At 60.4% G+C, this 249,637-nt stretch overlaps 6 protein-coding genes and 1 long non-coding RNA gene across 16 annotated transcripts; 4 read left to right on the forward strand and 3 right to left on the reverse strand.

The window, feature by feature from the left end:
- The first annotated feature begins 590 nt into the window (after positions 1–590).
- FEM1A (fem-1 homolog A) lies at positions 591–4,631 on the forward strand. Its single transcript, XM_070491761.1, has 2 exons — positions 591–3,539; positions 3,810–4,631. Exon 1 carries the CDS (start codon positions 728–730, stop codon positions 2,711–2,713), a length of 1,986 nt encoding a protein of 661 aa, XP_070347862.1. The 5' UTR covers positions 591–727; the 3' UTR covers positions 2,714–3,539; positions 3,810–4,631.
- A 7,102-nt stretch (positions 4,632–11,733) lies between these two features.
- On the reverse strand, positions 11,734–22,593 carry TICAM1 (TIR domain containing adaptor molecule 1). The gene is made up of 2 exons (XM_044752020.2): positions 22,459–22,593; positions 11,734–14,296 (listed from the first exon to the last, which is right to left on the reverse strand). The coding sequence occupies exon 2, from the start codon at positions 14,161–14,163 to the stop codon at positions 12,004–12,006; it is 2,160 nt and encodes a 719-aa protein (XP_044607955.2). The 5' UTR covers positions 14,164–14,296; positions 22,459–22,593; the 3' UTR covers positions 11,734–12,003.
- LOC123278654 (uncharacterized) lies at positions 14,748–16,750 on the forward strand. Its single transcript, XR_011496110.1, has 3 exons — positions 14,748–15,219; positions 15,315–15,493; positions 16,623–16,750. It is a non-coding gene; the product is annotated as an uncharacterized lncRNA (long non-coding RNA).
- A 4,975-nt stretch (positions 22,594–27,568) lies between the features above and the next one.
- Positions 27,569–43,333, reverse strand: PLIN3 (perilipin 3). Of its 2 annotated transcripts, none has more exons than XM_070491763.1 (8): positions 43,247–43,333; positions 41,161–41,242; positions 37,832–38,030; positions 37,594–37,676; positions 35,756–36,041; positions 31,608–31,807; positions 30,107–30,232; positions 27,569–28,390 (listed from the first exon to the last, which is right to left on the reverse strand). In XM_070491763.1, exons 2-8 carry the CDS (start codon positions 41,224–41,226, stop codon positions 28,046–28,048), a joined length of 1,305 nt encoding a protein of 434 aa, XP_070347864.1. In that variant the 5' UTR covers positions 41,227–41,242; positions 43,247–43,333; the 3' UTR covers positions 27,569–28,045. The 2 variants fall into 2 exon arrangements, with proteins under 2 accessions (XP_070347864.1, XP_044607958.1); XM_044752023.2 differs by having other exon boundaries at positions 27,579–28,387; positions 43,247–43,331.
- A 12,404-nt stretch (positions 43,334–55,737) lies between these two features.
- Positions 55,738–65,155, reverse strand: ARRDC5 (arrestin domain containing 5). Its single transcript, XM_014843127.3, has 3 exons — positions 64,841–65,155; positions 63,113–63,318; positions 55,738–56,367 (listed from the first exon to the last, which is right to left on the reverse strand). Exons 1-3 carry the CDS (start codon positions 65,091–65,093, stop codon positions 55,840–55,842), a joined length of 987 nt encoding a protein of 328 aa, XP_014698613.2. The 5' UTR covers positions 65,094–65,155; the 3' UTR covers positions 55,738–55,839.
- Positions 65,156–68,049: 2,894 nt separating this feature from the next.
- UHRF1 (ubiquitin like with PHD and ring finger domains 1) lies at positions 68,050–98,358 on the forward strand. 2 transcript variants are annotated; one of them, XM_044752017.2, is made up of 17 exons: positions 68,050–68,234; positions 69,523–69,689; positions 78,108–78,374; positions 78,985–79,139; positions 81,340–81,555; positions 85,018–85,118; positions 85,230–85,416; positions 86,147–86,270; positions 86,365–86,472; positions 86,731–86,835; positions 87,864–87,970; positions 90,268–90,430; positions 90,502–90,639; positions 91,991–92,132; positions 92,201–92,358; positions 94,095–94,199; positions 96,832–98,358. In XM_044752017.2, the coding sequence occupies exons 2-17, from the start codon at positions 69,537–69,539 to the stop codon at positions 96,976–96,978; spliced, it is 2,376 nt and encodes a 791-aa protein (XP_044607952.1). In that variant the 5' UTR covers positions 68,050–68,234; positions 69,523–69,536; the 3' UTR covers positions 96,979–98,358. The 2 variants fall into 2 exon arrangements, with proteins under 2 accessions (XP_044607952.1, XP_044607953.2); XM_044752018.2 differs by lacking the exon at positions 68,050–68,234 and adding an exon at positions 68,513–68,856.
- A 4,967-nt stretch (positions 98,359–103,325) lies between these two features.
- On the forward strand, positions 103,326–218,985 carry KDM4B (lysine demethylase 4B). Of its 8 annotated transcripts, none has more exons than XM_070491769.1 (25): positions 103,326–103,456; positions 130,273–130,370; positions 141,536–141,700; positions 146,781–146,956; positions 147,694–147,808; positions 152,144–152,337; positions 169,823–169,872; positions 174,099–174,202; positions 178,552–178,689; positions 193,029–193,225; positions 198,970–199,071; positions 199,353–199,540; positions 206,648–206,898; positions 206,986–207,090; positions 207,319–207,439; positions 208,905–209,083; positions 209,890–210,112; positions 211,302–211,378; positions 211,500–211,555; positions 211,740–211,848; positions 215,621–215,806; positions 215,983–216,147; positions 216,346–216,465; positions 217,350–217,442; positions 218,468–218,985. In XM_070491769.1, the coding sequence occupies exons 3-25, from the start codon at positions 141,560–141,562 to the stop codon at positions 218,642–218,644; spliced, it is 3,267 nt and encodes a 1,088-aa protein (XP_070347870.1). In that variant the 5' UTR covers positions 103,326–103,456; positions 130,273–130,370; positions 141,536–141,559; the 3' UTR covers positions 218,645–218,985. The 8 variants fall into 8 exon arrangements, with proteins under 8 accessions (XP_070347870.1, XP_070347871.1, XP_044607942.2 ...); XM_070491770.1 differs by having other exon boundaries at positions 206,989–207,090; XM_044752007.2 differs by having other exon boundaries at positions 206,648–207,090.
- The last annotated feature ends 30,652 nt before the right edge of the window (positions 218,986–249,637 follow it).

Here is a 249,637-nt window from a genome sequence, read left to right on the forward strand (position 1 = left end):
ACAGGCAGCTCCACATTTCCCTCCTGCGCTGCGCCCTGCAAATGACTCAGCCGCTGCTGCGCGGGTTCAAATCCCGCCCCCAGCTTTTCACTTGCTCCAACGTGCTCGCCCCACCGGCTTTCCAGCCTCTCCCGAGCGCCCCCTGCCGGCCGGCGGCTCGGCCACGCCGAGCCCAAATCAGGCCGTCGCCTTCGTTCTCGCTCCTGATTGGCTACGTGTCGCTCGCGAGGCCTTTGGGGGAATGTAGTCCTTTGGCCCGCGCCTGCGTGTCCCGTTGGCTCGAGCGCTCTGACAGCCACAGGAAGTACGTCACCCAATCTCCCCGGCTCCCACAAGCCACCGCGCTGACATTGCGCGACGGGAATTGTAGTCCTCGCGATGCCCGTCTGCGCCGCCAACCGCCGCGATCGGAACAGCAATTCCCACCCTGCACCCTGCTCCCAGCTCGCGGCGACGGATCCCGGTCCCTTCTGGGAGTTGTAGTCTCCACAGCTCCCCGTTCCACCTCTTTCCTACGGAAGGTGCCGGCTCAGAGAACTACATTTCCCGGCACGCTTCCCTTCGCCCAGGGCGCCGGGCCGCGGCGGCCATTTTGTTCCGCCCGAAGAAAAGCCCGTAAGATGGCGGCCGGGGAGACGGTGAAGGTTGCCGCCGGCCCGTCCGGGCTCTAGCCCGCCGTCTCCCCGCGCCCCGGCAGCCGGCGCATGGCCCGGCGGAGGCCCGGAGCATGGACCTCCGCAGCGCCGTGTACAAGGCGGCCGGCGCCGGCAAGCTGCAGCTGCTTCAGAAGCTGCTGAGCGGCCGGAGCCGGGAGGAGCTGGAGGAGCTGACGGGCGAGGTGGCGGGCGAGGGGACGCCGCTGCTCATCGCCGCGCGCCACGGCCACCTGGACGTGGTGGAGTACCTGGTGGACCGGTGCGGCGCGAGCGTGGAGGCGGGCGGCTCGGTGCACTTCGATGGCGAGACCATCGAGGGCGCGCCGCCGCTCTGGGCCGCCTCGGCCGCCGGTCACCTGGCCGTGGTGCGCAGCCTGCTGCGCCGGGGGGCGTCGGTGAACCGCACGACGCGCACCAACTCGACGCCCCTGCGCGCCGCCTGCTTCGACGGCCACCTGGAGGTGGTGCGCTACCTGGTGGGCGAGCACCAGGCCGACCTGGAGGTGGCCAACCGGCACGGCCACACGTGCCTCATGATCTCGTGCTACAAGGGTCATCGCGAGATCGCGCGTTACCTGCTGGAGCAGGGCGCGCAGGTGAACCGGCGCAGCGCCAAGGGCAACACGGCCCTGCACGACTGCGCCGAGTCCGGCAGCCTGGAGATCCTGCAGCTGCTGCTCGGCTGCCACGCGCGCATGGAGCGCGACGGCTACGGCATGACCCCGCTGCTGGCGGCCAGCGTCACGGGCCACACCAACATCGTGGAGTATCTCATCCAGGAGCAGCCGGCCACCCAGGAGGCGCTGCCGGGGCGCGAGCGAGGCGGGCCCGGTGGCGCGGCGCAGCCCCAGAGCGGCCTCCGCTCCCGCCCGGAGGAGCCTCCTAGCGGCGAGTCCTACGAGAGCTGCTGCCCCACCAGCCGCGAGGCCGCAGTGGAGGCCTTGGAGCTGCTGGGCGCCACCTACGTGGATAAGAAGCGGGATCTGCTGGGCGCCATGAAACACTGGAGACGGGCCATGGAGCTGCGGCACCAGGGGGGCACCTACCTGCCCAAACCGGAGCCCCCGCAGCGCGTCCTGGCCTACGACTATTGCAAGGAGGTGAACACCGCCAAGGAGCTGGAGGCGCTCATCACCGACCCCGACGAGATGCGGATGCAGGCCCTCTTGATCCGCGAGCGCATCCTGGGTCCCTCGCACCCGGACACGTCCTATTATATCCGGTACAGGGGCGCCGTGTATGCCGACTCGGGCAATTTCGAGCGCTGCATCCACCTGTGGAAGTACGCCCTGGACATGCAACAGAACAATCTGGAGCCCCTGAGCCCCATGACCGCCAGCAGCTTCCTGTCGTTTGCCGAGCTCTTCTCGTACGTGCTCCAGGACCACGCGGCCAGGGTCAAGGGCAGCGTGGACACGCACATCGGCTTTGCAGACCTCATGGGGGTGCTGTGCAAAGGGGTCCGGGAGGTGGAACGGGCCTTGCAGCTGCCCAAGGAGCCCGGGGAATCGGCCCAGTTCACCAAGGCCCTGGCCATCATCCTCCACCTGCTCTACCTGCTGGAGAAAGTCGAGTGCACGCCCGAGCAGGAGCATCTGAAGCACCAGACCGTGTACCGGCTGCTGAAGTGCGCCCCCCGCGGCAAGAACGGCTTCACCCCTCTGCACATGGCCGTGGACAAGGAGACCCAGAAGGTGGGCCGCTACCCGGTGGGCATATTCCCCTCCCTCCAGGTGGTCAAAGTGCTGCTCAACTGCGGGGCAGACCCAGACAGCAGGGACTTTGACAATAACACCCCGCTGCACATCGCGGCCCAGAACAACTGCCCGGCGATCATGAATGTCCTCATCGAAGCGGGGGCCCACATGGATGCCACCAACGCCTTCAAGAAGACGGCCTACGAGCTGCTGGACGAGAAGCTGCTGGCCAAGAGCACCATTCAGCCTTTCAACTATGTCACCCTGCAGTGCCTTGCCGCCCGCGCCCTGGACAAGAACAAGATCCCCTACAAGGGCGTCATCCCTGAGGAGCTGGAGGCCTTCATCGAGTTGCACTGACCCCGTCCTGAAGGGAGAAACCGGGAGGGGTGTAGCCCACACCGGTCCTCGTCCCCTCTTGGTGATGTTTCACGTGGCACAAAGTGAGAACGGCTCTCCCGCCTCCAGGGCCCTTCACCTCTGCAGAGAGCGGGAAGGGAGTTAGCGAGCTGCTGGTGCTAGGAGCCTTCCAGATCTCGTGCTTGGGGGTCTGTCTTTCTCTGGAGTACACGCACCCGTCCTTCGTTGGGGGGAGACGCACAACTTTGCACACATCCTGTCTGCCGTGGTTTTGGGGAATTTGGCCTTCTCAGCTTGAGGCAGAGGGATCGAAACCATTGCCTTCCTCCCCTCCTAGAAACAAGAAGAATCCGGGAATCAAGTCCGTCCTCCTTTGCCCTTTACGTGGCTGGATCGACGTGACTGCCAAATGCAGTGTTAGGACTGGGGGCTCCCAAGGTGGGAAGTTAAAGGCTCAAGAAACAAGACCAGCTCTCACTTTTTCCGGCACCATCCGGACTGTTTCCCTCCCTCGTTGCCGTGGGCACAGCCGCGTGGGCAGGGCTCACTGCCAGGGCAGCCTGCCACTTACGTAGCTTTCGGCTGGTTTGGTGTTTCGTTTACTTCATAAGTGGGCAGGTTACAGGCCTTGCACGGGAGTCCTGAGGTTTTGCTGCCATTTTGGTTTTTTTTTTAAAGAATTTAGTTTGTCAGACTTGATGAGTTAATGTCACCCAGCGAGGGTTTGCTGTGCCTGAGGTGGCCGAGGCCATCAGCAGTGAGCTTTATGACGTGAAGAATTTGGCGAGGGAGGTGGATGTCCTTGCCGTCGGTCCCTAAAACACAGGTGACTGCGTTTCTTAAAACTTGGTGTGGGCTTCCTGACTCTCTGTTCTCGTAGGAAGAGAAGTATTTTCCAAACAGCAGAGGAGTCAGGCTCGGCGCGAGTTGCCCTCCAAGCAAGAGCTCGCATGATTGGCTTGGGGGTCGGTTTTCACGGTCTCTGAATTAGAACCCCAGGCCGCTTCAGCCTCATGCGTTGCATATAAATGCACGGTTTCATGATGGGCGTATCCAGCCCAAGTGACTGTAGCCACTTTTTTTTTTTTTTTTTTAGCTGCTCAAGGACCCGAATCCAGGTCTTCCTGAGAAGAGCCTAAGGACAGCATTAACTTCATAACCGAGCTAGAGGAGACAGTGAATGTGGAGAATGAGTTGCCAATGAAGGGGTTACAAAGTCTTGATTTTCTGTCCCCTGGGGTATAACGTGCCCACACTAGGGAACCTGACTCTGTGAGATTTTTCTTAGGTGTGATACTGCATCCGTCCTGGCAGGCCAAAGGAGACTGTTCTCGGCCTGCTTGGAGAGCAGCGAGTCGCAGAAGGGGACGGAAGCAGCGGCCCCCACAGCTCAGGAGAAGGGTCACTTTCAGGACAGCGGCATTCGAATCCCGTGCCTCTCATGCGGCCACACCGTGGGGCAGCTCCATGGAGGCCCTCGGAAGCCACAGCGGGTCCCCGATGTCCTGCCCTAGGAGGAAACGAGGTCTCGTTTGGATTTGCAGTGTTAGATAGCACATTATTTATTTACAGGACCAGGTTTTACCTCCCACCGAGGCGGGAAACGCAGCTGCCATTCCTCCCAAAGCACGGAAGGAAGGAACGAGGTGGTTCCAATGGTGAGTCTCAGGTGCCGAGGGTTAAGTCGATAAAAAGACGCCGTTGGAAGAGAACCGCCTGACAGTTCCTTGCTGGCGTGGGTCGGGGGAAGGCGGCGGGAGGGGGCCGTGGGGCGTAAGAGGCCCTGGGGCTGGTCCGTGGAAGGGACCGTTCCTCAGGCCACCGTCTCACTGGAGGAGTTTGCTTACGTGCTGGGGCTTTGTGTCCGAGTCCTTTCAGAAAACGTGTTACTGCATTAAAAGAAAAAAGTGAAAACCACCGACTTAGTCCAGACCCCAGCTTTACGGGAAGGTTGCCACGGGAAGGTGGTGGCGTGACCCACCTGGAAGGCAAGGAAGGGCTGAGGGAACAGTGTCCTGGCCCAGGAGGTCCCTCCGTGACCTTGGTGGGCTTCCTGGGGCTGGGGAGAAAATTTGGCCCCCCCTTTTCCGTGCCCTGCCGTGAGGGGCGTGAAGTCCTGGTTTTCCCCACGTTGGCGCAAACCCCTCCCCCAAAAGCATCACCCCATTAGTTGGTCCTTGAGTAGTTGAAGTCCCAGGGGCCCTTGTCACTGGCATGTTCCGAGGGGTAAGGATTGAGCGGTAACCCCCGAGGCTGATGATCTCCCCACGTCCTCACCCCCGTTGTGATGGGGACGTGTCGCCTCCTGTAGCACATTGGGTTGGAGCGTCTCCACCTCCTGGTGTCATTGGGGACCCAGCGTCTCTTAACAGCCGACACCCAGCAGTGGGAATGTGTCCCTGCCTCGAAGGAGTGGAGTTGGACTCAGCAGGTGCCCTCAGAGCCGTCTCCCAGGAGACTTGTAACACTAGCGAGCTTTTATTGAGCTCTGACTGGATGCTGCCACGATCCTTCATGGTTCCGTGGGCCCCCTCATTTACTGCTCACAACCGCTCAGTGAACTAGGCATTATGATTATTCCAGTTTTGCAAGTGGGGGAAACTGAGGCTATTAAAAGTTGTTATGGGACCCGCCAAAGAGGAAAACTGATCTGAGCCGAACACTCTTTACAAGCCCACACCTGCGAATTGTGACTTTAGCCTCAGACTTCAGGCAAAACCATCTTAGAATGAAGCCCAGGTGGGTTTCAAGTGAGGGTTGATCCAGCAGGTCAGGACTGTTCAGAATGAGCTGGTTCCCAGGGATGTCCTGAGCTGGCAGCCAGCAGAATGGAAGGCATCTTTCTGCCAGCCCGAGGCCTGAGGTTCCCTCGGATTGGACCAGTCACAGGAGCCTGGGAGTGCAGTGTGCTGATCGGCCCAACCTGGGCCACCTCAGGGGGTGGGGGGAGCCCACCTCCCCAGGCATCTGCACTCCGGGTGAAAGTGGAGTTGCTGGAAGATGGGGGAGCAGAGGCCCTGGAGGATGGCAAAAAACCCTCCGAGGGTTATTCCCTGCCATTTGTCAGTGAGAAGAACAAGCTCAGAGAGGCTGAGTGGCCTGCCCAAGGCCACACAGCCAGGATGTTGGCCCACGTCACTGACAGATGGGCAAACCGAGGCTCAGAGAGGGCAAAGGTCTGCCCAAGCTCACCCAGCTAGGAGGCCTCGGGGTCAAGGCTGAAGCCCAAGGTTGGGGGTGTCCAAGAGCGAGCCACCCAACCCCCAGTGGGAGCCCCCACCCCACGCACTGTCCCTTCGCACCCACTTCCTGCTGCTGCAGAGCTGACCCCGGCCTGAGGTTGTGCCCCTTCCCTCCTCTGCTTTCTTAGTGCCCCCCGGCCTTCTGGAGCCCCCAGGGTGGGGCCGTCTGTGCTGGTTACCCCCGAGGGACCCGCGTGTGGAGGGAGCGAGTGAATGAGTGAATGCCACTCGCCTCCAGGAAACCCAGGCCCGCGGCCTCCACAGCCCGGGCAGCAGCCCTGGTGGCCTCGTGCCCCAGGGGATCCAGCGCTGTCATCTGAGCAGTGTTTACGGAGCGCAGCGTCCCCGGCCGAGGTTAAAGATAGCACCAGAGTCACGTCCCCGCCAGGAGGCCGGGCACTCGGGGGGGTCCAGGGGGCCCTGCCTCGTCCCTGGAGGGAGGCTGGGGGTGCGGATCCCTCTGGCACATTCGGTGGGGACACAGGGCAGGCCCACGGTTGCCACAACACGCGTTAGGCCAACGCCAGCCCTCCAGCGGGGGCGGGGACGTCCCCTCCCGTGACCCCAGCACCTGTGTTTCTGCTGAGTCACAGAAGCGACACCGGACCTCAGCGTGGGACGGGACCCTAGAGACGCCCCAGGGCAGCCCCCGCCCTGCCCTCTGCCCTCATGCCCTCTAGTCAGAGCGCATCAAGCAAGGATCATCAGCCAGTGTCGCCTCCTCCACGAAGCCCTCCCAGATGGTTGGAAACGCGGCCCCGGCCATCCCTCCCCCACCACGTCCCCACTGTGGGTTCCCTTCTCAACCCTCATAACCTTAACCCCTATAATTACCTTTTTCTTTACCTCCTGGTTCCTTCCTCCGAATGGCAACTACACCAGCTCATTCCCTCCTGTGTCCCCAGCGGCTCGCAGAAGGCCTGGTGCACAGTAGCTCACTGAGCGTTTGTTGAATGACTAAATGAACTCACGTGGCTTGTTCACAAAGCAAGGAGGCCGGTGTGGCCGATCAGAGTAAGCAGGGGAGAGGGCGGGGGTGCAGGCTGACCGGGTACGCCCTTGAGGCCCCGGGGAGCCCGGTTTGGGTTTTCTCTTTGGGGCGATGCCGAGGAGGGGCCAGCGCCAGCCTCCTGTTTTGTGAGTTAAGCTGTATCGACACTGTATCACGCTCACCGACCGACACCCATCGGGCCCGAAACCTCCAGAATTTCTACTGATGGAAAAAGCGCGTCCACCCCAATCTCAAGTTTCACCCTCGGGAGCTAGAAAAAAGCGCAAATTCAACCCAAAGCGAGTGGAAGCGAGAGTGGCCCCCAGTGAACCAGAGACGGGCAAATGGAAAACCGGTTCTTTAAAAAATGGGATAAAATGGAATGAAACCCACGTTGGGGGGGTGGGGGGGGGTCCGGATTCGCGCTCATCCAGAGACCGCGCATGCGCACTGGGCTGCGGGGCAGGAGGGGAGGATGGTCAGGACGGCGCGCACGTGGCCTCGGGGGCATCCCGCCCCCTCCGCTGCCTCAGTTTCCTCCTGTGGGCAACGGGGTTCACGTCCCATTCAGGGGCTTTCAGTCCAGTCGCGGGGTCCCTGCGACCGTCACCCCCGCTGAACTCCGGGAGAGAAGAAGAGAGTTGATTGACAAGCCATCTAAGGGGAAATGGGAAGGGGCAGCAAAGACCCCGAGGCCGGGGGACAGGGCGACACAGGTGGGGCTCGGTGGGGGGACCCCGGAGGATGTCACACGGCCCCACGTGACAGCAAGGGATGGGGACGGGGACCCCGCACCTCTCCCAGCCTGCCGGCCTCCGGCGTCCAGGCGGCAGCACAGAAGGGGACGGAGAGCCCGTGGGGGGGCGTCTCAGGGGGACCCCCGGGCAGGACAGGAGATGGGGCCAGGCCCCCCGAGAGCTCAGGCAGCTCCTTGTCGTGGGCAGACGACAACTTTCTTAACTTCTCTTGGAAACGGGGAAGTCTGCGCGCGTCCCCGAAGCCGCGCGGGGGCCCGGGCATGCGGAGGGCTGGCTGTGTGACCTAAGGCGAGCGGCCGCCCTCTCTGGGCCCTGGTCCCGCACAGCAGCAGACGGAATGGGTTCCGGAGACCCGCCGCCGAACGGGGATGTTTCTAACGAAGCCCCTGTCGCTGTCACGGAGGCCGGCAGCGGGGGACGGGGCGTTGACCTGGCCGGGAACTCGGCTGTCTCGGGGGGTCCCTGCCCCCAGCTCCGGGCTCTCGCGGGAGGACGTCCCTCCCAGCCCCGGGCTGATCCCGCGGTCCCACAGCGCCCCCTGGTGGCGCGCGCGCTCATCGCAGCCCCGTCTGGGTCCCCAAGGATAACGGAGCATCCTGTCCCCGGGGTGGGGGGGGGGACCCCACCGCCGAGCTGTGCGCCCCCGGGAAGGCAGAACGGAGTCTGCGCCAGGCAAGCCTGTGTCCCCCGAGTCTGGAACCATCCCCGGCATACAGTAGGCGCTCAAGACATACTGCTCAACGGAGGAATGAATGGATGTGGAAGGAAGGGAGGGAGGGGACGGTCACCAGCGGGCGGGAAGCGAGCAGGGCCTGGTGGGTGCGACTGTAAGTGAATTTGAAATAGGGGGCTCCGAGAAGCCCCCGTGAGAGCCAAGATCTTGAGGAGGCGCGGAGGGAGCTACGTTGGTATCTGGAGGAAAAGCCTTCCAAGCAGAGGGCACAGCCCATGCAAAGGCCCTGGGGCAGGCCCGGGCCTGGCGTGTTGGGGGAAGAGTGAGGAGGCCATGTGGCTGGAGCAGAGGGAGTGAGGCGGAGGGAGGGCGGGGAGGGGACGGGGCAGGTCGTGCGGGGCCTGGGGGGCCGCGGAGGACTCGGGTGCCTTTTAAGTTTTGACCCACAGGAACGTATTCCACGGGATGCCACATTGCTTGTGGGGGTGGGGGGTGGGCTCTGCCACCTCCTCCGTGTCCCGCCAGGCAGCGGGACAAGCAGACCGTGCCGGCGATGCCGATTTGCAAGATTCAAAAGCAGCACCCGCCTCAGTTCTGCCCGGGCCAAGCCGAGGCCGCGCCTGTGCTGTGCGACACTGGGCCAAGCGCTACCCTCTCTGGGCCCAGAGACAGGAGAACGTTTGTCAAAGCTCTCACCATGTCAGAAGGCCCTCAGTCCAGGCAGGGACACCGCTGTTGACCTCGGAAAAGAAATCCTCTGTCACCCATGCACGTTTCACGGCTTTTAAAGACGGGGAAATTTTTCAAAAATTCTCCCCCTCTTTTTCTTTACGCTGTTTGGCCCAGAGTGGACGCGGGGCTTCCCCAGGAAACACCCCAGTCCCACGTGGCCCCGGGGGTTGCTGTCCCGGGAGCAGGTGGCGGCCACCAGGGGGCACTGGGACCACAGGAATTGTGGCTCGAGCCCCCGACTCGGGAATTGTGGCCCCACCTGGAGTTGCCCTGTCCTCCAGGCCATCACCCAAGCTGTTCCCACCTCCAGGAACACTGTTCCTTGCCCCTGGCTCATTCCAACTTATGCCTCCGGGCTCGGCTTACTCCCTCCTTCCAGAAGCTTCTCTTAATCCCCCCGGGCTGGCCGGGGTGCCCTGTGGGCCCGGCAGCCCCCTGCCCCTCCCGGTTACAGCCTTGATCACGCCGTCACTGTCTCTGTCTCTGCCGCTGGGCCACACGCCCTGAGGGGACAGAACGAGGTTGTCTCGGGTCACCTCAGGGGGGTGACAGGGCATCACCGTGCCCACAGGGCCTGCACACAGTAGGAGCTCCATAAATGCTGGTTGGCTCAGTGGATGGATGGATCCACACCCTCCCCGCTCGCTGCCCGGTGAACTTCCCCAGGGACGGGGAACAGGTCTGTGTCCCCAGTGCCCGGCACAGGCCCGCACACAGCAGGCACTCCATAGTTATCTGTCTGAAGGATTCACTCATTGAGCGCTTGCTGCATGCCGTGACCCATGCTCGGGTTCTGAAAACACCGCAGTGACCCAGGCGGACCCCTCCCGGGCCCCTCGGGGTGGGCGCTTGATAACAAAAAGAACAAAAATAGTTCAAAGAATTGAGAAATCGGGCGACAGACGAGCAGGCCGCACAGGCTCGGGCTGGGCTAGAACCCAGCAGAGACGCCCGGCCCCTCCACCTCCCCGCGAAGCCTACTGAGGCGCTGTGTGACCTTGGATAAGTGACTTCACCTCTCTGGGCCTCCGTTTCCTCCTCTGTGAATTGGGAGGATGCAATGAGCTCATCTGGCTTAGGACTTTCAAAATGACCGTCCTTTAAAGTTGCTGGGGTGACGCAGGGACATGTCGGTCTCCCCTCCCTGCCCCCCGCCCTGTTCCCTCTGTTGCAGCCACACCAGCCTCCTCACTGTCCTGCCCCAGGGCCTTTGCACGGGCTGTTTCTTTACCCAGATCACCCCCCCCCCCCAAGCTCTCCCAAGCACGGCCATTTCCTTCTCTTCCTCCAGGTCTTGGCTCGAATGCCACCTCCTCCAGGAGGCCCTCCCTGGCCTCCCGGGACACCCCCATCCCCTGCCCTGTTTAGTTCCTCCCAAGTCCCTTCACTTTCCGAGATGCTCTTCCTTCCTCCTCGCATGACTCATTCGCGGCTCCCTCCGGGCCCACGTGCGCCGCCGCCCCCCCGCTGCACCCCCGCTGCCCGGGACAAGCCTGGCACACAGTAGGCAATCAAGAAATGGGGGGGGGGGGGTCCCACGGCCGGACGCCAGGTTCTCTGCCGCTGGCGGTGGCCTGGACGACCCGACACCTGCCGTGGCCACGCCCCCAGCCCCCCCTCCCCGCCCGGAAGCCCGGCCCCGGGGCTCCCCCGCCGGGTTTCGGGTTTCGTTTCAGGGCGCCCGCGTGAGTCAGCGGCTCACACAGCGGGCGGTGCTGGCGGCGCGGGTGACTCAGGTCGGGGCGCCGCGGGTGGAGGAAGGGCCATGGGGCATCCGCGCGCCCCCCGAGCCGCCCTCCTTGCAAGTGGGGTGTCTTCAATGACAACGTCCTTCGGGGACCAGGAGTCACCTCCTTGAGCGTCGCTCCGCCCCTTCTGTAAAATGGGCCCAACTGGCAGCCGCTTCCTCCTGGGGGGGCGGGGGGACCATTTTTTAAGGATTCCAATCGATTCGGATATTTAAAGGAGCCCCCAGCATCGATGACTGGCGAGTGTCCGCCAAGCCAGGCTTAGTTCTCTTCTTCTGCAAAGGTCCGCACCCCTGAAACAGATGCCGTCCCCCGCCCCGCCACGCCGTGCCGAGCACGCGCGGTTCGCGAGCACCCACACGGTCCCTGCGCTTTATGGCGCACGAGGCGCTGACGCCCTTGGGACACCGGCCTCGTAAACCCGCTTGTCCCATGAGACAGCAGAGGCTCAGAGAGGTGAGGACGCTTGCTCAAAATCACACAGCGGGACCTGAGCCCAGCCTTGGTGGGGGCATCAAAGCAAATCCTCCTCCCAACCCCCGCCCCCCAAAAAAGGGCTGCAGCCGAAACTGCTAAATGTCCCCCGTGTCATTGCCCTTCACCTCTAGGAACCGAGTATGAGAACCAACAACTTTAGTGGAGCGCACAGCTCATCCGAAGACTACATTTCCCAGCGTCCCTTGCAGCCGGAGAGGGGCCATGTGACTACGCCCTGGCCAATGAGGTGAGAGCAAGCGGCGTAACTTCCGGTTCTTGCCAATCAGGGTAGGGAGCGCGTTTCTCCCTTCCGGTTCCCTTTTTTGGGAACAGTCATCAAGTTTTTATTTCAAGACGTCGCCGGGCAGAGGTCTCCCAGGAGAGAACGGCGCTGGAAAAGCAGTCAATAAATATTTATTATAATTAAAACACCGTCACCCTATCCCCCAGCCCCTCCCTCCAGCCCCCCCCCCATCCAGGGAGAGAGGATCTGGGCCCCCCAGCAAGTCATCGGGGTCATTGCACTCTGTCCTGAGAGATGGAGGTCTTCCCGCCAACGTCCTGGAAGCGGCGGGCGACCCCATGTTGCACTGCGCCCCCGGAAAGGGAGGGGGGTCCTCTGAGGTCCAGCCCCAGGGGGCCCGAGGTCATCAGGCCCTGGTCACTTGGTCACTCCCCCTGCTGAGTGTTGTCCTCGGGCGCCTGGGTCCCCCTCTGGCTCCACATGTGGTTGTTGAGCCCCAGCTGCACCATCTGCGCGTGGTGGATGATGAGGGGCTGCAGCCCCGGGCTCGGGGGGGGCACAGGTGGGGGCTGCGGGAAGGCGGGGGGCTGCGGGAAGGCGGGGGGCTGCGGGAAGTCGGGGGACTGCATCATGGTGGGGGGCTGCGGGAAGTTGGGGGGCTGCATGAAGGTGGGGGGCTGCGCGAAGGCAGGCGGCTGCACGAAGGGTGGTGGAGGGGTGCCCGCCAGCCACGGAGGCGGCTGATGGCCGGGCCAGGTGGGAAAGGCTGGGAAAGGCTGGGCTCCCCCGGGCACCTGGCCCCCAGAGGACCCCTGAGTCCCCAGTGACATGTGGCTCCCAAAAGCTGCCTGCAGCTTCTCCATCTGCGCCTGCCAGGACAAGCAGCTCTGGAAGTACGTGGAGTAGGCGGCATTCAAGGCCGCCAGCTGCAGCCGCTCCCCGTCTAGCTGCTGGCTCTGCGCCCGCAGGGCCCGGGCATCCTGTTCCCTCCTCCAGTTGGCTCTGCGGGTCCGCAGCTGCTGGGGCTTAAAGGTGCTGGCCACCTTCCTGGGGAAGATCCGGGAGTGCTCGTCCAGCCACACCAGGCTGGCGAGGAGGCTGGCGGTGTCGGGGCTCAGCTGGGCCAGGGAGCTCTCCAGTGGCAAGAAGGGGACCACGCAGTCCTGCCAGCCGTGCCGCGTGAGGCTGCTCATGAGCGCCTGGCTGACCTGGTGCAGGCTCATGCGACAGTCGAAGTTGGCGGTGAGCAGCAGGATGGTGAAGGCCGAGTGGTCGATGGCGTCCTGCAGGCAGCGCAGCGCCCCGCGCCCCGGCACCTGGAAGTCCTCGCAGAAGGTGGCCCCGTCGGGCACGCCCAGGGCCTCCAGCCTCTCGCGGACGCGCAGGGCGATGGGCTCGTCAGCCCCCGCGTGCAGGACCACGAAGTTATAGAACTTCTGCTCCGACGGCTGGGCCTCCGGAGAGGCGGGACCCGGGTTGGAGGGGGCCGGGCGAGCGGAAGGAGGGGTGGATGGAGGAGGGAAGGAGGGGGACGTGGTGGGGGCCGAGGGAGTCGGTGGGCACGGCTTGGGGGGTAGCCGAGCGGCATCTTCTGCAGGAAGCTGGGGTGGCGTCGGGTCCCTGACGGGCCTGGAGGGCGAGGCGAGAGACGGGGGTGCCGCTGACACTTCCGTGCACTCCACCGGGTAATGGGTGCCGGTTTCTGGAGCTTTCGGGGGGTCGGCCGGGCCAGCAGGCACATCCGGGGTGTCCTCAGGGAGCCGCGGGGCTGGGTGGCTCGGCAGCACCGGGGGACTGGCGGGCTCCCCCGATGGGGGCCAGCTCATCTCCTCGGGCTCCTGGCAGCCCATGGGAGCGGGCTCAGGTGCCACGCTGGCCCGGGGCTCGTCACACAGCCTGCTGGGCCCGTGGGGACCGTGGTGCAGGCTGAGGATGCGCATGGTGGGCGACTGGCTGATTTCCAAGGCGCTGGCCATGGACGCCGGGCTGCCGCCCGACCTCAGGGGACACCCTCGGCTCCAGGCCGACAGGTCCTTGATGGGCTGTGGGAGGCTGCGGGTCCCGGAGGGCGACACCGAGGCTGGCGGGAGGCAGCCCATATCGGAGTGCAGAGGCCCGAAGTCCACAGGGTCCCCAACGATGTCCCACCCGCACCGGTCCCGGGCCTCGTCCTGGAGCTCCCCGAGCCGGTGGTCATCTCTGGAGCTGAAAGCACGGAGGGCTGCCAGGTAGGCAACATCCCGCAGAGGCTCCGGGCACAGCTTCTCCTCGCTGAGCAGGTGGTACAGCCGGGCGACGGCCCAGGACAAGTCTGGGGGCTCCTCCGGGTCCTCGGTGCCGGCCATGCCGGCCCACCGGCAGGCCACCAGCCGGGCCACCGCGTCGGCCTTCAAGGCCTCCAGGGAGATCCTGGCCTCGGTCTCCTGGCCCAGCTTCAGCAGCACCATGGCGTGCAGGAGCTCGGCGCCCCGGCAGCCCGGCCGTGGGCTCTTCAGCTTGTGCTTCAGATACAGGAGCTTGTCGTGGCCCGCTGTGCCGAGCAGCTCAAAGGCGCCGGAGAGCGATGGGCCCGGGCTGGCGGCCATGGGCGCGGGGGGTGGCGGCCTCGGGCGGGAGAAGCCCCCGCTGGGGGAGGCATGTTCCACGCGGCCTGCCGCCTTGTACGCCTGGCACCTCCTCCCCGCTCACCGGACAGGTCCCGGGGCCACTGGAGCAGATCTGCAGGGAGCAGGAAAGACAGTTACCAGCAGCTCGCAGGGTGACTTGGGAAGACGTGACCCCACCCCCCCCAAAGCCTGTGTGTCCTCCTCTGTAAGAGGATGGCAGCCGACACTTGCCTGGTGTCACCCAAACATCCACACTCCTATTTTCCCCGTGTGTAGATGAAGAGAGAGAACAGAGAGGTCAAGGCACTTAGCCAAAGTCACACAGCAGTGAGGGACGGAGCTGAGATTTGAACCCAAGCAACCTGGCTCCAAGGCTGTTGCCTGATCACTAGTCTACACTGCCCACAAGGCTAATAATAAGCCCATTTATGGGGTGGTTTCAGGGAATTGTGTTGTGTTAACATAGAAAGTCCTAAGCCTGATCACTGGAGACAGTAGGTACTTAATATGTGTTTGCTGGCCAGGCTCCCCAATGGCCCCCAGGGACCCTGCGTCTATATTCACAGCCTTTGCAAATTCCTTCCAACAGCGTGCTGGAGTCAACCTACGGGATTGACAGAATATGGCAGAAAGGACGAGGTGTCCCGGGTGACAGTATAAAAGACACCGGCTTTCTTCTTGGTGACTCTTCCTCTGGGTGACTCTGACCACGATCCCATGAGAGACACGTGGCAGAACCATCCCATCCACCTGGCCCCAGATTCCCGTGGTTTTAAGCCACGAAATTCTAGTGTCATTTGTTACGGAGTAATAGCTGACTGATGTAGGTGGCGTTATCAATAGGGTGCGCTAACCATTGCCGAGCGCCAGCTATATGCCCAACAGTGCTGCCAAGAGGCTATTTCCTCTTGTCTCCATTTCTCATGCCAAGTGGGTTCCTACCGCAGGCCCTTTGCATGTGCCATTCTGGCCACTTGGAGCGCCTTCTCCCCACATCTTGGCCTGGGTGACCTTAATCTCATCATCAGCTCTCGGGTACGAGGCCACCACCTCAGGGGGGCCCTCCGGGAGCACCCCGATTCCCCAGCTCAGTCCGTCCACCCCACGTCACCCTGTTCCCCCTACAACAGAATCTGGCCCCAAATGTGGCTCGGCGCTGACGTCAAGGCCTCCTGGACACAGAGCTGATTCATGGTTGATCCGTCACAGAGTTTGTGGAACAAATGACTCAGCGTTTTTAACACATCGTGTTGAGCCGATGTCCTGTGGTCCCCTGGGGCCCTGGGCCCAGGGGGATGATTCCAGGAAGGTCAGAGGGAGCCCGGGGAGAGCTGGTGTTGGGGGCCGGGGTGCGAGGGGGACCTGACTGCGTGGACCGGGGAGCGGGGCGGCAGTGGCGTGGCGCCGGGGTGAAGGATGTAGGGAGGCGGGTGGCCGTCTGGCCTTTTCAAAAATGGAAGCGGCCTGGTTGTGTTGAAATTCGGATGTGGGGGGGGGGGCGACGGCAGAGACCCAGGAACTGGAGGTGACTTCCTGGTGTGGGGAACGGATGAGCGACAGATAAACGGGAGAATTGAGTCTGCCGGCGGGTGACAAGTGCCACACAGGAAGCTGAGGAGGGGAGGAGGGCCGGGAGCACCAAGAATGGGGGTGGGTGTTGGCAGTTTCCAACAACGGGGTGTGAGAGGCCTCGAGGAGAAGACAGGTTTCAACAGGACCTAAAAACGGACAGAGTGACCCATGGGGACATCTGAGGAAAGAGTTCCAGGCTGAGGACACAGCAAGTGCAAAGGCCCTGGGGCAGGTGGGCCTGGCATGTGGGAGGAGCAGCGAGGAGGCCCGTGTGGCTGGAGCAGAGGGAGGAGAGAGGGCAGGGAGGGGACGGGGCAGGTCGTGCGGGGCCTGGGGGGACCTGACCTTGGACCTGTCTAGATCCGACAGCCACGAGAAGAAGAGCTGGTGGGGACCACAGCTGCTCCTTTTGCTAGAGAAGCCAGAAAGGCTGAGTTTCAGGAATTGCTAAGTTTTGCCGAGTTGGCAATCCAGTTGTTCTTTTCAATTCAAATATTTTTATGAGAATTTGTGAACTTAAAAAAAAAAAACAATGGGCCCCCCGTGGAGCAAAAACTCGAAACGCGTTTGTTGTCCAATAAAGAAATGAAGGGTGTGAGGAGGAGGAAGGGACGCACAGGGAGCACTCACTTATTCATTCATTCATTCATTCGACAAGTAATTTTTACAGATCTGAACAGACCAAGACAGAGAGAAAAAAAAAAGCAAAAAATAGAAAGGAAGAAATGTGGCAGTGCGGCTTTCCTGCTGTTCTTCAAACTCACCAGGCATGGTGCTGCCCCAGGGCCTTTGCATGGGCTGTTCCCTCTGCCTGGAACCCAGTCTGCCCGAGGGATCCCCTCGGCTCACTCCCTACCCTCTTTCAGGTTTGCAGTCGAGCCCGTCCTGACGACACTGTGACAACTGCCTAGGACAGGGAGTCCCAAAGTCCAGCCCGGGGGCCGTTTTTGTCAATAAAGTTTTATCGGCACACAGCCACGCCCACTCATTGACGTATCCCTTTCCACGGGCCCCTTCCAGGCTACAGCGGCCACAAAATATCCTGAAAACATTCATTTTGGGGCCGACACCTGGGCTGCGAGGCAGGCACGTGACTTTTCTCCATGCTCAGAGGGCCAAGCATGACTGAGATCGCAGCACGGGGCTGGTGTCTGGCAGCACAGCTATTTGGCGCCAAAGGTCTGTAACCCTAAGAACCAGAGGCCTCTCTCTCTTGAGCCCAGAGAATTCTTTGGGGACGTAAATTGTGTCTTCCTCCAAATTCTGATGCGGAAGCCTGACCCCAGGACCTTAGAACGTGACGGTGTTTGGAGATGGGTGTTCACAGAGGTGATTAAGGGGAAATGAGGTCACTGGGGTGGGTCCTGATCCAAGAGGACTGGTGCCCTTGTAAGAAGAAGAGATGGGGACACAGACACGCACAGAGGGACGACCAACGAGGACACAGGGGGGAGCCGCCGTCCACACGCCACGGAGAGAGGCCTCGGAGGAGCCAGCCCTGCCGACACCTCGACCGCGGACTCCAGCCTCCGGCCCCGGGACGACGATAAATTTCCGAGCTTGGAGCCCCCCCAGCCCATCGTCCGTCGCCTGTGTGGCGGGCGGCCCCCGGCCACGCGTGCCTCCCGCGCTTTCAGATGCGGCCGCAGCGACCGAAGAGAAATGGAATTTTCCGTCTGACTCATTTTTCATTCATCAAAATCGAAATGCTCGCTGTCGCGCAGTGACATATTTCTCCCCCTTCAACACGACTTCGGCGGCATCGAATTTCACTTTGTCGAAAACACAGAGTCTGGGTTGAGTTTGGGTAAAATGCAGGCCGGATTTTGACGAATTCATGCCCAAAATGGGCAGGGACGATGCCCCCAGGGGGAACACGGGACGTGGATCCCACAGCGACATATTAGGATCAGTAAAATGGATCAGAGTGAATTTCAGTTGTTTGATTCTCCTTTTGTCAATGTGGCCGCTGGGAACTTTTAAGGGACCCACTCACGTCCTGTTCTATTTCCGTCACGCGGCCCAGGTTTCCACGTCGGCGCGACAGTTGGTAACACTGGGGTCGTCGGCATTTTTTTTGGCACAAGGAAATGGAGGCACAGAGAAGTTGTGGGAGCAGCCAGGGGTCACACAGCTTATCAGGGGCCCAGCGGGACTGGAACCCAGGCTGCCTGGCTCTGGAATGCCCTGAGCCCGTGGTCCCCAAAGTGAGTCACCACACACTCCAGCCTCCAGGGACCTAGTTTGAATTGAAAGAATCTTCCGGAAAGGAGGGCAGCCAGGGGAGTGCCGGGGAAAAGTGGGAGATGGAAGCCGCCGCCCATAATCCAGGCGCAAGGGAGCGACAAGAGAAAGGCGGATATACAGCCTCTCGTGTCTCCAAGGTGACCTCGCTATCAGCCACATGAGTGGATAAAAATGATGATGATCTTGGGGCCAGCCCGTGGCCTAGTGGTTACATTCCATGCACTCTGCTTTGGTTCAGTTCCCGGATGCGGACCTACAGCGCTCGTCAGCAGCCAAGCTGTGGCAGTGACCCACATACAAAATAGAGGAAGATCAGCACAGATTTTTAGCTCAGGGCCAATCTTCCTCAGCAAAAAAAAAAAAAAAAAGAAAAGATGACGATCTTATATTCAGGTGGGACCACAAGTTGGCCACATATTTTGAAAGTGTCAAGATATGTATTGGAAATACGGTCTGAAGGCCGCTCAACAGCCATGGTCCTCAGATCAACTATTCTTTCTACCTCCTGGCAGCTCCTGAGAACAGCTGTGTATACAACTTAAAAAAACAGACGTGTGTTGGCACACGCCCTCCGATTTTTAACGCATAAAGGGCACAGTGGATCAAGTGCCCGGGCCTGGCAGAGTGGGGCTGCCCGCCACGGCCGGCTTCACGCCACGTGCACCCCGAAAACCCATCAAGTTCAATCCGTAGGATTCGCGTGTGATTCTGGGCTCAGCTTATCCGCCAAGAAAATATGAAAAGGAAAAGAAACGGCCGCAAACTCCCACCTGCCCCCCGGACGGCGAGGGGACCGCGAATCCAAATAAGCTGCCGGCACCGAACATGGGGGACCCCATGGGGAGGACTCAGGGTGGGGGCTGGAAAACAAGGCCCCGATGGGCGGGGTGGCCCCACCCGCATCCCTGCAAATCTCAAATGTCCCCCCGTCTCTCCTCTCCCCACCCTGCCGACCAGCTCGACCTCTGACCCCTCCACGGACTCTGTCCCCGAGTGTCCCCCACCCGCTCCGCCCAGCTACCACCCCAGCCTTCCGGAAACACGGCTTCCACTCTGCCCTCCGCCCCCAGGGACAAAGTCTGCCTGGCACCCCGGGGGAGCGGGCGCCTGGGGGGGGGAGCGAAGGCATCCACCTTGGTGGGGCCGGCCTGTGGGTTTCTCAGCCTCAGTTTCCCCATGTGTCCATCGCCACGGGTGACGAGCTCGGCAGGACATACCCAGGGCTGTTGCAGGTGCCAAGACGGGCAGACCCCTGTCCTCGGGGCGCCCGGCCCCGTGGGGGCGACCGATAATAGAGGACAGAGGAAGCCATCGTGGAGGACGGAAAGTGCTGGCCAGGAGACAGCCAGGGTGTGGGGTGGGGCCACGACGGAGGAAAATTCCAGAGCCTGGAGATCAAGGGTGGCCTCTGGCAGGACGTGACATGTGAGCTGGAGACCTGAAGGAGGTGAGGGGGCCATTTGGGCAGATGTCTGGGGGAAGGGTGTTCCAGGCAGAGGGAGCAGCCTGTGCAAAGGTCCTGGGGCAGGACTATGTTGGAGGAACAGTGAGGAGGCCTTGGGGGGGGCAGGGGCAGGGCGTGCAGGGCCTGGTGGGTACTGACCGGGAGGACTTCGGTTTTTACCCTGGAGGGCTGCGGGCAGAGGAGGGCAGGCCCTGACTCAGGGGCTCCCGGGCACCCTCTCCGGGTTGTGCGGGGAGGACAGACTGTGGGGTGCGAGGTGGGGGTGGACGAGGGTGGAGGTGGCCATCGGCTCAGGTGAGCGATGACGGCGACTGGAGCAGGTGGGAGGGGAGGGCGTGGTGGGTTTGTGGGTAATCTGGAGACTGGGAGCAGCAGAAGCAGGGACACCTGGGAGAATGCGTGAGCGGAAGGATGTGGGAGGAGTGGGGTGGGGCCAGGAGGGAGGGATCGGGAGCCCTGGGCATGATTCACTCGATCCGGTCCTTCCAGAAAGCAGTCCCCTCCCCACCGTCCCCTCCTCCCACGCTCCCTCTCCTTCCAGCCTCCCTGTTCCTCAAACACACACGCAAGCTCCTGCCCCAGGGCCTTTGCACTGGCTCTTCCCTCAGTCCAGAACACCCTTCTCCACACAGCCACAGTGCCGGCCACACCGCCGGCCCCCTCGCCTCCTTCAGGTCTCAGCTCAGATGTCACCTTCTCATCAAGAGCGACCTTGGCCGCCCCGTTTCAGGTGGCAGCCCACGCCCACACGCTCTCTGCCCGATTTTTCTCCTTGCAAATTCGCGCCACCTGACTCGACTGTCATGTCGCTTAACGATGGGGACGCGTTCGGAGAACGGCGTCGTTAGGCCACTTGGTCACAGTGCAAACATCACAGACAGGACTCACGCGAATCTCGATGGCACAGCCTCCCACACGCCTGGGCTCTAGGGCGCTCCTCTGACCGGGCCACCAGCCTGTAATGTGGTCCGGCATTGACCGACACGTCGTTATGCGGCGCACGACTGGACCGACGGACCTGCTCACGATGCTGACTGTGCATCGCTTCGCACAGACTGAGCACCCCTGAAACAGGGATGTCCACCCGGCTTGTTCACAGCTGTATCCCCAGCGACTGGCACACAGTAGGTGTTCCATAAATGCTCACGGACTGAAGAAATCAAGGCTCGGACAGAGCGGCGCCTGGCACACAGTGGGCACACAAGAAATGCTTCCTGTTTCTGAATCCTCCCTCCCCAGCAAGACAAAACATGTCCTGTCTTCCACCAGAGCTGGCACACAGTAGGGGCGCAAGTCGCTCCTTCCGGCTAATTAGGAAATGTTCCAACGGGACGTGGAAGGCAGGCGAGCACAGCCGGACCGTCTCTGAAAACTGTGTGGGAGCCTGAAGGGGCTTTATTCACTAAGTGTTTAGTGGGGACCTACTATGTGCCAGGGACTCTTCGAAGCAATTGGCAAGCCTGTGAGTTAGGACTGTTTGCCCGCTTACAGATGAGAGGAGAAGGCACAGAGAGGTGGAGTGACTTGCCCCAGGTAACACAGGAGGAAAGTAAAGGGGAGAGATTTAGACCAGGCAGCCTGGCTCCAGGGCCCCCGCCCTGACCCACTGAGGGCCTACTGTGTGCACGCCCGTCCTTCCCATGCCTGGATCCAAGGACTCCTGGAGGCAGGCTGGATACCCGCCTCAGCCTGTGGCACACATGTGGCCTTTGACCATTCACACTGTGGGCGCTGTGGGCCAGCACACTGAGCAGCGGCTCCTGGCATACAGCAGGTGCCCCATAAATGCGAGCTGAAGAATGAATGAACACCCCTTATTCGCAGGACGAAACAGAGGCCTCCGGCAGTTGGGGGAGCCTGTCGCACCCCCCACCCCGCCCCCAAACTCTGGAACCCACAACCCAGACCTCCAGCCGGCCTCGGTCACAGCGTGGCGCCCCCTGCACCCCACCCCCAACCTCCTGCTGGGCCACAGGGACAGGGAAGAAACGGGGCGCCAAGACCTCCGCACCCCGGGCTCTGCGTGGCCCAGCGGCCAGGACCCAACCAGCCCCAGGCCCCAGCGGGGAGGGTGCGGGGAGCCCCTGGGAAAATGGGGGCCTGGGGAAGGGGGGTGGGGCGGCGGGGCGGGAGGAACCCGGGCTGGGCAGAGACAGGCCGAGAATTGGGCAGAAATCAGAAAAGAGGGGGAGGAATGGGGGTGGAGCTGGGGAGGGATCGGGGTGTGTGTGGAGGGATCCCGGGTGTGTGTGGAGGGATCCCGGGTGTGTGGAGGGATCCGGGCTGTGTGTGGAGGGATCCCGGGTGTGTGTGGAGGGATCCCGGGTGTGTGGAGGGATCCCGGGTGTGTGGAGGGATCCCGGGTGTGTGTGGAGGGATCCCGGGTGTGTGGGGAGGGATCCCGGGTGTGTGGGGAGGGATCCCGGGTGTGTGGGGAGGGATCCCGGGTGTGTGGAGGGATCCGGGGTGTGTGTGGAGGGATCCCGGGTGTGTGTGGAGGGATCCGGGGTGTGTGTGGAGGGATCCCGGGTGTGTGGAGGGATCCGGGGTGTGTGTGGAGGGATCCCGGGTGTGTGGAGGGATCCGGGGTGTGTGTGGAGGGATCCTGGGTGTGTGGAGGGATCCGGGGTGTGTGTGGAGGGATCCCGGGTGTGTGTGGAGGGATCCGGGGTGTGTGTGGAGGGATCCTGGGTGTGTGGAGGGATCCGGGGTGTGTGTTGAGGGATCCCGGGTGTGTGTGGAGGGATCCGGGGTGTGTGTGGAAGGATCAGGGGTGTGAGGGGGTACCCAGGGTGTCGGCGAGGCCCTGGGCCACCGGGGCGGGGAGCTGGAGCGTTAAGGGGCCCCCGGACACGCGGCGCGAGGACGCCAGGAGCCCGGGGTGGGCAGCTGGCCTCGAACCCGGCACCCTCGGGCCCCCCGCAGGCCTTGGGGTCGTGCCCTCCCGCACCCCCGGGCCCCCGGCCGGCCGTGGCCCCTTCCCCACCTACCGGGCTCCGGGGCGGCCGCGGCGCTGCAGTCGCGGGGCTGGGGCGCAGCGCGGGGCGCACGGGCGCAGCTCCTCCCCCGGCGCCGCCCGCCCCTTCCGTCCCGGGGCGGAGGGAGGAGGTGAGGTCACGGCGCCGCCGTTCCCGGGAAAGTCCCCTCGGCGCCCCGGGCGACGCCCTCCGCCGGCTGCCACCCCCAGCGCCCCCGGGCGCCGCACGCGGGGGACCACGACGGGGACCGGGGCCGGGCCTTTCACAGTTTAGGGGGGACGCAGATGAGAAAGCAATTTCACAATTAGAGCATCTCAATTAGTGATCAATGCTTTCCAGGAAATAGGACCGGCGTGGGGGTGGGGGGGGTCTCCCCAAAATTGGGAAGCAGGAGAGTGGGGGCCACCGTGGGGGGGGGCGCTTGGCGACGCCCGCGGGGTTGGAACAGGGGCAGCCAGCCCGAATCGGTGTTTGCAGATGCGTTTAAATTCGCAGGGGTCCTGGCCATTTTGGGGGGCCTGGACCCCGGGTGGACACAACCACTAAGCAGAGTCAGGATACGGGGCCCCGGGCCCATCAGAGTTTTGGGGGCCCACGAAAAGGTTTTCATTTCCTTTAAAGTCAGAAAGAAAAAAAAAATCCAGCCTGCATTATATTCGTCTTTATACCAAGGAAGTCATAAAATGTCATTTTTGTTATTTTTTTTAATGGAGGAAAAGGTCCAGGAAAATCGTAATGTTGGGTCCCCTTGTCAGCCTGGAGCCGCCCAGAAGCTCTTCTCCAAATGCCATTTGTTAGACGCAGAAAACGGGAGGTGGGAGGTTCCAGGGAAATCCCTTATGTCGAAATACATTCATTAAGCGACTTTTTAAAGACCGTTTCAGGATCCATTGTTGGATGAATGGATAAACAAATCCGGGATATGGATTCAGCGGAATATTATGCAGCCGTGAAAAGGAAGGAGATCCTGACACCTGCTCCACCGTGGAGGGACCTGGAGGACGTGATGCTCAGGGACGTGAGCCAGACACAGAGGGACACACACTGTGTGGTCCACTCACAGGAGGTCCCCAGAGGAGCCACATCCACAGAGACAGAAAGGATGGGGGGCCAGGGGCTGGGGGAGGGTGGGAGTCAGTGTTTCATGGGGACAGAGCTGCAGTTTGGGGAGATGGAAAGTTCTGGAGACGGATGGTGGGGACGGTGGCACAACCGTGTGAATGTGCTTCATGCCGCTGAGCTGGGCACTGAAAACGGTTAAAAGGTAAGTTTTATGTTATTTTACAGTGAAAAAAAATTTAAATACTCATAAGACAATCACTTTAAAAATACTTTTGAAATTGAGCGATACAGGAACAAACAGCACTTGGGGACACATCTTTAAATTTATTACCACTTTCAGCAGCGAGATCCATAAGGATGGCGATTTTGCAGTGGCGACAAGTGGCCGCCATATTTCGAGCCACCTGCAGCCATGCCATTGATACGAAGATATCTGTGGCTTTCTATTGGGGACCACATCCTGCCGGTGCCTTCCTTCAGAACTGAGGAAATGGCAAATATGGGTCAGAGTCAGTGAAAACAGAGATGTGGGGTTTTCCCCTCGTCAGTTCACAGACACCCCGAATTCCCTCCTTAGGGCCCCTGAGAGGTGCGTGGACCCCAAGCCAAAGCTGGCACCCAGGTTCATGGGACGGGGGTGCAAATGGAAGTTAGATGGATGCTAAGAGCCCCTGACCCCCACCTCCCCGCCACAGCCTCTGACTTGGTGTCCGTCTCCACTGAGGGAGAAATTTTATTGAGTACCTACTGTGTACCAGGTGTGTCTAGGCTCTGGGGATAGATGGTGGCGGTGGGGGCAGCAGGGGAAGTGGGCCCTGCCTTTCGGGCCTCCCGAGCTGGCGGTGGAGAGGGCATTAAATCCATCTTCCCCGGGGCGGGCCCCGTGGCCCCGCGGTGAAGTTCTGCTTCATCAGCCTGGGTGTTAATAATGACATCAAGCCACCTCGCACAGAAGTAGGATGTGGTGGCATCCCACAGTGAAGGACTCACAACTGGGATGTACAACTATGTACTGGGGCTTTGGGGAGGAAAAACAAAAAAGAGGAAGATTGACAACAGATGTTAGTTCAGGGCCAATCCTCCTCACCAAAAAAAAAAAAAAAAAAAGTAGTGCATCCCTTTAAATCCATCTTCCCGTGCCTCTCTCCGCATCCTGCCGGATCATCAGGAATTTTGGGAGCGTTCAATCAGGGCCTGTCCCCACGACAGACAGATCGTGGTGGTCATCTTTGATCCCCAGAGAGTAAATATTGTTGGCATTTCGGGCCAGATCATCTAGGTCACGACTACTCACGCTGCCAGTTGTAGCTCGAAAGCGGCCCCAGGCGATGCGTCAATAAGTGGGCGCGGCCGTGTGCCAATAAAACTTTATTTACAAAACCAGGCGTAGTTCAGATCCGTACTCTGACACTCACCAGCTGTGAGGTGGGGCGGAGGACGAGCCCGCGGAGTTGTGCCTCAGTTTCCCCCCCCCAACACAGAGATGACTACAGCAGCTGCCTCCTGGGGTTGAGAAAAGGTTGAGGTGACTTTTCTCTGGGGTGGCTGGGGAAGGGGGAACTGCAGGGACTGACTTCTCCTCGGCCGTGGGGAAGATACAGTCTCGCTCTTAATACGTCCTTCTGGATTGTTCTCCAAATTTGTGTTCCCTGTTCACCGGCCCCCCCGGAAGTGAATGAACGGGCTCATTTCCCGCCACCCCCCCCCCATCCCCACCACTCGCACTTTCTCTTTCTTAATTTGTGTCGTGGGATCGTTCAGAGGCACCAAACCAAACAAATCTTAAATAAACAGCTCAGCGGACTTTCGGGTACGTAGCCCTCTCCGTGGCCAACGCTCCCAGGAGGACAGAGGTCACTTCCTGCCCCTTGGCCGTCATTACTCACCAGAGCCGATTTCTCCCGTCACGGTTTAGTTTCACTCGTTTTGAAACTTCATCGAAAGGGCATCAGACCACGGAAGGCTTCTGCTCGCAAAACATCACGCCTGGGAGTTTCACCCGCGTTGTCGTGACGATCGGTCACTTATCCTTGTTCTTTGCCATGTAATATTCTGAGGCGTGACCTCTACCCTGATTGGTTTATCTACTGGCTTCTGGATGCGCACTTGGGTTTTTCCCCCAGTTTGGGGCTCTTTGGAATGAAGATGCCATGAACATTTGGGGGCAAGTCCGTGTGTGGACATCTGCGCACGCTGAACTTGGGGATAAACCCAGGAGTGGGAGGGTTAGAACATAGGGGGGCTGTCCCATGCAGCTTTGTCATACGGATTTATAAATTCCTGCCCGTCAGACCAAGGGTCCCCAAGAGAAGGTGACATCGCCCCGCCCTTGTGAATGAGAAAGAATAGAGGGTCATTGCTGCTCTCCAGGGGGCCTGGGGGTGAGCCAACGTCCCCCTCTCGCCTCCGAGTCTCAGTTGGGGACAGACATCGCTGGGCCATCCCATCGCTCCAGCAGTGACACCTGCTTCCCTGACCCCCCCCCCAGAACCGCCATCATCATCTGCTGGAGATGTGCCCACGCACAGGACGGGACCGTGGCTTCCAGAAGGACCTGCAAGCATTTCCTGTGACGAGTCAGACGGTGAATATGTCAGACCTTGCAGACCACAGATGGTCTCTGCTGACAATTTCTCTCTGCTTTAAAACGCTTTCAAAATGTAAGGGGCCAGCCTGGTGGTGCAGCGGTTGAGTTTGCATGTTCTGCTTCGGCGGCCCGGGGTTCACCGGTTCGGATCCCGGGTGTGGACATGGCACCGCTTGGCAAAAGCCGTGCTGTGGTAGGCGTCCCACAGAGAAAGCAGAGGAAGATGGGCATGGATGTGAGCTCAGGGCCAGTCTTCCTCAGCAAAAAAAAAAAAAAAAAAAAAAAAGGAGGATTGGCGGCAGATTTTAGCTCAGGGCCAATCTTCCTCAGAAAAAAAAAAAAAAGAAAAGCCTGTGCTGTCTCATCTCTCAGAACCGGAATGGACACAAGAGTAGTATGGATGCTGTGACAAATCCAGTTGCCTCGTGACATCACAACGGACTTAACGAGATATGGGGAGAAAATCAGCTTAAAACCACCAAGTTAGTGCCAACATGTTACACGGTAACAGCCGACTGATACACCCCGTTTTGTGGACGGACCAATGAAGGGCCAGAGAGGGCAAGCGGGGCCAGACAAGCTCCCCAGCAAGTCGGGGTGCATGCCGAAGGACGAGCACCCACACCCGCCCTCTGGGCCCTCTAGGTTTTTGGGGCCAGCACCCCAGGGTCTGAGTCCAGTTCCACCACTGACTGGCTGGGAGACTTTGAGCCGATTACTTGATTGCTCCCTGCCTCAGTTTCCCCATCTAGAAGATGGGCACACAAGTAGCACCCACCCCGGATGGTTGAGATGAGGATGGAGCCGACATCCACCAAGCGCTCAGGACAGCAACCAGCTCGTGGTGACGCTGAAAGGAATGGGCCCATTCGGGGACCTCAGGGACTCACTGAGTCAGAGGTAAGAAAAGAGTTTGGGATGTGACCAGCTAACGCCATGGTTCTCACCTGGGGCAATTCTGTCCCCGAAGGGGCACTTGCGGATGTCCCAGACACTTGTGGTTGTCACAACTTGGGAGAGGGGGGGCACGCTCCTGGCACTGAGTGGGTGGGGGGCCAGGGATGCTGCTCAACACCCCACAGCACCCAGGATGGCCCCCCACAGAGAATGGTCCGGCCCCACAGTGCTGAGGGGGAGACCCCCTGAGATAAGGCAAGTACTAGTCTTTTTTTTTTTTTTTTTTGGTGAGGAAGATTGGCCCTGAACTAACATCCGTTGCCAATCTTCCTCTTTTTTTTTCTCCCCAAAGCTCCAGTGCATCGTTGTATATTCTAGTTGTAAGTCCTTCTCATCCTTTTATCCTTTTATGTGGGATGCCGCCACAGCATGCGAGTGCATTTCTGACAACCGAGGCGCTGGGGGCCGAACGTCAAGCCCAGTAGCAGGGCCGACACTGTCCTGTTCACACTGTTGTGCGCAAAACAAGGCAGGCGCCAAGAAGGCCAACACAGAGACGCCGGAAAAAACCAGACACACACGGCCTGCGCTGGGCTGCAGGTAAAATTTATTAAGGCCACTCTGGAGTTGCACCCACGGCTCGCGGGGCAGGGCTGAGCCCCACTCTGTTCTGGAGCACGTCTCGCCAGCTCAGCCTCCACCCCCTTTGCAGACCAGAAGCGCAAGTCCGCTAGCTTACGGGGGCCTGGTGTAGAAAAGGAACTGAGATACAAGAATCATATCCCTGACTTTTAAGGAAGGAAAAAAAAATTTTTTTTCTTTGGAACGTTCTAGAAAAAACTTTTTCCCAGAAACCTCGTCCCAGCGACCGAGGAGGTGAGGCTCCGAACACGTTTCCTCCGAGCTCAGAGAGGCTGAGGGCCTGGTCCTCCGTGCGGAGAACGTCAGGGTCCCGCGGTGGCAGCTGAGATGAGCTGGGAGGACCAGCAAAAAGGCGTGGCGGGCGAGGGGTCAGGGCTGCTCGCGGCCCCCCGGGCCCCCTTCCCAGCTCTCCTACTTCTGCTCCTCCGGGGCTCTCTCGATGATTCCAGGCGCAAAGGGTCCCACCAGCCACATGATGGGGACGTTCTGGGCCACGTACTCCACCATGTGGTCCAGCGCCTCCCGGGCCTCAGCGACCCGCTCGCGGCTCTGCGTCAGGACGCCGCTGGACAGGTCCTGGAAGGAGTGGACGCCTGAGAAGGTGGCCTGCAGGTCCTCGACGTGGCAGCGGGCCTGCTGCAGCCGGTCCTTCACGTGGGCCGGCAGCCCCTGGATGCTGGGGCCCAGGGACACGCAGGTGGCCTGGAGCCGCTGGGCCGCGTCGCGGAGCATGGCGAGCGTGTGCGACTCCACCTGCTGGCACAGGGGGGTGGGGACTGTGAGCGCCGTTCGCTGGTCAGGGGCTAACTAGATCCCAAGCCAGGGAGGAAAACGGGGTCCCACCTCCCACCTCTGGGAAAAACCTTTCCCTGGGGGAGGCCGTCTACACGGCAGTTTGGAATACCAACTCTCCGAGGTTCAAACTGGGTGACGTATCTACGAGCCAAACGGAAAGCCAGGCAGAGACATTTCTCCAAAGATACGCCAATGGGCAAGAAGAAGGGGAGAAGGTGTCCCACTGGTCATTAGGGAAACGCGGCTCAAACCCACTGTGAGCCCCACTCCACCACCCCCCCACCCCCGGGACAGCTAAATTCAGAACAGACAGTAGCAAGTGTTGGCGAGGACAGGGTGACACTGGGAGCCTTGGGGACATTGTCGGTGGGACGGTCACTTTAGAAGACAGGCTGGTGGGTCCTCAAAATATTAAACTATAGAGTCACCACGTGACTCAGCGATTCCACTCCTTGGTGTCGACTCAAGAGAGATGAAAACTCACGTCCATACAGAGACGTGAACACAATCGCTCACAGGGGCACGATTCACAAGGCCAAGGGTGGGGACACCCCACATGTCCATCAACGGATGATGGATAACATGAGGCAGTCCAGCCACACTGGACTGGACTATTATATTAATATGCTGGAATATTACACAGCCATGAAGAGTGAGGCCCCGACACAGCCGCACGTGGACGGACCTGCACACACGACGCTCAGGGAGAGAAGCAGACACAGAAGGACACACGGCGTGTGACCCCATGGACGGGAAACGTCCAGAACAGGCCGATCCACAGACAGAGAGCGGGCTCGTGGGCGCCAGGGGCTGGGGAGGGGGTGGGGGTGATGCTGATGGGGACAAGATCTCCCTTTGGGGGATGGAACGTTCTCAGTGGATTCAGGTGATGGTTGCACAACTCTGCGAAAATACTAAAACCCCCTGCGTTCTACACTTTAAAAGGGTGAATTATACAGGACGTGAATTACATCTCGATGAAACTGTTTCTTAAAAAAAGTACAAGATACTGAATGTTATATCTCAATAAAATTGTTTTTTTTAAAAAAAAAAAAGGAGAGGGAAGTTTTGGAACAGCTTTCTAGGCAGAAGCGGAGAGCGGTGGGGGAGCCCGTGGTCTAGACGGGGCCTTGAAGACGCCCGGGCCGGGAGGAGGCGGGGCGGGACCTTGTCCTGAGCCATCAGCTGAGGGCTGCGGCCTCGACCCCGGGGTTTGGGGGGGAGACGGCTCGGGCGGGTCTGGACGCTGAACAGTCGTGCGTTGACAGAGACACTCACGCCATCTTTATAAACATCACCTTTGTCACCCTTGCTTTACGTGTTGACTCTCTGATACACATCTGACTCCCATACCAGGACGGGTACAATTCAGTGACTTTTAATATAGTCACGCGGTTGTGCAAATACTGCCTCGATTTAATTCCAGAACATTCCATCTCCCCCAAAAGAAACCCCCATCAAGCATCGCCACCAAGCACCCCATGGTTCAGAAGCAACATCCACACCCAAGTGTGGGAATCAAGGCGGGCTTCCTGGAGGAGGTGTCATTGCATCCTGAAGTCACGAATAGGGGGTGAGGCCAGGGAAAGCGTGCCAGGCAGGTCAGCCCACCCAAGCAGAGGTGTGGGGAGGGAAGTCGGGGTCCCAAGAACCCATGCCACCCCCCACGGTGGGTACCTCCGGCTGGGCCGGGTCCTCCTCCGTGCCCGGGAGCTGCTTCTTGTTCCAGTTGAGCCACATCTGGTGCAGTTTCTCCTGACCCTCCACCAGCTTCTGATCAACTCCCTGCTTGACCGTTTCCATCTGGAGCAGGAGGGAGAGGGAAGGGCTGGCTGGGCACCCACCCACGGCCGCCACCCCCCGCGCAGCCCCCCGCCCCCCCGGGAGAGGCGGGATTCCAGGGGGAGCTGGGGGATGAGGTGGTCTACAAAGGGGAGGGAGGGACGCTGTTGTCACACGAGGTCTCCGTGGCTCTGGTGACACGGGCTGTGAGCTTCGGCTTAATCGACACACTCACGGCCTGTGCTGTAGTTGCAAAAAAAAAAAAATGCGGCCACAAATTCTGTGGCTCCTCTCATTTTATCCGTTTCTCCTCCTCCTGATCATAAATTTTAGGTCACGCATAGTTTACTACAATCAAAAAAAAAAAAAAAAAGAGGGCGAAGATAGTACTTAGAGGAAGCGAAGCAAAGAGGAAAAAAAACTAGGAATGTAGCTCTTCAGAGAACAGAATTAAAAAAACCCTCAGTGGGGGGATTGGACCACAAAGAGGCAGGAGGGGACAACTTGGGGTGATGGAAACGTTCCACATCTTGACTGCAGCGCTGGCTACGTGCCTGCTTATATTTGTAAAATTCCTCAAACTGCACATTTTTAAAAAGGGGAGGGGCCGGCCTGGTGACGCAGCAGTTAAGTTCACACGTTCCGCTTTGGCGGCCCAGGGTTCGAGGGTTCAGATCCCGGGTGCGGACATGGCACTGCTTGGCACGCCATGCTGGGGTAGGCGTTCCACATATAAAGTAGAGGAAGATGGGTATGGATGTGAGTTCAGGGCCAGTCTTCCTCAGCAAAAAAAAAAAGAAAAAGAAAAAGAGGGATGTTTATTTTATGTAAATTATACCTCAATAAAACTGACTTGAAGCAACAAAAAAAGCACTCATGCCCCTCGGCTGGGTGGTCTCGTGCACCTGGACCCCTCAGAGTCCACTAGGGGGGAAGAGACCGAGCTGGCTTCCCGGAGGAGGAGCCCACCTGCCATGGGCTGAATCGTGTCCCCTCAAGTTCCGGTTTTGGAGCCCTCAGCCCAGGCGCGCAGGATGTGGCTGCATTTGGAGAGGGGTCTTTGCAGGGGTGATTAGGGGAAAATGAGGTCACTGGGGTGGGTCCTGATCCAACAGGACTGGGTCCTTATAAGCAGAGATGAGGACGCAGACACGCACAGAGGGACAACCACGAGGGGACACTGGGAGGAGCTGCAGTCCACACGCCAAGGACAGAGGCCTGGGAGGGTCCAGCCTCAGTGACACCTGGGTCGTGGCCTCCAGCTCCGGCCCCTGGTCGGGGGCGCTCTTTCCAGCAGCCCCTGCAGGCCCATCGGGAGAGGCCCCTGGGGTGGGTGGGGGTGGGGGTGTGGGGGTGCCCCGAGGGAAGGCCCCCCCCGAGTCCCCCTGGGCCTCACCAGGCTGAGCGCCTGCGCCAGCTGCTGCAGGGTCTCCTGGGCGCCCAGGCGCGCGGCCCGCAGCTTCCCCAGCGAGTGCTCGTAGGCGCGCATGCGCAGCCGCTCCGACAGCGAGCCCAGGCGCACGTAGTAGGTCTGCTGCTGCCGCTGCTGCTGCACCGGCGCGATGTCGCAGCCGTCCAGGGACGTGGCCAGGCGGGCTGCGGGGACAGCACGGCTCAGGCTCGCGGGTCCCGGGGTCCCCGGAGCCCCCGGAGCCCAGCGCAGCCCGCCCTTGGTTCGTCCCATCAGCGAAATGGGTCTGACGCCCCCCAAACGTCCCGGGACCACGAGGCCTCAGCCCAGCGGGAGGGTCTCAAACTCCGGCCCGCGGGCCCGCGCGCGCCACCCGCCTTTATAAATAAAGTTTTATTGGCACCAGTCACGCCCACGCCATTGACCTGCTGTCTGTGCTGCAAAGCGGAGCGGTCGCAACAGAGACTGTGGCCCAAAAAAAGCCAAAAATATTAATCACTCGGCCCATTAAGAAAACGTGTCCTGCGCCCGGCTGTACCTGGAAGAGATTTTGCCAGCAAGCCTCAGTTTCCCTTTCTGTGCAACCCTCCAAGTCAGAGCTGCGTGGACTGTGAAGTTTGGGCTACCTTGCGCTCAAAATGAACTTTTGGCCGCTTTTATGATCTATTTATAGTGGGCAAGACGGCTTTCTGCTTCTGGTGAGTGGTCAAGTTTCTTTTCTAAAAGGATGTGGAAAAGTCGCGTTCAAGCACAGGGACGGGGACACGTGACATGAGATAACCCAGGCGATGGGCTTTGCCCGGGCAGGAACAGCAGTGCTCCGACGATTAAGCGAAATCTCCCTTGTCAGCCACATATTTGCGCCTCCCCTCGGGTCGGGCACCGTTCCGGAAACAAAAGACGGGGGGACAGAGAGCGACAGAATCCCACACGCAGCCATCAACTGGGGGCTCAGTCAAGGGAAGCCTCCGATCGGGGGATTCTAGTCGTTTCTACGAACCTAACGGAATTCTGGGGTCATGTTCTTCTGTGTGGGGCCAGGTCATGGCCATTTTGGGTTTTGCAGGCCAGGTCGTGCCTTGACCACTCAAACTCTGCCACTGTCACAGAAAAGCAGCCACAGGTGCAATGCAAACGAGTGGGCGTGGCCACATGCCAATAAAACTTTATTTGCAATCGCAAGTGGGGGGCTGAAGGGACGTGGCCCACACGGCGCTCTCAGGGGATGGACACCAAGGGCAGACGCAGGCCCATGTTCCAGGCCTGGCTCATGTCCCCCCTTGCTCCCAGCAGCCCCTGCTTCTCCTCCTGCCTTCAAGGGGCTGGGACGCCCCCCAGCTGCATCTTACGGGGTCTGGGCACCTACTCTGCGCCAGCAGGTCCAGTGGCATCTTGAAAATGCCGAGGACCCATGACAAGCTATGCTCAAGCCACATGCTGTGGGGCTCAAGGTCGCACCAGCCCGGCCTGGATCACCTCGTCCCTCCAGAAAGCAGGGGACACCACCTGCCCCCGGGGATCCCCAAGAAGCATCGCGGGACTCAGAGCCCACGGATGGGGGCTCCCAGTGGCCGAAAATAATGCGACAAAGGACGCATGCATAAAATAACGCATCAGACTAGAAAACCTTCCCGCTGGCGCCCGGAGGATGCTGGTGAACCGGCCAGGATGCGGTGCAAATAAAAAACGGACAAACCCAGAAAAGGCCCTGAGCAGACATAGCCCGTTTGGCGACAAAGTTGCATTTAGCGTCTTTTGCAAGAGACCAGCTTGGCCTGCGTCCTTTCTTGCTGAGGCCTCTGAAAGTCAGAAGCCAGACTTGAACCGCTTCCAAGGGCGCTGGGAGGCGACCGCTGGAAACTCTAAGATTAGACGACAGCCACCGCCTCTCGCGACAGCAGCCGCCTGGTCAACAGGTTTGGATTGAGGCCCCAGGTCTGCAGACCGTCTGGCGTCTGCACTGCGATTCCCATTCATCGTTCTGCTGTTCCCGAACCACCTGCTCCTCCCCACAACCTGTGCCTCGGGGCCATCAAAACAGCCCAGAACTTTCTCCAAGGAAGCTGCCCACTGAGAGAGGAGGAAGCGAAAGCCACACGCGGCAACCCCGGATGGAGGGAGAGGAGGAGAGGAGGACGCGGAGCCGCTCACCCCCCCCCCCCCGGGGGGACCACGTGACCCCATTTATCGGAACTTCTAGAACAGGTCCAGCAGCCTGTTCTCCCTGGGGCCATTCGGCCCCTCCCCCACAGGGACGTCTGTGGCTGTCACACCTGGGGGAGCTCCTGGCATTGGGGGGGGGGCCAGGGATGCTGCTCAGCCCCCCACAGCGCCCAGGACGGCCCCCTAGAAAACGAGCGGGGCCTGAATGCCCACAACGCCGCACCTGGGAAACCCTGATCTCGTCCAGATTCAGCGTTTCTCAGTTGTCTCCTATGTTTGGCTTTTTTGTTTTTTTTCCTTGGAAGATTAGCCCTGAGCTAAGATCTGCTGCCAATCCTCCTCCTTTTTTTTTTTTTTTTTTGCTGAGGAAGACTGGCCCTGAGCTCACATCCGTGCCCGTCTTCCTCTACTTTATATGTGGGACGCCTCCCACAGCATGGCTTGCCAAGCTGTGCCATGTCCACACCAGGGATCTGGGCTGGCGAACCCCGGGCCGCCGAGAAGCGGAAGGTGCGCACTTAACCGCTGTGCCACCAGGCCGGCCCCCATATGTTTGGATTTTCATTCAAACAAACCAGCCCTGGCCAGAGTGGTCAAGAGGCTCCTGTCCCCGGGCGGAGCATGGTGTCTGGTGACACTCAACCCTCGAGGGCCGTCACTGCAGGGGGCAGCAGCATCTGTGACCTTGAAAGCCCTTGGCACATGGGCAAAGGACAGCTGTCTCTAGACGGCAGGGACAACGGCCACGGGTGGGAGGACGAGCACAGACCACGAGGAGGACTGGCGGCTTTGTCTCCAAGGTTTTGTCCCCCATTTGTCTGTTTCTCTTCATTCCTGCTGTCACCCGGGGCCCCCCAGCGGCGCCCCCTGGACCAGCACCCTCACCTCTGCCCTGGTCCCTGGCTCCTGCCCCTGCAAGACTGTCCTCCCTGCAGCTGCCACCAGAGGGCGCCCGGGAGCCCCTGAGTGGGCCCCGCCTCCTCCACCTGCAGCCCTCCAGGCTCCCCCTCCCTCAAGGAGAAGCCGAGTCCTCCCTGCGGTCACCAGGCCCCGCACGACCTGCCGAATCCCCTCCCTGCCCTCCCTCCTCCCTCTCCCCACCTCCCTCTGCTCCAGCCACAGGGGCCTCCTCACTGCTCCTCTCACACACCAGGCCTGGGCCTGCCCCAGGGCCTTCGCACTGACCTCAGCTCAGCTCACTCCTTCCCTCCATTCACGTTCGGATCAAACATCACCTCCTCAGAAAAGCCTACTCAACCCCCCTCCTCGAATTCTCCCCTTTAACCTAATCTCTGTCTCCTCTAGACTGTGAGTCCTACAAGAGCAGACTCCCTGGGCCCCAGAAGATGCTTGGCACACAGTCGGTGCTCAAGGGACAAACGGATGCCTGGGGATGAAGGGGAGACAGAGAAGAGATTCCCAGTGACTTTATTCAGGGATTTGAGCACCCGCTGAGCGCCAGGCCCCATTCTAGACACGGGGACAAGTGCCAAAGAGAAAGAAAGAGCCAGGTTGGGGGGCGACGGGGGGTCAGGACACAATACGTCCTCGTTCAGGACGAGGGAGGTTGCAATTTTAGAAACAAGAGGCCTCATCGAGGAGGTGGCATTTGAGCACGGAACTGGAGGTAGGCAGGGGCAAGCCATCTGGGTGTCTAGGGGATGGAACAACCCGTGCAAAGGCCCTGGGGTAGGAACATGGTCAAGGATCTGCAAGGAGGCCAATGGCTGCAGTAGAATGAAGGAGGGGAGGTGGGAGCCCTGGAGGGCTGCAGGCAGAGGAGGGGGGACCGACTCAGGGGCTCCCGGGCGCCCTCTGGTGGCGGCTGCAGGGAAGACAGGCATGGTTGGCCAGGGAGGAGGGGACGGTGCTGGTCACGGCCATGCTAATGGATGGGAGGAGAGGTGGCAGGGACAAGATGGCCAGCTCCAGGTGGCCGAGAGGAGCCCCAGGCCGCGGGCCGCACTCACCCAGCTCGGCGTCCGTCATGGGCAGGTGGTTGTCCACCCATTCCTCCGACTTGCCCAGCACCATGTCCACGCCGCTGAGCACCATCTGGCCCACGCGGGAGCCCAGGACTGACTGGACGCCGCTTGTCACCACGGACTTGGTCATGTCCACGCCGCTCTGCACCGCGCCCCGGGTCGCGTCCACTGCCTCCGTCACGCGGGTGGCCACCATGTCCTTGGCGCTGGACACGGCCTCTCGGGCCCCCGACACCTTGGATGACACGAGCTCCTTGGTGTCCGCCAGGACCTACGGGACAGGCCAGCGTCACCATGTCCATCCTCCTCTATAGCTGGGGAACCCCCCCCCGACCCTCCACCTCCAGGGAGGCCGAGAGGAGAAGCGCCAGCTCCCGGGTGACCCCAGGGGGTCAACGTCGAGTCCAGGGTCACAGTTAAGGCCGCGTGCTGTGTAGCCAGAGGGCCTGGGCTGAGTCCCTGGCTTGATACGTGGTCGCTGTGCAGCCTCAGGCAAGTCACTGCACCTCTCTGTGCTGCCACTTGGTTCCATGCTGTTATGGGCTGAATTGGGTCAGAATGTGACTATTTGGAGGTAAGGTCTTTAAAAGAGGTGATTAAGGTAAAAGGAGGTCATTAGGGTTGGGCTCTAATGCCATCCGACTGTGTCTCTGAGGGGAGACCCTGTGAGGACACAGCGAGAGGACAGCCATCGACAAGGGAGACGCGGCCCCAGGAGAAACCTGCTGGGCTGACCCCTGGCCGGGACTTCAAGCCTCCGGCACCGTGAGAGCAAACCCGTCGTCTGGGCCGCCTGGCCCGCGGCCCTTGGTCACCGTGGCTCCAGCTGCCCACGGTACGGGGTCGGCGGGGCAGCTCAGGCACATCTGTGTGACCACGGAAACGAAAGACGCTCCGGACAGTGACCGCGCCGATCGTGCACCGAGAATCGCAATCCCGGCCAGGCAGGGAGTCCGCGTGCTAATTAATAATTAATAATTAAGTCCCTCAGGACGGGGGTCCTCAACTGGGGCTGGTTCTGTCCCCCAGGGGACACTGGGTGACATCTGGGGACGTCTGTGGCTGTCACATTGGGAGGGGCTCCTGCGTCGAGTGCGTGGAGCCGGGGATGCTGCTCTGCCCCCCGCAGCGCCCAGGACGGCCCCCAGAGGTGACCCGGCCCCCATGTCGCTGCGCCGAGGGGGATCCCAGTATTAGAGATGCTGAGACTAAGCAACACAAGGACTTTCCGCAGGTGTCCAGACATTCTGTCCCTGACGTAAGATGCCAGGTCTGTGCTGTCGGATGTGGGAGCCACGACCCGCGTGTAGCTATTTACGCTTAAAATCATTAAAATTGGCTATTTGAAGTTTAAAGTTAGACGTTTCAAATTTAAAGCCATTACCTAAAATTTTCAACTAACGTTAACCATTTAGAACTTAACATCGTTACAACCAGTAACTGAGTTCCTCAGTCCCACCAGCCACATTCTAAGGGCTCAGAAACCACATGGGGACGGGTGGCTTCCATATTGGACGGGACAGAGAATGAACACGTATTATCGAGGACGTCCTACTGGATGGCCTGAGCCAGCACGACCTTCTTTGAGTGGGATGGGAAGGCCTCTGAAGAGGTGACATTAGGGCAGAGACTTTGAAAGCCTGGTTCACGAAGGAGGAAGAGCACGTGCAAAGATCCTGGGGTAGGACTGAGGTGGGTGTGTTCACTGTATTTGTTTCCCCCACCTGCTGCTCTGGGCAAAGTGGGAGACATGAGGGGGTCCGGGGGTGAGCCCCCTGCACCCCCCACCTCGCCGGGGGCTCCCGATGACGGAACTCGGTTACCTTCCCTGTCTCTTGCTGGAGGATGGGCAGGCTCTCCTCCAGTTTGTCCAGGCCCCTGTGGGCGTACTCGCTGGCTGACGCAACTGCAGGAGACGGGGCAAGATGGAAATCGGACAGTTGGCACACGCGAGCATCCCTCGGGGGCCCGGGAGGGCCAGCCAGTGCTGGTTTGGGGGACCAGAGCCAGAGATGGGGCAGACCCCCCGCCCCGAGCCACGCTGCCCGGGCCCCCACTCACTCTGGGGCTCCAGCTTGGAGAGGATGGGCTGGGCCCCGCTGACGGCAGCCGCTGTGAGGGTCTTCACGCCCTTCTCGGCCGCGTCACACACCGTCCTCACGTGCGGGTGGCTGTCCTTGGTGGAGCCGTAGGCCGCCGACACCATGTCGCAGGTGGAGCTGACGAGAGGCAGGCTGGCCACGCGGTCCACCACGCTGGGCTGCACCGGGGAAGTGGCTCAGGCGGGCTGGGCCCGAAACCCAGGGTGTCCCGGGGTTTCAATCGCACTCCCACCCGGCTCACCCTTGTGTCGCATCCACGCGGTTGCACAAGCCGGGAACTTCAGGGCCTCCGCTGGGCGCTTCCCTTATGTCACCCCCGACCCGGCACGCGACACCCACTGTGTGGCAGGCGTGACCGAGCCAAGAACCGCACCCAGATGGAACCCGGGGTCTAACACTGGGGTCCGCAGACTCCGGCCCCCCGGCGTCTGACATTTTCCTTCTTGCCTGGTTTCCTCCTCATGGCTCGACCGAGACCCCGTCCACACGGCGGAAGTTTCACCACGTTCAGAGCGCACAGTGAGGCGGTTTTTAGCGTATTCGCCAGGTTGCACAAGCGTCACCACTGTTTCCAGAATTTGCATCTCCCCAAAAAGGAACTCAGGACCCACGGACGGTCGCTCCTCGTTCTGCCCCCCTCCGGCCTGAGCTAATTGCTGTCTCTGTGGCGTGGGCTATTCTGGACCTTTCACTAAGTGGAAACATCCGTGGTCTTTTTCGTGTGGTTTCTTTCACACAGTAATGTTTTCAAGGTTCATCCACCTTGTCATGTGTTTGGGCTTCATTTTTTTTTTAATTGTCTTAAAATACATATAACATAAAATTGACCATTTTCAGGGCACAGCTCAGTGGCATGAGGCCCAGTCACGTGGTTGTGCCACCATCCCCTCCATCCATCTCCAGAACTTTCCATCTCCCCAAACGGAAGCTCTGTCCCCATGAAACACCCCTCCCCCAGCCCCTGGCCCCCCATCCACTTTCTGTCTCTGTGGATGTGGCTCCTCTGGGGACCTCCTGTGAGTGGACCACACAGTGTGTGTCCCTCTGTGTCTGGCTCACGTCACTGAGCATCACGTTCTCCAGGTCCATCCACGTGGGAGCAGGTGTCAGGATTCCCTTCCTTTTCAGGGCTGCATAATATTCTACTGCTACCTACTTTTACAAATGAAGTGTTCTTGGTACATGGCCACCCCCACTATTTACATGTTGAATGTGGCTGCTTTCATCCTGCAGCAGCAGAATGGAGTAGTCAGAGCAGCGCATCTGAGCCTCAGTTTCCCCATCTGTAAAATGGGTAACTCACCCTCATCCTGAAGGAGTCGTGAAGATCATGGGTGTGCAGGGGAGACCCTGGCACAACGGTCAACTTTCACGTGCAACTGTTCACAGTTTTAACTCCCTTAATTGCCAGTCCTGGGCGAGGGGGAGTGTTATGCCAATTTGACAGAAGGGTAAACTGAGGCACGGAGGGGCTAAGTCAGTCATCCAAGGTCACCAAACCAGCCAGTGGCAAAGCCGGGCCTTGGTGGCAGCCTGCCTCCACGGTTCATCCACGAGGCCTCTTCGGAAGTTAACCACAAATTTACCCCACAATCCAGCAGTTCCGCTCCTGGAAACCGACCCTTCTGATGGGAAGACCCGCCCACAAGAGACTTGCACACAAACGTGCACAGAGCCTCCTTCACGATGGCCAAGAGGAGGAAACAACCCAAATGTCCTCAATTGGTGAGAAGATCAAGAAAATGTGGTATAAAGTACATTTTAAAAAACATATGTGACGGCCGGCCCGGTGGCATAGTGGTTAAGTCCATGTGCTCTGCTTTGGCAGCCCGGGGTTTGCCGGTTCGGACCCTGGGTGTGGACCTACCTGCTGCTCATCAAGCCACGCTGTGGCAGCATCTCACATAGAAGGACTTACAACCAGGATATACAACTCTGTCCTGGGGCTTTGGGAAGAAAAAAAAAAAAGAGGAAGACTGGCAACAGATGTTAGCTCAGGGCCGATCTTCCTCACCAAAAAAAAAAAAAAGAACTATCCTATGACTCAGAAATTCCACTTCTGGGTAGATACCCAAAAGATTTGAAAACAGAGTCTGGAAAAGAAATTTGCACACCCACATTCACAGCAGCATGATTCACAAGAGGTGAAATGTGGAAGCAACCCACGTGTCCGTCAGTGGATGACAGAGAAACACAGTGTGGTCCATCCAGACAATGGATTATTATTCAGCCTTAAAAAACAAGGAAATTCGGACCCAGGGCACCACGTGGATAAACTCTGAGGACGTGATGCTCAGTGACATGAGTCAGACACAGAGGGACACACACTGTGTGGTCCGCTCACAGGAGGTCCCCAGAGCAGAAGGTTCTACTTTTATCAAATGATTTCATGACTCTATTTACACGAAACGTCCAGAACAGATGAATCTATAGACAGACAGCAGATTAGCGGCGGTCAAGGGCTGGGGAGAAGGAATGGCAGTGAGTACACGTGGGGCCCGCGTTTCCACCTGGGCCGATGGAAAGTTCTGGAATTCAGTGGCGGTGATGGCTGCACACCGTGAATGGACTTAAGGCCCCGGAACCGTACGCTTCAAAATGGTTAAAACAGTCTATTTTTCTGTTATGTGTGTTTCACCACAATTTTAAAAAAGGAACGAAGCAGAGACGCATCGCAGCACACGGACGAACCTCAAAAACGTCACGTGCAGTGAAAGACCCAGACACGGGGGTCTCGTGTCGCGTGTTCCCGTTTCGGCAAAACGTCCTCAACAGGCAGATCCAGAGACGGAAACTCGATGGACGAGTGGGTGCCGAGGAGGAGGCGGGGACGGGGGGTGACCGCTAATGGGGTCTCTTTCGGGGGAGACGAAAAATGCTCTAAAATGGCGCAACTCGATAGTTTACTAAAAACCAGAGTTGTCCCCTTCGTCGTGGTGAATTTTAGGATACGTGAACGGAACCCTAATAAAGCTGTTTATTTCAAGGGTCCTTTATTTAAACTGGGGAGGGGGAGGTGGATTAGGGACTGAGTTCCCAGAAGGAGACCCCTAACAGGACATCCAGGGACAAGGACCATTCGGCTGGAGGGGGGGCAGGCAGTTTCAACCAGAGCCTGACCCCAAGCAAGAGCCATTGAGATTTCCAGTTGTCCCCACCTGTTACGGGGTCCCGTTAGGGGTTTTGGCTATGGCGCTCCCCCACCCCCTGCTCAGGCATGATCCACATGCGCTGCCACGGCACCTCGGTGTGGCCAGCCTCACCCCGTGGATCCCAGAGCTTCCTCACCTGCTGGACCGGTTCCTCTGCCGTCACCTGGGGGCTGGCAGTGGCTTCCGTCCCGTTGGCAGACATTTCTCGGAAGCAGGGACTGTGGACAGATGGATGGATGGACTAGTCAGGGTACAGCCCACTCTGCCCCTCCCTCCAGGGGCAAGTCCAGGTTCACACCTGCCGTCTGACCGCCCCCCTTTCTTAGAGCCCTACCTCTCAGCCACTCACGCGCTCCGGTGGGCCTGTCCTAAGCAGGTGCTGATTCGGCAGGGCCGAGAATCTGTGTTTCTAGCAGGATCACCTGACGCAGCTGATCCCGGGCCACACCTCGGGAGGCCAGGTCTGGGCACATCCCCCCCAAGGGCTCCCAGAAGACACCTGTGGTGCCAAAGCTCTGGGGATGGCCATTTGCCAGTCGCTACCAGCCTTCAAGAGCCCTCTCCCCTTTGACCCAGAAACCTCCCCATGAGGACAGTCCCACACGTGCACTGCCAAGTAGGCAGAGGTGTGTACCTGTGTCGGCCACAGGACACTAGAAACAACCTGGTTGCCCAACGGAAGGGGACTAGAGAAAATAACGGCTTGGCTCAGGGCAGCCGCTCAAGACACGTAACCGACACGGACCAAGATAGTGTCAAGACCCAAAAGGCGCGAGTGGCATTTGCACAGAATCTTTAGAGACACAGGGAACTGTTAATAATGGCCAAGGACAATCAGGCAGCCCGGGCAGGCCCCTGACTTTCGAGCCAGGTAGATAATATTACCCGTTCAAAGCAAAGATAAGCTTTAAAAAGGAAAAAAAAAAAAAAAAAAAGAGAGACGGTGCCTGGCCCCACTGCAGACCAGCCAAGTCGGATTCTGGCCAGGGGGGCCTAATGCACGACTGCAGGTGCGATGGGGGCCACAGGTGCGCCCCATCTCCCTGGCCAGGTGCGAGATGGGGTCTAGCGCTGGGACTAGTTTCCAGGAGGCGGGCGACAACCATTCCCAGACTGGAGGAGAGGCTCTGCCGGTGGCGGTGGCGCTGAGCTGGGCCCCCGGCACACAGTGGGTGCTCAATCAAGAGACCCATTTCACGCCACTCTGGCTGCCTCGGACAGACGGGTGAAGCCAGCCAGGAAGGCGCACCTTGCTCGTTACAAAGGTCCCCCGAGTGGGAATTGGGGCCTGGAGGCACACGTGCCCCGGATGAGCATCACCTAAGTCTCCTGCAGTTCCCCGGAGCCTGAGCTCACCTGGGCGCCTCAGAGATTCTCCCTCCCGCCCCTTTTATCCACCACCCCCTCCTGGAACCGGCTGAAGCAAGGGCTGCGGGTGTCAGCGCATCCTTGGGGGGCTAGCGGCCCGCCTGCCGGTGGCCCCAGGGGCCGGAGCAACAGCTGGCTGGCCTCATGCGCGCCCCCAGCTGCAGCCAGGAAAGTTCCCGGAGACGGAGGCCCCAGGCCGGGCCCCTCATCTCAGCCCCGACAAAGGTCCCAAGGACTCTGATCGGGGACCGGGCATCGCCCCCGCCGGTTTGCGCAACCCACTGGCCACGCCCACCCGGGAAGGGGGCGGGGCTTCCCAGAGCGCCCCAGGGTGGGCGGGGCGGCAGGGGGCGGGGGCGGGGCCGAGCCCCCAGGCGGCTAAACCATTTCCAGGGGAGGGGGCTGCCCCCCCCCGGTGACACGGGATGGAGGGGGCTCTGAAGACCCAGGGAGGGCGGCACCAAGGAAGCTGGCCTCCAAACGGCGTTTGCAAAGCGAGCCCACTTTTTAAATTTGGAGACGATGCGGTTTGGGACCGAGCATTGCCCCCCGACCCCGCCGAAACTGCCACTTCTGGGGTGGGGGGCTCTTTCACTACCCGCCCCCTCTGAAAGTCCCAGGAATTGAAAGGAGAGCGTTTGAAAGTCCAAGCTGGTTGCAGAAGTTGGATTTTGGGGGGCGTGGGCGAGGGGTGGGGTGCTCGGCCCGGGCTGGAGACCCCTCCCCAGGCCGCACAGAGGCCAGCAGAGCCCCCCGGGGAGCCCCTCCCCGCCCTTTCCCCGCCTGGGGCGCCCCACGACTCGGCCGGCCCCGCGCCCATCTCAACCGGACACCCTCCCGCCCCCGCCCCTCACCGCGGGCCGCGCGACGTCCGGAGGGCAGCGCCCACGACTTCAAGGCCAGGTCCGGAACCGTCCTGGGCCGCCCGGGGCCCCGCTTTTATACTCGGGGGGGGGGGGGGCGGGCGCTCGGGAGTGACGGGGCGGACGGCCAATCCGGTTAGGGGGCCTCCCGCCACCAGGCCACGCCCCTCGGCCGGCCCGGGACGTTGGAGCCACAAGTCCGGGGAGGGCCGGGCACGGGGTACAGCGCGCGCCACCGACGTGCCCCGCGTGGGGAGACCCCTTACGACGTCGGCTCCAGTCAGGGACGCCCCTTCCCCATCTGGGGACCCGATGAGCCTGGTCCTGGGAGGTAAGTGAGACCGATTCTGGGGTCCCCCAGCCCCGCTTCTCTAGTGGCCGTGCCTGATGCCCCCGGCGCCCCCCACCCTGGGCACGGGGGCGAGGGAGCCAAGCCCCCGATCCAGCAGTGGGAGAGCTTTAACGACAGCGGTGAACCGATATTTAGCGCCTTCTGCCGGCCCTGACCTGCATCGTCCCCTTTGCCCCCCCAACACTATCTTATCCCTTTATCATCCCCGTTTTGCAGATGAGAAAACTAAGGCGCAGAGACAGTGAGCCAGGGGCAATGCGGGGAGCCTCTCCTGGATCTTTGACTCCTGGATCAACCCCTTCCTGAAGCAGCCCCCACTTGGATTTCCTCCCCCTCCCAAAATATCCTTTATCCTCTTGGTCTAGAAACTAAAGTCTCAAACTCAGATGGTCCCAGGGGCCAGGCAGGACACAAAGGCCTCTGCTAGACGGGTGGCAGCATGCCCTGCCTAGAGGGGGCAGAGTGTTGCCCTGTAGGAGACGCACCCAGGGCTTCCCAGATCCACGGGAATCCCAGACAGTGGAAGGGTCCTGCCCCTTGGAAAATGGCTGGACCAAATAAAACCCAACAGGGGCTGTATCCAGCCCAGGGTTTGTCACCTCTGCTAAATGACGTTGGGTAGGGTGGGACTTCTGGAACCTTGGGAAAGAACATGGAACAAATTGGGTGTCTGTGACTCAGCGTGTTTTTCTGAGAGGGTGTAGGCCCGCTGTCAATAGGGCTTTCTGAGATGTCCAGAATGTCCAAGCAGAGAGGGCTCGTGGAGAACGTGGGGGCTGTGGGGTTTGTAGGGTGATTGGAGGAGGCCTGTCTGAGTGCCAGTGGAGCACAGAAACGAGGGAGGTAAGAAGCAGCCACTTGGAGACCTGGGGCAGAGTTCCTGATGACGGGAACAGCACATGCAAAGCCCCTGAGGCTGGACCGTGGGTGGTGAGTTGGAGAGGCAGCCAAGAAGCCGCTGCGGCAGGAGCAGAGTGAGCGGCAGGAGCAGAGTGACCAAGGCGCAGAGCTGGAGGTGAAGGCCTCAGGGCTGCATAGAGCTCAGAGAGGGGAAGTGACTTGTCCAAGGTCACCCAGCTGGACAGTCACTGGGAGATGTGCCTGGTGGCCTTCAGCTTTGGAGGCACTCAGTGCGAGGACAGGGCCGAAATGTCCCAGTTCTGATTCGGAAAATAAAGTCCTGGCGAGTTTGCTGTACATCTTTCGAACAAAAGGAGCCACAGCCCCCTTCTTCCCGGGTGCGGGCACCCACCCCTACCCCAGTCCTCTGGGGGCGCAGTTACGGGCATTTGCCACTGCGCATGCGCACCTGTGGGTGGGGGAAAGAGCGCCACTGCCCCCTCCTCCTGGAAGCCCTCCAGCCTACTTCCCAGACCCCCCCTGGCTCAGGCTGCCCGAGAAAGTACAGGCCGCCCGGTGACGCTGGAATTTCAGGTCGCCCCCAAAATGCATTTGGGGGGTGAGCATGTCTCGTGCAATATTTGGGACACATTTAGACTCAAAGTCATTCCTTGTTGATCTGGAATTCAAGTCGAGTGGGACATCCTTCTACTTTGCCGCTTGGCCTCAGTCTGATCACCCTCCCCGCAAACCCGCGGCCCCGCTCTGGCTCCAGCCTGTCGCCGCCCAGCCTTGGGGGCTCCCTGAGGGCAGGAGCCCGGCCCTGGGGGTGAGAAGTGGCCGCTGTTCCGGGTCGTTCCTCAGAGTCCAAGTCGGACGTCGGCCCCATTTTCCGGAGGAGGAAGCGGAGGACCCAAGAAGACACGGCCTTGGCCCGGGTCACCTGGCCGGAGCCGGGCAGCCGAGCGGGCTGGACCCTGGGTGTCTGTCGCCCAGGTCTGTGTTTCTGAGGGCGACTCCTCCCGCTCCTCCCCTTCCTCCTCCCTTCCTTCTCCTCCTCCCCTCCCTCCTTCTGTCCCTTCTCCTCCTCCTGCCTTTTGACCCCTCCGCCTTCTCCTCCCCTCCCCTCCCCCCTCCCCCTCCTCCCCTCCCCTCCCCCCCCTTCCAGGGGGAGGGCTCTGGATCCCCCAGTTCTTTCCCACCCCCCGGGGGGGCCCTCCCCCCCCCCCCGCCGACCCTGTGCCACAAGGTGGCGCTGTGCTCCCGGCTTGGTCTCTGCCGGGTCCGGTGTCGCCTGGCCGCCCCCTGACCGCCCCCGCCCGTCCACCGACCCGTTTGTCCCGCGTCTCCTGTTACGAGTGGGGACCAGCGATTCAGCGGATGTTCAGTCCTTCCACAGACAGTTATTAAGCGCCTGCTGTGTGCCGGGCAGCACGGGATGGGCAGGGCCACGTGAGACGTTTGCCACTGGGGGCCCCTCCCTCCGTGAAAAAATGTGACAGCTGATCTTGCGCGACTGCACTGGGGTTCTTTTATTTCTCTTTTTCTCCTGATTTTGAGACATTAAAATGAAGCCATTCTGTGGGTCCCTCAGAGTGTCACGGGCCCTGGGTCTCCTGTGTCTGATGGATGAGCCGGCTCTGGTGACCAGGTGGGTAAAACAGAGGGTGAGGGGCTGGCCTGGTCGGGTAGAGGTTAAGTTTACATGCTCTGCTTCAGTGGCCCAGGGTTTGCGGGTTTGGGTTCTCAGCATGGACCTATACACCACTCATCAAGCCATGCTGCGGCAGCGTCCCACGTAAAATAGAAGATTGGCACAGATGTTAGCTCAGCGACAATCTTCCTTAAGCACAAAAGAAAAAAACAGGGAGATTGGCAACAGATGCTAGCTCAGGGCCAATCTTACTCACCAAAAAAAAAAAAAAAAGACAGAAGGTGAGCAAGGCTGTGCTGAAGGGGTGCTAGACCCAGGAGGGTGGTTCTGGAAGGCTTCCAGGAGGAGGTAATGTCTAAGTTGAGGCCTGAGACATGAATAGGGGTCAGGCAGGTGAAGACACTGGAAAGCTGTTCCAGGCAGAGGGAACAGACAGTGCAAAGGTTCAGAGTAAAGTTGGAGGGTAGAACGTGCAGGGGCTGGGGGCTGTCAGGGAGGAGAGATGGAGCAAGACAGGTTGGCAAAGGCCAGGCTGACTGAGCCCTGAGGGTCCTGGGGAGCCACAGAGGGTTCTGGAGCAGGGTCAGCCAGAGCATTCTGAGATCCCTTGGCCGCCCTGTGGGTGAAAATGACCTGGAAGGGGAAATCAGGTAAGTCCTGCAGAGGAGGCGGGACCAAGACGGGGGCAGGGGGACATGGGTGTGCTGGAGGACGATCCAGGCCCAGCGGCATTGATTTGCTCAAGGAGAATTTACGAAGCGCCTGTCGTGTGCCCTGCCGGGGCTACAGCAGCGAGCCAGACAGAGAACCCTGCCCCCAGGGAGGGAGACGAGCACGTACATGACTCCAAATAATGCATTCCGGAGTTTGCCGTGTGAGCTGCGGAGAAAAACACAGCAGGAGGGGAGGATGGGGAGCCTGACTGGGCTGCTGTTTTAAACCAAGTCAACCAGGGAGCCCTCAGTGAGGGGGACAGTGGAGCTGAGACCCAGAGGGGAGACGGTGGAGCTAAACATGTGGCTCTCTGGAGGAGGTGTGCTCCACGCCGTGGGAACAGCCCGTGCAAAGGTCCTGGGACAGGACCAGGCCTGGCTGGAGAAATAAGAGGAGGCCATGTGTCTGGAGCAGAAGGAGGAGGGGGAGAGAGGGAGGAGGGAGGGCAGGGAGGGGACGGGGCAGGTCGTGCAGGGCCTGGGGGGCACGAGGAGGACTCGGCTTCTCTCCTGAGGGAGATGGGAGTCCTGGAGGGCTGTGGGCGGAGGAGGGCGGGATCTGACTCAGGTTGGGGTGATGGGAGAGCAGGAAGCTTTTGGGCAACCACAGCTCCCTCGAGCGGCTGGAGGAGGGGGCTGGGGGTCGGGGTTGGTTGGAGCCCATGGCGGAAGGGGCCTTCATGGCGGGAGCACCTGTCGGATTCAGAGCAGCCGAGGGCCCCCTCGGGTCTCTCGGGAAGGAGGGGGTGGAGCCTTCGAGGGGCGAGGAAGGGCAGGAGGGGGACAGGCGGGAGTCGACGGCCCCTGGCCGGGTCTGCAGGGCAGGTGGCAGATGGGAGGGACGGTGGACAGGCCAGGGTCCAGAGGGGAGGCCGACACAGGCCTCTGGCTGAGCCCCTGGCGGTGGGGGCGGAGGGGACCGCGGGGCCGTCCCCGAGGCTGGGACCCGCAGAGGCACAAGTTGAGGGGGCTGTTGACGAGCTCTTTTTTGCTCCCCCAGCACCCCCTGACCAGGGTGGCAGATTTGTCCAATAAAAATTCAGGCCCCGCAGATAAACGTGCATCCCCGAGACGCCGCGGTGGCATCGGTGTGTCCCGCATATGGCGAGGGACCCACTCCTGCTGGGAGACTGTTCGTCTCCCCGCGTGGCCTGTGTCTTTTCTGGCAGCCCCACCCCAGCCGGGACAGGCCAGCGGCGTCTCTCCCCACGCGGCTGCGGCTCCAGCCCACGGGTGGACCGTCCCCAGCGGTGGCCCGATGGCCAGAAGGCCAGGTTTTGTCTCCTGGGGCCGGCTCGCCGTGGGGAGCCGGAGTCTTTTAACATGCAGGCCCCGGCCCGTCCCCGCCCCCCGCCCTGATGGCGCCAGCTGCCCGCTGTCCCCTGCATGACGGTGGCGGTTTTGGGGGAGGGGAGCGGCTCTGAGACCCACTGTCCCCTGCGCCAGCGCGTTCCAGACCGGGCAGGTCCCTGAAATGCCGCACCAGGGGGCCGGGCAGCCGCAAAGCTTCCACGTGGCCTTTATCTCCCCCGCCCCCCGGGTCCTGGTGGCCTGTCCAGCTCAGAGCGGGACATCTGAGGCCCCCGGGCTTTCTGAGAAGTGTGCAGGCAGCGCAGACAGACTTCCTGGTCCGAATGTGCCGGAAGGACAGGCTTAGGGCCAGCTCGCTGGGAACTGGATCCCCCCGGGGCTGCAGCCACCCCCCCGACCGCCCCCCACACTGAGTGGCCTTGTCTGGGGTGGCCGGGCCCGGCGGCTCAGGCCATGGCCGTCCGGGTGCCAGCTGCCAGGATGTGCCAGTCACGTTGGCAGGCAAGGAACACGCCGTTCTTGGCTCCCCGGCTGCCCCTTTGTTCCCGGATGGAGGTGGGGGGCTGTCGTCCAGGCAACTGGCCCCTTTTCCCCCCCAAACAGTCACTCGACGTGAAGATCCGAGGCAGCTCGGGCCTGGGGTTCTGGCCAGAGAGGGTCCCCCATCACCCAGGGTGGCAGAGGGGCCCTGTCTCTGCGGCCAGCCCAGCCTGCTCGGAGCTCGTGTGGCCCAGACAGTGGGGAGGCCGAGTCACCCCCTTGCAGTTGGAATGCGGAGGTGGCAGCAGTGGGGGAGGGGGGACATTCCCGGCGGTGGCAGCTGCTGGCCACCCCCCCCCCCGCCCTGCTTCCCCAGAGTCGGAGGCTGCAGCTGGTGTGGGTGGCTTTGGTTCCGGGGGGGATGTTATTTTGGGGGGGTGGGGGCGAAGGAGCCAGGAGCCCCTCCCCCCCCCGGGGCAGGAAGTGGGGCAGCCCCAGCTGCTGTCTCCCGTTGGCCCACCTGGCCTGGTGGGCACTGCACAGGAAGTGTTCCCAACGCCCGCCCGTGTGGTCCCCTGAATCTGGGGCCCGGAGGGGAGGCAGCCTGCCGGGAGCGGGCAGGGCCCGCTGTTGCAGGTCTAGAATCTTCCAGAAGACCCCAGCTGGGGGAAGAACGGCCCCCGTGGAGGGAGGGCAGTGACTTTGGCTGAGCAGTTTATAGGCACCAGGTCATTTAATCCCGAATCTTCGGGAGGGAGGCACTGTGGATGAATCTGAGCCTTACAGAGGGGGAAACTGAGGCTCATAGACAGAAGTGACTCGCCCAAGGTCACACAGCAAATAAACAGGCGAGCTGGGAATCTCATTAGCATTTAACCGCAGACCCACTAACTCAGCATGGGCCTCCAACCCTATAATGTGGACAGGGGTTCAATATAGAGTCTTGTCCATGTGAAAAAAATAATATTAATAAGTTATTATTATTGAATATTATCTCCATTCTACAGGTGAGGAAACTGAGGCCCAGAGACTCAGATGAAGACTCGAGCCCGCAAGGCCAGCACAGCCCCTCCGCTCCACTGGTACACAGCCCCCTTGTCACAATCAGGCCTGCAGGGGCTGTGCTGGCTCCACCCTCCCGGGTCCCCATCCCGGCTCGGTCACTCACTGATGCCAAGGGAGCCCGGCCAGCGATGTCACCTCCTCCGCTCTGCATCTCTGCGCTGGGTCCCTTCCTTCTTAGCCAGAGCAGTAAAGGCTGTGGTTCGGGGAGGAACAGAGCTTTCCATCTCCCCAAACGGAAGCTCTGTCCCCATGACACACTGACTCCCACCCCTCCCCCAGCCCCTGGCCCCCCATCCACTTTCTGTCTCTGTGGATGTGGCTCCTCTGGGGACCTCCTGTGAGTGGACCACACAGTGTGTGTCCTTCTGTGTCTGGCTCACGTCCCTGAGCATCACATCCTCAGGTCCATCCACGTGGGAGCAGGTGTCAGGATCTCCTTCCTTTTTTTTTTTGGTCATCAAAGGCGTCGAGGCCTCCTTGCGCCCTGTCTTGGATCACTTGCTCCAGCGGAAGCCAGCTGCCATGTTGTGAAGACACCTGAGAAGCCCACGGACAAGGAACGGAGGCCTCCCGCCAACAACCATGGGAAGGAGCCATCTGAGAAGTGGATTCTCCAGGCCCCGTGGACCTGTTATCACAATCGCCTTTTGAAAAGCTCTCTCTCTGGCTGCTGTGTGGAGAATGGACTGTAGGGGGCAGGAGTGAATGGAGCTGGCTTGGAAAGTGGCTACTGCAATGGTCCAGGCATGCATGGATGGTGTCCTGGATTTGGGTGGCGGCAGGGGACATGGATGAAGTGGATGGGTTTAGTGGTTATTTAGGAAGCAACACAAATGGGACTTGGGACAATAAAAGGTCGTTGATGTCCCGCAGGTGGGGCCTTCCTTGCAACAGGGAGCTGAGGAAGGAGCAAGTGGAGGTAGAGATGGGGGAAGAGGAGATGACGAGTTTAGCTGAGGCCACCTTGAGTCTCTGTTCCTCAAATGTCCAAGGGGCCACCATAAATGTAGCTCCTTGTCTGATAAGAGAAGACTACAGACTCAAGCTGGGGTGAATGTGCGCACCCGCGGGACACTTGGCAATATCTGGGACATTTTGGGGTGTCACACCTTGAGGGCCAGTGGGGGGGCAGGTAGTGCTGCTGACGTCTCATGGGTAAGAGCTGAAGATGGTAGTCAGCATCCTGTAATGCACGGGACCATCCCCCCTAAAAGGAATGATCGGACCCCAAATGTCAATAGAGCCGAGGTGGAGAAACCCTAAGATAGACCAATGGCTGGAATAAACAATTCCCAGTTTCAATAAAGTTTTATTCGTCGTGTATGCGGCAGTCAGGTGCAGATGGAGTCTCCTGGGCACCTCCCCTCCCCAAGCAACTGGCCAAAGGGGAAAGAAAACAAGACTCGCAAGAAAGTTTCTAAAGGATCTGGCCAGAAATGACATATCACTTCCTCTTACATCCCATTGGCCACGTCAGTCACATGGCCGTGCCTGACTGCAAGGGATGCTGGGAAATGTAGTCCAGCCATGTGGCCGTCCTTCCTCCTTCCAGGAGGAAGAAGGGAAAGAGTCTGATGGAAAATGAGCCAGTCCGTGCCACGGTATTATTACGATCGTCCTAATCGTTTCTGTTATTATTGAGACCTAGCAGCTTCCGGAACATATTTCTGCTTCGGTGTTCTCTCTCAGTTCGATTCTATCCCCAGGGTCAGCAGAGTGATTTTCAAACCTGTTTTCTCAGATCCTCGCTCTCTATCCTATCTCCAGAGAAAAGCGCTCCGGACGTTTCCCCATAAGCCATAGGGTCAAGCCCGGTGCCCTTGGCCTAGCATTGCCAGAATTCAAAATGTTAAGCAAGCAGCGGGATGTGGGCATGTGTGGCAATGAACCTTGAAGGTCATCCGTATTTCAGGACCTGGTGGGGGAGGGGGGGAGTATCTTCCTGGCAGGGTTGGAAGGCTTCCTGGAAGAGGAGGCATCCATGCTGAGGCTCTGAAGGAAGCAGACGCCAAAAATCCAAAATGCTAGGAGCAGGAGAAGAATGAGGAGGGTGTGGCATCAGGCGAGTCAAGGGGACAGGATGTCTGGGGAAAGAGGAACGGTCCCCTATAAGGAATGCCGGAGAGAGAGTAGAAAGATAGCAGGGGTGGGGGTGCAGTGGGAAAGCTCCTCTCTGCAGAACAATGCAGGTAGCAGATATGGAAGGAATCCCCGAGATAGAGAAGTCATCATTTTGCACCCACCAGGGTGGGAAGTGATCCATGCAAGGGGCGTTCCATGGATGCAAAAGTATTGGGTGGAGAGCTGTAAGGGAAAAGGGCGTCACACAGGCTCAGAGCATGCTTCCCGCAGATTGCTTGTCACTTACAAAGGGGAACAGACATCTGTAATAGAAAGATCTGGTCGACACGCCCAGAACCAAGCGATCAAGGTTCACGTCATCACCGCTAAGGTGACAAACCAGCATCGTGTGCCTCCTGGTGCCATGCACTGGGGAGGGCACAGTATCGCGTCTGAATGCTCACTGCCAGAAATGCATAGTCTCAATCTAGTCCTGAGGGCCCGTCGGGCTGTGGGAGATCCGGCAAGACAGCCGGCCCAGGGCTCTGAACCATGAGACGTGAGACACACAAAAAAGGCTGGGGGATGCACTAGGTTAAAAAAGAGAGGAAATAGGCCTAATAAGAAAATGCAACATGTGATCCCCACGGGAGCGTGTGTCCGTCTCCCACCGCCTTGCTTCCCCCTTCAAAATCACAACTATAAAAGATATATTGGGGGGCTGGCCTGGTGGCATGGTGGTTAAGTTCGCACGCTCCACCTCGGTGGCCCGGGGTTCACGGGTTTGGATCCCAGGCACGGACCTACATACCGTTCATCAAGCCGTGCTGTGCTGGGGTCCCACATATAAAACAGAAAGATGGGCCCAGATGTGAGCTCAGGGATGATATTTCTCACCCCTCCCCAAAAAAAGATATATTGGGTGAGAATGTCATGTAATGCAGCTGCTGTAGAAATCACTAGAGCAATTTCTTAAAAAATTAAACTTAGAATTGCCATGTGGTCCAGCGTTCAACTTCTGGGTATATACACAAAAGAAGTGAGAGAGGGGCTCCAAGAAATATTTATTTGTACACCCCTGTTCATGGTGGCATTTTTCACAATAGCCAAAAGATGGGAACAACTTAAATGCCTATTGATGGATGAATGGGTAAACACAATGGGGTCTGCCCAGACACTGGAATATTACGCAGTCATGAAAAGGAAGGAGATCCTGACATCTGCTCCGATGTGGATGGACCTGGAGGACGTGATGCTCAGGGACGTGAGCCAGACACAGAGGGACACACACTGTGTGGTCCACTCACAGGAGGTCCCCAGAGGAGCCACATCCACAGACACAGAAAGTGGATGGGGGCCCAGGGGCTGGGGGAGGGGTGGGAGTCAGTGTTTCATGGGGACAGAGCTGCAGTTTGGGGAGATGGAAAGTTCTGGAAACGGATGGAGGGGATGGTGGCGCAACCGTGTGAATGTGCTTCATGCCACTGAGCTGGGCACTCAAAATGGTTACGATGGTGAATTTCATGTGATGTCTATTTTATGACAATAAAAAAGATACAGGAGACCGTGGGGCCATTTGAATAAGTGGCATCTATATGGGTGACGGTGTCGCCTCTGTGGAACCCGAGAGCGATCGCGGTACCGTGGTCGCCTAGGAGAAGCTGCGAATTCTCAGGATGTGGGGTGGAGCGTGAGGCAAAAGGATGAAGTGAGATGATGCTCCAGCTTCAGAATCCTTTGGGGGAGAGAGAAGGAGGGAAAGGGCAGAGACGACCCGTGTCCACACTCGGAGACCGCGGGGCAAGAGTCCCCGTCTGTTCCGTCACTCTTGCAACTCTTTCCTGTCGAACTGGAATTTTTCCGAATAAAAAGTCTAAGAAGATGCAGTAAAGACAAAGGCGGTGAGGCGACCATCGGCACGGTGACACGGAGGTCGCTGGGGCCTCGTTGGCGAGCTGCTGGGGTGGCGGGAGAAGCCGGTGGGAGGGACCCAGGGGCCACAAGGCGTCAGCAGCGTCTGGCCGGCGCTTGCTGGGTTCCGGGGCTCTGAATGCGGCGTGTGTTCTTACTCTTTTAGTTTCCTCCAAACCCTAGGGGTGAATGCTATCGTTATGTCCATGTTACAGAGGGGGAAACTGAGGCTCAGAGAGGCGGAATCTCTTGTCCCAAAGCTGAAGGAAGTAGGGATAATATAGTGAGGCAGAATAACCCAAGAATGAATCTCAGTCACTGCTCCGAAGGTGCCCCCTCTCCGGCCTCCGACATCCCACCTGGGAGGGGCCGTCGCCAGCTGGCTTACAACCCACTTCTGGGTTCTTGAAACCGGGCTTCCCACCCTGCAAGATGAGCGCATTCCTGAACACTGTTGTTATTTATTCATTCAACAAACACTCAGGAGCTGAGGCAGTGCTGGGGCCCCGTGGAGGACTCTGCTGTGGTTCCCCTCACCTTAGTTGCCCCCCAGGCATAAAGCAGAGTTGGACACAGGCCTTTGCGGGGTGTGTGGTCAGGACTAGACGGAGGAAAGGACTGGGGAGCTCAGTGGAGAGTGAGAGGCAAGCCTGGAAGGCTTCCTGGAGGAGGTGGCATCAGCTCTGCAGCTTTGAAGAACATAGCCCTCTTGGACTGAGTTCTGGGGATGGGGGATGGCCTCTGGAGCCTCAAGGATGCCCAGGCTGGGGCTGAGGACATTGGGGCAAGCAAGACCACCCCCATGTCCCCCCTCCCTGCCAATTAAAAGCCTTTTTGCGAGTTTCCGGGAAGCGGGGCAGCCAGAGGACGCCACCCCAGGAAGGTCACATCCCCAAGCCAGCAGGGGCACACCCCCATGCTGGCCCAGCAGCAGCCCCATCCAGGGAGCCTGGACTCCCATCCCACAAGCTCTTTTGGAGACCCCCCCCCCCAAAACATGGCCAAAAGTGAAGGGCTTCTCCTATGAAAAAAATAATCATAATTAGAAAAGAAATCATTAAATCTGTGCATCCTATACGCCCCACCTTCCCACAAAAAAAAGTTTGATGTAAAACAGTGTCTCAGTTGGCACTACTCTGCCTTGTCTTCTGGAATCTTCCGGAACCTTCTGGAATCATTCAAGTGCACATGTCCACCATCTGCGCACTGACAGAGGGCCTGCGGCCTGGGTGAGGCAGGTTGGGTTTTTTGCACCCTGCTGAGGCCTGGAGAAACTGTCAGAGTTATTAGCCCAGGAAGATGCTCTGGGGACCATGCCTTCATTCCTGACCACGCGGGGCCCTGTGGGCCCCAACACGGGCTGTGGGGACCCCGTGGACATCTTAAGTCGAGGAACGAGGTGGCCTCATTTGTGACGGGCGTCTTGTTGTTGCTCGGGAATTGGGTTGCCAGATAAAACACAGGACCCCCAGTTAAACTGGAACGTCACGTAAACGAGGAATGATTTTTTTTAAGTATAAGTATAGCCCAAAGATGGCGTGGGATATACTTATGCTAAAAAAAAAATTGTCGTTCTTCTGAAATTCCAATTTAACTGGGCATTCTGGATTTTTATTTTCAGGGAGGACAGATTGTGGGGGACCAGGGCCAGGAGCCGGGATACCCGGGTTCAGGTGACCGCGCTGCTCCGGTGTCCCATGATGATGGATGGGACCAGGTGGAAGCAGAGGAGGGGAGAGAAATGGGAGGATTTGGGGTGGATTGGGGAGAAGGAGTCCCCGTGGCTTGTTGATGGACTGGACGTGGGCGGAGGTGTGGCCCGGTTACCTGAGGGAGGTGGGGCAGACGGTGGAGGGCTGTGAGGGCAGGACAGACCTGGGTCAGAGGCTACAGACGCAGCCCAGGGGCTCAGCAACTACCTGCCCCCGTGAATTGCCCCAGCCCCGGGTCTGTCCCCCTCGGCACAGCTGACCTGGGGACCGAGTCACTGTCTGTGGACCGTCCTGAGTGCCGCGGGGGCTGAGCAGCATCCCTGGCCATTCAGTGAATTTTCTTGGGATCAGAGACATGGATGCCCACGTGGCCGGGACTCGGGGGGGGGGGGCACCCAGACTCGTCCGAAGGCCATCTGTGCCCGACCAAGAAAGGGCAGCCGGTAGCATCTGATAAAGCTTTTAATATTTAGAAGTTTGGGCTTTTAATTCTGGCGCTCCGGGCTCTCGGGTACCACGCCCGCCTCCGGGAGCTGGCAGCTGCTCGAGTCCCGGGGGGCGCTGGTGATGATGATGGGCACAGTGACCTTCACGCTGCTCAGCGACCAGGGCAGGTGGACGGTGCCCACCAGCTCGTAGTGGGTGGTCATGATCCCGCCGTCCCGCGCGCCCCCGCTCACGGACAGCAGGAGCGGGAGGTTGAAGGCGCCCACAATCTTGGTGGTGGCGAAGGGCGCGATGGGGGTGTTGGCCTCCTGTCGCAACAGCTCGCTGCTGTCCACGCGCAGGCGCCGCTCCGCCTTGGGCGTGAAGCCCTCGTACTGGACGTGGCCGTACAGGGCAACGATGACCGTCTTGATGCACTTGCTGGTCTGGTTGTTGATCTCGGTGGTGAAGGTGACCTTCTCGCCCGGCACGAAGCTGTTCTTCTCCATCTGGATTTGGAGCGAGATGGTGCCCTGGCTGCAGCAATTGTAGGAGACCTTTCTCTCCGCCTCCACCAACAGAGGGTTCTAGAAGAATGAGTGGGGATGGACAACCATGAGCAATCGAGGCCACTTGCCTGCCTGACATTCCACCATTAGAGCAGCCTTGAGCCTTAGGGGACTGTCCTGATAAGAGACACTGACATGCCGTCTGGAGCCGTGGGGATTTTGCAGCCAAAAGCCTGGAGTGTGCCATCCCCCAGCTTCCTCTAAGCAAAGCCATTTGCCACGCTGAGTATCACTTCCTTATCTGCCAAACAGGCCTAAGAAATCCACAAGACCCTCGCTTCATCTCCACCTCGGTGACTCAATTGCTGTGTGACCTTGAACAAGCCGCTTGACTTCTCTGAGCCTTGGTTTTCTGGAAGACAGGGAATGTCTTACAGTCTTAAGTCCCCGACCTAGGGCTTGCCCAAGGAGTTCAGACTTGAGGAGAAGATATGATGGGGTCTGAATCGGGGAAAGAAAACTGTGGAGTTGAAATTATGTCACGTGTTTGAAGAAGTGCCTTACAACGCAGCTATTCCGACAGCCGGTCAGCGGCCGGATTGCCAATAAAGCCACATGTACATTATGTTTAATGTGTGGCTTGGGTAACATTTTGCTTTTTGGGAGTTTAGAAGGATTCATTCCCTACTTTTTCTGAGTTCTGGTATCTTCTTCTGGAGGAACTTGATACTTTTTACAAGAGTGTGTGTGTGTGTGTGTGTGTGTGTGTGTTCCCTTTGTACCAAAAAACAGGAAGAGAGAGAGTATAGTGTAACAAATATTTCCAAACTCCCCTCCCACACCCCCGTCTACATCAAGTGGGTAACCTGAAATCGGCCCAAATGGGGGTATTTCCGCCATGGAAATTGGCAAATGGCGCCAGAGCCGGTTGTTAGGTTTCCCAGCACAGCACTGCCCGGTCCTACTATGTGCTTTATTTCTCGCCATTCAGGATTTGCCCCGATTTGCCTCAGACCTCGGCTCCTCTGAGAAAAAACACGTCCAGGTTGTACAACCGTTTGAATGGACCTAACGCTCCTGAACCGGACGCTAAAAAATGGTTACAAGGGTCAATTTTGTTAGGTGTGTTTTTCCACCATTGAAAATACAAATAAATAAAATAGCAGAGATGGAGCAGAACCTCCTGTGTCCCCCGGAGGCCGTTTGCTCTCCTCCCTCCTCAGCGGTGACCGTTGTGCTGAATTTGGGGTTCCTGTGCATTTTTTAAAGGCTCTTTAACGTGCTTAGGAATGCAACTCAGGCATGAAAACCCCGCAAGCTAATGTATAACTTGGTGCGTTATCAGAAGGGCGCCTCCTGTGACTTCCACCCAAGGCAGGAAGTAGAAATTCACCAGTTTCGCCCCCAAAGTCCGTCACGCGTGCCCAGCCCCTCCTCGACAACGACAAATATCCCGAATTTTATGGTCATCTCTTTCTCGTAGCTCACACATTTATTCTCATACTACCTACATGGAGGGACCTACGCGAGATATACTGTTCTAGAAAAAATTGTGTAAAGAGTAATAGAAACAAGCCCAAACGTATCTTCTAACCAGTTTAAGAAATAAAATACTGGGGCCGGTCTGGTGGTGCCGTGGTTAAGTTCGCACGTTCTGCTTTGGCGGCCCTGGGTTCGAGGGTTCAAATCCTGGGCTCGGACCTATGTACTCATCAAGCCATGCTGTGGTGGCGACCCACATACAAAATAGAGGGAGATTGGCACGGATGTTAGCTCAGGGCCAGTCTTCCTCACCAAAAAAAAAAAAAAAAAAGAAAAAAAAAGAAAGAAAACATTGCCAATTCTGACTGAAATCTCGTGGGTTCTGTGCGCTTTCAGTCTGGGCTCCCTCTCCTACTCGGCACAGCCGGCCGTCACCTGAATTGGGCATTTGTAATCCTCACGTGAATTTTTATAATATCTAGGGATCCCTCTATTCACGGTAGAAATATATAGCATTGTATTCCATGTTTTAATCCTTTGAAGAAATCAGGCTGCAGATATTCTCCAGCAACTTGCTATTTTTGCTCAACGTTCTGTTTGCAACACATTCGTGCGGGTGCCTGTCACTGTCATTCATTTGTTTTCACGAGGGCAACTGAGTGTGTTGGAAAATAACCTGTTCACTCATCTCCCCCGTGATGGACGTTTACGTTGTTGCCACGTGTTTGATATTTTCAGAAGGGGCATCCTGAAGACATTTTTCTTGGGCTGACACCCGAGAGTTGCTCTGGGGCCTGAGTTGGCCAACTTTTTCTGCGATGGGCCTGATAATAAATATTTTAGGCTTTGCAGGACCCATAAGGCATTTGTCATATGTGGTTCCTTTTTTTTTTTCTTTGAGGAAGATTGGCCCTGAGCTCACATCTGCTAACATCTGCCGCCAATCCTCCTCTTTTTGCTGAGGAAGACTGGCCCTGAGCTCACATCCGTGCCCATCTTCCTCTACTTTATATGTGGGACGCCTGCCACAGCATGGCTTGCCAAGCGGTGTCATGTCCGCACCCGGGATCCAAACCGGCGAACCCGGGGCTGCCAAAGCAGAACGTGTGTGCTTAACCACTGCGCCACCAGGCTGGCCCCTATGATTCCTTTTTTTTTTTTTGTAACCACAACTCACAGTTAAAACACAGATTTTATTATTGTGGCAAAGCACACAAATCTATACGTCTATCTGCGTCTAGATATAAATGTAGATATACAACTGCTGATATTTCTGATTCTGTTTAGTCTATTCACTTAAAAAATGTTGACTGTGACCCTCTGAATTTAGTTTTCTGTTATTTCTAGTTTATTCTATCCTATTATTTAGTTTTATAGAAAACTAAAATTTTATAATTTTTTTTTTTTTTTTTTGGTGAGGAAGATTGTCCCTAAGCTATCTATGCCAATCTTCCTCTACTTTGTATGTGGGTCGCCACCACAGCATGGCTTGATGCATGGTGTAGGTCTGTGCCCGGCATCAGAACCCTTGAACCCCAGGCCACTGAAGCAGAGCGCGCCGGACTTAACCACTAGGCCGTAGGCCAGCCCCAAACTGAAATTTTGTAACCTACCAAATTAATTTTTTTCTGGTAAATTCTATTCTATTCTATGTATTTAATACTACTCTATTTTGTCCTAAACATTGATTTTATAAAAATAAAGTTCATGGCAACCCACTAAATGGATATTTTCTGACATATTCTATTCTCTCATTTTAAAAAGTTGACCGCAACCCGCCAAACTGATTTTGCCTGCTATTTCCCATTCTACTTATTTGAATCTCTGTTCTGATTTCTTATTTTATTTTTTAAAAAATGCAACCTATGAAACTGATTTCTTTCTATTTTCTATTTTGGTCTTGCCTGTTCTCTCATTTGGTAAAAAAAGAAAAGAAAAGAAAAGAAAAAATGTGTTGTAACCCGCTAAATTGATTTTGCAACCCGCAAAGGGGTCGTGACCCCGGGTTTGAAAAACGCTGCTCCAGGTGGGCTGTCTGGCCCCTCAGAGACCTGGGGCCGACCCCAGACCCTTGGCGACCTCCTCACCTCCGCCCTTTGCCCCTGGGGTCTGCCTCCCGAGGCCTCCCTGCTTCCCCTCTCGGGTCAGGCCCTTTCATTGGAAATCCCTCCAGTCTTATTCGAAAATTCGTTGCATGCGTTAGGACCCCGCAGCTATTAAGGATCTCGGTGCCCTAACTCACGGCTGGGCCTGTCGTTCTGTCCTGGTCCTGGAGGAGATGCCAAGAGGAACCAGGGGTGGCCCGGGGCAGACCCCCCACCCCAATGCCAGGCCGGGCGGGGTGGCCAAGGGCCCCCAATTCCTGAGAATGTCGGGGTGCAAACTCAACCTTGGATTTATGTCCTGGATCTGGGAGTTTTCTGGACCCCCACAGTCCTCTGGCTTATTTGCAATTTTGGAGGAGTTCCGTCATTCAGTCGATTTGCACGCACTTGGTGCCAAGTGCAAGGAGAAGCCGCAGCAGTGGGGACCCGCCAAGCGTCTGCCCTGGTCGGGGAGACGGATGCATCCACGAGATGCAGACAAGGAACCAGGGCGTTTCCAACAGGGATGGAGAAGAGGCTGTGGCGGGACCCAGAATGGGGCGCTCAGGGGGTCTGGGTGGGGGCCTCCCTGAGCGTCGATGGTCAGGCAAGGTCTTGGGGACAAGTTCGTCTCCCGAACGGTCCCCACTGCTGGAAGGAAGGCGGGATGGGCCACGTCGTTCAAAACCCCAAAGGTACAAAGGTGGGGGGGATGTGGAGAAATCGGGACCCCCACGCACGGCTGGAGGGGATGGGAAAGCGGGCGGCCACCACAGAAAACGGCCTGGCGGGTCCTCAAGAGGGGAAACAGTTACCATCCAACCCGGCAATTCCATTCCTGGGCGTCTAGTCGAGAGAAATGGAAAACACGTCCCCACAAAGCGTTCGTCACCAGGAAATGGAAACAACCCAAATGCCCATCAGTGGATGATGGATCCACACACACGTGTCCACCCTACACGCCAGAATATTACGCGGCCGTGAAGAGGAGCGAGGCCCTGACACAGCTGCACGTGGACGGACCTGCACACACGACACTCAGGGAGAGAAGCAGACACAGAAGGACACACGGCGTGTGACCCCCATGGATGGGAAACGTCCAGAACAGGCCGATCCACAGACAGAGAGTGGGCTCGTGGGGTCCAGGGGCTGGGGGTGCGGGTGGGGGTGACTGCTGATGGGGACGGGCCTTCTTTTCAGGTTCACGGAATGTTCTAGAACTAGACAGAGAGGATGGTTGTGCCACTACGGGAATGTACCCAAACCCACTGAACTGCCACTTTCAGTGGATGAATTATAAGGTACATGAATTATATCTCAATCAGGCTGTTAAAAAAAGAAAACTGCAAGGGGAAGCGTTTGGCCGACCGCCCCCCGCCCCGGGGACGGCGTCCGTTGCCCGTTTCTCTGGTCTCCCTCCAGGGACGTCTGTCGCACCTGCGAGGAAGTGCGTTTCTTGTTTTTATCACCAACGTGCCAAACTAGACCTGCTGCTCTGAACTTGGCTGCATTCGCGCCACCTGGTGCCTAGGAGATCCCGACAGGGCGAGCCCCTCCGTCTGTCTGTCCGTCTGTCTGTCTGTCATGTATTTACAGAACATTCCTTTGATGCCATCCTCCTACTTGAATCCCCTTAGCGATGAACATTTAGGTGGATTCCGGTGTTTTGCCACCACAAACGGTGCTGCCAGAGGTCACCTCACACACGTGAAGGGATATCAGGAGGAGAAGTTTCTAGAAGGGAAACGGCTGGGCAAAGCGCATGCTCATTTGAATCTGGATAGGTGCGGCCGAAGATGTGGCTTTTGAGTAAAGGTGGGAAGGGTGAGGAGCAAGGATAGGAAGGTTGTATGTAGTGTTCCAGGCAGAGGCACGGCCCGTGCAAAGGCCCTGGGGCAGGCCTGGGTCTGGCATGTGGGAGGAACAGCGAGGAGACCCGTGTGGCTGGAGCAGAGGGAGGAGGGAGGGCAGGGAAGGAACGGGGCAGGTCGTGCGGGGCCTGGGGGGCAGTGGGAAGGACTCCAGCCTTTACCCTGTGGGCAGAGGAAGGTCATCACCTGTCTCCCTCTGGCTACTCTGAGGTCAAGACTTAGGGGTCAAGAGTCTACCTTTACTTGGACCAGAGCAGTGGCCTCTGCCCTCCTCCCCCAGCTCCTGCCCTCCCCCTGCCCCCCATGGTCTATCCACCCCAAAGCAGCCAGAGGGAGTCAGGCACCCAGAGAGGGGACAGAGCCAGCTTGGGGTCACACAGCACGTAGTGGGCCAGGCCAGCCTTGAGTTGGTCTGCTCCTCTCAGGGCTGACCCACCCCTCCCAGCCTCTCCCCATCCTGGGACCCTCCTGGACTGTCCCCTGCGGCTGGCCAGGCCAGCAATGATCCTTGTGATGCAGATAAGAACACCGACGGTGGCAGCAGCGACAAGGTTTACGGGTGACGCCCAGGCACTGGGCGAAGCCGAGGCCCGGCATTACCTCCTCTCACTGCTCCTTCCACGACCCAGGAGGCCGGCACTGTCTCCATGCCCATTTTACAGACCAGGAAATGGGGGCCCAGAGAGGGAATGCCACTCGCGGAGGGTCACACAGCAGGTGGGTGGGGGGCACTGAGATTATAACCTGCGCCTCGGAAATGAAAAGGCCAGCCCCCTCTGCCACCACGTTTCTGATAACAAATGAGTCCCCCGGGGGAGGTGAAGCGACTTTGGCCAACGTTGCTCCACCCGCCCCAACTTCTGCCTTTGCACCTGGCCTCCAGAAGCCAGCCAGAAAACCTCCGCAGGGCCCTTCCTTCCCGCGGGACCGAGGCCGCCCCCTCTCCTGGCTTTGTGGGGTGGGGAGGTGCAGGGGGGCACCAACTCCATTGTCTGGGGGCTCAAAGGCCCCCCGAGAGTCACAGCATCCTGGCCTCTCTCTCGCTCCGGGGGTCACAGTGGACCTCTGCTCGGGCTTGACTGACTGCGGGGTCAAGGGCATTCAGGGCCAGATTGTTCTTTGCAGGGGGCCGTCCTGGGCGCTGTGGGGGCCTGAGCAGCATCTCTGGTCCCCACCCACCCACTCATGCAGGAGCTCCCCCCACAGTGCGACAGCCACCGATGTCCCCAGACGTCGCCCAGTGCATGACAGCCCCTGCCCTGCCTTCTGATGCCCCTGTATGGGGGCCTGGGGAGCCCCCAGCATGTCGCCTTCTGGGTCCCCTGCCCACCCCCTGCCCCCCTGCCTGCGGGGCCCAGCCCGGCCACGCTCCGCCCCCGTGGCTACCTGCGCCGGGCTCTCTTGGTGGCCATCCGAGGTCCCTTGAACCAACAGGTACATCCTCCTCTTGGCCAGGACGTGCTCCCGGCCCATGCAGGAGGCCTGTATGAAGTAGGAGACGTGGCCCGTTCTGCTGCTGAAGGTAGAAGGAAGCCTGGGAGGTAAGTTGAAATGGAAGTCAAAGATGTGGCTGCCTGCACTTAACCAATTATCTGAAAGCGAAACACACCAACGCCATCAGAAGGTTCTGGAAGCTTTTTTTGGGGGGTTCATTTTTTTTTTCTTTTCTTCCTCTTTATTTACTCTGTTGGCTGGGAGGTTTTACTAGACTCGGCCTGTCTGTCCCTGGCAGCTAGGCTGGACTCTGCATTCCGAGCGACCCGCACGGCCCCTGAAGGTCCATCGCATGTTCAGTCAACAAACACTTCCTGAGCGCCGACTGTGTGTCAGACGCTATTTTAGGCAGCGTTGACAGCAGCGAGCAGGGCAGGCAGAACTCGCTGGCCCACATACACTAGGTGCTTAATATTTGCTGATGGCCTGAGTGGCGACCGAGGACCGTGGAGGGATCCTGCCTCCCCCACTTCTGGGACCTCCAAGTTTTATTATTTTTTTTCTTGCATTTCTGCAAAACCCTCTCCTTATGGTGTTTTCCCCTCCTGACGGTCAGCTCGAGGACAGCAGGGACTGTGTTTTACTCAGTGATGCATCCCCAGCCCGTGACACAGTGTTGTACACAGAAGGTGCTTGATAAATGTTTCTGAAAGAAACGAAGGAACCCATCGAAGGCTTGGGCTGATGCTTTTGAGGGGAAATGCCTGGAAATGGGAAACAGTCCCCCTCCCCCGGATGCTGGGGGTGGTCCGTGGCGGGGGAGTGTTTTGGTTGAAAGAACCAACACTTATTAAGCACTTACTGTATACCCAGCCCTCTTCTAAGTCCTCCACATGCCATTCAATCATAGCATCCTCAACATAATCTCATGAAGTGGGATTTTTTTCCTGGTCCTGTTATCCCGATGGGTTAACGGGGACCCAGACGGGCGACATAATTGCTGAGTACTAAGCCCGGCATGTCGCTCTCCTCGCCCAGGGCTGCTCCGCCTCCCTTCACTCAGCTCTGAGCTCTGAGCTCGGCGGTCGCGTCTTGGGAGAACCCTCCACGACGGCCCTATCTAAAATTTAAAAATCTAAAATTAAAGTCGGTTCGGGCCAGCCCTGGCCAAGTGTTCTGCGTGGCAGTGGAACCCCAGGACCAGCCCCCTGGACACATTTTGCAAAGGACGGGTCCTTCCTGACCGCTCAGGTCCCGTGATGTCTGTCCAGACTTGGGATCTGACGCTGGTAAAAGTGGGATTAATTCGCCTTCTGGCCTGGGCTTCTGTCTCCCGTCTCTTTCCCTGTGCTCACACGAGTCCTTATTTTGTCCCCTTGGGTCTCACTGCCAGAGGGAGATTTCATCCATAAAATTAAAAGAAAGATGTCTTATGGGCCTCCCAAAGGTGGACATTGGCCCAAGCATAGAATTTTTCCAAGGGGACAGCTTTGAACCTTCATTCTGAATATCTGGCTTCCGCTCAGTTCCTTAGTCTTGTTATTTTCATGTTATGTGTATCTGATGGGCATTGTTCTGCACGGCTTCCCTTCTAGGTTTGTTGATCGACTAACAGATGTGTTTCCCTTCCAGACCCAGCTTCCTATCATGGCTAGGGTTGGCTGCCAGCCTCGCCCTTACCCTTCACGGGGAACGTCTTTGTCTTATGCACGTAGTCGGCCTTGTTGTTGCAAATAACATCTCTGCTGTAATCGCGGGAGGCCCCGGTTTCTTCCTTCCACTCCACGTAACCCCGTCCCACGAGCTCCACCTTCACGACGGGGTTCACCAGGGTGCTGTTCAGGGTTAGAACCACCTGCCCTTTGACGCTGGAGCCCGCCAGGTAGATGGCATCTTTGGGCAGCAGTAACTCAATCGACTTCACCACAGACATGGGGGGTCGGGGCGGGGGGAAACATTCTCCCCTCTCCCCCAGGCCACTGAGATCTCCTTGGTCACAGCGAGATCACCTGTCTGTGACATCAGCCAGACAGGGTTCCGGGAAGGGGTCCCCCGCGGCCAGGAGGGGAGGCAAGGGTGATGTCTGGGGGGGCCGGATGGTAGCTCAGGATCCCCAAATTCCTCACTGGTTCGTGAAATGGGAGCCTGACTGCTTTTTCCTAGGAAATAACAATTAGGAGGTCCCCAGGCTCCTGGCCACGTCGGGGACACCTGTCCTCACGCCTGGGGGTTGGGGGCCCGGAAGGGAAGAATTTTTCCAACCGCTCTGGCGAGGCTGGCATCACGGGCTCCATTTACAGATCGAGAGGCAGGGGGAGGGAGACCAGAGGCGTTTTCTGCTCCATCGACGGCCCCCCAAGACGGTATGCGCACCCCACGGGGCCCACATACCGGTTTGGGGTCACACGCAGACGGACAATCATTGTCATTTTAATGGCTCTATATTTACACCAGTCCGTGTTAGAAAAAGCTCACGGAGATTCTGGATGTGAAATCGAGTGTGTTCTCAAGATGCTGGGAGCACTGTGCGCGAGCCACCTAAACGCGGACCCCGCCGTGAAGCGCCATCTTCCTGCACGACTGACCTTTCTCCTGACCCTGCGTCTCCTCATTGGACGGGAAGTCCCTCCAGGGTGGGACTTAGTCTCAGGAAGGTCTGCTTCCGCCGGTGTCTGCCAGACCCAGGGCATGGTTTGGATGAGGCAGGTTAATAAAAGTTTGTTGAGTGACTTAATGACCTTCGAGAGCACGCGTCGTGTTGCAAAAGGGAAACCAAGACCCTTCGCTCTCTAGGCGTTATTCCCAGCTACGGCCCAAGGGGGAGGGACACTGAAGAAGAAGAGGGGCTAGGAAGTGTCCATTCTCCCGATTCTGGCAGACCTCATTCATTGTCTCTATCGGTTCTTGCTTCATTTTATGTGATATCTTTCGTGCCCAACAGTATCTCGTCTCCCTAACTGGTTTGTTAGCTTCTTTCGGAGATGTCTGCCATGGTCTCTTATTCACGTTCAATTAACCAAAGCAACCTCTCTGACTTTCTCGAAACGACTAGAGAAATGAGGCCCCCAAGATCTTTTTTGCAAGGAAAGCCAGACCCTCCCTCTACGTTTCTTCAGACATCCCAGGAGCCTGGGCAATGATGCCCTGCGGCGAACAATGTATTCCCTCTGTGGGCATGTTGAGTTTTTGCAACAGCAGGCACACACAGATGAAATGCCTTGACCAGGAACAGGCCGGCTTCCTGTGGCTGGTGGTGTCAACTGGAAAGATCTCCTTTTCCCCTTTAAACTCCTGTAGGCCTGGTTGACACCTGCCCACCCCCATGACGTGGTCGCTGTGTGGCTGAGGGCTGAGCATCCAGAAACGCATTTGGCGGCACAGATGGAGTCTGGAAGCTGGCTGTCACCACGCCAACCTCTGCCCTGTGGTCACATCTCCCTCTCTGCCTCTGCCCCTCTCTTTCGCTTATTAGGATCCCTGGGGTGACACTGGGCCAGCCCCGATAATCCGGGGTCATCTCGCCATCTCAAACCTTTAATGTCGTCTGCAAAGTCCCTTTTGCCACAGAAGGGACCACATTCATAGGTTCCAGGGAGTAGGATCTGGACACCTTTGGGGGACCATTCTTCTGCCATCTGGGGAACAAAAGGAGAACTGCCAGTGCCAAGACAGAAGGGACTCTGTGCCAGAGGAAACTTGTAAAAACATAAATTGGAGCTCATTATTTTTCTGCTCACAGCTCTGCCATGCTGCTCACTGCTCTCAAGAGAAAGACCAAAGTTCTCTTGGTGGCCTGTGAGTTCTGACACGACACCCCTCAGACCTCGTCCCCTCCCCTTCTCGCCTTTGCTGAGTCTGCACAGCGACACCGGCCTCCTTGGTGCTCGCCCTGTATACACACACACACACACACACCTAGTTCCAAGCCTTTTCCGGCCTCCAAGCTTGTTATTCCCTTCTGGACCCATCTGTCCTTGGTTTCTCATCTCAAATGTCATCTGCTCAGAGAGGCCCACCTCGTCACCTCAACCAGAATGTCCTCTCCCCACCCCCCACATGGCCGCTGGTCACTCTCCAGCTATTGTCCCGTCTTCGTTGCAAGTAGTATCTGAAACGATGGGTTTTACTTATTCATTTCTTGCCTGTCCGCTGGGGCGAGATTTTACTCTCCCGGAGACCGCCAACAGGGCGGTCTTGCCTACCCTTGGCTCCCGCCCCCCCCAGCTCTGAGCACCCCTTCCAGGCGCTTTGTAGGTGTCCCGCCGGGGGTCACTGTGTGTCCGCCAAGGCTGGCCAGAGCGGAGCAGGGAGGGCGGAGGGGGCAGGGCGGCCCTGCCCGCCTGGACAGCCCGGAGAAGGCGGGAAAACGAGGCGGGAAAAACCAGCAAACAAGCCCTGCGGGTGGGTAGGGTGGGGAGCACTGGCCGGCCCTGACGCTAGGCAGTGGGGCTGGGGGCGATCAGGCTGGCCATCGGGGTGCAGACGGTCTCCCGGGGTGGTCCCCCACATTCTCCTGCAGGGTTTAGGTACTGATTCGGCCTTCCTTGCCCTCCTGGTCAATGCGTGCCCGGGAAGGGGGGCCGCGGGAAAGAACTTTAGAAGGTCAAGGAGTCTCTATTCTAGGGGTCCCTAGGGATCCCGGGGGGCACGCACAGTGGGGGGGGACCCAGGTCCCGCCACCCGGCCCCATTGCACGCTGGGCGCGCCCAGCAGAGCGCGCAGGCCTGGGCGGGGCCGTGGCCCGCTGGGCGGAGGTGGGGGGGTGGACAGAGGCGGGGGGCGCCCCCCACCCCCTTTCTTGCTTCCCGCCACTGTGGCAGCCAATCACCAGGCAGGCGCCCGCCCCCGGCGCGGCCTCCCGCGGCCCCGCAACTCCCAAACGCCGAGTTTTCGCGGGAAAAAAATCAGAGCAGCTGGCAGCGCGGCGGGCAGCGGTGGCCGTCCGGGCGCTCGGGGTCGCACGCACGTCCGCGCGGGGTCCGGGCCACGCACGCGGCTCCATCGCCATCCCCAGCCGGGCCAGGGGCGCAGGCAGGCAGTCAGGCAGGCGAGCGGATCGGGGCCGGCCGGAGAGGTGAGCGGCCGGGCGGCCCGGGGTGCCAGCCGGGGCCGGGGAGACCCAGTGCACGGGGCGCGGAGACTCTGCCCAACTCTCCGGAGCGGCCCGGGACGCGCGGCCAGCACGGGAGCACGCGCGCCCCTGCCCCGGGGCCGCCCTGCACGCGTCTCGGGCTCTGCCCTCCGCCCCGCCGGCCCTTGGGAGTCGCTCCCGGCGCCCCGGGGCTCGGGCCGGGCGAGCCGATCATCCCCGGGGCCGCGCGGGGGTCGCGCCGGCGGGGTGGGGGAGGGCCCGGCGCGCCGCGGGGGAGGATGTCAGGCTCCGCGCCTGCGCGCGGGGCGCCCCGCGATTCAATTGTCGCGCCCGAGCCCGATTTCGCGCGCCCTTCGTTCCCCGGGCGCGTCTGGACCAATGGGGAGCGAGCGGGGCGGGGCGGCCGGGCGCGGCGCAGCCAATGAGCGAGGCGGCTCAAGTGAAGGGGGGCGGGCCTTGGCGCGCGGGGCCCCTCGGCCGGTCCCGGCGGTGGGGGTGGGCGTGGGCTCGCTGGCGTGGCCCGCGCGGCCGGGCGGGAGCACAAGAGGGGCTCCGGGGCCGGGGGTCGGGGGTCGGGGGCAGCCGGGTCGGCCGCGGGGCCGAGGTGAGTGGCGCGGCGCGCGCGGGGCCGGCCGGGACGGGGCGGCCGGTTGCCATGGCCACCGCGGGGCCGGCCGCGTCGCGCACGCGCGCGCGGGGGGGACCCCCGGGGGTCCGGGGCTCGCGGGTCCCGGGTGGGGTCCCCCCGCGTCCGGTCCCAGTTGGTTGAGTTCCCCGGGACTTCTAAAGTTGCAGCCCGCGCCGGACTTTTGGGTTTCTCTTTGGCGTCAGTATTCATCCAGGAAGGGAATGAATGAATGAATGGATGAACGAACGAACGAATGAATGAGCGAACTCGGCCCTTCCCGGTGTGGCTGTGTCCTCCTGGCTCCTCTGGACATCGGTGTTTTTTTGAACTCTGTGAAAGGCGGGAAGGGGTTGGAGGGAGTGGTCCAAGATGCCTTTTGCCCCCTCCTCTTAATTTCTTCCTGCTCTTCCATCCTCCGCCGGTGCTCGTCCTTAATGCATTAACTCTTTAATTGCCTTGCCAGGCCCTGGGCCAGCTCTGGCGATCAATGGGGAGCAGGGGGCTGGGAGGGCGTTCCGAGAGTTTCCTGGTGTCCCCAGGCTGGACAAAAGCCAGAATGATGAGCGGAGAAGGGCACAGCCCGGTGGAGGCGGAACTGACCCAGGGGTTCCCCCTCTCTGCCCCCCCACCCGCGCCCCCCAGCACCAGCAGACACCATGTGGATCCAGGTCCGCACCATGGACGGGAAGGTGGCCCACACCGTGGACTCGCTGTCCAGGCTGACGAAGGTGGAGGAGCTGAGGAGGAAGATCCAGGAGCTGTTCCACGTGGAGCCTGGCTTGCAGAGGCTGTTCTTCCGAGGCAAGCAGGTAAGCCCGCCCAGCAGGCCGCCTGCCCGCCCGCCCGCCTGGCCGGCCAGCACCTTTGTTCTTGCCTCGTCCGGGCACCGCACATGCACTGGCCCCCCCCTCGTCCGGTCCCGCTTCACGTCTCCACAGAAATCTCGAACGCTCGAGCCTGGAACAAAGGCTCGACTCGCACGTGGACACACCGGGCGGGCAGCTGGCACCCGAGTCGGCAGCGTCTGGGCTCTGTAACTCCCTTGTTCATTTTTGAAGCTCCCCTCCGAACAGTTTCTAGAAAAAGAAGTTGGAGGTGGCCGACAGAGGGCTGATGCATTTCGAGCAAGAGCCTAGAATGGTTACTCCAGCGCTAGCACAGAGGAGAGAGGGGGTTTTCCTTTGAAACACACGCCCGTGGCCCCACCGCCTGCACCTCGTTAGCGTTGACCCCACAGGCTCTGTTTTCTAGAAATTCCGATCAGCTTATTCGGAGTCCGGAGGCGGTGTTTGCTGAGCAGGGCTTTCCGCTCCTCTGGGCCTGCTGTCTGACGGGGCTGCGGGAACGGGGGCTTGCACCTTCTGGGGGGGTCGGCTGGCCTGGCTCCTTTCTTTGCTCTCTCTCCCTGGCCCCTCATTTAAGCCATTTAAAATGGCCACCCTTGCTTTATCAGCTGCCCACGTTTGGGATGCTTTCTCCAGTGGCCCCGGGGTGGCTGGGGGAGGGGGGGTGGGGAGGTTCCATTTTTGTCGGTGTCTTTGAGGGGAGGATGCTGCTGTGAGGCAGATTCCCAAGCCGGGCTAAGATGGTTCAACAGAAAGCGTCTGTCCTGGCCGTTGGGGCCATCCCGGAGTCCGTAGGGACTGGTGGAGGAGACAACTGGATTCAAAGTCTTCACTTGGGCTGTGTGCGCCCGACTTCGTTGTTGTCGCGTGTTGAACCGGGGACTGCCGCCATCTGGTGTCTAGATGGAAAAATAAACACCCCGCGCCCGCCCGACCAGGAGTTTCGGGGGCTGGGATGGGCTTGTGTGCTTACCCGGAAAGAGACGCGATGATCAGTTTCCCCTTAGGGCTCGTGGCGCCCTTGGAGGGCTGGAGCCTCTTCCTGTGACTTGAACGTCCTCAGAATCCAGTGACATCCCCCCCCGCACCGGCCTGGGGAGGGGAAGCCAGCCTGCAAACTTGGCGATGTGGCCTTGCCTTGGCGGGCGCTGGAAGTGGCGCTCCCCCCACTGGGTGCCGTCTTTCTCCCGCCGCCTCCAACGGTGGCTCGTATTGGTGGCATCCAAACCGGTTTTCATTTGCCCCTCGGTCTGTTCGTTTAGCACAAGGCCCTTGCCCAGTTTCTGAAAACCTGCGTGTGCGTCTGCTGAACAGCGCATGGCCGAGTTCAAAGCGGGTCGGATCTAGTCCTCTCAAGTTCAAGGGAGCGAATATTTTTGAGTGCCAGCGACCTCGGGCACTGTGCGTTTTAATTTTCACCTTTCAAACACGCAGGAAAGTTGGAAGAACCGTGAACAGCTAAACACTTTCCCCTAGATTTTAGCAACGACCTTCCTCGTATTCGCTTTATCATGTAGCGTTCTTTTCTATCCTCGCCCCGTCCACGAGTCCGTCTTATTTTGGAGGGTGCATTTCTAAGTCACTTGCAGATGCTAGTTCATGTCGCCCGTAAACACGTCAGCCTGCCCGTCGTTCACCGGAGTTCCATATCTGTTTGTGGTTCTTGTAGGTAAAATTTGTATCTAGTGAGAGAAACACGTTGTAAGCAGACCATTGGGAGTTTTGACACTCGTCTACACCCGCGTAACCAACTCCTGTCTCCCTCCATTGGTAACGTAATATTTGGTCCGTGGAAAAGTCTTCGTAACGTCCGTCTCAGTTACAAAGCGTGATGGTGACAGGAGCCCCTGTGTGCGTTACATGCGTCCATCGAGGCTGCAGTGGTCAGGATGTCGGTGAGGAGACAATGTGGCTTTTATAGATTTCTGAAGGTCCCGTTTTCCTGTGTGACCTCTGTGGCTGTTGCTCATTGTCCTTGTCCTTCCCACTCGGCCGCCTGGTGAGGGAATGCAGAGTCGTTGCTGTCTTCCGGGTAAGGGAGCCAGGCCTCGGAGCGTGATGCAATTTCCTCAAGGTCGCACGGCTAGGAAGTGGCCCGGCCGCCGGGACGTGTGGACAGTGCCAGGAGGGTGTGGGGGACGACGGTGCCCCCACGGCAGCTGCCCCGAGCAAGTCACGGCTGCAGACAGACCGGGCTCCTGGCGGTAGAAAGCAGCACCATCTCCAGTGGGTGCAAGAGGACGGTGGTTTTTCACAGAATGTTCTAGAATGTTCATGATCCTTTTTTTTTTTCTTCCTCCCTTTTGAAAGAAGCAGGGCCTTGCAGTCCCAGGTCAGCAGTGAGGTTGGCTGAGCCGCTAAAGCAGAACACAGTCGAGTCTTTCTTCAGGATATGGGAGGGTTTCGTGGCCGGCTTGTTTAGGCTGAATAGGTTGGCGGTTATGTCGCTTGACTGGCGGAAATGCGGAGACGAATGGGGGCAGGGACTCCGGGCGGCGGGCCCAGCCTGAGCGAGAGCCACCGTCATCTGGCGCCTTTTTTTTTTTTTGGCTGCCCATGAAAATAACAATAGCTGTCATTCGTGGCGCCTTTGACGGGCCCAGGTACAATGCTTTGACATCATTTTCCCCCGTGGCCACCGGCTCTGGCCAGTGACTCTGCTCCCACGACAAACCTCGGGGCTAATTGTGGCCCCGCCACGCGTGGGCATGGTGCAAATCGAATTCGGGGAGGACACGGACACAGATGTGGAGGGCTGAGCCCTCGCCTGGGTGACGATAAAGGCGCAATAAATGATATAACTCAGAGTGTCCCCCACTGCTGACATGGGGGCCAGATCAGTCTCCCGGGGGGTAGTGGGGGGGCGCTGTCCTGGGCACTTCAGGGGGTCAAGCAGCCTCTCTGGTCCCCACCCTCTAGATGCCAGCGGACCCTCAGGTGTGACGACCACAGATGTCCCCAGACATGGCCCCTGGGAGGCACTGTCACCCCTAGTTGAGAACCACTAATTTCATAGATAATCTAGGAAAACAACTAAAGAGGCTGTGTTGGGGTCAGTCTGAAAGAGCAGTTGAAACAGCGGCCTGGGGGTGGCCTTGCGAGGGCCACTCATGTCACAGTGCCCCACCTAACGTCCCTGCCTTGAATGCCGGCCCGGTTTTCCCCGAGGGCAGGTCAGGCAGCAGGTACAACAGGTCCCCTCCCAGAGACCTGGCCTTTGGGTTGCGTGAGGGAGGGTCCCCTCCCCGGGGACAGCTCCCAGCTGGATGCCACGCCCTCCCAGCCAGGGCTCAGCAAACCTTTCTGTAAAGGGCCCGAGAGTAGATACTGGTCTCCGTGGGGACACTCCGCTCTGCCACCGGGGCGGGCCAGCCCCCATAGACAGCACTCAGGTGAACGGGCCTGTTCCAACAGGGTCCCAATAGAGCTTTATTTACCAAATGGCCACAGGCTGTCGTGTGTCACTTAGACCCCGCGCTGTGGTCCAGCCTCCCCGGGTGAGTGCTGCCAGGTTTCCTGTTAGGAACAGCACGGCCCCGGAATGTTCTAGAACACGTCCCCCGGGGCGCTGGGTTGCAAGAGTTTTTCAAGGGCAAGGGCGCTGGAACTGTTGGGTCTCGGGGCCCCTTTCCACCCTCCAAAGCAATGGGGGGCCCCAGGGAGCTCTTGTGGCCGCGGACCGTGTTGTTTCTATCGTAGTGGTCCAGCCTGAGGGCACGTGTGCAGACCCCTTGAGGTGTCGGGAGCCTGTGTCCCCCCATGTCACATAGGCAGGCTCCTCTGTGCCCCCGTGAGCCCACAGAAGTGATGATGGCCGGTGGCATCGTGGTGTCATCACGACAAAAGTCTGGGCCTCGCAGACCCCCAAAATGCCACCCCAGGGTGTCTTCGCCGCCGTGCCCAGCAAGGTCAGAGGGCAGAGTGCACTTGTCACCAGCGATTTGCCCTCTGTGTCCCTGACAGGCTGGGATGTGCGAGGGGGTCATGCTCTCCACTCTGCCTGCTCCTCCCCGAGGGGAGGTTGTACCCCCTGTGCCACGTCTCGGGTCCCGCTCCCTGCGTTTTCCCCTTGCCTGTCCCTGTCTGTCTGTCTGGCCGGCCCACGCCTCCGGTTGCTACAGAGGCTGGAGGCCAAGGAAGGTGGGGGGCCGGGCTGCAGCCCAGGAAGAGATGGCGTGGTTTTCTCTTCCTTCCCCCCTGTGCGCCCAGCCCATCAGGCCCTCCTGGTGCCTGCTTCCCCCTCCGGCCGTGGGTCCCTCATGTTCAGAGCTCATACTGAACATGGGGTCGTGGGACCCCATGTCCCCGGTTTGCGTCCCCTCCACCTCTCGCTGAAATTGCTGCTTGGAACTGCCCCGGGAACCTCCCCTTGCAAACCCAGTGGCATCGGTTTCCTGCCTCTGGGCAGCGCGGGGCCTCGTGACAAGTCCCCCGAGATGTCACAGGGGCAGAAAGCGGACAGAGTCGGGGGGGGGGGGCGTGTGGGCTTGTTATCCGAGTTCCCAAAAGGACCCCGCGTGCTTGGTCCTCACATCCCTGACGTGTCGGTTCAGCTTTTAGCCGATGCGCGCGGGGCGGAATTCCAGATGTGCGGAAAGCTTGCTCGATTGAAAGAGAGAGACACACACGGGACGTCAGTGTCGCGGCCGCTTTGCCTCTGGGCCTGAGTCTGCTGGACCGGGTTGTCCGCCCCAGACTGCGCATGTGTATTTTACTACAGGCGATTTAACGGATTTTCAACAGAAATTTGGGGTCATAGAGGATTGTCACTTTGGGTTTATAAGCGCAGCTCACGTCATTCAGTTTTTATGGCTTTTATTAGCGCTGTTAGCCTCCTTTGGAATTTTAGGATCTCGATAAGGAACTCGACCTTAGAATGTTCCATCACTGCGCACGGGACGCCTTGGCGTGGAGCAGCCCCGGGCCCAGCCGCTCTCCCCCGTGGTTCCCAAATGTTCGGGCAAGCAGAGTGGGGGAGAGGCCCCTACCCTCCCCGACACCCTCTCGTCATAGCAGACAGTTATGCAAGCTTCAACTGCGGGGCCCTTCTGGAAAGTTCCAGAAGCGGCCTCAGGAAGCCGCCAGACCAGCTTGGGAATTCCATCCCGGAGGCGGGGCCCCGGGCCAGCCCAGCCTCGCCTTTCTGGCCTCTGCAACCCCGCCTGCCCTGTGGGGGCCTCCTCGGCACCCTTGTCCCCGGAGGCACGGAGCCCGGGCCTGTGAGCATCCGGGCAGGTCCAGTGAGGGGCTTCGTGGGGGGAGCATTGTGGCTGGAAAACCCACGAGAGGAGCATGAGGAGCTGCAGCCGGGCTCCCCACCTCTGCTCCATCAGGCCCCGCCAGAAGCAGCATGAGAATTCCTCCTGGCACCAGCGTCCGGGCCACATCGGCCACAGCCCTCCGCCTCGGCCTGACCCGCCCCCCTCCCCCCAGCTCCGGTCAGGGGCGTCCTGTCTGCTCCTCAGCTCTGCCGCGTCTCTCCAGAATCTTCCCACCGGCCTCGGACCCGCGTGTCCCTCCCGGCCCAGCTCCCTGCCTCTGCCCGTCTGTGGTCCAGGGGGCTCGCTGCATCTCCCATCCTCTGACATCGTCCTCGTTCCCCTCGACGTGTGGGAGACATGTCTGCTCCGCTGCGTTTGGCTGTCACGCACAGCTGTGTGGCGTTCCTCTGTGTGAATAAGCCACCGTTTTGCTTGCAAATACACACCGGTGTGCACATCCCTCAGGCGTGCTCGGGGGATGGTCTGTCTGCTCAGTGGTTCCCTCGGGGGCGATGCTGCCCCACTGGGGACACTTGGCGATATCCGGGGATGTTTGTGGTTGTCACGACTCGGGGTGCTCCTGGCATCCATTGGATAGAGGCCAGGGATGCTGCCCAGGACGCCCCCACCCCGAGAGTGACCCGGTCCCTGATGTCCCAGGGCTGAGGGGCGTCTGCCTGACCTCAGAGGCACCGGGCCCGGGGTGCCAGCGTCTCGTTCATCTTTTCTGAGGCCATTTGGCTTGCCCTCCGCTGCCCTGCTGTCGCGGTTACACTGGGGACGCTTGTCTCTCTGTGTATTTAAGTTAATAAACTTTATTTTTTAATGCATTTTTAGGTTCATAGCCAAATTAAGAGGAAGGTACAGATTTCCCACATACCCTCCACCCCACACGCACAGCCTCCCCCACTGTCTACCCCCCCCACCAGAGGCTGCTTTGATGACCGTCGATGAACCTGTGTGGACATGTCATCATCACCCAGAGCCCGGAGCTGACAGTAGGGGTCACTGTTGGTGTGGTACCTTCTGTGGGTTTGGACAGATGTGGAATGATGGTGTTCACCGTCACAGTGTCACAGGCTAGTTTCAGTGCCCTGAACATGCCCTGTGCCCCCTCCGCCCGTTCGTCCGTCCTCTCTCCCCCTCCTGGCAGCCACTGATCTTTTTAGCATTTGCATAGTTTTGTCTTTGCCAGAACGTCCTAGAGTTGGAATCGTATATATGTAGCCTTTTCCGATGGACTCTTTCCTTTAAAAAAAAAAAAAACTTTTATTGAGATACAATTCTCTTACATACAATTTACCCATTTAAAATATGCTTTCTGTATGTTCATGGAGCTCTGCGGCCATCACCACAGTCCATTTTAGGACATTTTCGTCACCTCCAAAGAAACCCCATCCCTATCAGCATCACCTCCACTCCCTCCCCAGCCCCTGGCCCCCACGAGCCCGCTCTCTGTCTGTGGATCGGCCTGTTCTGGACGTTTCCCGTCCATGGGGTCACACGCCGTGTGTCCTTCTGTGTCTGCTTCTCTCCCTGAGCGTCGTGTGTGCTGGTCCGTCCACGTGCGGCTGTGTCGGGGCCTCGCTCCTCTTCAGGCTGCGTCATATTCCAGTGTGTGGAGGACCACCGTGCATGGACCCGTTCATCCCTTGATGGACACAGGGGTTGTTCCCACCCTTAGGCTGCTGTGAACGTGGTGCACAGGTTGGCTTGTCTTTTCCTTCCCATCCCTGTCACCTCTCCGGTGTCGTGCCTGTCCTGTGTTGACGCCGTGTCTCACCCGCCCCGGCCTCCCTCTGGTTCCTGGGCACATCGTACCTTTGCTGGGTGGACAGGTGGCGTGGGCCCTGGTCGTCCTGGGTGGGGTTCCGAGGGGCCCGGAAGCCCCTGCAGCTGTGAGTGTTGCCGTGTTCACATGCGCTTTTCTCGGAGAGAGGGGTCATCAGATCGTGGGTTTGTGATGGATAAAAAATTACGATGGCTGTGAAGGACTCTGGATTCTGGAACCTGCCTTCCCTGGCCCCCAGGGGCTGTTTGCATATTCATAGCCATCAGCCCTTTGAGCCACTGATTTTTGTGAAAATGAGGCAGGAGCGAAAGCTGACCTTTTGTGTATCTGTGGTCCCTCTCTCTTCTCCCTTTTCTTCAGGGCGCTGCTTCTGAACCAGGTCGTTCTGCCCCCAGGGGACACTGGCCTATGCCTGGGGACATCTGTGGTTGTCCTGGGGCTGCTCAACCCCCCACAGTGCCCAGGACGGCCCCCCACAGAGAGGGACCCGGAGCGTCAGGGCGGAGACCCGCCTTAGGGGCCTCTGGGTAGAACAGAATGGGCCTGAGGGTCCTGCTCGGGTGCTGATGGCCCGGGGCGCAGTTTTTAATCAAAGGTGAGCCCTCGGCCTTTTGTTCTCAGGGCTCCGGCTCCTTTGCATGCACCCACCCACCGGGTCAGGCCCAGGGTGCAGATGGAGGAAGCCACGCCAGCCACAGGCTCCCATGTCAGCGAATGACAGTGGGTGGACTCGGGAGAGAGGAGTCGACAGAGGGTGGCGTGATGACCAGAGAGGCTGCTGAGGACACGAGAGTTGAGCTAAAGCCTTACAGAGGGAGCTGATGACCGTGGGGTGCTGTCTCCTTGGGGTCACGCAGGCCCTGGGGACATCAGCCGGGTCACTCTCTGGGGGGCGCCGTCCTGGGCGCTGTGGGGGGCTGAGCAGCATCCCTGGCCCCACCCACCTGATACCAGGAGCTCCCCCAGTGTGACAGCCACAGATGTCCCCAGACGTCACCCAGTGTCCCCCAGGGGCAGGACCGCCCTCAATCGCGGACCAGCGATAAAGGCAACGCGTGTCTATTGTACCAAAGTGATGAAACACACAAAGTATTGAGAAAACCCCCCAGATCCCTGGTGCGTGTCCACAGCATGGCCGGGGTTGAGCTGTGTGCTCACTGTATGACACCAGGCGTCCTCGTTTGAGAGGCTTTGGGGACAGTGTGCACCCCCAGGAATGGATACGCCGTATGGTCCCACCGTCCGTCCTGGACCGTGCCCTCTGCTCACGGTGTGTCCCCGCCACCAGCCTCCCGCGGGCGGGTGATGTCCCTGTCCGTGTGTCTGCAGATGGAGGACGGCCACACTCTCTTCGATTACGACGTCCGCCTCAACGACACCATCCAGCTGCTCGTCCGGCAGAGCCTGGTGCTCCCGGCCAGCGGCGGCAGCAAGGAGAGGGACTCTGAGCTGTCCGACACGGACTCCGGCTGCGGCCTGGGCCAGAGCGAGTCTGACAAGTCATCCAACAGCGGCGAGGTGGCCAGCGAGGCGGACGGGAAGGCGGGCCTGGCGGACGACGACACGTGGGACGAGACGGAGCTGGGCCTGTACAAGGTGAGGCCCTGCGGGAGGCTCGGGACGGGCGTGCTTCCCGGGGGCACCCCCCACGCCCCTCCATCCCTGTGGCCGGGCGTCCCTGGTCCCGCTGTGACAATCTCCTGCGGGTTCCTTGGCTGGAGCACGTGGTCCTGGGTCCATGATTCCTTCCTGATCCTAAGTCAGATCCGTGTCCTGGTTGCTGCTCTCTGCTGTGGCCTCTGCTGGGTCTGTAAAATTTCCAAATTGGCTGCCACCTTTAAGATCATGAAATTTCACAGAAAGATCTAGGTTCCCAGCTTCTCTTGAGAAATGAGAGCCCCCAGGGGACACTCGGCAATATCTGGGGACATTTGTGGTCATCACGACTAGGGATGCTCCTGGCATCGAGTGGGGAGGGGGACCAGGGATGCTGCTCAACCCCCCACAGTGCCCACGACGGCCCCCCAGAGAGTGACCCGACCCCAGTGGCTGCAGTGCCCCGGCCAAGAAGGCCCGGTGCAGGCACGTGGCTTTGCATCGCAGCCCTGAAGCCCCCGGTGCCCAGAAACCAAAACGGGCTCCTGTCGGCTCTGCTGGCCACGTGTTCCTGCCCCGGGGCGGGTGAGAGAGCTCCTTTTCCCCTCAGGTCAACGAGTACGTCGACGCTCGGGACACCAACATGGGAGCCTGGTTCGAGGCGCAGGTCGTCAGGGTGACGAGGAAGGTGCCATCCCAGGACGAGCCCTGCAGCTCCAGCTCGACGCTGGAAGAAGATGTCATTTATCACGTGAAATATGACGAGTGAGTCCTGGCGGGCGGGAGGGCACGCGGGCCTGGGGCGTCAGCTCCACGTATCGGGGACCTGGAGTTCAGGACTGCTGTGGGGACGATGAGCAGGATTCGGGGGCCCCCACCCTCAGGCTCCCGACCACACACGAAGCCACCCCGGAGGCCCAGTTCTCGTATTGTATTTTTCTCCTATTACGTATCACCATATGGAACCATGTTATGTGTCTGTATCTCCCCTCTACTGGAACTCACAAGCATCTATTGAGCGCTTACTGCATGCCAGGCCTGTGCTGGACACAGGAAGGGCCTGTCTGTGAAAGCGGGGTGTCTCAGCATCCCCCAGGCGGGGGGCTCCAACATGAGCCATTTATTCTCTCCGGTTCGGGAGGCTGGAATCCAAGATCGAGGTGCCGGCAGGGTTGATGCCCGGTGAGGGCTCTCTGCCTGGCTTCTAGACGCCCGTCTTCTCACCGAGGCCTCGAATGCCTTTCCGCTGTGTGTGCACGGGAAGAGAGAGCGCTGTCGTGTGGCTTCCTCTTCTCGTGAGGACACCAGTCCCCTCAGATCAGGGCCGTAGCGTTATGACCTCATTGACCTTAACTGCCTTCCTAGAGGCCCTGTCTCCAAGTACAGTCACAACAGGGCTCAGGGCTCCAGCATATGAATTTGGAGGGGATACTATTCGGTCCATACCGCCTGCGCCAGCTTCTGGCCCGCCCTGCAGCTTAGCTTTGTACAACTTCCTGGAGTCACTGGATGAGTGCATCGCAGGAGCTGTAAGATTCCCATCGAAATCCGGCCCCCGGCCTGTGTTTGTCAATAAAGCTTTATCAAAACACGTCCACATGCTTTCGTTGACACATCGGCTGTGACTGCTTTCCTGGTGACAGCAGCAGAGCGGGGCGTTTGCGACAGAGCCCTTCCAGCTCACAAAGCCGAAAATACTTAACCATCAGGCTTTTTATGGGAAAAATTTGGCAGCCCTTGTTTTTGGGGTTTATTGGTGAAAATAATGAGCCCCAGGCGAGACTGCTGGTCATGATAGATTTGGGGTTGTCCCCCTCACAGTCGAGGTTTAGCTTCATTGCTGGTGGAATATGTTTCTTTTAGGCCAATTATTTGATGCCTTTTTTGAGGCTGTTGGGATATTGTGCATATTCAGAATAATGACTTCCTGCTGCAGCCTAATATCCACTTTATTGTATTTACATAAATGGAATAACATACATCAGTCTACAAAAATCATCTTCAATACATGCCTGTGGGAAAAGGTTTTTCCCCCCCAAATTTCCTCCTGGATTGGTGTCCTAGGGGAACCATGACAGGGAACCACAGGCTGGCTGCTTATCGTCGCAGTCTGTTAGAGTCCACGATCGACTGCGGCCGGGGCCGTGGTCCTTCTCCGGGGCGTCCTCTGCCTCCTCCAGCTTCTGGTGGTGGCTGGCAGTCCTTGGCTTATGGCCTTTTCCCTCCAGTGTCTGTGTCCGTCTTCAAGTGTCCTTCTCCTCTGTGTGTGTGTGTGTGTGTGTGTCTGTGTGTCTGTCTGTCTCATTCCGTCTTCTTACGAGAGCCCCTGTCACTGGATCTGGGCCCACCCTACTCCAATGTCACCTCATCTTAACTTGGTCACCCCTGCGAAGACCCTACTTCCAAATAAGATGCCCTTCACAGGTATGGGGGCTTAGGACTCCAGGATATCTTTTTGGGGGGCATACCTCGACCCATGGCTCCTCTGTATTGGAATGTGTCTTCCATGCCTGTGTATTTCTTTTCTTTTTTGAGGAAGATTAGCCCTGAGCTAATATCTGCTGCCAATCTTCCTCCTTTTTTTTTTTTTTTTTTTTTTTTTTTTTTTGCTGAGGAAGACTGGCCCTGAGCGAGCATCCATGCCCATCTTCCTCTACTTTATATGTGGGACGCCTACCACAGCATGGCGTGCCAAGCGGTGCTGTGTCCGCACCTGGGATCCGAACTGGGGAACCCCAGGCCGCTGAAGTGGAATGTGCTCACCCAAGCACTGCGCCACCGGGCCAGCCCCAATGCCTGTGTATTTTTGAAGCCAGCAAATAAGATGATCGGGGAGGGGGCTTTCCGTGCTGCTGTGATGAGAATAAGTGTCGTGTGCGTCCTTTCCCTCCTCGGCTTCTGTCTCCTGTGGAGGGAGTGACGCCGGATGTTGCCCCGGGATCTGAGCGTGTGCTTTTCCTCCCAGCTACCCGGAGAACGGAGTGGTCCAGATGAGCTCCCGGGACGTCCGGGCTCGAGCCCGAACCGTCCTCAAGTGGCAGGAGCTGGAGGTGGGCCAGGTGGTCATGCTCAACTACAATCCCGACAACCCCAAGGAGCGTGGCTTCTGGTACGACGCCGAGATCGTGCGGAAGCGCGAGACCCGGACGGTGCGAGAGCTGTATGCCAACGTCAGGCTCGGGTGAGTGACGCGGCCGGCCTCCGGCCTCCGCCTGGCCTCCCTGCTTCCCCTCGGGACTCCAGCCCTCCTTCCTGGTCGCCGCTGGTGATCTTTCTGACTGACCACCTCATGGCCCTGCGCAGGGGGCCGTCTCTGAGCCCCCAACGGGCCGAGATTTCAAGCTTCCTTTTTGTCCTTTTATTTGTTTTTCTAGTTTGGCAAATAGGTAATACACTCAAATGTGTCAAAATCCAGAAAGTAGCAAAGGCCACATGGTGGATATTCTCCCGCCTCTCTGTCCCCTGGTCACCCCTTCTCCTCTCTGGAGACATCACTGTTTCTGTCACCTTCCAGGGACCGTCTGTGCATCCACAAGCGTAAACATGTACATACATAAACCCGCACACAGAGGGGTCCGCTGTTCATCGGGGCTCAGCACACTGCAGTTCACAGGTCACCGTTGGCCCTCCGCCCGTTTTGGCAGATAAAGTTTTATTGGCACACGGCCTCGCCCATCCGGGTGTCGATTATCCGAGGCTGCTGTGGTGGTGCAAGGGCGGAGCTGAGTAGTTGGGAAGGGGCCGTGGGGCCTGCAAGGCCGAGAAGATGCATTGTCTGGCCCTTTGTAGAAAATGTTTGCCAAGCCCTGTTCGCCCTTGCTTTTATGTGTGTGTCTGTGCATTTAAATAGAAATAACAGAAAACTTACCAGCTTAACCAGTTTTCAGTGCCCAGCTCAGCGGCATGAAGCACATTCACATGGTTGTGCCACCAGCCCCTCCATCCGTCTCCAGAACTTTCCATCTTCCCAAACTGAAGCTCTGTCCCCATGAAACACTGACTCCCACCCCTCCCCCAGCCCCTGGCCCCCCATCCACTTTCTGTCTCTGTGGATGTGGCTCCTCTGGGGACCTCCTGTGAGTGGACCACACAGTGTGTGTCCGTCTGTGTCTGGCTCATGTCTCTGAGCATCACGTCCTCCAGGTCCCTCCACATGGGAGCGGGTGTCGGGATTTCCTTCCTTTTCACGGCTGCGTAATATTCTCTTGTATGTATCACATATATACATGGACATCTGGGCAGGAGTGTCCTAAGCACAGGCCCAGCAAGCACAAAGGTCCTGGGGTGGAGCCCTTCCTGGTGCATTTGTGGCCTAGCAAGGAGGTTGTTGGACTGGAGTGGAGGGAGAGAGGAATTGAGACTGGACGCCTCCATGTATCTGGGCTTTGAGGGCATGGTCGGGAGTGGTCCAGAACCAATGTTTATTCTGTGTTGCTGGCAACCATCGGAGCATTTGAGCACAGGCGTCTCACGCTTTGACCAATCAGGAAAATTGAAAACAGGAAAATAGAGTTTTCTCCCTTCTCTTTTCTTTGGGTTGATTTTGCTTTTTCTGGTTTCTTGAGGTAACAACTTAGACGACGTGAGATATTTACTCTTTTGTAATGTAAGCGTTGAGTGCTATGAATTTCCCTCTCCTCACTGCCTTACCTGCTTCCCACGTATTTTGCTGTGTTCTATTTTTCTTTTTATTAACAGTTGTAGTTTTTAATTTCCTCTGAGACTTCGCCTTTGGCTCCTGGCTTATTTAGAAATGTTGTGTTTAATTCCCAAATGTGTAGAGATTTTTGCGTTGTCTTTCTGTTATCGATTTCTAGTTTGACTTCCTTAGGGTCAAGGAACATACTCTATAGGATTTCATTCTCTCTCAATTTGTTGAGGTTTGTCTTTTTGGCCCAGAATAGGGTCTGTCTTGGTGACTCTTCCATGGTCGCTTGAAAAAAAAAACTACATTTTGTTGTTGGGTAGAATGTCCTATTTGTATCAGTCAGATCCTGTCAGCTGATTGTGTTGTTCGCGTCTTCTAATTCCTGCTGATCCTTTGTTGGTTGCTGAGGGAACGTCGCAGGGCCCAGCTGGAACTGTGGGTTTGTCTGTTTCTCCCTTCAGCCTCGTAATCGTGAGGCTCTGTTGTTGGTGTGCCCTCACTTGCGATAGTTAAGTTTTCCTGGTTGAATCAATTATCCTTTTATCATTAGGTTATGGCCCTCCTTTTTTTTTTTTTTTTTTTTGAGGAAGATTGGCCCTGAGCGATCATCTGCCAATCCTCCTCTTTTTGCTGAGGAAGGCTGGCCCTGAGCTAACATTCGTGCCCATCTTCCTCTACTTTATATGTGGGGCACCTGCCACAGCATGGCTTGCCAAGCAGTGCCATGTCTGCACCCGGGATCCGAACCGGCGAACCCCAGGCCGCCGAGAAGCGGAACATGCGAACTTAACCGCTGTGCCACCGGGCCGGAGCCCCAATATATAGCTTTTAAATCTCTTTGGTCTTTAGGTTTCCTGTATTTCCTTTTTCCTCCTTTTCCTCGGCACTTTGTTTGTCAAGGAAGCCTGGCCGTGTGGAAGGTGCGCAGTCTGGATTTTGCCAGCTGCGTCCTCGTGGTGTCGTTTCCTCTGTTCCTCTGTCCCTGGGTTTCCTGTGAACTGGCAGGCGGATCTGGACCCGGGCCATCTAGTTCCGTAGACACAGGCCACGTGTGTGTCGGGCGCTTGACGTGTGGCCAGCACACGCTGAGACGTGCCACATGTGCGAACACACGCTGGATTTCGCAGACTGAGTGCCAAAAATGGATGCAAAATAGCTTGTTAATAATTCCTTAATATTAATACATGCTGAAGTAATATTTTGTGTACACTGGGTCACATAAGTCGTACTTAACTGATTCCGTCTATTTTTAGTTTTTGAATGTCGTTGCTGGAAAATGTAGAATTACACACATGGTGTGCATTTGTGGCTTGCATTCACTTTCCACTGGACGTGGGCGATGTAGGTGTTGGATTGATCCCTGAGGGTCATTTTAACTTAGAGGAGCTTTTGTGCCTTTTTTTTTTTTTTTTGGGTGAGGAAGATTGGCCCTGAGCTAACATCTGTTGCAATCTTCCTCTTTTTTTTCCCTCCCCAAAGCCCCAGTATATAGTTGTATATGCTAGTTCTAGTTCATTCTGGTTCTTCTGTGTGGGATAGCACCACAGCGTGGCTTGATGAACAGTGGGTAGGTTGGCACCCAGGATCTGAACTGGTGAACTGTGGGCTGCCGAAGCAGAATGTGTGAACTTAGCCACTCGGCCACAGGCCCGGCCCCGGCTTCTGTGTTTTGCCGTAAGCCGATTGAATTTGCCTTCATGGTTTCTGCACGTGGGGCCTCGTTTCCTCAGTCTTCCTGCCCCCTTAGAACGTATTCTCTCCAACGCAGTGTGTGATGGAACCCTGGTTTCTGTGCTGTTTTCGTCTTGCTTCTGCTTTAGCCGGACTTGACCTGGCAAGGGGAGAGCTAAGTGAATGCACGAGGCCCCGAGATGCCTCTCCACTGGTGTAACTAAAACCCGAGGTGCTCTGGAAAGTGCTGGGTGGCACAGTTGCTCCCTGAGATGCTGGGTGGGCCTGGCGCGCTGGAATGTTCTAACGGCTCTCCCCTCACAGGGACAATTCTCTCAACGACTGTCGGATCATCTTCGTAGACGAAGTTTTCAAGATTGAGCGCCCAGGCGAGGGGAGCCCCGTGGTCGACAACCCCATGAGGAGTGAGTCCGGGCCTGCCCTGCCGTGGCTCCCGCGTCGGGCGTGGGCGGGTCTCCTGTCCCCTCCCTGCGTGGCCGGCCCTGCCCGAGCTGACCCCGGCCTCCCGCGTCCAGGGAAGAGCGGGCCCTCCTGCAAGCACTGCAAGGACGACGAGAGCAAGACCTGCCGGGTGTGCGCCTGCCACCTGTGCGGGGGCAAGCAGGACCCCGACAAGCAGCTGCTGTGCGACGAGTGCGACATGGCCTTCCACATCTACTGCCTGTGCCCACCGCTCAGCAGCATCCCCAAGGAGGACGAGTGGTGAGTGGACGCCTGGCCGCTCCCGCGACGGGCTCGGGGCTGCGGGCGCTTTGCCGTGCGGGTCGGGGGGCCGGACGGTGCTGGAAAACGAGCTGACACGAGGCAGGTGAGGGAGCCGTCCTGTGTCCAGGTGTGGCCTGGGCCTCCAGTAAGCACAGGGAAGGGGGCCCGGCAGGTCGGAGGACAGAGCCAGGCCTCCCGCGTCTCCTGGAGCATCCTCTTGGCCATGACGCTCTTGGCGCTCGTACCATAACTGCCAGCGTGGATAGGAAGGTGGCAATGCGCTCGGCTCTGGTCTAAGGACGCCAACCTGTTAACGGAGCTGTCGCTACAGCTCAGAGGTGGCTGTTGTTCACACACCCCGCCCCCCCGCCTTGCGGAGATGGGGAAACTGAGTCACGGCCGCGAGAATGTGCCCGTCCACGTGTGTTCCCCACACCCCGGCTGGAGGGAGGCCCCGTGACATCCCCAGCGGGAGAGGGGTGAGCGTCTGCCGTCCAGTAGACTGTTCTGTGTCGGTGGATGTGTTGCTCTGTGCCGTCCACTGTGGTCGCCACTCGCCGCGTGTGGCTGCTGGGCCCTTGGAGGCCCACACGTCGAGGAATGGCATTTCTTCCTTAATTTTAATGAATTTAACTTTGAACATCCTTCCCGTCTTGGACAGCGCGGGATGCAGGCGGCGGTGGGAGCGGGGCGGCCGGGGCGGGAGGTGACGTCCCCGTTGTCACAGGTACTGCCCCGAGTGTCGGAATGACGCCAGCGAGGTGGTGCTGGCAGGGGAGAAGCTGAAGGAAAGCAAGAAGAAGGCGAAGATGGCGTCAGCCACGTCGTCCTCGCAGCGGGACTGGGGCAAGGTGAGGTGGCCCCTTGTGCACTCCCTGCGTCATCCCCCCCACCACCATCCTGTGGCGCTCACACTGCTCTGCCCTCTGTCTCCCGAACACACAGGGCATGGCGTGCGTGGGCCGCACCAAGGAGTGCACCATCGTCCCCTCCAACCACTACGGACCCATCCCGGGCATCCCCGTGGGCACCATGTGGAGGTTCCGAGTCCAGGTATGTGCAAGCGTCCTGGGGCTCTGGGGCCCGGCTGGCGGGCACCAGCCTTCCAGAAGCCCCTCCGCCCCGGAGGAGGGCCACCCCTTAAGCAGGCGGCAGGGCAGGCTTCCGAGGTGGGGCCTGGGCCCGGCTGTCTGGGGAGGGGGGCTCGTCACGGGCGTGTCCGCGTGGGGGAGGCAGACGGAGGAGGTGGAGGCGGGGCCTCCTGCAGCAGCCCATCCAGAAGGGACATTTGTCTCTCGGTGGCTTTCGCAGGTCAGCGAGTCGGGGGTCCACCGGCCTCACGTGGCGGGCATCCACGGCCGGAGCAACGACGGGGCGTACTCCCTGGTCCTGGCGGGGGGCTATGAGGACGATGTGGTGAGTGGGGGGGGTTTGTTTTATTTATTTTTTAATTGAGATCAATACAGAAAACATAAAATGCACCATGTTAAACATTTTAAGGGCACAGCTCAGCGGCATGAAGCACATTCACATGGTTGTGCCACCGTCCCCTCCATCCGTCTCCAGAACTTTCCATCTCCCCAAACTGAAGCTCTGTCCCCAGGAAACACTGACTCCCACCCCTCCCCCAGCCCCTGGCCCCCCATTCACTTTCTGTCTCTGTGGATGTGGCTCCTCTGGGGACCTCCTGTGAGTGGACCACACAGTGTGTGTCCCTCTGTGTCTGGCTCACGTCCCTGAGCATCACGTCCTCCAGGTCCCTCCACGTGGGAGCAGGTGTCAGGATCTCCTTCCTTTTCATGGCTGCGTAATATTCCAGGGTGTGGATGGACACACTGTGTGGATCCATTATCCGTTGATGGACACCTGGGTTGCCTCCACATTTTAGCTCTTCTGAATCACGCTGCCGTGACCGTGGGTGGGCAAACACCTCTTTAAGACCCTGTTTTCGGTTCTTTGCGGTGGATACCAGAAGCGGGAGTGCTGGGTCACAGGGTAATTCTGTTTTTAAAGATTTTATTTTTTCCTTTTTCTCCCCAAAGCCCCCCAGTACATAGTTGTATATTCTTCATTGTGGGTCCTTCTAGTTGTGGCATGTGGGACGCTGCCTCAGCGTGGTTTGATGAGCAGTGCCATGTCCGCGCCCAGGATTTGAACCAACGAAACACTGGGCCGCCTGCAGCGGAGTGCGCGAACTTAACCGCTCGGCCACGGGGCCGGCCCCTAATTCTGTTTTTAGTTTTGAGGAGCCGCCCTAGTGTTCGCCACGGCCGCCCCGCTCTGCATTCCCAGTGGCCGTGCGCAGGCCCCGCGTCTCCACACCCTTGCCGTCACTTGTCACTGTCTGTCTCTCTGATGGCCGACGTCCTGACGGGCGTGGGGGGCTTGTCTTCAGTGGGTCCCTCTGCGTGGAGGGTTCAGCCTGCCCCCGTCATCTGTTTCAGGACAACGGGAACTCTTTCACGTACACGGGAAGCGGTGGGCGAGATCTTTCCGGCAACAAGCGGACTGCGGAACAGTCTTGCGATCAGAAACTCACCAACACCAACAGGTTCGCAGAAACGGGTTTTCTTGTTTCTTTGCCAGCACGTGTCTGCCTCATCCTCTGATCGTTCCACAGGGGATGGGGTTGGTTCTGTTTTGGTGTGTCACGTCCTGGAAGTTAGGTCCCCATTGAGCCTGTGGTGGACATAGGGATGATGAACATCCATTTCTTCCCTTTTCTGCCTCTGAAGACTTGTGACTTATTCAGTAAATTGAACTTTTTTTTTTGTGAAGAAGATGATTAGCCCTGAGCTAACCTCTGCTGCCAATCCACCTCTTTTTTTTTTTTTTTTTTTTTTTGCTGAGGAAGACTAGCCCTGAGCTAACATCCGTGCCCATCTTCCTCTACTTTATATGTGGGACGCCTGCCACAGCATGGCTTGATGAGCGGTGCCATGTCCACACCTGGGATCCGAACTGGCGAAACCCGGGCCAAGGAAGCAGAACGTGCGAACTTAACCTCTACACCACCGGGCTGACCCCTAAATTAAACTTTTTAATTAAAGTATTAAAGGAAACTTTTTCCCTAAAAGGCCAGATAATAAACATTTTTGGCTTTGCGGGCCACATGGTCTCTGTAGCAGCCTCGCAGCTCTGTCATCAGAGCACACGTGAGTGACTGAGCATGGCTGTGTACCAATAAAACTTTATCAGCAGAACTATGCATCAGGCCGGAGTTTGCTGACATGTGATTGCAGGGGAAGGAGGACATTTTAAGCATAAAAAGCATCTTAAAGCTCAAAGGAAAAGACTGATTTGGTGACTTCAGTATTATAAATTACATCAATAAAACCCCGAAGTAAAATGAGAAAGCAGATGGCTATTTGGGGGTAAAGTCTGCCACAAAAATGACACGTGATGGTTATGTCCTTATATGTAAAGAGCTGTTGCAAATCAATAAGAAAAACTAATAGAAGCAAAGAACATGCAGATCTTTCACAAAAGAAATGCAAATGTCCAAGCACCTTGGAAAATTGTTCAGTTTTAGTAATCAAAGAAATACAAATGCAAACACTAGTGAGATGCTATTTCTTTCTCCTGTAAAATTGGCCAAAATTCTAAAATGTTGTGGAATGCCCAGGTGTGGACTAGTGTTCCGGGGTTGGCAGAAATACAAAGTGGTACCATCTTTCCAGAAAGCTCTTTGCCTGTACGTGAGAATAGCCTTGAAAATGTCGTTAATGGGGCTGGCCCGGTGGCGTAGTGGTTAAGTTTGTGCACTCCACTTCAGTGGCCCGGGGTTTGTGGGTTTGGATCCCAGGCATGGACCTACACACCACTCATCAAGCCATGCCGTGGTGGCGTCCCACAGACAAAGTAGAGGAAGATGGGCACAGGTGTTGGCTCAGCGACGATCTTCCTCACCAAAAAAAAAGAAAATGTCCTTACTCTTGACCCCACAATTCCGCTTTGAAAGTGTTCATGAGACACAAGGAGGTGAAAATGTCCTGTGTAGTGAAACTCATCCTGTCATCGTCTAAAACAGCAAAACCTCAGTAACTAAAGATCTGTTTGTGAAAGGGGTAGGTTCATCGTGCATTTATCTGTCTAGTGGAATATTTTAATTTCAGTAGCTGTTAAAAAGCCCATTTTCAGAACAGCTTAGGAGCTAACGTTAAGTGATAAAATTGGGACACAAAACTGAGAAATCTGTGCTTTCAAAGGCGCTGTGTGTCCGTGAGAACACACACGGTCGCGGCTGTCCCCTCCCACGGTGGAGATGGCACCGTTGCAACGAAGTGCGGAGCCTGCCCCTGGCCCACCTTCCCCGGGCCTCATGCCCTCCAGCGGCACGGACCTGTCGCCGGCCCATGTTTGCGTGCCGCCTCGTTTCTTTTCTCAGTGGCATCTTCCCCACATGGTGCGTTAGCGTCTTATGGCTCCAGTAACAAAATGCCACCAACTGGGGCGTTTAAAACAGCAGGGCTGTCTCCTCGCCTAGTTCTGGAGGCCCCATGTGGGCAGGGCCACGCTCCCCCTGAAACCTCCAGGGAGGGTCCGTCCTGCCCCCTCCAGCTTCTGGTGACCCCGGCCACCCTTGGCGTCCCCCCCTCCCCAGCCTCCGCCTCTGTCTGCACGTGCCCGGCTCCCTGTGCGTCCGTGCGTCAGTTTCCCATTTCTGAGAAGAGCCCTGGTCATGGGGTTCGGGGCCCCTGCTCCTCCGCTCTGGCCCCCTCTGCGCTTGACCCCCTCTGCATGCACCGCTTCCCCAGAAGGTCACGGCCACAGGTTTGGGGGGCTGGGACTCGGTCCTTTCTGGAGGCCGCAGTCCAGCTTAGAGCGTGGCCCCGCCTGTCCCCGCAGGGCGCTGGCCCTCAACTGCAGCGCACCCATCAACGACCGCAAAGGGGCCGAGGCCAAGGACTGGAGGGCGGGGAAGCCGGTCCGCGTGGTGCGCAACGTCAAGGGGCGCAAACACAGCAAGTACGCCCCCACCGAGGGCAACCGGTACGACGGCATCTACAAGGTGAGCGGCCGGCCCGCGTGCGCCGCGTCCCCCATCCCCGACACCCCTGACGGGGCCCCCGCTCCCTGCAGGTGGTGAGGTACTGGCCCGAGAAGGGCAAGTCCGGCTTCCTGGTGTGGCGCTACCTGCTGCGGAGGGACGACACCGAGCCGGGCCCCTGGACCAAGGAGGGCAAGGACCGGATCAAGAAGCTGGGGCTGACCATGCAGGTGTGTCCACGCCGGGCCCGCTGGGGCCACCGGGTCCCAGGTCTGCTGGGAACCCAGCCCTGGGTGCTCCTGGCTGATCTGGCGCCTAATGCTTGCACAGCTCGGACCAGCGGGCGTCCTGCTTTGAGCTTCATCATCGCAGTCGGTCACTGGGGACCACGGCAGGTGCCAGCCCCAGGGGCGCCTGGGCGGCGAGCACCTGGCCGGTGGGCAGCCCTCCCGGGTTTCTCTCATCTGAAATGACGTCCAGGTCCCCAGCTGCTCGCGCCCTCCCGGCTGTCCCTCCAGATTCTTACCCGGCGGGTGGCGTTCGAGGTTTGCTCAGCGAGCCAGACCTCCTCCTCGGGGCCGTGCTGGTGGAGGGGCTGGTCCCAAAGCAACTGGGAATTGGGTCATTTCTCTGTTCCGGCTGCTTTTCTCTCCTCGCTCGGCTCCTCACCCCATGCACCTCTCCCAAAAAAAAGCAGAAACAAACCAAGAAATCCAGTGGACGCCGAGGCTAGATGTGTCAATAAGGACAAATAAACGGTCCCTCCCGCCAGCCACTCACGGCTTCATAGCAGCGGAATCTGCCGTCGTCCCGGCGTTCACCCAGCACGGGAATCTGGCTTTTTTGCCCTGTAATTATGGTGCTTTCTGCTCGTCACGGGGACTTGCTTTCCCCCGAGAACTCGTGCTGCGACTATTTAAGGCATCTTAATTGCCCTTGAGAGTCTGACAGTGCCTACCCCCTGGGGTCACAAAGAGCCGTCTTCCACACGGTGTTCGTGCCACAGGGAATTCCAGAAGCTGAGGAACTGGGGACAGAAGCGGCCACGGGAGTGGGGTTTTCAGTTCTGACTTAAGTCTTTGTTGCAACCTCATGTGGCTGAGGAAGCCCGGAGGTTTCTCCGTGCGACCTTGGGGAGTCAGACAAGCTCGGAGGTGCCTCGGGGATGCGGTTCCGGTCCAACACGGCCTGTCGGGACCTGGAGCCCAAGAGGCCTCCGAGTAGGTTGCCGAGCTAAGGCCCTGGGGCCAGTTATCTGTAAATGAAGTTCTCCTGGAGCACAGCCAGGCTCCTCGGTGCACAGGGCGGCTGTGGCTGCTTTAGGGCCGTGGCAGTGCTGTGTCCTCACGAAGCTGGGCATATTTACAACCTCTAATCGAAATCATCAAGGTAGTCAGACCATCTGATTTGTGGGATCGGATCCTCAGCGTTTCACCTGAGGCTCTGGAGTTAAGTGGAGGCCTCAGGTGGGGCCTGGGTGGGTGCGATGATGCTATGACTGTAGGAGGGAGGTGGCGGGGAGTTAGGGTTCCCCCCAGGGCCACCCCCGCTCCAGCCCGGGCTCCGCCCTCTCGCACTCAGTACCCGGAGGGCTACCTGGAGGCGCTGGCCCGGAAGGAGAAGGAGAACAGCAAGAGGGAGGCCGAGGAGGAGGAGCCGCAGGAGGAGGAGGAGGGCGGCCTCACGTCCCCCAGGAGGGGCAAGCGGAAGAGCAAGTCGGCAGGTGGGTGTCCCCACGGGCGGCCGCTGCAGGCGCGCGGGGCCGGCTCTCACCTGTCCGCTCCGTCCCAGGAGGTGGCAAGAACGGCGCCGGGTCCCCGCGAGGGACGCCCAAGAAAACCAAGGTGGAGCCCTACAGCCTCACGGCCCAGCAGCACGGCCTCATCAAGGAGGACAGGAGCAACGCGAAGCTGTGGGCCGAGACCCTGAAGGCGCTCAAGGACGGCCCGGTGAGCCCCCGCTGCCTGCGGGCCCCCGTTGTTTTTTTTTTTATTGTGATAGAATAGAGAAAACAGAAAACTCACCATCGTAACCATTTTAAGGGCACAGCTCAGCGGCATGAAGCACATTCACATGGTTGTGCAGCCATCCCCTCCATCCGTCTCCAGAACTTTCCATCTCCCCAAACTGAAGCTCTGTCCTCATGAAACACTGACTCCCACCCTCCCCCAGCCCCTGGCCCCCCATCCACTTTCTGTCTCTGTGGCTGTGGCTCCTCTGGGGACCTCCTGTGAGTGGACCACACGGTGTGTGTCCCTCTGTGTCTGGCTCACGTCCCTGAGCATCACGTCCTCCAGGTCCGTCCACGTGGGAGCAGGTGTCAGGATTTTCTTCCTTTTCACGGCTGCGTAATATTCCAGGCTGTGATGGACACACTGTGTGGGTCTATCATCCGTTGATGGACACCCGGGTTGCCTCCACCTCTTGGCTGTTGTTTCTCACGCTACTGTGAACACGGCCGCACACATATCCCTTCGAGCCCCTGCTTTCAGTTCTCGTGGGTCTGTCCCCAGAGGTGGGATTGCCGGGTCTGTGGTCATTCTGTGTTTGGCTTTTTGGGGAACCGCCAAACTAGGGCTGTCTTTTTCTGATCCTCCTGCCCCGAGCGGGGTAACATTGATGAGTCACTGCCACTGAGTGGCTTAGCATCCTCTGGCCACTGTCCCTGCCTGGTGGGGGCAGCCTTTCCTTGGCTCTTTCTGAGTCAAACCCAAATCCTACGAGCCGTTGGTGATCTGTCGGTTCCTTCCGACGCCCTTGCCCTCTGGACTCCTCCTCCTGGTCCTCCCCTCGCGGGTCTCTGCCTGGGGCACTTTCCCCATCGCCCTTCTGGCTCAGTCTCTCTCCTGTGTGAGTTTCCTGTAACCAATGAGTCTTTAGGGACCAAACCCAGGTGAGGGCAGGGCGGGTCCCGGAGGCCCCAGGGGAGGAGCGTGTCCCTCCTCCTCCAGCTTCCAGAGGTGCCGCATCCTGGGCTCGGGGCCCCTTCCTCCCTCTACACGGCCAGCAGCGCAGCATCTCCATCTCAGCCTCTGACCCTTCTGCCTCCCTCTGATCAGGACCCTGGGGTGACCCTGGGCCCCGGGAATCCAGGGTCGTCCCCATCCCAGGGGCCTCGACTTAGCCCATCTGCAGAGTCCCCTCTGCCTCGTGAGGTGACATGTCCACAGGTCCTGGGATCTGGACGGGGCCGTCTCGGGGGCCATGGTTCAGCCACCCCATGTGCCTCGGGTCCCCTTTTCCCTGGAGCGTTCATTCTCTGACAGCCTGTGCTCAGGGGCATTTCCGTCCTCGTCTGTCCTGTCTTTGGTCCCCCCACCGGGCTCTGTTTAACCCTCTGCTGGACCCTGGTGCCCAGGTGGCATGAGCAGGATTGAAGGTGTCGCACTCTGGTCCCGAGATGGGCTGCTAAGGCGCGGCCTTGACCCCGATGCTGGCCGGGCCCTGCGCCAGCTCGTCCCCTGCTGTCCCCTGTCCCCCTCACACCCTCGGCCGTGACCCTGGCCGCCTCAGTTCCTCGTCCTCACATGGGAGTCTCGGCGCTCCTGCCCGCTGGGGTGGGGCGGGGGTGCAGTGCGGGGACCCGGGCGGGGATTTCTGAGGAGCCGCCCTTCTGGAGGATTCCTTTGGGGCGGCCGCTCGCCCTGGTGCCCGGAGCCTGCCAGGCTCACACGCTGTCCTCCAGTTTCAGAAATTCCTGAGTAAAGTGGAGGAGACGTTCCAGTGCATCTGCTGCCAGGAGCTGGTCTTCCGCCCCATCACCACTGTGTGCCAACATAACGTATGCAAGGTGAGAGGCTTGGCGGCCGGAGCCGGGGCGGAAGGTTCTGGAAGGATGGTCTGACCTCTTGGGTGGGTCAGCTTGGCTTCCGCACGCTCGCAGGCTCCTGGGCCCCCGGCCCTTTGCAGGGCCTCATTATCTGCTTTCAGGGTGGCCTTTATCACGGGTCCCGTCGCCCCGCTCGCCTGCCCCTCGCCCTTGGTGCTCAGATGCAGTCTTCGCCCCTCCCACTGCCCTGAACTTAAGTGTCACCTTGCCCCGTGACCTCCAGCCACACCGGCCCTCTGCCGTCGCCCATCTTCCTTAGCAGCTGTTCACTGGTCTCGCCTCCCCCTGGGACATGCTCGCCCAGCCTGGGGTCCAGGGTGGCAGAGGACGGGCTGCAGTCCTGGCCTGGTGATAATAATGATTGTTAAGCGGGCCGTGGGCTGCGATGGAGGTGTGAGGTGCTTCGCCCCTAGAGTAGCAGGAAGGAAGGCTTCCTGGAGGAGGTGGCGTCAACCTGCCACCAGAAGGGGACTTGGGGCAGCATCCCAGGTAGGCGGGGTGGCGTGTGCAGAAGCCTGGACAGGCAGGCATGTGGGGGCAGCCGAGGCCTGTGGGGGACGAGGGGCTGGGGAGGGGGGCCAGGTGGCAGGCCTGTGGGCTCCGGCCGGTAGTCAGTCTTGGGAGGGAAACGATGGTTGAAAGAGAGATTGGGAAAGGCTGAGATGGGGCCAGACCCGGGCTCCTCCTTGGCATTGCGGACACTGGGGCCAGGTCATCCTCCAGGGGGCCATCCTGGGCGCTGTGGGGGGCTGAGCAGCATCCCTGGCCCCACCCACTTGATGCCACGAGCTCCCCCAGTGTGACAGCCACAGACGGCCCCGGACATGGCCTGGTGTCCCCTGGGGGCAGCATCGCTCAGTTGGGAAGCGCTGCTCTGGGTGGGTGGTTCCTCTGGTGTCTTCCGGCCACAGGCCATCAGGAGGAACCTGTGGGCAGTACAAGCCCACAGTTTCAGAAGGGACTGTCCCCGCCCCCGGTCACCCTTGGCCTCTGAGCTGCTGCCAGTTCTGCTCTTGGCCTGGCCCCCGTCCTCGCTTCAGGGCTCTCCGTCCACTGCCTGTCACCTGCCTGAGGGGGGAGGGACTGAGTGCCTTTGGCTGTGCGGCCGGGGGGAGATGCCCGTGTCCCCTGAGGCCATGTGAGGCCCGAGCAGAGGCTCGGAGGCTTGTCAGGGGCAGGCGACAGTGCGTCTTTGGGGTGAGTGGCCCGGGCTCTGCCCCTCCCGGCCACGCGGCCTTGGAAAGCCACCCGACCGCTCCGAGCCTCGGCCACGTCCAGCAGAAAGGGGCAGAGCAGCAGCTTCCCAGGTGGCTCCTGGCTCCAGGGACACGGCGGGAGGGTCCCAGGCCGGGCAGGAGGTGCGGGGGCTCACCTGCAGCTGTGGACCGGGTGTCCTGGGGTCACACAGGTCCTTAAAGTGCCAATGCTGTGAAGGAGGAGGCTGCTGGTCTGTGTGTCTGTCCCTGTGACAGGTGTCACGGCTCCACCTGGCTGTCCCAGCGCCTGGCTGTTTTCCCCTTTCTCTTAAAAAATTTTTTATTCAAGTAAAATACAGCATAAAGTTTACCACTCTCACCATTTTTAGCTGCACAGCTCAGGGGCACTAGGTATCTTCTCGTTGTTGTGCAACCCTCCCCTCCATCCCTCTCCAGAACTTTCCATCTCCCCAAACTGCAGCTCTGTCCCCAAGAAACACTGACTCCCACCCCTCCCCCAGCCCCTGGCCCCCCATCCACTTTCTGTCTCTGTGGATGTGGCTCCTCTGGGGACCTCCTGTGAGTGGACCACACAGTGTGTGTCCTTCTGTGTCTGGCTCACGTCCCTGAGCATCACGTCCTCCAGGTCCGTCCACGTGGGAGCGGGTGTCCGGATCTCCTTCTTTTTCATGGCTGCGTAGTATTCGAGGGCGTGGACGGACCACACTGTGTGTGTCCATCCATTCCCAGACACTCACGTTGCCTCCACCTTTTGGCTGCTGCCACTAATGCAGGAGTCCCAGGCCTGATTTTGAAGGTGGACTCAAATCTTCATTGTCCTGAGCAGAAAAAACTACATATTGTCTCTGGAATCAAGACTATAGATTTTATATTGAGAAAAGTGCTCAGGCGTTTTTAACAATAGGAAATAAAAGCCGCAGCCTGTGTCCCTCGGTGAGACATGCAGTGGCATCAGCAGGCGTCTGCTGTGTTGACATTTGGCTCCCTCGCCCAGTCGCCTGATGCCATCCTCAGGTCTGCACACCTGTGCAGGTGCCCGCGTACCTGTGCCCCGTGGCTGGCGTCCTCCCTCTTGCTCTGATTGGGACGTTGCCTGTCCAGGGCCTGTCTGCCCCTGGGAGGAGGTGTCTTGAGCCGAGGCACAAGTGACGAGAGAGCAGGGGACAGACTTATTAGGTGGCGTGACCTGCAAGTACAAAGGCCTGGGGGCCGGGGTGAACTTGGAGTCTTTGAGGGGCTGTGCGGCGAGTGGTAGAAAGTGAGACTGAGGGTCAGGAGGGACCTCTGGCTCTTGGGAGAAGTCAGTGACTGCTCCCGACTCCATCCCCGGGACGGTGGGTGGCATTTCTCACCCGCCTGCTCTCTCTCTCTCGCAGGATTGCCTGGACCGGTCCTTCAAGGCCCAAGTGTTCAGCTGTCCGGCCTGCCGCTATGACCTGGGCCGCAGCTACGCCATGCAGGTGAACCAGCCGCTGCAGGCCGTTCTCAACCATCTCTTCCCCGGCTACGGCAACGGACGGTGATCCTTAAGCACTTCTTGCTGGGCGTTTTTTTTTTAAAAAACGTGTCCAAGGGGGGTCTTCGGCCCCGGTTTTGTTTTTAGTGGGCTTAACTTAAACATGTAGTTTTCCCTCCACCCCCTAAAAAGCCTCGTCTTCCTGGTCCGGTTTGGTTTTGTTTTTTAATCTATAAATTTTCCGGAATCTGTATGATGGCTCAAAATAAGAAAGAAAGAAAGGCGGACTCCTCCAGTGTTTTGTTTTAAAGAAATACGAAGTTTGCGGTTTGCCAGCAAAAAGCAACAGGACAGTTTCGCTTCTGAAGACGGAGCGAGAGACGACTTGGCGTGAAGGCTGCTCATGTCCCCAGCGTCAGGGTCTCAAGTTCCCGCCGCCGACCTGCAACAGGGCGCCCGGCTGCCCAGAACAATCTTCTCAAGGTGTGTGGGCCTGGCCCCCAAAGGCGACAGCGAGCGCATCTTCCCGACGGTGTTACGTGGCCTAAAACCCAGCACGGTGCTGCCTGGCGGTGGCATCCTGGCCGCGTGGTCCCACCGCCATCCATCGTGACTTGTCTAAAGGAAGAGGGACAGTCCTGCTGAGCTCGGTTAAAACTGTCGCCACAAGGCCGTCCCCACCGGACCCGTCTGCTTTCGTGCCCGAGACCCGCACGCAGAGCCCCGGGCGCCCCCGTGTGAGCAGCATCGAGGCCACCCAGAGCCATCTCCGCTGGACTCCCCTCTCCGTGGGGCTGGCTGCGCGGCCATGCGCTGTTCCACCTGGAAGGGCATGGAAGTATTCGCACGAAGCCATGTTCAAGTGCCTTTGGTCCTTTCTTTCTTTCTAAACACAGGGCTCTTTGTTTTTAGCACTGAATTGTCGAAAATGCCAACCAGAGTCTCAAACTGTGGTCTACCCAGTTCTTCCCCCGCCCCCCCGGGGGCGTGTTTTGGGGGGAGGTTTCGAGTTCTGCTCATCCTTTCGATTGAATTTGTGACCCGCCAATTTACAAGGGGGATTTTTTTTTTTAATTAAATAAACACTTTTTCGAAATGAAATTTTTTTTTGTAGTTACTGTATATGTCCCGAGAAAGCTATAACTCAGCGTTTGGTTTTGTGTCTTTTTGTTTTTGTATTTTGGGGGATGATTTGCTAATTTTTCTAACTCTACCAAAGTTTGCAGCCATACCTCGCTAGAACAGGAATATTTTAAATCCTACAGCTGCAGACGAACTGGAGCGATATGGTCTTACAAGTTTTTTTTTTTTTTTCTTTTTTCCTCCCTATTATTAGGTTCTTAATGGATTAGGAAGAAACAACACGATCCTGTGTAGGCTTTTTCTAGAAAGTTCCATGTTCTTTGTCCCGACTTTAGGCTCAGAATAAATGTCTTTTACAAATGCATTGGGTCGTGTCTTCTATTTGCAAATCGCTCGGAAGCCCAGCAGACACTTTCGTCCGTATTATCTCATTTTCTCGTCACAAAAACCCCCGCAAAGGCAGACTCAGCAGAAAGCATCGCTCCTGCTGTGCAGATGGGAAGACTGAGGCCCAGCACATAAAGGGCCCAGCGGTGGTTCTTCCTGCCGCTCAGCAGGTGTTGGGCTCGACAAGTCAGCAAAGTCAAGCCAGGGGGCCAAGCCCAGCCTGCCAGCTGGGGACCAGGGGTCACCTAATTCCTGCCAACGTGGGCAGTCCTGTCCCCATTCTGCATCTGAGGAAACTGAGGCTGCAGTGGTCCCCCACTCGGAATCCGTTCTGCCTCCAGTGGGCATCTCGTACTCCATCAGCATCTGAGGGGTCGCTGGAGCCTGGAGCGGGGCATGGGGGGGGGGTCCTCTGGGCCCTGGGGAATCGGGCCACAGGAGCGTGTGGGGGCCCGACCACCCCACATGCTCTTTCCAGCAGGAGTCGGAGCGAGGGTGAGGCCAGTTTGCTGATTTCTGCAGAGGCTGTTACTCCCATTGACCTGGTGCTGGCGCCTTTTACCGATGGCTAAGTCATGATGGGAGCAGATCTCGGGCTGCCCCTTTTGGTCCTTAAAATGTGTCAGGTGTGTCCTTGAAAGCATCGTGCTCCAGGAGAGAAGGCAGTCGCCGACCATCGTGAGGCTGTCTGTCACAAGAGATTTCCAGCTCGGGCTGTAGGGGCGAGAAGCGGGTTAGCGATCGCTCAGGGCTCCGCTGGGGGGAGTGGGGCGGGGTAGGGGTGACAGCTACAGGGTGCGGGGCTTTTTGGGGTGATGGAAACGTCCTGAGTGTGACGGTTGCCCACATCTGTGGATGTGCTAAGATCCTTTGAATTGTGCACTTGGGGCGAATTGTGCGAATTAGATCTCAAAGATATGTCGAGTGTGATCACAGAATAAAAACAGAAAAAGATGCCCACCGTCAGGAGCTGCAGAAACTCCGTAAATGTCCCCAGGTGGGCCCCACACGGGGCCAGAACACACTGAGGCGGGTTCATTGTCGAGACTGTGGACTTTTTGGATGTTCCTCTCATTTTAAAGAACAATGTCCTTGTTAAAAATTAGTAAAACCCAGAAACATGTGTTTGAAACCACTGTACAGAAATGTGATATTAGACGTTTCTTTCCTGCTAGATTTGTTTTTATTTGCATAGAATAGCTTTACTGAAACATATTTCATGTTGCCGTAAAGCTCACCCGTTCAAAGTGTGCAGTTAAGGGCCTTCTAGTGTATTCACTGAGTTGTGCAACCATCACCTCTATCTAGTTCCAGAACATTCCATCACCCTAAAAAGAAGCCCCATCCCCATCAGCAGTCCCTCCCCAGCCCCTGACACCCACGAGCCTGCTCTCTGTCTGTGGATTTGTGTCCTTCTGTGTCTGCTTCTCTCCCTGAGCATCGTGTTGCAGGTCCGTCCACGTGCAGTCATGTCAGGGCCTCGCTCCTCTTCACGGCTGCGTAATATTCCAGCGTGTGGATGGACCACATTTTTAAATCCTCCTGGTTGATTTTTTATTGTGAAACTTTCCTTCTCTCCCTCCACCCTGGCTTATAAAATTAACACACAGTCCTAGAACATTTGCAAACAGAGTATATGACATCAAAGTCAAAATACATAATCCTGCCCCCCTGAGGGTGAACATTTTCCAGCTTCATTTGTCCACCTCTGTGTGCTCGTCCTTCAGTATCCCACCTCAAAACCGTCCTCGGATCGGTTCTGACTCAGAGCCACTTTGCAGTTGAGGCACAGAGAGGTTAAGTGGCTTACTCAAGGATGTGGCAAAGCCAGGGTACGTATATATTTATATATGATTCTCCAAATGTTTGTTTTATATAGAGCGTTAAAGAACAAAATTAGGGCCATGCTGTGTACACTGTGTCTACCGCCTCGTGGCTGGTTTTCGATTAGTTTCAGTTCATTTATCGGGCAGCAGCCACCTTGTCTAGCACCTTTGTAAACAAGCAGACGTGAGCTGTGGTCTGGCGTATGCAGATTTGTGCGTCTGTGCTCACGAATGGGGAATGGAGTACCCGTGTGTCCAGCCACATATGCTTGGAGTGAAACAGAATGTTAGAATTCCTCCCTCGAATGTATTTCTAAAACTTTATTTTGGGGCCGGCCCGGTGGCACGGTGGTTAAGTGTGCACGTCCTGCTTTGGTGGCCCCGGGTTCTCTGGTTGGGATCCCGGGTGCGGACATGGCATGGCTTGGCAAGCCATGTTATGGCAGGCATCCCACATATAAAGTAGAGGAAGATGGGCACGGATGTGAGCTCAGGGCCCGTCTTCCTCAGCAAAAAAAAAAAAAAGAGGTGGATTGGCAGCAGATGTTAGCTCAGGGCTAATCTTCCTCAAGAAAAAAAAATTAAAAAAATAATACTTTATTTTTTAAACACCTCGGAGGATCTACCTTCCCATCCGTCTTTATCTTTAACGCCTCCAACTCGCCCATAAGTGGGAGGGGTCTTTGTAAATTGGGACATTTATGGAGACGTCCCCAGTGTGATTTGCATGAAATCTGCACCTGTCCATGAAGACTTATAGAAAACCATGACGAGGTGGGGAGTGTTCCCCAACTTATTTTGTCCCTCTGAAAATTCAGAGACTGTCTCCTTCCCACTTTGCATATGATGCCCTTTAATTAGATGACCGTCATAGATTTTTTTCCCCTAACATTTTTAAATGAAGACTTTGAAACAGAAAAAGTTGAAAGAATTGTATGGGGCACCCTCAGGATGTACCCACCACCTAGATTCTACAGTTGTTAATGTTAGGCCTTTTACATAAGAGTTGGCATTAAAAAAAGTTTCCCCAAGCAAAATAAGGAAACTGATAGTCTGTTTAGGTGACCTAATTAAAAAAAAAAATTCAGAGTCTCAAACACAAACACCTGGAATTCACTGTCTTATAGGACAGACTTGGAAGTAGAAAAAAAAAAGCTTGTGTGTGTGGGGGGGTCCCTTCTTATCACCCCCCCTTTTTTTTTTGCTGAGGAAGATTGGCCCTGAGCAAACATCTGTTGCCAATCTTCCTCTTTTTGCTTGAGGAAGATTAGCCCTGAGCTAACACCTGTGTGGATTTCCTCTCGTTTATGTGTGGGACGCCACCACAACATGGCTTGATGAGTAGGTTCCCGCCTGGGATCCCAACTTGCGGATCCCTGGCAGCCTAAGCAGACTCCACGAACTTAACCACTAGGCCAGCCCCCTGTTATTGCCCATTTGATGCTGTATTACCATCATCAAATTCCATTTCCGTCTTTCCCACCGGTTAGGCAGTTCCTCAAAGGCAGTCACCATTTCCTATTTATACAATTAAATGTTAACTACATGAGGAATATATGAATATGGTCCCATGAGGATTTTACACACCCCAGAACGGATTCAAGTCCCCACAGACTACCCTTGTAACCAACATGGGTCTCTCCTTCTCTCCCCAAAGACTGTTAGTTTTCTCAGTTCGGGGGTGGCCTTTTTCCGCGCAGTGACACAGCTATGTGCTCTTAGAAACCACACGACATTGGTGTCTGCGTGTGTTTCCACGCCATGTCTTCTTGGATGCAGAATCCCGGATCCTTTTGCTGCTCCCCAACAGCATCCTCAGGGGAGGGGTCCATGACAGAACAGGTAGATTATCGCCTTTTTAATTGCTACATAGTTAAGTATTTCGGAGTACCCTGTGCTACAAGTTGCTTATCTAAGGGCCCACGGGATGGAAACAGTTGCTTTCAGCTCTGCCCCAAGCATCCTTGAACCGTGCAAGCTCCAGAGCGCGTCTCAGGGTACACAACCTCCTGGAATAGAGTGTAGACGCACTTAAAACGGTATTAGAAAACGTCCAATCGCCCGATTTACACTCTTGCCAGAGAAATGAAGGCGTGCCCACCCCCCTCCCTGGTTTGCAATTAATAGTATGATGATGATAATAATGGAATCCTCAATTAAATGCTCAGTATGTGAAGCCACATGGTCAACCCTTACACATTAACATTCCCGGGAGAGGGGTGTGTGTATGGGGGTCCTACCATCATGTCCATTTCACAGGGTAAACTGAGGCCCAGTGAGTTCCCTTTGCTGCAGGCCATTCATAGTGAGCTTTGAACCTAGGTCAGAGAGCACAAATTCCTCCCCTCCTTTATGTTTTAGAGAACTCAAGGGAGAGCATCTATCTTCATTCCGAAGGCCTCGCCCCTTTGCAAAGTTTTGTTGATTGTGATGGAAATGAACTTGGTTTTTCGTGGGGGAGGGGAGGGGCGCTTGCTGCTTGACTTTTATTTCTCTAGTTTCTCAGTTCTCCTTTTGCAAAATTGGTTGCATTGGAGCAATGTTTCCCAACGCCGGACTCGGTGAATTGGGGAACTCTGCACCCAAGTTCCGGCTACGGGTCTCGAACCCCATCCCCGCGCCTCCCCGGCCGGGTGCTGATGTTGTGCGGGGCCTCACGTACTCAGCAGCCGCCTGATAACCGGGGCGGGGCCCGCAGCGTGATTGGCAAGCGCCTCAGCCAGTCGGCGCCTCGGGCTCACTCCGCAAGCCAATACTCGCTTGCCCCCGTGCGGACGCTGGGAGGTCCCCGAGGCTCCCTTGTCAATCCGAGGCCCAACCGCCGTCGGATTGGTCGCGGCCTCCTTGGCTGGCGTGAGCCGTCTCCAATGAGAACGGAGCCGGTCAGCGGGCACGTGGGTGGGCGCCGGCGTGTCCCGGCCGGCGGGCCAATGGCGAGGCGAGGCCGGCGCCTGCGCCCGCCCAATCGAGGCGCGCGGAGGGCGGGCCGTGCGGTGTTGATGGGCCCGGCGGAGGGGAGGGGCGGAGCTGTCAGCCTCAGCCAATGGGCGCGCGGGCGTGGGCTCGGCAACCAATGGCAGCCGGGGCGGAGCTGGCGCGCGGCCTTATAAGCCCCGCCCGGGGCGCTCGCGGAGGGCTCGGCCGCCAGCGACCGAGCGGGGCCCGGCCCGAGCGGGGCCCGGGGGTGCGACGCCGAGGGCGGGGGAGCGCGCGCCGCTGCTCCGGACCGGGCCGCGCGCGCCGCCGCAGGTGAGCCCGCGGGGAGGCGGCCGAGCGCGGGCCCCGCCGCCGCCGCCGCCGTCGCCCCGCGCTGCGCCCGGGGCTGCGCGCGTGCGGCCGGGCGGGCGCCGGGACGCGAGGCCCAGGCCTCGGGCGCGGCCTGCTCGGGCCGCGGCCCCGCGCTTTGTCCCGGCCCGCGGGACGGTTGGGGGCGTTCACCGGCCGGCCCGGGGCGCCCTCGGGGGGCGGCGGGCGGGGACGGCGCGGCCGGACAATGGCGGGGCCGGGGCGGGAGGCGGGGGCGCCCCGGGCCGGCCGGGGGCGCGCGGGGTCGGCCCCGCACAAAAGATGACAGCGTGGGTGGCCCGGCCCCGGGCTCCCAGGATCCGCCGCAATCCTGCGAACGGAAAAAAAGAGAGAGAATCATCATAAAGAGAGAGCGAGCGCCCAGGCCCGGGCCAACCCCGCCTGCGTCTCCGGCCCTTCGGGGTTCCCAGGGGCGCCCCCCCCACCCCGGGATGTCCATCATTGCATCCCCACCCCTCTCCCCGGGTCCCCCCCGCCGTCCCACCGAGGCTTGCAAACTTGCACCCCGGCTCCCTGCACCCCACTCCGAGGAGCATGCAATCTGGCTTTTTGAAAGAATAAAAATGTACCCACTTGCCATGCACACCGCAGCTTCCAGGCGCGTCGCCCCCGTCCCTCCCCCGCTCAGCCGGCTCGCCATCTCGGAGAAGCCGTGGGGTCGCTCCCGCGGGGACCCCCTCGGGCTGTCCCAGCCACCCCCTTACTCCTCCCCTGATTCCTTCTGGAAGGGCCCTGTCCCCCGGATCCACAAGGCCTGGGTCTGCACGCAGGGGGCGTGATGACACCAGGGGGAATGGGGCACCCGGCCACCTGGGCATGCAGAAGGTTTTACAGGGGGTTTGGGTTTTGTTTTGTTTTTTCCTGGGGGCCGGGGAGGTGTGGACGGTGCTGGGTGTCCCCCATCTGTTTGGTGGGAGAGAAGATGCATTTATTGTAATAATTTAGGTGTCTCTGGGTGCAACTGTTTCGCGAGTTATGAAACTAGTGAAAGGTAGTTGTGGTCGGTGGCACCCCAGGATCCTGTAATGTGTAGACACTGTGTCCTTTCCCGTGTGTTTCTGTCTGTTTCTGTCCATGGCCTTGATTGACGACCTCCTCTGGGGGCCAGCACTGTCTTAGGGTCTGAGGACACCTGCCCCACCCCTCTGTCGTGACAGCAGGGTCCCCGACTGGCCCCAGGCTGGAGGAAGCCCCCCACACGGGCTCCTTCGCTGACTCCTCTGAGCTTTGATTGCCGCCATGCAGGAGCGGATGACCCCTCGTTCTCAAATTATAGCTTCCTTCGGAGGCGTCGGGGGAGTTTGTCGACTCCCCCGGCCGCCTCTTCTCGCCCCCTCTGCCAGAGCTGCGGGCAGCCCCTCCCGTCTCGGCCGTCCACGTTCGGGTCCCTGAAGGACAGAGTGTGAAAGTCCTAGAGTGGTTCTTGGAGGCGAGCTTCCTGAAACTCGCCGGCTGCTCTCCGTGCTTCTCATTGGCCGCCTGGCACGTCTCGATGCTCCGTCTGTCTGTGCGGGAACCCCGAGCCGACCAGACCTCCCTACCCTGGGGGCGGCCACCTCGGGGAGCCCGGGTGGGGGGGGGGGATCGGAGGTGGGGTTGCACAAATGCTGCCGGGCGTCGCGCCGTGTGCAGGTGGCTCCTGTGTCAGGTGCCGCGCAGGAGCATGTCATTGAGACTTGAAATGTACACAGGTCTTGACCACCCTGGATTTTCTCCTGTTTCCTAATCCTCGCGTTTGGGGAGCGGGCTGCTCAGGAGATGTTAAATGCTGGAGCTTCAAAGTAGCGCTGGTGGGTCATCAGGACCCCGCCCTGCCTTTGTGTCCCTCTGTCTCCTGGGAGAGACCCTGCCCCAGTCCCTCTGGGGCGGTGGGGGGCCCTCCCACCCCGCTCTCCCTCCCTGGCCGCTCCGCCTCGTCTTGAGCCGGCATTTCTCTGCCTCCTCTGCTGGTGTCTTGCCCCTGCCGTCCTGTGCCGGCACCTTTCCTCAGCCCTGGGGACCCCATCTGTTTCCTGGCGTGCCGGGGCAGGTCATGGGGGTCCCTGACTTCAAGGGGCTTCCTGGTATGTTGGGGAAAGGGACATCTGGGTGCCCCACGTGCGGCCCCAGCGGTGACGGCGGGGTGGAGCCGCTCCCCGGCTCAGGGAGCAGGCAGCACCAGGGGGTGGGTGGCGACAGACCGAGGTGTGGGCAAAGGAGCGTTTCCGGTTGGCTTTCTTCCCGGGCTCTGGAAGCGTGGCGCAGGGGTCAGAGCTGTGTGACCTTGGGCCAGTCACTTGCTCAAGAACTACCTGGCCAGGAAGAGGGGTGGAGAGCGTGTGGAGTGGGGACAGATGCCTGACCCCGAGGGCTCTGCACCCTGTGCTGGGCGCCACCGGGCCTCCCCGCCAGCCTCTGCCACCGCGAGCCCTGGCTCTGCTCCAGAGACCTGCCCGGTGGGGCCTCCAGCCACGGCTCGCACCTGCAGTGCCCCTGGGTGCCTCCTTCTGGCTGGGGACGCCCGACAGCAGAGCAGAGGCTGACCCTGGCCTCCCTTGTGTCCTGGTGTTCTTGGCCATGTCCCTGGGTCCCTGCCCTCCTCTCCATCCGCCACACAGGCCGCAGGTCACCGCCCGCCCCTGGGCCTCGCTTTCCTCATCTGTCAGATGGGTTCAGTGAGCTCCCATCCTCAGTCATGGTGGCGATCAGAGGGGACAGAGGGCGTGGCTCGAGCCCGGAGCTGACTTGTCACTGCTGCTGTTGGCCTCTGTCGGGCTGTCCCCCGTGCCCGGTCCACGTCGGGCTGGGGCCTTCCATGGGGGTCATTCTGGGCGCTGGGGGGGTTGAGCAGCACCCCTGGCCCCCACCCACTCGATGTCAGCAGCACCTCCCCTGGGTGTGACAACCACAGTGTCCTCTAGGGGTCACGGTTCTCCCCGTGAGACCCTCTCACTTAACTTTTAACCCCATATTTGGCCGTGACCCTCCCATATCTGCCTCGAATTCTGGTTCCCTTCCCCCCCCCTTTAATAGGGAGGGGCTCCCATTTGCAAACTGTGTCTGGCTGACCCTCCTCGGCCTGGCTGTCCCTCTGCCTTTCCTGCCCGGCAGACATGCCCGTGCCACCGTCGCTGCCCTGCTAAGGGGCCGCCAGGCGTGCTGCGGGAGCCTTCCAGGGCCGTCCTCGGCCTCCGAGCCGGCAGGTGCCCTGCCCAGGCGTCCACACCACGTGGGCACCATACCCCTTCCCGCCAGGTCGTGTCACAGCCTCCTTTAAGTTGGGTTTAAGGTGACACACTTCTTTTCTCTCATCTTCGCCTCTTCCTGAGCAATAATGTCCTCGCAGTTGCGGGACCGTTAAGGTGCTGGTCACACACCCTTGAGTGCGATGAAGTGAGTTTAACCACAATATTGGAGAAGAAACTTGTGTGACCTGAGTCCTAAGGCTGAGAGGATCCTTGAACTGGTTTTGTGGCCGTTCTTACTGGTGAATAATTGGCTTTGAATTTCCTCGCTGCTTTGAGTAGGCCTGTTGAGGAGCGTCTGGTTGGTTAGAGCACATGTCCCCAGCTAGTCTGCTGGTTTTCCCTCCTGCTCCCTCGAGAAGCTTTTAAAAACTTTAGAAACGGCCTTCCTCTCCTCCGAACCCTCCAGTGGCTTCGTGTTGTCCTTGGAAAAGAGGCCAGGCCCCTTCCTGTGGCCTCTGCTCTGTCGTCTGTGCCTCCCTCCTCTCTGCCTGCCCCAACACTCTTCCCTGCTCCCCTCAGTCTAAACGCTTTACCTGCCTTCTCTTCCCTGCCCCAGGGCCTTTGCACTTGCTGTTCCCTCTGCCAGAATGCTGTTCCCTCACGCCTGGACCCAGCCGGCTCCTTGTCATTCATGTCTCGGCTCAGCTTGGCCATCACTGACCACGCTGCCTGAACTCACTCTCCCAGCCACCCTCTCTTCCATCCTGCCCTTCTCCTTTGCACTCGACACTATCAGAAACACGTATTCATCCGTTTTCGTATTTATTGTCTCTCTCGTCCACTAGGGCGGAAGCTTTTTCTGTAAAGGGTCAGAGAGTAACCATTTTCGGCTTTGCAGGCTGGACGGTCTCCGTCCCGGCCGCTCCGCTCTGCCCTTGTGGCCCAAACGTATGGAAGTGAACGAGGGTGCCTATGTCCCAATGAAACTTTATTGATGGACACCAAAATGAGACTTCTGGACTCTTTTCACGTGCCATGAGCTGTTTGTGTTCTTTTGATTTTTTTTCCCCACCCAACTATTAAAAAACACCAAAACTGCTCTTAGCTTGCGGGTTGCACAGAAGCGGGCGGCGGCTGGAATCGCCCCGTGGTCAGAGTTTGCAGACCCCACCCTGGGGAGCGAGGCCTGTGCCTGAGGAATGACGTCTGTCTTGGTGGCGGTGTGTCTCCCTGGCGCCTAGGACAGTTCCGGGCACAGAGTGGGTGTTCGGGAAACGTTCGTTTGTTGAATGAATGAACGACCATCCCTCTTTTCTACATCAGTGCATTTAGAGTCATTCTTTATATTTAAAAAAAATGGGTTGTGGGTTGTTTTGAGGGAAATTAAAACTGCAGGGAATGTCAGAAAATTATGAGCCCGTCCAGGAGAACAGCTCCCTAATAAAGGAGGACAGAGAGGGGACGTGACCCAGGCAGATGCTTCGCCCCTGTGTGTCACCCGCCGCGGGCATCACAAGGTTGCTCAGGAGCCCGAGCAGCCTCAGGAGTTCGTGTGGACCTGGCGGAAGCTGAGGGCTTCAGAGGAAGATGCCGTTTGCCAACCATCTTGTTTCGTAAGCCTCCGGCCCATCCTCTTGACCAAGCGCAGCGCTGCCGGCCTGGGAGGGGCTTCTGCAGTCCTCAGAACGCTCTGGAAGAGGTGGCTTTCGTGGGTGTGACCGTTGAGCTCTGTGGGGCGGTGGACAGTGAGGGGTCCTTGGCGTCGCTCCTGCACCCTGGCTTCGGGGAGCGTGCACGGGCTGGCGGGTGGTTTCTGAGCTGGGCAGGTGCTGTGTCATAGATCTGGTCCTGTGCCGGGAGTGCTGTGACTTGCTGGGGACGCGTCCCGTTCGCGCACGGTCCTGCCTCCTCTGGATGATTGAAGCCAGCCGTCTGGAGAGGGTTCCTCGGAACTTCTTGGCTCCCACAGTGGCCTGTTTTTTTTTTTTTTGCCTATCTCTGCCTCTCCATCGCTCCTTCCTTCCTTCTCTCTTCTCTCTTCTCGGCCCACCTCCGAGGGTCTGGGGGACGCGAGGGGCTTGGTGACAAGTTGGCATTAAGCCGCCTGTGCCACATGGGCGGGCTGTGCCCCTGGCTGTGACGCTCTGGGATGGAGGCCTCATGTGTTGGTTTCGTGCATAAGGAATCAGGAGTCAAGCCGCTGAGGGCTGCCGGGCCCCAGGTGGGTCCCCGGGTTCAGGGCAAACCATGCAGGATGTGACCCCGTTTACTGGTGCTGGTCATCGCATCCTGGTTCTCAGATGAGCCCGTATGGCGAGCTGGCAGAGGCCATCTGTAGGCAGCTGTCAGCCTGTACCCCCAGCACCCACTTCCCGTCTGGGTTTGCAGCTGGACCCAAACGATGGCACGTAGTGGGCAGTGCGGGGCGGGGGTGGGCGCCCTTTCGTGATGCAGAGAAATGCGTCGTGTCTGAGGAGCTGGCGGTGGATCCAGAACCACCACCAGCAGGCACAGGGGTGGCCTGGTGACAGGGGCTTGCAGGGGACCCCCGAGCACAAGTGGGGTGGAAGGGATCTGCGTGCCCGGCAGAGCTGTGGACCCTGCCTGGGGGGCAGCCCGTTTGGGAAGGCCACAGCCCGGGAGCTGGTGCTGGGGTCCCGGCGCAGACCACCCTTGACCTTCTAGCCGGGCGCCCCGAGTGAGTGATGGGGACGGCCGGGTGTCTGCCCTGGGAGGGGCCGTCACTTGCCGCTGGCTGCGGCTGTCACGTGCTCTCCTGGAGAGTCCCATGCACTGGCAAGGGGCGGCCTGTGCTGCAGGCTCTGGTCACCGTAGTCACGAGTCGGGAGAGGGGGTGCCCGTGCGAGGGAAGCTCCTGGAACTTCGCTCTGGGGTCCCTGCTGTCGTGCAGCTCCTTCCCCCCGAGGAGGAGAGGGGAGTTGGGGGAGCCGGGCCCCCGGCAGCCCTGGAGAGGACGGTGCCCTCGCCCATCGCGACGCCGGCTGCTCTGCACGCCCAGGCCCCACAGGAGGGATGGCTGGGCAGATGGACGGACAGACAGAGCTGACAGCCGCTGCCGGGGCTGCGGCGGGTGGGCGCGGTCTGGCTCAGGCGGCCGTCGCGGACAGCCGGGGCATGGTGGCCTCAGGACGCCTCACACGGCCCCTGTAGGCGCCCCGCGTGTCATCTGCCAGCCCCGGGGCGGAGCTGCATTGAGTGGAAGGCGCTGCCCCACGGGCTCCGGGTCTTGTCATCCGGCCTGTCCTCGTGATCCGGCTGGGCTGTGGCTTCACGGTGGACACGAGCCATCCGGACGTGTGCTGGAGCCCCGGGTCCATCCGTCCAAGGCGTCTGCTCCTGACTGGTGGAGGATGATGTTGTGGTCAGTGTGTGCGCGTGGCCAGGTGCTCACGGTGGCCGATGAGCAGTGTCTCCCGCCCACGGGGTCGTGGCCCACAGTGGAAGGCGTGGAACAGGGTTCCACGAGCAGAGGGCTGGCGGGGCCCAGGGAGCAGAGTGGTCAGGGTGGGTGGACCCCAGGCCTGTGGAGGCGCAGGGCAGGGCGGCCCCGGCCGGCTCGGGTGGGGGTCAAGGAGGCGACAGGAGAGTCACCCTCTGAGCCAAGCCTGGTCGTCACGGTGACGGGGAGCTGGGGGCAGAGGAACAGGGGTACGTGGAGGGGACATTGGGGGCTGTGTCCTGAGAGGCCACGTGGAGGAGGACACGCAGGGGGTGGGGCAGCACCCCGTCTCTTGAGTGTCTCCGGGCCCCCCTTTGCCAGGCTCCGAGGGACAGAGGGTGGGCGCAGGGCCAGAGTCGTCCCTGTCCCCGGGGAGAGCCACCCACAGCTGCCCGACAGCGGGCTCCGGTATGCTGCCCAGACCCTGGTGTTCTAGGACGCCCTTAAGACGCTCTTGTCCTGTTTTGTTTTAAAATATATTTTTTATTGAGATATTCACAACGCATAAAATTCAACCTTTTAAAGTGGACAATTCAGGGCTTTTTAGAACATTTACACGATTGTGCAACCATCACCACTAACAAATTTCAGAACATTTTTGTTACCCCAAAAGGAAACCCCGTGTGTGTTAAACAGTCACCCCACCCCCTCCCCCGCCCCTGGCCCCCACGAGCCCGCTCTCTGTCTGTGGATTGGCCTGTTCTGGACGTTTCCCGTCAGTGGGGTGACACGCCGTGTGTCCTTCTGTGTCTGCTTCTCTCCCTGAGCGTCGTGTGTGCAGGTCTGTCCACGTGCAGCTGTGTCAGGGCCTTGCTCCTCTTCACAGCTGCGTAATATTCCACTGGGTGGATGGACACATTGTGTTATCGTCCGCTATCCGTTGGTGGATATTTGGGGAGTTTCTCCCTTTTCCTGTGCTTTCCTTGCCCCACACCATGTCAGAGTTCCAGAATCCCGGGGCTGCAGTGTGCAGACCGCTCACCTGGCCGGCCCCCGGGGCAGACACAGCACGGAAACCCTTGTGGGGCTACGTCCTGAGTGCAGCGTTGAGAGGGGTCAGCAGAGGGGGGCCTGGCCCGTGGGTTTGGGGTTGGGCTTTGAGGCCGGGAGGTCTGGCGAGTCAGGCACGATGCCCCAGCTCCCCTGCAGGAGGCGCTGCGGCTGCCCTTGCACCCACTCTCCGCTCTCCTCTTCCTGCAGCCCGCGCTGGGTGGGGTCCCCACGGGGCGGCTGCACCTGGCCCGGCCCTGATGGGCTGCGCGTTGTCTCTTTGAAGGCCGTGACTGGGTCTCAGCATCCCTGTGGCCCCCACGGAGCCCCCATGAAGCTTTCCAGCCACTGAGCTGAGGCTGCCTGGGATCCCCGCCCCCAGACGCCCCCTTGACCCCCAGGGGTGGTGCGGTCACCTCGTGGGCCCTCGGGGGAGGGCAGGGGGCTGGGGGTGTGGTCTCCTTGCTGCCCCGCCTGCTCCCACGGCTCTGGTGGAGTCTGCCCTGTGGGGACGGTGACACGGGGTGGGGGGGGGGGGTGACTGGCTGTCCCTGACAGAGGCACACGCGTGGACACGGACCGAATGTCCAGGGACAGAGTTGGGCCCTACCTCACGCTGTGTGCAGACTGAGAAGGGTGGCCGACCCCGGTGTCAGAGCGGAAATGGCTGACCCGCTGAAGGGGACCGGCCGCGGGTGTGGACGGGGTCGTGTCTGAGGCAGCGCCGTCCAGCAGAGCCTCGGAGAAGCCCCGCGTGTCGTCTGGAGTTTTCTAACAGCCTCGTTAGGAGGTGAACAGAAACGGATGAAGTGAATTCAAATAATGCGTTTTATTGAAACCGATATCCCCAAAATGTTATCGTTCCAACATCATCACTGTAGAAATTGTTCCCGAGATTCTAACGCTCCTTTTTGGTGTGAGTCTTGGACGTCCTCTGTGTGTTTCACATGTGGCGCTGGCCGTCCCCAGGCCGGTCCTTTGGGCCCCGCCGTCCCTGGGTGACTGACCGCTGTGCTGGGCTGGGGATGCTGTGAACGGGGCGCCTGGCGGGGGCTGGCCCCTCACGCCCTCCCGTCCTTGCCCGCCTTCCCAGCCTGTTCGCGTCTCTGGGTCCGTCGCCTCTCGCTGGGGAGACCTGCCACGGGGGGCGCAGTGGGGAGAGAGCGCTTTGGGGCCGGAGGAGGCGCTGGAGCGCGAGGGGATGCGCTGGTGCTTGGAGGGGGAGGCGGAGGCTGCGGGCGGCCCGGAGGCCAGCGCGGCCCACCTCGGGGGGTGCAGGGGCTGACCCCGCAGGGCCCTCTGTCTGGGGTGCCGCGGGGAATCAGCAAAAGCCGACATCTGCTCTTGAGACGCCGCAGCCAGCCCCCCAGCTTCCGTGCTGCCGCTCCCTCTGGGATGCCGGGCTCGGCGGTCCGCCCCGGTGGCCGTGGCCCCCGTCCTGCCCGCGGCCCTCGCCTCCGCCTCTCGACTTGGATGGGGGCAGGAACCTCACGCTGGCCGCAAGGCTGCTGGGTCCTGGGCCGAGCCCGGGCAGGGCCTTGTGGGGGGACACTGGCCACGCTGTGGTCTGAGATGTCCCCGGGAAGCAGCCGTGGGAGGTGGGGTGCTGCGTGGCTATGGGACGGCCTGGGAGAGGGGCTCGTGCGAGCAGCGCTGGAAGCAGCACCCCGCAATCACGGACGGCCTGGTGGCCTCGGCTCAAGGCCTGACCGAGCGGCATCGGCAGCTGGAGGCAGGTACCCGCACACCCTGCCTGCCCGGGTTCAGATCCCACCTTGGCCGGGTCTTTGTCCTGGTCTTCAACGTGGGGTGACGGGGGGCCCTGCTGCTTCATACCCGAAAATCCTTCAGTGAAGTAGTTCCCACTCCAGGGGACACTGGGCCATGTCTGGGGACGTCTGTGGTTGTCACACAGGGGGAGCTCCTGGCTGGAGTGGGTGGGGCCAGGGATGCTGCTCAAGGGCCCCCACAGCACCCAGGACGCCCCACAGAGAGTGACCTGGCCCAAAATGTCCTGATTTCCAGCAGGCCTGGCCTAGGGTGCCCTTCAGTCTATTACAGTAACAACTTTTCTCTGGGCTTCTGTCTTTCCTTGACATGAATCTAGGTGGTGTTGCTAGAAGTTTCTGAAACTATTTTCCATTCCAGAATCACCCCCCCCTTTTTTTTTTTGCTGAGGAAGATTGGCCCTGAGCTAACATCTGTTGCCCATCTTCCTGTTTTTCTATGTGCGCCACCGCCACAGAGTAACCACTGAGACTAGTGGTGTAGGTCCATACCCAGGAACCAAACTCAGGCCACCAAAATGGAGTGCGCCCAACTTACCCACTCAGCCACGGGGGCCGGCCCAAGCACAGCCCGTGGTTTTCCTGCTGCTGTTCCGTGTTTGCGCTGAGAAGGATGTTCAGGACAGTCGAGGCTGTGAGAAGGTGCCTTGGAAGTAGGCTTGTTTCTTTTTCTCCTGGAGCTTTTTTGTGCGGGTTGTGCTGGGGGTGGAGTTTGCCGGGCTCAATGGACTGGCAAGCAGGCCCGTGTTCCTGGGGCGGGCGGGACCGGAGGTGGCCCGGCTGGAACATGCAGTCCCATGGCCTGCTTTGCTCGTCTCGCCACTGTCCTCCTCCAGCGAACCTGGGGTTTTGTGTGGCACCACTGGCCCAGAGGCCTGCGGCGCAGAGGGCTCAGGGCAGGCCTGTGCCGTTTGCAGACCGGCTCCTGGTGGTAGAAAGCATTTGGCTGGATTTCGTGCCCTCGGCGGTGCCCTCTCAGGCACAGGTGCCCTTGGGGCGGCCACTGTGACACGGGGTGCCGGGAGCTGCCACCTCGGGCTCCCAGCGCCCGCTCCCCAAGGCCCTGGGTCTCCCTGGGTTCATCGACCCGGCCTGTAGCCTAACGACGGCCTGGGAGCTCGGAGCTCGGCCTCCTGGCGGGATGTTCGTTATAGAGATGACTTGTCTCCACGATGTAGAGGTCGGTGGTGACAGCCCCAAACGGCCAGGGCCCCTGTGGTACCTGCTGAGCCTTGGACGCAGGTGGTCTGTCGCTGTGGAGTTTCTGAGGGTCGCTCCGTGCTTCTGGGCTCCAGGGGTCCGTTTGGGGGTGACAGGGCGTTCTCCTTACCCCGAGAGGCCGATGTGCTGGTTGGGGAGGCAGGGACCCTGGTGGCGACCAGCGATGTGGCCCTGTGACCGCCAGGCGGGGGGTCCTGTCACAGCAGCCTGGGCACCCGGGAGGGCTGGGCCCTCAGTGTCATCAGGATCATCAAGGGCAAGTGAGCGGGCGTCACCAAGGATGTTGGTGCCCAGGCCGGTGGGCGCAGCCCGTGACCCCGATGGGGCCATGGAAGGGGGCCTGCAAGGGCGGGGGTCTCGGGGACCTGCCAGTGCCCTCGCCTCTCTGCCACCCAGGGTCTGCATTTGAGATTCCTGCCCTGGGTGAGGGACAGCCCCACGGTAGCTCGACTGGATGGGCAGAGGCACCCAGCGCTGGCTGATCCCAGGATGCCAACCCCACACCCCATGTGCGCGTCCCCTGCCGGCTCCCAGGGGCAGAGACGGCTGCGGCACTAAGCCTGCCCTGAGTAGGGGCTGTGCTGGGGTCCTCCTGCGCCCGTGTGCGGGAACCCCCATGGTCCAGGCGCTCAGGAAGACTTGGGCTTTGGGGGACCAGCATCCCCGTGGCCTCCAGAGGCCTCCTGTGATGCGTCCCGAGCAGCACGTGGGTGGGGTCTGGGGCCCGAGCTCAGAGTGGGCCCTGTCGCTGCCCCTGGCTGGGGACGAACGCTGCAGCCCCTTGGGCCTCGCTCCTTGGGCCTTGCTCCTCATGTGCTTTCCGTGCCAGATGATGGCGAGCCGGGCACAGGGCAATGGCTGTTAGTGATCGCTCGGCTCTCGCCCCCGGCTGCCGGTGCAACCTCGGCAGCATCCTCACAGCCAGCTGACCCCACCAGCCCCGACTCCACAGGAGGAAACCAGGCCCCCCACACCCGCGACGGCCTGGGGGTTAGACACCCCATGTTTATCGTGACAGGCTATCGCGCCAGGTAGCCAGAGAGGAACACGTGGCCCGGGGTGATGAAGACGAGAGTGATTTCATTGCACAGCTGGAGGGGCGAGCTTCTTTCCCGGGTGGACAGGGAAGGCCTCTCCCAGGTGACGTTTGGGCAGAGGCCTGAATGCCTCGAAGCTGCTAACCCTGAGAAGATTGGGACCAGAAGCTCTTAGTGGAAGCACAAACAGCACCTGTAAAGGCCCTGAGGTGGAAATGAGCTTGGCGTGTTTGAGGATCAGAACGTGGCCAGTGTGGCTGGAGGGTGTGGGCTAGTGGGAGAGCAGTGGGCCCTGAGGTTCACAGAGGCCAGACCGGGTGGACCCTGCCACTTAGGCTGTGGGGAGACGTTGGACTCTGTTAAAGGCAGGAGAAGCTGTGGGAGGTGGCGATGACCCTGGAGATTTCTGGTGGCTGGCAGGAGTGAGAGCAGGGAGTGCCCTCCAGCTGTCCCCCAGGTGAGCGCTGACAGTGGCTCCGAGATGGTGGTTTGGGCCGGGGCGCAGGGGACTGGACTTGGGTGGGTTGTGGCAGCCGCGGACTTGCGTGGCCTCACGAGTGGCTTGGCTGTGAGGGAAAGCGGAATCGGTGCTGACTCCCAGGCTGGAACAGCTGGTTTCAAGCCCCAGCTCCACCACCACCTCCCCAGCTGTGTGACCTGGGGCAGGTCACTTAACCTCTCTGGGCCTCATCTTGTCTGTGATAGGTGACAGAGACTGACTACCTGAGAGGATTGCTGAGTGGCAGCGAGTGAGTACTTGTGGAGTGATTGGCAGAGTTCTCGGTGAGTGGTCGGTCACGTTGAATCCAGACGCCTGGCCCAGTATAGAAGGTACCAGGAGAGCACTGGTTCTTGCTTTTCCCAGGATGGCCAGGGAAGGGTGGGCCCTATCAGCTCAGCCTGTTGGTTGTGTCACGCAGTCTTCCTTTCCTTTCTTGTTCTCCCTCTTTTTTTTTTTTTTTTTTTTTTTTGCTGAGGAAGACTGGCCCTGAGCTAACATCCATGCCCATCTTCCTCTACTTTATATGTGGGATGCTGCCACAGCCCAGCTGATGAGAGGTCTGTGCATGGGATCTGAACCCACAAACCTGCGCCGCCAAAGTGGAGTGTGCCAAACTTAACGACTACACGACCAGTCCAGTCCTCTCGTCCTCCCTTTCCAATCTTTTCCTTTAGAAAGAATCGAGACCTTGGTGCGAAGGCAGACCGTTCCCACCTGGAGACAGGGACTCTGAAAGGGGGACGCCTCGTGCAGGACCCAGGGCAGGTGAGGCTCCGTGAAAATGCCCGGACTAGGAGCACTTCAGGTTTCCGAGCTCCACCAGCGGCCTGGGGCGGGTCCGTCCTGGCGGCCGTGTTGCCTGGGCCTGAGGCAGGAGTAGGGGGCTGGGTGGCCGTGGGACCCCGCGCCGGGCGGAGCTTGCTGGATGGACAGTCCCGTGTCCCTTTGGATCTGTGCTGTGGAAACGCCCGGGTGGCGCTGTGGCTCCCTGGCCATGGTTCCGGGGAGGCTGTCAGACGAGAGGGCCCACGGTGTGATGCCGGGACGCTGAAGGGTGTCTGTGACCCGGGCGGAGAAGGCCGTCGTCGGTCACAGCGTTGGCTCACCCAGCCCCACACCAGCAACCCACGTGACGGTCTGCCCTCCCGCCCTCCCATCGTGAGGAGATAGTCCCTATATGATTATTTTTTAGCTTTTTATTTTTAACGAATTGCAGACTCCCAAGAAGTTACAAAAACAGTACAGACGACCCCCTCATGTGCCCCCTTCAAAGTCATCCCCACACCCGGCCCAGCCCCGCGGCCGCCACCTGTGCCCCATCTCTGTAACCTCGTCGTTTGGGGACGTTATGGACCCATACGTCACACATGACCTTTGGGGACCGCCTTTTTCCACTTAGGAGCCATCCGAGTTGTGTCTCGATTGATGGTCCGTTCCTCTCGTTGCTCAGCGCTGTTCCCCACCGATGCATTTGTAATCTCCTTCTGTTCCTGTGAGGTGGGCAGGGCTAGGAATGTTCCGTCTTTCCTTCCTGCCTTCTGCAGTTGGAGTCTTCTCTTTTTTCTTGGTCACCCTACCTTAAGATTTGTCGATTTTGCTGATCTTTTCAAAGAACCAACTTTTGGTTTAGTTTTCTCTATTTTTGATTTGTTTCATTAATTTCTGTTGTTATCTTTATTATTTCCTTCTTTCTGCTTGCTTTAGATTCGGTTTGCTTTTCTTCTTAGATTATTGATTTGAGATCTTTCTTCTTTTCTCAATCTAGGCAGCTATAAATTTCCCTCTGAGCACTGCTTTAGCTGCATCCCATAAGTTTTGGTATGTTGTATCTTCATTTTCATTCACCTCAAAGTGTTTTCTAATTTCTCTTGTGATTTCTTCTTTGACCCATTGGTTATTTATTTATTTTTTTTGAGGAAGATTAGCTCTGAGCTAACATCCACTGCCAATCCTTTTTTTTTTTTTTTCCTGAGGAAGACTGGCCCTGAGCTAACATCTGTGCCCATCTTCCTCTATTTTCTATGTGGGACGCCTGCCACAGCATGGCTTGATGAGTGGTGCCATGTCCACACCCGAGATCCGAACTGGTGAACCCCAGGCCACCAAAGCAGAGCACACAAACTTAACCTCTGCACCACCAGGCCAGCTTCGACCCATTGGTTATTTAGGAATGTGTTCTTTAACTTCTACATATTTGTGAATCTCCAAGTCTCTTTCTGTTGTTGATTTCTAATTTCCCTTGTGGTCAGAGAGCCTACTTTGGGCGACTTGAATCCCTGTTGATTTAATGAGGCCTGTGTTATAGTCTCCCGTACGCTGAATCCTGGAGAACGCTCTGTGTGGACCAAGAGGGCAGGATGTTTTGCTGCTGTTGGGTGGCGTTTTCTACAGACGTCTGTTGGTTTGCCTTGTTGTTCAAATCTTCATTTCTTTGTCGATCTGCCGCCTTATTTTATCTGTTATTGGAGTGGGGTGTTGCTGTCTCCAGCTACTGTTGTTGAACCGTCTCTTTCTCTCTTCGTTTCTGTCAGTTTTTGCTCACGTATTTTGGGCTCTGTTGTCAGATGCATATATGTTTACAATTGTTATATCTTCCTGATGGACTTCTCATTATAAAGTGTCCCTCTTTATCTCTACCAGCGTTTTTGTTTTAAAGTCTATTTCATGTGAGGTTAGTGTAATCGCTCCAGCTTCCTTACAGCTGCTATTTGCGTGTTACGCCTTCTCCATCCTTTTATTTTCAGCCTGTTTATGTCTTTGGATCTGGGGAGCGTCTCCTGTAGGCAGCGTGTGGTTGGGTCTCGCTTTCTGTCCTGCAGTCTGACGGTCTGTCTTTCGATCGCCTGGTTTAACCCCTTCCCATTTAATGTCGTTATTGACACAGTTGGATTTACGTCTCCCATCCTCCCTTTTGTTTTCCGTCTCGTCTCTTTCGTTCTTCTCTTCCTCCTTTCTTTTGCATGAAGTGGGTATTTTCTAGTGTAGCGTTTTAATGACTTTTTCACTCTATTTTTTGCAGTATGTTCTTCGTGTTGTTTTAGGGCCTCCTCACGACATCTTCACTTCTCAGAGTGTACTTTCGATTCCCTGTGTTATTTGAAGCAAATCTGTGCTGGTGCCGTTTGACCCTGTTTAATCAGGATTAAACCCGATCAGTTAAACGGCTTGAGTTTTTCAAGGGTGCTCATGTGTGCGTTTGCCGGAACGGTGCCCCTCGTTTGTCCGTTCCTCCTCCCTTTTGGTGACATGAGCCTGTCCCCTCCTGGGACCTGTGACAACCCGGAGTGCTGGCGAGGCTCGCCCGTCCCAGGCGCAGGCGGGGGAAGGCCCTCAGTACTGTCACCCCCTCTCTGTGCTTTTGGCCCCTTTTCCTCTCCTTTGCCCCATCTAAGCTGACTGATCCTGCCACAGGATCGCAAATCTGGGTCAGTGTGTCACGCCCACTCGGGGGCAGGGCTTTGCGCTTTAAGGCGTCCTTGGTGCCAGAAAGCCCCAGACGCGCCTCGAGAGATGTGTGGGAGGCCGGCAGGGCGGTGGGCTGTGACCTGGTGTTGACACTGACCCTTTCCACGAGGGCCGGGGAGGGCAGCACGAGGGTGGCAGTGAGGATGGCACGGGGCAGACACAGTGGGCACCCCAGCTCACCAGCCACGTGGGCAGCCACGGGCTTCTGGACTCATGTAGTTGAAGCTTCAAAGCTGTATTGAAGTCTTGATCAAACTTTGGGGGGCTCTCGTGCTGTTAGTCTCTGGCTTGGTACTTTTTTTAAAAAAGAGCAGATTTATTAAGTATAATTCACATCTGTACAATTCACCTCTTAAAGTGGACAATTCGTTGGTTATCAGTATATTTACAGAGTCCTGCAGCCATTTTCACGATCTGAACTTTTTCGTCACCCCGGAAGGAAACCTCATATCTGTTAAACAGCCACTCCCCCAGCCCCTCACAACCACTCCTCTGCTTTGTCTGTGAATTTGCCTGTTCCGGACATTTCATATAAGTACAGTCACACAGTGTTTGTCCTTTTCCATCTCGCTCATGTCACTGAGCATCACGTCCTCCAGGTCCCTCCACGTTGGAGCCGGCGACAGAATTTCCTTCCTTTTCATGGCTGCGTAATATTCCAGGGTGTGGATGGACCATGCTGTGTTTATTCATCCGTTGATGGACATTTGGCCTGTTTCTCCTCTTTGGCTGTTATGAATAATGCCTATAAGGCGTAATATGAACACCCATGTGCACGTGTTTGTATGGACATGTTTTCATTTCTCTTGGGTGGACGTCTCTGAGTGTCATTGCTGGGTCAGATGGAAACTCCGTGTCAAACGCGTTAAGAAACTGCCAAATTGTTGTCCACAGTGGCTGCGCCATTTTACCCTCCCACCAGCCGCGTACGAGGCTTCCAGTTTGGCTCGGTGTTTTGAATTTGGATGAGGTGCGGAGTGGGTGCCATAAGCGTGTGGTGATGGTTTGATCCCGGGCTGCGTTGCCTCTTTCCCCTGAGATCCGCTCCCATCTACCCCGATGGGGGACAAGGCCTCTTGTCCCAGACACAGCCTTCGAGGCTCTTTTGTTAGAAAAGTGATAACGTGCGTATTGTCGGTCAATGCGAGTCACAGATCTCCCCAGACCCTGCGACCCACAGAGAGCCCTTCTTGGCGTCTTGACGCAGCCTCTCCCCGCCATCGCTGGGTGTCAGGCCGAGGTCTTTCTGTGTCACAGCCCGCCTGCTCCTTCGTCTGTGTGGGGGTGTGTGTCATCTTCTCACCCATCCTTTGTTAACCGGGGCTCAGATTGCTTGTATTTCTCTCTCTAAACAGCGCAGTGGGGAGCATCCTTCTGCCGTCTCCCCGAGGGGGCCTCCCGTGAGTGTGGTCGCTGGGAGCCCGGACAGCTTTGTATTTTAAAGCGTGTCACTCAGTTGTCCCCAGAAAGGTGGTCTGGGTTGATGCTCCCATGACCGTGGACATACTGGTGACGGCCCCGTTTCTGTCCCTCCTTTCATCTGTCACCTCCTGGTCACTGCTTTTTTGAATTGCCAGTTCAGAGCCATCGCCCACTTGTTAAATTGGGGTGTTTATTTATTTTTTTTCTTGACTTGTGACAGGGTTTCTCACACTCAGCACTGTTGGTATCTTTGACCGGATCATTCTCAGCTGTGGGCGGCCGTCCTGGGCGTTGGGGGGCGCTAAGTAGCGTCCCCGGCCCCACCCACCGCTGCCAGGAGCCCCCCCAGTGTGACGCCCACAGACGTCCCCAGACAGGGCCAGTCAGCATCGTCTCTGGTTGACAACCGTGTTGTGTAAGAACCTTCCTGTATTAGCGCCATCAGCACCCTTTCATGTTATGCAGTTTTTTTTCTCAGTTTCCCATTTATCTTCGGCTTTGTTTTGGATGTGTTGTTAACATAGCATATTTTAAAGTTTATTGCCAAATTTGTCTTTCCCTTATGGCTCCTGGGCTCGTGACCTCCTTAGAGGGGTCTCCCCTCCCAGAGACTGTGAAAACCTTGCCCCTCGCTTTTCTCCACGTGCTTCCGTGGGTTTTTTAGAGACCTGCACTCCGGAGCGCAAGGCAGGGACAGAGCTGTCCGCGCCCCAACGTCTGCCTGCCGGCCTGCCTGGGCTGGTGAGCCTAGTGGTTAGGACAGAGTCAGGAGCTTGGCTCCCCTGTTGCCAACTGTGTGCCCTTGGGCATGTCCCCTCACTGCCCCGTGCCTCAGTTTCCTCATCTGTGAAGTGGGCTGTGACAACAGTACCAGCGTCCTGGGTTGGGGGGCTGACCAGACGTGTCGGCGTGTAGTTGGAGCCGTGCCTGCGTGTGGCTGAACTGTGCTCCCGTCGTGGGGTTTTCGGTCCTTTCTGTCCTCTCTGCCCCCAGGGCAGCCCCCGGGCATTGTCTAGAGGGAGGAGGATGCACAGGGAGGCCAGTGGCCCTGTCCAGGGTCACCTGGGCCGTGAGTGGGGAGGGGGGTCATGTCCGGGCACAGAACGTGTGTGCAGGTACGTCATCCGCCCCCACAGCTCCAGCCCCACCCCCAGGGCCTGTGCAAAACCACAAGGCGCATTTGCAGAGACATGGGAAGATGCTTTGGTTAATGGCTGTGCCTGTAAATGGTTAATTATGGAATATCTAAGGCCCGAGTGTAGGTATGAAGCACGCACTGGAGTTGGGAGCGTCTGCTCGGGTGGCCTTACGGCTGGGTGGGCGTTTGCTTGGGGGCCCCGAGGCCGCCGCCGTCCGCCCCTCTCTCTGCGCGGCTCCGGCCCTTGCCTGGGGCTGTGGGCCAGGGGGACAGGTGGCCTGCGCCCCTGCCGCTTCCCTGACCCCGCAGAGCCGAGAGGATGTGGGGGGCTGGCAGGCCCTGCTCTCCTCGTCCCTGACGCTCCTGCATCCCTCCCGGGCCCCTGTCCCCTCGCCCAGGCGCTGCCCTTTTGTTTCTATTTTTCTAATCCAAGTGCTTCCTTTTAATTTTTTTTTCTCCGAACCCTCAGAAGAGAACCCGGATCGCGAGTCACGCCCGGTTGTCACGTTGCTTTCGTTTCTTCGACTCCGGACGGTCTGCATCTGTCTCTGCAGCTCGCACTGACATCTTGCAGCGTGTGGCCAGCCCTCCCCCCGGCTGTCGCCCATGTGGCTCCGTCTGTGGTCCCTCGCTGTCCGGCTCCGGGTGCACCGCCGGTGGGAACATCCCTGCAGCCATCTCGTGTCCTCCTCGGTGCCTCGTGTCCGGAGGCCCATGGGCCCGTTTGTCCCGTTTCTGGTGATGCCGACCTCCACCCCTTGGTTGGGCGGCATCCGCCGGGTCTCCCTGCCTTAGAGTCACGAGTTCACCGCTCATGTTTATGGGTTTCTCATGGGGAGGGACATGCGGCCCGGGAACCCCGTCACTCCCCGGCCGTCCCCCTCGTGCCAGCGGCAGCGTGCCGATTGTCTGAGTCCGTCGTCCTGCTTTCATTCGTTCGCCTCCTGCTGCGAGGAGCCGCTGTCTTCTTCCCCGTTTGTTACTTTTGTCACTGTGGCCGCCCGCGTCCTTGCCCGACCAGGAGGTTGTCATCCGTTGCTACCATCAGACTTTCGGTTTCCCCGTGGTCCCCAATTTATCCAGAGGGAAGGCCCATCAGTCAGTCAGGCTCCTCGTGTCCTCTTGGTGTGTCCCTGCCGCTGTGGCACCTCCTGACTTTCGGACACAGTGTGGTCTTCTCGTCGCGGCCTCTCCCTGCCCCACTCTGGGGTGACCGCTGCGCCAACGGGCCTGGTGTTTCCTGTGGACGGTGCCGCGTAGAAACCCGGGGCTGGGGCCGTGTGCTCATGGAGGTGGGGTGTCTTTGTCCCCAGGCCAGGGCTGGGACACAGACGTGTGAAGACATCCATGTGCACACATTAGTGTGTGTGTGCGCGGGCGTGTATCATACGTGCACCCAGACATCCGCGTCCGTTCCCGCTTTCAGCTTTCTGAGAGTTCACACCGACGCTCACTCCAGCCCCGCCCGCAGGCTCCCTGTTCTCTTTCGTAGCCCCTTCTGGGTCCGCGAGAACCCGCCTGTCACCCACGGTAGAGGAAGCAGAAGTCACGTTTACCTTTGTTTCCGAGGCCGCGGTTCCGGAACGTGTTTCACACTGACTGGGCCGGGTCTTCCTTTTCCCCGTCTGGTGTGGTGGTTTGTTTACCTGAAGTACCGCGCGCTTGTTTGTTTCTGTTTGTAGGTTGCAGTAGGATTTCCGCGACTCAGGTTGATTTCATTCCTTCATTCATTCACTCGCTCGCTGGTTCCTTCTTCAGTAAGTGGGACGTGAGCAGGTCCCAGGGCAGGACTGTGCAGAGGGGTCCCCGGTGGCGGCTCCAGGGGCACAGCCCCGTTAATCGAGCCTCCCCCGTGTGAGGCCGTCGGCTTGTGTGCCGTGTCTGCAGGTGCGGATGGTGCTGTGGCAGATGCGCTTGTGGTGTTGGTGGTGTCCTCAGGGTGGATTCTGGAAGGGGAGGCCGGGTCGAGAGGCGCGCACGTGTGTCTCCTTAGCCTCTGCCAAGTGCCCTTCCAGAGGGCGGGCTGGGTCCCCTCCCACGTGCAGCGTGGTCCCCACGGCCTCACGCAGGGCCCGCCGTTCTGTTGTAAACGTGCTTGCCACTCTGAGAGGTGAGAAATGGGACCTCGGTGTGGCTGCCATTAGCATTTCCGAAATGATGAGTGAGGTTGAACACCGTTTAGTAGGTTAAAGGCCATTTTATGTCTTTTGTTTTTTCTTTATCGCGGTAACATTGGTTTACAACGTTATATACCTTTCGGATGTACGTCGTGATACGTTTCTATTTCTGGGTGGATTACGTCATATTCACCACCCAAAAACTAATTATAGTCCATCCACTTGCATGTGAGTCTAATCACCCCTTTTGCCCTCCCCTCTTCCCGCTTCCCCTCTGGTAACCACCAATCCAATCTCTGTTGCTATGTGTGTGTTTGTCGTAGTTTTTATCTTCTACTTATGAGTGAAGTCATACAGTATTCGACTTTCTCCCTCTGGCCTATTTTACTCAGCATAATACCCTCAAGGTCCATCCGTGTTGTCACAAACGGCCAGATTTCATCCTTTTTTATGGCTGAGTAGTATTCCATGGTGTATAAATAACCACATCTTCTTTATCCATTCATCCCTTGATGGGCACCTAGGTTGCTTCCAAGCCTTGGCTATTGTGAATAATGCTGTGATGAACACAGGGGTGCACGTATCTTTATGCCTTTGTGTTTTCAAGTTCTTTGGATAAATACCCAGCAGTGGGATAGCTGGATCATATGGTAGATCTATCCTTACTTTTCTGAGGATACCTATTCTCCTTTCCATAGTAGATTAAAGGTCATTTTTATATATTTTCTGTGAATTATCTGTTTATGCTTTTCACTCATTTTTCAATTGGATTTTTGACCATCTTCCCTTAACTTTTAAAATTTTAATATACATTAGGGAGATGAACCCTTTGTGGTATGTACTCCATATATTTTCTCTCAGTTTTCTAGTTGTATTTTGCCTTTTTTATAGTTTTGGTTTTCTTGCCCTGCAGAAAGTATTTAAAAAAAAATTCGATATCCTCAAATTTCTGACTCTTTTCTTTCATTGCCTTTGGATCTTGGGTCATAGTTAGAAAGCTTTTCCTACCCTGAGCTTGAAGAGGAATTCACTGTGTTTTTTCTAGTCCTCGTACGACTCCATCCTTCACATGTGGACCCCTCGTCTGCGTGGAGTTCATTGTTGCGAACGCCGTGGGTGTGGACCTGACTTTACCTTTTCTTGAATGGCTGCCCGGTTGGCCAAGCGCCGCGATGCCCGTGGTCCCCTCTGCCCTGCCCTGTGGTCCTGCAGCCCCCAGCAGAGGTCACCCTCAGAGAGACACGGGCCCGCGTCCTGGTCCTCGGCGAGGCGATTGGTGCCGCGTGGCCCTCAGAGCCTGGCAGGCCGCTCCCCCAGGTCTCACAGTCCACGAGATCCGGCTGGAAGCTTCCTGGTCCCCGTGCTCCCTCGGAAGTCTGGTTGTCAGCCCACCTCCCACTGCCGGGCACCCGGTCGTTGGCCACCTTTGGGGCTCCGGGGCCCGAGGATGAGTCAGTGACTGAGCATCCACACCTGTGAGTTGTCGGCTTCGGGGGAGGTAGGGAGGGTATTTTTTAAAAAAGAGATGGCGCCAGATGGTCCTTCAGCAAGGTCCACGTGCCCCTGGGAGCCAGGATGGGCGAGGGCGTCTTGCCACCCGGTGTGTTGTCGCATCTGCCTTCTTTGCTCCCGTGAGCCACTCCAGGGTCGGCCTGCGACGGCTGCCCTGGATTGCGGGTTTACCGTGTGCGGTGTGGGGGTCTCCTTTAAGCGCTGTCTGTCTGTCCCCTTATCTACCCCCCGACCTCACAAGCAGGGCATTCACGTGATGACCCCCACTTTACAGATGGGGAAACTGAGGCCCAGAGGTTGGGAACGTGCCCCCGGTCCCACAGCCGGGGCTGTGCTCGTTGCCGCGGCCCCACGAGGTGTCCAGGGAGAAAGCTTTCCGACAGAAAGGGTTGGAACGCGCCTGCGCCCGGCTGGGTCTTTAATCCATCCGGAAATGGGCTGTGGAGTGGGGTCAACCCACTTTTCCCTTCCCTCCCAGTTTGGCTCTGCTCACGGCCTGAGCCTTCTTCCGGCGGCAGCCGCGAGCTGAGCTCTGGAGGATGGCGGTGGGGGATGCGTCTTTTTTTTTTTTTTGACTTTTTATTTTAAAATAATTTTAGACTCATTGAAGTGTCGCAGAGACGGCACAGAGCGTCCCCGTGTACCTTCCAGCATCCTTCCTCTGGTGCCAGCACAGAACAGAACCACAGGGGAGGGACCCACAGCGCGAGCCAGGGACAGCAGGAGTGACATTTCCCAAACTGCAGGTTTTGTTGGGATTCCGCTCATGTCCCACTCACGTCCCTCTTCTGCCCCAGGACCCACCAGGGACCCCACGTGGTGATCGGCCGTCCTGGCTCCTCAGCCGCCTCCGGGCTGGGACCGTTTCTCGGTCTTTCCTTGCGGGTCACGACCTTGATGCTTCCGGAGAGCAGCAGTTGGGGGTTTTGCAGAAAGTCCCTCTGCTTGGCTTTGCCCGATGTCCTGGCAAGACGAGGCGGAGGCCGTGTCTCTGGGTGGCCACCCTAGGCGATGCTGTGACCCCCCGGGCAGCGTGCCACTGGGTCTCATCGCCTGTGTCCCCTCAGTCCCTTGGTGACGGGGGCCCTGCTGGGAGCCTCCCCTGGAAGGGGCCTGTTTCCCTTTGGGACGTTGACACTGTGCAGATGGCCCGTTTGTCCCCAGACTGCGGCCTGTGGGTCGTTCCCGCAACTCTCGTTCCTGTGTTGTCTTCTGGGGGCCTTGAATTTGCTCACTGCTTCTTAGTGTCTGAACGCCTCGTGGGAACAGCCGTTCTCCCCCGGTCACGTCCCCTCTTTAACGTCGTCTCCGCAAAGACCTCGTGCGCCTGTTTTCTCCCGGGGGTTACAGCCCGAGACTGTCGCTGTTACCATGTCGCCCGTGTTGTCCTTGCTGCAGTCACTGCTGGCTCCTTGTCCTTCCTGCACGTCCGCGTCCTCTCACCCCCTCGAGATGCTCGGGTGCGTCTGTGACTTCCCTGCCCGGCCCCCGAGCCGACCCCTGTCCCCGGAGCCCGGGTGCAAGCCGTGACCCGGGGCCGGTACGCTCGGCCCCGGGGGTGTCGCCACTCTCGGTGGACAGAGCTTGGAAATGTGGATGCCGACCTGGGCACACGTGCGTGTCTGCGTTTACTTCTGTGTCCAGCTGTCTGTAGATGTATTTTTTCAAAAACCCACAAGTTCAGACCGATGGGGCTGTAGAGTGTTGAAGTCAGTGGGTCCTTCTGAGGCCTGGGGTGGCCCCCCGTCCTGTGAGGGGCTCAGGGAAGCCCTGCGGGGGGCTGGGCTGCAGGAGACGCACGTGGCTGGAGAGGGGTGGGCAGAGGGGGCTCTGAGCCCTCCTGGGGCAGGTGACCGAGGTGCAGCAGGGGCTTCTCCCTCTGCAGCCCGGAGGACGCACAGTCAGCCTTCCGTCTCTGGGAGCCCAGGCCCAGCTCCAGGGCGAGAGAGGGCGGTGTGGTCTGCCGTGGGCCCAGCCTCCATGCCCCACCTACCCCGAGGGTCAGCCCTGCCTTGGCGGCCGCGAGCGGCTAGGACCAGGGGATCGGGGGAAGCCACACTCGTGGGGTCCCCAGAGGTGTCCCAGCTGGTGCAGGTCCTGCTTCCTCAGGTTTGGGGGCGGCCGGCTCTATGCCTGGTCTGTTCCCTTCCCTCCCAGCCCCACCGGCGGTCCTTCGCTGGGTGGAGGAGGGGCTGCTCGGCCCGCGCTGCCGGCAGCACCCTTGGCCGGCGTCTGCGGGTCTGTCTGTGCCTCTTTAGGGAGAAGCTGCTGCAGCGCGCCCTCCGGGGGTGTCCGTGTCAGGTGCTCTGGCCACCACTGCGCTCTCCCCCAGCCCCGTTCTCAGCGCCCAGACTTCCTGGGGCCGCGGCGAGGCGGGTGCCAAACCCAGCCTGCCTGGACCTTCTGTCCCCTCTGTGTCCCCGACGCCCCTTTCTGCCCCAGGATCCCATGTGACGTGTGAGTGTCGCATCTTCGAGCTCCGTGGGATGGGCCGGTTTCTCAGACCTTCCTGGTTCTGGTGACCTCGACGGTCTGGAGGAGCCTGGGCAGGACTCTGGAGAAAGCCCCTCAGTCAGGGTTTGTCTGGGTTTCCTCGTGGTGGCTGGGGTGGTGTGTTCCGGGAGGGCCCCGGAGTGAAGGGCCCCCCTCGCCCGTTCGTCCCAGGGTTCTGCTGCCACCGAGACCGACCCCGGTGACGTCTTCTTGGTCCCCTGGCTGAGATGTGTGGTCTGGTGTCTACACCGTAATGTTCCTCCTCCCCTCTTCCGTGCTACCCTATGGAAGGAAGTCCCTCGTTGCAGCCACATGGGGCTCTCTCAACCCTCAGCCCTGGCTGCTGTGCGCCGTGTGGGCCCGTGGCCGGGTGTGAGGCCAGGCCTGGCATCCCAGAGCCCCAGGTGGTGCTTGGCTGGCTGTGGGGGGCCTGCAGCCCCTGGAGGAGCCGTGCAGGCCGCGAGCCTGGCCCCCCATCCACTGTGGATGTGGCTCAGGGCGGACGGAGAACTGGCCTTGACCTCAGCCCGGAGCCTCCAGCTTCCCGGCCTGGGGGTCAGTGCCGTCATCCCCAGAGGTGAGGGCAGGAGGCCCCGTGGTCTCGGTGGCCCGGCAGCCATGGCAGTGGCAGACTGGGGTCCGTCCAGCTGAGAACCACAGGCTCTGGTGGTCTCTCTGCCCTGCAGACCCCGTGCTGGTGGGGGTGGCCCATGTCCTGCGGGGTAGACAAACGGACGGTGACAAGTGACAAGGGACTCATGTGATCCCGTTGGGACGTGAACGAAGGACAGGCAGCAGCTCACGGCGGAGGCCTCGCGGCCAGTGGGAGTGGAAAGACCCCTGGCGCCCCGAGATCAGGGCAATGCTCCTCACGGCTGCTGTATCCGCTCCCTTTGCTGCCGTCACAGACGACCATGGGCTGGTGAGTTAGAACGACACGTCTGCTATCTCGCAGTTCCAGAGGCCGGAAGTCCACACAGTTCTCATGGGGCTAAACCCAGGGCTGGGCAGGGCCGGTCCCGGAGGCCCAGGGGTGGAGCGTGTCCTGCCTCCTCCAGCTTCCAGAGGCGCCGCATCCTGGGCTCGGGGCCCCTTCCTCTGTCTGCACGGCCAGCAGCGCAGCGTCTCCATCTCGGCCTCTGACCCTCCCGTCTCCCTCTGCTCAGGACCCTTGGATGACCCTGGGCCCCGGGAATCCAGGGTCATCCCCATCTCTGGGTCCTTGGCTTAATCCCATCTGTGCGGTCCCGTTTGCCGTGGAGGAGCATGTGGTCACAGACGGTGGGGATTAGGACGGGGACATCCTTGGGGGCTGTTACTCTGCCGGCCACAGTGACATGGAGCGATTCCGGAGGCGTCAGATGCTCAGACGTCAGCTCTGGCCGACATCAGGTGCTGGCAGGGCTGTGGAGCGGGCTGGGTGCAGCCGGGTCGGGAGCCGTTGGCGGGGCACTTGGTCCAGGAGATGAGCGCCGCCTGAGGGCCGGTGACCCCACAGCTCAGGGTCATCTTTCGGCCCAGGGCTTGCGATCTCTTAAAAGACAGTGAAATTGGGGCTGGCCCGGTGGTGCAGCGGTTAAGTGCGCACATTCTGCTTTGGTGGCCCGGTGTTCGCCGGTTCGGGTCCCGGGTGTGGACATGGCACTACTTGGCAAGCCATGCTGTGGCAGGCGTCCCACATATAAAGTAGAGGAAGATGGTCAGAGACGTTAGCTCAGGGCCAGTCTTCCTCAGCAAAAAGAGGAGGATTGGCAGCCGTTAGCTCAGGGCTAGTCTTCCCCCACCAAAAAAAGAGTGAAATTGATTTAATGGTCACGCCCAGGAATTTTAAAAACTAGATTAAAGTAAGATAAAAAATGTCAGTGTGCGTTGTCTGTTGTGAGGGCGTTTGTGAAACTTGTGCTGTTTAAAGCTTCTGGTGAACTGGAGAAAGTGTGCGGGACCGAGTTCAACGAGGCCGGGGTCCTGAGGGGCAAGCTGCCTGCCTAGAGGGTCAGGCCCAGGGGGCCGCTCAGGTTCAGCATGGCACCTGCAAAGGCACCGAGGCAGAGGAGGGTCGGGTAGATCCCTGCTGCCGGGAGTCCAGGTGTCTGCAGAGCTGTGGGGAGATGTGGCCGGGGAGGGTGGGCGAGTTGGGGTGACGGCAGCCTGCATTGTCAAAGGTCTTGGGGCCACACCCAAAGTTTGGAGTCTTGTCCTGCGTCCATTCAGCAAGTGTTGGAATGTCCTTGTGCGCAACTGTAAATGCACCGGTCAGGACCCTGCCTCGGTGGGGTCTGCGCAGCCCCTGCCACACCCTCCGCCTGTGCCCTCTGCCTCCTGGGGGTAAATGTGGCCATGGTGTGGCTTTATCCACACACCATTCCTGCTTGGAGGGGCGTGTGGTTCGGGATTAAGACTGAAGCGTGCAGTCCATTTAGTTAATGGGCTTTATCTTGCGCATTTTAGAGCCATCACCATTGCTGGCACCTGACAGAAGCCCCCGCCGGTTCCTGGAGCATCTCTCATCGCAGCCTCAGCTACCCGGCCACACCAGGAACTTTGAAGTAAGTACGTGGGCCCCGGGCCCGGGTGGCCGCAGCCTCGTCCCTGGCTGGCCGTCAGGCCTGCACGTGGTGGGAGGAGCTGGACCCATTTGGTTCTGAGTTCCTGGGGTGTCCAGGGTCCACATGCCCTTAGACAGAGAGCCTGGACCCATGTGGGGGCCGTTCTGCTGGATGGGTCTTCCCCAGTCAGCACACTCGCCCTTCAGCGTCTGTCCCTCCTTTCTAGAAGCCCTGAGAACTGCTGTGTGTTTCAGGTGACACGGGGATCACCCAGGACAGGCTGTGCTGTCTGTGTCGTGTGCATCGGGCCCTGGGTGGGACGCCACTTCTGGGCTCACTGAGGGGCATACGCACCCTCCCCATGCTGCCTAGGAAGTGGTGACCAGTGACGTGGGGGGATGCCTGTAAAAACAGAGGATTCTTGCTAGAGTGCTGTTAAAAAAAACTCCATTCCCCAGTTTCTGGTGTCTTCCTTCTCCTGCCCTCTTCTTTTTTGTTTTTTGGTTTTTTGCTGAGGAAGACTAGCCCTGAGCTAACATCTGCCGCCAATCCTCCTCTTTTTTGCTGAGGAAGCCTGGCCCTGAGCTCACATCCGTGCCCATCTTCCTCTACTTTATATGTGGGACGCCTACCACAGCATGGCGTGCCAAGCGGTGCCATGTCCGCACCCGGGATCCGAACCAGCGAACCCCGGGCCACTGAAGTGGAACGTGCACCCTTAACCGCTGCACCACCGGGCCGGCCCCTCTCCTGCTCTCTTATAACAAATTGGGGACAGAGGGTTTCACGGAGGTGGCCTCTGATGGTGGCCCAGGGTGATTCCTCATAAGAAGAGAGGGAATAACATAGTCACCTCCTGGCTCGCACCCATGGGGCGGGGCGACTTGGTCAGTGTGGGTGAGCTGTCCCGCATGCCCCTGGCTGTCCACGTTGGCGGCTCCTGGTAGCCGAGAAAGGCTGCCTCGAGTGCAACGTTGATCTCAGACGAAGGCTCCTGTCTGAGGCCATGTGGCTTATGAGGGCCGAATGCGGACCTGAATGTGGCCTCATCTGTTCTGTCCTGATTAGAAACTCAGGGAGCGGGGCAGTGGAGCCCGGGCCCCTTTGGAAGGGGTGGAGCGAGCTTTTATTCCTTAAGGAGTAGACTCGAGGTATCTGGGTCCAGGGCCGGCAGACCAAGGCCCACGGAGCCATCCGGCCCGTGGTCTGATTTGTCGATAAAGTTTTGTTGTCACACGGCCCCATGCCCTCCTTTACGCGTCCTCTCTGGCAGCTTCCCCTTCGCCGTGGTGCGGCCGCGTGGTTGCGACAGAGACTGTGAGGCCTGCAAAGCTGAAAATATTTACTGTGTGGTCTGGTCCAGAAAAGGTGTGCCATCCCTGGTCGAGGCCAAGGGCTTGTTCCTGGCATGGGCTGGATGCACCGGTTTGGAACTGGCCCGTTCTGACCGTGCCTTCTCGGGAACGGCCTTTGTCCTCAGAGCTCGCGCTTTGTTATGAGGCGGTCAGTGCTCTGAAGTCGGTCGTTCTCTTTGCACCCGGTCAGCGCGGTGCATCTGAGTACAAACCTCGCCCTGTGCACTTGACTTTCCAGCAGCCCACCAAGAGCGCGGAGGTCCTCCTGGCTTTCCACTTCCCTCCGTCAGCCCATTTGGGAGCTGAAGAAACTGCGCGCGGGGACGGGAAGGTGCGAGAACATTCTTGGGGGGCGTGTGGTAGACGGAAGTGAATGAGACTGTGGGCTTCTTCTCCAGAAGGCCCCGGGCAGTCAAGAGATCAGAGTCCTCGAGACAAACCACACGGATTTACTGTGGTCTGGCGGGTCCCAACGAGGCTGCCTTGGACTTCATAAAAATTAATTTTTATAGAGAAGTAGTTCACATATAATAGTCACCCTTTAAAGTACACAATTCAGTGATTTTTAGTGTGTATGCTGAGCTGTGCCACCATCCCCACTATCTAATTCTAGAACATTCTCAGCAACCCAAAAAGAAACCCCATACATTGTGGTCACTCCCCACCCCCTCCCCAGCCCCTGGCTCCCACGAGCCCGCTCCCTGTCTGTGGATCTGCCTGTTCTGGACGTTTCATGTCCATGGGGTCACACGCCGTGTGTCCTTCTGTGTCTGCTTCTCTCCCTGAGCGTCGTGTGTGCAGGTCCGTCCATGTGCACCTGTGTCGGGGCCTCGCTCCTCTTCACGGCTGCGTGATACTCCAGCGTGTGGGGGGACATGTTGTGTGTGTCCGCTCATCTGTCGATAGGCGTTTAGATTCTTCCCACTTTTTGAGTCTTATGAATGATGCTGCTGTGAACATTCACAAGTTTTTGCGTGGACCTGTTTTCGTGTTTCTTGGGTGCACCCCTAGGAGTGGAATTGCTGGGTCTTGTGGACACTCCACGTGGACCCTGTTGAGGACCCGTCTCACGTTCCCACCAGCGAGGGCTCCCATGATTCTGAAGAAACATCTCCGAACAGTTCCTGCGGCCTCTCCCCGCTGCGGAGCGGGATCTGAGCCCGAGAGCCCACGGGATGGTTTAGAGTGGGACGGCCCGGGTGGGAGGGAGAGCCGGGCTGCCAGAGAGCAGCAGGGGCCCCGGGGCGGCTGCGAGCTGGGCTCCTCTCCCAGCCTCTTCCCCCCGAACCCCCGTCTGGCTGCTTGCTTGCTCCTTGATTTTCTTAATTGTGGCATTTCTTCCTCCTCAGCGTGTTGCCGGGTTTGCTTTTGCAGGTCTGGTAGCATTTTCGTGCACAGTAAAAAAACACACCGGGAGCCCCGTTTTTACATCTGTGAGCACAGGCGGGTGACGCGTCCGACAGTGAAATGCTCCTGCCGTCGCGGGCTCTGGGGGTGGCCCGCCATGACATCAAGGCCTTGGGGCGCTTCCTCCTGGCGTGTCGTGAACTTAGCTGGAAGGAGGGCCTTTGAGCTGGGGCAGCAGCCTCACCTGAGAGCCGCTCAGAGGCGCTCCCTCAGCCCACGATGTCCTCCAGGGCTTGGCCCTTGGGGCCTGTTCACGCAGCGAGGAGAGGCTTCTGAGCGCTGGCGCTGTTCACCTCGCTGTTTGTCCTTGTGGTCCCTGGGCGCACACACCAGCTCTGGATTAGCGAGCCTGGCCTTCCCCGCGCTTAGCTCTCCTGGGGACGGGGAACAGGGACACCGGGCGGCAGGACCTCCAGGGCAGTCACGCAGCTGCGGGTGTGGTCTGCATCTCCTGGTTCCTCCTGCAGCCTCCCCCTCATGTCTGGGGGAAGAATGAGATGTCATCCTCGCCACCTGGAGGTCCCGCCTATTGCGGTCCCAGCTGCAGGACGCCTGCGCCAACGTGAAGCTGCAGGCCAAAGTCATTTTGGGGGGCAGATGACCTGATGCGGCTTCTGTCTGCATCGCTCAGGCCTGTCCTGTCTCTGCTCTTGTCTGTGGAGCGTAGGCTGCATGTGCATCTTCCCAGGCCTGCCACGTGGCGGGTGCCTCCAGCCAAGGGATGCAGCAACTGTTCCTCATGTCTTTGCATGACAGGTTTTTCACTCGGTGTTTGTGGTGGGCTGGGTGGTGCCCCCAGAGCTGGCCACGTCCTCATGCCGGATGCTGTGGATATGCTCCTTCCAGGGTCAAAGGGCTTCGCAGATGGGGTGAAAGGTCTGGAGACAGGAGGCGATCCTGGATCGTCTGGGTGGGTCCAGTGTCATCACAGGGTCCTTAGGAGAGGGAGGCTAGAGGTTCGGAGGGCTGCAGTCGAGGGGACACGATGAGGAAGCAGAGAAGAGAGAGGTGGAGATGCTGCCCTGCTGGCCGTGCACGTGGAGGCAGGAAGGGCCCAAGCCCAGGACGTGGGGCCTCCAGCAGCGGAAAGCAGGACGCAGGCAGAGGGACCTCCAGCAGGAGCGCGGCTGGGTGGCAGCTGTGGGGCTTCTGGACTCCAGACTGTCAGATGGGTCGACGACGTCTCAAGCTGCGGGTCTGTGGTACTTGGTCATGGCGGCCGTGGGAAACGCGTGCACAGGGTTCCGGCCGGTGCTCCCTGTGCCCTTGGACATGACGTGTCCATCGGGGGCATGTGGACAGTCACCGACCTGGTGCTCAGGCCCCAGCAAGCCCCGTCCAGCCTGGCCACCATCCTTGTGGCCCCACCTCGCGTTTCTAGTCGGCCGTCCGGCTGTGTCCTCCCGCCCTCCCGCCTCTGGGCTCTGCATCTTTGTCTCTCTCTGGTCCCGTGGCTGTTTCAGTCCAGCCAGCTCAGTGGCCTAGCTGGAGCAGGTCTGGCACCCTCGCTGGGGCCTCGTGTCCTCCGAGGGCTGCTCCTGGCCCTTCTGCCTGCAGCCTGCACTCGTCTGCCGCCTCCTGGCCCCGCGCTCCCGCCACCTCGTCCTCCTGCTGCCGGCACCACAAGCACCAGCTCTGGTGCCCGGGCCAGCCGCGGGCGGGACCAGGGTTCCTCTGCCCCCAGGTCGGCGGGGACCATGGGCAGCAGGTGGTCACCCCCCGAGGGTGCCCCGGCCTACGGGCTCCGGTAGGTCAGGGGTCACGCCCACGCCTCGTGGTGATGCTGGGCTGGAGCTGCTGCCCCAGGGAGGGTCTTCTGCCTCCAGACTCCCCCTTCCTCGCACGAGGCCCCCAGCAGGTGGATGTGATGCAAAGGGACCCCGCGTCCCCGTGCTGGGGCCTTCAGAGCTGCTCCTGGGCCGCGTGGTAGGCTCGCGGCTGGGGGACGGCGCGGGGCTCGAGGGGCTTTCCCAGCACCCCCGTGGTGGGTTGTCGGAGGCCTCGTGAGGACAGCCGGCTGCTCCCGGGCCTGACCCGCTCAGGGCCCCTCTGCCTTCAGACTGCTGGGAACTGTGCTCTGGTGGCCGGGGCCGCGCGATGTGGAGCTGGGCCCCGCTGTCTGGGAGTCACGGTGGGGTCTGGGCACTCCCTGATGGCCGTGCCTGTGGGGGCGGGGACACCGGGAGCAGGTGGAGGGAGCCGTGGGGGAGATGCCCCCTTGGGGCAGGGGACGGCCCGCCCAGAAGGACCAGCGTCTCCCGGGACCCCCGGACTGGTGCTCACAGAGCCGTCATGCTCCTCCCACATGGGGTGCCCCTCACGGTTAAGCTTTGTCACGAGGTTCTGTGTCAGAGGACGTCCTTTCCAGCAGAGGGAGTGCTGGTTCTTGTCAAAACCTCCAGGTTGCAGATTCTGCCCGTTCGCCTTCTGGAAACGTCCACCTTCGGGCCCCGTAAACCCTCGTCAGGCCCCGGGCCCGACGGGTGAGAAGGACCAGGCTGACTGTCAGGGAAAGGGCGTCCGGTTGGTTACCTCATTTCTGAACTCTGTTCTCAGACAGTTGGGAGGATGGCAGGGCGCGTGCGGGCCCCAGGGCCGTCACCTGGTGTGGGGAGGCCCACCCCTTGGGGTGTTTCTCACCCTCCCTCTGTCGGGCTCCTGGGGAGAGCCCTGCTCCTGGGGGCGGCTGTTGTTGGGGGTGGAGCCCCCGTGTGGGTGGAGGCCTCTTCGGGGTCGGCTAGTGTCCCTACCTCTGGCCCAGCCCCGAGTCCCCGAGTGGAAGACGATGGGTGGTGCCAGCACAGTGCAGCAGCCCAGGAGGGTGGCCCTGGGCCAGGGCGACCGTGACCCGGAGAGCACTCAGACCCGAGGGCTGGCCTGGTCAGCCCTGCCCACTGTCACCATTGTCGCCGTCTCTGGGCCGAGGATGCTCGTCCCCTCCCAGGTGTGAGGAGGAGCCGCCAGCACAGCCCTGCCCCCACACACTGGATGGTCAGGCTGCAGGGTCCCGACGAACGGCTTTTTTTCAGGAACTTTATTGAGATGTAATTCACACGCCGTATGATCCGTCCATTAGAGCGCGGCAGCCGGCGGGTCTCAGCGCGTACTCAGGGCTGCTCTCGGCCTCGGAAGGAGAAGCGAGCAGAAAGGGGCCATTTCTTGGCTGCGAGAGGTGTTGAGGGCTGGCTAGGGTGAGCTGCCTCCCACCAGGGTCCCACCAAGGGTCCCGCCCAGGGTCCCTGGAGGCTGCCTGTTCTGCTGCAGGAGAAACCCAGCAGCCGCCCCCGCTGGTGGGGCTCAGGGTGTCGCCCCCTCTGTGCAGCTGGCAGGGCTGGCACGGGGCCGGGGGCAGCCGGGGTGGACGGGGCGGCGCCTGGATTGAACGGCCGGCAGATGAGGCCCGGATGCCGTCGTGCGGGCCCAGTTCCACAGCCGGGGGAGTCTCCGCGGGGCTCGGGGGCCACGTGCGTCCAACGCCCAGAGCTCAGATTCTCTCTGGGTCTCCGTGGTTCCCACAGCTGCCGTCACAGGCGACCAGAAATGCAGGGACTGAGACAGCCCGTGTCTGCGCTCTGATCTGGGTGTCAGAGGTCAGGCAAGTCTGTGGGACGGAAGTCCAGGTGTGGTCAGGGCCGGCTCCTTCTGGAGGCTCCCGGGAAGAACGAATCTTCATTTTTTCCAGCGTCGAGGAGCCGCTTGCTGTCCTTGGCTCGGGGCCCCTTCCTCGATTCACTCCAGCCTCTGCTTCCGCCGTGTCCCCCTCTCTCTCTGACCCTCCTGCCTCCCTCCTGCATGGACCCTGTGATGACACCGGACTCCCCAAGAATCCAGGGTCACCTCTGTCTTGGGTCCTTGACTTAATCTACCTGCAAACCCTCCCTTTGCCATGGACGGGAGCACAGAGCTGGCTCCCGGGGATGGGGACAGGGATGTCGGGGGACATTACACTGTCGCCCACAGTCTCGTCCACACTGGCCTGTCCCGCCTGCCCGTCCCCCATGGGCAGCAGGGCTGTGACCTTCCCTAAAGAGGCTGCTCAGACAGAGCCCGAGGGGTCTCGGCTCCTGCTTCCTCACCCTCTTCTGCCCTGGGAACACATCCAGAGCCCCCCACTTCTCACCACCACCACTGTCCCCCTCGCTCCCCCCTTGTACCCCAGCTGCCACTTGGCCCTCCGCAGCCAGGCCCGCCTGCAGAACCTGCGAGGCCCAGGCCACAGCGAGACCCGGGCCCCCGGTCTAAAACCATGTAGACTGTCAGGGCGCCATCAGCTGGGGCGAGGTGACCGGCCGGGCCAGCCCTGCGTATTTATACGGTCACCTCCCACAGCCGGAGGGTTTCTCCCAGTGCAGCTGGGACCTGTCTCCTGGCTTTCAACGACCCAGCGCTCCCAGCAAATCTGGCACGGCACATGCCGCGAGCTGGCCCTCTCTACTCGCCGACCCCCTTCCGCCTCGCTGTGCTCGCTGCTTGTTCCCGGCTTTGCCAGGGTGGTCCTTCCCTCTGCAGAATTTTCTCCCACCTCCAGCTTCTGTGTGGATCGCACCCCCTTCGTGTTGGATGTTAGAGTTCAACTAACAGCCCACGGCCACCGGCGCTCCCTGTGCACGTGGACTCCGTCTCTCTCGCAGCTCTCGCTCTGCGCTCTGTGACATTGTGTGCGTCCCCGACGGGGCCCTTTCTGGCTCCAGCACCAGAGCCCTGCCTGGCCCCCAGCCGGCCCGGCGTTTGCTCAGCAGAGGGGATCCTGGCACCCACGCCCCCGAGGCGGGCCAGTGGGCTGCGGGCGGGCAGAGCGGGGCCTGGGGACTCTCCACGCCACGGGGACCTGCTGGTGGCCTGAGCCTGTGCCTCCTTCGCCCCAGCCTGGCCCTGTGCTGCTGCCCTGTGGGCAGGAGCCGGGGAGGAGGGTCCCAGCAAAGGGCGTGCCTGGCGGGTGCAGAGGGTGATGGAAGGCCTGGTGGAGGGGGCCGTCGGGTAGACAGGGACGTTTGCACCGTTGCTCTCGCTGCGTCCCCGCACGCAGGTGTTTTTTTGCCAAAGCGTCTTAGAGTACACTGCGGGCGTGATGCCGCCCCTCCCTACGTAACTCAGCAATGTCCTAAGGGGTGCTTTTAAGACTTGCCCACCTTTCCTAGTGTCATCTGACATCCAGCCCTTTTCCCACTTGTCCCCAGAATGTCTCTCTTCTTTGTCGCACAGGTCGTGACGTCTCCCTCGTCTGTCAGTGGAGAAGAGCCCCACTTTCTCTTGGGCAACGGCAGGACCTTGCTCTTTCCTTCTCCCCTCCCCCAGCTCTCTCTTATTTTGGGGGGTAACGGCTTTATTGAGATGTGCTTCACGTCTAGTTCACCCACTTGATGCGTGCAGTTCCACGGCTTTTAGTGTGTTCACAGAGTTGTGCAGCCGTCACCAGGATCGATTTGAGAACATTTCCATCACCACATAGAGACCTCTCAGCCTGGGGTGCACCGTGTGTCCTTCTGTGTCTGCTTCTCTCCCCGAGCGTCGTGTGTGCAGGTCTGTCCACATGCAGCTGTGTTGGGGCCTTGCTCTTCTTCACGGCTGCGTAATATTCCAGCGTGTGGATGGACACACGTGTGGATCCATCATCCATCAACGGACATTTAAGTTGTTCTCACTTTCGACTTTTGTGAATCCTGTGCTGTGAACGTTTCTGCGAGTTTTCGTGGGGAGGTGTGTTTTCCTTTCTCTTGGCTGGACCCCCAGGAGTGGAACTGTGGGTCAGATAATTGTCTGTTTCCCTTTCTGAGGACCCGCCAGCCTGTTTCCACAGTGGCTGCACCGCTTTCTAGTCCCACCAGCAGCCCAGGAGGGTGCCGACTTCTCCACGTCCTCGCCAACACTTGTCCTTGTCCGTCTCTTCCATCGTGGCCGTCCCAGTGGCATGAGGGCTGTCTCGCTGGCTTTGATTTGCGTTTCCTGATGACAAACGTGGCCATCTTTTCATGTCCTCCTGGGCCATTTGTCTGTCTTATTTGGAGCAGTATCTTTTCCAGCCCTTTGTGTGCTTTTTGGTCGCTGTTGGTCTTGTCACCGTGGAGCTGTAAGAGCCCGCGTCTGTGGCGTGGCGCCATCTTGTAAAGAGTGCATTGCTCTTTCTGGACTCTTCTGCGAGTTCCCTCAGGGCGGCTCTTGCTGTTCCTCCCCCCGTCTCCAGAACCAGAAGGTTGGCTCAGGGATTCAGTCAGATTTCTCTTATTTCTTGAGCACGTACATGAAATTTTCTTTCCCTGCCTTCAAAAAGCGTGAGTGTTGGGATTATAAAACATTTTAATTTTCTCCTTTGTATTTACTTACTCAAAACCTTCATTTCAAAAGGCACAAATAAGACTGAAAAAATAATGACACAGCCCGCGAGCTGAGTCTGGATGACGGTGGCGGTGGGGGTGGAGCCCTCGGCCGGCGCGCGCAGAATCTCCCCCTGCTGTCTGTCGTCTGCTGTCCCCTCCCCGATGGAGAGCTCATCCTGTGTCGAGCTTTCGACGTGTGGGAGCCTGTGAGGGGCCCTGGGGCTGCCCAGAACAAGCTGGTCTTGCGGAGCAGGTGGGTGTGCCCCATGGTGCCGTCTCCCACCGCCGGTGCCAGGCAGGAGGCAGCCACTGCAGAGGACAGGCTCCCCTCCGGGGACCCAGGTCGCTGGTCCCCGCGGGACCCTTGGGAGCCACTGCTCTTGGCCTCAGGGGCCACGAGCCCCCAGGGGTGCGGGAACACAGGGGCGAGGTGGAGAGACAGGAGTGGGGGCTGGGTGGTGAGAGTGCGAGGAAGGCTCCTGAGCGGCCACCGCAGCTTGTTCTCCCGTCTGCTCCGAGGTCCCGGCCCCTCCACAGCCGCAGCCCAGTGCGGCTCCACAACGATGCTGGTGGTGTTCCCAGAGCGGCGGGGTCTAGTCTGCACCCAGGCTGTGAGCACCCTGGACAGACATGCTGTCCTGTGGGCTGCTGTGCCACGGGGTCCTGTGGGAGCCCCCTTGGCTGGGTCTGGGCTGGAGGGGAACGGGCCGCTGGGCTGGGGACTCAGGTGGGGTGGCGGTTAGAGGTTTAGTTCCCGTGCCCTGGCCGTGGGCAAGGGGCCTAGGCTGGGCTGGCGTGGGGGTCAGTCCTGGGCTGGTCAGGGCCCCGGTGCCCGCTGCTCCAGAGGGCTTGTGACAGCCGCGTTCTATGGTGCGTCCCTGCCGTCCGGCCAGAGCCCCCGTCTCGGCCCTCACAGCCTGCTGTGCACACCCCAGCTTTGTGCCTCCCGCGAGGAGAAGCCTCGAGATGCGCTGTGCACACGGGGCGGAAGGCCGGGCACCCTCACCCACAGTCCAGTGGGAGCGTGATGTCAGCGCGCCGTCATGGCCCAGGTGGGGACGGGTCGGGTCTCGGGCAGGGCCTCCGACAGCCCGGGAGCTGCGGCCTCAGCACGATTCCTGGGTGCGTGCTGCCCTCTAGTGTCCGCCCGGGGCAGTGCCTCGGTGACGCAGAAGGGCCTGGAGGCCTGGGGGCTTCTGCCTTCTCGCTGTGCCCGGCTGCGTCCTCCTCGTCCTCGGTTCTCTGTTCGCTGAGGTTCTGAGCTTGCCCAGGTCCTGGGGGGGGTCTGGTCCTTCTGCCCTGATTTGGAGAATTTAACCTGCCAGCAGTGACCCTGCCCCAGAGTCTGTCACCCGCTGCCCCTGCTTGGGGTGGGCCACCCACTCCCCCGCTGGCTCCCCTGCACGCCCGGGACGGAGTGGGCAGCTCCAGGAGCGCCTCTGCCCCACGGGGAGCCCCGATCCTGTGTCCTCTGTCGGCCGTACTGTCCCCTCTGCGCCCAACATCCGGCCTGGGGGCGTTTCTGGTCTGCAAACCAGCCATGCTGGCTGGGCCTTGATCTGGTCCACTCGCCGCCCCGGGCTGCCTGTGGCCCATGGGCCTGGGCTCTGCCTGCAGCATCCGGGCCGGGGCTGGCGGGACACCCACTGCTCAGGGGGCCCCCTCTGGGGTGGGGTCCCTGCTCTTGAGTTCACACCGTGAAAGGTGGCCTCCCACCCTGTCTCACTCGCCTTCAGACCCGCTGGTGCTGCTGTCCCGCAGGGTCCAGCTCGAGCTGGATGCATGATCGGAGCTGATGCTGGTGGACCTCGCTGGCCGGGGGGAGGCGCTTGCTTCCAAGGCCCTGTGTGACGCTGACTGCCGTGTCGCACTGGCTTCAGGACTGGGCGCTTCTGCTTTTGATTAGCTGAAGTCGTGCGTCTCTTGTGCCAGGCCCAGTGACGAGGGGGCTCAGCCCTCCCCTTGCCCCAGCGCAGCCACGGCCCGCAGCCTTGGTGTCCGGAGGCCGTGGGCTGCCCAGCACATTGTGGGGACGAGGGCCGCGCGGTGACGGGCTGACGCACTCACGCTCTCTTGTCTCCCCTCGCAGGTGTGGCGTCTCTGAGCTGCAGCCATGGGGTCTGAGGACCACGGGGCCCAGAACCCCAGCTGCAAGATCATGACGTTCCGCCCGACCATGGAGGAGTTCAAGGACTTCAACAAATACGTGGCCTACATCGAGTCCCAGGGAGCCCACCGGGCGGGCCTGGCCAAGGTGGGTGCGTCCTGGCTCCGGGCCGGGCCCAGCGTGGCCGTGTCTGAAGGCTGCGCGTCCCCCGCTAGTCAGTTCATTGAGCCGCCGTTATCCACAGACGTGATGGAGTCTCCGCTGTGCCAGGCGCTGGGCCCCGAGTTCAGCAGTGACTCGCCTGCCCGGTCCCTGCAGGAGCTGGCCCGCCGGGCCCACAGGCGACAGTGAGCGCAGCGTGGGGACGCGTCACCCGCCTGGGGGAGAGAGCGTCAGCGTCTCCCCATAAACAGTGGTCGTTTTGAGACCATGATGTGCGTGTGACGCAGATTCAGGTGCCCGCAGGGCAGAGTGACGCGGAGTGCCCCCTCTGCTGCCCCCTCTCCCTGCTCCTCTCTGTGGAGCATCCTGGCCAATTTCCTGTCTGTTTCCCTGGCGTGGTCTGCACATACGTGTCCACACGTGTGTGGGGACAGACAAGCGGGCCCTGTGTCGTTTTTAACATAAACGGCCGCCTACGCTCTGAAGGCGGGGCTGTGGGTCCCTGACCCCGTGTGTGGGGCGTTGCTCAGCTGTCTTCCGGAAGATTCACAGTCTGGCTGTTCCGGGCTCTTCTGGTTGCTTCCTGTGTGACTGTCACTTCATCTTGATCGCAAGTCCTCTGTTCCTTAGCCCGGGCCCTGCAGACCTTCGCCCCAAGGAACCGGACAGGAAACGTCTTCGGCTTCCCAGGCCCGACTGTCTCTGTCACCTCCCTCAGCTCCGCCGCCGTGACAGCTGTGACCAGGGCGCGCTCGCGCCACGGAATTGTGTTCATGAATCTCACAGAAATTTTAGTCATCCTGAAATGTCCTTCTTTGTGATTTTCCCCCAACCGCTTACTTCGCTGGCGGGCTGCACGACAGCAGGTGGCAGGCCGGTCTGGCAGCGGTGTCTGCCCCGTGGGCTGGGCAGTGAGAGGGGCCCCGCCTGCCCCCGCGGGTGTGGCTCGTCCTGCTTCTCTGTCCTTCCCCTCCTGGCTGCATTGCCGCCCTGGCCTCAGGGGACGCGAAGGGAGGGACTGCAGTGTCCTCCTTGCCCCCCTTGAGTTTTGTCCCCTGTGCATCGTGAGGACACGGACACAGCAGGACAAGTCATCTGGGCCGGGAGCCGCGGCCGCCGCTGTCATTTTGGCTCCAGTCCTCCCTGTGAACAGCCCGACGTGCGCGGCTGAGGTTGGGCGTCTCCGGGAAGGCCCTGGCAGCCCGGGGGCCCTGCGGCTTCTGAGGGTCCGTGGGGGCCTCTCTGCCCGCTGGCCCATCGGCTGGTGTCCGGTCAGGCCACACTTCGGCGGCTCGCTGGTTGTGGGGAGACTGAGTGAGGCCTGCGAGTCCTGGCTGTGAGCGCAGCTCGGGCCTACCTTCTCCTTGGGCTCCGTCCCCTTGTCCTGGATGCAGTGCCCACCTCCTCTCCATCCAGGTCGTCCTTTCTGCCCAGAAGGTGGTACAAGTCAGTGTCTCAGATGGCCCTGCCGGGGGCACCTTCGCGTCTGCCCCGTCAGCTCTGTGTTCCGGGCCAGCCTTCTGGGGCCTGGTCCTCTCTGCCATGTCTCCACCTTCACCAGCTCCTTCTCCCGGCTCCTCTGAGCTTCAAGCCTTTGAGTCCAGGGGGGCGGTTCCCCAGCTGACATGGCTCGACGGGAAGCCGTGTGGACGGGCGTTTTCCGGGTGGGCTTCCCTCTGCCCTTGGCTCCTTGCTCTTCTGGACTGTGTTCGTTCTCTCGGCTGGCGCTCGCCCTTGGGCCGAGTGTCCTCTCTGAAGCCGGCTGAGGGGCAGGGCAGCGGGACAGACGCAGGGCCGCTGTGGGACCGAGGGGTGGGGAGGCGCTCCCCACAGCTGCCGAGAGAGCCTGCGGGCGGCAGTCACGCGCACACGCCCATGCTCACACTCGTGCTCCCGCCTCACAGCACGTGTACCGCTGCCTGTGGTCCCTGCGCGGCCTCCCTCCGCTCCGTGGGGACAGATGGACCCAGGGACACATGAGCCCCGGCTCTGGGCACCCCCACTCCACTCGGACGGGGCCCTCGGCTCTCGGGGCTGCCAGCCTCCGGGAGAGGGAACCCGGGTCCTGTGGCCTGAGCGAGCTCTGTGGACCCTGGTCTCATCAGCCTTGACCACCCTTGTGTGTGCGTGTGCCGGGGGCTCCTTTCCTTCGTCAGAGCTGTGCTTGGTGCCCTTAAGGCCCTGGTGGAGCTGGGTGGGGGTGGGCGCTCAGCAGGCACAGCCAGAGCAGGGCCTGGAGCTGGAGCGGCCCGGGTGCGGGGCCCACACGGCGGCTGTCGGGGGCTGTCAGGTTCCTCACCACTCTGTGTGTGCTCAGGGGTCCCTGCCCCCTGGGGAGCAGGGCTGGGCGTCCTCTGGCTGCTCAGGAAGCGCCGGGGCAGGAGGGAACAGGCAGGGGCGGGTGTGGCGTTGGGGGACAGGGTGCCTTGGGCCCTTTCCGGCGCTCCCCTCAGTCGGTCCCTGCAGCCAGGCTGTGCCGGCTCCTCCCAGCCGCCAGGTCTGCCCCGCTCAGGATGGCGCTGGGACCAGGCAGTTGGGGGCAGTCGCTGGCCCCTCGCTCCTGCCCACTGCAGGTCCCCCATGCCTTCGGCCCCCAGTGCACAGACTCCCCCAGCTTTGCTGCGAGACTCGAGCCTGAGCCGCCCACCCGGCGTCCCCCCTTCACGTGGTGTGTGGCCTTGCTCTCCCTCCCAGCTGGCCGAGGCTCGCCCCCAGGAGCTTTGGGGGAGGGGCCGCCAGGTGGGCGGGCGGCGGGCGGGGTGCTCTGGGTCCTTCGGTGGCATCCTTTAGATGTTCTCGCCTGCAGAGCCTCCTTGCAGGTCCTGGTCGTGGGACATGTCAGGGTGCGGGCCGTGGTCCCTCGCTGCCACCCACGGGCTTCTCCAGAGGCTTCCGGTTCCAGAGCAGCCGGAAGTGGCCCTGGGCTCACGTGGCCTTTTCAGAGCCTGAGCGTGGTTGCGCGTGTGCATACTAGGCTGCCCTGGCCTCCCGTGGCCTCTGGCGGCCATCCAGTGAGCGCGGCGTCTGTGATTGGGGACTTGGGTGGGCTGGCTTTTCTTCTCCCCGCCCTCTGGGGCCGTGGATGGGCCTCTGCTGGCGCCGCCGTGGCCGAACCCCGGGCAGACGGGCTCTGTCCCCGTCCTGGCTGTCCTGTGGAGGGTACAGGCCGTCCCAGAAGAGGTGGCGGCACCTGCCGTCCTTGAGCCGATCGGGTTTGCGGTCCCTACTCACAGAATTTCCCCTAGAGAATGTTGCGCATCCCAGCGCACAGCCGTTTGTTTTTTCATTTTTGCGTGTTTTCATTTATCACCTGACTCTTCGGGCTTTTTACTTGAAGCCTAAGCAAATGGTCGGCCGGCAGGCTGCTCCCAGTGCCCTCTGTGGTCATGTGGCCTCACACCAGACGCAGCATCTTGGGCGCCTTGTCACGTTGCAGCTGCAGTTGACACAGACGGGGGAGGAGAGACGCCCCCAGAAAGAGGCTTGACGGGACAGGCGCGTCATCAGAAGGTGGCTTGTCCAGTTTAGCTCTAGATTGGAGACCCCCTCGGCATGGCTGACATGGGCGCCGGCTCACCTCTGGGGGGCCGTCCTGGGTGCTGTGGGGGGCTGAGCAGCATCCCCGGCCCCACCCACTCGATGCAGCAGCTCCCCCAGTGTGACACCCGCAGACGTCCCCAGACGTGGCCCCGTGGCCCCTGGGGCAGGCCCGCCATTGTGAGAATCGCGGCTTCCGCCGTTGCGGTGGGCACGCGTGTGCACTCGGTGGGGAGCCATGCAGTGCTGACAGGCGCAGCGCTGTTCTCGTTAACAGGCGGCCAGAGAACAAGTGGTTTGTTGTGCAGCGCGCTGTCTCCCACTGACGTGGTGGCGGGTCCCTGGGGGTGATAAGTGGGCGTCAGCTGCTCTGGAAGCCGTCGGAACTCCGGCATCTGCACGGTGGTCCTCTCGGCCTGAGCAGGGCGGGGTTCAGCCTCCCCGAGTCCGTGGCCGATGCCCTGAGAATGGGTGGCTGTCTGTCCCACAGCCGCTGGGCACCCTGGAAGGACATTTGGGGCTCGAGACCCCCACCCAGGACAGGGAGGGACCAGCCCATGCTGGCTGTGGGGGTTCCTGCACAGAAGTGTGCCCGGTGCCCAGGGGGCCCGCGGCCAGGCCCGAGGTCAGCCCTGCCCAAAGGACAGGAGACGAGGAGGGTGGAGGGGCCGGGAGGGGACTCCTGAGCCTGAGCCAGCTCAGCATGTCTCTGTGAGGGCCGTGCTCCCTGCTGGCCTGGGGCACAGGTGTCCCGGCCCAGCGCCCCTCCTGCCCGGGTGGGGGACGTCAAGCCCTTTCTGCCTGCCCTCAGTGTCCCCTCCTGGAGAGGGTGGGCAGGGGCAGAGCTGCTGCCTGCTAGGGGGGTGTCGTGACATAGCCTTTGCTCAGAGGTGACCTGCTCAGGGCGCCTCCCCTGAGAGCCGTCACCCTCCCCGAGGCCTCCTGCTCTGGCCGTCTCCCTCAGCCCTTCTCCATCTTTTATTCTCAGTCCCTACACCTGTGACCTCCCTCACCTGTAATCAGAACCTGTCACCTGCCGTCTCCGGCAGAGTGTGAGTCCCGCCCGGGCCATGACCATTGTTTTCCGCCGTCTCCCGGCACCTGGAGCTGCGACCCGCCCCCAGTAGGCGTGAGTGAGATGAGGGTCCTGGAATGAGCGTCGCCTGTCCCTTCTCGGCTCTGCTCCTGGCCCTGTCCGCGTGGGCCTGAGCTGGGCCATAGCACTGTCATCCACACCAGAGGGCACCGCAATCGAGCCCTGCGACAAGGCCAGCGTTCCAGGGCGGGTGTCCCAGCCCCGGGCAGCGTTGCGTACGCCCACCCCACGCGGTCGCTCGCTCTGTGATGGTGCAGGGGTGGATGGAACCAGAGCAGGGGTGGAGGGCCAGAGGCACCACTCTGCCCCGCAGGTGGCGCCCGGGCCTGGCCCTGGGCTCCCAGGAGAGGACAGCGCATTCTGCCCCACCCCCACCTGGCCCTGAGCGCCGTGCTGCCTGGAGGCGCCCTGACCCCCGTCTTGGTCTCGCAGATCATCCCCCCGAAGGAGTGGAAGCCGCGGCAGACATACGACGACATTGACGATGTGGTCATCCCGGCCCCCATCCAGCAGGTGGTGACCGGCCAGTCGGGCCTCTTCACGCAGTACAACATCCAGAAGAAGGCCATGACCGTCGGGGAGTACCGCCGCCTGGCCAACAGCGAGAAGTACGTGCCGCCTGGGCAGGTGTGGGGCCCCCAAGCCTCAACCCCCCAACCCCTCGAAGGCCTGTGGGGCCCTTGGTGGCCCCCAGCTCTGCAAGACACTGTCCCCTGGGGCCCCGTGGGGCAGGAGAGTGGGGGACAGTGGGGTGCACGCAGTCCTCACAAAGCACATCTTGCCTGGTCTGTGGGCGCTGGGGGCGCCCGGAGGCCCCAGTTCTCAGAGGGTGAAACCCAGACCCTTATGTGCCCGGGCCATGCCGTCCCCCCTCACTGCCCTCAGCACGGACGGCCCTCGGGGCTCCCCCTGTCCTCGGGGCTCCCCCTGTCCCTGGTCCTGGGGTGCCTTCCTACGCGGGCACGCTCATGCACGCACCTGTGAGCTCTCGGGCACACGGCCCCCCTCTCACTCCCTGCTTTGCTGCCCCGCCTCCCACAGTCTCTGCTGGAGGACGGCCCCTTGCGTCCCTCATCTGCCTCTCACAGCTGTCCCGGCCCGGCAGTGCTCCCGGTGTTTGCAGAGAACTGTCAGGGTCTGCGTCCCTCCCCCTGCGCCCGCTGTCCCTGGCGTGGGACCCGGGCAGCTGACTAGAGGGGACACGTGGCTTGTCTCCAGGCCCTGACCCCATCCTTACACGCTCACCCCAGAGTCAATGCCCCTCTCCAACTGGACACCGCCGTGCTCTCCGGCTGCGGGCCGGCGGTGGCCTGAGCGCTGTCCCTTCCGCGTGCCGCCTGCCCAGGTACTGCACCCCACGGCATCAGGACTTCGACGACCTGGAGCGCAAGTACTGGAAGAACCTCACCTTCGTCTCGCCCATCTACGGCGCCGACATCAGCGGCTCTCTGTATGACGACGTGAGTACCGGGTCTCGGCGGCCGGGCCGGGAGGTGCTGGGGAAGAGGGGGGCGCGGTTCCCTGGGGAGGGGCAGAGGGGGAGGGGTGCTGGGGACCTCCTCCTGAAAATGGAAGGGACGTGACGCCCACAGCCCGGCCGGGTGTGCTGTCTGGGCTCTGGTGACAGCCGTGCACCAGGTCTTAGGGCGAACAGAGGGGGTCCTGTGGTCTCTGAGCTGCAGCATCCTTCCTGCCCGAGGCTGGCGCCTGCCCTCCCTGAGCCGGCAGCCCCGTCGCCCGCGGCCTTGGAAGGGCGGCTCCGGGCCTCTTGCTCCTGCTCCCGGGGCCTCTCTCGGTTCTCGGTTTTCCGAGGACTTTTCTTCTCAAGTTACTGTCACCCCATCTTCCTGCACACCTGGGGGCCCTGAGTTCTCGGCCGGCCAGGCTGCCGGGGGTTTACCCATCTAGTCCCCGTGCAAGGACACCCGGGCGACGGCAGGGCCTCTGCTCCTCTGTCTTCAGGGCCACCTGGGGCGTCACCCAGACGCTGGCTGAGCCTGGACACGGATCCCAGAGAGGTGCTGGGGTCAGGCAGGGGGTTTGAGTGGGACCTGGGTTTTTTTGGGGGGAGTTAATTAATATTTATGGGTGTCTGAGGTCCCTGGGGTGCATCCGCTGAGGTGAACTTCGGAGCTGCCAGCCTCCCTCCCTCCTGGGTATGCTCTGCCCTGGCCTGAAATCCGGCCCCTCCCCTCCCCCATAGCCCCACCTAAGGTCACCTCATGCCGGAACACCCCCTTGGTCCACTCAGCCGTGCTCCTGGCAGAGCTGCTGGGCCCTGGGAACGAAGCCCCTCGTGTGAAGGGTCGGGCCCTCTGGGCGCCTGGGAGGGGAGCCGCGAGAACCAGCGGTGGCTTGTGCTCCCCAAGTGTGTTGGGAAAACCTGGCTGCCGCGGGGGCCCTGCAGGCCTCGCCGTCCAGCATCCCAGTCGCCCAGCTTTGTGGGGGCGTTTGTCACCTGGAAGAGCAGGCCGGCTCGAAGCAAGCTTGCCCCCAGCAACCGAGGGGGACACCCTCGCCCCAGGAGCTCAGGAGCCCAGCCTGCTCCTGGCCCTGCTTTCTCCTTTCTGGGCCTCAGTCTACCCATCGAGAAAGCAGGGCACAGCAGGCATGCGGCAGTCCTCAGCGACCGCGGGAGGCCTGGCTTCTCCCTGCGACCCTGAGCTTGTCTACTTGACCTCGACCCCAGAGCGTCAGCACACTTGCTGAGGCCCCGTCCCCTGGGGCAAAGGTCCAGAGGCCTCTGTGGGCACCCGCTGTGTCCCCGCGCCCTCAGCCCCGGCTCCCCATCCGGGTCTCGCCTATCCCTGCAGACCAGGAGCTGTCGCCCTGGTTGTCGGCAGCCTTGGTTGTGGACATGTGTGTTGGCACCACGAGCCAGCTCACCCGAGGTCCCGAGGCTGGGTGACTGGGCCCGTGGGCTGTGTCCCCTGGGCCTCCTTGGTGGCAGCTGATGGTCCTGATGCTGCCGCTGCTCCCCGCTTCTCTGCTCTCTGCGAGGGGCCAGTCTCCCATCTCCCGTGTCAGGTCGCGACCAGGGCAGCGGTCCCCTGGCAGCCGAGGGTCAGGGTCAGGTCCGGACCTTCGACCCCTCTGGTGTCATTCTGGGAGCCGTGGGGCAGGACAGTGGTGGGCATCCCACGTGTGGCATCGGGCCTTGAGGACACGGCGAGAGCCGTCTTCCTGGGGCCCCTGCAGCTGCGGCCTTGCACTCCCGGGCAGGAGCCACACTTTGAACCCCACCCTTTGTGTTTGTGGCGCTCAGTCCTTCCAGTGTCCAGGCTGTTCCCCTTCAGGTGGGGACTGAGGCTCAGTGGCTGGGAACCTTGTCCTCGCCGTGCTCTCCGGGTCCCATCTGGAGCTGGCGTTGGCCCCAGCTTGTGCGCCCTGAGCCCCTGCTCGCTCCCCTCCTGCCTTGGGCACACTTTGGACGCAGCTCTCGGTCTCGCGGGTCAGTGGCAGCCGGGCCTCCCGCCAGCCGGGTCCCCGCCCACAGCCCTGCCACCCGGTCGATGAGTCATGGCTCCTGGGAAGGGCTTGGAGCCCAGCAGTGACGGGCGGCAGAGCCGAAGGTCACGTGCTCGCGTGGAAGATGCGCGTGAAGTCAGACGCCCGTTGGTTGCGTGATCCGCCATCGTGCTCATAGAGCTGTAGGAAGCTAATGCTGGGTGGGTTGTTTGTTGAGCACCTGAGTTACTGTCTCCCTTTTGGTTTTTAAAGCCTTATTGAGATATAATTCAGACACCACACAGTTCCCCTCATTTCAGGCGTATAATTCACCAGTTTTTAGTGTATTCACGGAGTTGTGGGCTGTCACCACTGTCAATTTTACATTTCCATCACCCCAAAAAACCACTGGGGACCCGTTAGCTGTCACCCCCACCCCCTCCCCAGCCCCTGGCCCTCACGAGCCCACTCTCTGTCTGTGGATCGGCCTGCTCTGGACGTTTCCTGTCCATGGGGTCACACGCTGTGTGTCCTTCTGTGTCTGCTTCTCTCCCTGAGTGTCGTGTATGCTGGTCCGTCCACATGCGGCTGTGTCGGGGCCTCGCTCCTCTTCACGGCCGCATTGTGTCCCAGCGTGTGGGGGACACGTGTGTGGACTCTCCCCTAGCTGGTAGCCACTGGGCGGTTTCCACTTCTGGCCATTGTGAATCACGCTGCTGTGGACACATGTTTTCATTTCTCTCGTGCAGACGCCTAGACCAACGAGCTGAGTTGTGGGTCGCGTGGCAATTCCACGTGTAACGCTTTGCGGACCTGCTGGCTTGCTTCTTTCCAAGGCCGCTGCACCCTGTACGTTCTCACTAGCGTGTGTGACATTCCGGTGGTGCCACTCCTCCCCAGTGCTTGTCATTTTCTGCCTTTTGCTTCCGGCGGTCCTGGCGAGTGTGAAGTGGTCCCTCCTGGTGCCTTTGATACACATTTTCCTGGTGACACGATGTGGAGCATCTTTTCATGTGCTCAGCTGCCGTCTACTGACATCCTCGGTGACACGTCTGTTCAGATCTTTGGCCCATTTTTTAAAAGTGTTGTTTGCTTTCTTATTGTTGATTTTCAAGCGTTCTTTCTATATTTTGGGCACCAGTCCTTTATCAGATGTGTCTCTTGTAAAGGTTTTCTCCTAGTTTGTGGCTCGTCTTCTCATTCTCATGAGGGTCCCACGTTATTGTTTTTAAATAAAAATTCAAAAATTGCCACCTAGTCCAGGCAGGGCCTCTGGGTTTGCCCCCGTGTGCCACCTGCAGCCGGCCGTGGTGAGGGCCCGTGAAGGGCCCCGCGGCCAAGCGCAGGCTCGGTGGGCCGAGGCCGAGATCGATGAGCGATGGCCGCTGGAGGTTCTGGAAGGGATTTGGGGCTTCAGGGCCCTGTGTTCGTGGTGTCTGACCTGGTGCGGGAGGCTCCTTCAGGCGGGGAAACTGAGGCCCAGAGCGGAGAAAGACCTTGCCCAGTCACAGGATGAGTTACTGCCCGGCTCAGCGAGGCCCTGCGTCCCCCCGTAGCCACACTGTGGACGTGTGGGCTGGATGGTGTGGCGAGTCGGACCCCGCTTTAGGGAGGTGGCCTGTTTCCGGTGCCCCTGACCTGGGCCTTTTCAGCCCTGTGATGAGAGTCTGGTTGCTGCCCCCACTTTGGGGTCTCGGCCCCCGCCAGGGCTCGTCTCCTGCAGGCCACACACCAGGTCCAGGGCCCGTGACGTGGACAGAGCAGGCGGGCAGGTGGCTCTGGGCTTCGAGGGGCGCTGCTGGTGGCCCGTGTCTCAGGAGGCCCCGAGGGTCTCCAGGGCCGGGCAGTCGATTCAGGCGTATTTTACAAGCCTGATGACCCGACGGGTTTGTCTGCTGGTGGCAGTAGGAACAGGGGAGTCTGGTGGGTGGGGACTCTGGGCTCGTGCCTGGTTCTGCGGGCCATGCCCGTGTCCTCCGTGTGAAGGTGCTGGGCTGGGCCCCCTCGGCGTGTCATTGACTTTGAGGCACGTTAACGATTCACGACCAGACTGTGGCCTTCGCTGTGTACGAGTCACACGCAGCTCAGCCTGGGATCCAGGGACGCCCCGCCTGGCTGCCTGGCGTGGCAGGGATGGCATCTGTGGGGCATGGCGCCCGTGGTGGGCTTCAGACACTGCGTGGGCTCAGGGTGGGTGGGCTCGGGGCCCTCTGAAGAGGACTCATGGTGGCCCAGGGCCCGGGGGCATGAGCCTTGGCCTTCCTGTTCTCCTGCCAGCGTCTGGGGCTGGCCAGGGCGGGGTGTCCTGGGGACGGCCCGCCCCTGACCGCGTGCTGGCCGCCCTGCAGGATGTGGCTCAGTGGAACATCGGGAACCTGCGGACCATCCTGGACATGGTGGAGCGGGAGTGCGGCACCATCATCGAGGGCGTCAACACGCCCTACCTGTACTTTGGCATGTGGAAGACCACGTTCGCCTGGCACACGGAGGACATGGACCTCTACAGCATCAACTACCTGCACTTCGGAGAGCCCAAGTCCTGGTGAGTGGCCGGGAGCAGCTGCTTGGGGATGGGCAGTGGGGGTGCTTCTGGTGGCTCCCTGGGACGTGGCTGGGCCTGCGGCCTGGCTGGTGGGCGGGGAGGGCAAAGGTCGGGGCCTCTGGCAGCTTGAGACCTGCGGGCCCGGGCCCTGCTGGCTTCCAAGGCAGCCTCAGTGTCCCCACCAGGTTTGGGGTTGAGGGCCCACATGCCCCCAGAAGCGAGCTTCCTGGTCCCTGGAGCCGTGCTTCCCCCCAGAGCCTCTGCTGGGGGCTGAGCTCCCTGCAGCGCCACTCGGCCGAGTCAGGGGCAAGGCGGTTGTGCTGGGGGCTCTCGGGGGCCGCGGGCTGTGGGGTGGGTGGCCTGGAGCGCTGGGCCCCCCGCACCTCCCCTGGGCATCTGGGTTCGGTGTCTGGCCCCACTCTGAGTCTGCAGGTGAGCCCCCTGCGTCCTGGAATCTGAGCTGAGACCCTGCGCTCGCCCAGCCTTTGCTGGGGACCCTGGAGCCGCCTCTGTGCAGGCCCCCACCGTTCTCGGGGTTTCCAGCAGAGACTTCCCAGCGGGGCTTTGCGGTGTCCACCTGCTGCAGAAGGTCCCATCGTGGCTCAGAGGGGTGGAGGGGAAGCGGGCTCAGCCGCTGCGCCGTCTCCTGTGTACGTGGGGGTGGGCAGGGGACACAGCACAGGGGGGACCCAGGCAGCCCCCGGCCAAGGCGCCCCGGGCCTGCTGTCCAGCTGAGAGCTGCCCCTGAGCCATAAGACCGGCCCCCAGGCTCGGAGGGAGGGCCACCCCTCCCCTTGTAGGACACTGGGACGTCCTGGGGCCCTCGGCTCAGGGGGCCTAGGAGCCAGAGGAGGCCCTGCTGGGGAGCCAGGCCCCCTCCCTGCCCTCAGCTGTGTGCCCCCCCCGACCCCCGGCTGATGTGGATGGAGAGGAGCCCCTCCCAGCTCTCCGGCAGCGGCCGCTCGGACAGGCTGGGCGGGATGGGGAAGCCCTGGGAATGAACTGGGGGCTTCAGGAGTTCCCCAGAGCTGCTGTGACACACGACCGCGAGCCGAGCGCCTCCGCATGACACGTGTTTATTCTCTGAGAGTCCTGGAGGTCAGAGTGGGACATGGCCTCCCTGAGCTAAAACCCAGGGGAGGGCAGGGTGGGTCCTGGAGGCCCCAGGGGAGGAGCGTGTCCAGCCTCCTCCAGCTTCCAGAGGCGCCGCGTCCTGGGCTCGGGGCCCCTTCCTCCGTCCGCACGGCCAGCAGCGCAGCGTCTCCATCTCGGCCTCTGACCCTCCCGCCTCCCTCTGCTCAGGACCCTGGGATGACCCTGGGCCCCGGGAATCCAGGGTCACCCCCGTCTCAGGGGCCTTAACCCATCTTCCAAATCCCCTCTGCCCCGGGAGGTGACACGTCCACACTTCCCGGGACCAGGGTGGGTGTCCTGGGACTGTTCCCCGCCGTGGCCCCAGCCTGAGTGGCACTATTGTGCGTTTGCTGGGAGCTCTCATGATGCCACGACCTGCATGTTGTGGTCCGTGTCTCTGTGTCTCTGTGGCTCTGTGAGGCCCTTGCTCTTGGAAACCTCTGGGCTGGGAGGCCTTGATCTTCGGGTCGGAGCTGGAGAGATGGGGGGCTGGGGTGACCGTTCCACAGAGGCCTGAGTCTCACGCCCACACGGGTGCTCCTGAGCGTAGGTGGTCCCCGTGCTGCCCAGGGGTCCCCTCCCGTCCTCTCTGCATGGCAGGGCCAGGCTGTGACTCCACGGAGGCCCCAGTCCCGGCCCAGCGGAGAGGGGCTGCACACTGCCCCAGTCCCCAGCCGTGGCAGGAGCGGGGCCTGGCCACACGGCTTGTGAGGAGGGGCTCCTGGGCCAGGTGGGCTGAGCACGGGTGACCAGCCTGCGGCCACTGCAGACCACGGGCTGGGCCCATGTGCGAGTGTGGGGGTGTGTGTGTGGAAGCGTGAGCATGTGTGAGTGAGTAGATGTATCTGTGTGTGTGTGTGTGTATATGTGAGCGTGTGTGTGAATGTGTGTGTATATGTGTGTGTATATGTGTGAGCGTGTCTGTGTGTCCGTGTGAGCGTGAGCGTGTCTGTGAGTGTGAGCGTGTCTGTGTGTCCGTGTGAGCGTGAGCGTGTCTGTGAGTGTGAGCGTGTCTGTGTGTCCGTGTGAGCGTGAGCGTGTCTGTGAGTGTGAGCGTGTCTGTGTGTCCGTGTGAGCGTGAGCGTGTCTGTGAGTGTGAGCGTGTCTGTGTGTCCGTGTGAGCGTGAGCGTGTCTGTGAGTGTGAGCGTGTCTGTGTGTCCGTGTGAGCGTGAGCGTGTCCATGTGTGTCCGTGTGAGCGTGAGCGTGTCTGTGAGTGTGAGCGTGTCCATGTGTGTCCGTGTGAGTGTGAGCGTGTCCATGTGTGTCCGTGTGAGCGTGAGCGTGTCTGTGAGTGTGAGCGTGTCTGTGTGTCCGTGTGAGCGTGAGCGTGTCCATGTGTGTCCGTGTGAGCGTGAGCGTGTCCATGTGTGTCCGTGTGAGCGTGAGCGTGAGCGTGTCTGTGAGTGTGAGCGTGTCTGTGTGTCCGTGTGAGTGTGAGCGTGTCTGTGTGTCCATGTGAGTGTGAGCGTGTCTGTGTGTGTGAGTGTGTGTGCACTGTGGGCTCGCTGGCTAGGACACTGCCCTGCGGGGTGTGGCGGTGGCCTGGCGAGCAGCTGCCGGGTCTCCAGGTGGATGTCCCCCGGGAGCCACTAGATGGCGCTGCCGCCCTTCCCCGCGGTGGAGGCTCTGGCTCATTGTCCTGTGCAGACTCGGGCCCAGGGCAGTGTGTCCCCAAGCCTGGGACAGGCAGCAGGAGGGTGGGGCCACCCCCTCTCCTCCGCTCCAGCCTGGTTCTGCTCAGGGACACCAGCCAGAACCATCTTTAGGGGAGAAAACCCATGTTTTCCTTAAAAAAGAAAAAAAGGCAAAGGAAGAAAGGGGCCTCTGCCAAGTCTGGGCAGGTGCTGGCCGCAGGTGGGCCGGGCCTTCGGACATGGCCGTCTGAGGGCGGGTGGCCTGGGGCAGGGCATGGCCCGTGGGCAGGTAGCGAGGCTGGGGAGGCACCGGTCACGGTCCCGGGACGCGGCCTCAGGAAGCCACGTTGGGGGCCCAGTGAGGCGTCCCGCAGAGAAGCGTTGGCAGGTGCAGGACTGGCTTCCAGGATGGTGACACGCACGGAAGGTCCCCGAGGCCGTCCAGAGGGGACCCTGGGAACATGAGGGGCAGAAGCCCTGGGTGACACGGCAGGACCGATGCCCCCTGAGGACCAGCGCTCTGCCCCTGCCGTCTGTGCTGCCCATGGCCCCTGGGACCACCTGCCATCCCTGCCCCCACCCCCGCCCGATCCCCAGAGCGCTAGGGAAGCAGTTAGTGGGGCTTGCACTGGAAGAATGTTCTGGAAGGCCCCTTGGCCTTGGTCCTGGTTTCTGGTCCTGAGGAGTGGGATTGCGCATGGGGGCCTTCGTGTGCCCGCGTGCGGCTGTGGGAAGCAGCTTCTCAGTGGTCATGCCGGGCGCCCCGGCCGCTCTCCCAGGACCAGGTGGGGCCCAGGTGTGGGCGTGGTGCCCCATGTGTGTCCTCCAGAGCCATGCTCGACCGGGTGCCCACACTCCCGCGTCTGCTGCTGGTGTGCGTGTCGCCCGTGAGGGCAGGGCCCTGGCAGAGGCCTGGGTTCCAGCTTGTGCGCTGGGGCTGATGTCGTGTGCAGCTGGCGCCGCCTCTGTGGGAGCTGGTCCTCTAGGCTGTGCTCCCTCCTGGGGCCACAGGGATGCCAGCGGGGGGTTGGGGGGTGTGGGGGTGTGGGCGAGGTGCACCAGGGCAGGAGGCGCCCCCCCCCCCCCCCCCCCCCGGCAGATCGCGCTCCCGTGGCCGTGCCTCTGATCACGCTGCTCCTCTTGCATCGGCAGTGGCTTGATCGCAGCCACCTCTGAGTGTTTCAGTGGCTCTATTTTAAGTGTCAACAGGCTGAGATTTCTAGCGTCTCGTGAAGCCGTCTGGTCTGCTGCCACCTCGGTAGTGTGACTCGTGTGTCAAAGTGACGTGAGCAGCCTGGTGCTGACGAAAGCGTGGAATTGGCTTGGAGAGGCTGGCCTTGCGTGGGGCTCTCGGGCAGTGAGGCTGAGCACATCGGAAGCGTTTTTGGGCTTCAAAATCTCTCTTGATATGGGGCTTGAGAGACCTGGCCCTCACGGCTTGCGCCCTGGCCGGCCTGCTCGTGGCCCAGTCGGTCAGCGAGGGCACGAGGGTGGGTGGGAGGGGATGTGGGTGTGGGGAGGGGCCGGCTCCCCGTGTGGGGCAGCCTGGGGGCTTGGCATGCAGAGGGCCGTGTCCCCTCGACCCTGCTGTCCCAGGCCAGACGCCTCCCCCGGGCAACGCCCTCCTGGAGCCTGCGGGTGGTGGCAGTTCATCCAGAGAAGACGTCCCCACAGCCTGTCCTGGGCTGCTCTTTGCCCATTGGCCCCTGGCTCCAGCCCCTGTGGGTCCTAGGCCTCGTTAGCTCGTGGGCCAGTGGGCAGCTCGTTATCAGGATGTGTAACCAACGTGTGATGCACTCGCCTGGCGTTGTTTCGCGGGTTCTCAGATGTAGTGCTAAATGCTCCGTTTCCACTGGTGCCACCACATGGACGCCTTCCGCACGCCCTCGCAGCTGCTCCCCTGGGTCCACAGGACAGGCGAGTTTGGATGGGAGGGCCCCTTATCCTGGTCCATGCCATCCCCCTGGGCTACGTCTGGGGCCCCGGGTTGTGCTGCGCATCCCCTGCGGGGGCTCCTGGCACACATGGTGGCCTCGAGAGGGGCCCGTCCCCTGCCTGCTGCCGTGCGGTGCTGCCCGCATGGGGAGGCACCTGGTGGCTTGTCCTGTGTGCCTGTGTGCCAGGCTGCCTCGGGCTGCCGGGGCCTCTCGGGGGCAGGGAACGCGTGGCCCGGGTGCAGGCGTGGCCTTCAGTCACTTGTTCTTTCTTTCTGTATCCTAAACACCTGGGGAGAGGAGGCCCGTCCAGGGCGAGGGCGCGGCTGAGGCCACAGCGTGTCCAGCTGGAGGAGCCAGGATGTGTGAGGGTCACCCCCCACCCTGTCCTCCCAGATCCCTTGGGTTCCCGGCTCAGGGACGTGGCTCGGGTGGCGGGGCAGCCCCCCGAGTTCTGTCTCTGGTGGTTTTTTGCGGCTTCCCAGCCCTCCAGCTCTGGTTTCCTGGGATCCGGTCTCCCACATTGTGGGTGTCCCATCCCTGAGCGGGGCGCAGGGTGAGGGTCTGCTGGCTGTGCTCCCACAGGGAGCACAAGCCCCACTCGCTCCTGGAGGGTCCTGGGTGGGACAAGCAGGTCCTTTTGTGCAGGGGCGGCAGGGGGGCCGCGTGTGGGAGGGCCAGGGAGCCCGCCCACCCTCAGGAAGCCAGAGCGCAGTGGGGGGCACAGAGAGGTTTCCCTTTGGGTTCACCAGCACTTGGCGTTTTCCTCACGGAGAGGTTGCAGGGGAGGGTCGGGCAGCCTGGCCTGTGCTGCTGGGACACGTGACGCCCGGTGGCACAGCCTGCCTCACTCGGTGCCCTGGAGAGGTGTGCGTGCACGAGTGTTATGTGTGTATGAGTGGGTGTGTGTGCACACGTGTGTGTGTGCTGGTGCGTGCAGACGTGAGTGTGTGCCCATGGTGCGTTCAAGGGCGTGCTCCCTGCTGTGGGGCACAGGAGGGAGCCCACTGTGTGTGCACATGCTGCCCGGCTCCCGTGTTACCTGCATAGCTTGGGCGACAGGCTGGGTGCCCTGGGCCCTTGATGGATGGGTCTGGTGCCCAGGGAGGCCGAGCCAGGCTCTTGTAGGGAGGGCGGCCGCTGGGCTGCTCCCTTGCCCCTCAGCTGCCCAGCCACCTGGTCCTTGGGGACGTCCAGCAGGCCCTGAGGCAGCGACTCACTTCCCAGCTACACCCCTGAGGGCAGCGATTCATCTGCCCGGGGGCCTCGGGGACAGGCACCTCCCGCCCCCTCCCTCCTCCCCCCTCCCTCCTCCCCCCTCCCCGGCCGTCCTAAGCCCGCTCCCCCCAGGCCTGCCTGCAGGTGGCGCTGCTGGACTGCACTGCCCGCCCTGTGAGGGCCTCACCGTTGTCCCCAGCGGGTGGATGGAAGTCCGGGTGGGGGATGAAGCCCCAGGCAGCCGCCCAGGGCCGTGGTGGACAGTGCCCGGCCTGGAGGAGGCCTGGTTGGGTCTGCGCTGGCCGCGGGCAGCCTCACGGCTCCGAGAGCTGGGGTGGTGCACGCCAGGTCCGTCCTGACTCAGGCATGGTACCTCTGGGAAAGGATCACTCTCCCTGTGCCTGGCTCTGGCCGATCCGGAGGCCCCGTGATGGCAGGGAGGGCCCGGCCCATGGACCTGGAGTGGAGATGGGGGAGCCTGACAGCCTCGCAGATCGGGTGTCATAACTCAGCTCCCCAGCTTGGGGCCCTGTCACCCGTACAAGTGCGCGTGGGATGGACGCGCCCCGCCTCCCCGCGCTCACTGGCTGAGACCCCCTGGGCGCTTGGGGATGTCGGGTGGACGGCTCACCGGATGACGGAAGGCGGCTCGATGGTCCCTTGTTCACACGCTGGGGACCAGCCGGCTGCTCTGTTAGCCCAGGTCCTGAGCTGCGGTGACAGAAGGGCGGCCACAGGAAGAGCGTCTCAGGGCGGCGAGTCCTCCTGAGAGGGCGGGCGGTGCCGGACCGTTTATTGAGAGACGATGAGTAAGGCGGCGGGTGGGTCGCCTGGCGGCCTCTCCCTGGTGCGCGTCCATCCCCTGCAGAGCGCCACCCTGCAGCCCCGCCGAGTGTGCCCTTGCCCCGGAGCAGGTCGTGGGGGCTGCTTGTTGGGGAGTTGGACGGGCCTGGTTGCCTCTGCAGAAGGAGATGCCTTCCAGGAGCCGGGTCTGCCGGGCTGCACCACAGCTGCCTGAGTTTGGAAGTTGGCGTCTTGGAGAGCAGGGGGCCAGCGCCCACAGCGGGGGTGCCAGGCGCCAACCGTCCCCCGTGAGCCCGTATCCTTGTTCCTTTGAGGTTTGTCACAGGCTGGTCTGTGCACTGTTTTGGTGGCATATTCTCTCTCTTTTTTAAAAAAGCCATTTTGTAGAACTCTTTTTGATTTATAGAAAACTGAGCAGATCGTCAGAGAGTTCCTGCAGAGCCCCACATCCGGTCCCACTCAGCACCTTGCTCTGGGCTGGGGCGTCTGTCCGGGGAGGAGCCGATGTCGCGGCGTCTCACCCACATGGCCGTCCTTTATGCAGATCCCCTCTGTGTCCGCGACACCCCTTTCTGCCCCAGGATCCCACGTGATGTGTGCATGTCGCGTCTCCGAGCTCCTCGGGGCAGGGCTGGTTTCTCAGACCTTCCTGGTCCTGGTGACCTCGATGGTCTGGAGGAGCCCGGGCAGGACTCTGGAGAAAGCCCCTCAGTCGGGGTTTGTCTGGGTTTCCTCGTGGTGGCTGGGGCGGTGCGTTCCGGGAGGGCCCCGGAGTGAAGGGCGCTCCTCATGCCATCATCCCAGGGTCCTGCCACCACCGAGCCTGACCCCTGTGATGTCGTCTTGGTCCCCTGGCTGAGATGTGTGGTCGGTGTCTGCACCGTAACGTCCCTCCTCCCCCTCCGTGCTGTCCTCTTTGTGTTTTTTTTTTTTTAACTACTTCAAACATCAGAAAATGAAGAAAATAATGACGGAACAGCCTCGTGGCTGGTACAGGATCTGGACAGATGGCAGGTGCTGGCGTGCCCCCGTCGACGTTGCTGATCGCTTTCTTTCCTCCCCCCGCGGGGCGGGGTTTGTTCTCTGAGCCGCGTCACACAGAGCAGCCCGTTCTGCGCTGCTTCATGTCGCATTTGTCGAATGACTGCAGCTGCCCTTTGTGTGTCCCCCCCACGCAGCGCTGACGACCATGCTCCTGGCTTCAGTGGCACGCGTGGCTCGGTGCCGCTTTCTTCGTGCGTCCGTGTCCCTGGGTGATGTGGTTGGTGTGGCCAGACTCAAGCTCCGTAGGAGGGAGTCCTGTGCGCCTCGCGCTCAGCCCTGTTGTGTGTGGCCACAGCGCGTTCATCTTCGTGACTGCAGAATTCTCTGTCATCTGTCTGTCCTTCCATCTGCGTGTCATTCCACTGTGGATGGGTGTTTAGGTGGCTTCCACTCTGGGGCTGCTGCTACCATGTGTCATCGCGTTATCTGCGCCTGGGTGAGAAGCTGTTACCGTCCGTGACGACATGGCGAGAAGTGGGGACAGCCGAGGCCGCGTCCGCGGTGCTTCCTGTGGGCCAGGCCGTGCTTGGGCTGACTCCTCGGGTCTTGCCCTCAGCCCTGATGAGGCACCGCCCGGCTGGCACTGGGTCAGGGCCATGGAGCTCAGGCGTGCTGGGCCGGGGGGCGGCAGGTCCTGGGAGCGTGTGGCCAGTAGTCTTCAGCCTTGGGGACAGGGCACGACCCAGTGGGCGGAGGTGTCCTGAACTTGGAGGCCTGGAGAGCAAGGACCCTCTTCTCCCGGAGCCCCTTGAATGGCTGCTGGGTGTCGCCGGGCTGAGCCATAGTTGCAGCCAGTGGGGTCTCGTGGGAGACGGAGGAGGTGCTGGAGGAACGAGGCCTGGCCACAGGGGCCCTCCCGCCCTGACGCGTGCCTTCCAGGTCACGTGGGCGAGTGGGAGGGCGTGTCCCAAAGCTCTGATGGGCCACACCAGAGGTAGTGCCCGTGGCTTCTGCCCATGTCTCATCGGCCAGTGCCCGGCCATGTGGTCACACCTGCAGCAAGGGATGCTGGGAAGTGTAGTCCACGCGTCCAGCTAGAGAAGGGCTGGGGTCAGCGAGCTTTGCCCCGTGTGGGCACTAATGAGGTCATTCGAGGCTGAGGGACACGGGTCAGCCCAGGCCCTGATGGGGTGCCCGCTCTGCGCCTGCATGAGCCACGCTGGGACAGACGCCAGCCACTGGGACGGGGCTTCCATTGCGGGCCCCCCATCCAGAGAGCGCCAGGCCCCCAGGGGGAGCAGGGAAGCCTCACGGAGGTAGGCAGGTTCCAGAGCACGGGAGTTCCTCCCCGGCAGGCTGGCTCCAGGAGACGCCTCTGGCTGTGAGGATGTGCCCCGGGGAGGGGTCAGGCCGCCCATGTGAGTGCCGTGCCCTCCTGTCCATCTGCCCCGCGTGGCCCGGTGCGCGGCCCGCTGGCCTGGTCTGGCGGGAGCAGATGGCCCTCGTTTGGGTCTTTGTGGGAAGCGGCACTTTAGTTGGAGCCGTGAGGCGCACCCTGGCTCCCGCGGCCGTGAGACGGCAGCATTGTTGCTGGCGGCCCAGCCACTAAGGAAGCTTCTGGGCTGGAGTACCAGGCCCCTCCCCTGTGACCCCTCTGTCTCCCCAGAAGGCCGGCTCCGTTGGCGTCTCCGCCGGTGGCCGTCCCCTTCTGAGCCTCCCATTTTCTCTGAGCAGATGCTCCCAGGACTCTGCTAATCTTGTGCGTGCGTTTCAATAAAAATGTTATTATTTGAAGTCATTGGCGCTGCTGGTGTGAGATACCAAATTCTGTCGCCTGTGGTCCCATCAAACGATCCATTAGAGATAAAACCATGGAGACTCCATGAGGTTCTTTCCTGGGAGCAGCCCCCACCGCCCGGCTGATCCTATCTCCCCAGCAAGTGTTCACGTCTGTCAAGTAAAGGGCCCGGCGCGGGGACACATGAGCGAGGCTGCGTCTCCGTGGGACCAGGTCCCTCAGAGGCTAAGGTGGGATTTCCCCACAGGAGTCGGGCGGGCAGCCTCTGTGCAGCGGGGGCTGTGAGGTGTGTGGAGCCCTCGGGCTGGACCCCTGTGGTGCTGGACCTGCTCAGGGACTCAGATATGCCGTCCCTTCCTCCCTGAGAGTCTGGGCAGGGCTTGCCTCCTTTTCCTCCCTCGCCTCGTCCTTCCAGGAAGACCAGCTTGGGGACACTCTGCTTTCCCCTCCCGGTGGGTGTGGGGACCCCGGGGTTTCGGTGGTTCCAGGCTGTCCGTCTGCCCCGGCCGTCGTATGTCAAGGGCAGGCCTGTCTGCCGGGCGCCTTTTCTGGCATCTTGTATTTCTCCAGACTGGCATGTACACAGGGGGACCGTGTTCTTGTGCTACCTGCCGGCTGCCATGTCTGTTTTTAGCGATTCTTTCCCATTTCCGCCGTGATGGTGAGGCCATCGCTCCTGTGTGACACGGTCACCCCGCACCCTTGCCTTCTGTCTCAGCTGACATCTTGTCACCATCACGGCTCAGCCACGCCGCCTCGTCTTGGTCGCAGGCGAGGGGGCTCCTGATGCGCGTGTGCGGCCCCCCGCTCCTGGTGGAGGCGTCAGTCTCGGGGGTCAGAGGCTGTGACTCCGTCCGCGGCAAACACGCCCAGGTGTACGTCTGCCCTCGTTCGTGGGAGGTTTCCTCCCTCTAGACCTGACACAGGACGGGGCTCCCGAGCGGCTTGTCCGGTCTCTCTGGTGCAGAGGAGCCTGGCTCTCCACACGGGTCTTCTGTTCTGTCCCCTTGCTGGGCCATTCAGTGTCTGGTTCTCTTCGTTTTCCCAAGGAGAAGGTTACGTCGTTTGAAAAGAAAAAAATCGGCCTCTTCTGTTCTGATTACTCCCCGTGAATCTTTTTCTTGACTTAGTCCCCTGGCTGCTGTCTTCAGTGCATCTGGTGAGTGGCTGTGACAATGGGCAGCTTGCCTTGTGCCGGACTTTCCAGAAAGCCTCTCCTGCGTCCCCATGAAGTGTAGCCATGGGAAGGTCTCTCCTGGTCCTACAGGCTAGGAAGCTTTTTTTTTTTTGCTTGAGGAAGATTGGCCCTGAGCTGACATCTGTGCCCATCTTCCTCTATTTTATGTGGGATGCCTGCCACAGCATGGCTTGACAAGTCGTGTGTAGGTCTGCACCTGGGATCCGAACCCACGAACCCTGGGCCACTGAAGTGGAGAGCGTGAACTTGACCACTGTGCCACCGGGCTGGCCCCTGAGGCTAGGAATTTTTACGCTGAGTGGTTTGGCATTTTCTATAGAGTTTTATTTGTCGGGCTGTCTTTGCAACCCTGGGGATAAGCCCTTGTTTGTCTCTGAATACCCTTCTGCACCTGAATTGCTATTTGATCTGAAACTTTTGCAGCTGTTTGAGAGCAACCTGTCATCTTCCTGTGTGTCCTTGTCCTGTGTCGGTAACAGGGTTTCCTAGTCATTCATTCATTGACAAATACTCCACATTCATTATATGCACGTTCAGCGACCTCTGGTCCCCCCACATGCTCGGCCACTGTGGGTGTAGCTGGGCCCTGGCACTGCAGCGTGAAGGACCCTCAGTAAAACCGCCAGGGCCTGGTGCCTTTTCCGGAGGGGCGTCTGCAGCTTGCTGTCTTGGGTTTCTGGTGCCTCTGATGGGGCTCATGTTAACCCAGTGGACGCCTTGGTTGAAGCCCAGAGACTCTGCAGGGCCGAGGGCGTCTGTCCGCTGAGCTCAGCAGCCGCGTCCTCAGGGCCAGGCCCTCTGACGGCTTTATCGAGGTGTGACTTCCGTGCCGCACGCAGAACCCCGACGTGGAGTCACCACAGCGCTCGGGGGTCTTGGCAGGTGAAGTGGACATGCTTGTCGCAGCGTCCTCGGCTCAGGTGACCGCGGTGACTGGGCCCCGACCCTCTGCCCTGCCACCCTGGCCCTGCTCGCCTCTCACCGGCTCAGACAGCACCTCGCCAGCGCGGCAGCTGCGGGAAGCTGGCTCTGTGACAGGCTATCCTGCTCGGCCGTCCCGACCACGGGGCAGTGGCTGGCACCGTCGCCGTGACACGCGGCTGGAGAGGGCGAGGGCCGCGTGCCGCGTGGGGCTTGTGTTTGGGGATCGCGGTGGTCCTGGCTCGTCCACACGCCCTGCCCACGGGGCCTGGCGCGGCCGCTGCTGTTGGGGCTGCCTGGCCTCCTGGGCTGTGCGGCCGCTGCTCCTGCTGGGCGCCTCCGACTCGACACCTGGTCCTGGCGCTCGGCGGACCCTGCCTCCCTGTTCCCGTCTCCGTAATTATAGCGCGTTAAACGGCGAGGGGCCGTCTGCCCGGCCTTGTGCAGACACTGTGAAATTAACTTCCTCACCCGCACCATGCGGCTGGACTGACATTTCCAGAGGGCTCCGCTGGACCCTGCGCTTGGCACGCGATCCCCGGCAGAGAGCGGGGGCGGGGCCAGCCTGCTCACCATTGCTGGGCCCCCCGCGGGCGGAAGCCATCAGGCTGGGCGGTGGGGGAAGTTCCAAGTGCCTTTGTCCCCCAGCAGAGTTTTCAGGGGGAAAGATGAAGTCAGTGTTATCGCATCGCAGCCCCAATTCTGAGCAAGACGGCTCCGGGCAGAGGGTGCCTCTCAGGGATGGGCAGTTGGGGAGTGGAGGGCCCCCGTTTGAGGGCTCGGCCCCAGTGTCCTGACAGCAGGTGGGAGAGGGTGCTGGGGGGCCTCGTTACCATGGAAATGCCGCCCTCCTCGCAGGGGGCTCAGACCACCAGTAGTGGGGCCAGCAGCCAGGGTGGCCACAGGTGCAAGCAAACGAGGGGCGGCCGGCTGGTTGAGCCCCCGGGGCCCGGGGCTGGGTGGGGTTACCTCCACCAGAGTCACTCGTTCCTTGGCCTGAGAACTGGCCCCATGACTGTGGGTTTTCTTGCTGGTCTGAGACACCACAGCTCCCCTGGCATTGCTGTCCACGGCCCGGGAGAGAAGGGCAGAGGCCAGGAGGGGGCGGGCACTGGCTCCAGCCGGCCCCCCCCCCCCCGCCTCCTTTCTGAGGCCTCGTGGCCATCCCACAGCAGTGACACAGGACCCTGGGGCTGCGGAGGGTCAGGCTGGGCACTTAGGGACAAAGGCGCATCACGTCATCCGCCGAGAGGTGGCCCCAGGCGCCCAATCCTCGGGCCAAGGGGACGGGGACGGCTGAAGTCTACACCGAGAGGCTGGCCGGGTGCCCGCAAGGCCCCAAGGCCTGTTGCCTGTCATCGTCATGACTAACGGCCCCTGGGCAGGTCCCTGCTCTCCAAGATGGTCTGTGTTCCTCTTCCTGACACACTCATTTAATTTTTAACTCACGAGGCATTTGCTTATTTATTTTCATTGTTCTTGATAATAATTCTAAACCATTAGAGGGGAAAATTATATTCAAAAATGCTGTTTCACACTTTATTTGTTTGATGATTTAGAGCGATAGAAAATAGCACATTTGCTGGCTTTTATAGTCTGATAATTGTTCGCATCCATCAAACCATTCCAGGGGGATAAACAAAACACCAAGAAAATGACACTATTAATAGCATCCCCCTCGCGGACAGGGGGCCTTCTGGTGAAATAGGAGCGGCCTGTCCCCCGGCCGAGGCCAGCAGCCCTGCCGCAGAGGGCGAGTTCCGTGTGGCCTCCACCCGGCGTCACAGCCCCGGAGCGGCTTCGGCGGTCCCACGTTCTCTGTCGTGACCTGCGTGGGCGGCAGCCTCCTGATGTCCGGGGCCTCGCGGTGTCCCCAAGGGGGCTCTGCCACCAGCCTGGACTCAGGCCTGCCTCAGGGGCCTGGCAGGATGGCCGCCCTCTGGCTCTCCCAGTGGGTTCCTGGCAGGCAGCTTGCACGCGTGTCCCTCGCTGGAGGTCTCAGACGGACTGCTGGGGCTCTGGACCCGGCCCCGGGGGCGGTGGCCCAGAGGCAGGTGTGCAGGTTCAGCTCTGCCTCTATGGGAAGGGGGTGCGCTCACTACAGCTGACCCCTCAAAGTGTGAAAGAAGCGGCCCAGGGGCATTGCGGGCTGGGGACCCACCCCTCCCCCCTGCCCTGGGCTGCCCGCCCCATCTGCCAGACCCGGAGCCCACGTCCTCTGGAGTGTGGTGGGGGCTTTGTTCCGGCCGCCCCGTCACACGGCCTGAAGCATGTTCCCTCTGGTCGTGTGGACAGTGAGGCCGCTGGACTGTAGTTGTTTCCTATCCAGCGTGGCCTTGTCCGTGTCCCCACCCGTGAGGCCCGTTCCCCGTCCTGTCCCCCCCGTTGCCTCCCCCCTGGATTAGACTCATCTGGCGACATGTGACGTTCTCCCCGAGGCCCCGAGGTCTGCAGCCTTTCCAGAAAGGGCTTCTGGAGACGGTGCCCGAGCTTGTCCCTGTCGGCCTCCTCGGCGATTCTGCGACATTAAACCCGGTTATGGAGCCTGTCGCGTCTGCCGCAGCCTCTGTGGGGTCACCTGGGCTGGCTGCCCGCCTCTGTGCCGTGACTTTCTGGTTTAGCGTTGTCCAGAAGTACTTTGTGTAAAATGCTCAAAAGCAGAAAGTGGGGAGGGGCTTTTAAAGTATGCAGATAAAGATGCAGGGGGGGTGCTGTGGGGAGAGTTCAGGAGGGGCCACTCCGGTCTGGAGAGGCACAGAGTCAGGGGTCTCTGCGGTCCCCTCAGAGGTGCCCTCCGTGCCAGCCCTCGGCCGCTGGTTTGCAGCCGGCTCCTCTGGCGGCCCGTCCCCCTGCAGCATCCCCTGGGGCTGCCCCGCGCTGCCCCCCATTCCTGGCTCTGCCCTCTGAAGCCCCTGGTCTGTTCTGCCCCCCACGGCTCCCCAGGTTCTGGAAGTTGCTCCACCTGTTCCCTGTTCCCTGGTGTTTCCAGATTCTTGAGCTGTGTCTTGTGCGCTGGGCTGCAGGCCCTCCACGCCCCTGCCACTGGCCTGGAGGGAGTGGACCGCCCAGGAGGGCCAGCCGGACGCAGCCCGGCCCTGGGGAGGAGCGTGTTGACGAGGCCAGCCATGCAGGGGGCAGTGGGGCTACTGTACCAAGAGGACGGCGTGGGAGCCGATGTGTGTGGCCATCGGGACCAGCCTCGCTGGAGAGGGTCGCTCCCTGGGAGAGCGGGATGGCGAGCTGGGGGACGGAGACAGGCCAGGGCAGGGCCACCGCCGTCCTGTCCTGGGGACGTCACCCTAGTCCAGTCGCGAGGCAGACGAGCACCCAGAACAGGCCGGGCCACGTGCCCGGGAGGCCGTCTGTCCAAGGAAGCCAGGCTGGAGCCTCTGCCGCCTGGGGCCGGGCCGCCACGTCCAGAGAGAGGCCGCCCGGGTCACAGGGGGCAGAGCAGGTGGATTTTCGCTGAGGTTTGACCTTGGGATGGGGGCAGAGCTCCGGGGACCCCCATGTCGTGACCGTGGAACCGAGTCTGTCTTGCGGCCGGGACCTCACTCGCTGGTTATCAGAGATGTGCCCGCCTGAGGGGGCGGGCAGACGGGCGCCCTCACACAGCTGCTCTTCCTTCTCTCTCTTGTCTGCGTTTTCTCCACAGCTGACCCCAACAGCCAGGGATGCATGGGCTCCTAGGGGCCTGGTGGAGACCCTGAGGCGCTCTGCTCTGGGGTCCATGGGGCTGGGGGGCTTTACTCCTGTGGCGTTGGGAAGCCAGCTCCCATCAGCTCCCCTGGCCTCCAGCCCCGCCTTGCCTGGGCACCCGAGGCCGTGGTGCCGGGAGGGGGCTCCGTGGGGCCTGCGGCCCGCTGGCCTGAGTTTCCCCACCCACGGGGGGCCAGCAGAACTGGGGGCCCTTTAATAGCTGTGCACACGTGGCCTTTAGCGCCCTCCTTTCCTCCTTCGGTGGCCGGACCTCGCCAGCACCTGTCGTTAAGCCTGTGCGTCCTGGTTCTGCCCGCCTTCCCTGGGAAGCCGAGTCCCAGGGGTATGCTGGGGTCCATGTCGTCGGCGTTGGGGCTTCTCGGCACCCCGAGGCTGTCGCGTTGTTCCGGGCAGGGCGGGCGCAGCTCACGCTAGGACGTGGAGTCCAGAAATCCCGGTGGCTGTCGGCTTCCGGCCAGGAGTCCTTCCTAATCTCTCCAGGGACCGCGCTCCGAGCGCTCAGCCCCGCGTCCCGCCGTCTGTGCTCTCCGATAACAGAGGAGCCGCGTTCCAACGTATTAAACTTTTAACATCCACCAGATTCAATTAATCTTATCTTTACAACTCCCAATTACAGGCGGTAATTAAGTGAAAGCAGCGTTGTCGGCTGGGGTGTTACATTAATCATCACAGCCTGGGAGCCGTAAATCAGGGCCTTCCAGGCCCCGCGTCTGCCCGGGAGGAACGGTGCTCCCTTCCCCAGTTGGGGGGCACTAATCCCACAGACGAGCTCTGGATGGTGCTTAGCTTCTGTCCTCTTTATGTGAGTGATAAAGGCCGTGTCAGAGTGACCTCGTCTTTGTCCAGACGATGGCAAGTTCTCCAAGGACAGCAGAGTCGAAGGTGCTCTGGCCCCCGCCTCCAGGCCCCGGAGCGTGCCCAGGAGTTAATTGTTTTTATCCTGTTCGATTAGAGGCGACACGGTGTTCGCCTTATCTCCTGCCGGGCCACCCCCCCCACCTTAATTGTATTAAAAGCTGGTGATAAACCTCTGCCTGGACGGACACCTGGCGCCAGGGGCTGGCCCAGCTTCTGTTCCAGGTTGTTCCGCGTCCTGCTTCCCGTGCCGTGTGGGAGGAGGGGCCGCCTACGCTGCGTCCTCACATCTGACTCCTTCTAGAGTGCGAGAAATGCCCATCATTATCTGGAGCAGAGTCCCTCCCCCTCGGCACTGGGACATCGGCCGGGTCATCTCTGGGGGCGTCCTGGGCGCTGTGGGGTTTGAGCAGCATCCCTGGCCCCACCCACCCGATGCCAGGAGCCCCCCCAGTGTGACAGCCACAGATGTCCCCAGACGTCGCCTGCTGTCCCCGGGGGTAGGACCGCCCTGGCTGAGGCCCCCTGTCCTGAGGATCCTCCGAGATGGCACTCGGGTGTCTCTAAGAGTTCCGCCACTGTTCCCTCCTCCTTGAGATGGACGCCCCCTGCGCTGTGTGTCATTCAGGCCCCGCCTCTGCTTGGAGATCGAGGTTCTCATTTTGCCGAGTCCCCTTGGGTAGGCTGGGGCGTCCTGGCCCCCCGCCAGGCCATCCCCGCCGGGCAGGAGTCCCAGGCGCCCGCCGCGCCAGCTTCCACACTCAGCATTGGCGGCTGGCACTTCATCTGTTTGCAGACTTTCACCTTAGATCTTTTTTATTTATGAGGAGCCTCCGTAATCTTTCAAATGTAAAACCTGTAAAACTGAAACGTACCAAGTGGGTGATAGATGAAATTTTTCTGCTTCCTGAAGCTTCTCTCCTTGTCGGCTCCTGGGGCTGGGAGGCAGGAAGCTGGGGTCCTTCCTGTTCTCAAATCTGGGGGCACCCCCCCACCACACGTCCAATCCAGCGCTTTTTATTGTATTTTTTGGTTTTAAAGGCTCATCAAGGTTTACTGCTGCGTAACCAGGAGTGTCTGTTCCTGGCGTTCCGCAGGGGTCACGACCTGCCGAGTCCGGACCTCCCCTCCTCCCTTCCGGGTGGGACTCCTCCCACCGGCCCCCTCGCTGTGCTGACCACGGCGGCAGTTCTGTGCTGCTCTGTGTACGGCCCGACCCCGGGGACCCGCGGAGGTGCGGGGCCCGCTCCATCTCGCCTCTCATGTGCCTCCTTCTCTTGTAGGTACGCCATCCCGCCGGAGCACGGCAAGCGCCTGGAGCGGCTGGCCATTGGTAGGTGTCTGCGCCCGCGGGCGGGACCGGAGCCCGGGGCCTGGGTAGGGTGGGCGGGGGCGGCCTCATCCTCCGGGTTCCGCTCTGTTTGGGTTTTGATCTCTGGGAGCAGCGATGTGCAGGAAGATGTCACCGCCTTCACTCCGCGGCCAGATCGCGGTCCCCCGCTCCATCCGGGGCTTGTCCCTTCAACGATGCCGCTGCTAAACGCACTGGGTTTGCAGTTTCCCGGCGCAGGTTCTTGGACGTGACCCAGGAGGGCAGCCGTGTTTGCTCCGCCTCCCGGGGCCTGGCTCTGTGTCGCGTGCTTTTCTGAGCCCTAAAGCCTCCTTTAGTCTGGACGCTCAGAAGTCCAGTTAGCAGGTCCCTGCCGGGGTCCGGCTTGCATGGGCCCCTCAGCGGACGACCCCCTCCAGCAGCCACTGTCTCACCACCTGCCTTCAGACCCTTGCTGGGGCCGCTTGGGCTGAGGGATTTGTCAGAGAGGGTCCCAAGATGTGTCTGGAGAGGGGGCCGTGACCCCTTGGGTGGGCGACTCTTAGAGACAAGCCGGATGCCTGGGTGCCGAGGCCCCTGACCCTGACCATGGGGCTGGCAGGGGCCCCCCATCGCTCCCTGTCACAGCCCTTGCTCTCTGTCCCAGCAGAAGCTTGCGTCTCCTGACGTCACATGGCCGTAAGTGCCTGGAAAACATTACAAGACTCGCTGGTCGGAATGGCCTGGCCTCACTCCGCCGGCCCCTCCCTTGCAGGCAGCCCCCAGGTGCTCTGGGGGCACCCCGTTGTTCTGGGGTCACTCGGGCAGTGCAGGGCCTTCTGATCATCCGACCCTCCAAGCGGCAGCGGCAGGCAGCCCCTGCCCCCAGGCAGTCATGGAATCTTCCAGAAGCATCGCTCCACATTGGGTACGCTCCCTGCCTGCTGGCCGCCATCCTCTGTGCCCTCCTTGCACCTCAACAGACATCGCCCATGCCGTGCGTTGTTCCCCTTCCTGCTGGCGTTTGATTTTGGAGATGGGAACGGTGGATCTTTCTGGAAAAGCGGGCCTCCTGTCCTGGCTGCACTTGGAGCTGTGCGTGTCCTCAGCAGGTGCCTGCGGTGATCCCAAGAACCGAGGGGCTCGAGAGGGTGGGCGGTGGGCGCCCAGGCCGGGCGGAGGGCATTGCGTCACGCTGACGTTTCTGTCGGAGCAGGAGCCTGGCCTTGGGAGCAGCCGCGTCCTGCACTCAGAGCGCTCTGCTCACGGCCGGGGTCCCATGGCCCCACATGGTCCTCACAGAGACCGAGGCCACTTACCACGACGCTCCAAGTTAAAACCAAATGAAAATGTTTTCCCATTGTGTTTTTTAAATCCGAATTTGAAATGCGGATTTTCATTTTAAAATAGAAGTTAAGAAACCTCTTTCCCTATTGTGTTAGTTTCCTGTTGCTGTTGGAACAAATTACCCCAAATTCAATGGCTTAAACCAACATAGATGCTCTTAGTTTGGCTGTCAACCTTGAACAGCTCTTTAAAAAAAAGTCCTGGGGCCGGCCCGGCAGCGCAGCGGTTAAGTTCGCACGTTCTAGTTGGGCAGCTGGGGGTTCACTGGTTCGGATCCCGGGTGCGGACACGGCCCTGCTTGGCAAGCCATGCTGTGGCAGGCGTCCCACATATAAAGTAGAGGAAGATGGGCACAGATGTGAGCTCAGAGCCAGTCTTCCTCAGCAAAAAAGAGGAGGATTGGCAGCAGATGTTAGCTCAGGGCTGATCTTCCTAAAAATAAATAAATAAATAAATAAATAAATAAATAAAGTCTTAGTTAAAAAGCCCCACAGATTAATTTTCTTACAGTTCTGGAGGTCAGAAGTCCAAGATGAGCCTTTGGGGCTAAAATCCAGCCTGGGCGGGGCTGGCCTCCTGCCTTGTCTGGCTTCTAGAGGCTTCCACGCCCCGTGGCTCATGGCCGTATCGCTCTCCTCTCCTCTCCATGGTCACATGGCCTTCCCTCCGCTGGAGCCCGTCTCCCTCTGCCCGCCTCTCACAGGGACCCCTGGGATGATGCTGTGCCCACACGGGGAACCAGGACCACCCCGTCTTGGGCCTTAGCTTAGTCCTGTCCCCAAAGTCCCTCTCGCCACAGAAGGGGCGTGATGACAGGTTCTGGGGATCAGGATGTGGACCCCGCATGGAGGCAGCTGTTCAGCCTCCCACACCTGGAACAGCACGGAACAGGACACCGCTGTGTGGCCGGCGTGGACACTCTCTGGTGACCGCGTCTCTGGCCTCGCCGGCCCTCGCCAGCGCCGTCTCCACTCCGCATGTCCCAGAGGAACTTTGCCGTCAGCCACGCCCAGTCTGCTCCCGCTCGGGAGACCTTTTCTATGGGAAAAGCTCAGTTTTGGATGAGCTGAGCGCCAACTAGAGAAGCTGGACACAGGATCCCACGGGGCCCCCCGCCGACCACAGATGGTGCCGCTGCCCTCTCCCTGGACCTCGGCCTGTGCTCCCCGAGCCAGGGCCCTGTGGCCCTTGTCACCTCTGACCGGGGACCTGGACGGCTGGCTTGCTCTCGGGCACGTGTTGAGGCTTGGTGGCCGGGGCTGGGAGAAGAAGACCCAGGGAGCTGGGAGGCCACCTGTCCTGACTTCTTGAAACACATGGACTCAGGAAGTCCCTCCTTGGTGGGGTGGAGCCGTCCCCCGAATTCAGGGACATGCTGGGCTGTCAGCCCTGGAGGAGGTCAGGTGGTGGCGGCGTTGGTAGGGAGGCCAGGCCTGTTGCTCGGGCTGCTCTCCTTCCGGAGGGAGGACGGGAGGTTCCGGCAGGTGAGTCGCTGTCCCCTCGGTGTCCCTTGCGAGCCTTTTTGGAGCGTGCGCCGAGGGCTGCGTTATTGAGATGGGCGGCGTGAGTGTCGAGTAAGATGGAAAATGAATGGCGGCTCCACGTGGCCTTGCTGGGAGGTGGCGGCGCCCACGGAGAGGCGTTAATGTGCTGGCGTCGCTGGTGCTGGTCACTGGGAGGCGTCTTTATTAGGGCTGTAACGAGAGCCACTCCAACCGCGCAGTAGAGGAACGGCCCGGCCGCGCCATGACTGACGGAAACGCTTGCAGTGGAGGGAGGTGCCGGGTTGTCTGCCCTCGCGCTTTCCAGAAGCTGCCACGTTTTCTCGCGCTTGGGCTCCCACCCCAAGTTGGCACGTGGATGGGGCCGTGTGCTTGCACACGCGGACACGTGTGCACACGTGATTGTGCCCTCTTTAACCATCAAGGGTGTGAACTGGCCTGAAGGCCGGTGCCTGAGGTCTGAGTCGACTTCCAGAGGGTTCTTAGCCGGCCGGGCCTGGGGGCAGCCCTGGAGGGAGGGGACACCCGGGGGCACCCGCTGCTGCGCTGGCGCCTCCCGCCCCCACGGGGTCCACACGGCAGCCCTTCTTTGCTGCCCCCGTGAGATTTGGGGTGAGGCCGGGCAGAACCCAGGGCCTGTGTCCCTTTGCCCCCGAGACGCGAGTGTCATTGACCCGAGTGTCGGCCGTCGAGAGATTTGAGAATGTCCTTCAACTGTGTCCAGCATCCTCTGGGCAGGTGGAGCCGACGATCAGCATTCCGTCCATCTACAAACGTGACTTTAGATTAGTAATCTAGTGACCTTGCGGGCAGAAAGCGTCCTCAGACGGGAACTCAGACCCCTGGCTCGGGACAGAGCGTGCGGGGCGGGGGCTGTGGACGCGGGCCGGGCTCGGGCTGCTCTGCTGTGTCCCTGAGGGTCTGGGGGCCACGGGTGGGTCAGTTGGCAGCCAAGCCCCTGTCCTCACTGGGGCCCGTGGGGACCGTGTGCAAACGGCCAAGAGCAGGGCCCCAGGAGAGCCCACAGCCTCCGTCTCCCCTGCAGACACACTTGGGGCCACAAAGGACCTGCCTGTGTGGGGGGGTGCACCTTGTCTGCTCCTGGAGTGCCAGCTCTGGCCCGTCCGGCTGTGCTCGTGCCGCCCGGGCTGTGTGGACGCAGCACGGTGGGTTTGTTGGGGAGCTCAGCGGTGGTCTCCGTGCTGCCTGCCCCGTCTGTGAGGGCAAGTGTGCCGTGCACGTGCACGCCGTCGCACAGACGGCCCTGCCCGTCCTCCCTCCCGCCTCGCTAAGAGAGGGGCTGGAGGGCATTACCATGGCCCCCCGGGCAGCAGAGCCCGCGGGGCCGAGGCCTGGTGGAGGACAGCGCTGCCCCCTGACGCCACCTCCTCTCTGCTCTAGGGTTCTTCCCCGGGAGCTCCCAGGGCTGCGATGCCTTCCTGCGGCACAAGATGACTCTCATCTCGCCCATCATCCTCAAGAAGTACGGCATCCCCTTCAGCCGGGTACGTGGGGGCTGCTCGAGGGGGGCTCCTGGGCCCGGGAGCCACAGTGCTCCAGGACACTGGCTTCCTCGCCATGGAGAAGGTTCTGGAACAGTGGCAAGCTGGGGGAGCGCCACATGTGCTGGGCAGTCGGCCTCCAGCTCTTCTGTGGTGGGGGTGAGGTGGAGAGGGGACAGCCCGGGGGCCTCATTCCCCCTGGGCCCCGTCCCAAACCCACACCCAGCCTCTGCCCCATGTGGGGCGGGGCTGGGGCCGGAGCTCCTGCCGACTTCCCGGGAAGCTGCTGAAGACCCCGCAGGCCCCTCCTCCCCGTGGGAGCCTGGTCCCCCCAGCACTTTGCCCCTGACCCCAGCCCCGCCCTCGGCCCTGGCTGTGTCCCCTGAAAGAGCGAGTCCCTGTTAGAGATGAGCCGTGTGGCCCTCGCATCCCGCGCCTATGAGCTCGCTGGGTTTGCTGCCCCAGCGCTGCTCCGCTGTCCTCCCGCAGCGGAAGCCATGCCGGTCGGGGGCCAGACGACGCCAGGGCCCTGGGGGCAGGGCTTGCGGGGCACCTGGTGGGGGTCGGGCCAGCCCTTGTCCACTGTGGACCGTTCCTTCCCTGAGGACAAGCCTCCTAGACTCCTGAGGAAAGCCCACGACTGTGTCCCCCAGTCAGTCTGGGCGAGAGGCACGTGCCCGGCACCTTCCATACAGGCCCCAGCAGACCCCGGGTGCCAATGACGGGGAGGGGGCCTCCTGGACAGGCTCGGGAAGACCCTGGGGACCAACGATGGGGAGGGGGCCTCCCAGACAGGCCCGAGCAGACCCTCAGCACTGATGGGGGAGGTAGAGGAGGTCCTTGGGACCCCTTTCTGGAGTTTTCCCCAGAGGAGCAACCCGTGAGGCGTGGGAGCAGCTTCTCCTATCAGAGCCTGGCAAGTGGCTCTCCCGCGAGCTCAGCAGGCCAGAAATGGCTTCTGACACTTCAATCAAGGCGCCCGCAGCCTCGGCATCAGTGAGCGGCGTGGCCCCGGGCTTCCTGGCGGCTGCAGCGTGCTCTTCACAGCAGCGGGAGGGTCTGCTCTGAGAGCGCCGGTGTCCGCGGTGTCCTCTTGTCCCTGACTTCCGGCCTGAACACCGCGTGTCCCCAGGCACCCCGCAGACGGATCCCGTCCGTGCTCACGGAGCAGAAGCACTTGCTTCCCAGGGCGTCTCGAACGTTCCCCGAGCAGCACCTCCCGCAGAGGGTGCAGCGGGAGGAGGCTGCTGCGGGCACTGCCTCGCCTGCATCTGTGTCCGCGTGGCACTGCGGTTTGTGCACGACGTCCACTGCGTCACAACACCTGAAGGCGGCGGCCTCCTGGCTCGGAGGGGCTGCTGAGGTGGATGCCCTGGATGGGGGGCCGCCCCTCCCACTGGGCCAGGCAGCGGTTCCCCCGAGGCGTCGGGGTGAGGCCTTGTCAGCTGGCAGAGAGCAGCTCCCTGCATCCCCGGCCCCACCAGCCCCGGCTCCAGATGCGGCCCATCAGGCTTCGGCATGGACCCCCAGCTGCATCCCTGCGGCCTTCAAGGAGTGACGCCCCACCCCCCACTTATCTGTCTCTAACGGAACTTCCTTCTGGAAGGAGAGGCAGGTCGATAGCAGAGCTGTTTCATCATTAACAGCGTGTACTTCTCTAATCTGCCATCGACTTCCTCGTTTGTTCCGCGAGAGCTCGCCGAGGAACCGAGTCCGGCTCTCCCATGACTGGCGTCGGCTGGCGGCCCCTCCCCTGCTTGTTCCTCAGCTGCGTGGCCTGTCCGACCTCCCAGGAGCCTTCTCACCGATGACCGATGACCGACGTGGAGGACAGACTTGAAGTGAAGCCGAGAGTGAAGATTTTCCGACAGGAACCTAATCTTCTTGTCGTCAGAACTCAGTGCACTTCTGTTCGTGGCCTTGACCTATGGACGGGGTCGGGCCGGGCACCCAGGCCGTGAAGTCGGCCCCAACCTGGGCTGGAGGTGCACCACCTCCCCCCGCCCTGGGTCTCAGGATCGGCGTCCCGGGGCCCCTGCCACGTCCCCAGGCTCTGAGCTCGTGGCACCCTCGTGCCTGCAGGCCGGTTGGCATTGGAGGAAGGTGGAGATCGCCCTTTCCGGGTCAGTTCAGACATGATGAGAAAGTCAGTAATAGGTGTTTTTTAAAAACTCCCCAAATCTTAATTTTATTTGCTCCATTTCACAAAGCTCCGAGTCCTGCAGTGGAGGCGGCCCAGGGAATCCTTGTTGTGGACGGCGGCTGCCGTGGCCTTGGGGACACTCGGTGTCCTCCCCCACCCAGCCCCTGCTGCCCGCTTCACTGCCCGCACGCGGCTGTCACTTGGCCGGGAATTTGAAGATACAACTTAATGCACACTGACTTCCCTTGATTGGTGCAATTCATTACGTGCGGAGGAAAAGAGCTCGGTGTTCCTAAGGGCTGGCTGTTCTCCAGGCCGTGTCAGTTTTGATTGATTTTTGACTCTGCGCTTGGCTTCGGGAGGTCTCCCTCCCCCCGGGGTCTGAGTCCTCGTCGGTTACGTAGATGATCCAGCGATCTCTGCTCCTCTCTCTGGGTGACCGAAGAGGAGCCGGCCCGAGAGCTCCCATGGTCAAAAAACGAATGACTGCTAAATAGGAGCAGCGGCTTCCAGCAGACGCTTCACAAAAGGCAGGAGCTGCCAGGACACGGGGGCCGTGGTGTGCCCCCGACAGCGAGGAGGAGGCAGTGGGAGCGCTCTCCCCCCAACCAGTGGGTGCAGGAAACCGCTCGGCCCTTCTGGAAATGCCGACGGCCCCCGCCTGCGCCCCGCGGAGCCCAGCTGTGTCTGTGTCTCTGGAGAGATGCAGACGTGTGGTCCACCATGCTGCCAGGAGCAGGGATTCGTGAGTGGTGACACGTCTGCGCAGCCGAGTTCCCTTCGGGGAGGAAAAGGCACAGAGCACTGATGTGCACAGCCGGTGGACGGTCTCGAAGACATGTGAGCAAGAGAGCAGACGGGAGCCCGGACGTGTGAATCCGTGTGTTTCCGTGAAATCCCGGGAGGAAGCGTGTCCTCAGGGGCAGAGGCGCGTGGGGGGTGCTGGTGGCAGGGGCCGCGCAGGCACCGTGAGGTCCGCCCTGTTTGGCACGGTGGTTACGTGGGCCTGTGTGCCACTCAGAGCTGCAGACGACCTGTGACCTGTGTGTTCAGCTAAGGAAAAGACGGGCCCGTTGCACTTCAGAGTCACTCCGTGCTACCAGCCTCAGTTTCCACGTCTGCAAATTGGACCAGCAGCCCCACCTGCCGCGTCCCTGGACAGAGCGAGCGGAAGCAGCGGCCGCTGTTGCTTGCGGCCCGTCTTTGGAGAGCGGTCTCTCGGAGCGCTTGCTGGCTCGGCAGTAGAGCCAGGGGTGGGTGGTCAGTGTGGCCATGGGACTCGTCCCCTCCCTGGAGTGAGGGGGAGCCCCGGGGATGAGGCTGGAGCCCCCACCTTCTCCTCCAGACCATGGCGGTTCTGGAAGCCTCGGGCTGTGGTCATTGTGGGCCCCACACCTGTCACTCACTCCTGGCTCCTGGGTGGGGTCTCTGTTTGGAGGCCAGACCAGGTCGTCCAGACCACCTTGAACAGGTCTGGAAGCGTCAGCTCGTTGTGCAGAGTCCTGACCTGGACGTCGTGTCCTCCTGACACGCTGACGTGTTCCTTCGGTCTCTGGCCTCACCCGGGAGGAGCCCCTCTTGGGAAATAATGAACAGTCTGTGTGTGTCTGATGGCGAGGTGATGGGCCACCTTCTGGGACGTTTGTGCGTGCGACTGCACATCCCTTTCTCCCGCGAGGACGGGATGCTGAGCTGCGCGCCCCGTCCTGTGCTCGGGGTCTCTGCAGCCACCCCCAGCACCGGCCGCCCCTCTGCCAGTGGAAGCATCTCACAGCAGGCGGGAGGTGCCACACGGCTGTCTCCCTTCAAAGTGGGGGCCCTCCCTCACTGCACAGGGGAGCGCCTGGACGAGGGGTCCCACAGGCCCCTTCTCATCTGCATGTCCCTGTGACGCTGTGGCCGTCGCCTCAGGGGCCAACTGGGCGTCACTGGGCAGCGGCTGCTGGCGGAGCCGATGTCCTGGCCACGGCCGTACCTGCTTTGTAACCACGTGGGGACAGCCCGGGGCCTGCGGGGTCAGGGGAACCCCCTTTTGCGGCGGGGTCCCTGCATTTGCTGAGGAGTCCCAGAGCCCACGTGCCCCTGCTGTGCCCATCGGTGGCTCCCGGTGGCCGTGGCTGTCGGCCTGTCCTGCCCTGGGCCAGGTGCTGCAGGGGCGGGTGGCCCCGCTCTTCCGCCCGGCCTGGCTCTCACCGCCCTCTCCCCCCAGATCACGCAGGAGGCTGGCGAGTTCATGATCACCTTTCCCTACGGCTACCACGCCGGCTTCAACCACGGGTTCAACTGCGCCGAGTCCACCAACTTCGCCACCCTGCGCTGGATCGACTACGGCAAGGTGGCCACGCAGGTGAGTGCCGCCGCGGGGGGCTGGCGGGGCGTCCCCAGCCTGCGTGCTCAGACGGGCCCGACGCCATCAGGGTCCGTGTCTGGGATCCTCCGCAACCTTGTCCCAGGACGTCCTCGCCTGCAGGACCGGGAGGAGGCGTGGGCAGTTGGGTGGCCGTGTGGCAGCCCATCCCCTCTCCTGGAGGACCCTGGCCGGAGCCGACCGCGGGCTTGTCTGAGGGCCTTGCCGCCTTGGCCATCTCGGAGGCCCCTGAAGACGCCTCGAGTGGTCCTTCCGGCGTGTGCTCGTCCTGTCCTCAGAGGGCCGGTCGTTGGCCCACAGAGTCGACATCTGGACCGAGAGCTTGTTCTCACCCTCCCTCAACCTGCTGCCCCGTTCGCATGGTTTTGATTGACAGCTGGAGGGTGGCGAGGCCTTGATGGCGCGTCTGCGGGAGCCTCTGGGGCAGGAAGGGTCGCGTCTGCCCAGCTGTCTCCACTCCGGGGCCCCAGGGGGCTTTGGAGGTCCCGGTGACGGGGTGGACACAGGGGTCGTGACTCCAGGCCCCCAGGACAGGGGGACGGTGGAGCCAGGAAATGCTGCATGGGGGGGCTGTTGGGGCTGCGGGCCCCCCCTTCCCCGTGCCGGGCCCAGGCCCTCCCTGCAGGCCAACTGTGGCTGTTGGCACCGGACCCCCCGCCACAGGCGAACCGTGAGCTCTTGCCAGCTGGCTGATGCAGGGGCCTCTGTGACTTTTCCTCTGCGAGGACGGCCCGGCTGCTTATGGCATCTCGCTTTGGCTCCGGGGCGTGTGGAACAGTGCAGTGTGATAACGAGGCGCCTCCACCAGCCGCCGAGTCAGGGCCTCGGGGTTCCTCCCAGGATCAGGGTGCACGCGGGGCTGCTCAGCAGATCGGAGGGGGGGTGACGGGGCGGAAGCACAGACCCCAAACCCTGCTCCGCTCAGCGTTCTCTGGACCTCAGACCCGGGCAGCAGAGGGTCCAGGGGTGAGGGTCGGACGGGGCCGCGGCCGCATGCGGGATGCAGCGGAGATGTACCGAGGGTCTGAAACGTGGAGAACTCGTGCCGTCTCACAGGGAGGTCGTTTCTGTTGGCTGCATAGACGGATGCTTTGGGTTAACCAGCACGTTACTAAAGTGATTGCTAGCTGTTTCTTTTCTCTTTTTGAACGTGGCGCCTGGAGAAGGGAAGGTCACGCGGGCGGCCTGCGGTGTGTCTACCCGGTGGCGCTGGTCTGGACCACTTGGTTAAGATTTGTCTAATTACCTGTCCCTGTAGCTTCGCTGTTTCAGTGCAGCTTAGAGACGGGAACGAGCTGTGTAGCCAGGAGACCCGACAGGCAGGATGTGGACGCGCTGGGCTTTTCTGCTCGGCTCAGAACGCCGGGCTGGGTGGCCTTTGGAGGCGACTCTGGGCTTTACTGAAAGAGGAGTGACGTGGATTTTCTTTCTGATCTCAGAGGAGCTCCATGCCCTGGGTGTGCGGTTTTATTTGCGTTACCCTACAAAGCCCAGAGGGTTCCAGGGGACTGCGTGCGCCAGGGCTGCGAGTGGCAGGAGCGCGATGGAGTCGTAAGCGCAGCCTGGGCTTGTCCTGGATGCGCCAGAGCTGACACTGCGGGGGGGGCCGTGGGACAGCCTGGATCTGAAGAGCCGTTTGGGGTGCAGCCATGTGTCCCCGACAAGTGGCGCCTGGGAGGCACAGCCTGAAATTGGGTCCACACTCACAGTGCTGTGCGGCGTATCATGAAATTGCTGAGCCGGTGGTGCGCGGCCTCCGAGCGAGCCGGGGCCAGGGCACGCGGCCAGGTGCCATGCGGGGCCCCCTCAGAGCCACCCCGGCTGCCCTGACCTGCAGCGGGAGGGCGAGGGGTTGGGCAGGGGGCAGCCGCTGGCCACGGGGCGTCCATTTGTGGCGATCCTGGGGTCTCAGCTCCTGGCTGTTTAGTGGTAAATGGGGCTGCAGCTTTGGCTCTGCCAGCTCCTGCCAGATCGTGGGGAACAGAGGGCAGATGGGGGGGTCCCAGGGCCCCTTCCCTGCAGAGCAGGGCTTCTCCCTGTAGCCTGATCTGTCGCGTTGGCTGTGTTTGGATCTGTTCCTTCTAGCACCTTCATCAGAACATGACCCGTGGGAGAGCTCCCACTTCCTGGACTGTAGACTTTTTACTTGCTGGTTCCTTAGGTTATTCAGGCTCCCGGGAAGCCCCCTGTTGCCCCTTTTCTGTCGATCTGTCTCTGTGCCGACACGTTCAATGCCAGCCTCTCACGCCTGGCTGGCCCGCGTGAACTCAGTGTCCGTGTTCTTTCTCCTTCTGGAACGTGGTCAACACACTGGGGCTCACAGGCTGAATCTGGCAGGCGGGCGATCGTTGTCTGCTCTGTGGACGGAGAGTGATTTCACGTTTCTAAAGAGTTGGGGGAAAAAATCAGGAGAGGATGAAACGTGACAACTAGATGAAGCTCAGATTTCACGTTTGTAAATAAAGTTTTATTGGTGCATGGCCCCCTGTTTGTTGACGGCTGTCTGGCGCTTTGCCTGCAGTGGCAGTTGAGTAGCTGCTGCAGAGGGCGCCGGCCTGCAGAACTGGAAGTCAGCTCCTCGGCCCCTGGTCTGGGGACTCCGTGGCGTGGCGAGCACCAGCCTTTCCTGCCAGCCTGGCTCCGGCAGGTTAGGGCTGAGTGGTCACCTCCCTCGCTCTTTCGCAGCCCCGGGGTCTCTGGCATCAGAGGGGCTGCTCATCCATCAGGCTGGCCCAGCGCTGCCTCCACACCCAGAGCCACGGCTGCAGCCTCCGAGCTCCAGGTGGGCCTATGAGAGTGCTGGTAGCTGCAGCTGCCTGGTGGGCCAAACGCCACTGATCAGAGCATCGCTGGCCCCCCACTGTGGGCAGGAGGCCCAGCCCTCGGGCCCAGGTCTGCCCCTGCCGGCCAGAGGGGCTCCCCGGCTCCTCCTGACCCCAAATCCCAGAGAAATCCCATCTTCCACGGCAGGAGCTCCTCGAGGAGCTCCCCGGGGCCCGTCCACCCGAAGGAGGCGGCTGGAGGTCGGCCTTCTCCTGCCCTCTCTACGTGGCTCAGACGCAGCAGCCTCCCCCCGCGATTAGCGGGTCGCCGGCCTGCCCTCCGCGTCTCTGCGTTCACCAGCAGGTTGAGGTGCCGTGCGCTCCTGGGGGTTTTCCTCTCTGACCCACTTCGCCAGCTGCCCTCGTTACCCGTCTCTGTGGGAGGAGGGCCTGTGGCTGCCTGGCCTGCGGTGACGGTCTCGTGTCCCCGTCCTCGGTGCCTGGGGACACCGGGCCTGCCCTCCGCGTGGCCGGCTGCCTGTGGATGACCCCGAACGTTCCCATGTGTGAAAGGGGTGCGCTTTCTCAGAGCCGTCTCAGGTGTGAAGTGGGAGTGGTGTGGGGGAGCCCTGTGCATGGCCACTCTGTGCTGGGCCAGCATCCCCGTCCTTTAGGCTCTGTGGTCCAGTCCAGGGTCCCGCCCCTTGGCACTGCTGGCGCGGCCGGGTCATCTCTGGGGGCCGTCCTGGGTGTTGTAGGAGGTTGAGCAGCATCCCTGGTCCCACCCACTCGATGCCAGGAGCCCCCCCAGTGTGACAGCCACAGATGTGCCCTGGGGACCAGATCGGCCCAGGGGAGACCCGCTGGTCTAGCCGACCCTCCATGTTGAGCCCTCCTCTCTCTGGGCAGTGGAGGGGCAGCTGCACACTGTGACCTCCGATCGGGAGGGTCCGTCAGCTCCGTTCAGGTTCTTTCCAGACTCCGGCTCCAGGGCAGCTCCAGGGCAGCAGGTTTGGGACTGCTTGTCTGTGTGCCACCGTTTCCTAAATGAAAGGTGGTTTGCTTGGCTGTGGCCCACAGCCTCAGGGTTAGAAATCGATTCAGCACGACAGATGGCAGATGTCGTCAGAGCCATGAAACCCAGCGTGACGGGCCACCCCCTCAGGGGGCCGTGGGTTTCATCAGTATCACCCCGGGAGGGGAAGCGGGGCCGACAGGAAGGGCTGTGGGGTGAGGCCCCGCAGAGCGTTGATCGTCTCCTCTGTGAGGACCGTCAGGAACTAGACATTAGAGAGGCAACTTCCCCCGAGGAATCCGGATTCGTTACCAACGGGCTCGTCTGTCACGTCACGGATGGGTGGTGCCCATTCAGGAATGGGAGGGGGCTGGCACCCACATCCTCATGGCTGGAGGGTGCGATGCCCTAGGTGGACTGGCATCCTCGGGCCAGTGGCGTTGCACTCGAGCCCCGTGCCCAGCAGCTCCTGCGAACGCCCACCCTCATCAGAGCACGGCCGCTTCTTCGTGCAGACGCCGCGTGGTCGCTGGACCTCGGCCCGGCACCAGGGCCCCGTGGTGAAGGCCGTCGCGTCCCAGGCTCCCGGACTGTGGGGAGCGCGGGGCTGGGCCTCCACCCGGAGCTGAGGTCGCCGGGGAAACCGCCCACCACTGCCTCATGGCCGTGAATAGCGGGGCTCCCACGTGGCGAATCAGAACCCAAGCCTGGGGGATGGGGCGGGCGGAGACCCCCGGAGTCCCCGAGGGGCCCGAGGCCCCCAGAGGAGGAGGAGTGGTTCTGGGGACAGGGTGGCCGAGGGTTTACAGCCTCGAGGAGGGGCCAGACCCTCTCCAGGTCCGTCCACCAGCGAGGAACACGCGACACGCGTTGTTGAAAGTAGAGAACTGAGCCAAGGAAGAGGATACTGACCTTTCCGTGCCTCCCACCCATTCGGCCGTGACGAGGAGCGAGGCCCTGACACAACCGCACGTGGATGGACCTGAACACATGATGCTCAGGGAGAGAAGCAGACACAGAAGGACACACGGCGTGTGACCCCATGGACACGAAACGTCCCAAACAGGCAGATCCACAGACAAAGAGTGGGCTTGTGGGGGCCAGGGGCTGGGGGGGGTGTATGCTAATGGAGACTGGGCTTCTTTTGGGAGTGATGGAATGTTCTGGAATAGATTGTGGTGCTAGTTGCACAAATCGGAATATATAAAAACCTCTGGATTGCGGGCTTTACACACGTACATTGCCGGGTATGTGAATTATATCTCAGCGTATCTCAAGATGGGCAAAAAACGCTCAGGCAGCTCACAGAAGATCGGTACCCGGGTCGGGGGTCTGCACGGGGATGCTGTGGCACCGAGCCCACCTTCCCAGCGTCCGCAGACGTTTCAGCTTCTGTCACGTAGGAGGCGAACTCGACGTCAGTGGAAGTGTTTGTTTTTACCTGGGAGATGGGGAAGGCGTCGTGGGCCTGGGGTCCCCTGGGGGCTGAGGGTGCGGAGCCAGACCTCGTGGGCTGCCAGTGGGACCCAGGGGGCCGCTGTCCTGAGCGCATCCTCCATCAGGGAACGTGAGCAGGATTGGACCCGTGGGACGTGCTGCAGCCCTGGAAACGGGTTCGCCGCTCCTTGGCCTGGAAAGATGGGCGCAGCGCTCGTGTGAAGAGCTCGGTCTGGGCCCGTGAATGTGCGATCTTACTGTGTGCGAGGTGTCTGCCCGGGTGTTGGGAGGCGTCGGCTCTGCCTGCTGGAACTGGAGATGTCTTAAAGACACTTAAAGACTTCTCAGCCCATTTCTGTCTTTTTTAGGTTTTTTAAAGCCGCTTGCCGCTTTTGCGGGCGGGAGGGGCAGTCCTGGCCCTTCCTTCGTTGGGTCGACGGCCCTCCCATCGCTGCTCGCACCTGGCGTCCTTCTTCCTGCCTGGCGGCCAGCCGGGCTGGAACGAGGGCTCTGTGGGCCTGAGGTCAGGGGGGCAGCGGGTGTGACCCCAACCAGCCGACCATATTGTCACACGGCCCGTGGTCATGCAGTGCAACCTGTGTGTGAGCACCCCCTCCTCCTGCCACCTGTTGATGGTGGCATCCCCTCCCCAGCGCACCCTGTCTCTGTCTCTCTCTGTCTCTGCATGTCTCTCTCTCTGTCTCTGCATGTCTCTCTGTCTGCATCTCTCTGTCCAGCTTTGCTGGTGACCCCAGCCTGCATCAAAGTCTGACTCTGGGCCTCGTGACCTTGCGAGGAGAGAGAGGTAAAGTGACTTTGCCAAGGTCACTGCAGCAAGAGGACAGGACCCAGAAGGTCCACGACTTCCTGTCTCCCTGCCCCACCTGGAGGCCTTGCCTGTCGGGGGGCCGGGAGATCCCTCCCCCCCCGCCCACGAGCGTCTCCCCAGGCCGGTGGCCTCCTCCTGGCCGTGTCCAGCGCTCGGCTGGGGCGGCTGGAGCTGTCCCCGGAGGCCTGTGCCTGTTTCCAAGGACAGAATCCCCAGCACAGACGCCCAGCCAGCTGGGGGCGGGGCTGTCTCGGGATTACCGGCGAGGGAGATGAGAGGGATGCTCTGGTTTCTCCAGGAGGAAATGAGACGAGTGCGCCAGCCTTTGGAGGCCTGAACTCGAATTAGTCCCACAAGGCTGCTCGCCGCGTCGGTGTCGGATGAGCTTGGTGGTCAGCTGATCCCGCCCGACTGGGCGCTGGGCGGAGCCTGACGCGGCCTCCTCCCTCGTCGCGGATGTTGGTCCCCAGATGACTGGGACTAAACAGAGCGAGAGATTTCAGGCCTTGGAGCTGGCAGAGCCCCCGCGCTGGGCCGCTTCCCGCCAGCTGTCCCTGCCGCCTGCCTCCGGGACGTGGGCTTCCGCGGGGACTTCTGCTGAGCGGGGAGGGGGAGGGCCCGTCCCAGATGCACGGCGCCTGGAGGTGGCCCCCCACGTCCCCCGACTCCCGCATCCAGGGTGGGGGCTCCTCCCCAGACCCCAGCCTGGGGTTCATCGAGCTTAATTACTGTAAAACGTGAACCGAATGGTTTCTGCTGCTCCGGAACCGGGGCCTTCTGTTTGCTGACGAGCCGCCGCTCCGGGCGATTAACCGAGCCCCAGGGGAGGCGGCAGGGGAGGGCTGGCCGGGCGCAGCCCCAGCGCGTCTGTGACCCCTGCCACCCGCATGCGAGGGCCCCGCTCTGCGCCTCGCTGCCCCCGTGATTTATGGTGCCGGGCGGCCGTGCTCATGGTTCACGGTGAATCGCCCGTGAGGTGCTTCCCCTTGCTCCTGCCCCCGAGCCTCCTGTCACTCTGTTCCCTGCGGTGGCTTTAAGCTGGTTCCCGCGCGGAAGCCCAGGGTGTCCTTACGCGCACAGGGTGCAGGGAGGCCAGAGCGGGACCCGGGTGACCCCGAGCCAGCCGCAGAGCCAGCACCCCGCCTCCCTGCACGGTTCTCTTTTCGGTTCGCCCTCTCGCTCTGGAGCAGCGTCTAGAACAGGAGCCGCCCGGTCCAGAAGGACGGCCCTCAGGCAGGGTCCCTCGACCCCGGGGCCGGGTCGCCTCTGGGGCCGTCCTGGGTGTTGTGGGGGTTGAGCAGCATTGCTGGCCCCACCCACTCGATGCCAGGAGACCCCCATGTGACAGCCACAGATGTCCCCGACCCGGCCCAGCGTCCCTTGGGGCAGGACCACCCGGGTGAGCCCCCTGCTCTAGAAGGCGGATCCAGGGCCGTTTTCTTTGCTTTTTTGTCATTATCGCCGTCCCATCCTCCAAGCCCTTTAGAATCTTTTTCCTAATTGTCCCCGTGAAACTTTAACTCCGTGCATCACTGTGTGTCTGTTCACGGGCCCTCTGTGCATCTGTGCTTCGTACGCAGGAGGGGTTTTCTGCCCCTAAGAGGGGGTTGTCACCCCTGGGGCGGTGTCGCCTGTGAGAACTCGGAGGGTGCCCTCGCTCACGGCCCGCCTGCTTGGGGGCGTGGGCAGGACTGAGTGCTGGGGGCTCCCGGGAAGCGACTGCCCGCCAGCCCTGGGTTCAGGGCCCGAGGCTGCCTGCCCCACCTGGGGGCTCGAGGGGGCCTGTGGGTTCCCACCTTCACCTTCAGCTGCTTCCTCTGGAGCTGGGGGGGCACAGCCAGGCCCAGGACCGCCATCTGAAGGGGGTCCTGCTCCTCCCATGCGCTTCGTGGGTGTCTGCCTTGGCGGCTTTCTAGCGGGAAGGCGCTTCAGAGTCGTGAGTGTGCTGCAACCCCTCCCCTCGAGGACACAGCCTCTGTCGGGTCTCCATGCCCCTCCGTCATCGTCATCACCTCCCCATGTGCTGCGCGTCCTGGAGAGAGCGCCGCCTGCCCGGGGTCCCTGGGAGCTGCTGGCCGCCGCCCGCTCCACGGCCCCCCAGGGCTGTGAGCCCTCTTGCCAGCCTCCTGTGGGCCCGGGTCCCGTCTCTCTTATCCCGGCTCCGGCCCGTGTTTGGGCTCAGCCCCTGCATCACAGGCAGCCGTGTGCAGGCTGCTGGGACCCGGCTTCCAAGAGGCGCACGTCTGCTGGCCCCACGGTCCCTCGGGAGCTCCAGGCCCGCGTGGGGTGCCGCCTGCCCCCCCTCCCCGTACCGCCTGCGCCCCTGCCAGCAGATGAGGCTGTGGCCTGGGTCCAGCAGAGTCTGGGCTTCTCTGCCGTCCCCTGTGGCTGGAGTTGGCTTCTTGGCTGTTGCAGGATGATGAGGGTTTACAGCGTCCCATGGACTGGTCCCCCTCACGGTGACAGTGATGGGGCCTGGAGGAGGAGGGGCCGATGGGGGAGGGGGCGCTCGCTCGGGCCTCTCCCCAGCCTGGACCCGGGGCAGCAGGGCTGTCACGCGTGTTGGGGGGCACCCTTGGGAAGCGGCTGGCACCGAGCCCCCAGTTTATCATTGTCGTGCTGCTCGTTGTTGTCGTCTACCGGGGTGGAGGGGCCTGGACGCAGGCGGAAGGACCAAGGGACCAGGTGCCCCAGGACCTGGCGCGGGAGAAGGAGGGGAGCGGGTTCTGACGGCCCCGGAGAGGCGACGAGACACAGCGATGGGGCTTCCTTTGCGTTGACGGGGACGAGGGTGACATGCAGCCCTGGCCCCGGGGGCAGCGCGGCTGAAGCCTTGACCTTGCGGGCCGGCCATGCGGAGCGGAGGGGCCCGGCCGTCACAGCTCTGTTTGTGCTCGGAGCTTCCAGCCGGTTCCCCACTGAGCTGGCCTGCTGTCGCGGGTGGGCGGCGGGGGCAATGTCATCAGAGACGGGGCCGCGTCTGTGACCGTGAGCATCTGATGTGGGCTCCTTGGCTGGTTCCGCCCCCGTCATGGGGCGTCTAACACTTTGTGGGCTGAAGTGCCTGGTCCTCAGGCACCCCGTCCCGGATGGTTCCAGAAGGAGTGTGTTTGTTCCTCGCTTTGTCCAGCCCCTGCCCAGCGGCATCGCTCACGTCACTGCTCAGCTGCCGGGGACGGGAAGAGACAGGCGGGCGGGACGCTGGAGGGATCGCTGGTCCCCGAGAAACCACACAGAGCACAGCCGGGGGCCCCTCGGAGGAGGGGGCTCAGACTGATGCTCCACGAAACCGCGCGTGTTTGTGTCCTGGGGCCGGGATGACAAAAACCCCGTGAGCTGAGGCCTGAGCACAGCCACGATGCCCTTTGCTGTCTAGTCCGAGGTCAAGGGGGCGGTCCTCCGAAGGCCCAGAGGTTCCTCCTGCCTCTCGTGTGGCCAGCTGGCCTTGGCGTCAGTGGCTTGCGGATGCATTGCTCCAGCCTCTCTCTCCTCTGAAGACACTGGTCCCTGGATGTGGGACCCACCCTAATGCAGTGCGACCTCACCTGAACCCATGACGCCTGCAGAGACTCTGTTTCCAGAGACTCTGTTTCCAGATCAGTCCCGTTCTGAGGCCCCTGGTGGAAGTGAGTTGGGGGCACCATTCAGCCTGGGGAACCCTCGCACAACGGGCTACTCCACGCATCCGTCTCCTGCTCCCAGCTCGGTGCTCAGATGAGGCCCAGGGTCCCTGAACTGGGTGTCGTAACACGCGCCATTTGTCATTTGGAAGTGACAAGTGTGCATCTCGTCGAGCCTCTCTCCAGACCCCCGGCTCTTGTGTGGGTCTGTGACAAGATCGAGCCGTGACGGTGTCCCAGAGGCCGGGCGGCTGGACAGCAGGCACTTCTCCCTCATAGAGCCGGGGCCGGGAGCCCGAGATCAGGGCCGCGTGGTCGGGTTCCAGCTTCCCGCCGAGTCACCACGTGTTGCGGGTGGGGGCTGAGAGAGGACACCAGCGCATGGGATCAGGGCCCCACCGTGGACCGCGTTTAAGCTGGTTGCCTCCTTCAAGGCCCCATCTCCCAGTGCAGCCACATCGGGGGTCAGGGCTTCAGCTCAGGAATCTAGGGACAGTTCAGTCCGAGGTGCACTCCTGTGGTCACTGACGCGGCTCCCTGAAGCTGGCCTCGGGGGGTTCACCCGCTGCGTCCTTGATCTCAAGTTACCCAGCACAAATTATCTCATGACCTAAGTCAGGTCCGGCCGGCTTTCCGGAAAGGACTGGAGGGTGAATATTCGGGGGTCTGTGGGCCACACGATCTCCCAGTGACCGCTCAGCTCGGCCGCAGCAGCCCCAGCGTCGGCGGCCCGTGTACCAATAAAACTTATTTACAGGCAGGTGGCGGCCAGATCTGGTCCACGTTCTGTGAGCTGCCCACTCCCAACGTAAACCATAGACCTGCTCGATGGAGAGAGTTAGAAAAATCAATAGTACAAAGATGGTTTGACCCGCCGGCGACAGACCCCAGGCTGGTTTGATGGATGTGCTTGGCTTTGTCTAAAGACGTCTGCTCGTCCTCGGGGCTTTGTGGTATCCTGGACCACACGTCCTGTATCTCTGCAGATAACAGGTCCATCCTAGGGGCGTTTCTGTCATTTGAATGGTGTTCTGGACCCAGCCTGACCGTCCACCATTCTTGGCAGTGGGTTAGCGTCTTTCCCGCGAGGTCCCCGAGGCAAGTGAAGGGGCGCGCTCGCCTGAGTGTGGACGGACCTCGTCCGCATGTCCCCCAGGGCTTGTCAGCCATGCCTTCATCTGCCTGGCAGCTGGCGCCTGCTGTGTCCGCAGCCTGGCCCTGCTGGGGGCCGTGTCCTGTCCCTCCTGCCCTGGGGGTGGGGGCGCAGCTGCGGCCTCTCCTCTGTGCTGTCCCCTCAGCACCGTTCCTCCTGCTCAGTCAGCGCCAGGACCGCGTCCCTGATTAACTGAGCGGGCACAGGGCCTCCTCCACGAGCTCTCGGGGCGCAGCCTGCGGGCTGTCACCCTCTCTCCATGTCAGTGCCACCCCAGAGCCGGTGTCTGCTCTCGAGTGTCGGGTGCTGAGAGGGGACCCTGCCTGCCTGGCCTGAGCCGTGCCTCTTCCCTCTGCTCGCAGGGCGCACCCCCGGGGAACCAGGCGGAAGCCGCTGGTGCCAGCCAGGAACCTTGGGGTGGGGGCTGAGAGCCCATCGTGGACGGGAGCCGACCCCCAGGTGGGCAGGTCCAGGCAGAGACCCCCAGATATGGCAGCCCGTCTGGAACATACCATCGGCAGAGGCCACGTGCTCTGTGCCCCCTTGAGCCCCTGCCTCCTGCCGTTCCTCCTCGTCTGTCCCCAGATGGCCCCGCTCTACGCTCGTGGCACCAGCTGCTGCCGCCTGGGCTGCATGAGCAGGACCGAGACTGCTCGCGTCCTCATTACCAGTCTCTCTCCGGCTGTCAGAGCTGAGCCCCCGCCCCCACTCTCGGTTCTAGGAGCTGAGGCTTTACATCATGAGGACAGTACCAGGGCCCTGGGGCGTGCTCAGGCCTGCAGGGGCCCCGTCGACCCCCCACTGGGGCCGATTTCTCCATCAGAAGCTGGTGACACGGCCGGCTCCCTCTGAGGGCGCACGCCATCTCTGTGGCTCAGCTGAGAGCTGGAATGAGAGCAGCAGAAACTGCCGGCTTTGGGGACTCCTGCGGATCTGCACAGAACGCCCGTCCCATGGGATCTGGGAGCTGGATGGGGCTGGAAGGGGGGACGTGATGCGCGGGGGGGGCGTTAATGAAAACAGCGCGATGTGCTCAGGCCCGTCTGCCCCGGGCGCTGCCCAGGCTGCCCCTGCTCTGCCAGGAGCTCCGCGCGTCCAAGATGCCTGCAGCGGAGGGGGGCGCTGCGGGCTGACTCGGGGCCGCGGAGAGGCAGCTGTGCCCGTGTCCCCGAGTCATGAGACGGCAGTACAGGGGGCGTGGGGCGTCGGCATGGTCGGCCCCAGGAAGGTGCTTGTAAGGAGAAGCTGGCTCTTTCCACCAGCCTCAGCACTGGCTCTCCCAGACTGTGGGGCTGACATGAGCCCCCAGCTCAGAGCTCAGCCATGGGGGTGACCGTCTCTGTGTCTGAAATCCGGGGGCTGTCGCTCTGCTCCCCTGGCACCCCGGGGCCCTGGCCTCTTTCCCACTGTTTCCTCCCGGTGCCTATGCCCCCACCAATGCCAAACCCCGCTGATGACAACCCCACCGCAGCCAGAACCCGCGTGGAATGTGTGGCTGTTCCCAGAGTTCCGTCCTGACTGACGGCGTCTGTGCCTGGGTGAGGGGCCACAGGCTCCTGGCCGCCGGGTGACGCGCTCCTCGGCATGCGTCCGCGTGTTCCCTCTGGGGCGCACGCAGGTGCTTTTTTAATTACTGAAAGAAAAGCGATCGCAAAGCACTCGCTACAAATCCCATAAGCTGCTGTTGATGGTGGCACCGAGGAGGCCGTGGCCGGCCAGGACCCTGTAGCGCGGGTCCCATCTGTGCCCCCGGCTCTCCCCGGCCTGGGTGCCCCGCCTGCCTTTCTCTTCTGCGCGGTTTTCATTAAACAAATTGAGTTTGCAGGAACCGCTGGGCCATAAACATTGCCTGCCGCTCGGCGGCCCCCAGGTGTGTCCTGAGGCCAAGCTCCGGGTCCAGCGGGGCGCTGGGCTGCGGGAAATTTCCATGATGCCTTTCGCGGCCTCTCCTGCACGCCCCCCCCCCCCAACACACACAAGCAGCCTCAGATGGGGGGGGTCACAAATATGTGCCTGTTTCCAGAGCAAATTGAGGGAAGTTTGGCTTGTCACGCAAGGTACATAATTGCCACATTCAATTAAGGTTTTCCACCCCGTTTCCCTCATTTCCACGGAGAAAGTGGCAGCCACAGCGAGACAGCTGTAAGGGGAGGCGAGACGTGCATTTCAAACAGAAACATCCCCGACACGTGTCCCATGAGGAGGCGAGGACTGCACCCGCCTTGGAGGGAACCGAGCCAGGCGCCCCAGGGCCAAGACCACTTCGAGGTCCCCTCGTACTCGGCATCCCCTCCCCAAGCTTCCCTTGGCTTTGGCCATCCTGCAGGCTCCTCTTCTGGGATGGCTCCCGCTTCCAGGGGCCGCTTTATTCTCCAGAGTCCACACCAGGAGTCGGCCGACCCTGGCCCTCCGCTTGTTTTTGTAAATAAAGTTTTATTGGTCCACAGCCACGCCCACTGGCTTAGGTGTCGTCTCTGACGCTTCTGACTCCAGGGGCCGAGTGGAGAGGTCGTGACAGGGACCATGTGGCCACAAAACTGAAGATAGTAATTGCTTGGCCCTTTCTGGACGGTTTGCTGGCTGTGCCCCATACCAGCGGTCCCCTCCATTTTTCCCCCGCCTCACAGTAGGTGCTTTTCCAGCCCGATCATGGCCTTGTCCCACAGGTAAGGCGGAGACCAGGCTGCCTGGCCCCTCCCGCTGACCGAGGGTGCACTGTCCACAGCACAGCCTCCCGAGTCCCTGGCTGGCGTCTCGGCCCCACGTCTCCCAGGTGCCAAGCATCCCTGGGACTCCCGTGGTGCCCCCTGCACGGTGCCCAGCCCTGGGACCACCACGACACCGTGACACCGAGGGAGGGGCTCTAGGAACATGTGCTTTGGGTGTTCCAGGGCACAAGGGGGACCCCCTTTCAGCCTGTCCTTGTCACGTGTCTGCCCCTTGCTGGAGGCTCCGAGACACGGGCCCTCCCGTCCAGGGCAGCGTGTGGGCCAGCCCCCCGGCACCCCGCGGGCCGGCTCCCATCCCCAGCGCACTTGCAGCCTGCAAGGCAGAGGCTGTCGGGGCAGCTGTCGCGCTCTGCCCTGCACCTTCTCAGAGTCGCCGTTTCCCTGTCTGCTGACTTAGCTCTGGGGACGACGGCCTCCCGTCTTCCCAGCCTTCGGGATTCCCGCTGTCGTGAACACCCCAGGGGCATTTCTACCTGCGTGGGGGCGCGCGGCTGACGGGAGGGAGATTCTGCCTCGAACGACAGCTCAGACCTGCGGGGCCTGTGGGCTGCTGGGCCGGGGGGGCGCCCACCACTCTCAAGCCCCCGCTGCGAGGGGCCTGCTCCCATTGCTCTGGACCGTGGCGGTGGCTCCACCACAGTAGATTGGGGGGGGGGGGGCACGGCACCTCCCCTTTCACCTGGGACAGGAAGCCACGTGTCCGGTCTCTGATGGGAGTTCTAGAAATGCCGCCGCCCGCCCGCGGCTCAGCGCGTCTGTCTCCCGCCCCGCAGTGCACGTGCCGGAAGGACATGGTCAAGATCTCCATGGACGTGTTCGTGCGCGTCCTGCAGCCCGAGCGCTACGAGCTGTGGAAGCAGGGCAAGGACGTCACGGTGCTGGACCACACGCGGCCCACCGCCCTCAGCAGCCCCGAGCTGAGCAGCTGGAGTGCCTCCCGCGCCTCGCTCAAGGCCAAGCTCCTCCGCAGGTGAGTCTGGGGGCACCCGTGACCCCTGCCCGGGCTCCAGCCTGTGTCCCCCTTGTGTCCTCCCGCCTCCGTTTCTCCTGCTGCTGAGACAGGGCGTCTTTCTCAGGCCCCGTGCAGGTGGCGTCTGTGTCGTCAAACTTAGGTCCCCTCCCCATCCTTGTCCACCGGCTCCCGCGAGGCTGGCCCTGGGCGCACGGTGTCCCCTCTGGGGCGCCACGCGCTGTCCCCTGTCCCCTCAGTGTGATACTGGGCACTGGAGCCCATTTCTGCGGGTTGGGATGCTTGGGCCCCTTCTGGGATCACGGCGACGGCAGCTCCCAGCGGCGCCCGTGCCTCTTGTGTCCATGATGCTTGTTTTGGCGCCTCTGGTAACCTGCCTTTTGGATCTGTGGTTGTGGAGGTGACAGCAGAGACCTGCCCTCCGCATTGTCCTTTGTCACCGCCAGTCTGTCTCGGGGGCCCCCTCTCGACTGCGCGGACCCCTCCTGGCCCCCCCGTGACCGCGTGGTCCCTGCCTGGCCGTGTGCCGCCGTCCGGCGAGGGAGGAGGGGGCGCTGAGGCCGTGGGGATGCGGTGGCAGGCGGGGCAGAGGAGGCGGGGGAGTCCTGCCGAGCGAGAGGGTAGTGAGCAGCTGTGGCCTCAGTGCCTCGGGCCGCGGGAGCATCCATCCTGCTGTCTGTCTGGAGACGTCCAGCTCAGTCCGAGCGCTCACGGGCAGAGTTCAGACGGATTCCTTGTTGATGCCCAAGGAACGTTCCACAAGCCCTCGCCGGCCTGTGGGAGCAGGAGGGCCGGCCCGGGCAGGCCTGGCCAGCGTCCCTGTGAAGGGCCAGGCGGTCTCTCGGGACCACTGCACTCCATGAGAGCCACCATCGACAGCAGACGCTCAGTAAACCAGGGAGCAGAGTGTGTCCTAAGGAAACTTTATTTAGGGACACTGAAGTGGGAATTTCACACCACTTTCACGTGCTGCAAAGTCTTACTGCTCTTTTAACTGTTTGAACCATTTGAAGACGTAAACATCATTCTTAGCTGTGGGCCGTACCAAAGCAGGTGCCAGCGGATCCGGGCCTCGGGGAAGGTTTTCCACCACAGCTGCCCCGTCGCTCCTTGATCTCGTCCCCACTGGCCGTGGACCCCGAGGGCTGGGGGCTCAGCCAGTTCTTTCTTCTGCGGTGCCTCGCTGGTGACACCCCACACTCTGCAGACGCACCCTGGGAACTGTTTCTGGGCAAAATCACCCCGGCCCAGCGGTCATGCCCGTTCCAGAACCTCCTGTCCAGACTAGGCTGTTCTTGTTCTCAGCACGTCCCTCGCTGCTCGCGACCCTTCCAGATCCTTCCAGAGCAAGGAGCCGAGGAGCTGCTGGCTTGGCACCGGGCGCGGCATTTGCATACCGGTTAATTGATTGTGGCTCGGGTTAATTGGTCGGCAGAGCGGCTGCCGATGAACAGGCGCAGCGTTCCAGAAATAGACGGGGATTAGGGGCCGTCTGAAGAGCCTGCCCCAGGACAAGGGACCCGGCCCACGGCCCTCCGGAACTCTTTGTGCACAGAGGAAGCGGCTCCCAGGCGCTCACAGCCGCCCCCTCGTCACGCACTGTTCCTTTCTGGGGCGTCCGCCTCCCGCGACCTGGGGAGCGGTGACGTTCCGGCAGTGGGGCTGAAGAACAAATTGAGTTGTGTTCCCCAGGATGTAATTTTCTTTAAAGCCGTTAGAGTGTGAAATGAGGCTGAGGCTGTGCTGAGCCGCGGTAGGGCCTTCTCTGAAAAGGCCGACTGGGGACCACAGCCGCGCCCCACGCACGGTCCCCTCCACCGAGCGGAGGCCCCGTCTTCTCTGCCGGGGGTCCCGCCCCACGGGGCTCCCTGAACCTCAGGGCTGTGCTGGGGGCGGTGTCTGGAGCTGGATGGGGTGGGGGTGAGTCGGCCTTCGTGGCCAGACCAGGTCCCCCTCGGCACTGTGGACGTCAGGCCAGGTCATGTCTGGGGGGCGTCCTGGGCGCTGTGGGGGCTGAGCAGCACCCCTGGCCCAACCCACTTGATGCAGAATCTCCCCCAGTGTGACAACCACCAGTGTCCCCAGACATGGCCAGTGTCCCTGCCCGAGGGCGTAGCATTGGGGTGGGCTCTCTGCCCACTGCTGCGCCCCCCCCACCCACTGCCCCCACGTCCCTGTGCAGCCTCGTCCTCTGGGAGCCGCAGCTTCTCCCTGGTCCTTGGTCAGCCGGCCCAACACTGCACCCCAATGTCCTCCCGGAGCCCAGGCCAGGCATCGGCCCCTCTGGGAGGAAGTGACCTGCTCCCTTGTTGGTGCCGTCCTGTGGGTTTATCTTCTGCACTCAAATCCTGTCGGGTGACTGGGCCCCACCCCTTGAGAAAGGGCACGAAGCTGTGACCTCCTTGCTCCTCGCCCCGCGCCCCTGCGGCCTCACCCTGGCGGCCCCCTGCCGGCAGCACAGCCCCGCCTGTCCACCCTCCTCGTGTGCAGACCGGCCTGTCTTCTCGCCTCCTTGTTATTTTTGACAAGCTTTGAGACGCTCCGCGTGGACCGCGTGTCCCAGCAGGCGTGCATCCCGCCAGGCGCTCGCATACCCTGCACGACGTCTGGGCCCCCAGCAGCCTGCTCGCGGGGTCTGTGGGGCAGGAGAGAGAGGGGACACGCACGTCCGCCCTGGGACCCATGATTCCGTACCACCCCAGCCTCTGTGGCCCCCACCCCCCGCCTGTCCACCCTCTGCCTCAGATCTCCACCAAAACGTGAGACGCAGAAATGGGATACGTGGGCCGCCTGCCTCCCTGCCCCTCCGCACGCCTCTGACCTGCTCCTGCCAGGGCCGCCCCCACCCCGGTGCGCCCCTGAGCCCACAAACCCAGGTCCCTGTGACTCCTGAGGAGCCCGTCACCCTGGGACTCGCTGCACCTTCCCTGGACGGGGCCCCACCCTGTGCACTGGGACCCAGCAGCTCCAGGCAGGCGAGAGGGGCCGTCCTGAGGAGCCTGGAAGCCTGGCCGCCAGCCTCACGCACCCTAGGCCCCGAGGCTGGAGACTGGACGGTCCTCTCCCGGGTTACGGAGCGGCCCAGCGGAGCAGTGACAGATCCCGCCGTCAGGGCCCGTGAAGCAGTGGGGCTCCCGCACTCTCCGTTCCTCTCAGCTGCAGGCGCAGCCACTCCGAGCGTCTTCGCCCCGCCAGGCCCAGCCAGGGGTCCCTAAGCTCCCAGGATGGAGAGGACGGGTGGCGAGCAGGAGACTGATGGCACTCCTCAGAGAGGGAGACGGCACGCGGGTGACAGAGGGACCCGTTCCCGTGAAAAAGGCACCGGAGGGGAGGGGCTCTTGGCCGCCTAAAGCAAGAGTGGAGGTGGCTCAGGGAGTCGAGAGAGTCCACCACTCTTGGGTTGAACAGAAGACCCCACAGCTTTTGGAATGAACAGATGGGCCACCGTCAAGGATGAGGGACCCGAACGGCATCAGGCTAGTCAGTCACGATGCTACAAGGTGACAGACAAAGGAACGAGGGCTCCAAAGTCGGAAGGGAAGTAATCTCCAGCCCAGAAGTACAGACCTTGCCCAGTTACCAGCTAAACCTGTGAGGGGTGTAAAGACCTTTGGAGACACGCAGAGTCCCGGATGTCTCTTCCTTTCTGAGAAAGCTACCAGAGGATGTGCTCCAGCTAAACAAGGGCCTCAGCCAGGGAAGACATGGGATCAAGGAAAAGAGATCCAACCAAGGAGAGGCCAAGGCCCCAGGGTGTCATCAGCAGGAGTGATGTCCTCAGGAGACCACCCCAGGAGCATGGAGGTAACCCAGAGAGCTGAGCGTCTGAGAGGGGGGCCAGCTACTGACTCCAGGAAGAGCAAGCAAGGAATGCCGTCCAGGCAGCTCCATTGCTCGTGGATGAACGATATTTACAGAGTCAGAAAAACGTAAACGTGGAGTTTCACCACAGCCGCCGGGGGTGGCGGGTACAGGGAGAGGAGCTGGCCCGTGTGGAAGCGGGGACACCCTAAGACACCCTAAGTGTCTGCCGGCAGGTCAGCCGGGAACCAGGACCAAGAAGAGGAGGCAGCGGCACTGGGGCACCCCGTGCAAGTGACGTGAGAAGGAACGGCTGACAGAGAGGACGGCGCCTGGTCTGGGCCACGGGCCCCGGGTCGCCGGTGGCCAGACTGTGGTTAGGATGCACGGCGGACGCCTCCCCCTGCTTTGTGGCAGATCGGCTGCAGATCCTTCCAGCGTGTTCTCCCAGCTCATATCTTCACAAAGCGGACGTCTGTGTGCATGCTGCTGTGCGGCTTGCTGCCCTCTACGGTGGGGCCTGGCCCACCTCGTGTCTGTCCGCCTGGTCCCCCCCATTCTGGGGGTCTCCGCGGTGGCGACGCTTGGCGGCTGCTGGGGTTTACCACTGGGGCTAGGGGCTGAGGAAGGTAGATGGGGCCCTGTGGGGACACCCTGGTCAGCCTGGGAGTGGGCGGGGCAGCGGCAGGAGTGGCCCCAGGGCCCGTTCCGGGGTCGGTGGGGGAGGGTGAGAGTGGGGCCGAGGAGCGGGCAGCTGTGGGAAACTGAGGCCAGGTGAGTTGGCAGCAGGAGGATGCCCTTCAACTGGGACCCCTGGGGCCAGGGTGGGGGTTCACTCTAGGGCCAGGCCTGGGGCTCCCCGCCCGTCTCCGCGTGGGGCTGCCCCCGGCCTTGCGCAGACTCACCAGCAGGAAGCCGCTGGAGGAGAGCGTTCCGAGGGGTCTCCCCAGTTCCCGTGACCCCCCATCTGTTGCCACCTCCCTGCCCTCCTTGCCCGTCTGTCCTCGCCCCCCGCTGTCCCCCACCTGACCGTGCCCGCCATGCTGTGTGTGATCCATGTCTGCCCATGACGCTCCCCCGGAATGCTCCCCGCTTCCACCTCGGGTCATTGGGCTGGTTCATGCCGCGGACGTCAGCGGGGCTGGTCACACTCCGGGCGTCGCCCGGGCTCGGGGACGCGGAGTTAGGCAGCTGACAGCAGGAGTGGCAGCGTTAGTGTGAGGGGCTTTAGGGGGGTGCCCCGGGTGGAGCCCCACCTGCCCCCGTCAGAGAGCCCGGCTTCTCCCTGGGGACCGCTCGGTCCTTGGAGGCAGGCTGCACAGGGACCCCAAGTGTGTCTGAATCTCCCCCATCGGGAGGGAGGTCACAGCCAGCACCTGTCAGAAGCGCTGACACTCTGGCCCTGCTTGCTCGGCTGCTGGCTCAGCTGTCCCTGGGAGATGGGAGTGGCCAGGGAGGCCTGGAGCCCACGGCCATGGGGCACCCCCTCCCTGCAGGGCACTGGTGACCGGCCCCCACCCCAGCTCCTGGGCCGTCACCCGCCTGTCGTCTGAAAGCCACTCTGTCCCTTCTGGAAGGCTCCGGACTTCCATTTCCCAGACCCCAGCAGGGCCGGGCGGCCACTGACCTGCAGCCCCCCCACTTTTGTGGCTTTCCTTCCTCCTCTTAACCCCGATTCACTCTCCTTCTTACCAAGAATCCCTAGGGAAGCCTCAGGTGGGGTTCCCATGTGGGGCCGGGGCTGTCGCACCCCTGGGCAGCGCTGGGCGTGGGTGTCCCTCCCCTCCGGCCCCCCTGGAGCCCAACATCAGGATCTGGGTGAGGAGGGGCCGGGGGTGCAGGTCAGCAAGGGAGCCCCGTGGGGGCCGGTCCGCCGAGGCGTTAGAGGAGGCGGCCGGGCGCCAGCAGGTCCCGGAGGAGACCTCGTGACGCTTCCGTTCTAGACAACTTAGTCTGAAGGAAAGCAGACACTGGAGAAAGGCTGAGGAGGACAGGAGGCCCAGTCTAGAGAGGAAGAGGGAGCAGACCAGGAGGCCGGGGCCGCCGTAAGTGACCGTCCCTTCTCGTGCCCCCAGCTCCGACTCGCTGCCGTCCATCAGTCATGCCGTCCGTCCCGCCATCCATCTCCCGCCGCCATTGCACCGCTTGCTGCTGCCCTCCCCTCCCCATCCTCCCAGCCTCCCACCCTCCCCGCCTCCCCTCCACCCCGCCCCCAGCTGCCCCGGGCCGTCCCCGTGCCGTCGGGGGTCTGCTCTGCGGGCGGAGCGCAGGCGGGGGGCTTCTCCTCTCCGCTGCGTCCCCCTGTCTGACGGCTCTCCCTCCCCAGGTCCCACCGGAAGCGGAGCCAGCCCAAGAAGCCCAAGTCGGAAGACCCTAAGTCTCCCGGGGAGGGGGCGGCCGGGGCAGCCCTCCTGGAGGAGGCCGGCGGAGCAGCGAAGGAGGAGGCGGAGCCCGAGGAGGAGGACGAGGAGCCCCAGCCGCCTCCGCCGGGCCGGGACGCCGAGGGCTCCGAAGGTCAGTGCCAGCGGGCGGGCGGCCTGCGGGAAGGGCCAGCGGCCCCGGCCCCGGGCGGCTCTTGAAGGACCCGGGTCCACTGCGGGCTTGGCAGGGCGGGCGCTTTGTAACCACATGCTTTCTGGGAGCTGCGAAAAGTTCCTCTTCTCCCAGAAACGGAGGTGGCTGCCCCAGTCCGTCCCGGCTGCCATCACCCAACACCACGGCCCGGGCGGCCTGGACACAGATGCCGGTTCTCCCGGGGCTGGGGCTGGGGTCCGGGATGGGGCCGCGGGCCAGCGGCAGACGCCCTGCTCCCTGTGTCAGCCCGGAGGCCCCGCCCCCAGGGCCCCGTCCGCCTTCAGGCCACGCCCCCTCAGGCCACGCCCTCGGGGCCACCCCATGCAGGCCCTGCTGCTGGCCCCATCACCCTGACCTGGGGCTGAGGGTCTGGTAGACATCTGGGGACAACACACACAGCTGTCACCTCCGCCGTGGAAGGAGGCAGCTGCTGTTAGCGGCCAGATGCTGAATGCACCTGCCATGGGGACAGTCCCGAAGTTGTCCCACCCAAACCCCCCTCCACACACCGCCTGCCCAGCCTTGGCCAGGAGGGTGATCTGGGGCCGTTGAGCGCGTCTGGGAAACAGGCCCTTTCCTGCCTGGGGCCCGTTGGGCCGTGGGATATTGATCTGTGTGCATTTTGAAGGTCCTCACGATGACGTTTTGCCATGTTTCTTTTCCTGTTTGGGGGCTGTTTCATTTTCCTAACGTGCAGCTTCAGCCGCTCACAGTGGTGAGAGGTCTGCCTGTGGCAGGTGCTCCCGGTGTGAGGAGGGGCCGGCGCTCGCTGGGGGCTGGGCGGGCCTCGACCTAGTCCCAGGCCCTAGGCCGCCAGAGGGCTCTGCTCGGGGCCTCAGTTTTCCTGTTTGTGGCTGTCTTGGACTGTGAGAGCTCAGCACGGCTCTGCTTGTCTCAGAGTTGTTCAGTCACCAGATGCCCGTGGCTGCTGTCACAGTGGTGTGGCCACAAGGTAACTGCCACGGGGCATAGGCCATTGTGCCCACCCAGGCAGGCACCCTGACGTACCTACGGGTGGGCGCTGAGGGTCCCAACAGGGAGCAGCTGCATGCCTCGGCTGCAGGGTGAGTGTCCCTGAGGGGACCCCAGGAGCTCACGGGTGGTGCCAAGAGCTTCTTGGGTGAATTGTGTGCTGGTGCGTCCCCACTCGGCCCAACACAGCCACACATGGTGGGGCATTATAGAACTGTGCTCTGTGAACACGGAAGGGCCGGACAGACGGGAGGCCAGACAGACAGGAGGGCCCCCTGGTCAGCAACCACAGAGGCCTCATCACCGTCCAGTGCAGGCCTGTTCCCAACAGAGAGAGGGACCCGGGGCCCAGGCCGTGGCGGTGCGGGGGCTCCAGCAGAGACAAGCGTGACACACAGGGGCCAGATCCCACTTATCATGCGCAAGCCCTTCATGGAAAACACAATTTTCAAGAAGACACACTTAAACAAAGCCACTGGAAAGCAATGCACCGTTGTAAACCTAACAAACGAGAAGAGAGCATCCTGGGGAAACTTGAGAGACGAGGGGGAGTTGCTGAGGGCGGAGTGGGGTGCACTGGGACACCCCAAGGCGAGGGCTCCCTGCCCCATGTCATCCGTGCCTCTCGCGGCTCCTCTTGGACCCGGGCTGGTTGGGGGTCGACGTCAGTGCGGATGGAGGGAGAAGGGCCGAGGGGCACGGGCGGGAGAGGCGGGCGCTCCTCAGCTGCGGGATGGAGCGAGGCCCCCCACCCACCATGTGGAGGGCGATGAAGCGCCGGCAGCTCAGGGGGTCCTTGAGGGTCACGGGGGCACGCGCTGAGCCCCATTTATTTAAAGTCCAGGAAACACGCCAAGCCGGACAGCAGGTTTAGGGAGCGTCTGAGGCTGCTCGGGCTGCCGACAAAGTGCGCAGATGGGGCTTCAACAGCAGAGGCTCCCCGTCTCCCGGTTCTGGGGGCCGCAGTCTGAGATGCAGCTGCCAGCCGGGCTGGGTGCTCCTGCGGCCGTGAGGGGCCCTGCCGGCTCCTCTCCTCAGCGTGTGGGTGGCCATCTTCATGCTCACGTGGCTTCCCCATGTGCGCAGCTCAGCCCACACTTCCCTCTTCAGTGAGGACACCGGTCACATTGCGTGAGGGCCCGTAATGACGTCATCTGAGCTCACGACACTGGCACTGACTCTGCTTCCAAACGAGGCCGCTCTGTGTCACCGGGGGTAGGACTTCAGCACAGGAGATCGAGGGGCTGCGGTCCAGCCCTGAGTGGAGCAGGCTGGCTGCAGTTGAGAGGGGATGCGGCACCCAGGCCGCTCCAGGGCTCCCCCGGGGGGCACGTGGGCGTTTGTGCGCTGTGGTCCTTTGGCCCCTGTCTGCATCGTCCCTGCCCCGGGGTGTAAGACCCACGACTGAGTGCGCATTCCGTAGGACGAGGCGGGTGGTCGCAGCTTGGGGTGTGACGGGTGAGCGAGGAGCTCTGTGAAGTGGCCCTCGCACCAGGGGCCTCGAAGCTCGTCAGCAGTGTTTGCGTCTTGACTCTGGAGAACGTGGAGCCACAGGGACAGTAGCAGGAGAGTGCGTGACGTGGTCGTTTGGGTTTCTGGCCCGAGGAGTTGGGAGACGGTGGGGTGTTCCTGGCGGGCTGACAAGGGCTGGTGCAGTGACAGTCCTGTCCCCAGCATGGGCTGACCAGGGTGCGCGGAGCAGGCTGGCATCTGTGTGGGCTGCCTGAGGTCGCACCGCACAGGGTTGCTGGGGGCATCAGTGACCTCTTGGGGGCGGGGTGACAAACAGGTGGAAATAGGTCGCTGAGATTCGGCGCCCCGGGCCCCCGTCCTCACCTGCCAGCGGGGCTGTCGGAGCACTGAGGGGGAGAGTGCACATCTGCAGGCGCCAGCGCGTGGGGACAAGGTGGCCGAGGGGCCTGCAGCAGGACACTGCTGCCTGTGGGTTTTGGGGGCGAGGAACTTGTTTTCGGCTTAAGGTAGCTTTTCTGTCGGAATAGGGTTGGCTCGTTGGGGCCCAGCCGGGGTGGGGGGCTCCTTGGCTGGCCCTCTCAGACGTGGTGAGAGACGAGGGTTTCAACGGGCCCTCGTGGGGACAGTGGAAAGGATTCCTCGCAACCACCGGCGTCTCTGCTCCCTCGTGAGCAGACGCAAGGCGCGGCCAGCAAGAGCAGACACACTCGTGTGCACCAGCACGTGTGACTCGGTTTACCCACCTGCTTCACAAAGGAGTAACGGCTCTCTTCTCATTAACTAACAGCAGGTCCCATGTCCCCTGAGATAGAACCTGTGACAGAAACAGAGGCCACCGGGAGCGGGAGGTGCCGGGCCCCTGCCCTCCTGGCTGTCCCCTTCTGCGGTCTCATCGAGGCCCTGGGGCAGTCCCCAGAGGGCTTCGGGGCCCGTGCTCCCTGCTGGCCGCACGTTGTGTGTCCCTCCAGGGCCGTGGGTTCCTCAGCTCCCCGGGGTGCGTGGGCCCCGGGAGGGTGGCCTGGTTCCGGGGGCGGCGTCTCTGCTCGGGGCTGGCAGTGCTCCCCGGCTCCAGACACCCGTCCCTGTGCCCCGACAGAGCCTCGTTCCCGAGGAGCAGGAGTCGAGGGAGCGTCTTGCAGGACTCCGGCCCCTCTAGAGGGGAAGTGGTCCCTTCGGGGCCTCGGAAGTGGCCGCACAGCCCAGAGAGTGCGCGCGCGGTCAGGAGCATCCGTGAGCCGCCCCTTGGGCCGGGCGGGGAGATGACTGAGCGCGTGGAGCGAGTGTGTGCTCAGTCGGGGTGGCAGTGTGCCGTCCGGGAGCAGTGGGGGGTTTAAAGGACTGCTGAGCTTCCCTTAATGCCAGCTGCTGTCCCCACGAGCTCTGCTGCTGCGGAGCGTCAGGCGTCAGCGATGGGGTGGGGGCGGCCGTGCGCACCCTGGCGCGCTGGGACAGCGGGCACTCCCTCCTCCTGCGCAGTGTGGCCATCTGACGGGTGCTCACCCCACCCGCAGCTGGGCATGGCTGCTCTCCCTTCTAGCAGCTTGGGAGATGAGGGGTGACCGGGAAGTGCCAGGACCCCAGGACGGCTGCTCCCAACGCAGTGCCGTCCTGCCCCTAGGCGGAGCGGGCAGCCAAGGGCCTCAGACCCCGGCCTCAGCTTCAGGGCCTCGGGGGGCGGGAACAGCCCAGGGGCTCGGGGAGGAGGAGGCCCCGTGGGCGTCCCCCTGGCCATAGAGCCCCCGTGTCAGGTGGCTTTAGGGCAGGACAGCAGAGGCTGGTGCACCCAACAGTGAGCGGAGGGGCTGGGCCAGCGTTTACAAGGGGGCCGCGAGTGACACTTGGGCACGCGTCCCCTGTACAGTCCAGCCCGGCCTTGAGTACATCGGGGTGCACCCTGGCTCCGGATCCACATGGAAGAACATGGTGTGCCCAGGGCGGCCCGGACCGTGGGGACCAGACCGCTGGCCCAGGCTGGGGTGGGGTGGGGCCCCTGAATCAGGCGGCCGCCACACTGCTGCCCGCCCCTTCTCTGGGCAGCATCCCGCAGACCTGAGCCCGGGTCCCAGGCTGCCGGTGCTGTCTGTGCGCTCTCCTGGGGGAACTCAGGGGCCACGGAGGAGGTGGGGGTCCCTGAGGAACCAGGCAGGCTGACAGAGTCCACTGGGGGGCATTCTTGGCTGTGACTTCCTGTCACCCCTGAAAAAGTGGTGGAACGGCCTCAGCTCCTCCTCTGGGGGACCCTGCCGTCTGCCTGCCTGCCCCTCGGGAGGTGAGCATTTGCAAGCTAGGACCCTCATCCCTTCGTGTGCCCGCCCCCGCTCCCTTGGCCCGGGCAGATGTGGGGTCTGCCAAGCTCCCACAGGTGCAGCCCCCCCGGGCCTGCACCGGGCCCCACGGCAGAGGATGGGGCCGAGACCCCGCTGTCGTTCTGGCCTTGGGCTGGTCCCCTGGCCGGTCCCCTCGGCTTCCCAGAGCCCAGGAGACGTGACGGGGCTGGGACCTGTTCCTGGGGCGAGAGAGTCTCCAGCGGGGGCGGCGATAGGACCCCGTCCTCGGGCCTGGGAGGAGCAGTGCCGTGCGCCCCGTCAGGGAGGGAGGAGCAGAGGGAGGAGCATCGAGCTCCCGTGGGAAACAGGCTGTGCATCCGAAAGCGCGTTTTACGCGGTAGGACGGCGGCTCCTGTGTGCCTCGGCGGGTTCTGTGCTTAGGAGGTGCCGCCCCAGGCTGTCCCCAGCCACTCGTGCGTGGCCCCTGTCACCTCCCGGCCCCTGTGCTGTGCTGAGTGACCCCCCACATCCCCCCCCCGATGTCTCCGGGCTGAGGGGCGCCCTTGCTGGGGCCCCGACTCCAGCGTCTGTGGGGCAGGAGCAGTTTTACCTGCAGAGTGTCTGCCATTTGCTCTCCTCGCGGGTCCCTGTTCGTGGGGAGCCAGGGGCGCGCAGGGCCCCTCCAGGTGGGGGCGCGGGTGGAGTCCCACCGGGGCCCCAGGTGCCCAGGACCACAGGGGTGTGGGCTAGGGGGGCGAGCACTCCTTCCCTTAGGCTGATGGGCCTCTCAGGCCAAGGACGTGGCCGGGCCAGGGGCCACTGCAGGGCCACAGCGTGCAGGCGGCTGGGGGGGGAGGGCGCCCCGTTCAGGGCCTGGCTCAGGAGGTTGCGCCTGTGGGGTGAGTCACCGTGTGGGCTGTCGGGCGATTGGGCTCCATCCCAGCGCTCAGGGCTGAGGGGTCTGCCGGGAGGGGGTCCTGTCTCCACCCCTCCCCATGGTCAGCGCAGGTCAGGAGCTGATAGAAACCTGGCCCTGTCGGGGGCACCTGCTCCTCATCTGCGGCTGGGAGCGGGGTCACACGTGGACGGGTTTTTAGAGCAAGAGGGAAGACGCGGGTGCCGCATGGCGAGCCAGCTCATCACACTTCTCGTCGGCCCGGGTTTAGCACCGAGAGCGCCCGCGCCCCTGCCGTCGGTTCCACTGTATCTTCCCAGTGGCTTGGAGAGCCCCAGCCTGTGGAGCACGGGCCCCGAAGCCTCATGAGGACAGTCAGTAGGACCCCCAGCTGGTCCCAGGTTGACCAGGATCCCCCGGTTGTCCCTCCTATGGGATGTCCTGGACCCCTGGGAGCCTGGGCCTGGGCTGGGGCGCCCGTTCCCCAGATGGGCTGGCAGGGCCCATCCCTGCCTGTCGCTCCGCCTGTGGCTGCCGTGACAGTGACCGCAGACGAGTGGCTGGACAACATGCACCTTTGTTCTTCAGTGGTTCTGGGGTCAGGAGCCCCCTCGGGACCCGCTGGGCTGAGATCCAGAGGCTCGGGGGAGCATGTCCCGCCTTGTCCAGCTTCTAGAAGCTCCCGCATCCTGGGTTCGGGCCCCTTCTCCATCATCACAGCCAGCACACAGCATCGCTTTGGCCCCTGGTCCCTGGTCAGCTCTCCAGCCACAGCTGGGGATGGTCCTCTGCTTCTCAGCACCCCTGTGAGCACCCCGGGTTCCCCCGGAGCATCGCCCGCCCCGAGATCCTCCACGGTCGCGGGTCCCCGAGCTGGGACATGGCTGCTGCCAACTGGTCACCGTCTGTTTTGTCCGTTGGCTGCACACCCATCCCGACCCCAATTAAGATGCTGCTGAAGCCACGCCTCCTGCCATCCCCACCGACCCCCGTCAGGAAGTCCCCACGCCGGCCTCAGGGGACCGGCTTCCGGGCCCTGCCGGCCCATCTGGCTCTTGTGTTCTGCTCAAGTGACTGCTCCTTGCTGATTTGCTGGTGGAGCTCTCGCTTTTCAAGAAGCCTGCGGGTTGCGTGTGTTTGCTGTAGAAATGGACAGAGCTCAGAAACCGGGGAGAAAGCCGACGAGGCCGGCTCTGCCTCCGCTCCCCGCCCCGGGGAAGGGCGCTCAGGGCGGCCCCCAGGCTCTGACCTCCTCCGGGCAGATCTCCGAGCGCCTGTGGGGACTGCCCCAGGCCCCGGGGCTGGTCTCTGGCCTCCAGGCGGGGGGTCAGGCAGCGGACTGAACTTGCCTGGGGCCCCTCGACCACCCGGCCAGGGGCTCACGGGAGGGCAAGTGGCCGCCGGCCTCTCGGGTGACCGGCCTCTCCTCTCTGCCCGCAGAGGACGGCAGGGGCAAGCCGCGGCCGGCCAAGGCCAAGGGCGACCGGAAGAAGAAGAGCCCCAGCGCCCTGCAGGCCCCCCACCCGCTCCTGCCCCCGCGGCTGCCCCCCGCCGCCCACTTCCCCTCCGAGGAGGCGCCGCGGCTGGAGTCCCCGCTGCTGGCCCCCGGCCCTGCGGCCGCCGAGGGGAGCCCCCCGCCACCGCCCCTCAACGTCGTGCCCCCTGAGGCACCCAGCGGCGAGGAGCCGGAGGTGAAGCCGCGCCCCATTATCCCCATGCTCTATGTGGTGCCGCGGCCCGGCGCGGCCGCGTGTGACGGGGGCCGCGTGTCCTGCCAGCAGGCCTCCGAGCTCGCCACCCCGAAGGTCCCCTCCTGGAAGGAGCAGGCGGCCCCCATGGAGCTGACGGGGCCCGAGGACGAGAGCGGAGCCCGCGAGGGGCAGGTGGGCCCAGCGAGGGTCCCCAGGGCCAGGGTGGGGGGGCCCCACCTGCTGCTGTGCGCTGGCCACGGCTCTGCTTGTCCGGAGGCCAGCGGCTGTGTGTGGTTGACAAACCACAGAGGCTCCCGACGGGAAACTGAGGCACGCTTGGCCAGGCATTGCCCCTGGCGGGTCTGGCTGTGCCCGCTCCTGGAGCCAGTCCCCACGGAGGCGCCCCGTCCCGTGTTGTAGGTGCCGTCGACATTCTCCAAGTTGAAGATGGAGGTGAAGAAGAGCCGGCGCCACCCCCTGGGCAAGCCACCCACCCGCTCCCCGCTGTCGGTGGTGAAGCAGGAGGCCTCGAGCGACGAGGGTGAGCGAGGGGCCCGTCCCTGCCCTGCTTGGCCGGGCTGTGTGTACTCATCCCCTGTCCCCGGCGCCTCTCCTCCCTGGCCTCGCGCAGCCGCCAGCCCCGCCTGGTTGCTCCCGCCACCACGGGCCGAGGCCAGGCCCTCGGTGTCTGTCCCCGACTGCCTGGCCCTCAGGCCCAGCCCCCCGCACACAGCCATCGGACCCCCTCCCCACGTGCCGTGGGACCAAGCTGCCCTGTGCCGCTCCCCAGAGTCAGGCCCTGGCCGCCCACAGACCGCCCGAGGTCCTCCCCCCTCCCCCCGCCCTGGTTCGCTGTTTTCCACTTTGGGGCTCTTGGTCGCGCTGGGCCCAGGAACCTAAAGGTCCAACGTGGCCTGTGAGGGGACGGCTGCAGCCCATCCGGGCTCAAACCCCAGCCCACCACCCAGAGCCCGGGACCATGGGCACCATTTACCTTTGTGTGACTCAGTTTCCCCATCTGTTTTGTGGGGCTGCCAGCCCTCCGAGGGGTCCTGCCAGGACAGCACACAGAACCGATGCCTGAGTCGTGAGGCGTGTGGCCTGGTGCTGGGCGCACGGCAGGCTCTGGGATGCTGAGGCCGGGTTGTCACATTTGTGGCTGTTGTTGCCTTTGACCCCACACCCTCAGCATAACCTCTGCCCCTCATCGTCTTGTGAAAACTGACCAGATGTTGTTCCTGCCAGACGCTCCTTCCCCTGGGCTCAGGCTGGCTCCCCCACCCCAGCGCAGCCACGTGGCCTGTGCGCTCGGTCTCTGCTCACCCCCTGCCATGGGCGAGGGTCATGCCTTGTCCTCTCATGGCCTCGGGGTCTGGGCGCCTGGCACAGAGCAGCGGGCCGAGGAGCAGAGGACACTCCTGTGTCCGGGGCTGGCCTGTCCGGTGTGAGCAGCCCGGCAGGGCAGCTGCGCCCCAGGTGGAGGTGTGAGAAACGGCCTCGGAGCCGGAGGACCGCAGAGCCGCACTGCCCGGTTGCAGTGATGGCCGGGACCTCGGCCACAAGCACCCGTTTCTCAGGGCCGGAGTTCCCCCTGTGTCCTCGGGAAACAGCACTGGGGCGTCAGGGTGTTGGGCACAGCTGGCTGGGGGCAGAGGCCGCCCTGTGACAGGCGACGAGCGGGAGTGGGGAGGCGTCTGTTAGCAGTCTCCATCTTGCTGGGCCCTTGGGTGACGCTGCCCCTTTCTGACCCCCAGCCTCGTTCCTCTCTCAGCTCCTGTGAGCTCGGGGTCTCTGCGCCTGCCCCGCCAGGGCCTGGCCCACCCCCCAACCCTGTCTCCTCCCAGACGGGACCAGGGCCCCCGAGCAGGGTGGCGGGGGCCTCTGTGCAGGAGGCTCGGGGGCCGCCAAGTGGGGACCCTGGCACCGCGGCTGCTCGTGGCAGCAAACACGTGGGGTGCGGGCGTGGGTCCCTGGCGCTGACCCCCCCCCCCCCGCCCTTCCTCCAGAAGCGCTCCCTTTCTCCGGAGAGGACGACGTGAGTGACCCCGAGGCCCTGCGCGTGCCGCTGGCCCTGCAGTGGAAGAGCAAGGCGGCCAGCTTCCAGGCCGAGCGCAAGTTCAACGCGGCCGCCGCCCTGGCCGAGCCCTACTGCGCCATCTGCACCCTTTTCTACCCCTACAGCCAGGTGCGCGGGCCGGGCCAGCGCCATCGAGGGGCGCTGGGGACCAGGGGGCGGGGGTGCTGGTTCTGAGTTTTACCGGAGTGTAACTTATCGACACAAAAGTGGGGCAGTCTGCAGGGAGGGGCCCACGTGGAGGCCTCATGGGCCACTGTCCTCAGAGGGCTCAGCCGGGCCGTGGGCAGGTGGCTGGGGGCCTGGGGAGGGGGCAGGTGGCATGAATGACCCGAGGCCCAACCAGCGTGGCCCGGCTGGGACACCGACACTGTGAGCCGGCTTTGCTCCCTTCTCTTCATCGGATTGGGTCTGGGGGCCCAGAGAGGACTGGTGCAGCCATCATGGGGTGCACGTGGGAGGTGGGGAGGACGCTCCACATGAGTGCACAGATGACAGGGCGTCAGGTGACAGTCAGGACCCTGAGGACCCGCAGCAGGTGGAGGGCTGGGGCTGCCTCGCGGGGCAGCCAGGTCCTGAGGTCTGAGCTCTAGGCTGCGGGGACGGCGCCCCAGGCAGGACGGTGTCGGGTCTGGGCGTGGAAGGCAGAGCGAGGTGGCTGTGTGGCTGGAGGGGAGCGAGGGACAGTGGGGACCAGAGGGCTGGGGCGGCAGGCGGTGGCAGGGTGCGTCCGGCTGTGACCCCATGGGGTTTCAGTGGGGGCGGGCCAGGGTCTGCGTGTTGGAGGATCTCTCGGGGGCCCAGAGCGGGTGGGGGCTGGGGGGAGACCCCGGGGCGGTGCAGGGTCCCGGCCGAGGCGCGGGGTGGAGGCCGCGTGGGGCGGCAGGTCCGGCAACGACGGTGGCCTTCTCCTGCAGTCCCTGCAGACGGACAAGGAGGCCATTGCCGCCTCCCTCGGGGAGGGCCCCTCGGCCGCGCCACCTTCCAAAAGCGGCCAGAAGACTCGGCCGCTCATCCCGGAGATGTGCTTCACGTCCGGCGGCGAGAACACGGAGCCGCTCCCCGCCAACTCCTACATCGGCGACGACGGCACGAGCCCGCTCATCACCTGCGCCAAGTGCTGCCTGCAGGTCCACGCCAGTGAGTCCAGGCCGGCGCGGGGCCTTCTGGAGAGTTCCCCCGGGGCCGGCCCTCCCCTCCGGGGCTTGGGAGGTGGCGGGAGAGACGAGGTGCCCGTCAGGCACCACGATGCTTTTAAAGTCTGCGCCGTGGGGCCCGAGTTGGAATTGATGGCAAAACCGAGCTTCTGGAACGGTCCAGAGTCTGATTTATCTCTGCCATCGCCACCCCCTCTCCCACATCCTGAGGCCGAGGCAGGAGGATGGATGTCGGCCCCTCTCTCGGGCGGGAGGGGGCGGCGAATGGGAGATGGAGGCAGGACAGGGCGGGCGCTCTCTGGAGCTGGTTAAGGTTGTGCACGCAGGGAGGCGCCGTGGCTCTCTGGCCGGCTCCCCCTGCCCTGCCGAGGCCGGCCCCAGCTCCTTCTCTCTGGCCGGGAGTGTCCACTCCGAGTGCTGGGCCTGGACGTGAGCCATGCTCCTGCGCAGGCAAGGCCCCGGGGACGGCTGCCGCCGAGCCCACTGCCCGCCACTCTGGGGACCACCCCGGGGGAGATGCCTGGCTCCCGGACCCGGGGAAGCAGAGGGCTCAGCACAGGCTCCTCCTGGAGACCTGGAGCTTTAGGGGGGGGACCCTCACATCCCCCAGGAGCTAGGACGCGCCCTCAGGGACAGAGCAGGGTGCGGGCCCTTGACCATCTACTGCCCTGCTCTCCCTGTGCTTCCTCAGGGACCCTCAGCACCCGGCCACTGTCCACTCCAGCCAGGGTGGCCCCAGCTGGCCGAGGGTCCTGCAGTCCTGCCAAGCGATGACCCCAGACCCAGAGCCCCCGCCATGGGCTCAGGAGTAGCCGCTCCGCCAGAGCACTGGATGGCCGCTCTGCCCTCTGGGCCCCGTGTCTGGCAGCCCTGTGGTGTTTCCAGGGTCTCGGCTCTGCAGAGCCTGGCGGGCCGTCTGGGCTGGGGGCGGCGAGGGGCCTGGGCTGAGCAGACCCATGGGGGCTCCCACGAGGGGCCGCTCTCCTCGCCACATCTGTTTCCAGGCCCTTCTCCCGCTCCACATGTGGTGGCCTGGAGGGAGGTAGGGGGTGGTGGGCGCCGATGCCCTCAGTGCTACCGCCCATCTCCAGAAGGCCCCATCCGCTCAGTGTGCTAGCAGCCTCCAGGACAGGCGCCAGCCCCTGGTCCCAGCCACCCCCGCTGTCTTCCAGGTTGTTACGGCATCCGCCCCGAGCTGGTCAACGAGGGCTGGACATGCTCCCGGTGCGCGGCACACGCCTGGACTGCGGTAACTCGCCCTGGGCTGGCGGCCTCGCGCCCGGTCTCCGCCTCGGCAGGGAGGGTGGCGGCCTCAAGTGTGAGGGCCGGGCAGGCGAGTGAGTGGCCCTCATGCACTGTCTGTCCCGCAGGAGTGCTGTCTGTGCAACCTCCGGGGCGGCGCCCTGCAGATGACGACCGACAGGAGGTGGGTGCAGGGGCGTCTGCGGGCCCCCAGTCCCGGGGGGCGGGACCAGGAGGAGCAAACGAGCACCCGGACCGTCCCTTACCATCCCCAAGTCCTGACCAGCTGGCAGCAGCATCATGGAGGGGGGCAGTGAGATGACTGGGGGCGTTGCACCGTGACCCCTGACCCTACCCGCTCCCCCCAGGTGGATCCACGTGATCTGCGCCATCGCCGTCCCCGAAGCGCGGTTCCTGAACGTGATGGAGCGCCACCCCGTGGACATCAGCGGCATCCCCGAGCAGCGGTGGAAGCTGGTAGGCCCCGTGCCTGGGCCTGTGGGTGGAGGGCGCGCCGCCATGGCGTTCTGTTTGGGCAAACCCGTTAGGTTCTGCCTAGAGGCGCAGGTGCAGGGTCACAAGCACGGAGGTGCCAGGAGGGCGGGTCCCCGGGCGCTATGGCCCGGCCCCCGTCTGGTACAGACGCGGCCTCCCACGGTCCAGCAACAGGTGCGGTTTCCAGCTTCTCCAGGAGCCGGAGCCGCATGTGCTCCGCCCTGTTCTCTCCTCGCCTGACTCGCTCCTCCTTTGGTTTTAAAATCATGGTAAAAACGCTTAACAGGAGAGCTTCCCTCTGCACAGAGCTCAGTGCAGGTGCCATGGGCGCGAGGTTGCCCGCCCGGCTCTAGAATGCGTTGGTCTCGCGGGACTGACGTGGGATGCTGTGGACCAGCATCTCCCATGTCCTGACCGGTCCCCGCAGACGCCCCTCGACCTGCTTCCACGGGCTCGACAGCGTGGGTGGGGCCTCGAAGCGGGCGTCCTGTGTCTGGTCCCCCTGAGCCTTGTGCCCTGGGGCCCGGCTGTGGCGTCGTGAGTGCCAGGCCTCCCTTCTCGAGCCCCTTGCTGCCCCCTGGTGTTGACACCACATCTCCTGTGTCTTCTCGTCCGTCGTGGACACTGGGGTGGTTTCCGCGTCCGGGCTGCTATGCGCATGTGCCAACATCCCTTCCACGTCTGTTTCTGTTTCTCGGGGACGCGCCCAGCGGTGGGATGGCTGCATCGTGTGGAGCCCCCACCCTGTTCTCCACGGGGCCGCACCGGTCGCACTCCCACCGGCCAGGCGCCAGGCTTCCCGTTCTCCCCGTCCTCGCCCACGCTTGTCCTCTCTCATCTTCTTGGCAACAGCCGTTCTGGCAGGCGTGGGTGGCCCCTCACGTGCATTTCCTGACAATAGCGGTATTGAGCGCCTATTTCGTGTGCCCGTGGCCACGCGTGTGCCTTCTGTAGAGAAGTTTCCCTTTGAGCCCTTCGCGCATTTGTGCACCCGGTTGTATTTTCACTGCTGAGTCATCGGAGTTCCCAACTGGCCCCTCTTCATGCGCATTCAGCTTCCCGCTCTGATGAGCGAGCGCTGGCCTGGGACGGGATGCTCTCTGACGACGGTCACCCCTGGGGGACCTTCAGGGGCAGCAGGCGGGGTGTGGCCGTGAGCGAGTGCTGGCTTCCATTCCCAGCTCGGCCATCAGCCAGCTGTGTGACTCCAAAGACCTTCCTTGACCTATCTGTGCCTCAGCTTTCCCATCTGTAGAATGGGCTGCTAACAGCCCCTGCTCGGCGACCGTTGACGGGCCTCACGTCCGGCGCTGATCCTGCCGTCTGTGCACCGGGCCCGCCCTCGAGTCGGCAGTGTTGTGACTTTGTGGGCGGCCTTGCTGGGCATGTGTCCCCACTAAGGGACGCAGGAGTGGTGGCCCTGAGGGGACACGTCAAATGGCACTGGGGGCTGGCCTTGGGCTGGGGCCCCCAACAGCATCCCGGTGCTTTGTCTGATGGGTCATTTCCCAGGCAGCCCTGGGTGTTGACGCCCCTCCAGGCCCCCGCGGGCGGGAGGCAGAGAAATCGGGCTGCGGGCAGTGGATCCGGGCCAGGTGATTAGGGGACCGCGGCCGCCTCATCATTCGGGCGGAGTGACGTCCGCGCGGCCGACCGATGTGCCCCCAGACGCTTTATGGATCGCCTGACATTTGCAGCGCGGCCTCTTCGTTACCAGCGCGTGTAATGAGGAATTAAAGTCCTCCACAGGAGGCGGCCTTGACTGCCTGACGGAGCGCGCACGGCGCTTAACCCCTGCGTGCCCAGCCGCCTGCCCGTATTCCCGGGCCGCAGGATCAGGGACCGTCACTCCTGGTCATCCGTCCATCCGTCTGGCCCCCGGCTCTGGGTGCCTGGGGGCCCCTGGGGAGTGGGGGCTGGCCCAGCCCATCCCACGGCCTGAGCCCAGGGTAGCCAGGTTCTGGGCCATGCCCTCGCGCCCTCACCGGGCTGAGATAGTCCCTGGAGGAGCCGTGAGGTCTGGGGGGCCTGGGTGGAGGGGCAGCTCCTGGGGCCCTGGAGGCTCGGCCGGTGGGCGGGTGGCATGAGCTCTGTGCTCTCTGTGCGCCCTCCTGAGGTTTGGGGACCATCAGGGCCTGGGGGGGGGAGCAGGGGGCAGGCTCAGGCCTCCCCGGACCACCACTCTCCCCAGACCCCTGCAGCCCACCCTGTGTCCCTTCTCAGCCCTGAGGCCACAGATGAGGGTGGCCCAGCCAGGCCCTTACGGCGGCCCCCTGCGCAGTCCTGACACGCGGCGGCCGTGGGGGCCTGGCCCATATCTTCGTGACTCGGACACTCAAAATAAGGAGATATCACCTGGGCAGCAACGACCGTGCTGCCATCAGACCCGGGCGTGGGTTTCTCCTGGGCATTGGCCGTGGGGTCGTGGCTGGGCTCTCCTGGGCCCTGGATGCCCTCGGGTGACATAGTGACACGTGCATGATTGCTCAGCACCCACTGGCCGAGGCTGGACCTCTCCCCAGGCTGGTGCCGCCTCCCGCTCCCCGATGAGCCCGCGGCCCGGACTGGAGGCTTACTGCGCGGGGAGCGTGCGTGTCAGCCTGTCCCCGGCGGCCGAGGGATGAGTCGGTATTGACAGGTTAATCATGAGATCTCATCGCCATCGATCGCCTGGCGCCTCTGCCGCGGGGCTGCCTGGCTCGTGAACACGGTTGCCAGTGATGGAGGCCCTAGTTAATCACAGCCGGCCAGGGCCTGGGTGCTCCAAGGGCCACGCGGGCAGGTCTGGGGGCGTTCTCACGGTGCCCGCCCACACATGCCGCTCCTCCTGGGGGGCTGCCATGCAGGGCATGTCATTCAAGGTTAAGATAAAATTCCCCATTGTAACCATTTTATCTTTATTTTTATTTATTTTTTCTGAGAAAGACTGGCCCTGAGCTAACATCCGTGCCCATCTTCCCCTACTTTGTATGTGGGACGCTGCCACAGCATGGCTTGCTCAGCGGTGTCTAGGTCCACACCCGGGATCCGAGCCCTCGAACCCTGGGCTGCTGAAGTGGAGCATGCGAACTTAACTGCTGTGCCACTGGGCCGGCCCCCATTGTAACCAACTTAAAGTGGACAATTCACTGGTTTTTAGGATGTTCACAGACTTAGTCAGCCATTATCTTTAATTCCAGAGCATTCCATCACCACAAAACAGTCCTGTCCCCATCAGCAGTCCCCCCACCTCCTCCCCAGTCCCTGGCCCCCACAAGCCTGCTATCTGTGGATCGGCCTGTTCTGGACGTTTCCCATCCATGGGATCGCATGCCGTGTGTCCTTCTGTGTCTGCTTCTCTCCCTGAGCGTCGTGTGTGTAGGTGCGTCCTTGTGCAGCTGTGTCAGGGCCTCGCTCCTCTTCACGGCTGCGTTGTATTCCAGTGTGTGGCTCTCTGGTGCCTGCTGCAGGCAGCCATGCAGGGGGGCGGGTGGAGAAGCCCCCAGAAGTGCTCCAGGGACCCCACTGCAGGCGGGTTGGTGGGCCTGGAGGGCCCTGCCGGGGCTGGTTTGGGGGGCTGTCCGCCGCGGTCAAGACTCTGGCCAGGCACAGCTCCGGGCTTTTCCCAGGCTCCCTCCGTCCACGGCTGGGCTGCCAGGCCGGTTCCAGCCCTGGGTCTCAGCCCGACCCAGGAGACAGTCCTGGGGGCCCGGTAGACGGGCTTCCAGCCCCAGGGGTCACAGGCGCGCTGAGCCCCTGTCCCCTGCACCCCCAGAAGTGCGTGTACTGCCGGAAGCGGATGAGGAAGCTGTCGGGCGCCTGCATCCAGTGCTCCTGTGAGCACTGCTCCACCTCCTTCCACGTGACCTGCGCGCACGCCGCTGGGGTGCTCATGGAGCCGGACGACTGGCCCTACGTCGTGTCCATCACCTGCTTCAAGCACAAGTCGGGGCCGCACACGGTGAGCGCCCGCGCCAGTGCCCGCCCCAGCCCCCCCGCCACCGCGTGCTCAGGCCCCGCCCCGCGCTCACAGCCCCGCCCCGCCCCCTGCGTGCTCAGGCCCCGCCCCCTGCGTGCTCAGGCCCCGCCCCCTGCGTGCTCAGGCCCCGCCCCGCGCTCACGGCCCCGCCCCCGCAGGTGCAGCTGCTGCGCGCGGTGTCGCTGGGCCAGGTAGTCATCACCAAGAACCGCAACGGGCTCTACTACCGCGGCCGCGTCATCGGCGCCACCGCGCAGACCTTCTACGAGGTCAACTTCGACGACGGCTCCTACAGCGACAACCTGTACCCCGAGAGCATCACCGTGAGCGTGGGCGGCGGGCGCCGGGGGCGGGTGCGGGGGGGGGGGGGCAGGCCTGCGGGGTCCCCGAGCCCCGGGCGGGTCTGCAGACCCGGAGCAGACGGCCTCCGCCACAGGGACTGTCCGCGGGCGCGGGCGGCGGCGGGGCGGGAGGGGGCGCCCAGCCCCGGGAGGCCTCCGCAGCCGCCGCTCCTCCCCCAGAGCAGGGACTGTGCCCGGCTGGGGCCGCCGCCCGAGGGCGACTTCGTGGAGCTCCGGTGGACCGACGGCAACATCTACAAGGCCCGCTTCATCTCCGCCGTGACCAGCCACATCTACCAGGTGGGCAGCCTCCCTCCCTCGAGCGGCGGGGCGGGGCGGGGCGGGGCGGGGCGGGGCGGGATGGGGTGGGATGGGGTGGGAGGGGCCGGAGATAGAGACAAGGACAGAGGGGATGGGGCAGGACGGAGAAGGGGGCTGGGGTCGGGGTCGGGCCCGGCAAGATCCCGGTGGGGGCGGTGGATGCCCCCCGACTTAGGAGGTCAAGGCTTGTTTATTTTCAAGGTGGAAGGGGCCCCCAACTGTCTGATATTTTCCCATTTATATTTCTTATCAATTTTTTTTCCCGTTGTGGTAAAAATGCATAGCGTAAGTGTACTGTTTTAACCATTTTTAAATGTATACTTCAGAGTTCCTGTTTTTTTAAAATCGAGATAGTTGTTTGTTTCCTTCATTGTAGAGAAAAAATTACTTGAAAGTGTGGAATCTGGGGGTTGGTCTGGTTGCGTAGTGGTTAGAGCCCTACGCTCTGCTTCAGCAGCCTGGGGTTGGCGGGCCTGGATCCCAGGTGAGGACCTGTGCACCCCTCATCAGCCATGCTCTGGCAGCGTCCCACATAAAACAGAGGAAGATGGGCACAGATGTCAGCTCAGACTCAGTCTTCCTCAGCAAAAAAAAAAAAAAAGGCATGGACTCTTCAAAGAACACCCACCCCTGTTCCAGCGACCACAGCCGACCACCACTAATCCCCTGCCATCTTCCTCTCATGTTCATCAGCACCTCGTCCCTTTTTTCATCTGTCTTTCCCTCTTGCTGCCCTCCCTTGATGAGTGGGGACGTGAGCGGGCAGGGAGGACCCCAGGGCCCGGTGCTCTCTCGCCGGCGCACACTGGTGGCCACGGGCCGGGCTCCGTGCGGCCCTGAGAACTGCGCCCACCCCCCCGCAGGTGGAGTTTGAGGACGGGTCGCAGCTGACGGTGAAGCGAGGCGACCTCTTCACCCTGGACGAGGAGCTCCCCAAGAGGGTCCGGTCGCGGCTGGTGAGTGGCCGGGCGGCGGGGGGCCCAGAAGCCCTCAGTGTTCCTTGAGGATGTGGCCTGTCTCAAATGGCCTTGATCTCCGCACCTGTGGGGGGCCGGCAGCCAGGGAGCCCGGTGTGCGGCGGGAGTGGCCTGGGGGGCTGGCCGTTCCCCTCGGGAGATGAACCGGTGTCCAGCCTCAGCTTGGCCACGGCCCCCCGGACAGAAACCTAGAGCCCCGAGTTGGTGGCTGTTGAGGGCGCAGCGCGTCCCAGGGCGGGGCAGCGGGCTGGCGTTGTCTCCACAGCCTGTCGGGTTTTCTTCCTTTTGTGTTTAGTCCAAGTTTGGGGGGCAGGCGGCTGTGGCCTTCGACTAATGAGCTGAAGATATTGGAGCTGGGCCGTTGCACAGCTGGCCTCTGGTGCCAGGTCCCCTCGGGGGACAGACAGACGGGCACCCTGCCTCCCTTGCCCTGTGGGAGGCTCAGCCAGGCCGGGCCGGGAGCCATGTCGGGCAGGACAGACCAGGCCCACACCCCCTGCCCTTCTCTGCTCGTGACTGGGGGCGTGGGCCTGTTCTCGCCCTGGCTGCCAGGGGGTTCGCTCCAGGATCAGAGGTCAGCACCAAGGCAGGAGTGCTGAGCGGCGTCCCCAGCCCTTGGGTGTCCCTCTTCGGGTTGGTGGCTGAGAGACAGCGGCCTAGGGCCCTTGGCCCCCAGCAGGGTGGCATCACCTCCCGAGAGGCACCTGAGCGGAGCCTGAGCTCAGGCCGTTTGGGCTCCTAGAAAAATGCCGCAGACGGGAGTGTGGACAGTGGACGTTGTCTCTCGCAATCCTGGAGTCTGGTCTCACCGCGTCCTCGCGTTGGGGAGGCAGAGCAAGCCCTGGGGTCCCTTTACTGGGGCACTGACCCCATTCTTGGGGCTCCACCTCATGACCTCGTCACCCCCCCTGGAGGCCCCACCTGCAGACGCCGTCCCCCGGGGCTTAGGGCCTGACGTGTGGACGTGGGGGCCCCGCTAACCGTGTGCCGTCGCTCTCCTGCAGTCGGTGAGCACCGGGGCGCCCCAGGAGAACGTCTTCTCGGGAGAGGAGGTGAAGGCCGCCAAGCGCCCCCGGGTGGGCCCCCCGCGCGCCCCCGAGGACTCGGGCCGGACCCCGGACTACCTGGCCTTCATGGAGAGCCTCCTGCAGGCGCAGGGCCGGCCCGGGGCCCCCTTCTAGGACGGCCGCCGGGGAGCCCCAGCCCGGCCTCCGCTCGCTGTGACTTGTGTCCTGGCCTCCGGCCCCGAGGCGACAGGGGCAGCAGGACGCGCACGCGCCCCGGACTCAGGGAGCAGGGCCGCGGGCTCGGGCGGCCGGGGCGCCCTCCTCAGCCCGCCAACCACGTCAGCTCTTCTCGAAAAGGTGCTACTGTGTCTCCACCCCCGGCAGCCTCTGGGGTTGTGACTTTGTACATAGATCACCTTTGTGACGTTCTTTCTATAAATACCTATTGTTTAAAAAAAATGCAAGAAAAAATGGAAAACAAAGAAAAGGAAAAAAAACCCCCGACGTTGTTTTCTAGATTTGTGGCTTTAAAAATCAAACAACACACAACGTTCTTTACCCAGAACCGAGGTCGCTGAGGGAGAGAAGCTTCTGGCTTTCCGGTGTCTGTGGCTGGAGCCCTTCCTGTCGGAGCGGCAGGGCGCCCGGGGGACCCAGGGGCCGGTCCCCGCGCCCGGCAGGAGGAGGCCCGGGCGCCCTGGGTGGCCTCGTGGCTTCGGGTCGGGGCTCCCTCCTGTCCTGCGGCCTTTTCTGGTTGGTTCCATCCTCGCTCCTCCCCCAGCAGAGCTGCCCCTGCGAGACCCCGGTCGGGGGTCCCCAGGAGTCAGGGAGGAAGCGCTCAGGGTGAGGGAACCCCCGACGTGCGTGTGGCCCGGCCATCCATCCAGAGACAAGTGTGGGTGACCCCCCGTGGCCGCAGCAAGGGACGCCTGGCTCTGTGGGGATACAGGATGCAGAGGGGTCAGGCGCTCCAGGGCCCACGTCTGGCTGTCCCCGGCTCGGGCGAGGCCAGTGACCCTGCTCTGGCTGCGGCCCCGCGCGTGCAGGGCCCTTCCTCGGCCCCGGGGGCCGGTGGCGGCCTGTGTCCTGTTTGCGACGCGTGGGTTTGTGTGTCTGGGGGGCAGCAAGACGGGGTCGCGGCGGCCTCCTAGGGCTTGTGGAGTGAATCTGTGAGCGAGGGGAGCTGTGCCTCTCATCTTGGGCCCGGCCCCCAGTGCCCTGTGGAGCCCTCCCGCCACGGCTGTCCCCTGCCGTCCCCCCGAGGGCCCGAGAGCGTGATGTCCTCGTGTAGAGAGGAGTGTCCTGCAGCTGCCAGGCGGGAGGCACATGTTTCAGGAAAAGGAAAGAAGGTCGCTGAGCCGAGGACCTTCGTTTCCTGGTGGGGGGAGGGGGGCAGGTGCCCCGGGCCGGGCGGGGGTCCCGGGAGCCGGCGGCGGGGTCCCTCTGCATGCAGCAGCCCGCGGGCCCTCACTGTGTTCATATTAGTTTGAAACGCTATTTATATTGTAAAGAGAAGGGAGGGCGAGGGGACGCCCCGCTGCTGGTCCGAGGGGAGGCCAGCCCGGCAGCGGCGGCGGCGGCTCGGGGGGTCGTGGCCAGCGCAGGTTCCGGGACAACTGGTGCAGACAGGCCGCGGCCCGGCTGAGGGGAGACACCGTTCCCTGCAGGGACGTGTCTGTGTCCCGGTGCAGAAACGGGAACAAATGAAAAACACCCCCCCCCCCCCCGCCCAGTTTTCCCCCCCCGAGGTTAAGGATGCGCTGTATTTTCCCTCGTCTGCCGCCTCTAGGCTCATGATGAATTAAAGGCTCCGAGCATTGCGACTCACTGCCCCTGTCGTCGGCGTGTCTTCATTTCCAAGCGGGCCGGGCGGGCGGGGTCCCCACGGGGGGCCGGGGACGGAGGAGGCGTCCTTCCCCCGTGGGACGTCCACCGCCCGAGGCTGCTGGGGGCAGGCAGTGGCAGAGGGGCCGAGGCGAGGCTCTGTCGCTGCGTGACCCTCGCCTGTCAGAGGCCGGCAGCTGCCCTCCCCCACTGCCCTCCTGGCTCCGACCCGGGTCCTGTGACGTCAGAGCCCGGGAAAGTGTTTGGTGGCGGGCAGCCAGGCGGCATGGGAGACAGTGGGGTCTCGTGGTCCTAGGCTGTGGCTGGGCCCCCCGCATCCCTGGATGTGTCGGTCACTCAGCAAGTCCTGGGGATTCAGCACGAGTGCAGCAGGTCCCGACCCGGCCCTGGAGGAGCGGGCACCAGTGGGAGGGGCTGACAGTAAGTAAACCCTCCGAGATGTCAGCTGCGAAAGAAAGCACGAAGCAGGGACACCCGGAGGACATGCTGGCGCTGGGAGTCTTTAAAGAGAAGAGAGAGGGAGCCACAGGGCTTGGGGGCGGTGGGGACAGCCTGTGCAAAGGCCCTGGGGCAGGACCAGGCGTGTTGGAGGATCAGCGAGGAGGCCCGTGTGGCTGGGGCAGAAGTAGGGGGGGGCAGGGCGGGAGGGGGCAGGTCGTGCGGGGCCTGGGGGGCCGCGGGGAGGACTCGGCTTCTCCCCCCAGGGAGGGGAGCCTGGAGGGCTGCGGGCGGAGGAGGGCGGGACCAACTCAGGGGACCCCGGGTGCCCTCTGGGGGGTGCTGCGGGGACGACAGACTGAGAGGGCCAGAGCTGGGACCAGGACGGAGGGGGCTTTCCCATGGACTGGGAGGGGCGGCTGGGGGCGGGGGGAGGTCAGCAGCTCGCATTGGGCGTTGTGCACCCGCGTGAAGGTGCTCGGCTGACACGTGGATCTGGGGGTGGGGGCGGGCCTTCCGGAGAGGTCAGCACGGAGAGGTCAGCACGCGGGTGAAGTATTCACTGGAAGGTGAGAAGGGGCCCCGGGGCTGGGCCCGGGCTGTCCCTGCAGGATGGTGGGGACGCTGGGCAGGGGCTGCTCTCCGGGGGCCTCGGTGTTTCCTCTGCAGAACGGCGTCCTCGCAGGGCGGCTGTGTCTTGGGCGGAGGTGGTGAAGTCTCCAGCCACCACCCCTCACCCCTCCCCGTACCCTCCTGTCCAGAGAGAGGCTGCGTCCAGCGTTCTCATGACAGCGCCGGGACTCAGTTTCCCCTTCTGCTCCCAAGGGGCCAGGTGGACATGGTCCAGCCTCTGCCCCAAGGAAGGGGCCACAGACAGAGCCCCCGCCGCTGTCCAGGTGGTCCCGCGGGGCTGCAGGGGGCTCGCCCTGCCCGTCGCTCTGAAACGTCTTACGACGGGAAGGCGACTTGAGACAGGCCATCGCGGCCCGCGTCCAGGGCCGAGGCGCCAACTGGACCCCAAAACGTGAAGCCATGCAGAGCCCACGGCGTCTCTGGCGCCCCGGGCGCCGGGCCTGGGACGTGTCCGCGTGGGCTTCGTTGATTCGGGCGGCAGGTGTTTTCTGCGCAGCCGCCTGCGCCGGGACCCCGGGGACGGCAGCGCAAGACGGGGATCAGTCACCACTTCTCTGGAGGCCAAAGTTCAGGACAGCAGGCGGCCGGGGCAGCCTGAGGGACCTCCAGGACAGCTGTGACACGCCCCAAGGACAAGAGCCGGGGCAGAGGCCTGTGGGATACCATGTCAGGGACCCCCGTGTGGGAGGTGACGTTTAAATGGATCCGACCCCTCAGGGGACGGCCTGTGACAAAGACCTGGGCTGGGGGTACGTCATGTTGAGTCCCCCGTGCTCCTCGGGCAAGGCCCCCAACCCACAGCCCTCGGGCCAAATCCGGCCCTCCACTTGTCTTTGTCAATAAAGCTTTATCGGCACACAGCCACACTCATTCATTTAGTGTCATCCACAGTGACTCGCACCCCAAAATGGCAGAGCTGAGCCATAACCACAGAAAGCACCCGGCCCCCAAGGCTGGACATGTCTGGCGTCTGGCCTTTGACAGAAAAATTAGTGCGCATCCCAGACCTGGCGTCAGCAGGGGTGGCAGCGTCCACGCCCGCTCTGTGTCAGTGACAAAATCGCTCTCCCGTGGGTGCAGCCCCCAGTGCCCCCGCCATTCTTGTCTCTCGAAGACCCCCAGTTAGGCCGACTGCCCCCTACATGGCCCTTCCCACACAGGAGCGTGGCGGAAAGAGAGACTGACCAGGATCCTCCATCCATCCATCCATCCATCCATCATCCATCCATCATCTGTCATCCATCCATTGGAGGCCTCTGCCCCCCACGCCTCGGCGTCCACTCGTCCTGCTGACAGCTGGCTGGAGGACCAAACAGGCCCCGTCTGAACCCCTACAGGCTGTCCCTGACCCCTCAAGTCACCCCCTTTGGCCAGGACAGAGAAGGACAGTGGACTTGAGCCTCTGTGGCCTCTGCAGCGTGAGTCCTGGCTGTAGCCCCAGGGTCACAATTCAGGGCTTTTATGATGGTGCTGAAATCTCATTGCCAGCTGTCCCCACCCCCAGGTCACTCGGGGACACAGAATCCCAGCCCCAAAATCACCTCCAGGGAGAGAAGCGTCCCACAGTCCCCCAGGGCCCCAGAAGCTGGGCTTGGAAGGCCCCGCGGCCCTAGCTGGGGACCCGCCTCGGAGCTGGCGCCCGTGCCCGGGGACATTATTGATGGATCAGATTCACCTAGTGCTTTGGCTCTGCTAATGGAGAAAATAAGAATTATTTGCTGCCACCGGCAGCCCGAGGGGTGACACACGGCTGGTCGAGGCGAGGCCGGGAAGAGTGAAGAGCCAGTGCCTGGCGCCCCCGTGCACCATCCATCCAGGCCACTCACCAAGTGACAGGGACAAATGAGTCCCCTCCCAGCAGGTTCTGCAGGGAGGAGGCGGGGAGGGGCGGCCGGGGCCGAGACAGCGTCCCCACCCGCACCAGCCCCAACAAGACCCCAGATGTGGGCGTTTGGAAAGAGTTTCTGTGTCACCAGCCCTTCCGAGGGGCCCCTGCTGGCCCCCGGGCGCTTTAATGCTCCGGGCCCCCCTGTTCGTCTCCTGGGGCGGCTGTAACCGAGGACTGTAAACGAGGGCTGAAAACAGTGGACTTTTCTCCTCTCACAGTCCTGGAGGCCAGACGCCGAAATCCAGGGGTCCCAGGGCCGTGCTCCCCGCTGGGGCTCCGAGGGAGGGTCCCTCCTGCCTCCTCCAGCTTCTGGGGGCCCCGGGCATCCATGGTCCAGCGTCTTCTCTTCCCATTGTGTCCAGCATCCCTCAGCCTTGCTCTTCCAAGGACGCCGGTCACTGGATTTAGGGCCTGCCCAGATAATCCGGGACCCCTTCATCTCAAGACCCTTAACTACACCTGCAAGGACACTTTCTCCAAATAAGGTCACAGTCACAGGCTCCCCTATTAGGACGTGGGCATATTTTTTTGAGGGGTGCCCCAGTCAAGTCACTCCAGCATCCTTTCCCCCAGCACGGACCCAGTGACCACCTGCTGTAACTGCCTGGGCCCTTGACTGTCCCGCCACTTGACCGTGAGCCCCGTGAGCAGAAGGACATGTCTTGATCCCCTGGGCACCTGCCGTGCCCGTCCCGGGGCCTGGCAGATGGTTCTCCGAGTCCTGGTGTTGGCGGATACACCCAGAGAGCCTGAGGCGGTTGGTTACCTAGGGCGGCTGGTGGGAAGGGTTTAAAAGAAATGGGGGGACCCTCTCTGAGTGCAGCTTTGGGGGGAGCTCTCACTCTCTATCAGGGTCCTGCTTCACACACCCCAAACCATCGCTAATGAAAGTCGAGATCCCAGGATGTGGCAAGACCCCCCCCAAACGGAGCACAGACAGTAACCCATGAACCCGCCTGAGCCACCGAGGAGGAGGGGGCGGAAAGGAGCTAATCTAAGTCACCTCGGGGAACAGCGTTGCGGCTGGATGCTGTCAGGCGAAAACCGAGGATAGCTAGACACCAACGCGTGTTTGCGTTAGAAAACCTGGTTCTCACTCGCCAGCCGTTCTGCGGCCACTTAGTAGGAACCCTGGGGCTGAACCGAGGAGTAAATGAATTGTGGATGTCGAGAGCCAGGTTCCCGTCAGAGGAAGAAATGAGCAATAAGTCAAGGGGCCGGAAGCCAGGATGGGCCGGGGCAGGGAAAACGCAAGGTCGAGCTGGAGCATCTTGTGTTGAAAAAAGTAAGAAAATACTCAAAAAAAAAAAAAAATAGAGTGAGAGAGACATGAGAGATGTAGACAAAGCTGCTCCCACAGCTGAAGCGAGAAGAATCGGAACAACGAAACAAATGATGATGCTGGATTATAACCCGTAGAATAAAAGAAATATCTAAACTGTTATAAATAATTGGGTTCCTAAATAAATGGGCTGAGGGAGAAGGGGCAGCTCCTCTGTATGGTGAGAGCCGACTCATCCACGTAGGAGGGAGGAGGGGAAAGGAATTTACATTCCAGCCGCTTACATTCAGTCACTCAGCAAACGCTGCCGGAGTGCCTTTGTCATCCTGGCTCTGTTCCAGGAGCTTGGGCTACACCGGGGAAGAAGACAGGTGAAAAATGCCTGCCCAGGGGAGCTCACGGCCTCTCCGGGGAGGCAGGCAGGACAAATAACCAAATTGGGGAGCAGGTTAGAAAACTGGAAATGCTCCCAGAAAGAAGAAAGTAAGAGGGCTGGGGGCTGGGGGCTGGGGTACGATTTTGTACAGGATGTTTGGGGTCTCACCGAGAAGGGGACATGTGAGCAAAGACCTGAAGGAAGTGAGGGAGTGAGTCAGGGGCACATCTAGGGGAAGAGAGCTCCAGATGGAGGGCATGGACCATGCAAAGGCCCTGGGGCAGGAATGGGAGTGGTGATCTGAGGATCAGCGAGGAGGCCCATGTGGCTGGAGCAGAGGGAGGAAGCAGGACAGGGAGGGGACGGAGCAGGTTGTGTGGGGCCTGGGGGGCCACGGGGAGGACTCAGCTTCTCCCGGAGGGAGGGGGAGCCTGGAGGGCTGCGGGTGGAGGAGGCGGGACCAACTCAGAGGCTCCGGGCACCCTCTGGTGGGGAGGACAGACGGGCCCAGGGCAGAGGGGACAGCACTGGTCCAGGCAGCCAGTGATGGGCTGGCCCGTGTGCAAACAGAGACGTGACCATTGTTTGGGTTTAGCCGTGTTGTGGGTCCCCGCTGGCCCTGGAAAGGGACAGTCAGAGTGAGCAGGAGAGTGAACGCCTGGTTGGAGGGTCCACGTTTTTACACACAGAATTGCTAAATTGCTGTTCCTTGCTCAAAAGGAGCGTCCCACTGTACAGATGGACCGTAATTTGTTGACTCGATCCCCTCCCGATGGACACCGAGGTTACTTCCAGCTTCTCCCGATCGGGAACGACGCTCCAGCGACGCGGGTTTCTCCGACTCCTGTGTGGATGTTTTTCTAGAATCAATTCCCTTAGAAAAATAGGGTGGGAGGTTTGCGGGCTGGAAGCCTCTGTCCTTGTTCTTTTAATTCCTGCAGCCGGGTGACCCCAAACACCTGTGCACCCCACCGGGTGGTGGAGCAGGACGCCGCGTCCCCGTGCCCCGCAGGACGGACGCTGTAACTCAGCCTGGAACCCCTGCCTGCTGTTCAGATGCAACGTGACCCCCGATCCCGGCTGAAATGATTGTTCCTTTTAAAACGAGTCACGTCCAGCTTCCCCTCATCTGATTAAAAGCCTTTGGTCAGAACTGTCTTGAAACCTGTGATTTTAAAAATCCCACCAGCGAGCATACATATAAAGTAGAGGAAGATGGGCACGGATGTGAGCTCAGGGCCAGTCTTCCTCAGCAAAAAGAGGAGGGTTGGCAGCAGATGTTAGCTCAGGGCCAATCTTCCTCAACAAAAAAAAAAAAAGAAAAGAAAAGAAAATGTGGACACGTCTTGCCAAAGACTCCCTTCCTTGGCTGGAAAGTTGGGCCTTCCCACTTGGGGGGGCTGGCCACACCCTCTGCACCCCGACTTCGGCTGTGTCGATTCTGCAAAGAAACCAGACGTGTGCCCGCCAGAGTGTTTTAAAATCGTTTTAAAATCGACCCCAGGAGGAATCGTCCCCCTGACTCTCCCAAAAGGAAAAGAAAACCGTCATGTGTCACCGAAGCGTCAGCCCTCTGAGGTTGGAGCCTTTTGTGCCAAAGCTCAGTTTCTTAAGAAATCACAACGTGTCGTCAGAGTCAGGAACGTCAGCCCCCGAGGGACGGCCCTGGGCTGAACGCCTCCCGGCGACACTCGTCTGAAATGGCAGCCGAGGACGTGGGTGGCGGGATCGGTGTCACGGAGAAAGGTTGTTGCAAAACTCAGGTCGACCTCGTATTTGTGTAGCAACGGCTTCTCTTCGTTGTCCCCCAGGTTGGTGGCCCTTCGGGGCTGACCCCACCCCGCCGTCCCCCAGGCTGCCCTGCGGCTCACAAAGGAACCCTTGACTGAAGGGACAGGGCAGATGCTGTTGGCAGGAAAACCCCACATCACTGGGTTTGCATTAAAGTCCGGGAGATCGAAATACTTGCCTTTTCAGCCTCCCTTGCAGCTACACGTGGCCTTGTGACATGGTTCTGGGCAATGGGACGTAGGCAATTGGGGAATTCTGGGGAGGTTATTTATTTCCTCAAGAAACGGCCAGTACAAGCTGGCGCTGCCCCTTTTCCCATTCCTCTTACCTCTTCCTCCCATATGGAACGCGGGCACAATGGCTGGAGCCACAGCAGCCATCCTATAATCACGAGAGAGGCTGAGAGATGTCCCTGACATCATTCATTAATTCATTCATTAGCTTCGTCATGTTTGCCAGTTTCCATGTGTAAGTACTCCCACCAGGGCCCATTTCAAGCTACCAACACGATGTCACCAAACGCAGAATTGGAGAAACAGGATAGCCTACCGTCCTATGATGTTTTCACCAAATAGAGACAATGAATACAAAAAATCTCAAGAGCATAGATGCTAGTAAAATAGATAGCAAGTGATGAGTTGTGGATGTCAATTGCTCTGGTTTTAATACAATTTATTCAATAAGTTTATATACTTTTGTTTTTCATAACAGCTGTGTTGAACGACCAGTTCACAAAATTCCTGAAAATTTAACAATCGACTCTTGCGAGCTGGGATGAGCCGGCTCCCGCACAGACCTGGGGACTTGTGCTGGCCTTTGCGTGAGCAGCAATGTGGAACTGTGCCTCTATAGCTTATTTTTATTTTTACTTTGGTCTCTAGTAATCAAATCTATCAATTCGATTCCAGAATTGCCTTATTTTGCTCAAGCTCAGGAGCGAAATAAACACATTCGGTTGAGCCCAGAGGCCCCTGGGTTTTGTCTGAAAAGCATTTCACCGGGTTCTGCTATATTCTTCGGCAGCTCAGACGGCTGGTGGCCCCACATCGTCTTTCGAGAGCGTCTCGTAACCGTCAGCTCCCCGGGAACCCAGCTGGAGCGGCCGCGGATCCGAGGAAAGCCGCCGTGGTTCCCACTCGGGACCTGCGAGAGTCGCTCACGCTCACGGCCGCACGATCCCGGTGCAGACAGATTCCCGCTTCCCGTGTGGGCCGAGCTGCAGCCTCTGCCCCTCCTTACGGCGTGTTTCTGGGTTGTGGTTGTCACCTGACGAATTTCAGCTCGGCCTCGATGAACCACTCCCGAGCCGCTGAGCCATTAAAAAAAAAAAACCCTGTTTATGGAAATATAACAACACCTATTGGAAAGCACATATAAGTGAATAACTCGGATTTTCACAACTTGAACACCCACATAATCAACCGAGAAGCGGAATAAGTCTTGCCCTGCTCCTAGATGCCACCCGCAAGGGGGCACCCGGACCCCATCCCTACCCAGCCCCATAGATTCATTTCACCTGTTTTGTATTTTCTATAAATGGAATCTTTGTGTCTGGCTTCTTCCACTCAAAATTGTATCTGTGAGATTCATCCATCTTGTCTATATCTGTAGTTTTTTTATTTTTTTATTTTTGAAGAAGATTGGCCCTGAGCTAACTACTGCCAATCCTCCTCTTTTTTTTTTGCTGAGGAAGACTGGCCCTGAGCTCACATCCGTGCCCATCTTTGTCTACTTTATATGTGGGACGACTACCACAGCATGGCGTGCCAAGCGGTGCCATGTCCACACCTGGGATCTGAGCTGGTGAACCCCAGGCCGCCAAAGCAGAATGTGCACACTTAACTGCTGCACCACCAGGCCGGCCCCTAATTTGTTCTTTTTAATTTTGCAGAAAAAGATGCAATTTTTGCATGTTCTAGGATACGAGTAAACTGCGGTGTATTGATCCGTTCTGCAGTCGCTGGGCATTTGGCTGTTTCCCTTTGGTGCATTATGAACAGCGCTGCTGTGCGTCTCCTGGAGCAGGTCTTCAGTGAACAGGTGCAAGCATTTCAGTTGGATGGAGACCCAGGAAGAGAACGGGCAGGGCACACCCTTGGCCCATTTTCACAGATGGGGCAGCAGCACGATGCCAAAATAACCATGAGAAACGCTAATCCAGCGAGTGGAAACGACACAAAGCGAAAAAGCAGCAAAAGATATTCATGGACACGTACTGGCCAACGCTGTCGAGGAGGCGCATTCGTAGTCTTTCAGGAAACTTAAATGGAATCTTATTATGTGATCCTACATTTTAACTTTATGAACCATCTATAAACAAAGTCGTTTTGTTGTCTTTTCGTTCTGAAGCAGCCCACCCACCCGGGGAGCCACGTTGAATAATCTGCCTCTAATTTCAAACCCTAAAGCCCCCTGTATCTGCTCAGGCACGACCTGGTCCTCTCCCTGTTTGCCGTGCAGCACGGATCACCCTGGACTAAATGCCCCGCTGATGTCTCGCCTTCAGGCCTTTGTCCACGCTGTGCCCACTGTGTGCAGTGCCCTCATCCCGACTCCAAGCCCAGCTCTTGTGTTTCCAGTACAGACCCAAACGTCCCTCCCCAGGAAGGGAAACAGAGAGGTGAAGTAACTTGCCCAAGGTCACACAGCAAGCAAGTGGCAGAGCTGGGATTTGAACCCAGGGCACTCGGGCCCAGAGCCCACCTTCTTAGCCCCTTTTGCTTGGGGGGCAAGGTGTGATCTGATGAAGATTGTAAGCGGTGGAGATTGGGGCTGTCTTAGTCCATTCGAGACGCTATGACAGAATACCACTGGCTGGGGGGCTTATAAACAACAGATGTTTATTTCCCACCGTTCTGGAGGCTTCAAGTCCGAGATCGAGGTGCTGGTAGATTCTGTGTCTGTCGAGAGGCCCCCATTCCTGGTTCGCAGACGCTGTCTTCTCTCTGTCTCCTCACGTGGCAGAAGGGGCGAGGGAGCTCCCTGGGGTCTCAGTCACGGGGACACTGGTCCCATCCTGAGGGCTCCATCCTGATGACCTTTCACCTCCCAAGGGCCCCACCTCCTCCTACCATCACCTTGTCGGGTAGGATTTAAACATCAAGAATTTTGGGGGCAACACCAACACTCGGTCTGCAGCAGACAGTGATCGGGACACGTCTGACTCGCAAGTCGTTTGCATGTGGCTGTTTTTGTTAACTGTGTTTTTCACTTAACGGTCCACTGTGGACATTTTTCATGTCATTAAATATTCATGCTCCGCATCCTAACATCTATCTAATATTACAAAAATTTGGAGCCATAATTTACATTCCATAAACCCATTGTAAGTCACATAGCTCCATAAATTTGGCAAGTGCGTCTGCTCGAATAACCACCACCCCCCAGAGCAAAATATAGAACATTTCCCTCCTTCCAGAATATTCCTTTGTCCACTCTCCATGCTCAGAGCCAACCACTGATCTGTTTTCTATCACTATAGATTCGTGTTGCCTGTTCTAGAACCTTCTATAAATGGAACCTGGACAGAACACAGTCATTTGTGCCTGGCTTCCTTCCCTCCGCACACCACATTTGAGATTCACCCGTGTTGTTGTGCATTTCCGCAGCGTGCACCTTTTTCATTGCTGTATAGTATTCCATTGCATGGCTGGACTGCAGCTCATTTTGTGCCCTCACGATCAGTGGGCGTTTGGTGATTGCAAACGGAGCTGCTGCAGACTCATTCACGCCCCCCAGCTATTGTGGCTATTTTGCACGATGTCACCCCCATCCCTGAACCTTATCCCTTTGGGGGGGACGCTCAAGGTGGTTTCCAGCACGGAGCGCTTCTAAGAACGTTGCACCGATGCTCCTTGCACCTTATCGCAGAGCAGAGGGGGGATGAGTCATGGGGGGTCAGGGGCGTTCACAGCAGCCCACGTGGCTGGAACAGCGTCAGTGATGGGGGCACAGGAGGCGACAGGCGCCGATGACCCAGCAGTTTTTCTGGAAGAACATTGGAGGCGCTGGGACGATGCTGAGCAGGGAAGCATTTGGGGTCTTTGTTGCAGTGGACGTCCGGAGACCCTGTGCGTCCCCTGACGGGTCACCGGGCTGGTCCTAGGCGGGGCTGACAGACAGCCCTGCAGCCCCCCCAGACGCGGCCGGGGCAGCTCTGGAACCCCCCCTCAGCCAGAATGAGCCTGTTGCCTCGAGGGCTGCGACCATCTGATAATAGAATCTGCTGCGAACAGCTGCCTGGTGACAAGTATAATAAAGCGTATTAATGAGGCCATTATTACTCCCTAATTAAAAGCTAATAACTAAGAGTTAATTACCTTTAAAAGATGAAGCCGGGCCCTGCTAGGATTTATCTGTTTGCCTTGGCCTGCCCGGCTAGGCTGATACGTGGGAACTAATTAATTGAATCAGATCTTACGGAAAACTAATAATCTCGTGTCTCGTGGACCGTTGAATTCAAAGGTGTCGGCTGCGGGTCTGGGCGCCTCCGTCAGCAGGTGTCCCCGGTCCTCTGACCCTGCGGCGGGAGGCGGCCTAGGCGAGGGGTGTCCCGGGGCCGCCGTCCTCCCCCTGCTTGCCCATCCTTGACCGTGGGGACCAGACCGACCCAGCCAAACCTCGGACCCATTTCCATCGTTCTGAGGATGATCGTATTTTATTTTGAAAGAGCTCAGGACTCACAAGAAGTTGCCAGAAGAAGTGTGTCCTTCATGCAGCCTCCCACACCGTCATGTTTTCCACGACCGCGACGCCGTGTCGAAACTCACCACCAGGCCGTGCAGATTTCCTCATTTTTTAGAAAGATTTTTAAATCTGCATTCTTTTAAAAAAAAATTGGGATAAGGGCCAGCCTGGTGGCACTTTGGTTAAGTTTGCACGTTCCGCTTCGGTGGCCCAGGGTTCGCCGGTTCGGATCCCGGGTGCAGACATGGCACCACTTGGCACGCCATGCTGTGGTAGGCGTCCCACATATAAAGTAGAGGAAGATGGGCATGGATGTTAGCTCAGGGCCAGTCTTCCTCAGCAAAAAAAAAAAAAGAAGAAGAAGAAGAAAAGAAAGCTACAGTCTATGTCCCCTCCTGTCCTCTGTCCTTAGCCTGGACCCTCCTCCGGGGGTTAAGACCCCAGCATTTGGGGGACACTGGTCTGCAGGTTCCAGATGCCAACACACAGCCCATCTTGAGACTGTTTTCACGAAGATGAAATCTCAGCTCTTAGGAAACTCGGCTGTGTTCCTTGTTTGTTTTTCTAGAAACTCCCCGCAGACCTACGTCTTTTTTTCTTCCCTTTTGTTGTTACAAATTGAGTTGTAACTTAAGCAGGAAACAGTGCTCTCGTCTTCAGAGCACAGCTCGATGTGCATCTGTGTACACGCCTGGGGGACCAGCCGCCAAACGACGCAGAACATAGATCGGCAAACTGGCTCCCAGTCACTTCCGGCCCCCGCCTGCTTTTGCACGGCCTGCAGCCCAGGAATAGTTTTACATTTTTTAATGAATCTTTAAAAATCAAAAGAACACTAATATCTCACCACGCATGCAAATTGTATGAAATTCACATTTCTGTGCCATAAAAGAAGGTTTATGGAACACAGCCGTGCCCATTCGTTTTCGTGTTGTCTGTGGCTGCACTCGTACGACAGTGACAGAGACCCTGTGGCCACAAAAGCTAAAGCATTTGGAGTTTTTTTCAAGTTTTTTTTTTTTTTCTGAGGAAGATTGGCCCTGAGCTAACATCTGTTGCCAATCTTCCTCTTTTTTTTCCCCCTCCCCATTACATAATTGTGTATCCTAGTTGTAGGTCCTTCTAGTTCTTCTATGTGGGACGCCGCCTCAGCGTGGCTTGACAAGCGGCGTGTAGATCCGCGCCCAGGATCCAAACTGGCAAACCCTGGGCTGCCAAAGCAGAGTGTGTGAACTTAACCACTTGGCCACGGGGCTGACCCCCTAAAGTTTTTATTCTCTGCCCCTCTATGGAAAGTGTTTCCCAGCCCTGCTATCTAAAGGCCTGATTGGCAGGCCTCCTTCACGCTCTGAAGCTCAGAGAGGTTAAGAGCTCTGCCCAGGGTCACACAGCTAAGGCCCTTCTCCTCTGCTCACTCTTGATAATATGCAAACTTTTGGTCAGTCACTTGTCTATACAATAAGCTTGCCATGTTGTCTCCTATGCCCTTCGTGTGCTGGTTGAAACTGGGACGTCAAGCCTGGCTCTTATGGAGCCCCCAGTTGGGGGAGATGGAGCCAGAACCAGAAGCCCCCAGTCCTGTGGGGTCAGAGCGGGCTGGAGTGGGGACCCCAGAAGGCTGCTGAGGAAACTCCTGATGGAGCCAGGCTTTGGAGGAAGAGGACTTCTCGGGGGGAAGGACATGGACGCCACGATGCAAGGCGGGGTGAGGCGATCGGAGCTTGAAGGCAGCCAGAGAGGCGGTGGGATCTTGAACTGCATGTGAAGAGGGCGCCCCGCAACCCGAGAGCGACAGGGATCCATCTAAGCCACTAAGCTGGTACCACCCCTCCTTTGCTCCATAACCTTCCATGGCTCCCCATTGCCCCCAGGATAAAGTCCAAACTATTACGAACGCGGCTTTCGAGCGTCTTCGGCGTCTGGTCCCATCTGACCTTCCCCCCTGATTCTCCGCTTTTAATCCATTTACGTTTAACGTAATTATTGATAGGGAAGGACTTATTGTTGCCATTTTGTTCATCATTTTCTGGCTGTTTTGTGGATCCATTCCTCTTTGCTTCGTCTCCTGCTGTCGTTTTTTGTGTGTTTTGATGCCTTTGGGCATCAGTCACCCTGACGTCTCCATCCTGCTCGTCTGCGTCGTAACTACAGGTTTCTCCCTCGTGGTCACCATGAGGCTGACAGAAAATACCTTAAAATTCGAGCACCCTCTTTTATTTATTTATTTTTTTTTATTTTTTTTTTTATTAATGTTATGATGGATTACAAGCTTGTGAAATTTCAGTTGTACATTTTTGTTAGTCATGTTGTGGGTACACCACTTCCCCCTCCGTGCCCTCCCCCCACCCCCCCTTTTCCCTGGTAACCACCGATCAGATCTCCTTCTCAATATACTAATTTCCACCTATGAGTGGAGTCATATAGAGTTCGTCTTTCTCTGACTGACTTATTTCGCTTAACATAATGCCCTCGAGGTCCATCCATGTTGTTGTGAATGGGCCAATGTCGTCTTTTTTGATGGCTGAGTAGTATTCCATTGTGTATATACACCATATCTTCTTTATCCAATCATCAGTTTCTGGGCATGTAGGTTGGTTCCACGTCTTGGCTATTGTAAATAATGCTGCGATGAACATAGGGGTGCAACGGACTCTTGAGATTTCTGATATCAGGTTCTTAGGATAGATACCCAGTAATGGGATGGCTGGGTCATAGGGTATTTCTATTTTTAACTTTTTGAGAAATCTCCATACTGTTTTCCATAGTGGCTGTACCAGTTTGCATTCCCACCAACAGTGTATGAGGGTTCCTCTTTCTCCACAACCTCTCCAACATTTGTCGTTCTTGGTTTTGGATGTTTTTGCCAATCTAACGGGTGTAAGGTGATATCTTAGTGTAGTTTTGATTTGCATTTCCCTGATGATTAGCGATGATGAACATCCTTTCATGTGTCTATTGGCCATATTCATATCTTCTTTTGAGAAATGTCTGTTCATGTCCTCTGCCCATTTTTTGATCGGGTTGTTTGTTTTTTTGTTGTTAAGCCGTGTGAGTTCTTTGTATATTATGGAGATTAACCCTTTGTCGGATAAGTGGCTTGTAAATATTTTTTCCCAATTAGTGAGCTGTTTTTTTGTTTCAATCCTGTTTTCCCTTGCCTTGAAGAAGCTCTTTAGTCTGATGAAGTCCCATTTGTTTATTCTTTCTATTGTTTCCCTCAACTGAGGAGTTACAGTGTCCGAAAAGATTCTTTTGAAACTGATGTCAAAGAGTGTACTGCCTATATTCTCTTCCAAAAGACTTATTGTCTCAGGCCTAATCTTTAGGTCTTTGATCCATTTTGAGTTTATTTTGGTGTGTGGTGAAAAAGAATGGTCAATTTTCAATCTTTTGCATGTGGCTGTCCAGTTTTCCCAGCACCATTTGTTGAAGAGACTTTCTTTTCTCCATTGTAGGCCCTCTGCTCCTTTGTCGAAGATTAGCTGTCCATAGATGTGTGGTTTTATCTCTGGGCTTTCGATTCTGTTCCATTGATCTGTGGACCTGTTTTTGTACCAGTACCATGCTGTTTTGATCACTGTAGCTTTGTAGTATGTTTTGAAATCGGGGATTGTGATTCCGCCGGCTTTGTTTTTCTTGCTCAGGATTGCTTTAGCAATTCGTGGTCTTTTGTTCCCCCATATGAATTTTAGGATTGTTTGTTGAATTTCTGTGAAGAATGTTCTTGGGATTCTGATTGGGATGGCGTTGAATCTGTAGATTGCTTTAGGTAGTATGGACATTTTAACTATGTTTATTCTTCCAATCCATGTGCAAGGAATGTCTTTCCATCTCTTTATGTCATCGCCTATTTCTTTCAAGAAAGTCTTGTAGTTTTCATTGTATAGACCCTTCACTTCCTTGGTTAAGTTTATCCCAAGGTATTTTATTCTTTTCGTTGCGATTGTGAATGGGATTGAGTTCTTGAGTTCTTTTTCTGTTAGTTTATTGTTAGTGTATAGAAATGCTACTGATTTATGCACGTTAATTTTATACCCTGCTACTTTGCTGTAGTTGTTGATTATTTCTAATAGTTTTTCTGTGGATTCTTTGGGGTTTTCTATGTATAAGATAATGTCGTCTGCAAACAACGCGAGTTTTACTTCTTCGTTACCTATTTGGATTCCTTTTATTTTTTTTTCCTCGAGCGTCCTCTTTTAAACTGTTAAACTGGTAACAACGTAACTCCGATAACATTCAAAACCTGACACATTCCCTTCGCATTTCAACTTCCCGCTGTTACAGTTTCCACATTTTTGTACCTTGTGTACCAACAACAGATGATCGTAGTTATTGTTACTTTTGCTCCGTTTATTTTTTAGCTTTTCAGTCTCGCGCTGGGTGTGAATGACCCACCGTCATCTCATTACAGAATCGAGCGTGGACCGTATATTTCCCGTGACCGCTGTGTCTCGTGTCCCCTTCTTCTCTTTTATGATATGAATCAGCCTCTTTTTCCGTCCGCTCGCTCCGTCACTTCTCGTGAGGCGGGTCAAGCGGTGATGAAGTTTATCTGGGAAAGTCATTCTCTCTCCTTCCTTCCTGGAGGACGGTTTTGCCGAATACAGAATTCTTGGTTGACGATTTTTTTCTTTCCATGTTTTGAGCGTATCATCCGTTCTTTCCTGGCCCGGAAAGCTTGTGTTGAGATATCTGCCCGAGGTCTTTTGGGGGTTCCCCTATGTGGACGCACAGGGACGCTGGCTTGGCTCTGCAGACCGTCGGCGCTGCCCGCGGGCCGGCCCCTCGAGCGATGCTGGGCTGCACACACTCCCACGTGCTCCCTGCCAGCCTTCCTGGTCGGGAGGGCCTGGGAGCCACCCTCAGCGGTGGGTGGGCCTCCGCGTGAGCTCTGAGGCCTCGGTGGGGCCAGACCAGGCTCCAGGGCTCATCTGAGGCCCCGAATCCGGCCGGCCTGCACCCTGCCCCGTCACCCGGCCGGGCTGTGCCGTCATCTCGGCTCTGTGGGTGAGCTGCTTGGCACAACGTCTTGGATGCTGCAGACAGAAACTCCGTCTGCTGAGGTCTGAGCGCCGCTTGTCACGAGCCACCCCCCCCACGTCTCCATCACAATCATATTCCTGGCGGTCAAGCCCTGAAGATTTCCCTGCAGTCCCTGAGGGGCGAGACCGGGCTGGGGGCTCCCCAGGGGCAACCCACAGCACGGGGGGCGCTGGATGTCCATTCTGGGATGAGCCCGCGGTGCGCCGCTGTGCCGGCCCCGGGGAGAGGCAATGTGGCCAGTGTGTGGTACCCTCCCGATGCCGTCCGTCCCGGTGTCTGTGGTGCAGGGGGCGCTTCAGCCTCATCCTCATGTTCTAGAATTTTCTCGGTGGTGTCTTGTCCGTCCATAGTTGTTCGTTGTTCTTGGGAGGGGGAGCCAAGTCGGGAATGACCTCTGTCTCCATCTTGGTGACGTCACCTCCCCAGTTCCCTGCTTTTATGTTATACTCCAGGTGCGACTACTTGAAGATCCCCAAAGTTGCCTCCTCTGAGCCTTTGCACCCGCCGTTCCCTCTGCCTGGAATTCTGGCCCCTCTTTTTTTTTTTTTTTTTTTTACCTCTCTCCTGTTTCTCCTTCAGCTCTCAATTTGGAGGTCACCTCTTCCAGGAAGCCCTCCCTGCCTCCTGATTTTGCTGTGGTACATACCCAGCTCTCTGGGCTCTGGCTGCCAAGGACAGCTGTGTTCGCTGCGTAGAGCTCACGCTGTGGGTGTGTTTCTGAGTGTGCAAGAGTCATCTTAGAGGATTCACGGGGAGAGGAAGATGTCTTTGTAGCTTAGGATGAAAACCACAAAGGGCGTGGCAGGACAAGAGGAGGGCTCTCGGGCGGAAGGGCCGGCCCAAGCAGAGGCCTGGAGGCAGAACTTGCCAGAACGTCAGGAACAATTAGCGAGCGACGGACTGTGCTTCTGGTCACCTTGTTGTTTGCAAGGCTGAGTGTTTAAATAAAGCTTCCACCAGGGTCGCGGGCGATGCACGAGGTGGCTTTACCCATCTTGGCTCCGTGCAGTCCACGTGCACCCACGATGTGCAGGGGAGCAGGGAGCTGGTTCATTCTCAGCGCCGGGGTCTCCCGGGAAATCGTTTGATCCCTACTCGGATCTTTGCTTCTGGGGAGGTGTGTCAGCTCTAAGAGCACAGACCTCCGTCCATATATATATTTTTTTAACTTTTTTTTTTTTGAGGAAGATTGGCCCTGAGCTACCACCTAGCACCAATCCTCCCCTTTTTGCTGAGGAAGACTGGCCCTGAGCTCACATCCTCCTCTACTTTCTACATGGGACACTGTAACTTTTTATTTTGAAATGATTGTAGATTCATAGCAAGTTGCAAAGAGAGGGAGAGAGACTGTCTACGCTCTCCCCGGCTTCCCTCACTGGTTACAACTCACATAACCGGCTCGGTAGAATATCAAAACCGGGAAATTGATGTTGACACAATTTGTCGAGTTCTACACGACTTTATCCCCCGTGTAGATTCTTGTAACCATCACTGCAGCCCAGACACACAGCCGTCCCATCTCCACCAACATCTGCCTGCAGCTCCCCCTTTCTGGTCACCCCGTTTCTGACCCCGGACAGACACTGGGCTCTTCTCCATCTCTGTAACGTTGGTCATTTCGAGAACGTTACGCAAAGGGACTCGGATGGTACGTTGTGATCAGCACTCAAAGGAACGCCCTTGAGATTCATCCAGGTGTCGCCTGTACCGGTCGCTTGTCCTTTTTCACCCCTGAGTAGTATTCCACGGTCTGCGTAGACCATGGTCCCCTTGGCCATCCACCCGCTGCGGACTCTCTGGCTGTTTCCCGTGGCTGCCGATGCGAATAGAGCTGCTACGAACGTTCACGACCACGTTTCTGCGTGAACATAAGCTTTCATTTCTCCGGGATGGATGCCCAGGACTGCAACTGCCGGATTGGACGGGAAGCATTCGCTGTTTTAAGAAACTGCCAAGCTGTTTCCCAGAGGGGCTGGACCGGTTTGCATTCCCAGCAGCACAGCCTGACATCCGCTTTCTCTGGACTCAGGGCATCTCAACTCCATTCAGGCTCGTCCTGGAAGCCCCCACGGTCCAGGCTTTTGGGGCCGGCGAGGGGGTTCCTCGCAGGTCCCGGGGGAAGGTCTTGGAAGGGGAGAAAATGTGGGTTTGTGATTCTATTTGTGGAATTCTGTTCTGTTTATTTCCCAGAATTCCTATGTGGAACCCTAATGCCCAGTGGGATTTGGGGTTGGGCCTTTGAGCGCGGAGCACCCTGGATGGGATCGGTGCCCTCCGAAGGGCCTGAAGACGCCCGGCTCGCTCTCTCTGTGCCACGTGAGGACACAGCCAGAGAGCAGCCGTCTGCAAACGAAGGAGAGAATTCTCCCCCGGACCCGACCGTGCCGGCACCCTGATCCCGGACTTCTAGCCTCCAGAACTGGGAGAAATAAATGTCTGCTATTCAAGCCCCCTCGTTGACGGCACTGGGTCGTGGCAGCCCCGGCAGACGATGACACATTGGCAAGCTCCCGGCCCCAGGGCTCTGAGCCCTCCTCAGCTTACGGGGCCCCCCAGGCTCCAACCGCCAGACAGAAAATCCGCACGAATCAGGCGCCAGAATTTGAGGCAAAATCGTTGGAAGCGCTCAGTGAAGACTTCATCTGAAAATCCAAAATATGCATTTTTTGCTCTGTTTTATCCTGTGGTCCATACAGTTTAACTCATCATGGTAAATCTGTGCAAATCCTTAAAATAAACAAAGAAACCGTCAAGGATATGGGGCCAGTTGGGCCTATTTTTCTCCCAACAAATTGCACATTGCTAGAGTGACACACAGCGCTCTCTGCCCTGCTGATTTTTGCAAATAGTCATGGAGCGTTTTTGTGGGGGGAAATATATATATATATATAAGTATATAAATTCCATTAGTTTCCCCAAGATTTTCTCTCTTAATCTATCGTGAGTTGAATTGTTCTCTTTTGGTTTTTTTAACTTTTAAAATTTTGAAATAATTATAGACTTCCAGGAAGTTATAAAAAATAGTACAGAGGGGCCCGCCTGAGATCAACCATTCTCGCTCTGCCCTTGAGATCTGTCCAGTTTGCTGCGTGTGTCGGTCGTGTGTTCCTTTTCATGGCCGAGTAATATTCCAGCCACCCTTTGCCAAAGCTTGTTCAACCATTCATCAGCGAAGGCTGCTTGGTTCCCAGTATTTGCTCTTACGAATCGAGCTGTTATCAATATCTGTGTTTGCTTTTTTGCAGGAACATATGCTTTCATTTCTCTGGGATAAATGCCCGGGAACGCATTTGTTGAGTGCTATGGCAGCTACATGCTTTGTTTTGAAAGAAACCGCCCATCTGTGTTCCAGAGTGGCTTTTCCACTTTCCACCCGACCAGCAGGCTATGACAGAATTTCTCCACATCCTCTCTGGCATTTGCTGTTGCCACTATTTTTCCGTTTCAGCTGTCCTCAGAGGTATGAAGTGGCATTCTCCTCCTTTTAGATTGCATTTCCCTGATGGCTAACGACATCGAACATCTTTTCAAGAGTTTATTTGGCCTCAGGTTATTTTCTTAAAAAAAAAATTATTGGGGCCAGCCCAGTGGTGCAGTGGTTAAGGGTGCACGTTCCGCTTCGGCGGCCCGGGGTTTGCCAGTTCAGATCCCGGGTGCGGACATGGCACCGCTTGTCAAGCCATGCTGTGGCAGGCATCCCACATATAAAGTAGAGGAAGATGGGCACGGATGTTAGCTCAGGGCCAGTCTTCCTCAGCAAAAAGAAGAGGATTGGCAGCAGATGTTAGCTCAGGGCTAATCTTCCTCAACAAAAAAAAAAAGAGAGAGAGAGATAGAAAGAAAAATAAAAAAGTTATTGAGACTTTCCACATAGTCAAGAGCGCATATCTTCAGTGCACATCTGGGCGAATTCTTACATTTGCATATAGAGCATCGTGACCACCAGCCAGATCGAGACATACCACCGGGGCAGCCCCCAGAAGCTTCCCTCATGACCCCTCCATTATTTGACCTCTTAGCACCAACCCGTGATCTGATTTGGGTGACAGTGGCATGCAGAGCAAGGGTCCCCCGAAGATGCCTCATCCTAATCCGAGAACCCCAGAATATGTTAGGTGATGTGGCAAAGCGGAATTAAACTTGCAGACGGAATGAAGGTTGCTCGTCAGCTGCCCTTAAAATAGATTCTCGTGGACGATCCAGGAGGTTGGCCCCAATGTCATCGCCAAGATGGTTCAAAGTGGGAAAGGGTGGGGCAAGGAGAGAGAGATGCGATTTGAGAAGCCACTGCCAGCGTTGAAGACGGAGGGAGGGGGCCAGGAGCCAAGGAATGTGGGCGCCTCGAGAAGCCGGGAAAGGCAGGAAGAACTTCTCCCCTGGAGCCTCCGGAAGGAATGCGGCTCCACCAGACTGTAAGAGAATACGTTTGTGTTGTTTTAAGCCACCACATTTTTTTTTCTTGAGGAAGATTAGCCTTGAGCTAACTGCTGCCAATCCTTTTTTCTTTTCTTTTTTTTTGCTGAGGAAGACTGGCCCTGAGCTCACATCCGTGCCCATCTTCCTCTACTTTCTATGTGGGACGCCTACCACAGCATGGCTTGTCAAGCGGTGCCATGTCCGCACCTGGGATCCGAACCGGCGAACCCCAGGCCGCCAAATCGGAATGTGTGCACTTAACCACTGCGCCACTGGGCCAGCCCCCAAACCACTACATTTTTGATAACACGTCCCAGCAGCAAAAAGAGCTACAGATGAGTTTGCCCTGTACTTGGGCGTCGTATGAACGTGGTCACAAAGAATGTGGTCTTTTCCCTCTGGCTGCCTTTCTCTAGCACGACGTCTTTGAAATCCATCCACGCCGTGCAAAGGATTTGTTCCTTTTTATCGGCAGGTGCAATTCTGTTTCGTGGATGCACCAATTTGCTTCTCCATCTATTCGTCCACTTGTTGACGGGCAGTTGGGTTGTGTCCAGTTCGGGGTGTTATAAATAAGGCTGCTGTAAATATTTGTGTATATTTGTGTATATATCTCATGTAAACGTGTTTTCATTTCTCATGGGTAAATACCGAGGCGTCGGACGCCCGGGTCCTGAATAAGCAAATCACCAGCTTTATAAAAATCTGCCAGACCGTTTTCCAAAGTGCTTTTGTTGCATTTTGCATCCCCAGCAGCAACGTCTGAGCGTTCCGGTGGCTCCACGTCCTCACCAACGCTTGGCGTCGTCAGTCTTTTCAAGTTTCAGTATCCGGTATTCTGGAGCCACGCTGTCCGATGCTAGACGCACACGGCTGTTTCGATTCGAATTAATTCAGATGAAACAAAGTTAAAAATCCGGCCCTTCAGTTGCGCCAGCCACAGTGCACGTGTCCAGCAGCCGCAGGTCGCCAGCGGCAGCCGCATCAAACGGCACAGACGGAGACCGTTTCCAGCGTCGCAGAAAGTTCCACCAGACTGTGCTTTGCTGGCAGATGTGAAGAGATATCGCGTGACGGCTTCAGTTTGCATTTCTCAATATCTTTCTGCAAATCCCCTCTTTTTCTTAAAACCACCCCGAATTGGATTCTGGCGCCATCCACCAAGAACCCTGGTTGACAGCATTTTCCACAGAGGAGGGACCAGAGTTGCCGACGTCCCCATCGAGTCTTCCTGGAGCCCTGGCTGTGGACCCGCCGTGCTGGGCTGCCCTGTGGGATGGGGCGGGGTCTCTGGCTTGGCCTCACTTCCCTGCCTCCCTTTGGGCTGTGACCATGACCCCTGTCTCCCCTGCCACCCCCATAACCAGTTCCTCACAGCCTCCTTCACCCCATGACTCTCATCCCCACTCCTTCCTGGTAACGGCCCCCACTCCCAGCCCCTCCAGTACTTTCTCCACAAGAAAACCAGAATGATCTTTTTAAAACCTAAGTCTGATCATATTTCTCTGTTACTAGAGTGTCAGCTCTGGGAGGGTGACAGTTTACTCTGATTTGACCATTGCTGGATGTCAAGTGCTTGGTATACAGTAGGTGCACAATAAATGCTTGTTGCGTGAATGAATGAACGAACGGCTTACCACTGTTCCAGCAGGGATTGTGGTTGGCCCACCCGATAGCCATTCTCCCTCTCTTCTTTAATTGCAGAGTCCCAGTTTTATTGGGGGCACCAACGCATCAGTGAAAAGACTACATTTCCCAGCCTCCTTTGCAACTAGATGTGATCTTGTGACCAACTTCTGGCTGATGAGATCCTGGGAGAGGTTTTGTGTGGGATTTCTAGGGAGGCTCCTTTAAAGGATGCTGATTCCGGTGGAAGCTGCCTCATTTTGTCCTTCCCCCTGATCCCCTGTCTCCTTCCTGCTGCCTGGAATGCAGGCAAGATGGCTGGAGCTCTGGCAGCCACTTTGGATCCTGAGGAGACTCTGAGAAGGGTGGAGAGAGAAGAGGGGAGAAGCCTTGGGCCCTGATGGCCCAGAATTGCTCACCCTCGGATCCCTTGTTTATCTTGTTGGAACCACTATTACTTTGGCGTTTACTGTTTGTCTTGGTTTCGGTTCCCCAGAAGGTGACCCTCAAACAGGATTTGGGGGCAAGTGGTTTATGTGGGACATGACCCCAGGAAGCCCTGGAAGGGGGGTGGAGGAATGAGATGGGAAAGGAAAGGAGTCAATATAGGGTGCATTCATGAGTAGGTGACAACCGTGGGTGACGGAGCCTCAGTCCCATTGGGGGCCCGGACACGGGGTAGAGGACATCCTGAGTTGTCCACCTGATGGACGAGGGAGCTGGGGTATTTGTCTACTGAATCCTGCTGCCCTTTGGGCAAGAGGTGTGGGGCACCAAGTCCCTAGCACCCCAGCTCACCCCACACAGGGCTGAGCTTGCTCCTGCAGCCAGAGACAACCCCGCACACACAGCTGGGCTTGTGCAATCAGCATCTTCCGTGTGTGAGTGAGCATCAGGGGGTGGCCGGGCTGTGGACTGCACCCACTCCCTTCACGGTACCCGAGGCATCTTCCAGGGCTCCCCAAAGCTCTTGCACCAACTCCTCAGGGTGGATCTCGAAGTTCTGCATCCCACATCCACCCCTCAGGTGTGGTTTCACCCGACACTCCCCACCCCCAAATTCCTCACAGGCACCCGGTCCCTTCCGCCCTGCAGGCTGCTCCCTGGAGCACCTTCCACCCGTCCTTCTCTTGGCCAACTCCTATTCATCCTTTGGGTCCCAGCTTAAAAGGCACCTCCTCCAGGATGCCTCCCCTGATGCCACCATCCAGTGTGAGCCCCACCTTTCAGATCCCCATGCCTCCCTGTGCTTTCCTTTGGGAAACTTCTCACAACCACGTTTCTACAGTTACTTGTAGATGATTTTGGGGTTTGTCTCACCTGCCTGCTCCCCTCAAGGGCAGAAAATCCAGGCTGGCTGTCTCTAGGGCACCCAGCCTGGGACCTGGTATACAGCAGGTGCTCAGTATCTACAGGGAAACTCATGAGGGCAGATGTTCCTCTGCCAGGGGAGTCCGGGGTGGCCCAGATCACACAGCACGGCCCCATGGCATCCTTCCTGCGGCCTTCATGGTCCCCTGGGGCCCCCTCGGCCCTTTGCTCCAGAACTCCCGTCATTGCAGGCAAACGTTCCCTTCCAGAACTTTACCGTATCTGTGTTCATCGTCTGCGTGGGCTAATTTTATTAAAGTTCCCCAAAGAGAGAACTGTAAATTCATTAGCGTGCATCTTGGACCAGACCCTCCTGCACGCCGGCTAAAAAAAAAAAAAAAAAAGATTAGAAGTCGGCTGGGCCTGATGATAACGAAACAGAAGATGCTCCAACATAATTCTTAATTAAACCGTAATGAGATAAGAGTTGTCGCCAGCTCACGGGCCTGGCCTGAGTTGCCTGTTTTCTCTTAGTACGTCTGTGATTTATGACTCCTCCCTAGAAAATGTAATTAGTTTTTTTGCCTCTCTTTAAAAAGAAAAAAAAAATCCTAAACATTGTTTAGATTATAAAAAAATAAAACCTGGACCACAAGGAGGGTTGTTTTGATTCTGGTGGCACATTAACTCCAATTTAGAAAAAAATGAATGTGGGATGCTGAAGGAGGGGGGCTCAAGATGAGAAGATGAAGCGTGGGGGCGGGAGACTGTCCGCTTCTCGGGGTCTGTTTGGCTTCTGGCTCCCGGTCCTTGAGCCTGATCTCGGGACAGGCTCATATCTCACGAGACTATTCGGTGACAAGTGACAGAAACCACTTCCGGTGTCTTGGAGGAGGAGATTCAGTGGTGGGATGCGAAGGGGGACTTACGGAATAGATGGGGGGACAGTTAGGGTTGGCCCATGGCTTCCTGCCGCCTCCCTCCCCTCGTGTCACCTGTTCCAGCCGCAAAGCCCCAGGGGAGAGCGACTCAGCCTGAATGTGTGACGTCCCCCGTGCATCTTGGCACAGGGCGGGGCGGAGGGCCCGTCCCTTCCCGGAAAGAGGACACGTGACATCCCAAAGCCACGTGCACAACAGAACCCGGGTGCGATTCAGCATGGGGTCTTGGGCCCCACAGGATGGCTGCCCACGGTGGGACTTTCTGCTGTTTGAAGAGAAGCCTGTGTGCGGGGCGTCTGCCTCCCCAGCCAGGACGTCTCATCCCGCTGGAGCTGAGATCATCACGTCCAGCGGGACATCCTGACGCCAGGACCGGAGTAATAAAAGCCGGGAACGGTGAGACCCTTCCGTGCACCTGACACCGTGGTCGGCCCGCCCATCAGTCAGCTCTGGCTGCATAACAAGCAATCCCATAATTTCACAGCTTAAAACCCGTTTATTATCTCACGGTTCCTGGGGGTCAGGACTCTGGGCCCAGAGTACGGGGGTCCCCTGCTTGAGGGTCTTGAAAGATGTGACAAAGTGTCGGGCAAGGGCTGCGGCCTCATCTGAAGGCTCGACCGGAGAAGGGTCAGCTTCCGAGCTCACGATGCGTCCGTTGGCAGGATCCAGTCCTTGCAGGCTCGGGGACCGAGGGCCTCCGTTCCCCGCTGGCTGCTGACTGGGGGCCGCCCTCCGTTCCTGTCGCACAAGCCCCCCACATGACGGTTTCTCCACCACAGCGAGCGAGCATGAGGGCCAGAGAGTCTGGACAAGGCGGACGTTGAGGATGCTGACAACCCACTCTCAGAAGTGACATTTCATCGCTGGACATGACCGCCAGGCAGCAAAGACCCTCAGAGGCCGTGTCAGAAGCTGTCCAGCCGTCCTCCGTCTGTCCCCGTGCCCTCGGACCTGCAGAGCGCCAGCCACACGCTTGGGGCTCCGTTCACAGACGTTTGTCAAGTCAGCGGGTGGTCACCAGACGTCCAGATTCATTCATTCATTGATGCATTCATTCATTACCTGCTTGGCAATATTTATGGAACAGCTGCTGTGCGCCAGGCCTGTGCTGGGTGCTGGGGACCCGGCAGTGACCTGGGAGAGACCAGATCCCTATCTCTGGGGATCTGACGATTTTCCGGAGGGCCACCGACATCCAAGAAATGACCAGGCACCGAAATACAAAGATATAACTGGGACCAAAACTGAGAAGGACGTGGAGCCGTGAGGATGTTGATCCGGTCTGGGGGTCCGAGAAGATTTCCGGAAGAAGTTTGAGCTGGGACCTGAAGGGTGAGTGGGAGATATGGGGTCTGGACAGGGTAGGGAGGACAGCTCCAGACAGAACAGCCTGGCAACAGCAAGATGGGGCACGGGGAGGCTGGGAGTGGGGATATTGCCCAATGAAGCCCTGAAGGTTTAAAAAAAATTTTTTTAACTGAGATAATTACAGAGCATAAAACTCACTACCTTAAAGTATCCAATTCACTGGGTTTTAGTATATTCACAGAATTGTGCAACCATCACCTCTATCTAGTTCCGGAACATTCCATCACCCTAAAAAGCAAACCTGTCCCCATCAGCAGTCATTCCCCACCCCCTCCCCAGCCCCTGGCCCCCACGAGCCCGCTCTCTGTCTGTGGATCGGCCTGTTCTGGACGTTTCCTGTCAATGGGGTCACACACCGTGTGTCCTCTGTGTCTGCTTCTCTCCCTGAGCGTCGTGGGTTCAGGGCCGTTGGCATGTGGCTGTGTCAGGGCCTCGCTCCTTTTCACGGCTGCGTAATATTCCATTGTCTGGATGCAACACACCGTGTGTATCCATCACCCATTGATGGGCATTTGGGTTGTTTGCACATTTTGGCCCTTATGAATCACGCATACAAGCTCTTGAATTGCATACAAGCTCTTGTGTAGACACACGTTTTCCATTGTCGTAGGTAGACCCCTAGGAGTGGAAGTGCCGTGTTGTGCGATAATTCTGTTTACCCTTTCGAGGAATTTCCCAACTATTTTCCCGGAGCGGCCGTACGATTTTACGTCCCCATGAGTCGTGTACGAGGGCTCCATTTTCTCCACATCCTCGTCACCACGTGTCCTTGCGTTTCTTTGTTTCCGTCAGCCATCCTAGTGTACGAGGTGGGGGGGGTTTGCTCGCTGTGGGTCTCATGGCTGAGAAGCTGTAAGAAGTCACTGCAGAGAGAGCTCAGACGGGGCTGATAAAGCGAGGGGGCCCCGGGATGGAAGTGTCCCCAGCCGTCTGTGGCTTTCCGGTCCAGGGTCGCATGTGAGGGAGGGAGGGGGTTAAGCCAACCCCATCATCCCAGGACCGGGAGCCATCAGCAGGGCCCCAGGACCGCGAGGCTGACTATTCAGGCTGCTCATTCAGCCGGAGCCCCTTCCAGAAAGGACGGGGGAGGGCGGAGGCCAGGCCGCTGCTGGGGGAACAAAGCTCGGGATGGAGGCGGCCTCATGCATTCCTTTGTAGGGTCAGCCGCCGTCTGGGGCCTGCGGGGGTGGGGCCAGCCTCCCCTGCAGCCTCCTGGCTGCAGCCGCCCATTGTTCACCCTGATTGAAATGCAAAGAGAAAATTAGAATTCGCCGGCTTCCTTTCCCCTCTTTCTTCTGGATTTTAATGAATTCAGCGGTTAAAGGCCGAGCAGGTGAAGAAAAAGGCTTTTGAGATGTTTTGAGAAAGACCGATTTTCGTTTCCAGGCTGGTCCTCGCGTTCAAGTTCATTTCCCCACAAAGTTTCGGGGTCTGGGCAGCTCTCTCTGGATTTCTGGCTGGTCCAGCAGGGTTCTCCTCCAACTCGCTTCTTCTGATTCACAAGGAGACTTTAGAGAACCCTCAGTGGGGTCCTGTGTGTGTGAGACACATCATCACGGAAATAAAGATATAAAATTTTTGTATATGAAACATACATGATGGGGCCGGCCCGGTGGCGCAGCGGTTAAGAGCGCATGTTCCGCTTTGGCGGCCCGGGATTTGCCGGTTCGGATCCTGGGTGTGGACATGGCACCGCTTGGCAAGCCATGCTGTGGTAGGCGTCCCACACATAAAGTAGAGGAAGATGGGCACGGATGTGAGCTCAGGGCCAATCTTCCTCAAGAAAAAAAATATGTATATATATATATTAAGAAAACAATCATGTTAATAAAAATTTTCCTGCCCAAGGACTTGAACCCCGAGTCTTATGTCCTTAAAAAAAACCCCAGGAGATGAAAGGATCCAGCAGTCCTGTTCCTGGGTGTTTACTCAATGGCTGGCTGTTTTTCATTGCTGCATAATATTCCATCGTCTTCTGGAACAAATATCCTGTAAAATTCCAAGTCTTTGTATGAGAATGTTCACAGCAGCTTCGGTCCTAAACTAGAAGCAACCCAATGCTCATCAACGGCAGGATGGATGTTCCCGCCACGGAATATTACGCAGCGACAAGAAAGAGGGAATCTTGAATCAAAAAGCAACACGCAACTGTGTGCATGAATCTCCTTTTCATAACATGGAGGGAAAGAAGCCAGACCCACAACAGAACATCCTACGTGATGTGTCATTGCCGTGAAGCTCAGGAACAGGCACGATTAATTCGTGGTCCTATAAACCAGAGCAGTGGTTCTCTCTGGGGTGTCTGGGAGACACCCCGAGGGAACTTTCTGGAAGCTGAGCTGTCTTAGTCCTTTCAGGCTGCCACAGACGGGGGTGCTTATAAACAACAGGCATTTGTTTGTCATGGTTCTGGAGGCTGGAAGTCCAAGATCAAGGTGCCAGCAGATTCAGTATCTGGTGAGGACCCAGCTCTTGGTTCCTAGAAGCCGTTTCCTTGCCGTATCCTCATGTGGCCGAAGATCGAGGGAGCTCCCTGGCGTCTCTGTGACAAGGGCACTAACCCCGTTGACGAGGGCCCCACCTCCTAAAGGTCCCACCATCACCCTGGGAAGCAGGATTTCAACACACGAATTTTGGGGAGCCGCATTCAGACCACAGCAGGCGGCGAGCATCCTGTCATCTTGATCTGGGTGGACAGACAGATGTCAAAATCCATCCGGCTGTGCCCTTAAGATTTGGACTTTGACGACACGCGGATTCCAGCTCAATTTTAAAATCGGGTTGGGGGGAGGTCAGCAAGGGGCAGGCTGGTTATTAAGTGACAGCCGACAGAGTCTTTCTGCCTGGACGGGAGCAGACGAACTCAGAGGGAATTGAAACAGCACGTCCTCATCGGTGACTCAAAGTTATTTAGCGCAATTCCTCGTGCCCTCGAAATCACCCCACTCTCAGTTGATGCTGTTTGCGTTTTGGGCTTTTTGGTGCCCAAACGGGGGAAACTCTCTATTTATTTGTGCAGGCTGCTGTAACAGACAGGGCCGCTTAAACAGACATTTATTCTCTCCCAGGGGCCGGAGGCTGGAGGCCGCGACCCAGGTGTCAGCAGGGCTGGTCCCTCCCAGGCCTCTGTCCTTGGCGTGTGGATGCCGGCTCCTCCCTGTGTCCCCACGCGGTCCCTCCATGCGTGTCTGCATCCTCATCTCCTCTGCTTACAAGGACCCAGTCCTGTTGGCTCAGGACCCACCCCAGTGACCTCAGTTTCCCCTAATCACCTCTGCAAAGACCCCTCTCCAAATGCAGCCACATCCTATGCGCCTGGGGTGAGGGCTCCAACACACGGATTCGGGGAGGGGACACGAGTAAGCCCGCCACACCTGGTTTAACTCCGCGTAGAACCAGAAGGAAGGTCCAGCTGGGCAGGGATGGCCTCCGAGTGGACGGAAAAAATTGCACCGGCCGAACTTCCCTCCTACCAGCAGCGCCGTTTGCTGATAGAGGGAATCCCGTGAGAAAATGGACA

Source organism: Equus asinus, chromosome 20, assembly GCF_041296235.1.
Source record: "Equus asinus isolate D_3611 breed Donkey chromosome 20, EquAss-T2T_v2, whole genome shotgun sequence".
In the NCBI taxonomy this organism is placed as follows: domain Eukaryota; kingdom Metazoa; phylum Chordata; class Mammalia; order Perissodactyla; family Equidae; genus Equus; species Equus asinus.

Bases quoted from the DNA above. Each gene is read 5' to 3' on its own strand.
- FEM1A (XM_070491761.1), top strand. From the start codon at position 728: ATGGACCTCCGCAGCGCCGTGTACAAGGCGGCCGGCGCCGGCAAGCTG.
- KDM4B (XM_044752007.2), top strand. From the start codon at position 141,560: ATGGGGTCTGAGGACCACGGGGCCCAGAACCCCAGCTGCAAGATCATG. The intron at 147,809-152,143 runs GTGAGTACCGGG...GCCGCCCTGCAG, and splicing joins GCGGCTCTCTGTATGACGAC to GATGTGGCTCAGTGGAACAT. The intron at 215,807-215,982 runs GTGAGCGCCCGC...CCGCCCCCGCAG, and splicing joins ACAAGTCGGGGCCGCACACG to GTGCAGCTGCTGCGCGCGGT.
- PLIN3 (XM_070491763.1), bottom strand. From the start codon at position 41,226: ATGTCTGCCAACGGGACGGAAGCCACTGCCAGCCCCCAGGTGACGGCA. The intron at 38,031-41,160 runs GTGAGGAAGCTC...TCCCCGGTGCAG, and splicing joins CAGAGGAACCGGTCCAGCAG to CCCAGCGTGGTGGACCGCGT. The intron at 30,233-31,607 runs GTGAGGCCCAGG...CTCCTGCTCCAG, and splicing joins TGGCGCAGGCGCTCAGCCTG to ATGGAAACGGTCAAGCAGGG.
- UHRF1 (XM_044752018.2), top strand. From the start codon at position 68,631: ATGGGGAGCGAGCGGGGCGGGGCGGCCGGGCGCGGCGCAGCCAATGAG. The intron at 85,417-86,146 runs GTGAGTGGACGC...CCGTTGTCACAG, and splicing joins ATCCCCAAGGAGGACGAGTG to GTACTGCCCCGAGTGTCGGA. The intron at 86,473-86,730 runs GTATGTGCAAGC...TGGCTTTCGCAG, and splicing joins TGTGGAGGTTCCGAGTCCAG to GTCAGCGAGTCGGGGGTCCA.
- ARRDC5 (XM_014843127.3), bottom strand. From the start codon at position 65,093: ATGTCTGTGGTGAAGTCGATTGAGTTACTGCTGCCCAAAGATGCCATC. The intron at 63,319-64,840 runs GTAAGGGCGAGG...TTTCGCTTTCAG, and splicing joins AAAGACGTTCCCCGTGAAGG to ATAATTGGTTAAGTGCAGGC. The intron at 56,368-63,112 runs GTAGCCACGGGG...TCATTCTTCTAG, and splicing joins ACCAAGAGAGCCCGGCGCAG to AACCCTCTGTTGGTGGAGGC.
- TICAM1 (XM_044752020.2), bottom strand. From the start codon at position 14,163: ATGGCCGCCAGCCCGGGCCCATCGCTCTCCGGCGCCTTTGAGCTGCTC.